Here is a 275,451-nt window from a genome sequence, read left to right on the forward strand (position 1 = left end):
AATATTATACAACCTCTCTACACAGGAGGCTCCAGCTTCATTGATCTTGAGGCACTACTACTAAGTACACTTGATAGAATAATCTAGCATTTGCACATCTCTAATTCACTTTGCAACATGCTGACAACCAGGAGATCCCAACGAAAACTGTAGGAACATGAGATGTGGGGGCCACCCCAGCCTTCAACATTGTGGGAACAATTTCCTGTTAGAGGTGAAATTTTCAAAACCATGCAAGCAACTTAGTGCCACTTTGTGCATGCATCTCTATGCGCCATTTCCAGAAGAAACTGATGAGGCTCAGATTCTCAAGGGTATTTAGGCTCCTGAGTCCTCTGGACTTCAGGCATCTAAGTTTCACTGAAATTCAGTGGGATGTAGGCTAGTACATGTCAAAAATGGTGCCTACACTCCTTAATCACTTCAGCACTTTTGTAAAGTTTACCCCATGCCAAGAAAGAATTAGGGACTCAGCAATGCCAATTTAGCAGCAATTCAAATAGAAAATGAAATGCTGCCACCCAAAATTGCAATATTGATACCAAGATACTGGAGACTGCAATATTGATACCAAGGCTACACCATATAAGTAATTAATAATGCCAAAGTTGATTAATACCAATAAAGTAATTTATGTACAAATAATGAACAATAAGAACAACCAAACATTGCCACAAGTCAAATCAGCAGTTTAGGCTCTGATCCTACAAATACTTGCATGCAAGGTTTAACTTCACTTCTACCAGCAGCTTCACTGAGTTCAACAGGGCCACTCATCCTGTGCTGTCATCGTGCACCTGTTGGCTTGGCACGCCATAACCCTGGCACTTCACTTGCTGCATCAGTTATGAATGAAAAAAACAAAAACAAATGCTTGAGTCCTGGCACTGCTTTCATTACAAATTAAGCACTGTACTCATCAGAGTTAAGCAAAGCAGCAGAAATGTAGCACTTTAAAACAAAATTATTTATTCAGTGATGAGCTTTCACTGAATAAATCATTTTGTTAGTCTTTAAATTGCTACATTTCTGCTGCTTTGTTGGAGTGTAGACTAACGCAGCTACCTCTCTGTTACTCATCAAAATTAAGTACTCATGTATTTATCAGACCTGGGCTCTTAGGTGCTTAACTTTAAACACAGCCCACTGACTATAACAGCTCCAGGCTGTGGGGTCTATGCTAGGATTGGGACATTTAGATTTTGTTCTGATGAGGTCTGTCAGGTGGCCTTGTTTGCCTTATTTCCCCACTCTAAAGTGGGGGCAAGGATGTAGCCCTCCTTCGTCAAACACCTTTGCTTGATTGACAAGTAGGGCTGGATAACAGCTACAATCGTTATTGTTCCTTCCCATATGCCTATTGCTAAGCACTGTGCAAATCTGTGTATCATTAACAACAAGAAGTCCTGTGGCACCTTATAAACTAACAGACCCACTTTGTCAGAGGCGTGCAGTGGGTCTTTGCCCCCCCACGAAAGCTTGTGCTCCAAAATATTTATTAGCCTATGAGGTGCCACAGGACTTGCTGTTTTTGGAGACACGGACTAACACAGTTACCCCATCAAAACAAAAAGCAGTCAAGTAGCACTTTAAAGACTAGCAAAATAGTTTATTAGGTGAGCTTTCGTGGGACAGACCCACTTCTTCAGACCATAGCCAGACCAGAACAGGCTCAATACTTAAGGCACAGAGAACCAAAAACAGTAAGCAAGAAGGACAAATCAGAAAAAGATAATCAACGTGAGCAAATCAGAGAGTGGAGGGGTGGGGGGGGAAGGTCAAGAATTAGATTGAGGGGCTCGTCTGCATACTTGGCTCAATCTAATTCTTGACCTTCCCCCTCACCCCTCCACTCTCTGATTTGCTCACCTTGATTATCTTTTTCTGATTTGTCCTCCTTGCTTAGTGTTTTTGGTTCTCTGTGCCTTAAATATTGAGCCTGCTATGGTCTGAAGAAGTGGGTCTGTCCCACGAAAGCTCACCTAATAAACTATTTTGCTAGTCTTTAAAGTGCTACTTGACTGCTTTTTGTTTTGATAGTGGATAGACTAGCACGGCTTCCTCTCTGTTACAGTTACCCCTCTGATACTTTGCAGCTGTTAGTCTGTTATCTCCAAAAACAACAAGAAGTCCTGTGGCACCTTACAGACTAACATTTTGGAACATAAACCTTCCTGGCCAAAGACCTGCTTTATCAGATGCATCTAACGAAGTGGGGTTTTGCCCATGAAAGCTTGTGCTCCAAAATGTGTTAGTCTATAAGGTGCCACGGGACTTTTTGTTGTTGCAGTATTAGGCATTAGCTCCTGAAAATGCTGCCACCGAAAACAAAGTGCGTGGTTAACGAAAAGCAAACCCCAGCGTTGCCCCGGTCAACAAGGGAACCCTGTTCCACGTCCCAGTGACTAAGTCCCTCTAAAAAACTGCGGGGAGCCCCACAGTGAACATTGCAAAGTGTGCGGTAGGCAAAGAAATACAATATTTTTTAAAAAGTGCAATGTTGAAATTAGCCCCAAGTCGCCCAGTTTTTTTTTTTCCCCCTTCGGCTACAACTCCACGGAGCTCCCGCAAAGCCCAGGGAAGAGGGGACGCATCTAGGCTGCTTTCATGTCACATGCAGTTTGTCTCCCTGGTGCACCGAAACGCCTCCAGCCTCCCCGCCTGCGCCACTTTCTGATCAGGCAATGAAGTAGCCAACCCTAGCAAGACCATAGGTTTCTGTGAGTGTCTGGGGTCCTACTACACCCCAGGCAAATCCCTCATGTGGGTGGAAGGTATCCTCGTCAGCGTGCGGGAAGGAGACCCTGGGCTTGGGGGCGTGGTTAATTTTTGGGGCGGCTACCCGATCTCTGTGGTGCAGGTGTGTGGAGGCCCCTCAGGCGGCGCGGCGGGCAGCTCCGGAGCTGGGGCCTGCTGCTGTGTGGAGGCTGCGGCGGCGGGTCCCGGCTGGGGTAGGAGCCGCGTCCCTTGCCGGCAGGTGAGTGACAGGCCTGGCTCCGCGGCGAGGGCAGGGGCGTCTCGGCTCTTCCCGCTCGGGACCCCCTCCCCGCTCTTCCCGCACCCGAGCCCCCCCCCCCCGCGCGGTCCCCCCTGAGGGGTCTTCTCCGCCCTTTCCCCTCTTCCCCGCCGGGGACTGCTCACACCCAGCCCTCCCTGGTTCCCCCTAACAGCCAGGCCCCCACGGGGTCCCCTCCTCACAGCCAGCTCCCCCGCCCCCTTCCCCTCATCCCTCTACGGGGCCTCTCCCCACCCCCGTTACCCCAGCCCGTTCTGCGGGGCCTCTGCTGCCCTACCTTTTCCAGCCCCCCCCCCCATTTCTTGGTTCCTTCCCCCAACGCCCCCTGCTACAGGCTCCTTTCGCCGCTTCTCGCCAAAGTCACCCCCACTTTTGCGGGTCTCCTTCTCCCAAGGCCTGTTTGGGTTCCCTTCCCCCCCCTTTGCCCAACTCCCCCCCCCCCCCCACATGCATCCCTTTCCCTTTGGCCTTCTAGTTTCCCCATGTCCCCTTTCCAGACTCTTCTCACCTTCTGCCCACACCCCCTGGCGTTCTCCTGTTCTTCAGCAGCCTGCTGTGCCCCGCACTGTGTCCCCCGCATCCCCCTTTCCAGCCCGCACCAGCTGTCCTCACTGGGGTCCCTTAGAGCCCCTCCCTATGCTCCTCTGGGGTTTCCCAAGGAACCTCATCATCATCCCCCAGCTGCCAGTCCTTCTAGGTCCTCCATCTTCCCCATGCCAGTGGGGTCACTCCAGTGCCCTCTTTACTCTCTCCCCCTTTGCATCCCTGTCTCTCAAGGACTTCTTATGTGCTCTTCCCCACCCAGGGTGACTGCTGCCTTTGAGGTCCCCATGTCCAACCTCTGTTGTCCTTTCCCCAGCCAGGACATCTTGGGCTTTTCCCCCAGTTTGCTCCTAACAGTCTCCTCCTCCTGCCTTCTCCCATAGGCAAAACTGCTGTTTGCCCCATTGCCAGTGCTGCCAGCCAGGCCCTAATGATTAGCTTCTCCTTGTTTGGATTTCCCCATACGTAGCCTTACCTTGTCCTGTTCCCTGCATTTACTCCCCTTCTTGGGATCTTTGGTTCCTGCCCTGTTCCTTATGGAGTTATGTTTTCCTTCCTCTGTCTAGGTACTCTGTGTGGCATTCAGCTTGTAGTGATTGAATTTCTCTGCCCTGGTGTAATCGCTTCAGTCTTCCAGGGATCTTTATGGTCCTGCTTCATGTGGTTTTATCCCCTCACCACTACTACTTCCCATTCAGTGAATTGGCTTTATGGTGGCCTGGCTGGTATTAAGGCTTTTCTGTCACTTCCTCAGAAAATGCCACTGACAGGAACAGCCCAGGGAAAAAAGAATTCCCTCAACCCAAGGAGTGGTGACAGGAATTGTTCTGGTTTGTCTGTAATTGCCTTCCAGTTGCTTGGAAGGGGAGGCTGTTGTGATTCTCCTGTTGGCATTTCTGCCATTGCTTTGAATAAATTGGTCCATCCTGCAGGCCAAAGAACTAAAAATGAATTAAGAGCTTGTTCTCTGTGTTGTGATATGGTTAGCACTACCTTTTTCTGACGTGATGTGTAGATAGTCTCTTGTTGCAGTAGCCAAATTTCACCTTCTTTTGAAAAGAGAAAACTTAAAGGGTTGGATTGACCCTTCATTATTTCTTACAAAGCTAGGTAGGATGGACTAGGTGTACTGTGAGATGGAAAAAAGAGGTTTTCCAGGGGTCATGGTATTTATTATTCAGACAGCTCTGGATTATTATTGAATGAAGCCAAGCAGCACCCAGTGCTTGTTTGGTCTATTTCAAGTTACAAAGGGAATCTCTCTGTGCTAGAATAGCATTTTTTTTTCCCCTCTCCTCCTTCAAACAGCTGATTTAGGATCATATCTGGGAATCCACTTGAGTCTGCATTGCCGAAGATGAACAGCTCAATCATATTTGTGTGCATGCATTCGACGTGGGAGAAGCTGCCGTGTTGGATACAATTGCATCAGGTATGAAACAGACTGATGTTTCGTAACTCATTGTACTCAAGCAATCATAAGTTCTGTTTTCAGCACTTCATGATTGCCCAGAAATCAATTTATTTGTGTGTGTGTGTGTGTGTGTTTGAGTGAGTGAGCGTGAGAGAGAGAGAGAGAGAGATGGTGATGCTGGTGAAAGATACTGGATTGATTTGATATACAGGAACCAAAGTCCTGAATTTCTGTTTAACAACTACAGTGTGGATAATGGCAATACAAGCATCTCCTATGCTTTGCTTCAGTCCTGATTTCAACATTAACCATTATATAGACTTTTCAGGCCTGACAGTCCTGAATTCCAATCTGTAGGTTTTGCTGCAGTCCTGCATTCCTGACAGTCCTGTATTCCAGTTTGCAGACTTTGCTGCAAATCCATTTGGTGCTGGGTCTTCTGATATGATTATTGTTTTGTAGGAACTGGCTTGAGAACCCCCAACTCATTCTACAGGCCCTCAGATATTAATGTTACAGGCTGAATTTGAATAGCGTAAAGATGTGGAGGGCTGAGTCCCCTGAGCTATCTTGTCTTTCCTGTGATCTGTAAATGCCTGAAAGAACTAGTTAAGGCTTATTAAAATTAGGTGTTCTGCTGGGCAGGTGGTGTTTGAGAGACAGTTTTTAGATTTGCACAGTAGACAAAATGTCAGCAGACCTAACATCACCTGAATGTTACCTTTTCTGTTCATTCCCTCTGCTGTACTGGCATTGGTCACTGTCAGAGGATAGGATTCTAAACTATATGGCCCTTTGGTCTAACCCAGTATGACTGTTTTTATGACCTGTGCCTACAGAATATGCTCTGTAAACTTTATACTCCCATAGGAAATATATAGTGCCCTATCCATTCATTCACCTTCTGATATCTAGACACAAGTAATACTTTGCACTCTCAGAACATCTTCTGTCTGAAGATCTTGAAGTGTTCTATGCATGGTAAAACTTGAAGAAGGTCTAGGTGAAATAATTTGCCTGAAATCGGAGTTAGTCAGTTGCTGATTCGGTTCCCAGGTCCGTGAGTTCTTTCTTCCAGTTCCCCTCAGGTCACTCTGCCCTCCTAAGGATTTTGTTAATGTCCAGGAAAGTGGAGAGGTTTCACTTACTCTGTCAAGCTCGTAAAGCTAACATGATTGTTATTTTGCTCTCTGTGCCAACTGTGGTCCACATTGATGATGATTGACATCAGTGGTTCACATGGGTGCGAGGGATCTACCTGTGTGGATCCAACTGCAGATTAAGGGCCTCAGAGGGCTGCTTCCATTTGGTGGACGTAGAAGACTCCAGCAGTAAGACTGACTTCCCTTCTGGAAATCTGAGTGCGACTTCAGTAGAAACTACAGTCCTGTAATTCTTACATTGCTGCTGAATTTGGCTCTCCATGTTTGGAACAGCTAAAGATGAGCCGCTTGTATAAGAGGCATTATAACAGGGCAGGGGACTGAGAGCTTGTCTGCTGGGTTCTCTTCCCAGTCCTTGCGTTAACTTTCGGCGCGTCACTTCACCTCTGAGTACAAATGTGGATAATTAAGGATATTCTTGTTAAAAAGTAAATGTACATAGGAGCAAGGGCTCTCTTTGTAAGTGACATGACCCAGCTCCAGGGCGTAAACAATCTTCTAACAGTTAGAGGGCTAGGAGGAAACACCCTTGGGGCGAGCTGCCCAATAACTGTCTATTTCAAGGTTTCTTCCTCTAAAACCTGTGGCACTGGTCATTGTTAGAGATATGCTTCTGCTGTAGATAAGGACTGCCAGACCAGTTTATACCACTGTACCTTATGATTTGTCTATATTTAGAAAGCTACAGCAGCATTGCTACAGTGTGAATGCTATCTCTGCTGGTGGGAGAGGTTGAGGTTGGCGTAGGTAATCCGCCTCCCCAAGAGGTGGTATTCTACCCCTGACATTGCACAGTGTCTGCTAGAGTTAGTAGTGACGTTGCTCAGGGCTGTGGATTTTTCTCACACCTGAGCAATTTAGCTGGGTTGACCTAACTTTTACTGTAGTCCACACTTTGATTTATTTCAGTTAAAAAGAGGTTGTGATTAATGTTTGTAAAGCACTTGGAGATGAAAGAGAACTGGAGAAGGGTAAATTATTGTAAGTGCCTTTGAGAGTTGTACACTGAGTTGCTGCTGTAGTTAAATGTGTTTGTGGTGGCTCTCAAACTCTGCCTACTGAGATGATCTGTCAGGTTTATAATTTTGCTTAGTCTGGACTTTTAAGGTCCCATTTCCAAAGCTGCTGATCCCCTGCAGCATTCGGTGATTGCTGTGAGAACAGGAGTAGTGCAGGACCTCTGAAAATCAGAGCATAACACTTCTTAATACGGAAGAAATAATTTAAAAATATATCCTTGGATTATTTTACATTGAGGGGAACAAGGAAAGGATGGTTTTGTGGTACAGACCTGCAGGTCAGAGATGTGGATTCCTTTATAATTTTGGCAAGGTTGCCTTTGTTTCCCCACTCACACATGGGGGTCCTTGCTTGATTATGATGTAGGGAAGCTAGCCAGTCCTCTGAAAAGTGCTACAGAAAGACAAAATGTTGGTAGTTTGCTATTGACAGATTTTTTGGGTGCAGTGTTCTTTGTAAGGAGCTGCTAGTTTTTATCCCTACAGTGATTGAGGAGCCATGGTTTATTAGAAATCATTTTAATGTCTTTGATACCATTTGTCATTGTTCCTTGCTGTATATCCTGAAGAGTAACACCTTGTCCTGGTTGCAAGAGACTCAGAGATTTGTTACTATTTAAGAAAATGCAAAGTGGTCTGAATTAAATACAGCAGAAAATGAAGCCTTGCAACACCGTGAAGAGAACTATGAATTGTGTATAACCTGAACATTTTTATGAGGTCAGGCTGTAGCAGAAACTTCAGCCCCCTTGTCAAACTATTTGAAGCTCTGTCCGGATTGGAGGTCCACATAGTGCATTATTACTGCACACTTGCAAAATCAACCACTGTGCTTGTGCTGAAATGGATTTTTATGAAGTACTTGGTGCTGAGTCTGTAAGTGAGACTGGGCCACAGGTGAATAGTCTCTTCAGCTGATACTATGCCTGGTTCCTACAATAGCACATAAATCCCCCACACAATTATTGATTGAGAAAAGCAGCTATTGAGCGGGTACGCTAGTTTCCCCATTCTAAATCCCTGAGCAGGTATGGTAGAGTTTTGGTGTGTTGCTTTGATGTATGCATGTGGTAACCCTATTGATTTATTGAGAAGAGCTGGGTTAATTTTACATGGTGTCCACAAAGCTATTGTTTCCTTTGACCTTGATGTGGCGTACCACAAAGGCTCAGGAGGACACATGGACTGAGATTCCTGTACTGAGGAATCCCTGACTACCCACTGGCCATCCACCTGGTATTCTTCCTGTTCTGTGGGTTTTTTAATTTTTACATCATATTCCTTGGAGTGCAGGCTAGTGGTTAGAGCAGGAGATTTGGATTTTGAGTTTTGAGTGCCATCATTGGCTCTATCACTGTCTCTCAAGGGCATATGGATCTTGGCACCACTGCAAACTCAGCTGCATGGTGAATGTTTTTATTGGGTACTTTGAGAAAATCTGCCCCTTTTTTCTGGGGATTTATAGAGGAAGGGTATAAATTTGGGAACTGATACAATGTAGCTAGTTCATAGCCATTATCTTCATTTCAGCTTTTAACCTGTACCTTACAATTGCCTTAGTGTGGGTCACATCCAGGATGGTACCGTGTATTTGTAACACCAGTTGGGATGCAGGTCAGATACAGGCATGGAGAAATGGCTGCCTGGAACCTAGTGTCCAAAGAGCTTTATAAATTAAGCCTATACTTAAGTGCATTGTTGGATCAAGGCCAGAAGCAAGGTCAAGACTCTAATAGCAGCCTCCTCTGCCCAGTCACATTACCGCTGTCTGTATGAAGGCCTTTCCTCTGCATCTTGTTGCCCCCAGAATAGGTTCTGTTCATCTCTCTGCCCCACTGACTTCCCATTTCATAAAAAATCTCAACTGAAAAACCTCTCCTCTTTCTTGTGCCTCTTAAATTTGCTCTCTGTCAGCTATTCATTATTTAAATTTATTCTTAGGCTTGGAAGAGTTAGACTTTTATCAGTAAATGTTGATTGCATCCTACGCACCCAAATGGATGGAAAAATTTATTTCCATTGATTATGACAGAGATTGACAGCTAGGTAAAGCAGGTAAAAATGCTACTTGAGTTTGATATAAAGCTATTTACTTCATATATTTTGATGTATGATATTGTCATTTTGTGTGTTTAACAGTTATTTAACTGACTTTTTGAATCTCAGCATCTACTGTTTGTGAGTAGTTGTCTGACCAACTGTAATTTCCCACAAATGTGAACATCTAAATAAATGAAAGTTGGGGGAAAATGCTTAAAGCCCATTGTTTTATGCCATTTTGAAAGTTTAAATGTATAAAAGTTGAAAAAAAATGCTTAAAAGCACACTGATATTGCTGTTTTGAAATTATGATTAGCTATACACTGAATTCTGCCAAGTGTACATATTTGGAAGAGTGTTTTTGAGTGGACAGGTTGTGTGAAAAAGACATTACAAAAAATCTTTTGTAGAACAGGGGTGCAGTCTTAAGGGCAGAGTCTCTCTTGAGCACGTGTGGCCTTTGAATGGATGAGACACTTATATGTTGTTCAGGTTTAATCCAGTTCAGCCAGGCAATCCATGTGTGTTGATGCTGAGCGAATAAAAGGTTCTCCTATTAAAGGAATTTCATACTAAAAAGAGAGCTGTTCTCAGAGGGGAATAATTTTTTCTGGTCCTCTTTAAAATGCTTATAGTATTCTGCTGCAGCCTCTCTGTGATCCTGAACTAGTCGCTTGCCTTTTGTGCTACAGTTTCCCACTTCTTAAAGGTAAGAATAACATCTTCAGGTGGATTTTCATGGATTAGTATTTTTACAACACTTTGTGGTCCACTGAAGAGTTCAGTGGCAATGCAGAGTTAAAAATGAGGTCTTGATTCAATGTGTATTGAAATTGCTTTATTCCTCACGTCCTGATTAGTGTATTCTGAAAAATATCTGGCATTGGAATGAGATGCAGTAGATCACAAGTGCTGAGCAAAACAAAAAGCAACACTGTGTAATAGAGACCAGATGTCTTATTGACTCTCCATTCAGTATTCCTGTTTGCTTGCCAGCCCTAATGCTACAGCGTTAATAGTCTTTATGTAAGTCAGGCAGGAGTGGGACACTCATTTAAAATGTCACTAGTCTGTTCCTCTGCTCTTAAGAGGCATCATAAAAGACTGCATTTCAGTGGCTTTAATCACGGTATGAAATTCTTTATTAAAGAGGGTGTCTTTTTGTTTCTGTGTTGAATCTCTGACTTCTGTGGAGTTCCACTGGGTTGAAATTGTGAGGTAGGTACCACATGAATTAAGTTCAGACTATATTCTAGATTATATTTCTTCATTGTGTTAGCTAATGGATTTATCCTAATGAACACAGGGATTTAGAATGGGGAAACTCCGATGAGGTCTCAAAGCAGGAAGAAGGTAAAATAGCACCTTGTAATATGTGTAACCAACTGATGTGAACAAAAGAAAAATACAGAGAGGAGGGGGAAGAAGGTAGATAGTGCCTCTAGGTGGAATGTTATAGAGCATTTAGTGAGGGAGATGTTTCTTTGGCTTTCTCTAAGCTCCCCCATTACAGACAAATTGCTGAATAAACCAGCTGGAAAGTGGATGATCTAGGTTGCATAGAGATACAGAAAGAAGTTAGACAAGCTGGCTTTAAACCACAGTTCAAGAATTTATATAAATGCCTCACACTGGTTCCTGTGCTAGCCTCTGTGTTGTATTTGGCACTCTCAGTTCTCTCCTCCACGGAGGGGTTGCAAGTCTCTTGCCATCTTTGTCTCTCTCTACTGATTTATCACCACTATAAGCAGCACCTATGCTCCACGTGGAGTACAAGGGTTCAGTAGTAGTAGTAGACAGGCACTCTTGCTGCATTTTTTTTCTACTTCCCAAGCAGAAATCTTTTGGAGGGATGTGGTGGTGGATAAAGGATTTGGGGAATTCTCTTGGGCTTTGTAGCTGCTGCATCTCAAGATTTTCACTCTGTGGAAGCCCCCATTTGCCTTGATTGGAATCTGGACTGCATGCACGTAACTGTTCTAGAGATGACATGTGGTGCAGTCAGGACCACTGACTGGCAGGGGTGGGAGACGTGGCGGGCAGAGGAGCAGTTGCCCCTAGGTGCAGTGTTTCAAAAGGGCCTGGAACCCTGTGTCTCTTTAAAGTGCCACAGCAGTGCTGCTCCGGCTGTGCGTGACTGGGTGGGGGGCAGTGCTGTGGACCAAGCGGCACCGAGAGTGATTGCCCTTGTCCCAGCCCCTTCTGGGGCACAGAGCCAGGCCTCCCCTCCCACCTTGCCCTTGGGCCCTCAGCAATTCTCAGTGCTGCTGGGTGCAGAGCCCAAGTCATGGAAGCTTTGAAGGGGTTTTACAGCTCAGAATTTCAGTGTGATTGTTTTCTTGTGCCTAATGGTTCTGGAACATGCCAAAGTGTTCTGGGCAGTTTTTTAATAAATTAAAGGCAAAATCTTAAAAATTTATAGTAGGGTCCAGTAAGCATGGATCTTCCTTCTCTCCCCCATTCTTTAAGATCCTTTAACATGGACTGGTTTGGGGAAGGAGGTCCTGCTGATGAGGTGTAGAAATCAGACCATGGAGTTACTACTTTTTCTGCACTGTTGCTCGATGCTGTATTTTACTCCCTTTCAGTTCTTCTGTTGGGTAATGTGTTGTGCAGGTGGTATGGAATAATACCTCTTAATCTGCTGTAGCTAATACTTGCCCTTTGTTTTATTCGAAGTACAGTGCTTCTCCTGTGTGATAAAAGGGCTTCACCTGTTCTGGAGTGCAGAATGCACAAGGCAGCTTTTTGGACATTAGGTGAAATGAGATAAAGTGATTTGCTTATAGTCACACAGAGTTAGGAACTGAGCTCAGATCTCCTGAGTCTCAGTCCAGTGTCCTAACCCCATGCTAGGCTTTCTTCTTTGCTTTCATTATTATGCTTAAGTTTAAAATAAGTATATAGGAAAATAGATTTAGTTTTATTGGCTCCCTGCAGTATTTTTCCTCTGCAACCTAAAAAGAAACCTGTCAAAACCATTTCTCTGCATCGAACAAAGCAGAATCTGGGACTACAAAAGCCCTGTGATTGTATGTTTGTTATATTAGTCAGGGGTGACTGCTTAGCATGGTATAAAAGGCACTTTTGCACTCAGCATGTGCCTTATGATGGAAGGCTGGGCTTTAACAACTGCCACAGCTGACATTTTTACTAGTTCGTGTTTGTCATCCCAGTTGGCTTGATAACATTGTAAGGATTCTCTTTCTCAGATACGTGGTGGAATTGCTTCTCCCAGTTGTAGGCAAACGGCAAAACATACTTGCTTCTGAACCACAGTCATGTAGTACTTCAAAATACAGAGAGAGAGTTTTCCCTTGTCCCTGTATTAATAGTATTGTGTTTTCATTGGGCAAAGCAGAGCTAATTAATTTTCTAGGGTTTTCTGGATGATTAGTATCTAATTACTGCAAACATTTAAAGCATGTGGAGTAAGTACCATAGGAAATGGCACCCATATAAGGGAAAAGTGACTTACAAATACTGTGCCCTTCCTTTCAGAAGGAGTGAAAGATGCAGTTACATCACTTCAAATGGCTAGAAGTTTGATAGGTCCTTGCTAGGTTTAGGTAAAAAATTATTTACCCAGAAGTTAGAACTAAACAGTTCTTCGGGTAGAAGAAGAGAGAACCTTCATTTTACAGAAACAGAGTATAATGAGACTAAGCATCTCTCTGTTGTATTCAGTTCCACTATTTGAAAAGAAACTCCTTGAAATATTTGTGCTTATAAATTCATTTATCCCATCTCATCAGGGCAAGCTGAGGACAATAAGATAGGAATGTAATTAGAAATGTGTTTACTTAAGTGAGAGAGAAGGCGCAGAATGAGGCAGTCCTGGAACAGTACGGGGTCTTCCTTTCACCTGCTTGGTGATTTGCCTTTTTCCTATATGGGTTTATGAGAATCAGTCCCATTCTGGGCACATCCAAATTTTCTTTAACAATCAAATCTTGACCTTGTTCTAAGTTGTAATAGGAAGCTCAATACCAAATTTGGTGGTCCTAGTTCTTACCATTTAGATCTTCTTGAACAAACAGACTCACACTCTCTCAAGTATATAGTAGATTATAATTATTGTTCAGGTTTGTTATTTTTTTCTGGAGTCTGTGCCTTGACTATATCTATACCAAGCAACTGGGCCTTGACAAAACCCTATTCCTTAGAAGTTCAGCTTTGTTTGGAGAGTTACAGTAAAGAATATGCCTTACAAAAACTAATTTACAAGGCTTTATAGTTAATTTTGTTTAAGGATTATCTTCCGAATCTACAAATACCCATTAGCTTTTTTCCTTAAATGTGGGTGGGGGAAAGGAGGAAGAAATCTTTAGGCAGCATGTGGAAGCAAGCATGTGATTGCTTGCGCTCAAGTGATTTATATCATGGGTTAGCAGATAAATGTTGTGTTCACTCTTAGAAATAAATAAACCAAGTAATTAAATTAGCAAGGAAGTCTATTGTCCCAGGCCCTGTGTCCTGCAGTAAAGATTTTGTAGGCTATAAATGCTAAGTTGGGGTCAGATTTGGAATGGATATGCTGAAAATTTGTCAGTGAACTGTTTCCACAGCAAATAATTCTGTTGGGTTTGGGTGTGACTGTGAGAAGGAAGGAAATAGGAGTCCTACTGAAATACTTAGATATTTGAAAAAATTTTGCTCTTGCATGGTGAGGGTGAGCTATCTTCTTGTATGGTGTATGAAAGAAAGTGGTCAGAATTACCATAACAAACTTGTCAGGAATATCAGTTTAACTATGACATTTCCACTGGGTTTCCTTATTTTGGTTGACCCTAGTGTAACACGGATGAACCTGGGCTGTCAGCAGAAGGGATTGAACCTGTAACTATAGGGGCTGAAGCCCTGTGATCTACCACATGAACTAAAGGCCAGTTGGCTCTCATCCAAGGCTGTAGAGCAGAGCCTTCACTCTTCCTAGTATGTGGTCTCAGTGTCTTTGGGGTTAAACTAGGATACACTGTTGCAGGATGGTTGAGAGGATAAAAGTGGGATGTGCTTCCAGCCTTTGGTTTAAATTTTTTTTTAAACATAGTATTAAAAATGAGTGCGAATTGTAGGAGGTGAGATGTAATCCTGACATCTGAATGGGGGGCTTCTAGTTCTGACAAGGTTTGCCCTCTGCAAGTTATGCAGTTTCAATTTCTAAGTGTAATACAAAGATAACACTTTTGTACCTCCCAAGAGTTTCAGACAACTTAATGTTCAAAGTGCTAGGTAAGCTCTAAGTATTAATATCTGTCACAAGGGGAAATTAACATGATAAAAGCTGAGCAGGGAGGGATTTATTACATTCTAGTTAAGAACAAGCACAATGGATACACCCAGTTGGGCCTATAAAGCCATAATCCCATTAATGGGTACATAACCTTGCAAAATTCCTTTAGAGTGAGGTATAAAGAGTTTCCTGGTTATTTTCTTTCACTTTTGCAAATCAAGGCTAGGTAGAAAGGCCAAATTTGATCTTCAAAGATAAGCTACATTGCTTTAAATTGTAGGTGTATTGGATGTTTGCCTGACTGCTGCTGTATTAATGTGTGCAATTCCTATGCAGACAAACTATAGTAAAAAAAAAAACAAGTTCAACTCTAAGTATCTTCTCAGGTACATCCCAGAAAAGGTGTACCATGTGCACCTAGCAAGCTGTGCAGCAAGTTAATAGGCAAATGCTCTCATCCCTTCCCAGAATGATGCCATTGACTTACTGTTCATGTTGCTTTCATTTCAGCTTTGAAGTGTGCAGACGTGCCACTGCTATGGGTGACGCTATTGTAGACACAGCTTTGGATCCATTGTCCAGCCCAGTGCTGCAGGGAAATGGAGGAACTCCTCTCAGTGTCATCAGAGAAGGGGTTGGGGAGTTGATGGTTATCGACCCAGAGGTGGCGAAGAAAGCCTGTGAAGAGGTTCTGGAGAAGGTCAAGCTGATGCATGGGGTCTCCTCTGACGGTCTGGCTAAACCTCATGGTGACAATGAAGTGGAGAGTGCTCCACGGACCAATCCGGAACTAGCCAATGGAGACATTGGAGATGGCTGTGAAATCAAATGTTTGGATGAGCCATCTGGCACACCTTCCAGGATCCAGGAGGAGGACGAGACTGTAGCCAACACAGTGAAAAGTGCCCGAAGGCGGCAGAAGAATAACTCAGCGAAGCAATCCTGGCTGCTCCGGCTCTTTGAATCCAAACTCTTTGATATTTCCATGGCCATTTCATACTTGTATAATTCAAAAGAGCCAGGGGTGCAAGCTTACATTGGAAATAGGTTGTTTTGCTTTAGGAATGAGGATGTGGACTTCTACCTGCCGCAGCTGCTAAACATGTACATCCATATGGATGAAGATGTTGGCGATGCTATCAAACCCTACATTGTGCACCGCTGTCGGCAAAGCATCAACTTTTCCCTCCAGTGTGCCCTGCTACTGGGTGCTTATTCCTCTGACATGCACATTTCCACTCAGCGACACTCCCGTGGGACCAAGCTGCGGAAGCTCATTCTCTCTGATGAGTTGAAGCCAGTTCACAAAAAGAGGGAGCTGCCCTCTTTGACCCCAGCACCTGACATGGGGCTGTCACCTTCCAAAAGGACTCACCAGAGGTCGAAGTCAGATGCCACAGTTAGCATCAGCCTGAGCAGCAATTTGAAACGAACTGCCAGCAATCCCAAAGTCGAGAGTGAGGATGAGGTAATGTTGGAGACTCTTTAAAATGCGACGTCTCTGTGAAAGGTGTATTCACAACAGTGTGTGTGCATTTGGGCCTCATCTCATAACGCTTCCTTTGTCAGAGATTTTTATGTTAACAGGTGCAAATGGTGTATGTGTCATTTATCTCTTTTCACAAGCAAAGTGGGAATATGTGCTGTAGCCATGGCTGGAAAATGCAGAGCCCCTTTGTGCCGGAAATCTACTGTACTAAAAGAAAATACTTTGCCCTTCTCTAGTGCCTCTTATCTGAAAGTCCTAGTGGTACCTTTGCAAAATAGGTAAGCATCATTCCCCTATTTTGTTGATGAAGAAGGTAGGAACGAAAGACTGACTGTATAGTTAAGGTAGCGTGCCGGAATTCAGGGGCCTCTGGGCTTGATTTCCATCGTCTGCATTTCCGGTATAGCCTGCAGCCGGTCATGTAATCATCTTGGTTTTGCTGTCTGTACAAATGGAGACAGCTGTTTTCCTACTCATAGAGTTCTTGGAAAGATAAACTTATTATTTATAAGGTGTTCCATATCAATGCAAATGGGCTCATAAGTAGGCAGGCAGTTAAGTTACATATTGATTTAGTGCAAGAGTTAAGAATAGAAACCATGCCCCTATTTCTCAGCTCTGAGCCCAAGCTGGACTTGGGCCTGTTAAAGGGAAGTCCTCTGTAAACTTTACAGATACATACAGGAATGCTTTATTCCTATCACTTACATCTTCTGTAGATGGTCTCATGACTGTTCATATGAATATGTCTCTGTGATCAGTCTTTTCTCTGATAAATTGGTTAATGTGGTCAGTGCATCTTTAAAATACTCCTGGAGGCTCATCTTTGGTTGCTCTTTCTCTTAAGCCAGGGGTGAGGATCTGGCCCCTGAGGATCGGGGCTCGACACTCCACTGTCTGCCACATCAGGCAAGCTGGGTCTGGATCTGGCCCATAGGCTCTGCCTGGCAGGGGTGGGAAGCTACAGCGCTGCTGCTGCTCCTACTCCCCCTCCCCTGTTTGCGGGGGGACGGCTACTCATGGCTCCCTGGAGAGGCTTTTCTTGTTGCCTCTCCCACACGTTGCACCTGGGAGAGGCAAGAAGAAAAGCCTCTTCAAGGAGCCACGAGCTCCCAGTCCCCAGCCAGGGAAGTGGGCGACGGTGGTGACACATGGAGGTAAGTGCCCCTACCCATCGCCCAGACTCTCCCACCTCCAGCCTGCTCCTGCTCCATCAAGACCCTCAACCTATTCCTGCAGCCTTCTTCCCACCACCAGTCTGCACTTGACCTTCCCTGCTGCTGCCCAAGCCCACTTACACACGTTGCCTCCTTCCCAGACCACCACCCTCAGCCTGTTCCTGCCTTCTCCCTCACATGCATACCCCACCCCTGTTCCTTGGCAGCCCCCTCCCACACACTGAATCCTAAAATCCTCCATTTTTTTTATCTTTCTCTGGGTCCCTAGAAGAGTTAATCCAACCTGGGGGGAAGCCCAGAATCTCAGTCCCTGCTTTTCCATCCCTTTGTGTGTGGTGCCGGAGCCTGAGGGGAGTGAGATGTCTCAGTCAGGGACCACATCAATGAGGGTTTTGTGGGAGGCTTTTTTCGTTCTCACTTTTGTATGTCCCTGATGGATTTTTCTGTGGGTCAATGGCCCCCATTCCAGAAAAGGTTCCCTACCCCCCCACCTTAAGCTTTTGTTTTGAATTGGTGCATTAGTGGCAGGCATGCTGTCAGGTACTCTGGAAGCTCATCCTGGGGGGAGCATTGGTGTGAAATTGCAGCGTTGAGGCAAAGCGCAGAATGGATATTTCAAGCATCTGCTGAACTTTCATTTCCTGTCTCGGTCATCAAGGAAAGAGTTGCAGAGAGACTCAGATCAGAGGGTTGTTAATATCCAGAATTGGTGGAAGTGCATGTGTAGCTGAATGCATCAGTCAAGGGAAGGGAAGGCACCCAATTTCAGCACAGAGTGATTGCCCTTCATAGTCTGAGGGGGATTCTAGTAGGGTATTCAAAAATAACCCTGTGCAAAATAAAACGGCTGTGTGCCAATTAGCATGGACAACTCCACCAGTTCTAGTTCCCGTTCATTGTCAAAAAGGAATATCTGATGCAAATGCCCTTCTTGCTTTTGAGAAGAGACCCCTGGCATTTTTGTTTTACAAACTGCCTTTGTAGCGAGACCTCCTTTTAATTGGTCCTCCATTTCCTCCCAGCCATAAAGCAAAGAGAACCCAAACTGTTAAGCTGGAAGGGTTAGGCTGCGTGTGAAGCAATACCACTTGGCAGTGTCTGGTGTTAATGGAATTTAATGTTGAACAATATTAAACAAGGATTAAATTGAATTGTCCTGGACACATGTATTTCCACGTCCTATTTTTTCAGATCTGAACGATTCTCACAAGCTGGGTGGCTGGCTTTGTAGCACTGGTTATTTTTAAGTGTAGAGAAGTTACGCCTGTTGTTCTGGATTTCATGTAGCCATTGCTACCATATTTGTCTCTCCAGAGTGCTTTGTGTGTGCTAGGTACTGTGTTTATTTCTGATGCTTTCACTTGGGCTGTGTTTCTTACAAAAGGAATCGACCCTCCTTCTGGCAGGCTTTCAGGACAAAAGCATAACGCTGTATTTTTGGTTTTTGAGGGGTTGCAGGGGTGGAAAGGAGAGGGGAAAAAAAGCTGGTATTGTGAGCTTTATTACATTGCTTTCAAATTACCAGGATGTTTTCTCCACATGTCCTTTTGGAAACCAAGATTATGAGGGCAAGTTTTGCTTCCAGTGCTACAGTGTTAGTAGGAGTGAGGGTGGGGAGACACTGTGTTAAAGGGCAGGTCTGTAAGCTGTGCTCAACAAAATGGAGAGAAGCAATGCATAACTTTCTCTGTCTTCACTCAAGCAGTTGAAATACTTGCTTGGGGTAGTGAGTCATCTAACTACAAGGGATGGTTCGGCTGGCAGAGAATTAGCCTTGTTACACCTATCCATTACTCCATAGGTTTAAATCACAACAGGGCTGACTCAACCCTTCACTTTTCCAAGACAGATAAATTTAATTCCATGTAGCTTACTTTGTATGTATGTTTGTCTGTTACTCAGAGGAGACTATGAAAACCAATTTCTTCTTTGCTCTGTCTAGACATTAAAAATATTGTGGTTTCTGTAACAGCAGGGGGTTTAGCTGACATCCTAGGATAATGAGCCCCATCCCTCCTGCTATGTATTCTGTTTTATGAATGCCAGGGGGCTGTGTGATTCTTGTACATATAGAAGTTGTGAAAGCATTTTTGTGAGCCTTCAAGAAAGAGATTCTACAGAACCATGAAGTGTTAATTATGTCAGCTGAACACAGCCTGGGTGCTTAGAGGTGTCTAATTAGAGATTAAAAGTGTCCTGTTTCTCCTAACCCTATAAATTTGCATGTCAAGAGCCAAGGTAAAAGCATCATGTGGGTAGGGTAAGTGAATGTTTCATCGTGTCCTTCACCGTTCACTGTTTTGTAGAAAACAGCTGGCTGGCAGAAAACAGGACACGTGGAGGTGTCCTTAGCTCATACTGGCTGCAGCCACTTGCAAAATGGAAACTGAAGCTTTCATCTATAATTTATGTAAAGCTGCATGGAGAAGAGTTTCTCTTGGGAGTGTTTAAAACACATTTCAGTCCAGAGGCCATGCACACTTTTTAAATTGTGTATGGCTGTGGAGGAGGCCTGAGCTATCCAGACACTTTAAAAACTTTTCCAACTTCAAAATGTTTGAGGTTAAGATCCTCTGTGTGCCGTTTTAAATTCTTAGAAATGATGTCTTGTGTTTTAAAACGGCTAAATTCCCATGAAAACAAACTCTCCTTCAGACTGTTGGATGGTCTTAAGAGGCAGCTTTTGAATGCTGAGTAATTCTCAGTTAATCTGTCTCTGTGCTTGGGACAGGGTCAGTGTGTGGGGGCTCAGGTGTTTCTAAGCTACCCCTTCCACTTCCCCTCCCACATTCTGGGGCCACGCAGAGCCCTGCTATGTTGGGCACAAGTATGTGCTAATTTACAGTGCTTTCTGTGGGTCCTGGGAAGCTGAGAATAGCGATGGCGTAGTGTACTCCAGTTAGAACCTCCTCATGCTAGGTGCGAGATCCCTCTGGAGCCCTTGCAAGGGCTCTCTAGAGATGGTTTCCAACTATTGTACCACTAGATCAGCATAGGATATTAGCATAAATAATTGAGTCCAGAGGCTCTAACTGCCCAAATGAATTGCTGCTGTTCTTAAGGTTCTGTTAAGAGAATTTGACTAGTACTGAGTGCCTCCAAGTGCTGATCCTATGGATGAGCGCTGGAGGCAGCAAAGTCTCCACCAATAGTATGTCACTCTAATTCAGCTCTTGCTGACATCATTTAACTTGGTCATGAACCATAAGAGAAATTGCTTCTGTAGTGTTACAAACTGACCCTGGCTTTGGCTTTACAATCATATCGGACATGTTTGCAATTTGTCAGACAAATGCAGAACAGCAGTGCAGGTGGGGAAGGGTGTGGCATACTAGGTGTTTGGAGAAAAGTTAAATCATTCCATTAACTCTGATCTGAGCTAGGAGAATATTTAAACTGAAAACAATGGTAACTGACTTCAGCTCCACAGAAAAGCTTGTCAGAAGAACAGGTCCTGTGGCTCAAATATTAAAGTTTGAGTCTATAATTATTATTGTCACAGCATCCTTATTTGTGGACTTGAAAATGAGAGAGACGTTCATACTGCTTGTTCACTCAGGTCTCCGTCCATATTGGATTCAGCTAGTCCAGTTGAAAGCAGGTGTTACTGCTTTTTTATTTATGTGGGTTGGATTTTAGTACAATCCAGTCAGTTGCCAAGCAATCTGGTGCTAGCATGTTTCACAAATCTGGCTAGTGTGGGTTACGAATGAGGGCCTGGGGTAAAGAGAGCACTTCCAAAGCTCTGAGGCATAGTTCTACAGCCCAGATGGTAAACAAGTATGTAGGAGTTAGCACTGTAATACTAGAGATAAGAGTTACCTTGATTTTTATGGTGAGTCAATCAGGTGTCTTTACGCCACTGTAATAAATCACCATTTCTGTCTGTCTTGGGATACGACACCTATTCCCATTCCTCCTCTTAAGTGCTTGTTGCCGTTTGCTAATGGCTTCCTTACAGATGAATGCCGTGGCATCTTGTGAGCGTGTCCAGTGGGATAGGGGACCATGAGGGAAAGCAGATGGGTCCTTTTGCTCGTGTGTGTGTACATGTACCCACCACATATCCTGTTAATCAATTGTTAGTCATCAAGAAATTTTGTAACGATTTTTATCCCCTCTGCCTTCATTTTCCCCTCCCTCCCCAAAGATTTTAGAAGATTTGGTTCTTGAAAATATTTGCTTTTATTAAAGTAATCTTTCCACTAACATTGAACAAACATGCAATTAGCTTTGAGGTGCATTCTGAGCTACAAGGTTGGGAATTTTTCTGCACTGACATCACCTCATACATCTTAGGTGTTTTACCAGAGCTGTATCTTCCTTGTGGAAAAGACTTGCTTTCATGTGTTCATTTAAATATACACCCTTGTTTTGCTGTGGGCCAGATTGAGCTCTGGTGTAACAGGTGCAGTGCCTTTTGAAGGCTGTGGCATTATACCAGGGATGAATTTGGCCTTTCATGTGTTGCTACCTGAGACTGCAGCATTTTATTACTACATATAACTCTACCATTAAGATCATCTCATTCCAGTTGTCCTGTCAGGCTGTATAACCTCAGGAGTAATGATGTGCGAGGGGCACTATTTCAAGTACTTGTTTCTTTTAAAATTTTGCCAGGTGGTGTAGATATAACTGAACCTCGTGAAAGATTTTAATGGTATGTTTTATTTTGAGTTTGTTCCTGTTAACCTAGTGCCTGGGCTTTTGTAGCAAAAAGCTGGAAGTTTGAAATGGGTTTCATTTGAAAAGCATTGTCACTTTGAATCTTTCTGCTCAGGGAACAGAGAATTGTTTTTGTCTTCTCTGTTCTTGAAATGTTTTCTTAGTTCTCCCTATCAAGGTATTTCTGAAAATTTCATTACCATGGGGCCTGTAGGTATGCCTGTTCAAATGAGCATGCAATTGTGTCTGTCTGTCTGCGGACACTTGTTACAGTTACTTAACAAACTTAATTTTCCACCTGAAAAACTTGAAACCCGAACACCCAATAACTTACCATAACCTGATTTTTAGAAGCAGCAGACAGTGGACTACTGTCCAGTGCCTGCTCCTTTTCTAGAAATTGGTCTGAAATACCATTGTTGGGAACATTCAATATATGAAATCTGAGAACATCCTGTAACATATCCAGATTCCTACCATCTTCCCAGCAAAGAACCCATATGATACAGTTGCCCTACAGTTTGAGATGGTTCTATTATCTACGTCTTCACAATATGTCTCTCCATTGGAGTTTCCCATTGTGTACTGTACAACAAATTCTGGTTGGCATTCAGTGCACCAGAGATGGATTCTTTACTCCTTTTGCACGAGAGGACTCTTTAGTCCTTTCCCCACACCTTTCCTTTGTCAGGTCATCACCACTGTCCTTCCTGTCACTTGAGTTTGCAACCACAAAGTTACTTTTTTTCTTCTTTTACATCATATCCTGTGTTCATCCCTTTCCCTTTGTCCCCAGTGGATTGGAGTAGTCACAGTCGTAGGACCAGGAAGCAATGTGGTGCACCCTCCACAAACTGCAAACTTACTAACCAGTTCTCGCTGAAAAATGATGATATATTGATGAGCAAATTGTCAGGGTTCTGCAGCATCTATAAATCACCCTTGTAAAATTCTACGTGTTGAGGATAAGTGAGGGAAAAATATCTTGTCATAAAGACTTGGCAAGTAAATTTGTTCCTGGACTGGAAAATGGTCCTGGCAGTTTTGTTAACACCAGAATGCACAGTTGATAGTGGAAAGAAATCTGTTTTCTTTTGCATTTTCAGTTTAACTCGAACACCATTTGGAAACTATCCTTGCTTATTCAGCTGTAGCAATAGTTCTTAGAAATTCCAAGTCACGATTTAATGTTTTTAAGGACATGCCTCCTCTCTCCCCTCTTTCTTAGTGGAAACATCAGGGATAAATGTCTTGCAGAGTTTTGTTTTGTTTTTTTTTTTCTCTCTCTCTCTGTAACCTTTATACAGGGAGAACTGCTTGCTCCATTTCTGGGAGAAGAGCTGATGTGGTGGCAGCTATTGAAGTGAGGTCACCATGCTGGCAGGGTAAAGAGAGCCTGCTGCTTGCTGACTCAGTGAATGTGTTAACTGGGGAGTAAAATTACTTCCCAGGAGAAACTCTGCTTGATCTCAAATAGGGTGGATTTGGGCAATTCTGTTGGTATAACTGATCTGCATAGAATGGCATGGGTAGAGCTGACTCTGGGGGGTGAAAGTTATGACTCTGTCTCTTAGGGGTTGCTCCCTTTTTGTTGCAAACAAAGTATTGTTTGGAAGCAGAAACCAGCATGACTCGCATCAGCTGATTTAATTTCAATGAAATTGTCTTGCAGCTTATTTGGGACTTGCCTATTTTTTGACCCCAGTTAAGGCTTTTTATTTTCCTGGAAGGTTTGAGTTTAAAGCCTGAAATTTCCTCATCAGCTGCTGTCATTCCTGGCATTGTTTTAAATAAAGAAAAGTTTTGTTTTGTTTTTTCTCAGATCCCTACCATAAGCCTAATAGGATTTGCCGTAAAGATGCAGAACATTCTCCTGAGTGCCTTTTAGAATGGGGTTTGTTGCAAAACTAAAAAAAAAACTTCCCTTACAATATGCAGAAGGTGTCAAACTCAATTTCCTCCTTTTCTTCCTTGGAGCTAAAGTGGGCAAATACTTTGTGAAACATTCATCAGCTTCTTAGCTGATGTTCTGCAGATCCAGCCTGCTGGTCTACAGTATTTTGGTATTGAAGACTTGTACAGCTCTTATTGGTTTGGGAGGGCTCATCTTTTGGTGACCTGAACTCGTGCTCAGTGAGAGGGGCTGACAGTGGTGTGCTGCCAAACCTCATCTTCAGCATCTTCTGATATTTCTACTTATCATTTATGTATCACCTTTGTACTTTGCAAACACTGTTTACATGAATCCATACAGCTCCCTCTGAGATAGGTAAGTAAATGGACTCTGTCTTTCAACAACTCTGCCCGTTCTCTTGATTTTGCCAGTTCAGGGTCCCAGCACAGCTCAGCGAATGCTGTCCAGTCTTACGCTTGCAGCATCCAGAGGGATTATAGTTTTGATTTTGCACGTTCTCTTCTCATGTCCCATAATCCTACCCTCTGTAGCCCTCTCCCATTTAAGTCTTCTCTCTAAACTCCTAGTCCTTCCAGTGCACCTCACTTCTAATAAGCTCTGAGAGAAGGACATTTTTTTTTTCCTGTATTTATCTAGTGACAAATATGAAGTGATCCTGGTCCATTTACCCAATGCAATAAACAATCCATATATTATCAGATCACTGAATTGTGATCCTTCAAACTGAGAAGTGTGTGTCGCCCTCCCCTCCCCCTCAAGGGGAGAGTTGTGGATGTAAATCACTAAGAACATATTTACTTCTTCCAGAAATGAGTTCATAGAAGGTCTTTCTGAAACTACAATGCACTGTTTTAAAAAAAAAAAAAAAAAAAAAAAAAAAAAAAAAAAAAGCTTGGATCTTGTCTAGTTACTAAGCAGTATTTTGTCTTCAGTGTCTTGTGACAAAATGAGAGCGCTCTTGTGATGAAGGACAGTGCTTCACTTTGCTAGGCTATACAAAGAAGAGATCTAACTTAAATTCCTATTAGAATCTTTGTCACAGAGAAAACAGCAAAGTAACGTTTTTGTATGGCTCACTCACTTTAATGCCTCTGTCCCTCCTTCTCCCACCCACAAGAATGTAAAGCCAGAGAGCAAAAGCATTCTGATTTTTGATTCTAATTCAGTGAATTAAAATCATCTACTCTTTGTAGAATTCTTTTGACATTAACTAGAGACCTACCCAAGCTCTTTTTATGAACTGGATGGTTCATGGGTCCTCACAGAATCTGCTCATAGTTTACTGTGATGCACATAAGCAGAATCATTATTGGAGCTGGCTCATCTAGTATGATAAATTAATTTTCTAATTAAAATTTTTTAACAATAGGTAAGAATTTAAGTACACTGCCAAGAGGCAGCGTTGAAAACCACAGCTTTTAAATGCCAGCTTCTCTGCAGCTGGTTAGAAGCATTTTTTTCTTGGTATGGCAAATAGCTCAGAGCTTTCAAACTGGTACCACTCCAAACAAAGTGTACAGCAGTGATATTGGTGTCTTAAACAGCATTGGCAATGTTTTAAGTAGTGGTCCTAGAGGGTTGTGTAATTACAGATCTCTCTGCACTTTATATAAAAACTAATCCCCTAGAAGTACTCTAAATCAAAAAACCTGCTTTTTATCTTCCCCACATTACCATCCTAGCATCCATCATCTGGTTACCCTTCCCATTTTGAAACAAAAGCATGTTAGTTTTGCAATGTACCATGAAACGTGGAGCTAGTACAACAGTAATTTATATGAACAGTACAGAAGGGGAGGAAATGGACTTTGATGTTATGATCTAGAAGACAGGCATGGACAGGATAGCTCGGTTCTGTTCTGTTAGTGTCCATGTGACCCTGGGAAGATCACTCAGCTGCTCTGTGCCTCAGTTCCTGATCTGTAAATTGAGGTGCACCTGCAGCGGCTGTATACTTGGTTAGAGCCTCTAGGCACTACCCTCATGCAAATAATAATGATCACATGGATACTTTCTTGAAGAGCATGACCTAATGAGGGAGAAAGTGATGGAAGTACCTGTATGGGTATCGAGATGATTTGGGTTTCTCCCACTAGGTAGTGCACAGTTATAAATCTTGTGGGATCCTTGTGTGAAGGAGTCCATAGAAGAAAAAGTGTCTTTTAAATGCAACCAGGCCAATCTAGCTTTGTATTTTTTATAAAGATCACTTGTTGTTTTTCCACTTTCATGATCAGCTGTGTTCTTTGGTTAGAAAGCTTGCACTGACCATTATTCTTAAATTTTGTGAAGCTCTGTGTGAGCCTCATTCTATAAAGTTATAAGCAGTTCATTAAAAGTAAACCTAGAGTTTGACTTCTGAGTCTATCCTTGCTTCTGAGAAAAATACACGTTCAACACAAACAGGCAAGAAGCATTTGTAATGAATGATCAAAGGCCGCAAGTGTCTATGAATGTTCTGTGGTTTTTATGAGAGAGTCCAGAGAATTTAATGGTCAAGGCTGCTGCGTGTGCTGGTGACAAATGTGAAAAATTTATGAACGTTTCACTGGTGTCACATATCTACCACTGAGTTGCTAGGGAGAGGAGTTGGCTTTTGGCCTGCTTCGCACCATTTTCCCTCTTGTTTTCTAAAGCAATTTTTTGGCAGGCTGACACAGGGCTACCTGAAATTAGGTGGGCAGCATATTAGTGCAAACAAATGGAAACTGACTGATATTGACCTGAAGCACTGAGTAATAATTCCTTAACTGGTCACTGAACCTGGTGATTCATGAAAAGCAGAGAATTCCCCCTACCCCAAATATGCCTGCACTGCTAGAACCAACCTTCCAGGCATGAACAAACAGCTAGGACATCAGATAATGCTATCAGTTCTAGTGTGGGTGCTTATCATCTTGGTCCCCCTTTGTGTCTGGAGGATGCAACCAGGTAGAGATGAGGATGGGATAACTTTTCTGCTAAAGAAGCTGATGAGGTGTAGATGCCTTTTGTGAGCTCGTTTCATCTGCGTGATAAACTAAAGAGTTGAGAGTGAAATCACAGACACACACAATTGCTCCTGGATTACTCCTCTCCATCTCCCAAGGACCCAAGTGACTGGTAGAGGAAGTGCTGCTGGTTATCCTCCAGACATGTTGATTTGGTTTATGTATGTTCAGGCATTTGTTGGGTTTGGGTTACAAAGAGTGCTTAGTCCAGTACCCCATTTTTATTTCCTTCCATCTCCTGTGCAGCAGCCTTCCAGAACTGAAGAAGCAAATTCTGTTTCTTGTTACATGCTGCTGAGAAGGTTAAACTTGAAGGAGGATAGGGAAGGGTGTGGTGCTAAGACATTCTGAGCTTCTCATGGATCGTCTAAAGTTTGTAAGGTCAGCAAAAGCCATATAATGCATTCCTCAGCAGTTTTAATTTTCTGCCCTTCCCTTCCAAATGGGCTAGATGAATTGTATCTGAGCTGCACTGACTAAAGTCTCAGGTTTTTCTCTCATTTCTAATGACACAAGCTGACCTTTCTGTGATCTTTAGCCAGCCAAATGCCCCCAACAGCCTTACTCTGCTATGCCCTTGGTTCATCAGTCTAATCACTTCCTCCTTAACTTTCCATTTGCTTGTTAGACATTAACACAACATCCTGATCAATCTTTGCCATGTGTGATACCATCAAGTGGTTATCTGTCTGGCTCCTAGATAATTAGCACTACAGGAATCCTGTACTGCTGTCATTTCTGTAATTATCATTCTGTCCTGTCTTAGGGTTTTCAGCTTTCATGCTTGTTTGGAGAGCAGAACCAGATCTTACTGGTGGCCTTGTATACCTGTTTGCTAACCTTCTCCCCCTCCATCTGGAGGGGATGATAAATCTGTTAGTTGGGCATTTGCTGGCAGTCCTGTGGTTTATGTAGTCTGCTTGTCAAGCCTGCAACTCATGGTCATATGTTCAGTGAAGGACAATAGCTTAATTAATAAAATGGAAACTGAGACTTTGAGGAACTTGACTGTCACTGTGCAGTAGCTGTTCTTTCCTGAATTAGCATTGACGCATGTTTCTGTAAGATGTTGCAAACGCCTCTTGCATCAGTAGATAAGTCAAATGAGAATACAGTCCAGGCGTCCTCTGACTTTGCTCTGTTCTGTACCGGGCTCAGGATTCCTCATTTCAGGGTTCTGCATCATGGCATGGCTTGTAAGAGCAGTGATTGAAGTCAGTGAATGGTATGACCTTTTGTAATCCTGATTTCTGGCCAAGAAATAAGGTTCATTTGTGGATTACCATCACTCCCTTTTTATTACCCCACCTTTGTTGGCTCTTACTAACTTCCTGCTCATGAAGTATACTGTGCCTTACCAAACCAGTCGTATAACACTAGTGACTCCATGCCTTCTTTTTTTCTAGTTGCTCCCCTGTTTGGAAGAAAGCCCATTCTATTATGTCAAGCAAACCTGTTCTTCTCATTCAAGCCCTTCCTTTGTCTCTCTTTGGCAACTTTTCTATATTTAACTCAGGTGTTGAACCTCTTTTGGATTGAGGACCACTGACCCACAGAAAAATCAGTTGGGGGCCACACAAAAATCAGAAGGAAAAAAAACCCTAACCCCCCAAACCCTCACTAATGTGGCCCCTGACTGAGGCACCTCTTCCCTCATGCTCTAGCACCACAGGCAGAAGGGTGGAGAAGGGGGTACTGATATTCAAGGCTTCCCTCAGGCCAGATTAACTCTTCGGGGGCCTGGGGTGGGACCAAAAATGGTGAGGGAGGGTTCGGAGCTCAGTGTGTGGGAGGTGGCTTTTGGGGAGTAGGTGGGGGGGGTCTGTGTGGGAGAGAGGGTGCAAGAGCAGGCTGGGGGTGGGTATTTGGCATCAGGATGGAAGAGAGGGTGCTGGAACAGGCTGAGGGTGGGGGTCTGGAAGGGAAGGGGATGCAGGACCAGGGACAGTCAGGGTTGTGGGGGAGTGGGCTGTGTCAGCGTCCCTTACCTCTACACAGCAGCAGGGGGCAGAAAAACATCTTCATGGAGCTTTTTCTCCCCCAGTTGCCAAGTGAAGCTGCCCCCCACCCAGCTGCTCTGATTGGCTGGCTAGACCCACTTCAGATCTGGAAAGCCTTGCTGTTCAATGAGTTAGATCAGAATCTGCAGGAATGTAGCTGTTAGAATCAATGTGCTTAGTTTAGTCTGAGCTGGAAGAAGGATTTTCTGGGTTTCTATCCCTAACAACCAAGACAATTGATTTCCCTTTCTTCGTACGCAATCTTAGCCATCCCTTGTTTCAGTCTTACTGGTTGTGTTTCCCTTCTGAGTTAGGAGGTGTTTACATGGGAAAGTTATACTTGTATAGGAAATTCAGGTGTCAGTTTAAACAGATACTGCTATAACTTAATCCAGAATGAGTGGCTTTTTTTAGGAGTCATTACACCTAAAAAACAAGATTAACAGGTTTATTAGGGCATATGCTTTTGTGGCTGCAGCTCATTTTGTCAGGTGCATGAAATGAAAGTGTCATTTGGCAGGGATTTATACATACATACAGAGATGAGTGTTACATCAGTGCTAACGGGGCTATGTATGTATGTCGATGTATGTATAAATCCCAGCAAATGACAGTTTCACTTCATGCATCTGCCAAAGTGAGGGGGAGACCACAAAAACTTATGCCCTAATAACCTTGTAAAGTGCCTCAGGACTCTTCCTTGTTTTTGCTGAAACAGACTAACATGGCTGCCTCTCTGAACCTTTGTTTTGTCTTCCTCAGATTTTAGTTTGTGCCTTACCATAAACCAAAAGCAAGCCACTCTCATTCTGGAATAAGAGCTATAGCATTTTAAATATACCAGTATAATGAAGTTGAGTGGTAAAACTTGCCTGTGTAGATGAGCAGGAAGTTATCTCTGTCCACCAAAAGGAAGCTACTGGGATTTGTTAGACTAGCTCTGAATGCTAGATAATGACTGTGTGTGAGAGAGAGAGAGAGATTGCCCAGAGTGTCAGTATGTTTCTTTACCCTGCTGAAATGGGAGTAGACACAGAAGAGAGCTGGGCTTGGAACTGAGAAAATTCACATGCTGTTTGCAATTGCCCAATTAACAGATTTTTTTTCAAATTGATTGAAGGTAAACTTTTAATGTAACAGCTTGCATAAATATACTGCTTAAGTTATGTTAACGTGTTTTTGGGCTTTAAAAAGCCAGCTGTGGGATATACCCAAGCAACACCAATTTGACATCAGTGGGAGTTGTGTGGTTAAATCCTACTTAAAGGTTGAGCTTTCCAAAGCTGTCTTTAAAACAGCTTTGAAACATGCTCATTTTAAAGGGTTTTCAATGAGATCTAAATGTCTAGTCCTAGAATGCAGTGTGAGACTGTCAAAAGGAGGATTTCTTTTATTTTTTTATCATATTTCAGTGCACCTCAAAAACAGTGGGCCTGGTGCTTATTTACTCTAAAGCTCCTTTGCAGTGCCATAGTAGTGTTAAAGTGGCTTTAGGGTGGAAGGGCATCAGGCTCATTGTTTTTAATAATGTAACATTTTTCAAAAGTTACTTAGGCCAGGTCTACACTAGGAGGTAAAATTGATTTTAGATATGCAAATCCAGCCATGAGAATTGTGTAGCTGGAGTTGGCTTATCTGCAATAGATTTTTTGCTGCCGTCCATGCTGTGGGAGGTCGATGGGAGAAGCTCTTCCGTGAACTTCCTTACTCCTCACGGCTTCCATGAGTACTGGGGCTGACAGTGGCTCCATGACAGTTCAATTTAGCACGTCCCTAGTAGGCGTGGTAAATCAAACCCTGGAAGATAGACTGTCATCACATGGGTCTTCTCATGAGTGTAGACATACCCTTTGGCACTCTGAAAGTCAGTGGGACTTATTCATAGAGAACTATAGTTACTAAAAACTTGTAGATTGCACTGTAACTTTCATTCATCAAGCCAGCAAATGGTTTGGCTTCTAACCCATGTTATGCAGTCCCAGCTGCTGTTGGCATGAGACAGGAGAGGCTGGATGGGAATTGAATTTGGGTCTCTGGAATCCTGGCCTGCTTTTTCTTTCTTCTGTGAAACTCCGCTATTCACCCTTTGAGCTGATCTATAGTTAGTATGTGCGCTCAGTTTGTTTGATGTAAAACTGTGCCTTTGATTTTAATTTTAGCACATTTTTACCTTTAAGAAGAAAAATTCCAAGCATCTCATCCACTGACTCAACCAGATTATAATTTTCATCTTCTTGTTGACTCATCGAGAATCTGTCTCAACCTGGGTCATGGTTGCTGGAGCTGGCCCATTGTATGACTAGAAGGAGTCCACTGTTAAACTCGTTAACAAAGGTTATCACTGTAATGTGGAAGAAACACACTGTATGGCTATAGCCAGTGAACAGTCAGCTATTCATACACCAGCCTGCTTAATGCAGCAGAAGTATCTCATTATACAGAAGAAGTCATTGTGCAGTTCACTCACTACTGGCTTTCAAATTGGTAATTTATTTAAGTTGTGGGTAACAAATGTTAGGTCTGCCTTACTGCAAAGGAAATATGGATCTAATCCCATGAGGCATGGGGCATGTCAGTTCCCTCCACAGCCTTGCTTTAAAGGTGGAGATCCCATTTTTCTGCTCCAAAGAAGGAACATGATAGAATGGCATTCCTGAAAGTGAAGTATTTTGTCCTCCCCCCCCCCCCTTTTTTTTTTTTTTTTTTTTTGAATTCACAGTCTAACAGTTCCTGGTTTTCTGATTATAAATGGTTAATTGGAGAGATTTTTCAGGAGCAGGCAAGATATCTTGCTTTGCATTGCTGGATGCTGGGCAGTCTAAAGCACTTTTGTTTTCACATGAAACACTGTTTAAACTCTTGTTTGCAGTGGGATTTTCTTTAATGTGAGAACCTATTAATTTGTGTACTGGCAATTCCAGTCTGATTTTTCTAATGTAAGTTTTAATTGCATTATTTTTGAAATTGCCCTTTTTAAAAGAGACACAACATTGTTTCAGTGAAATTCCTCAGTCCTGCATTCCAGATCTCGAAAGGTGAAATATACCCTTCTGCAGAGAGCCAGTGCAAGCCTAAAAGCACCACTCTTGTCCTATTCAGGACCTATATACTGGAGAGATTTCATCCCAAATATACTGGGTATTTGTGAGAGGGTAAATTCTTGTTGGATGAATGTGTTAGTGATGCTAAAAAATCAGAAATGATTTGGCTCTGTGCAGCACAGTTGCTAGTTTGCAGTAGTTTGGTATTATTTTACGCAAAGAGCAGATTTAAATAAGTCACCAACAGCTAGTTCTTCTGTTGAACACTTAGCAAAGCAAATAACACAGAGGCAGGCCCGCTGATAGGGTGCAACAAGCAGGGCAGTTCCACCAGAGCCTGGAGTTCCTCTGCATGTTTCTGAGGGCGTGGAGTGGACAGCACTGCAGTCCAGGCTGTCATAAGAACAGTCATACTGGATCAGACCAAAGGTCCATCTAGCCCAGTATCCTATCTTGTGACAGCAGCCAATATCAGATGCCCTGATGGGGTGAGCAGCTATTCCTATATCCCCTTTCCCTAGGGGTCTATGGTGACTGTCAGCCCTGCTGTACAGAGGCATATCCTCCTGTGCTTATGTTAATTTCAGACACCATGGACAGTCAGGCTAGCAGCAGGCTGTGGTGTCAGGCATTAGGATGGCTTTTATAAAAGTAGTAATGTGTGATACAAAGAAGGATCTACTATTACACTATTTGGCTGGTGAGGTAAAAGGGATGGTGGCATTTCTGACATCAGATTTCTGAAATGATGAATGTTTTCTGTACTGGTATCTGAATTGGTATGGGGAAAAAAGCCCTACTCTACTTTATGAGACGGACTGCAGCTTTTGGACATCATTGCACAACAGTGCAAGATGAGAACCTTTTCTTTAACCTCTCTCAGCTGTGATAATCCCCACTGCCCACAAAGCCTAGCTGCACTGTGTTGGTACTGTTGCCATCTTTCTAATCACTGAAAACTAGATCCCCTCCCACTCACTTCTCCCTGCCTCATGCCTGGCCCCTAGATTCCCCCCCTCAACTTCTCTGCTCTGGGGCTGGGAGGGGAGCTGCTTCCTGCTGCAGTGGCTGCTCACTGAGATGCAGGCAAGAAGTGGCTCCAGTTCAGTAGGGGCTGATGTGGCTTGATGAGCTGGCACGACCCCTCCCTGTGCGCCCTTACCCTCAGTAACTAGACTTTTTATTGTCTAGCACTTGGCAACCCCATGAAATGGGTAACAGTCCGTTTGAGAGATCAGGCTTCTTGCTTGTTAATCTGAAAAGACAGCAAACAAATGCCATGTTAGGGTTGAGGAACAAGGACAGATTCTAGCTAAAGGCCTTATGGTGCAGAAATTAGCTGTGTAAGAAGCTAGTGAAACTGTGTGCGTACAAGTAGAATGTGTAATACAGCCTCTCTAGTATGTTTTGAAAGTCTCCAGTGATGCACAGCAGGGATTAGCCCAGCGCAGTGTTTCAAGGCAGGTTGACACATACTGTTGCAGTGGTTGATTAGGTCTGACTTTATGCTCATTTTAGATAGATTGGAGCAATTTTGTGTAATCCTTTTAAATTTGATTTAAACTTGACTTATGTAACTTGTAGCTTGTAAGTAAATTTACTAGTGCATGCTAAATAGAGATAAAGGCTTTTCCCAGATGCAAGCGTGTCCATTCTGTTTCAACAACATAAGATTTTTGAGCTGCTTTGTTTAGACCAGAGCAGTTTTTGGTATGCAGTCTCAAACCTTACTTGTTAATTATCGTGAGTTCTGCATTGAGAAACGGAATGGTACCTCGCTTTTATTTTTTTCTCTACTTTAGGTGGTCAGGAAACTGGCGGTAGAAGTACTGAGCCAAAAATAATTGTTGGGAGATACAAAACTGTTGTAAAACCTGCCTGGAATTGCCAAAAAAAAAAGGGGGGTGGGGGGCAAGAAAAGAGGAAATGTATAGAGGGATTTTCTGTGCAGAGTTTTCCTACATTGGTGTTGAGGGATTCTGTAGCAAATGTAGTTCACCTGGTTTAATAGTTTCTTGACAACTTTTAAAATTTGCATTTGAGAGTTCAGGGCTGGTGTAATGTCTCACATTGACAGCACTGGAGACTGAAGTCTAATTACAGAGCAGGCACAGCATTGATAGCAGTGTCAGGCTCTCTTCTAGGAACAGGAGGGCCGATTCTGAGAAGGGGAAGAGTTCATTATGCACATTCTGTTTCATTCTTGATCTCACTAGGTGTGTCATGCCTGCGAATTGAACCAGGGCCAAAGCCCAGGTGTTATCCCTAACTCCCTTCCACCTGCACGGAAACACCCTTATGTGGGTTTCAAGATACTTTTTGGGTGCTAGTAGACACAGGTGAGGGGAGAGGCTTGAGCTCAGGTTTCCTGGCAGCCTGGACAGGTAATCTATCTGCTTTGCAGTGAGAACACCCAGGTACTGTTAGTCCTCTAATCTACACAGTTCCACCTTAGTTATGCTTTTTTGTCTGTCTTCTCCTTTCCTATGCACTTCATTTTTACCCCCACATTTGTCTGCTTAATTTCTGCTGCATTTGAACAGAGATGCTACCCAAGAAATCTATGCTGCCAGTTTGCCAGGAATTGGCCCCAGCATTCTGGTAAGCTGTGGTGAGGTGTTGCCGAAAGTGGCTAATTTAATGTATGTCTGAAGCTGGGTCTACACTTGCCCCCAACTTTGAAGGGGCATGTTATTCAAGACAATGGGAGATTACTAATGCTGCATATTCACTGCAGTACTTCATTAGGCTAATTCTTCCCCGTGGCCGCTTTCAAGTGTCAGACTTCGAAGTGCCGGCATGCATGTAGCCTGGCCACTTCAAAGTGCCTGTGCTACTTCGAAGTGCCTTTACTCTCCAAAATTTTGGGGAGTAAAGGCACTTCTGTGTCTGTGGCTACACGCATGCCGGCAGTTTGAAGTTTGACACTTCAGAGTTGCTGTGGGGGAGAATTAGCATATTCATCGCAGCACTTCATTAGTAATCTTCCGTCACCTTGATTAACATGCCCCCTTCGAAGTTGGGAGCAAGTGTAGACAAGCCCTAAGAATCATGAAATATCCTGCTAGAAATCTGTCCTAGCCCATGGGCTACTACCATACCATTGTGGATGCAGCCCCACAGCTCTGGCATGGTAGGGATGTTCCCATCTTGCAGATCAGAAGAAGTGGGTCTGTCCCACGAAAGCTCATCACCTAATAAATCATTTTGTTAGTCTTTAAAGTGCTCCATGACTGCTCTTTTGTTTTGATAGAATACAGACTAATGTGACTATCTCTCTGTCACTGATACTTACCCAGTTCTCCTTGCACGTTTTGCTACAAAACAATGATCTGTTTAAATGATTTCTGCCTCCCAATAGATTTGTTCATTTAACTTCATCCTGCAGCAAAGTTGTTGGGCTGAATGTGGATGTCAAAATTAATTTATAATCCACAAACACGGTTCCAACTCCTCTGTGGCAGTGATGAGCAAACTTTTTATGTTGGGCCCTGCTTTCTGTCCCTGCAATTAGCAGTGCCTTCCCCCCAGTCTGTCTAATGTAATCCAAACTGACCGGAAATATCAGTTATGTTCATCTGGGGGCGGGGGGGGAAAGCTCTTTGTCAAACCTTTATTAATTGGTGGATATAAATGTGACTATACATGCCTAAAAACAGTATCGTATTTCAGCATTTTTAATGATGGATGAACCTGAGAACCAGCAGCTGATGGTGCTGCATCCCCCTTAGAAAATGTCATGCTCCTCCCCACCCCCAACTTTGCTTGCCCCTGCTCTGTGCAATCTAAGACACAGGAAACTGACCACTGAAAGGAAAGTCTTACTCAGATAGAGATCTTCAATAGTTTGCACTAGGAAAACACAGCCTTGTGAAGTTAAGTTCTGCCCATGATTGTGCACAAGTTTGTGTGAAAATCCCTTGTTAATAGTGTAGCCCTTGACCATTCCCCAAACACACCATGGGGAGGAGAATTGTTTACCTATTTTGCACTTTGTTTTCCGAATTTGAAAAAAATAGTTGTTTCCTGATGAGTCTTCCAAGACTGTTTCTTGAAATACCTGCACCTTGCCCCTCCTTCTCCCCCCTCCCCATCAGTAGGGTGTTTCGTTTAATGTGCTCATGAGGAAGTTATTAATTTAAATATGATTATTTCTCACAGTCAGATTAAGCCTTGTGGAATTAGCATATCCCTGTAATTAACATGCTAAAACCAGGGCTGTTTGATTTCATAATTCATTTCCCAAAGAGAAACAGTTACATACCAGTCCAAGGATATGAGGCTCCATTATTATCTTTTTTTATGAAAATTGCAGATTGAAGGATTTTAAATGAGGCACTACAGAAATACTTGTTTTGTTTTGAACTGTATTTTATTCAAGAAATGAGAATATTGCTGCTTTTGAGTCAGATAAAAAAAAGGGAGAGTTTTGCTGACACAACCATTTATTATTTACTTGGATTTATACTCTCAGAGGGGTCTTAAACAAAACTTCAGGCACCTCTGCCACAAATTACAAACTTAAAATGGGTTGAACTCCACTAACAAACAGAACTTCCCTTCTCTGTACAAATGTACACCCCTGCTCTGCAACAGTCCATGCAAATGACTACTTGCAGTGTATGCACTGAAGCCTAACAGACCTAGGTTTGTTTCAAACTGGGGACTGTGGAGCTCAGCCCTAAGCTGTGGGGCCTTCATGGAATGTGCTCTTCCACCATGCCCCTGCTTTTTTAAATCAAGGGGGTGTCAGCTATATTCATGGCAACTTTCGCAGGCTGGCATGAGGAATGAGCTTGTCTCTCAATGAGAAAGATCTCAGGCCATTTGTGTATTTGTAAGCCAAAGCAGACACCTTAAACTCACCTGGGAAACCATGAGGCAGACAGTGTAGCTCATGAAGTGGTGGTGTCATGCAAACTTGCTGAGATGCTTGCTTATAAACTTTCTGCGCTGTCTTTTAAGTTTCTTGATTGAGTTTTGGTGTCACTTCATTACAGCATATGTAAATCACTTTTACTGAAATTGAAGTAGAGGAGATGTTGTCTGGGTTTTGGCCTTACGAGGGCCCATTCCAGGAGAACAAGAGCTGCACTGTGTGTGTATGAAATGGAGCCAGTTGCAGCTGCTTCCATCTCAAGTTCAGAGACATGGTTTTGATGCGCTGCGTATCTTAGCTAGCTTTTTAATGAGCTGCTATTGCCTCCGTCTGAGACGGATGGCAAGTGTCTGGATTTTGGTCAAGTCTAGGGCAGTCTTTCCAGTGAATTGGGTAAGCTCTCGAGTGCCATGATGTTTTACCTAGTTGGATTCCAAGAATGAAATTGCGTTGGGATAAAAATTACTAGAAGTTCTGTTCAGCTACCAGAATGGCATGGTGATCGGTCACAGTCACCTTTTGAACACCTTTACTCTACAAGAATTTGTAATCTAGGCTGTATTTCAGAGGCAGGCAAAAAACAGCCTGTGGGCTGGATACGGCCCCTTCAAACCTTTGCATCCACCCAACCATGATACTCTGGCTGCTGGTCTCAACCCAGTGGGACACTTGGGCAGGCCCCTTTCCTGCTGCAGCCCCACACACCTCTCAAAGCAGCCAGCTGCTGCGGCCAAGTGTCTCTTTACCATGCACCCCATGGGAAGGAGGACTTTGTGCACTGCCCCCACCCTCAGTACAATCCTCATAGCTCCCATTGGCGTGAAACTGAACAATGGTAGCTGCCTGAGCTGTGCTTGCAGCACAGGCAGCATGTGAAGGGCCCCTTACCACAGTGACACATTGCACAGAGATGCACAGGGCCCCTGCCGCCAGACACTTTGAGTGGCATGTGACAGTATAGCAGGCTGGGATCCTGCCTGAGAATCTTGGCCAGATACGTCTATAATGGTAAGCACTTCCTGGTCAGATCTCGTACTGGGCACTCCATCGCTGCCTCCTCCCTGATTCCCTGCCCCAGGCCACAACCCAAACCCTCTAGACACCCTCCTGCATGCCTGCACTTGGTCACAACTTCTTCCCAGACTCTGCATCCCCTTCTGTGGCCTTCCACAGGTCAGAATCCTCTCTTGTACCCATACCCCTTCCTGGACCCCAACCCAGGTCACACAGCCCGTCCTTCACCCAAACTTCCTCGCAGACCCCACACCCTGTCTTGCATCACAGTCCCCTATTGTGAGCTCCCTTCTGCACTCAACTTCCATCCCAGACCCTGCTCCTCCATTAGAGTATAGCCCTTTACCACTTACCAAAGTCTTGGAGTGGCTCCTGCTGTATTTGGATTGAACTCTGGGTTGGAATATTTGCTGTTCATTTACATAGAATCTTTCTGAGGTGGAGTGCCAAAATTTGACCTTTTGACCTCTTTCTAAGGTCTGAGTGCCGGTGATACCTTTTAGTCGCTAATAGTCCTACTTACAACAGCTCCATTAATAATAAATAAAGATGCAGAGCTTTACAGTTGATGGGGTGGTTAAAAGGAAGTGGTCTTTTGTTAATCCTCAGGCAGCATGGCTTCGAGCAAACTCCCAGCTGCATGGAAGAGGAGGGGCGGGGCTCAGCTCGTGCCAATGAAAATCAGCTTGTGTGCCACTCTTAGCACCCATACTGGGGGTTGCTGACCCCTGGTTTATATTAACACTTCTTTTCTGTACTCTGGCTTGTGCCTCCTGTTTTTCACTTTATCCCAAAGTTGTGGGGACCATAAAACCAGTAGAGACACTGGAAATGTAAACTACAAGGTTATGTACAAATTGTGTTATGAATATAAGGAATCAAACGAAACATGTTAAATTCAGGTCTTTCAGCTACTGAGGAATGATGTACAATGTAAACTAAAATAACCATTACAGCGGCTGCACAAAATTCGGCTTTGTCTGCTCCAGAGAAATCTGATTACTAGTTTGTGGCCCTGCTTGTATATCTACAAGGAAGGTTTCCTGATAGTCTAATAAACTTCCTTTGTCAGTATAGTTGTCTTCTAATTATAATTCTGCCTCACCAACTTGATTGAGCAAATGAGTTAATTGTTGGGGTTTTTTTAGCCTTGTTCTAGATAAAATTACCATGAGGATAATTTTCTAGTGAAAAGGCTGTCCAAATTAAAGTACTCAATGGAAAACTATAGATGGCTGCAGCAGAGGAGGAAAGGTTTTGTAGATTCAGTTGTGAATGGTTTTGAGCAGGGACAATCTTTGTTTTGCATGTAACCCCTAGCATGGTAGGACTAAAATATTTGGTTTGAGTATTTCTAGGCACTACTGTGTTTTGAAATTATGCCAATTGATTTGGACTCTGTAGCAGATCATCTGACAGCACTAATATGTTTTGATGAATCTGAGCTGCATTTTTGTCTGATGAGGAAGACTTTTGAAAGATTTTGTCCAGTGAAAATCGTCATCTGATGCTATTTACAAGATTTCAACAGTAACAAACGTAATCTAATCAGATCAAATTTAGACTGTAAGTTCTGTGGTGCTGGGGAACCCTGTCTGTGTAAAAAGCTTCATGGACATATATGGCATTATATTAGTAATAAATTTAGACTGAAAGGCATTGCTGGATCACTTAACCTCAATCACTCTGCCATTATCCAATGACCATAGTAAAATAAGACTCTCCATCAGATTTTAAAATTTCTTATTAAAGATTTTTATAAATAAGTGAAGAATAGTCGTATAAAATTGAAGCTAAACTATTGCCTTTTCTCCCCCTTCTTTCTTCTTCTTCTTCTTCTTCTTTTAAAAAAAAAAAAAAAAAAAACTTTCATCCATTTCCCAGGAATTCTCCTCGAGTACGGAAAGTCTTGATAAATCATTCTGTTCCGTAAGTTTGGCCAGTTTTCTTCTAGTGGCTGGGCTGCCTGGCTTCCTTATTTTATAGCAGCATTTCCTCTGAGTCCTGAAATACTAATCTCTGGTCACCTGGCAATGGACCTTTAAACAGCTCTGATATGAAGACACTATGTAGAACACTGCACTGCCTGAGCCTTATTTGAGAAGAGCAAGCCTCTTTCTATGCCAGCATTTTATGCCCAGTGCATGCATTTTATTGGCTGACTCCTCTTGAGCTGGAGCACAGTTCTGCTATCCTGTCTTATGCAGAGGCAAAATAGAGAAATGGATAATATTTTGAACTGAATACTAGGATAACAGGCATCTGGTTTATGCTTTTCCATAGCCTGCAGTGAAATACAAGTTACAGAGCTTTGGGCCGTTTTGCTTGTAAGATTTTTGACTAAAGTAAACAAGCCATGAGAGGTCCTGTGAGTTAAATGCTGTAATTCATCAACACATACCTACCTATGGAGTTATAAACAAGTACATTTTAAAATAAATTAAAATCTTCAATGCAGGTAAATAACCTGGCTGATGCTACTGAATTTTGAATACTCATTCATACCCTTCTGTGTATGCTGTCCCCTCTAGCTGGAGGAAATGCTGTTTTCCCTAATTTTTTTTTACAAGTTGTTTGACATATAGAATTTAATCTGCTTTGTTCACAAAAATCAGTTTTCTGTCTGAAATTACTTTAGATCTAAGCTGGTGGTTTTCCTAGTAAATCTTTTTTTATTATGAAACATTTTTCATTTTTAATCAAGGGCATCTCTCTCTCTCTAATTTGTACTATTTTCATTAATGGTGCACATTCTTTCTTTGGGATTCCTAATTGGCTTCCCATGTGCTGAACATGTAGTCCATGATCAAAAATCACTTATCAAGAGCTGTGGAGTTTCTTTTATGTATAATTATGTGCGGTGTCTTGCATCCTATTTTGTTAGTCAAATAATTTGACTAATGTTGAATTCTTGGTGTGTTAAGAGGTTTTGAAGACATACCTGACTCTGTCTTGCTCCTCTGAGTAGACTTGCAGTCTAGTTTTCTAGGATTGTTTCCAAAGTTGCTGTGTGAGAAATGGCAAAAGGAAGAGGTAAATGAAACCTTACAGTGGGCTCATAGGGTGACTCAATGCTGTTGTCTCACAACCAGATAAAAGCAACACTGAACTGGGTTGACGTTTGATTCACTCAACCAAGCTTAATATATATGCCAAGGATGATAGGGTGCTGCTGTTAAGAGGCAGAGCAATCTAGTGGTTAGAGCCATGGAAACTGGGCGCTACAGGACTCTTAGGTTTTCTTCCTAGTTCTGCCCCTCAGTTGGTGCAGTGTCCTTAGGTCACTACATTTATCTGTTTCTTGCTTTTTTCTGAAAAAGAGGATAATGTCTGCAGAGGATTGTTTGAAGGCTTAATGTTTGCAAAATGCCTTCTCTCTCTCCTTTTTTTAAATATTGCATCCTTATAGTTAGGTTACATTCCTATCACTGATTTCAGTTTTCTAGTTCTCACATCACTGTTTGGAGCTAGTGAGATCCACTTAAGAGTTTAAATGCGTGTTCTGTAATCTGAAAGTCTCAAGATGGTATTGCCTTTCTCCCTCTAGGAGTGAAATCTGTTCTTCAGCCTTCACTAACTGTGGTTATTTGTGTCATGCATGTGTCTGAAAAACCTAGCCAGTCAAACTCTGCAAACATTTGTTGTATTTATAAACCAGGTGCAGTCACCTGTGCCACACTGACTTGCCTAGGTTTTTAGATACATGCACATGCATATGAGGTATGCGGTATTCCCCATAATTTAACATTGCTAACCTTCGAATGTAGTGGTAGTAGCTGCAAGAGTCCAGATGCCCTATATAATATCAGTTCAAGTCTTTGCACCATTTCTCTGTTCCTGTCAAGACCTATGGCCTGCTGCTTATCCTATGCCCGATCTGTAACTACTGTCTAGGGCCAGGTTTCAGTGCATCAGGAGAGATTCTTGAGCAATTTAGTAGTGCAAGTGAAAGAACATAGAAGCTATGATGAGAAACCAGCTATAACCGAGATTCTTCCACGTATAGCTCTGAGACCGCACTTGTGGAGTTGCTCATTTCTGAGCACCAGACAGATGTAAACTGGAGGGAGCTCAGAAAAAAGCCAAAAAATGTGGTGAGGGAGACAGAGGGATTGAACTGAGGAAAGACTTGAGTGTGTTAAATCTGCATAGCCTGGCTAAGTGGCACCATGGCACTCTACAAATATTGAAGGATGCACAAGCCAAAGAGAGAGAGAGGAGGGAAGGGCTTAAAGTGGACCAAATGAGATATGGGTATGATATTGGCAATAATGAAAATGCTTTTCTGATAAGATCTGTTAGACTGCAGAACAGTTCCTCAAGGAAAGTGGGGAGATCCCCAACATTTGGGACACATTAAAACTAAACTGGGCAAAAGCCCCAAGGAAGGGCCAATGTCTGTGCAGGCTGAGAGGCTGGAGTAAATGGTACTTGTGTGAAATTACAGATGAAAATGACATACCACCATCGGGAAGGAGGAACATGCTTAGGAGGGTAGAGTTGTTAGAGGAGGCAGCCCAAGCATTGGTCCCTAAACCACTCATCCTAACTCTTGAGCAGTCCACAGGGCTTGCTCCAGATCAAATCAAAATCCTCTTCCCCATCACTTAGTCTGAGCAAAGCAAATGCCTAGTTCTGACCCCTGCTAGCTAGTGTACTGTGCATCCTTAAGTTTCAGAGAACTGTGTTAGTCTGCAACAACAACGAGGAGTCCTGTGGCATCTTACAGATTAGCAGATTTGTTAGTGCATAAACTGTCGTGGGTTGCAACTTAGTTTGTGAGATGCATGAAGTGTAAGTTTCGGTTGGGCAGGGGTTTATACATGCATGCAAAGATGGGAGTGTTACATCAGTGCTAAAGAGGCTGAATCAATCAGGATGGATATGAACCACTTCCAAGAGTTAATAAGAAGGTGAGAATACCTGAAGGGGAGATTTTTTTTTTTGTGAGTTAGCCATTCCCAGTCTCTATTCAGATCCATTCTGATGGTGTCAGGTAGGGATGTTAACAATTAACTGGTAAGCCTGACCCTAATACAAGAGCTTACTGGTTATGGTTAACTGGGGGTAGGGGCCCCTTGTTAAATGCAGGGGGTTGTTCTAGCCTGTGGGGCCCAGCACAGATGGGAGGGAACTCCAGCCTGGCTGGAGCAGCCCCCATCCACAGTGGTAGTGCTGCAGGCAGAGGTGCTCTAGTTGACTGGAGCAGCTTCCACCCATCCCCCTGTCCATGGTGGACAGGAGGGCCACTTCAGCTCAGCTGTTGCAGGCTCCCCCCTCCATTTAATTATTTAACTGGGATTTTACTTCTCTACAATCGGTTTGCATGTGAATTCCAGCTCAGCAGTTTCTTGCTGAAGTCTGATTTTGAAGGGTTTGGTTTTTGTGCTTTTAGGACATGTCAGTTTATCTGGGCTGTGTTCATAACTGGAGTAAGGCCCACTGTGGTTTATTCAGCACCCTGATTTAAATGTCATGGTTTAACTTGTGTTTTTATAAGGGAGCAGAGGAGTTTGAAAACTCCACTGCTTAACTGTTGTGCAGCAGTAGCAAGTAAGGGCAAATCTACACTAGGGAAGAAAGTTGATTTCAGACATGCAATTCTAACTAATGCAATTAACCATGGCTCAGAAGGCACACAATCCAGACAGGCTTCCAGGAAATATCTATACAGTGTTGTCTGTAGCTGTGTTGAACACAGGCTAGTAGACAAAGTTGGAGAGGTAATACCTTTTATTGGACCAACTTTTTTTTTTGGGGGGTGGGGCTTTCAGGATCACGTGGCGCTCTTTTATTGAGAGCTTAGAACTCCTGAGTTCTTCCTGTTTCTGCCAGTATGTTTGTGCAAGTGAATTACCTTGTCTCACTCTGTATCCCTCTTTCTAAAATAGAGATATCTATAACTTTGTAAAATGCTTTGAGCAGTAGATAAATTTAAGTGCCAAGAGTAGCTCACATGAGGGGCTCTGAAGCTTAATTGGTTAATATCTGGGAAGCACTTTGCCAAGGAGAAACACTGTATGAAAGCTAAGTATTAAACTGCAAATCTGTTTAAAAGCCAGGAGAGCACAAAATGTTCAAGTGATGAGCTGAACTGAGCATTTCAATAAATGTACCATTGCTCTTTTCCTAGTAAATCAAAACTTGGACAGTCCCTTCAAGGGAAGCAGGAAGCACTCTTAACGTGCTGCTATGTTTATGCACCTCATTTCCATTCACTAACGATCCTGTTGGACACTTGTTAATCACTAATGCAGTAACTACGTTTTATTGAATATAGAATCACAGAATCATAGAACACTAGAAGTGGAAGGAACTTCGAGGTCATCAAGTCCGTTCTCCTGCACTCATGGCAAGACCAAGCATCATCTTTTAGATCATCCCTGGCAGATGTTTAACTAACCTGCTCTTAAATATCTCCAATGATGGGGCTTCCACAACCTCCCTAGGCAATTCGTGAAAGTTTCAACATGCATAAATTATGCTTTTTGACCTTCGCATGTTTGCATACTCATCACAGATGAATGATGATTTGGGCCATGTGGCACAACAAACTTTAAAATAGTAGTGATGATAATAGTGAGCAATTACAGCATTTTAGGATTTTGGTTGAACCAGCCCAAAAGATTCTATGGAAAAAGTGGATGTCATGGATGCTGCTGGATCACTAGAATATTTGTTTTGACCAGTTTGCACCTAGCTCTGCAGTGAGCATGTTGTCAGATTGGTGGTCAGGGACAAGAAGAGACTGAGTCACTAGAAGCACAAAGAGTTTTTTGTATAGTGGGCAGTGGAGTCAGGATGCCAGTCGGAAAGGTAGCATACAGACTGTGGATGGGGTTTGTCAAAATAGAGGACTGGATCTTACATGATATGGTTGTGCTGTGTATGCTAAATGGCCTAACATCAGATTGCACAGGGTTTTTAAATATTTATGCTGTGCCTGGTGGTTGGATGCTACGCAAACATTTCCTCCTTTGCCAGGGGCATCCTATGCTTTCCTATGCAGCAGAACATAGTGATGGAAAGCTGCTGTCTTCAGCAGGGTGACTATTGGCTGTTTTATAGTGAGGTGGTACACTTTGAAGCATGAAAACTTTTTGATGTGGACTACGGACAAAAACTAAACTCGTCTGCTCTTACAGAGAATGGAAAAGGACCTTAACGTTAACTAGATGGCGACTTGTCTTTTGTTTATGAACTTCACTTGGTCTTTCATGGTCTAAAAGACGCTCTGTTATTTTTTTCCTTTGCTTTCTCTTCCCATGCTTACATAGCTTTTGCATGTGCATTTCTAGCATGATTGGTGATGGGGGCACTTTACAGCTTTTTATTCTGTGTCTTTAATGGCAAAATTCAACCATAAACTTCTACCATTTCATGTTACAGCTCTGCTGCTCACAATGGGTAGAACCCTTTTTAATCAGCAAAACACATCAGCTGCATCCACAAACGTATTAATGGTTAAAAGCTTTAATCTGCACTTTGAGCTTGAAGTTTAACTGCCTCCCCCTTATAAATTGGTCAGAATTCTGAGAAATATTTCCCAGTTTGACGTAAAAAATACAAAACAAAACCCTGACAAAATAACTGTGTGAGGCTGGTAGAATTAGAGAAGAAGATCTGGGCTCCCTCTAATGGCTTTCTAGAAGTAGAAACTTAACACTGTTGCCAGATCTGAGCTATTGCAAAGATAGATGAAAAAGTGAACAAAAATGTCCATGTTAAGTTAGCACCACTAGGAGGTTGTGAAGCACAGATTTTTATCCCAGTGGAAATGGCCAGTTTCAAGGTGAGTGAAATGTTCTTGAACTCCAGTGAGGCTTTGAGGTTCAATATACAGAAAGTAGAAAATGTTTTTTTCAGTGTCTTGTTTTACACTTGCCCTGTATTTTCACAAGAGTATCACAGAGGCTAGAAGCATCTCTTCTGTGTGAAGTTTATCCCAACGGTTTCAGACTGGTTCCTAATTTTAGACTGTGGATATCTTACATATACAATTGGTGCCTTTATAACTCTCTTCTCCTGCTTCATTAAAACCTTGTAGCCTGTCAGACTTGCCCCAGAGAGAGAATTCATCAAATCCCTGATGGCCATCGGGAAGAGACTGGCCACTTTGCCCACCAAAGAGCAGAAGACTCAGCGTCTTATCTCAGAGCTGTCGTTACTTAACCATAAGCTTCCGGCACGTATCTGGCTTCCCACAGCTGGCTTTGACCATCACGTGGTACGGGTGCCCCACACCCAGGCAGTGGTGCTCAACTCCAAGGACAAGGTAAGAAGCGCTCAGCAAGGAAGGTTAATTGTTTTGAACATTATATGAGCATCACTTCCCCTAAAAGCTGACTTCAGAAGATCCTGTGTTACAAACAAGGATCTGAACAGTTCACCAGTTAACTGGCAAGCCTCACCCTAAATGGATGAGGCCCACTGGTTACAGTTAACCAGTGGGAGGTTGGAGCAGCTACCCTCTCACTGCAGTCAGGGAGTTGGCTTGACCTTGGCTGCCCTGGGAGCACTGTAGGCAGGGCGTGCTCCAGCCCAGGCAGGCTTAAACGTAACATTTAACCAGTTAACTAAATAAAGAGGATTATACATCCTTAGTTGTGAATGTAGTTCACTGCATCTTCTGGATATCAAGCTAAATAAATAATATGAAAACAAAAAGCAGTCAAGTAGCACTTTAAAGACTAGCAAAATAATTTTAGGTGAGCTTTCGTGGGACAGACCCACTTCTTCAGACCATAGCCAGACCAGAACAGACTCGATATTTAAGGCACAGAGAATCAAACACAGTCATCAAGGAGGACAAATCAGAAAAAGATGATCAAGGTGAGCAAATCAGAGAGTGAGGGGGGGGGAGGTCAAGAATTAGATTAAACCAAGTATGCAGATGAGCCCCTATAATGACGCAGAAAATTCCCATCCCGGTTGAAACCACGTGTTAATGTGCCGAATTTGAATATAAAAGACAGCTCGACTGCTTCTCTTTGAAGAACGGTGCGAATTTTTTTTTCAGTAACACGCATACTTTTAAGTCATTAACGGAATGCCCCATTCCATTAAAATGTTGACTAACTGGTTTGTGGATCTGGAGTGTGTTGATGTCTGTTTTGAGCCCATTAACCCTTTGTCTAAGGGAGTGAGAAGTCTGTCCAATAAACAAAGCGTCTGGGCATTGTTGGCACATGGTGGCATATATGATGTTAGTAGAGGAGCATGAGAAAGTGCCCGTGATTCTGTGAGTAACCTGGTTAGGTCCAGTGATGGTATTTCCACAGAAGATACGTGAACAAAGCTGGCAGTGGGCTTTGTTGCAAGGAAAGGTTCCAGGACTGGTATTCCTGGGGTATAGACTGTGGCTGTTTTGTGAGGATCCTCATAAGGTTGGGAGGTTGTCTGTAGGAGAGAACAGGCCTGTCACTTATGGCCTTCTGGAGTGTGGCATCCTGATTAAGGGTAGGTTGTAGATCTTTAATAATTCATTGCAGTGGTCTGAGTTGGGGGCTGTAGGTAATGACCAGTGGTGTTCTGTTCTTGGAGGAGCTGGTCTCTGGGTATTCATCTGGCCCTGTCTTTTTTTTTTTTTTACTTCTCCTGGTGGGTAATTCAGGTTTATGAATATTTGGTAAAGATCTTGTAGTTTTTGGTCTCTGTCAGTTGGATCAAAGCAAATGCGATTGTATCTAAGAGCTTGACTGTAAACAATGAATCTAGTTATTTGTGCAGGATGGAAGCTAGAAGGGTGTTAAGTATAGTGATCAGTAGGTTTTCGGTACAGTGTAGTACTGATCAGGCCGTCCTTGATTAGTACTGTAGTATCCAGGAAATGTATCTCTTGCATGGAGTAATCGAGGCATAAGTTGATGGTGGGATGTGGATGGTTAAAGTCTCTGTGGAATTCTTGTAGAGTCTCTGTACCATGGGTCCAAATCATAGAGATGTCATCAATGTATCTTAAGTAGAGGAGGAGTAATAGGGAACGAGAGCTGGAGTCATTGCTCCAGGTCAGCCATAAATATATTAGCATATTGTGGGGCCATGCGGGTGCCCGAGCTGTCTTCTATATTCAAATTTGGCACATTAACACGTGGTTTGAACCGGGATGGGAATTTTCTGAGTCATTATAGGGGCTCGTCTGCATATTTGGCTTAATCTAATTCTTGACCTTCCTCCCCACACCCCTCCACTCTCTGATTTGCTCATCTTGATCATTTTTTTTCTGATTTGTCCTCCTTGATTACTGTTTTTGGTTCTGTGCGCCTTAAATATTGAGTCTGTTCTGGTCTGGCTACGGTCTGAAGAAGTGGGTCTGTCCCACGAAAGCTCACCTAATAAATTATTTTGCTAGTCTTTAAAGTGCTACTTGACTGCTTTTTTTTTGATTGTATATAGACTATCACGGCTCCCTCTCTGATACTAAATAAATACTTCATCTTCTCTCAACCAAGCATAAATAGGATTCACATAGATGGGTCTGTCGTCCCCATAAAATAGCAGGTAAAGCAGCACATAGGCCTGTTGATTTCCTGCTGTTGTCTGGCCTGCATCATGTAAGAAGGTCAAGGATTTAAGAATGGTAGGTCCATGCAAGGATAGAATCCAGTGTAGGCCTGGGCAAGAGGAAGTTTCCCTAAAGCTTCCTACTGTTTTTATTTGAAAGGTTGCTGGGTTCAAGCCCATCTTAGCAACCTTGAAACCATAGCAAGAGCTCTTCAGAAAAATGGCGAAGTTTAATGTGGGTGGTGGTTCTGTGCTCTCTGATAAGGCCCGGATTTGGGTGATGCTGAGCAGCATAACTCCCTGAGAAATGCAGAGACTCAATATCTGAGAATCCAGCCCAATAATGTTGGAAAACTTGACCAAAGATATTAGGGTAACATTCTTAGCTGGGGTTTATCTGAGCTACTGGCATTGGGGGTGAATAGAGAGTTGCTTTTTTATAGAGCTGGTTCTGCAAGATTTTGTACCAGCTGGCCCCCATCTAGCAAAAGCTCCTCAGCATTTGAGTGTGCCCATTCACTTCAGTGACATTACTCGTGCTGCAAGTTAGGCATGTACAGATGTGCCTTGCTAGGTTGGTGCCAGAATGCTTAGCACCTTGCAGGATTGAGCCCTCCATACAATGCAAAAGGAACTGAGCAGTTTTGGGGTTTTTTTTCTGGTGGCTGTAAGGTAGTTTGGCATTGATGTGAATGCTACTGATGTCTCTTAACATCAGCGCAAAATATGCTCTTTCATATCTACTCAAGGTAATTAGCATCTGACACGAAGTAGTTTTTGTTCTATTTACCTTATTCTCTGCATGTGTTCTTGTGCACAAATTGAAACACTTCTGGCTTCAAGATCCTGTAATATATTATTTTATTAGATCCTCTGATTTTCACACTGAGTACATGTGACTCTAATCTCCTTCCTACCTTAATCTGGAAGGTACCTTTTAAAGATGTGTGTATTGGTTACATGCCTTAGTCACCTACCAGTCATGAAACCACTGAACACTGTAGCAAGAGCAGCAGGATCTAGGACTCAGCCTCAGGAACTCTCAAATGTGGCACTTAGCCTGTGACATACAAATCTTTGTTTTCCTCTGTGTAAAAAGATTTAGATGAACTCCAGGGTATTTGGAAGACAATTATTATTATTAGTCACAGTATAATGGTAGCAAGTAAGAGTCGTAGTCCTTTGCCAGGACCTTACTATGCTTGTCACTGTACAAACACACACACAAATTCAGTAGAGAAGGGACCTGCTAAGGGTCAGATGAGACAGCAGGGCGAGTAAGTTTCGGGGTGCTTTGACTGAAAATCTAGATACCGTCCAGTGTTAAAGGTGAGCTGCAAAGCAAGAGGAAATGAAGGACTCGGGCCCTGGCCAGCATAAGTTATGTCACCTGGTGTCAGTGACGTTTGTTTTTTCCTTCCCTCAGGCTCCCTATTTAATCTATGTTGAAGTACTTGAATGTGAAAATTTTGACACCACTAACGTGCCGGCCCGGATCCCAGAGAACCGCATCCGGAGCACGAGGTCTGTGGAGAACCTGCCAGAATGTGGGATCACCCACGAGCAGAGGGCCAGCAGCTTCACCACTGTTCCTAACTATGACAACGATGATGAAGCCTGGTCTGTGGATGATATTGGGGAACTGCAAGTGGAGGTGAGGCATCCAGTGGGGCTGGAGTCAAACTCCCCGGTCACTAGAAACCCAGTGCAGACAGTGAGTCCCAGCCATAGAACCATGTCCCTGTTGTAAGAGAGGGGGGACACACAGTGCAGTCCTTTTCTCAGAGGGCCTCATTTGGCTCCCATATGGTGACTCCTTGCAGCCAAGGACATCTATATGTGGCTCTTTGTGGGATAGGCTGCCATCACTGAGTGGAACGTACAAGGTTTTACCTCTTTGCTGTGCTCAGTGTGATGCCCCTACAACCTTTGTCTGTAATCTCTTGCTCCCTCCTGTCCTTTACGTCCCACAGAGGGTAGGAGCACCACAACAGCATTCTAGAATTACTTTAGGAACAAGGTGCTTCCCAGCGACAATTGTAGTAGGGACAGAACTGACGTGTGCAAGAAATATTCTCTTGTGAGCAGCCTTTGGTACAACTCAGCACGTCTCGGGCAATGAGTGTAAACAGCAACCTGAAATCTTCATCCGAACATGTTAATGTACTGCGGCTCAGAGACTAACACAGGAAGCCTGCCTGCAGTCATGGATTCACGTCTTGGCAGGAGAGACTCAGTCCTCCTGCCAAGGTAGATAATTAAGTGCTTTACGGTTCGCTCTGTGCCTGGTCTTCTCTTTTGGATGAGACCTTAAAAATTGGGCCTCTCTGCTCTGGACACTTAGTGATCCCATGAGACACTGCTCGTCTAGGCCTTCGATGGAGGGATGCGTGGAAAAGGGAGCAGCTGCCCTTGGGCTTGGTAATTTAAAGGGCCTGGGTCTCCTGGCCAATGCCACAGTGGCAATGACAGCATCCAGAGCCCTGGGCCCTTTAAATTGCTGCCAGAGCCCCACACAGCACTAACCAGGCAGCACTAAGGGACTGGCTGGGGGAGGCCGCCCCTCCACTTCCACCTGCGGCCCTGTTCCTTCTGGGTCCACAGAAGCCTTCCCTTCTGTAGCCTCTTCTGTCCCCGGGGCCCAGTGAAGTCTGTTAGCTGCCCCATCACTTGTGGCCAGGATTTCCTTGTTGGACAGTATGTTAACTGACCACCCTCACCTTAGAAGTGGCCACCTTTCCATGGCTCTGAACTTGGTTAACGAATCTTATGGATTGGCGAGCTTATAAATGTAGCATTTTATCATTTTGCAGAGGAGAATGCTGACTTTCTGGTTTGTAACTTATTTTTGTGTGTCTGTTTCCAGCTTCCAGAAATGCACACCAACAGCTGTGATAATATTTCCCAGTTCTCTGTGGACAGCATCACCAGTCAAGAGAGTAAAGAGCCTGTGTTCATAGCTGCTGGTGATATTAGGTAACAGTGAGCTTGTGAGGTGGGTGGGAGAGCCCCTTGCTGTATCAGGGATTCTTCAGCTCTGCAGAGCTGGAGATGGGCTTCACTGTCTTTACTAAAACCAGTCTTTGTATCAGATGAGGAGTAACAGCACAGGGTATCTCTATTAAATCTCTGGAGAAAAATCCGGTTTGTCAGTATTCATCTTTCCCACTAAACCTGAGCATTCTGTGCCCTGTGTATTGAGGCATGAGAGGGCTGAATACTGGTTAGGTCTAAAGAGATGTTCAGGATGAATTAATTTGAAAACCTTTTCTAAAGAGATGCACACAAGACTTTGATAGTGGGTTCTCTTTTACCAAAGCAAGGGTTAGGCCATGTCTACATTACCCATGAGATCGACCCACTCAGGGTCAAGCTTCCAAGGTTTGATTTCACATGCCTGGTAGGGACATGCAAAATTGATCTATCAGGGTCTCCAGTCAACCCCTGTACTCCTTGCTATTGTGAGGAGTAAGGGAGGTTGGTGGGAGAAACCCTCCTGTCAGCTTTCCTCAGTGAGCACAGCCAGGTAAGTAGATTTCAGATAAGTCGATTCTAGCTATGCAGTTGCCTTAGCTAAAAATGCATACCTGAAATTGACTTTCCTAATGTAGACCAAGCCTCAGTACCAGGGTTGAGTATCTTTGGAAACTAGGGGCAAGACCAAAGTTAAAAGGTAGATTCTTCATCTTGGAGTCAGCTGGCCAATTAGTAGTCATTTGCTGATGTGAGCATCCATTGTTACAGCCAATTTGAGCTCTCAGAAGCTAAAGTGGGTTTAGCCCAGGTCAGTACGTGAATACATGATCTCAGAGGGAACTAACTACAAGAGCTGGAGGTGATGGTTCAGTTGGTGGAGTTCTTCTTTTGAGGCTGTATTGATGCAACTTTGTAGCTCAGTTTAGGAAGATTGAGTGTTGCTGAAAATGGACACACTTGAATGAGACTGAAGACTCTGGTTCTGCTCAGGTGGTCCCACAGACAGAGTGGTGAAAGACCCATTTTCCTAATTTGGAGGCATACATTCATCCCATGGAAAATCACCCTCCACTGTTTCTGTTGGATGCAGTGTTCTTCTTTGTCCCATCTTGTCCTATAGTTTAGGATTGCTTCACTGTTAAACACTTAAGTTCCGCTCCAAAGCAGCAGCTGCATTTTGGTGAGGGGTGAGTGATTCCCTGACTATTCAGGCTCTGTAAGATGCTGTGGGCTGGCGTGTCTATGATGGTATCGAATTGTCACTGAAGCCTCTTCCTTGGGGAAAGCAGACTTACATTTTTAATGACTTTCCTTTATAGACGGCGCCTCTCAGAGCAGCTAGCACACACCCCGACAGCATTCAGGAGAGACCCTGAGGATCCTTCTGCGGTTGCCTTGAAGGAACCATGGCAGGAGAAAGTCAGGTATGAGCAAAGGCAGGCAGGTACATGCAAAAGCTGAATCACCCCCATTCAGGTAACAGGTCCATGCTGAAATCCCAGTTCTCTCTCTGCAGAATAGCTTCCCTTGTGGCTGGCTGCTGGTGCTCACGTGTGCTCTATAAGTAAATGCAAGGCCTCAGCTTTGGACCCTGGCTGCCTTTAGGGAGCAAATACCGTATCAGGTTCAGTTTTCTGAAACAAAAAGTCCTCCATACACAGCATGGTTTAATTTGGGCTCTGTGTTCCAGGGTGCTCTGAGTCCTTGGTGTTAGGCTGATTGTTTTGGAGGGGGTGTGAATGTGGTTGGGAGGGAAAGTGAGTAGATAAAAACCTAATTTCCTTCCAGTGCTGCTTAATTCCTGCTGCTGTACAACGGGCATCTTCTCTGCTTGGTTAAAACTGATCTGTGGCGCTTGGTTAGGGGCCCATTATGACAGTCCTGTACAAATGTAATAAATGACGGTCCCTGTTCCAGGAACTGACAGTCCTGAGGTCCTAAGTCAGCAAAGTACTCGACTATCCCTCTTCAGCACACACTGAAGTGCTTTGCTGAATCGGGGCTTAAAAGGTTGTGCCAAAAGTGATCTAGTCTCTAGCAGTGAAAGAGAAACCTCCCTAGCCTAGAAATCCACCTCTTGGTACTGACTTAGAGCTGTGGTTGTGTTAGCTCCATGGTATCTCTGGAAAGGGCCTGGCAGAAGCTTTCTTTCTGTAACCCTTTGTGATTTTCCCACAGGCGGATCAGGGAGGGCTCCCCTTATGGCCATCTTCCGAACTGGCGCCTCCTCTCTGTGATTGTGAAATGTGGTGATGACCTCAGGCAAGAGTTACTTGCATTCCAGGTCCTTAAACAACTGCAGGTAGGAAAGAGCCAGACACCACTTGCTTGTGCTGGAGGTCTGTAAACACAGCCCATTGATGCGTTTGACACATCTTTCTCTCTCAGTCTATTTGGGAGCAGGAGCGTGTGCCCTTGTGGATCAAGCCATACAAAATCCTCGTCATCTCTGCAGACAGTGGCATGATTGAGCCAGTTGTTAACGCAGTGTCCATCCACCAAGTCAAGAAACAATCCCAGCTCCCGCTGCTGGACTACTTCCTCCAGGAGCATGGCAACTACACTACTGAAGCATTCCTGACCGCCCAGAGGAATTTTGTGCAGAGCTGTGCTGGCTACTGCCTGGTGTGCTACCTGCTACAAGTCAAAGACAGGTGTGCCCCTTGTGGTGGAGTGAAGAGGCCTCAGTCTGAACATGCGCACGCGCGTGCACCATCGTTGTCCACTGGGCCTTGGACCAGCCACTGGGGGGCAGCAGTCATGGAATTGGTGTCTTGAGTGTCTACACTTGCATTCCTCTATTGAAAGAGGCATGCAAATGAAGGAAATTAAAATGCAAATGAGGCATTGGTTTACATATCCGGGGCCTCATTTGCATACTCTTGAAAGTGCTTGTTTTGAAAGAAAAAAGTGTAGATGCAGCCCTTTCGAAAGTAAACCCCCATCTTTGAAAGAACCCTTCTTCCCTTATTTAATGGGAAGAAGGGGTCTTTCGAAGATGGGGTTTACTTTCCAAAGAACCCTGTCTACGCTGCTTTTCTTCTTTTGAAAGAATACACAAATGAGGTGCCAGATATGTAAATCTGTACCTCATTGCATTTTCAGTTTCCCTCATTTGAAAGAGGAATGCAAGCATAGACACAGCCCCTACATATTAAACCCCCCAGAGGGCAGTAAGGCATGAAGAACTTTCCGAAATTGCATCTGTTTTCTCATTCCTTGTCTTCTCCCGATCCCTGTCATATGGAGCTGGGAAGCCAAAGTAGTAGTGACATGGTTCTCACTTGGGGAATCCAAGCAGAAGGGGAAGTGGGTGGCATGTGATCATATGGGAACCTGACATTTGAGTAATGGGAGTTGTTAGTCATGCTGCTCAGAGCGTTTGTTGTTTAATTACAGGTTGTTTTGTAAGCAGTGAACCCCCATGAGTATACCTGTTTAATACATTATTTTTGGTAGTGTTGCACAAGAGGCAGAGAAAATGTACAGCTTTGTGTGTACTTGGTATTAACAGGTGAATGCTGCTGGTTTAAACTAAAGCAAGTGCCTGTTTGCTTTGTTAGTCTGCAAGTAGTTTCTCCCCTTCACTGGGTGAAACCTTTACAGCTCTCCACTGAGTGGGTGTGTGGCTCTTGGGCTTCCAGTGACAGGCACAGCGATGGTGTCTGAAATGCAGGCGCGTTGATAGTTATCTCTCTTGCTCTGTTTTCTCTTCAAGGCACAATGGCAATATATTGCTGGATGCAGATGGACACATCATCCATATAGATTTTGGGTTCATTCTGTCCAGCTCTCCCAGGAATCTTGGCTTCGAGACATCTGCCTTCAAGCTCACCACAGAGTTTGTTGACGTAAGTGAGCAATAGCTAAATTCTGCTGGGGAGGAAGAGAGTCTTGTGGTTTGAGGAATTGGATTGGAGTCGGGGAAACCCACGTTCTGCTCCCAGATTTGGGAGGATGTGCAGTATAGTGGTCAGAGCCAGGGGACTAGGACCCCAGGCTTGTGTTCTCTTCCATGCATGCTTCCTCTGTGATACTGGGCAAATTTCTTTCTCTCTATGCATCAGCTTCTCCAGCTGTAGAAGAGGAATGATCTCTACTTCTTGTGGAGAAACAGAAGAATTGTAATTGATTTCTACCAACTATTCAAATAAATGGCACTATAGCAGAGTCCATTCTTATTCCTTAAAGCAGGGGTGTGCAACACTTTGTAAGGGGGGTGCAGCACGACTGGCCACCCCTGCACCCTCCGCAGCTTCTGCTGCATCACAAGCCCTTTGCCACTGCGTCAGAGGGCTGGTGATGCAGCAGAAGCTGAGTGGGGAAGCTGATCACGCTGAGCCAATCAGAGAGAGGGGACAAGCGTACCTGTGTTGCCTGCCCCATTGCTGAGCTGAGGTGGCTGGTTCCTGGCAACAGGGGCAGGTCTGCGTAGGGGTGTCTTGGTACAGTGCTTTGGCACTGCAGCTGGCCTGGCACCATAGCGCTCCCCCCCGCCCCAGGAGGAGCCATCACTTGCACAGCGCCTGAGCTCCTGGTCAGTGCATGCTCTGACCCACATCCCTTCCTCTGGTCCTCCCACAGGTGGGGGGAGAGACATGGGGCGCCTGCCAAATTGCATGGCTGAAAAGTGAGGCACAGCATAAATACTTTGCTCACCGCTGCCTTAAAGAATTCTGACCCCAAAAAGAGAGCTGATCTAGAAGTGCTAAAACTTACCGTAGAGTTAGAGCCTTCAAATGAAAGTGCTTTTTAAGTAATTCCTGATGTACTTTCCCAGCTGTCTTTCCTGGCAGGGCTGATGTTGAAATTTCCTCTTTAAGAAGGGCTTTTGGCATGTCATTAGCGCCTGTGCTCACTGGCTGATCTGCTCTTCAGGTCATGGGCGGTCTGGATGGGGACATGTTTAACTACTACAAGATGCTGATGCTGCAAGGCCTCATTGCTGCCCGAAAGCACATGGATAAAGTCGTGCAGATTGTGGAGATCATGCAGCAAGGTACAGCCCTGCTTGCCAGCCTGATGGCTTCAAGCCTGCTCTTACGCACAGGAATTTTGTATTTCAGTGCTGTGGAAAGGGAGACAGCTGTGACTAGATGCAGAGTTCACAGAAAGAAAAAAGGTCACTTTGACACCCATGGCCAGAATGTTGCTGCCGGTCTCTGCCCTCCAAATGCTCTTCCTTTTCACTGTGCAGCATTGGGCAAGCAGAAGTGACTGGTGAGGGGGACCCGGGAGCCACCAGTCATGTGATGCCCTTACCCTGGGGGAGGGTAGGGGGCCAGATAGCCCTCAAGGCCATGCCCCTCCATGCCTTTGCTTTGCCCCCACCTCAACTCTCTTCCTACGACTGAGCCAGCCTGCTGGGGGACTAGCAAGGCTTGGGGTCTGGCACCCCGTAGTACTCGCCAGCAGTGGCAGGAGAAGCGAAGCAATATGGCCTCAGCTCACTTAGCTCCTCTGGCTGTGTCACATCCTGTCAGTGAGCGTGGGGACAGTCCCTCTCATCTCTCAAGGAACATGACCAGAGGAGCAGAACAGGCTGCAGCAGGGGGAGGGGGAGATGATGCTTTCTCTGCTGCTGGTGAGTGCGGGAGGGGAGTGGGGCAGGCAACAGACCCCCCACCCACCCACACAGCTCCTGCTGCCCTCTCTGGCTGCTGGTCCTTCTCACTCCTGGCTTTTGGGTGCACATGATCCCTCCCTTATTATGCATCCCCTGTGTGAGCAAGCGTTCTCACCTGGAAAGCAGATGTTAAACATCACATGAAAATCCAGAAGCTCAGAGATTGTCTCTGAAGTCTTCATGCAAGACTGATGTCAGCTGTGGGATGTGTTTGGATTGTAGCGAGCCGAATACAAAAGGTGTCATGGAGAAAGTTCTGAATAATAGTGAGAGCAGGGGATTAGGATTCACATTACCTGGATTCTGTTCTTGGCTGTACCACTCAGGGCTTGTCTATACTTACTGGGAGATCAACCCATTTACGGCCAATCTTCCAGATTTCAAGTTCGTGCATCTGGTAAAGATGCTCGAAATTGATCTCTGGGATCAGCACATGACCCCTGTACTTTTCCTATTGTAGTGAGTAAGGGAGGTCCATGGCAGAAACGCTCCCATCGACCTCCCTCAGTGAGAACGGACCTTACGGTCGACTGCAGATATGTCAATTCTAGCTACGCAATTGCCATTCCTAGAACTGCATATCTGCACTTGACTGTGAGGCCTAGTATAGACTAAGCCTCACTCAGTGTGACTTGGGAAGTCATTCAGGGCTTGATTTTTCAAAAGTGCTGAGCAACACCCAGGAGGCCCACTGACTTCAAGGGGGAGCAACAAACGCTCTGACTTGAATTTCCCAGAAAGTGGAGACCCCTGGTTATCTGAAGGCATTGTGAGGATTAGTGTATAGAGTGTTCTGTAAGCTCCTGGGAGGAAGATAACTAGAAGAGAGTTGTCCTTAGGCTCCTGTGAAAGCATTGCATAGACGTAAGCATTCAGTCAGATGGCTAATGCTGGGAAGCTGTAGCACGATTAATCCTACCTTCTTCTATGTATTTTGTCTAACCTGCTCTTTATCTGGTGTGTGCGAGGTGGGGCTATTGAAGGTTTGGCAGGACTGAGGTTCTCAAGAACAGGCTCCCAGCTTGCTGATTGTGATTTCTTTATTTAAAATATATTTTGCAACGTCACCTGCCATGGGGCCGGGGGGGGGACGACATTGTTTCAGTCATTATGCACCTGAAGCGTGGAGAGAAGCAAGCCAGTAACTGAGTCTGTGTCAGTTTGTCCTCTAGATTGCCAGAGATGTTACGGAGAAAGTCAGCAGAGCCAAGTCCGTACAGTAGCGCAGGTCATCTGTGAGTGTCAGGAATCAGAATAGAATATTCACAGATAAGTTTTCGGTTGTATGAGATCTTAAAGGGCTGGCAGCCCAGTGCTCCCCAGCCAATAGTGTTTGGACTGGGATTCTGAGCTTCCCCCACCCAGTCTTCAAAAGAGCAGTCTGTGCTGGGACCAGGGTGCCGCTGCTGCCTGCCCTCCATCCAGCAGTGCATGTTCAAACCTGCCATGGAGCTTTGCTTTCCCTTGTGGTCTCCAGGCAATGTCCAAGCAAAAGGGTAGGTTAGAGCAATGGGAGGGGGTAAGCGGTGGCTGGGATGGCTGAGTTCTTCGCCTCATAAATGTTCACCTCACTGCAGCAGAATAAAATTTTCTCTGCTTTGTTCTTTTCATTCCCTTCCCCTTACAGGGCCAGGGAAACTATACCCAGCACATGGGACATTGCAAAGTTTCAGCTTTGCAGCTGGGATCCTAGGGCCGGGTCTTCTAATGGTTAGAGCAAAGAGTTCTGGGAATTTGGATTCTGGGTTCTCTTGCCAGCCTGGTCCTGGAAGCAGGGAGAAGGAAATCAGGAATGTTGTAGATACTGTAATTTTATTTCCTTGCTATACCACTGTTAAGGCAGGTTTACGCTTAGGGAGCAAGTTGAGTTAAGATAAGCAATTCTAAATACATGAATTGTGTAGCTGAAGTCGATGTACCTTAAGCTGAATTTCTGCAGCATCCCCACAGCAAGAAGTTGGTGGGAGAAACTGTCCCATCAACTTCCCTTATCCCTGGCAACCCTGCGGATTACCAGGGCTGGTGGGAGAGTGACAAGCAGTCAATTTCTTGCGTCCCTACTAGTCTTGCTGAATCAACCCCTGGAAGATCAACTTCTGGAGCATCAGTGTAGATGAGCCCCATCTACGTAGATTAGAGGAGTGGAAATAACTATCCAATTTTATACCACTCCACAGTGTAAAGGTCCCACCTAGCTATAAGTGAATTGCATCTGTTCCCCTATAAAATACATAGTGGGCAATAACCAGTCTGAATCAATTTAATTCTTCTGCTGGATATTAACATCAGTTGTTTAGTGATCTCCACACAGCCAGTTTTCAGCTCTCCCTGTGACATGTCAACAGGCTTGAAACACGTCACGGATTTAGTGGTTAAGACCAGAAGGGACCAGTGGTTACGTCCGTTTGACCATGCAGTCTGACTGCCTGCAGTCCTCAAACATAATTACCACTGCAGTACATTTAAAAACACCATTTACCTCCATGCACACCCAGTTACTAAGTTACCAAGGCAGTTAGCACCCCTTTCATCAGCTCCAGTTGCACACTGGCCTTCTGTGTGCCTGTCAGGCCACTCAGGCTAGAAGTTGAACCCAGCAGTTTTGTTGGACTATTTCCAAATGACTTATTGTTGGGAATAGAGAAAGGGGAGTAGTTGCCCTGGGATCTGGCCATATAAAAGGGCCCAGGGCTCCAGTCCAGAGTTCTGCATGGCACAGTCTGTACAAAACCCAGGGCTGGCTGGGGGAGGCATGGCATGGTCTGGGCAGTGTAGATGGATGATTGCCTCTTGCCCTGCCCCTTCTGAACAAGGCCCTACCCCTTTTAGGGGTACAGAGGTGACTCCTCTCTTCCCCCCACCCATACCCCTCCCCACACATTGCCCAGGGTCCTGTGAAGTCTGTCACCAGCCCTGGATTCAGCATTTCCTTTGCAGTCCAGGAGTTCTGACTGTCAGATCCTCCAGCACCAAACAAGGGTGCTTACAAGGATTTCAGCAGCTCTTCCTCCCTCCCTTCCACTGCGTTGGGTTCAGGTTTGATGGGGTGAGCTGGGGAGAGCCGTGTTAGGGTCTCACAGTTCAAAGTCTGTGTTCTGCAGTGGGGGAAGGAAATTGGGAATCAGTCATGTTCCTTCACTGGTTGCCTGTTTCAAGCATCCACCTGGGAGGGACTGGCTTTCAACTAAAGGTCAGAGTGAATAGCTACAGCTCTATTGGAACTAGTGGGGCCAGATCCTTAGCAGGTGCATGTCTGCAATTCCATTGGAGTTGATGGAACTACTCTGTTTTACACCAGCTAACCACACAGCCCAATGCTGTGGTTGTGAACACATGTTCTTGTAGCTTCCTAGTGCAGAGAAGACCTCAGAGCTGTGGAGACCAACCAGTTCTGAAGCAGTAGACACTATGGTGGATACTGCTGTAGCAAACTTGCCACGTTATTCTGAACATGTTTATTGTTCAAGCCCACCAGCCGTACTCGAGTGGCCAAATAGCCATATGTGGCTAGTGTCTAGCATGTTGGACACCACAGCCTCAGAGGGATGCTCTGGGCAGGTTTCAGGGTCATTACCAGATGACAGTTGCACAACCAGCCTCCCAAATCAGGCTCCTCCCACTGTGTCAAGTATTCTGTGTAAGATCTTCCTGCAGCTTTGGAATTCGTTGTTAACTCTGTTCCTTACCCCCATTCCTCCACCCCGATGTGCTAGGTTCTCAACTGCCCTGTTTCCATGGCTCCAGTACCATCCGCAACCTGAAGGAGCGTTTCCACATGAACATGACGGAGGAGCAGCTGCAGATGCTCATTGAACAGATGGTGGATGGCAGCATGCGGTCAATCACCACCAAGCTCTATGATGGCTTCCAGTACCTCACCAATGGCATCATGTGATGGCTGCGCCCCTCCCACTGATTTGAGGTTGGCTTTTGCCACAGCCACGGTGCCCAGCTGGAGAACTACCACCTGGGCAAGGGAAAAGGTCTAGCCCCCCTGTGGCGAAGGGAATCAAGCAGTAGCACTTTCCAGATGCCGGGTTTACCAGACTCTCAGACAATAACAAAAACCAGTGTTCAGAGAAGCAAAATCTACATGTAAAATTGACTAAAACAAAAAGGATCATGTGGCAACCGTTGTGATCACGTTTAATGTGACCTCAGGGTTCAGGGGTTGGCAAGACAAAGCCATCAGTGCTCTGTGGACAATAGAGCATCTGCTAGACACCAGAACCATGTGTACATCAGTTCCTCCCATTATTATTTCAGTATTATGCCTGTTGATGTCCTGTGAACTCTTCCATGATCTCATAAACCTGTAGGACCTGGAGTGGAGAGGGCCCAACAGTCTTCTCCCTGGGTCTGATGATAGCCAATATTTTGAGCCTTCTGCTAGCACCACCTGAATGCAGTTGAGGTGAATCCCCATCAGCCCCCCACCCTGCATGTTTCTGTACAGCATTCTCAGCATTAATTGACTCTCCTAATGTTGGTTTGGCTTTTTTCACCCTTTGCACATTTTATTGTAAGTTTAAGTTGCAAGTCAGACAACAAACCTGTCCTTGAGAGCATAGTTCACTAGTCACCACCCATGTAGCATAATCTTCACTTTCTGGAATGTAAGGTTACTACTCCTTCGGTATTTTTGTTTCCTTTTGTCCACATCTGTCATAGGCTGGCCCATTTGTCTGTCTTTGAGCATCTTTCTGATTTAGTTCCTCAAATCTGGGGCTGTTAAACTCCCCCTTTCCCCTCCCCCCCCCAGTAATATCTGCTTCATGGGTTTGTGCCACACTGAATGTCTTCTCCTTGGCTGACGATCCTGATGATGCAATAGTCTGGCCCTGAACTCAACAGAGGGGTTGAACTTTGCTTTGTTTGTAGTCTCTGCACTGGGGTTCAATTTCCGTGGATGGTGAGTTATTACATCTGCCTGTATTGTACCTCTACATGCAACATGTTCCCCTGTCTCCTACCTGCTCAATGTCGTACCTTGCCCTGAGCCAAATTTCTTGGGCCCCCGGGAGTGAGGCAAAGCATGGACTGATGTTGCTAGTTTTCTCCCTAGGGTACCTGAAGGCTGGTCTAGGCGAATCCATCTTACCTTGTTAGCAGGCCTAGCTAGAGTTAGGAAGTGGTGTTTGATTTTAGCTTTTCAGTGAGCAGGACATAGCTAGTGCCTTTTCCACTTTTAAGTAAAAAAGTGATCAAGTTAATTTTTCTTCCCCAGAAACAGGTCAAAAGCAGATGCTAACAAGCACAAAGTTATTGCAAAGAACCAGTAGAATGCAACCATGAAGGCATAAGTCCAGGCTGTTTGGCATATAGATCCAGGCCACAGAAACAGCTCTCTGCTGGCCTGATTTCATTTTTAAAACTTACTTTCCACTACCGTCCAGCGGAGAAGCTCTGTACTTTATAAAGAACAGCGAGGTTTGATTTGTTGAAGCTTCTCTGTTTCTTTGTATTACTGTAACTCTATTTAGACACAAGTCCCCTCTTGTCCTCTTCTGTAAGTGTATCCAGACGTCCGCAGCTGCGGATCAGATGGTTGAATCCCTTGATCCCCGAGTGTGTGTGTCTTGTTACCCCAGTCGTTTTTCTCCTCCATACTTACTTACTCCTGTATGTGGACTCATGTTAATAAGTCTGTTTGAGTGCTACTTTGCCATATTGGTTATTTAGCATTTTTGAACTGTGTCTTAAAATTATGGGATAGAGGTTTCTGGCAGGGCAGGGCAATACTTTGAAGTGTTGCACCTAATTCTGCACAGAAGTTCAAACCACTGTGTACCTTCCAGCAGCCCAATGGATGAGTCACATGCAAGGCCTAATCGTCTCCCACTTGCAAGTAAAACATACAGGTGTAGGCGGATCATGAACGCCTGTCACTCTGTGTGTTCCAAACTGGTTATTCTTCTTACCAGTTTGGGAATGGTTTGGCAAAACTTCAGGTGGGGCTTTTTGCTGTCCAGTGAAGGAATTACAAGAGGTCCAAAACTTCTCCCCCTGCATGCTTCAACTTCCACAGTTCCCTTGAGCCTTTGAAACTGATCCCGTTGTTTGTGTTACAGGGTCTGTTTCATTTCCTGAAACACTGAAACATTGACTTTGTTGATAACAGGGAAGGCTTGGGTAGCAGTGTTCAGATCCTTGCAGGTGGGGACAAAAAAGGACTTAGCACTAGTTTCATTATGGTTTAAAAAAAAAAAAAAAGTTGCTTTTGTCTGTTCAGTTTTTAATTTTTTCACTTTAAGTTCCTGCTAACTGCTGCTGTTGCCCAGCTGTTCCCAGAGCAGCCAGAAATGGCTCTTAGAAGGAGCCATAGATTTTTATGGAACAATCTGAATTTCTGTGGGAAATTACAGCACCAGAGGGGTGGAGCTAGACATCATGATCACTTGGGGGGGGGAGTGGCTTTCTCTAAAATACAGACAAAAAGCAACTATGAATGTTGGAAAAATTAGTAGTACTTGCCACACTTTGTAGCTTACAAGCACATTTGCAGGCTGCAATGTTGAATGGGGTTACACTTCTGCAATCAACCTTCAGTGGCAGTTCTGAGGGTAACAATTGTTTGTAGGCGCAGCCCATGATGTTTGGTCATTTTGGATACTGTTAACTCTAAGCAGAGAAAGGATCATTATAAAACTTTGCAAGTGGCTTGTTTTTTTGTGCGGATCACTGAGATTTAACTGTTGGATCAAATTTAGGCTTCATTTACTCATTTGTATGTAACTTTGCAGCCTGATGAATCATCAAGAAATTGCTTTACTTGCTAACTTGTTTCACCTCCTGCTGTGACTCCGGTTTGGCTGTAAAAAGCCCCAAGAAGACACTTTGAATGACTCCATCTTGCTATTTAGCTTCCCCTTCTGTATTTATACTGACCTGGAAATAAACTGCAAGCAGGTTCCCCTTTAAGTGTAGCAAATGACAGACGAATGCCCAGGGATTTGATGTGCTGAGCCCACAGCAGCAACACTGCTGCAAGTAGCAAATGAGCAGGTTAAATGGTGTACCTGCTACAAGTTACCCAGCCAGTTGTGTGACTCCTTCAGACTCTTGCTACACAATTTTGGATGGGATCGTTTGGAATGTAGTTTTCATTTATCATCATCATCATGGAGAGTACATTTGACAAGGTAAAAGGGGATCGGCTGCGTGATGGCAAGAGAAAAGGGACAAAATTGTGGTACTAATTGGCCAGACTTGTGGCCTCTCCTCTAGCATAAGTGAACACCTTTTCTGAGAGCTGCTGTTGGCTACACAGGCTATGTGAGAACCTTTCAGTGTGTGTGGGGATTTTTTATTTTCCTATTCAGTAAGGATGGGCCAAACTCAGAAATAAAATATACAACCAGAACTTGATTTCTAATAAAATGTCCTCTTTAAAAAAAAAAAAATTTCTGGTACAGAAATTCTCCATTGCATCTCATTAATTGCTGATGCTTTAGTAAAAGCTTCCAGGGGGAAGCTGTCGGGGGGCAATTGTTCTACAACCCTAGGCATGTAGGTAGAGCTTGACTCTAAAAGAGCAGTGAGGGGCAGATCTTGGCTTTCAGGTTAGAGCTAGTTGCTTTACCCTCTTAAATACTAATCATCAGAGGATTGCCAAGTACTGCAGACAGGTAAGTGAGCATTAGCCTCATCTTACAGATTGGGCAACGGAGGCACTCTTTGACTTGATCAAGGTCATATAGTGAGTCAGTAGCAGAGCAGAAAGGATGGGCTTCTGCTTAAGGTGCTTGAGTGAGACTTAGGGAATTGGAAATGTCTAAATAGGGCCCAGTTTACCTGGTAGATCTTCTCCCAGTGGTTACTGGAATCAGACCAGCTAGTGATGGGAATGTGAATTTATTCAAGTTAACAGTCTGCCAGAGCCAGCTTATCCATAGCAGAGTTGGGAGGTGGGCTCTGATCCCCCTTGTGTATTATTAACAGACTGGTTGACTGGGGTCTATCATTAATACCTGTGCCCACCATTGGCAATCATAGGATGAGCCTAGTCCCATTGAGGGAGCTTCTAACAGACATGAGAATGCGCATGTGCCCCTTGAGCTCAGCCATCCTGGGTGGTGATGGAGGAGAAGGAAAGAGCCCTGCTTCCTTTTTGGCTTTCAGGGTGGATTACTGAGCTGTAGATGAGGGTGCAGAATGCTCTTCGGGGTGGGTTCTCCTGAAAGTTCTCCCAGGGTTCCCAGTTCAATGCCTCTGACTCCACCAACCACGTCAGTTGCAGCGTGGCCATTCCAGGGATTGCGTAGGAAGACTGATTTGTTGTGTCACCATGGGTCAGCGGAGAACTGGACAGGAGCCCCCAAATACCTCTCAAGGGACTACCTCAGCCTTTGCTTTCCACAAGAGCATCCCTCCCCCTTGCCTCCTAGAGGAAGAGATTGATTCCAGGGGATGTGACTTCCCTAAGGCTGCTGGGAATTCTGACTCCTATCCTGGGGCTCCCCCTGCTGCTCTGCATTTGACCCAGTGCCTTGGAGAGGATGGGCTCTATTTCCATGTGCCTTGGCAGGCTGGCCCCTAGGCAGAGTGCTGTGAAATGGGATGCAGGGTTTGATTAGACGTGTGAGGCTGCAGCCCTGTTTTTCTTCTGAGATTGGGGTCTCTGGCAGGGGCGCACACAATGATTCATAACTGGCACAAAGTGAAGCTCTCCAGGGAAGGGTGTACGTGGCTTCTGCCTGCTATGTGGAAACCTCATAAGAAAGGGGGAGTATTCTAGAATGCAAGGCAGGGCACTTACCCGTGTCCCAGTTCAGGGCCAGAAGAGATCTGGGGTAGTATGGATGTGCTTCCAGTTGTTGCCGCGGGAGGTGAGGGGTACTGCAGTTCCATTTCTGCCTCAGTTTCCCCAGTGGAGTTTGTGACATTTTTGAAGCACCTTCAAGGGGTCTGGTTTATTTAAGCAAATGACAATCAGCTGTGCTGCAAGTCCTCACCCCCAGCTTCTTGGCAGAGGGGGGAGATCAGGACACTAATCTAAGTTCTCCCTGCTTAAGTCCCTTGGTCCCAGCTCATCCCTAGGAAGGCCCCTAAAGCTGGGATTCTCTGCCGTCAGGCCTCCTGCCCTCACCTGGGGAAGGGGTCCTTCTCTGGACTCAGGCCTGTCCAGAGAGGTCAGATAACTGTAGCTCTTCTCTGGGACCAGGTCTCCCTAGGGCTGTGCTGCTCATAGTCTGCTCAGAAGCTGCTCCTTCCAGCAGTGCTTTTCCTAGGTCCCCTTTTCTGGTGAGCTTGAGAAACTCCACTGCTCAGAGCAACTCTGTGTCCTGGGGCTCCCTGAGGAAATCATAAGGCCAGATGGGCCTTCCTTAACTCATTAACTGCTGCTCAGCCCCTTAGGCATTGGCTACCCCCAAGTGAAGCTAGGTTGGGTCTTTCTCTTAGCAGAACCTGACGTAGGTTGGCTGGTGCTTGACAGTGTCCCCTCTAACTTTTTCCATCCATGGGCAGAATGGATTTTATGTCTACCATTGCATATGGGGATGTGCACCATCAATAGAAAACGTGGCTGACTGGGCGATTGTGGGTCCTCTGCTAATCAGTTGGATGGCAGCTGAGCTGCTCAACAGGGAACACTGGTTGACCCCATAAAAGGTCAGTAGGATATTTTAATCCATAAACTGCATCATTATGGAGACATTTAAGGATTGGGAATAAGACACCTTCTTTCCCCTAATGAAATCAGCATTTCCTGCTCTTGCTAGCTACAGCGTTATTCACCCAGCAGCTGGTACCAGTCAAAAACCCTGAGCTGTCCAAGCTGTTTGCCCTGTTTGGGAGTAAAGTTAGCCCTTCACGTGTGCCACCATTTCTTGCAGTGTTTGGAGCTGCTCCCCTGCTGGATTAGTGTAGATGGGACCGTATCCCAGTTGAGGATCAGTGTCAAATGCCTCTGGTCAGAGCTGGCTTCTGGGAGCTGCTGGAAGCCCCAGCTTGCAGGGGAATTCCAGGCCACAGGAGAGTGGCTTGCATGTGTAATTTCTCTGGCATTGGTGGAAGCTTCTGCTGTTTTGAATGTAGATACTGTGAGAGCTGAGTAGTGACCCCTTCCAAGGGGGGCCTAAATACCCCAAATCAGATGAAGTCCATCTTTTTTTTTTCCTGTTTGCTCTTCTCTTAAACTCTGTATGGTCCTGCACCTTCCTTCTGCTCTGCTTGGCCTCATTCCTTGCATGAAAAGTAGCAAGGCCTCAGTTAGGCATGTGTATGGGCTCTACCTAACTCCCAGGGATTTCAGGGGATTTTAAAGTGAATGTTGATAATCCCTAGCTCTTACCTAGCCCGTCTCATCAGAAGACCTCACAGCACTTTACTAAAGGTCAATAAGAGCATTCCTAGTTTACAGAGAGGGGAAACTGAGGCACAAAGTGATGCAGTGCCTTGCCCAAGGCCACCTAGCAGAGCCAGGGATAGGACCCAGGTCTCTTGAGGCCGCTAGCCATGTACTTGGCTGAATTAGGTTGTCAGGGTCATACCAACAATGTCCACATCACAGCTTCTCCTCTACTGCCAGTAACAATTCTGTAACCTGTGAACAAACGGGCATCTCTCTCCAAGCCTGTTGTTCTCCACTGAGTGCTCAAGTTCTGGCTTCCCTGTCCCGTTTGTGCTCTGGACTGTGGTAGGAATGACTGTGGTTGGTATACCTCGGCCTGGCTCTTCAGGGACAAGGGAATGTGCTACTTGCAGCTGCTACAATGGCATGATCAGGTGCCACTGCCGTGCCGACGGTAGTTAATCCATCTCTTTGGAAGGCATAGGCTAAGGCTGTCTACACTAGGAAAGTAAGTCAACTACAGATATGCATTTCTAGCTATGGCAATTGCGTAGCTAAAATGGACGTACAGTCACACCGCGAGATACGCCCATTTGGGTTACGAGGATTCGACTTTACAAGGAGCTTCATTTAATACCCCGCTTTGGCTTAGGAGGCATTTCTTCGCATTTACGAGGACTGATTTGGATTTCGCATGCCTCAGTGGGATGTGGACACCCTGCAGTGGGAGAGAGGCCGCAGCTCCAGGCAATGGCTGCCTGCAGGTGCTTCTCTCCGCAGCAACCGGCGGCAGTTTCCTGGAGCCCCTCTCCCAGGCACTCTTCAATTTCCATTCCCCTCGCAGCCCTGTCTGCCTCTGGGACAACTCCCCCCACCCCCCACAAGCAGGTAAACAGCCATATTATAGAGTAATTAATGAAGGGAAAATGCCGGGTTAGGTTGTGTTATGATAACTAATGCTAACTATTGAAGTAATTGTGTTCATTTTAATGGGATTTGGTGTTGCTTTAAGCATAAATGGGTGTAAATTTTGGGGTTCAGGAACACAAAATTTTTTCACATTGGAAATTAATGGTAATTATGTTTTCGACTTATGAGAAGTCGCCCTAAGAGGGGTTTTTCAGGAATGAATTACCCTCGTAAAGCAGGGGAAGACTGAATCTGCACTCGGCTAAGTTGGCTGTTCATGCTGGAGAAGGTTGATGAGAGAAACTTCCCCTTGACCTCCCTTATTCCTTGTGTCTCCCAAGGAGTACAGGGTCAAATGGGACCCCTGAGAGATCGGTTTGGTGCGTCTGTACTAGAGGTGTGAAATTGAACCCCGGGTGAGTGACCCTGAGCCAGTCGATCTTCCGGGGTCGTGTAGATCTGCCCTTAGTTTCTGAGGTGCTGCAGGCTGGCTTGTGGTTTTTCTAGCTGTAGTAATGAAAAGGCATTTTACTGAGTGAGACCTAGGGGGAGAGGGGAGTGCCAGGCTCCTGGGGAGGGCACTGAGCTGTCTATTATATATTTATTTGTATATACGTAACATGCTTTAATTAGCTATGTAGTTGGGTGTCTATTATAAAATATAACTAAAAGCTATAAACTATATTTTATAATATCAAAACAAAAGCAGTCCAGTAGCACTTTAAAGACTAGCAAAATAGTTTATTAGGTGATGAGCTTTCGTGGGACGGACCCACTTCTTCAGACCGTAGCCAGACCAGAACAGACTCAATATTTAAGGCACAGAGAACCAAAAACAGTCAGCAAGGAGGACAAATCAAAGTTACACCTTGATTATCTTTCCCTGATTTGTTTTGATAGTGTACAGACCAGCACAGCTTCCCTTCTGTCAATAGTTTGTAATCGATGGGTCTCTGTAGATGGATAAATACCTGGCTCTTTGTACTCTAGCCACAGCTATTTTGACACTCGGGCTGCAAGTGGTTGGCCACCCCTGCCCTGTTGCAGAATGGAGCTGGGTCCCCCGGGACCCTCTCCCGCCTCAGGAGCTCTGGGGCGGCGTGGGTTGCGTGTAGACAGACAGCAGGGGGCGGACGTGGCTCCCTGGTCTCGGCTCTCGTGCCCCCAGCCCGTCCAGGGCTTCCGAGCCCTGCAGCGCTCCGTTCTCCCCGCAGGGGGCAGGAGAGACTCGGGCGGAGCCGCCACCCGCGCGCAGCAGCCGTTCCACGCCACCAGGCGCCGCCTGTGCGCGCTCCTCCTGTCCTGGCCCGTCGCGTCCCCTCCCCCGCGCCGCGCCGCTCACTGCCCGGGAGCGCTGCGTGCAGCCAGCCCGACTGCAGGCGGTCACCTGCCTGCCTGTACCTGCCTCCGCTGCGCGGAGCCGGGCCCTGCCTTCCATCTTTGCCCGGCCCCACCCTGCTGCCTCCCCCCGCAGCTGCTCCCAAGCGCCCGCCGAGCCGCCTGGACCCGGCGCCAGCCATGGGTCCCCGCTGAGCTACCCTGGGCGCAGGAGAGCGGGGAGAGCCGCCGCGATCCAGCCATGGTGAGTTCGCTGCTCCTGGGGACGCTTCAGTCCCTTTACGATTTCCCCCTCCCCGCGGAGCAAATCTTCTAAAAGTTCCTCCCCCCAGTTTACAAGTGAATGGGAAGTTTGAAGGGGGTGTGTGTGTGTTGCATTTTAAATCTCTTGCCCCCCTCCCCCCCCGGCCGGGGCTGGGGAGCAGCAGCTGCCCTGAACCACCTTGCCAAGGGGACAGAAAGCAGCTGGACCCCAAAGAGCCTCTGGGGCTGCAAACGACCTGCCTTTGGCCTGATTGTGGTCCCCAAGGAACCCTCCTGCTCCATCCCCCTGGGCTGGGGCGCTGGCCGCTCTTCTCTGCGGGCTCAGCTGGCTCCGACTTTCTGGGGGGGTCGGTTTCACTTTTCCCAGCTTGGCTTCTTACAAGGTCCAAATCCTGGTTGCATGACTCAAGGCACTAGGCCTGGACCAGCCACCTGCCTGCATGGTCCCCACAGGTTCTCTGCCTGACCCAGGGGCTCACAGTGTACCACAGGTGGCCCTTTGCTGCCCTGTTTGAGTCCATGATTCAGTTTGCTCCCCTCTCCTTATGAAGCTGTAAGCCCTTGATCTGGCCCTTGGCTCTCCTCACAGGGGTGCCCCCAACAGCCTGTGGTGATCCGTTTGCAGGATCGGGGCCTTACAGTGTCTTTTTGGCTGATGCTGGGTGCCCTAGAGGGGTCCAGAGAGAAGACGGGGACATTTTGAAGACGTGTGTGGCTAGTGAAAGGGCTTAGAATGCCGGGTGTTATTCCTGGCCTGATCGCCCCAAAGCCCTTGAAACACGCCTCTTCCCCTGCTTTCAGGTGGTGGGTCTAGAATTTCTGCCAGGGTGCAGACTGGAAGGAGGGGAGCGGAGTTGGGTTTGAATGGAGCTTAGAAAAGTTTGTAAGCACCCTGGCTCTGACTCATCTCTGGGGTGGAGCATGGTGCTCTATGTGCTGCAGCCCTTTGGGAAGAGTAATTTTGGCCAGAGGCATCTGGAGCAAACTGCTGCTATTCTGGAACGTGCGGTGGGAGAGGCCGCTCCTTGCCCAGAGCTCCTGGAAAAGGAGGAGTTCAGATCCCTGCTCAGGTTCTCTTTACAAGGCTGGGCTCTCGGGAAACTGGTTGTTTCAAACCTGAGGCAGCCACCCCCTCTCCATGGGCTGGGCTTTGTGTTAAGGGCTGCTTTGGTTTCTGAGAGCCATGGCTGGAGAGTCTGAGTTAGACGGGTAAGCGAAGGGATTTTGAGGAGCTCTTTGTGTCAAACACAGCCAGGGTTTCCCGTGGGACGAATTGCAGCCTGGTGTCAGGGTTGTTAAATACTGGAATAAACTACTTAGGGAAGTTGTGGAATTTGCATCACTGGAGATATTTAAGAGCAGGTTAGATAGTCTAGAAGAGGGTGCTTGGTCCTGCGGTGGGGGGTAGGGACTGGACTCTGACCTCTTGAGATCCCTTCCAGTTCTATGATTCCGTGGGCAAAAGGACCGTTTTGATCATCTGGTCTGGCCTCCTGTGCAAGGCAGGTCAAAGATTCACCATCAGCCCTTGTCTCTGTGAGGAAATTTATCCATGTAGCAATTTCAGAACTTCTTTGTGGCTGCTCTATTGTAGAGTAATTACTCTACAGGTAAAGTAATTTGGGAGGGGTAGCTCAGTAGCTTGAGCCCTTGGCCTGCTAAACTCAGGGTTGTAAGTTTGATCCTTGGGGAGGAGGCCATTTAGGGGTCCAGGGCAAATAGCTTTTAAAAAAAAAAACAAAAAACCTCAGGTGTGGTGCTTTTTCCTGCCAAGAAGGCAGGGGACTGGACTCAATGACCTCATGAGGTTCCTTCCAGTTCTCCGAGATGTGTCTCCACACAGGTTTACAGTGGAGTCATTATTCCTAAATACATTTACTTTTATTCTGGGACTGTCTCTCCATGTGGGGGAGTTACTCTGGAATAACTGCACCATCAGTTTCTCTAGTGTAGGCAGAAAGCCCAGCGATCCCTGAATTTCAGCCCATATCTGTTGGTTGAGTGACAGTCAATCTTTTGAAAAGAAATGTTCAGTCTAGATATCCATGACTGAGTACTGGTGAATCCTCCCTGTCCCGGGGGAATCTGTTTGATGGGTTAATTACCCTCTGTAATAAATTAAATTTTAGTGAGTTCTCAGCTGGGTTATTTTGTAGCAAACGGATTTAAAACAGAGGAGCTAATTCTGCCCCTCATCAGCCCCAAACGTGTGGAAAATCTGGAGGAAAGCAAACCAACTAACCAACTTGTGGGGGTGATAAAGTTTTTGAGGGTTCAGGTTTAGACTCCTGCTGGGTTTTTAAGCTTTTCCCAACACCGCGGTGGTGAGAAATGGGTTCTTTCCATTTCATTATGAGCAGAGAGTCTGACGCCAGCAGCTGGGGCTTGGGTAAGAGTACTGGTATGGATCCAGGTGTGCCCTGTTCCTGCAGTTCACTCGCACAACAGGCCCTGCCTGCCTGCACTCCTGAGTAGTGAAGCTTTGGTCGAACACTTCCCTGGCCAGGAGCCAGACCTCTGGGAGCTGTGTAGTTTCCAAACCTTCCCCTAACGTATCTGGACTTAGTGGGATTTGGGTGCGTGGAGGGTTTCAGAGCTGCTCATAGTCCCATTCACAATTCTGCAAAATTTGAGGGTGGGGGGGGGTGTCTGAGCTCAGGTTTCCCCCCTTTGAATTTTTGGGGAGGTTTAAAACAGTCTGCAGAGCACCCCTGCTGCCCGGGTGGGTGTGGCCATTCAGCACCCTTCCCCCCATGTCCTAATCAGGGGCGTAGCTATCCAGCAGGGGTGGGGCACGGCCTCCCCCGACTCCTGTGGCATGGGGCTCAGCCAGACCAGCCTCCTATGTGATGGGTCTTGGGGTTCTGGCAGCTCCCCTATGCTGCCCCCACTTCCCACCCCCCAAATGCTGATGCGCCTGCAGTCTCTGTACCCAAAACTCTCCTCCCTGCCCCGCTCACTCCACCTACATGGACTCCCCCTTGGCAAGGGGGAGGCTGTGGGTTTAGGGTGCTCTGGGTGGAGCATTGTCAGGGAACGCCTGGTGCTGGTTCCAGTCAGCAGCCTGAAATTGGGGCAGCCCTACCCCACCTGGCAGAGCCAGCAAGTGCTGATTGGGTGCTGGGGTCGCTATCTGGGCTTGGCAGCAGATTCAGATGCCCCAGCTGGTTAGCAGAGTGCCTAGAATCAGCAGGATGTGGGTCTATTGGTGGTGCACGTCCCACAGGCCTCGGTGCACATAACAAAAATTATTCCACATATGGGTGAAAAAAAAGTTAGCGGGAGCCCTGGCTGGCTGGTGATCTCTCACTGTAGGCTGTAACCGGGGGGTGCACCACTCCTCTGCCCTTTCCAGCTGGGGGGATCCCGCTTGGATCCTAGTTACCAGGGCTAATGATTACAGCGGGGACCTACTGGGCTGGACGCCGTGCATGAACCCTGCTGGCATCAGTCCTGTGCGTGGGTCTCTCTTCCTCTCTGACCCCTCTGTGGAGCAGCTCTGCTCTGGGAGGCGGCTGTGCCTGGTGGTTTCTTGGGAATCTATTAATAGAATGTGATTAAGGCATGTGCGACAGTCATCTCTGCTGATCAGAGCCCTGGACTGGGCTGGAAACCAGCTGGGGGAGGGTAGTGGGGGCTAGTGGCTGGAGCAGGGGGCTGGGAGTCAGGACTCCTGGGTTCTAGCCCCAAATCTGTCACTGGGTGACTTGGGGGGCAGGCAGGCCCTGTGCCTCAGTTTCTTCACCCAAAAGCTGGGGCGGGTGGGTGCAGTTGGAGATCCACAGACCCAGCCCTGCCTGTCAGGGATGCTGCCAGGACCTAACTCCCCTCCAGAAGATCCCGTCTCCCCAGAGTGGCAGGCGGACAGGGCGGTGGGACAGCATCTCTGGGACGAGCTGGGAGGGGCGTGTTTCACTGCAAGACAGAATCCGGCTTCCCCTCTGCTCCAGCCTGACCTGCGCTGCCTTCCCTGGAGTTTGGACCACTGGAGCAGCCAGGACCTGGCCTGGTCTGTAAGCTGGGGGGCCCGGGTCAGGGTCAGACCCACAGAGCCTTGTGCCAGCCACCTCCCATGCCGGACTGCCTGGCCTGGGCTGTGATTCAGCTCAGTTCCTCTATCTGGGGCTATTCTTAACACTGGCCTCATGGGCTCCCTTCCTCCTAGCTGGGGGGAGCAGGCACTGCAGGCTGAGCTGGGGCTGGAGAAGCCAAGGCAGTGTGTGGGGCAAGCCGGTGCATAGGGAGGGACCTGCTCACGTGGGTGCTGGGGGAGCTGTGAGGGGCGGATACTTAGCAGGGACATAGGGAGCCCCAATCTCCTCCAGCCCAGTGAGCTGATGGGCCTGGGGCCGTTATTACATGTGCTGGCTGGGGCGAACCCTGGCCTGGTAGCAGAGCCTGGCGTTCACCCCATGCCCCCAAGCCAGGCCCCGGGCTCGGGCAGTGCCCAGCTGGGCGGGGATAATGCCATTGGGGACGCAGGGCCTCCGACAATGGAAGTGTTTGTCCCGCCCCCGGTCCTGGGCTGCCCTGTCTGGCTAAGGGGTCAGCGCTGTCTTGGGGGCTGGGCGTGAATTGCCATTGCTAGGCCTGTGCCAGTGCAGTCTCCCAAACCTGCTGGCTTCCCCTCCGACAGCCTCACCACCGTGGTGCCTGCCCCCCTCTCTCCCGGTGAGGCCCACAGCCTGCTCCGGGGTGAGCCCAGCCCGGGGCGTCGGAGTGTGTCAGCCCGAGAAGGCAGCAGGGTGAGACTGTCACAGCCATGGGACCTCTTGGGTGCTTGTAATAGTACTGGGATGCCCCTACTGAGATCGGGTCCCCCTTGCGGGCTGAGCCCTGCGCAGACCCTGACTGAGACCAGGGGACCCCTGTTGCGGTGAGCCCTGCAGACATGGGCGCTGCTCCCAATGAAGATCAGGCCCCACTTGTGCTGGGTGTGACACAGAGAATGCTGCCCAACACTGGGGGCCCTGGCATGCTGGGTGCTGCTCACTACCCCAACCAACCAAAGTCCAGTCCCCCAGTCCCTGCACAGCACCTGCCACTGAGGTCAGGGCACCGCCCCGGTGTGTATTTGGAGTCTAAACTCTTTAGGACAGGGGCGGCCTTTCTGCCCCAAATCTGTTCCGCTCCTGGCACCACAGCGACACGAGAACAAACGGCTCCAGACGGACCCAGAGTGCGAGGGGAAACTGAGGTGCAGAGCACAACTGGGACTTGCCCCAGGTCATGCAGCAGGCCAGCGAGAGCGCCAGGGACAGAATCCCGGTGTCCTGAGGCTTGGCCCTGCTCTCTACCCCCTGGGAAATGCTGCCTTTCGTTAGCCCTTGGCCGTGCCGCAGCAGCTCTCCCCTCCCTGCACGTGCGGTTTGGTTGGGGTCAGGATGCCGTGGAGGCAGAAGCGAGGCCCAGGTTTGGCTCGGCCCTGCTGGGCGTTGCTTCCTGGAGGTGGGTTTGCTCAGGCGGCTGCGTGGACGTGAGCTTTGGAGTGGCTCTGGATTTCAGGCACGTGGTGCGATGCTTGGGGTGGCGTGTGGGAGCCGGGCGGGGAGCTCGGGCCCGCGTCCAGCTGCGGTTAATGAATAACGCTGCCGAAGGGTGGAGTTTCACAACCACAGCGGCTGGTCCGGCCCTGGGCTGGGAGAGCAGATGTCCCGTGGGTGGGGCTGTGGGAAAGCAGCATTGTTTAGTGGTTAGAGTGGGGTGCTTGTCCCTGCTATGTGGGGGGGTTGTCTAGCAGTGGAGGCCAAGGGGCTGGAAATCAGGCTGGTTTCCTGCCTGTGGGGAGGAAGTGTGGTTGAGCGGTTAGAACGCAGACCTGGCAGACGCCCTGTCGTTCTGTTCCTGGCTCTGCTGTTGACTCAGTAGAACCTTGGCCACGGGAGTCGCCCTGCTTATGTGCCTCAGTTTCCCCCTCCACAGCCTGGCAAAAGCTTTTCCCTTTCCACAGGCCCTGCTGAGCCTTAAGGTGGCCAGAGCTCCAGGCCCTCTCAGGGAGAAGCTGCTTTCCTCACTGGGGGAGGCTGGTAAACTCTCACCTGGGTGTCTTACCTACCAGCGGCCAGGCTGTGGGCTCGTTATGTGGCAAAGGCCTGGCAGGGCTGATGGTGCCAGCTGCAGTCCCTGGCCGTGGGGTCCCACCAGCTTCCTGCTCCTCTGTGGTGGCACAAAGGCCCTTCTACCAGCCCTGCCCATGTGCCAGGCCTGTGCTGCTGCTCGGGGAAGCTCTGGGGTGTGCCAGATGCTCCAGGAAGGGAGATCCCCCATTTCTCATGTGTTTGATCTGCAGTGATGCTGAGAATGTTACGGCAGGGCTGGTGGTTTTGCTCTGTCTGATGCTTGGTGCCACAGGGCCCTACCATGATCCAAACACCCGGTGCGGTTTTATAGTATTGCCTCTGCATGCGCCTGAGCTGGGGCAGCCCCCAGGGGAGCTCAGCACCAGTCTTGGATTCTCAGCTCCTTGGTTCTATTGCCTGCTCTGCCACTGACTCCCCCCTCTCGGGAGCCTTGGGCCAGTCACTTTGCCCGTGCCTCAGTTCCCCCTCTATACAATGGGGATAATCATGCTGTGGGCTGGGAGGGCAGATTTGCTGAAGTTGGCGTAGTATTTAGATACTGTGGAGATGGGGAAGGCAGATGAGTGTCAGAAAAAGACAAAGGTTAGCAACTTGGGTTTTCTTAAAGGAAACAGACCCTCACCTGACTCCAGGAGCTGGGGATTGACTGAAAGAGCTGGACTGTGATAATCAGGGTAGCAGGCAGCATTCAGGCCTGGATGTCAGGCCCTGCTCCACACAGAGCAGGGTGACATGGCCTCTGTGCGAGTGCTTGCGAGGAGAATAGCCTTTGAGCTCCAGTTTGGCCTCTGCAGGGGTCTCCCTGCAGTGCCCCTCCTCCCGCTGCCAGGCTTTCCCTCAGCGAGTGCCACCCGTGTCGCGTAGCAACCGACTGCTCGCATTGTCTGTGCGGCTGGAGGAAGGAGCGCTTGGCAACAGCCAGGAGCTGGGCTGAAGTTTCTTTGCTGGATCGGGGCGGGGATGGGCACTTTGTCCCCCGGGCTGGCGAGGGGGCAGGGCAGGGGCCTCTCTCTTCTAGGCGGACGCAGCAGGGGGAGCACACAGGAACGGGGGGTGGGGGGCGTTGTCTGGTTTTGCAGTGAGGCCGGTGGGATTCAAGCCCATGCATGATGTACGGGACCCAAACACACACACACACACACACACACACACACACATGTACGTGCTCTCCTCTTTGTCCTGCCTGCCTCCCTCTCCTCCCTGGGTTGCTTCAAACCCTGCCCTCTGTATCCCAAAGGTCAGGCATGTTGCTTCCCTTTGCAGTAGCATACACCACAGCCCAGGCTTCCTGTAAGCTGAATGCTGGGGCGGCCACCCAGGAGGGATTCAGATACCGCCCAGCTGAAGAGCCGAGCGTCCCCAGTGGGTAGCCTCGGTGTGCATAAAATTTAATCCACAAGTGGATGGAAAACAATTAGAGGGCTCACTGATCACAGCCTCCCTGCCCACTATGCAAGGTGACCCAACAGGGAGCAGCTCATGAAATCTGCCTGGGAGGGTTTTATTTCCATCCATCTGGGTCAGTTTCTCTTCCAGTTTCAATCAAGAGCAGAGCATCTCTGTCAATTAATAATGGAGATCGGCCGAGAGGGGAAAGCTGAACCCTCATGGTGTGTTCCGGGTGACAATGGCACTTGGCAGGGTGGCAGCAGCTTCTGTAAAGGAGGGGCTGTAGCACCACTGATGTTGTATAAGTGGGGAAACTGAGGCACATGCCTGGGGAGAGAGGGGTGTGACTTGGCCCAGGGCCATATGTCGAGTTCAGCTTACAGTGCAGGCTTGTGCCGCAGTGCAGCCAATTTATGCCGTTTTACCCTAACATTTTGTTGAGCCCCAGTTCTCAGAGGTTTATGATCACATGGGAATTGGAGTGGCCATTTTCTTTTTCAAGGGGGGCTCCTGGCCTCAGTGCTTATGCAGAGAAGCTTGAAAGCACAAACTTCTAAAGCCTCACAAAGCAGATGGCAAATAGGCTCCCGGCATTTCTTTCTCCTCTAAACATCATGATTTTTAAGCCAGTGTCGAGGTTCTAGTCAGCTCGACTGTGGGTGTCGGAACTGGTGAGAGGGTGCGAATTTCTGTCCAGATGAAGAAGAGGTGAGCAGGTCGTTCTTTCTTGGGGCTGATGGAGAGCAGGATGCCAAAGTCACTGCACAGCTCTGCACTCGAGGGAAATAAATGGATCCAAAACCTGGTGTCTGCGAGAGGGACTGATGTTCCCTTGGCGTTGGGACAGAGGCCGATTGTTGCTCTTAGTCTTGGTAACATCATCAGCCTCAGGTTCTCGTTGTAAGCTACCCCCACCCAGGACTCATGCAGCTTCTTCTGGCATGGAGCAGGGCAGGTAGTCACTCAGGACAACCCTGGGTAGGCAGAGGAGCTTAGCCTAAGGGGGCAAAGGGCCAGGGGCTCTCAAGTACTCATGCAGACCAGATGAGGTTTTGCTTTCATGGTTGCATCTGTGCTGTATGCCCCTTGTGGCAGGGACAGTCTGTGTTTGCACAATGCTGAGCTCCAGGGGGGTCTGATCTGTGTTTGTACAGGGCCAAGCACTGTAGGGCCTGGTCCATGACAAAGGCTGCTAAGCACGACTGTAATACAACTCAATAGCTAATGTACCTGCTTAGTGCTGTGGAGTCCTCCTGGTACAGGATGGAGGCTTGTAAGTGTTACCATAATATACTGAATGGATAATATACAGCACCTAGCACCATGCCATTGTGTTCCATGGGCCTAGGGTAATGGGGTTCTGATCCACGGCTGGTATCCTAGGTTCTACCATAATATGACTAATAAATAACGCACTGTACCTAGCACCATTGGGTCCTGCAGGGTCAGTGTTCTCAGTAAGCCGAGCACTTGGGCGGCTGCCCAGGAGAGAGTCAGGTACTGCCCAGCTGATTAGCAGAGCGCCCCCAGCCAGCAGTGTGACTTCTTACTGGTGGTGCACATTCTCACGTGCCTTGGTGCATGTAACAAAATTCATTCTGCCCATGGATGCTAAACATTAGAGAGAAGCCTGGTCCTGGTCTGTGACTGGGCTGCGAGGTGTTACTGTATTATATTGAATAAATAACATACAGCATCGAGCACCATGGAATCTAGGTCCATGCCCGTGCACTAGGCATTACCATGATGATAATCGTGGGATCCTGGCCCATGATCGTGTGCCTGGGTGTTACCATAATACACCTAATAGAATAGTATACAGCACCTAGCCCCATGCGATCCTGGTCAAGACCATGCACCTAGTTGTTACTGTAATACACATAATGAATAATGTACAATACCTAGCACCATGAGAGCCTGGTCCATGACCATGTGCCTAGGTGTTACCATAATACACCTAATAATGTGCAGTACCTAGCATTATGGGATCCTGGCCATGATCGTGTACCTAGATGTTACCATAATACATCTAATAAATAATGTACAGCACCTAGCACCATGGGATCCCAGTCCATGATTGGACTCCTAGGTACTACCATAATACACCTAATAAGTAACGTGTGATGCCTACCGCCATGGGCTCCTAGTCCATGACCGAACTCCTAGGTGCTATCATAATACATGTAGTAGGAGCCGCTGCTGTGGGTGGGGCTTCACTGGGCCAAATGCTACACAGACATAGAGACTGACCCTGTCCTGCAGAGCCCATGACTGAGGCATGTACAGGGTGGGGAGAGGAAAGTGAATCATGGCTTTGCTGCTGGGAAACTAAGACCCAGTGAGAGCCTGTGACTCCCCCAGGGTCACATGGGGTGGTGGTGGCAGGGGATTGAACCTAGTCCTCCTATGGCTAGCCAGGGGCCAGGCTCTGATGGCCCTAAGCTATCCCTGCCTGGTTGGAGAGGAGCCTGACGGAGGCAGCCGCATTGGCTGAGCACTGGCATCCCCTGCATGCAGCTCTGCCCGAGCCATGACCTGTCCCTCTGCATCCCCTACCTGCACAGGGCAGCAAGGAGCGCTACCACTGGCAGGCACAGAATGTCAAGCACAGCGGGGTGGATGACATGGTGCTGCTGGCCAAGATCAGCGAGGACGCCATCGTGGAGAACCTCAAGAAGCGCTTCCTGGATGACTACATCTTCGTATCCTTCCTGGCCGGGCGGGAGGCAGGGAGGGCGACGTTGGGAACTCCAGGGGTTGGGGAGGACATGACTCCAACAGCTCCCTGGACCCAAAAGACAGCAGTTTGCAAAACCCAATGGGGTTAATTGGAAAAGGCGGGGGGGGGGGGGGATCCCAGCTTCTCCAGGGTCCCGGATTGGCTGGTTCTGGGTTGGCCTGTTGCCAGAATAACCCCGTGAGAAGCTTTTAACGATCACATCAACTCTGTGATGGACTCTTAGTATAATCTGTCTCTTGGTAGCCACCCCACTGAAATCTGAGCCCTGATGTGCCAGGCACAGGCAGAGACAGAGCGAGAGACAGACCCTGCCCCAGCGAGCTCATAATCTGAGTGGGCAAGACAGGCACAAGGGAAAGTATGCGCCTCAGTTTCCCCTGGGGAGGGGGACCACGACTTACCTGTCATCTAGCAGGATAGTGGGGCTTTGAAGCCAGGAGCAGGTCCTCGGTGCCAGCTTAGTGCCAGATCCTGCAGCCCATACTGGCTCTCTGGTGGGAGGGAACCAGATTCAATGTGTTACTCAGAGAATCCCTGAATTAGAACTGGCTGGAAAAGCCAGATGTTCTGTTTGGGGACAAATTTGTCACGAAAAGCCAAAATTTTAAAAACAAAAATTGCAAAATGAAATTCTGAAGGAAAAAAAAAATCCCGTGGGATCAATGGAAAGGTTTCATTTTGACCCTTTTACTTTTTAGTTTTTTAGAGTAAAATGGACTAACTTTCAAAGGCAGCCATCATTCTGAAATGAGAAGCTGGAGCTTTTCCAAAGACCTCCAAACAGGGAAATTTGAGGTTTTTGAAATATTATCCATTTTTTTGCATTACATTTTATCAAAATTGAGATGATTGTGCCAAAAAACCCTTCAGTTTTGACTAAATGGTATTTTCTGATGAAAACGAGCTTAAAAAAAAAGCTAAAAACTTTCCATCCAGCTCTGTGCCTAATCTCTGCCTGGATCCAGGTCTCCGTGTAGCTCCTTTCCTGCTGGATACCTGGAGAACAGTGTTCCCTGTGAGATGAGTGCTTGGGTGGTCACCCAGGAGAGAGTCAGCTGCAGTCCAGCTAATTAGCAAAGCGCTCACAGGGGACAGCCTGTGTTTCTATGGTGGTGCACATTTGCACATGTCTCGGTGCATATAACAAAATTTATTCCAGCCTTGGGTGTCAAAAATTAAAGGGAAAATTGCCAGAGAGCCCATTATTTTCCACTATGCCACAAACACACAACACAGTCTTGAGTCTGGGGACTGGATCATGAAACTGAGTAGGAGCAAAAGCAAATTCGGAGCTGAGCGTACTGCTCCAAAGGAGCATAGGGGAGCCAAGGCTGGATAGGGGTGTAGAGTGGGAATGTGATGGACTTCATGAATGGGGGTAAGTAAGAGAATTGCTGCAAGTTTCTTCCATATGTTGACTGACTGGCTAGATAAATTGGAGGATTGGGCCAAAAGAAATCTGACGAGGTTCAACCAGTGCAGAGTCCTGCACTTGGGACGGAAGAATCCCAAGCACTGCTATAGGCTGGGGACTGGCTGGCTAAGCAGCAGTTCTGCAGAAGAGGACCTGGGGTTTACAGGGTCAGAAGCTAGATATGAGTCAACAGTGTGCCCTTGTAGCCAAGAAGGCTAACGGCATATTGGGGTGCATTAGGAGGAGCATTTCCAGCAGATCTAGAGATGTTATTATTCCCCTTTACTTGGCACTTGTGAGGCCACATCTGGAGAATTGCGTCCAATTCTGGGCCCCAAAATGAAGAAAGAATGTGGACGCATTGGAGTAGATTCAGCGGAGGGCAACGAAAATGATTAGGGGGCTGGAGCCGGTGACTTATGAGAAAAGGTTGAGGGATATAGTCTGCAGAAGAGAAGAGTGAGGGGGGATTTGATGATAGCCTTCAACTCCCTGAAGAGGGGCTCTCAAGGGGATGGAGAGAGACTGTTCTCAGTGGTGACAGGTGGCAGAATGGTTTGAGTTGCTGAAGGGGAGGCCTTGGTTGGATATTAGGAAACACTCTTTTACCAGGAGGGTGGTGAAGCACTGGAATGGGTTACCTGGGGAGGTGGTGGAATCTCCATCCCTGGAGGTTTTTAAGTCCCAGCTTGACAAAGCCCTGGCTGGGCTGATTTAGTTGGGGTTGCTCCTGCAGGGCCTTGGACTTGACCTCCTGAGGTCTCTTCCAACTCTGTGAGTCTGATCCTTGGTGTTTCTATTCATTCCCCAGGGTAGGGCATTTACTTGTAAATGCAGGGGCCCTTTCTCGTCAGGTACATCAGCCTGACGGGCATTTATAATGTATGGGTGGTGATGATAAAATGGCCCCTTGCATGGGAAAGAACTCCCCTCTGTGTTCCCCGCTACTGCTTGTGGAAAAGGGGTGCTCTGTTAGCCGGAAAGAGGTCGTCGGTTATTGCCCTAGAAGGGAACATGGCGCACGTTTTACCAGTGGGTAGCTGCATCCGTGCGTGTGCTGCTATGCAGCTGTGGGGTGTGTTGGAGGGTGACACATGTTCACCCAGGTCTGTGGTTGCGTGTGGTGACTGTGGTTGGCCCTTTTCATACAGGGTGGGCTGTCCGGCTCTGGGTAAGGCTCTCAGGAGCCTCCATGTCCTCCTGGGTTCTTTTCTGTTGCTTTTTCCCCTTCCTGTTGTCTCTGGTTGGTCCTTAGCCCAGAACCCCCAGACGTACATCGGGCCGGTCCTCATCTCCGTCAACCCCTTCAAGCAGCTGCCCTACTTCACCGATCGCGAGATTGACATGTACCAGGGAGCCGTGAGTAATGGCGCATGGAGGGAGGGGGCAGGAACGCTGGGGAACCAGCCCTCTGAACACCCCTGCCACACTGGGTGGGGGTCCAATTTTGCTGTGCCCCTACCCTGCATCAGGGGCAGTTGAGTGGGAGCCAGGGCACCTCTCTGCAGGGTAGTTATACAGCAGGATTCGGGGGGAACACAGATTTGATTCAGATCATAGTGAGGGCAGGGCCCATTCAGCAGCGAGCTGTCGTGGCTCGTCCACCTTGCAGCGCCGGCCAGGGCTCTCTGTCTTTTTATCCAAACTTTTGCCATGGCACTTTGGCTAATAGGCTTTCAGAGAAACAGGTGTAAATCAGTGTTCCCTGTAAGCTGTGTGCTTGGGCGGCCAGCCAGGAGTCAGGTGCCGCTCAGCTGATTAGCAGAGTCCTCACAGCCAGCAGCGTGTGTTTCTGTTGGTGGTGCACTTCTGCACATGCTTCAGTGCACAGAACAAAATTTATTCTGCACGGGAGGGAAAAAAAACAAGAGTGAACACTGGCAGAGAGAGATTCAAATGCCACCTGGCAGATGAGCAGAGCATCCACAGCCACCCGCGCACCGATGGAAACAGTGGCGACAGTGGTGTATTGTGGACGTGGCTGTTGGGAGACCGCTACAGGGTCCACATCTCCATTTCTGGTGTCCACACTTCCACCAGAGTGTTGGCGAATAGAGAAAGCTGACGTAAGAGCCAGAAGAATGATTTGGGGTCTAGAAAACCTGCCCTCTGGGGGCGGGGGATTTAATCTGTTTAGTTTACGAAGAAGAGGGCTGAGGGGACATGATGATCATCCCTAAGTACGTACAAGATTTCTCCTGCTAGGGGACAGCTCTCCAGCAGACAAAGGCAGAATGAGAGCCAGGAGCTGGAAGCTGCTGAAGACAAATTCTGATAAGGCAAAAGGGTTTTTGCCCTGCAGGGCCATTACCCCTTGGAACAATTTCCTAAGGGGGATTTTCCATGAGTCACAGGCTTGGAATCAAGGCAGGATGTTTTTTTCTAAATGCTCTTCTCTAGCTCAGCCACCAGATATGGGAACCTCTGGGTGAGGTTCTCTGGCCTGGGCTATAGAAGAGGTTGGACCAGAGGATCATAATGGTCCCTTCTGGCTGTTGCCTGCACCTCTCCTCTGATCCAGTTATAGTACCCAGAGGTGCTGAGACCTCATATTAGGGTGAGTGAAGTCTCTGGTCTACAGCTTTGGCTGAGAGCCAGGGGGCCTTTAGCTCATGTGGTGGAGCACAGGGCTTCAGCCCCTCCGATCCTAGGTTCAGTTCCTGGTGCTGGCAACCCAGGTCTGTCAGTGTTACACAGTAAAGGGAATTTGTCACTTAGTTGGCCTGGATGGTTCACTGGCTAACAGCTGAGCTGTGGGCTGGTTACAGTAACAGACAGTGGCTGTAATTCCTTAACCTCTCTGTGCTTTGCAGAGGTGGGTTGGCATCACTATAATATGTGGAGATACCATCACATCTCATAGAGCTGGAAGGAACCTCAGGAAGTCATTGAGTCCAGTCCCCTGCCCTCTTGGCAGGACCAAGCTCCCTCCCCCTTTTTGAGCTCTTTGCCCCAGATCTCTAAATGGCCTCTCAAGGACAGAGCTCACAACCCTGGGTTTAGCAGGCTAATGCTCTAACCACTGAGCCATCCCGCCCCCTTGTTAGCCTGTGTTCCCTCCAGCTGGTTGGGAGCCACGGGGATCCACTGGTACATGGCAGGAGAGGGCTGTGGAGGGCAGGTCAGTTCCCCCTTTTTCCAAAGCCTCCTGCCAGGGCCGTCCCAGCCATCAGACAAAGTGGGGCAGCCACTCCAGGCTGTGTGCTCTTGGGGGCCCTGTGGCAGCCGCTTTGGCCGTTCTAGGGACGGGAGTGGGGAGGGTTGCCTGGGGCAGGGCACAGCCCCAGGGGTGGGAGACAGCAGCGGGGGTCACCTCCCCTTGGACACCCCCACACTCACCATGGGGGGGGCTAACAGGAAGTGACCCCTGTGGTTGCCATGGCGCCCTGCCCCAGGTGATCCCCAGCCAGGTTGGTCCGGACGCAGGTGAGGGTGGGGTCAGAGCAGGAGGGGGGGCCTTGGGTGCGAGGGGCTTGTCCCAGGCCCTATTTCTGGGGTGCTGGGGAGGGGCTGCCCCAGCCCCCCTCCCCGCTCAGGACGGCTCTGCCTCCACTTCTGGACTGGCTGGGTCTTGAATTAGACGCTCCACTCGGTTGCTGCTGTCTGGCTCTGTAGCAGAGAGGGGCCGGCCCCCCGCATGGGGGGATCCCAGGGTCCCCGCTCTGGTGTCCCCAGGAGCAGGCTACAGGCAGATCTGCAGGCGTCAGCAGATCAAGAGCATTGGTTAAGCCAGGCCAGGCTGGAGTTTGAAGATGGCTTTCCCTGCTCTATGCCCTGCACAGGGCGGGGGAGCCCTGGGTGTGAATCCAGCAGGGAAAGTGTCCCTCTGCCCCTGGGAGAGGCAGAGAATTTGCCCGGCGGGTGAGTCAGCCCGGCAGGAATTCTCTCCTCCAATGTCAGCCAGGAGCCCCGCCCGGCTGCCGGGCGCTGAGGGGGTGTGCGCAATCCGCCCCCGTGCCAGCCAGGTGAGATCAGCAACAGGATACACCTCATCCCCTGCCCCGTGGGAGCTGCCTTGCACCCGGCCTGCCCCCTAGCGGCAGGTGCAGGCACCTTCCTGGCTTGGTGTCGTTCCTGCAGGCTAAAGTGGCCTCCAGGCGCTCTGCTTGCTTTGCTGTCTCAGCGTCATTTCACTGTTCTGTGCCTCAGTTACCCCGCCTGTGAAATGGGGAAGGGCGGCACTGATCTGCCATCCCTGGGAGGGCTCACTCCTGTCTGTTCCTGGGGGGCGGGGCAAAGGGATGACGTGCGGGGGGAGACCTCATCCTCTGCCTCCCCGTGCCCTGTGTTGTTTGGAGGTCACTGTCCCCAGAACACTTAGCAAGACTCTAGCACAGGGGTCAGCAGCCTTTCCGGGGCAGAGTGCCAAAACTGGACTTTTGGCCTGTCTCTGTGGTCTGAGTGTCATGAAATCTGGCTGAGGCCCGGTGCTCCTGGGAGTAGAGCCCCGTGCTCTGGCGGGGCTGCTGTGTCGGGGCACGAATTCCACAGAGGGGACCCCGCATCCTGGCAGGGACCTTGCACCCCCGACCCTGGCAGGGGCCCTGTGCTCCAGTGTGGGCCACGCGATCTGGGCCTGGCCCGGCGCTCCAGTGGGGGCCCCGGCTCACGGTGAGACATGCACACTCCAGGCCTGGCCCTGCACCTGGTGAGGACCCTGGCCCCATAAGATCCAGCCCCAGTGGTGGCCCCGGCCTTATGCCCGGTGTGGGCCTGCACTCCAGGCCTGACCCTGCATCCACTCGGGGGCTCTGACTCCACGTTCTGTGGGGGCCCAGCACTCCACACCACAACCCTGGCCCAGTGCTGCAGCAGGGGCCCTGGCCTCGGCCGTGTTCTGACCCCTTCCCATGCTGCATGAGGGAGGAGGAGGGGCAGGGCCAGAGCTCCCCGTGCGCCACTCAGAATCGTCTCTGCAGAGTGGCCCGCAGCTGGCAGCCTATGTTTCTGTGGGTGGTGCACATCCATAGATGCCTACGTGCACAGAACAAAATTTATGCCACTCACGGATGGGAAAAAAAATAGAGGGAACCCTCCTGGCTTGGGTCACCAGCATGAGGAGTGGAAGGGGGCCTCAGCGTAAGCCCCTCTCTTCCCCTGCCACCTCCCTGCCTGCAAATGGCCCACGCCGTGGGATAACCAAGTCTCTGGCCTTGCGTTGGTTGCAGGCTCAGTACGAGAACCCGCCCCACATCTATGCCCTGGCCGATAACATGTACCGCAACATGCTGATTGACGGGGAGAACCAGTGCGTCATCATCAGGTAGGGCGGGGCCGAGAATGGGGGCTGGAGCCACTGGGGGGCAGGATGGAGCATCCACACCTGGGCATGTGCCAGGTTTGAGCTTGGAGACCTGTGTGGGGCCTACTCACACACTGGGGGTGCTGGGGCAGCATGACTCTGTATCTGGCCAGCCATAACCCTCCAGCACAGAGGTAGCGACTGCTGAGAGAGCCTCCCCCCCGACCCCCCATGGCAGTTTTGCGTTGTCCTGTACGGTCTACTGCTAGGGAAACCGAGGCACAGGCCTGCAGGCAGCCCCAGTAGGGCGGGTGTAGCTGCTGTGCTGGGGCAGGTCCTGGCCCTCACCTTCCTTTCTGCATACGAACTGAGGCACCCAAAGGCTAAGGGGTTGGCGGAGCAGAGAGCTGAATTTTGGCTCATGCCCTTGTCACTGGGCCATCCTGCCTGCCTTAAAGCGGAGTTGCTGCCTGGCTACCAGCAGGATAGGGAAATGTAGCTGCAACCAGCCAGCCTGTCCCCTCCTGCTATCCCCCAGCTGCTGGGAGGGGCCGGGTTTCGGTGGGGTGTCCTCCGTGGCAGGCGGAAACGGCAGCGTTCCCCCTTCTCTCTTGCAGCGGTGAGAGCGGCGCAGGAAAGACTGTGGCAGCCAAGTACATCATGAGCTACATCTCCAAGGTGTCTGGTGGAGGCCCCAAAGTGCAGGTACCACAGGGCGTGGCTGGGAGACGGGGCTGGAGCCAGTGGCCTCGTCTCACGGGCCCCCTTCTCCCCCCCAGCACGTCAAGGACATCATCCTGAAATCCAACCCGCTCCTGGAGGCCTTTGGAAACGCCAAGACCGTGCGCAACAACAACTCCAGCCGCTTTGTGAGTGCCCCGGGCTCCTGGCCCGCCCCCCCGGCCCCACATCGGCGGCACCCAGCAGACAGGCAGCCCTGCTGCATGCCTCGCAGCCACTAACCAATGCAGCCCCATCCCAGCAGCTTGTACCCATTCGCTGCACTTTACGGATGGGGAAACTGAGGCACCGAGCAGGGCCAGGACCTGTTGTAATGCGTCAGTGGCAGAGCTGGGAATAGAGCCCAGATGTCCAGGTTCCCCGTCTCCTCCTGCGACGGTCACTAGACCTGCTCCGCCACCAAAGCTGGGGAATTGAACTCGGGAGTCCTGGCTCAGAAATCCTGCCTGCTGTAACTACTAGCCCCTATTCCCTTCCCGCAGGTGGGAACAGAACTCAGGAGTCCTGACTCCCAGCCCCTCCCCATTCTAGCCTGTTAGAGCCAGATCCCACTCCTCCCGCAGAGCCAGGAACAGAACCCAGCAGTCCTGACTCCAAGTCCTGCCTGCTCTAACCACTGGCCCTCACTCCCCTCCTGGAGCTGGGGACAGAGCCTAGGCATTCAGGCTCCCAGGAGATGGTTGCTGCGAGGGAGGAGCTCAGGCAGGGCCTTGGCCTCAAGGGGTGTTGCTGTCATGATGCTCCGGGGCTGACGTCTCTGTTGCGAGGACCTGGCTGGGCGGCCTGGCTCACCCAGCCTCCCCTCCCGCCCCAGGGCAAGTACTTTGAGATCCAGTTCAGCCGGGGCGGGGAGCCCGACGGGGGCAAGATCTCCAACTTCCTGCTGGAGAAGTCGCGGGTGGTGAGCCAGAACCCCGGCGAGAGGAACTTCCACATCTACTACCAGGTGCGAGGGGCAGGGCTGGGATGTGGGGGAGGGGTCTGTGCTGCCCCCTCCGCCAGTGTTTGACGCCCCCGCCCCCATCTCGGTCCTCTCTCCCGGCCAGCTGCTGGAGGGGGCCTCCCCGGAGCAGCGCGAGAACCTGGGCATCACCAGCCCGGACTATTACTACTACCTCAACCAGTCGGCGTCCTACAAGGTGGACGACATGAACGACCGGCAGGAGTTCCAGGAGACGCTGGTGCGTGTGCGTGTGCGACACAACCGGGTCGGTGCAAGGAGCTCACTTCTTCCCACAGTGTCCCTGGGCCCCTCATCCTCCTGCCACCACCCGAATTCCCCTGCCCCCACTCCCCTCATGATGCCCCAACCCTCCCCCGGTGCCCCCCGACTCCGCATCCTCCTGAGCTCCCAGCCTGACGCTTGCTCCCTGCCTCTCCCCAGGCGGCCATGGCCGTGGTGGGCCTCTTCGAGGAGGAGCAGGAGCTGGTGCTGCAGATTGTGGCTGGGATCCTTCACCTGGGCAACATCAGCTTCCGGGAGGTGGCCAACTACGCCGCAGTGGAGAGCGAGGATTGTGAGTGGGGGGGCAGGGCACATGGGGGGGGGGGCTGTCTCGGGTGGGGGGGGCTCACAGTGGCTGTGGAGTGGGGGGTCAGTCCTGCCTGGGGATGGGTGAAGGGGTCCCTCCTGGCGCTGGCATTGGGGTGTGGTCCGGGGGTATCGCAGCAGGGCCTGGCTTGGGGTGCAGGGGTACAGGGAGGCCCTCTCGGGCTGGTGCAGAATCTGGCTCGTGGTGGGTGGGGAGTCGGGGGGTCCGTCAAGCATGGCCGGGGGGGTGCATGCAGGGGAGGCCCCATTGGAGTCTGGGGTTGTCGAAGCCTCGCTTGGCACCTGGAGAAACTCCCTTTGGGGTCTGGCTTTGGATGGGGACCTCGGGCCCTGACGAGATGTATCCGCCTCCATCCTTTGGGGGGCCTGTTCCCTGCCCCCTTCCAGCCTCTTCCTCCGGACACGTGGGGTCCGAAGACACCCTGAGGGGAGGCAAATACAGCTGCCTGTGTAGGGGTGAAGGGGGGAGCCGTGCCCCTAATGCCCTCCCCTTTTCCTTCCCCTCCCCCAGTCCTGGCTTTCCCCGCCTACCTGCTGGGCATCGACCAGGGCCAGCTGAAGGAGAAGCTGACCAGCCGCAAGATGGACAGCCGGTGGGGCGGCAGGTCGGAGGTGATCGACGTGATGCTGAACGCCGAGCAGGCCAGCTTCTCCCGTGACGCCCTCGCCAAGGCGCTGTACGCCCGGCTCTTCGACTACCTGGTGGACGTGAGTGTCTCGCCTCCAAGGCCTGGCCCTGGCGCTCCAGCCGGGAGCAGGGGGCACCACGAACTCTCTCGTGTGGAGCAGCTCAGCTGAGCCACCCGACCCACTTGCTCTCTTTGGGGCCTGGCGTCCAATCCCCCTTATCCCACATCTCGGCTGCTCCCCACATCGGAGACCCTCCCAGGCCTCTGTCACACCCCACCCCAGCGCACACGCTGAAAGTGAGCGTCCAGCCTGCCCTTTCCCAGGCAAAACCCTGAAGCTTGGCTCCCTCCGCGCTACCCCACAGGCCGTCAACCGAGCGATGCAGAAGGACCACGAGGAGTATAACATCGGGGTGCTGGACATCTACGGCTTCGAGATTTTCCAGGTACCGGGGGGCAGGGGCCGAGAGACCCATCCCAGCTCTGCAGGCCTCGGCCCCCACCACCTCCCCAGTGGCCGAGGCTCGGGACCGTGCAAGAGTTGAGGTGGCGTTGGGGAGATCCGGGGTCCCTGCTCCGCTGAGCCTTTGCCGCTCCCTCCCCTCCGGGGTGTGCAGCGTGGGGGACGCACGGGGGGGAGGCGGTGTGTGTGTGGGGGGGGTGACATGCCGATTGGGAGATGGGTGCCTTGGCCCATCTCAGTGCCCCGTGGCTGCTGCTGGGGGACAGCCTGAGCCCTCTTTGGTCGCGCTGTGCCTCCCGTTGGGGTGGGGGGGGGTCTTAGCGCCAGCCCGGCCTGGCCCGGTGGGGCCCCCGGATACCTGACGAGTCTGGTTTTGGCCCCTCCCCCAGAAAAACGGCTTTGAGCAATTCTGCATCAACTTTGTGAATGAGAAGCTGCAGCAGATCTTCATCGAGCTCACGCTGAAGGCGGAACAGGTGAGGGCCGGGTGGGGGGGCGGGGGGGAAGAGGGGGCAGGGGAGGGGCAGAGGTTGGGGTGGGGGAGGGGCTGTTCCGGGGGCTCAGCCAATGGGGTCGTGAGGCAGCGTGGCGGGTGGATGAAGTGCTGAGCTGGAGCCCAGGACCCCTGGGTGCTGATCCCAGCTCTGTTGTTGACCCTGAGCAAGACGCTGCCCCTCTTTGTGCCTCAGTTTCCTATCCCAGCCGTTGCCTCCGGGGTCCCTCAGTATTTGTACAGTGCCTGGCGCAGTGCAGGCCCCAACCAAGTTGGAGTGCCTGTGGGCAGCGCAATCTAAGCGCCCACGTGTGCCTCTGGCGGCTGGCACCTGCAACTACAGCCTCCTGCCACTGACTTGCAGCTGGGGTGCCCCCCTCCGACACTGGGTGAGGTGGATCGCGTGCCACTCCTGATCACTGAGATGGAGATCTGGTGGGCTCGCCCATTTTATAGGTGGGGAAACTGAGGCCCAGAATGGGAGAAGTGACTTTCTCAGCGTCCCCAGCAGGGTTCCATCTAATTTTTCCCAACCTTGGGTGGAATAAATTTTGCTAGGTGCACCAAGACACAGGTGGCAGTGCACCACCAGTAGAAACACACGCTGCCGGCTCTCTGCTAGGCAGCAGGGCAGCACCTGACTCTCTCCTGGGCAGCCACCCAACTGCTCAACCTACAGGGAATCCTGGTCCCCAGCAGGGCAGTCAGGGGACTCAAAGCCTGGTCTACCAAGTCACAGCCCAGTGCTCTGCCCACTAGACTACGCTGCCATTAGAGCATGGCTCTCTCAGCCCCTCCAGGAGTCGGGTCACCTAGGAGAGGGTTCAAAACCTCTGCCTTGGTGCTGCCAGAGTTGGGCCTGTGGACTCCAGCTTGTGGTCCCAGAGGCTGTGAGGTCAGAGCCCCCAGCAGAATGGCAGGGAGGGTTGGTTACATCCTGTGCTCGGGGTGCCAGAGCTCCTGGGTCTGATCTCATGGCCACTGGGGCATGGGTGACTGGCAACCCCATGGCCTGAGCTCCCCAACCCATTACCATCCCACATCAGCTCCTCCCTCTGCCTTGCATCTGCCTCCTCCCCCGCACCTACTACACCCCTGTTCCATCGCCCTCCCACTCAGCAGGGCTGGGTGCTTGGGTTGGGGAGGGCCAGGCTGGCAGGCCAGGGAAGGGATTGTCTGGGTCACTGGGACTAGCCCCAGCTTTGCTACTTGGCATCTGAGCAGCTGTTGGTCTGCCCGCAACATCCCCTGGAGGGACCCTGCTGGCGTTTGATGGGGAGCTTGAGAACTGACCTACCACCCATTCCCAAGCTGGATCAGCTCAGCCTGAGGCAATCTGAGCCCACCCTGAAGAAAGGGGGCCTGGGTGAGATCCCTGCCCTGTCTGGCCAGATGCAGAATTCGCCCCCTGCTCTACTGATGGCGCCTGGGGTTGCACCCTCCCCAGAGGTAGCTGCAGTTCAGCCATGCTGGGCAGGCTGGGGATGTGCTAGGGAAGTGCAAGGGATTATGTGGTTGACTCCTTCCCTGCCTGCCTGCCCACCCCCCACCCCAGGCCTCTAGACTCAGGGGCTGGCAGAGGCGACCCCCTGCTCCTCCCCCCACCACCCCCCGAGATCTGGGGCTGCCCTAATCCCAACCCCCACATCACCCCCCCGGCAGGAGGAGTACATCCAGGAAGGGATTCGCTGGAGCCCCATTGATTATTTCAACAACAAAATCGTCTGTGACCTGATCGAGAGCAAAGTGGTGAGCCAGCAGTTGTCCCCGCCCCACAGGCCCCATGGGCGGGGGATGGACGGACAGAGGACAGCCTGTGGGCCCCCCCCCGCCCCAACTGATCCCTGGGGAGCCTGGATCCTTAATTACTGGCCCTCCCTGAAGCCAGTTCAGCTTGAAGTGGGGGGGGGGCTCGACCCCTCCTCCCCCGGCCCACCTGTAATCAGGATCTCCTTTGTCACCTGGGAACCTGGGATGCACCCCCCCTCCCCCCCGCCATTGTGTGTGTGTGTGTGTGTGTGTCCCCTGACGATCTCAGTCCTGTTCTTAACAAGGGTCAGCCAGCAATGGTAGGGCCCCTCCAGCCGTGCCTTCAGTGGGATCGTGTGAAGTATTTGGGGGGCGGGGGGGGGGGGTTGCTGCTCCTTTAAGGCCAGAGTGTACGGGGGCGGGGCGCATGTGTGTGCGCATGCGCGCACACACACACACACACTGGTCTGGTCCCTCTCACTTCATCAGGGGCTGTGGGGGGACCCCAAACCTACCTCATTGCAGCACCACAGCTGCCCAGCAGGGGGTGGCCCCCCCCCCCGGCTGACTGGAGCGCTGATTTCTCCCCACCCCCGCCAGAACCCGCCGGGGCTCATGAGCATCCTGGACGACGTGTGTGCGACCATGCACGCCAAGGGTGAGGGTGCCGACCAGACCCTGCTGCAGAAGCTGCAGATGGCCGTGGGCACCCACCAGCATTTCAACAGCTGGAACAAGGGCTTCATCATCCATCATTATGCTGGCAAGGTCGGTGCGGGGTGCTGGGGCGGGGGGATTGGGGAGAATGGGGAGGGGGAACAGGGGTCCTGTGGGTTGGGGTGTGTAGATTGGGCTGGAGGGTGAGGGGCTCAGGCTGGGAGGGGCAGCTCACACTTGGGAATGGGACTGGGTTGGGGGCCTTGGCACGTTGCCTCTTCTCAGGCCTTTTGGCAGGGACTGGGGCATGACTTGTACCCAGGCAACACCCCCCCCCCCCCCTCCAAAACGCTCCCTGGCCATGGTGGGCCTGGCTGTGGGCAGCCACCACCCCGCCCCCCCCCCCCCCCCCCGGGGGAATGTTGGCCACATGCCGGGGATGGCTCGGTCCCCTTGGGCAGGGCTCTGCCCCCGCCACCCCCAGCTCCAGGTGACCATAGGCAGGGTGTTCCCTGGCCTGTTGCTGAGATCCCAGCTCTCTGGCCCTCAGGTCTCCTACGATGTAGATGGATTCTGCGAGCGCAACCGGGACGTGCTCTTCACCGACCTCATCGCGCTGATGCAGAGCAGTGAGCAGTGAGTGCAGCTTCCCTGGGCAGTGCATGCTCATGGTTAGAGCTGGGCCCCGGCATGGCTGGGTTCTCTCCTGGCTCTGGGTGGGATGGCTGGGAACCAGCACTCCTGGGGTCTAAGCCCAGTGCTGCTGCTTTAGGACACGGAGCTGGTAAGTGCTAAATACTCCCCGGGTATTGGGTTACGTGTCTGTGCCCATAACCCTGTCCTGGAGGATGCCCTTGGGTGGTTGAGAGGAGGGGAGGGGAAGGGGGTAGTGGGATGTCAGCCCAGTCCCTGGCCCCTCTGGCAAGGGAGATGGCCCAACACCATGGTGGAGTTTGTGCTCTTGACATGCATCCATGGGAGCTGAGGCCCAACAAACTCGTCCCATCCTGGGTTGCTCCTGAGCTGGCAAGGGCTTCTCGCAGTCTGTCCCTCCCCAAACCTCCCCCCACAAGGCATGGGCTTAATTCCCTCCTCTCCCCTCCCAACCACAGCCCCTTCATCCGGGACCTTTTTCCTGAGAACATCAATGCAGAGAAGAAGGGACGCCCCACCACAGCTGGGAGTAAGATCAAGGTACCCGTGGGGAACTGGGGGTCTGGCCCTTCCCCTCCCAGTGTGGGACCCTCATCTGTGGGCCTCCCCCCAGCTGTTTGGAGTCACTGGGGGATTATTCTGGCTCATGGGCTGGGACAGGCAATGGGGGAGCCCATCCAGTCCAGCTCCTGGAGCTCTGCTTGGCCCATCCCTCCCTGCACGGCTCAGCTGCTTTTCAGCTAGTGATGCTCAGCGGGTTTATCCCCCACTGGTGTGTGCCCTCCGAGTCCCCCTGCAGGTCCCATTGGGCACAGCACCCCGAGAGCTACCCAGCAGCAGCCACGCTCCACCCCAGAGCCAGCAGCAGCTCAGCAATCCCTGGCTGCGCCATTGAGTGCGGGGATGCGGGGGGGATTGGGGAGCTTGGCCGGGAGGGTGGGGCTAGAGACGCATAGGACAGGAACGCTGAGCTTTATTACCGTAGGGCGCAGATATTGCTGCTGTCCTGGGGTATTGCCCAGCACCCTGGTATGGGAGCGCCAAGCAGTGCCCTGTTTAAAGGGGCAAAGGAAGATGGGGGTGGCTGGAGGCTGGGGGCGGGGGTGTGTGGTCCATAGAGAGAGACGCATCTTTTGGGACTGCGGTTTCGTTGCTCCATTGCAGAAACAAGCCAACGACCTGGTGAGCGCGCTGACCAAGTGCACCCCCCACTACATCCGCTGCATCAAACCCAGCGAGACCAAGCGCCCCCGCGACTGGGAGGAGAGCAGGTGGGGGCAGGGGCCAGCTGCTTGTCCCTCCCCTTTGCACCCCCGACACCCCCACTCCCAGCCTGTGCCTATGTTCATTCCTCTGCCCTCTCCAGCCCGTCCCCAGCGCTTGGGCTGGGGCGGGGGCTGGTTGGCCTCGCCAAGAATTGCCTGTGACTGGACCCCTCTCCCTGGGGGGGCCAGGGGGGGCTGCCCAGCTGGCAGGGGAGCAGGGCTGCTGGTTACCCCTCCCCATCCTCATCCCGCTGTCGCTCCCACCAGGGTGAAGCACCAGGTGGAATATTTGGGCCTGCGGGAGAACATCCGGGTGCGCCGGGCTGGCTACGCCTACAGGCGAGTCTTCCGCAAGTTTCTGCAAAGGTAGGAGCCCCCCCTGCCCCCGGGCGCTGGGCGCAGGACCCAGGTTTGTCCCCAAGCAGGGGCGGTGGGAGGGGCATATGAGCACATGGAGGTAGGTGTGTTTCCTGCCCCACCCCCAGCTCCTTTAACAGCCCTGGGGCCTCTCTGTCCTGTTTCCCGCCCGCCCCCTCCCCCGGCCCAGGTACGCCATCCTCACCCCCGAGACGTGGCCGGCCTGGCAGGGGGACGAAAAGGGGGGTGTGGTGCACCTGCTGCGGTCGGTCAACATGGACCCAGACCAGTACCAGCTGGGCCAGAGCAAGGTCTTCATCAAGGCCCCCGAGTCGGTGAGCAAGAAGGGCACAGGCTGTGGGGGCAGGGGAAGGGGTGGAGGGGGGGTCTGCCTGCTGAGGGGAGCAGGGAGGGAAGAGGCCTTGGAATGTATGTTTGGGGGAATGACCCCCCCCCCGAGGGGCAAACTGGGGGGGGGGGTCCCTGAAGTGGGGTCCCTGTGGCAAGGGGGACTGACCCCCTGAGGGTGGGGTGGGGATGTTCTCTGGGGTGGGTGACTGGAGGGGGAGGGGGCCCCTGGACTGGAGGGTGAGGGGGTAGGTCTGTGGAGGAGGGGGCGTCCCTGGAGGCAGGAGAGGGCAGGTCTCTGGAGTGGTTGAAGGGGCAGTGGGGTCCATGGAGGTAGGAGGGGAACTGATCACCTGCAGTGGGGGCGGGGGGCAGGTCTCTGGAGTGGTTGAAGGGGCAGTGGGGTCCCTGGAGGTAGGAGGGGAACTGATCACCTGCAGTGGGGGGGGGCAGGTCTCTGGAGTGGGTGACTGGAGGGGGGAGGGCTCCCTGGACTTGGGGGGGCCCATCTATGGAGGGGGCAGGTCTCTAGAGTGGTTGAGTGGGGCAGAGGGGTCCCTGGAGGTAGGAGGGGAACTGATCCCCTGCGGGGGGAGGGGGGGGGGAAGCAGGTCTCTGACGTGGGTGAGTGGGGGGGGGGCCCCAATGGGGGTGCCCAGGCACTGAAGTTACCGAGTCCGGGTGGAGATGGTCACATGGGGGGGGGGGGGGGGGCGCAGCTGCTCCCAGCTGGGGTTAGGGAGTTAGGACCCGCCCCCCCCCACCCCCCCAGGGAAGTGGTGCTGGGAGCAGGGCCCAGCTAGGCCTGGTGTGCGGGGGCGGGGGGGAGGACACCTCCTGGGGAGACCTCAGCCCACCCCTCTCCCCTGCCCCCACAGCTGTTCCTGCTGGAGGAGATGCGGGAGCGGCGCTACGACGGCTACGCCCGCGTCATCCAGAAGGCCTGGCGCAAGCACGTGGCCGTGCGCAAGTACATCCGCATGCGGGAGGAAGGTACGTCCCTTCCCCTCGCCGAACCAGGCCCAGCCCCGCCAGCAGCTGCGTGAGGGGCGTGTCACCGAGCAGGGCCCAGCTGTGCCAGGCGCTTCCCCACCCCACCCCGGAGCTGCCCCCGCTGTGCAGGGCTGCAGCAGTCCCAGAGGGCTGGGGCTTCAGGATCAGGGCTTTTCACTCCAGCTGGGCACTGCCGGGGGTGGGGGGGGTCCCTGGGGCAGGGTCCGGCCTGTGGTGCCTGGAGTGGGAGGTCGGCCTGGCTGGTCACATCGCTCCCAGCCAGCCCTGGGGCGGACTCCAGCTCGCGGGATGCCTCCCCCCCGGGGCTGCGGCGCACTGGAGCCCAGGGGCCGACTCCGTGTCCCCTGCCAGCCTCCAACATCCTGCTGAACAAGAAGGAGCGACGGCGCAACAGCATCAACCGCAACTTCATGGGCGACTACATCGGGCTGGAGAGCCGCCCCGAGCTGCGGCGCTTCGTGGGGCGTCGCGACCGCGTGGACTTCGCCGACACCGTCACCAAGTATGACCGGCGCTTCAAGGTGAGGCCAGGGCTGCTGCCCCCGCTGCGGCCCCCCCCACCCCCCCCCCGCCAGGGCCCGGCCAAGCTCCCCCCTCGCCTCCCTCCCGCACCAGGGCCGGGCCAAGCTCCCCCCTCGCCTCCCTCCCGCGCCCGGGCCGGGCTCCCCCCTCGCCTCCCTCCCGCACCAGGGCTGGGCTGGGCTCCCTGCTCACCTCCCTCCCGTGCCCAGGCCGGGCCGGGCCAGGCCAGTTTCCCCCCTCACCTCCGTCCTGGGCCGGGCCGGGCTCCCCACTCCTCTTCTTCCCCTGTCCGGGCCGGGCTCGTCTCCCTGCCCAGCCTCCCCCTATGGCTCCTCTCCTCCTGCCCCAACTCCCCGTTTCCCCCCTGGCCCGACTCTGTTCCTCCAGCTCCTACCCCAGGGCTGGATTCTACTCTCGTCCTCCCAGCCCCCCCCGGGCTGCTTCTCCCACGCCAGGGCCGGGCTCTGCCTCCCGCCTCCCACTTGCCCCCCACGCCAGGGCTGGGCTCTCCTCCTGCCCCTCCTCCTGCCTGGGGTCTGGGCTCTGCTCTCTTATTTGTTAGCCCCCACTCGTTCCTAGCTCACCGCCAAGGGGTGCTGCGTCTCCCACCTCCCCCACTCCTGGTCCCCCCTTGGCTCCCCCTCTCACACCCCTGCATCAGGCTCCCCTCAGTCCCTCTCTCGCCCCCCCCCCAGACTGTGAAGCGGGACCTGATCCTGACACCCCGGTTCCTGTACCTCATCGGGAGGGAGAAGGTGAAGCAGGGCCCGGAGAAGGGGGTGATCAAGGAGGTGCTGAAGCGGCAGGTGGAGCTGGAGAGGGTTGAGTCGGTGTCCCTGAGGTAGGAGCCCATCGGCGGCCCTGGGGGCTGGTTCAGCCCCACCCTCTGCTGGCTGCTGTGTGGACCAGACCCAGCTCTGGGGCTGCTGCTTCCTTGGCTGGAGTCAGCTCTGCTCTGCCCTGAGTTGCCCTCACGCCCCCACCTGACACGGCCTCTGCTTCCCTCACCCCCGCCAGCACCCTGCAGGACGACTTCCTCATCGTGCACGCGCCGCAGTACGACAGCGTCCTGGAGTCCGTCTTCAAGACGGAGCTGCTGAGCCTGCTGTGCAAGCGCTACCAGGAGAGGACGCGCCAGCCGCTGCCCGTGAAATTCAGCAACCAGTGAGTCCGGGCTGCCGCCAGCGGGGACTGTGCTGGGTTGGGAGGGGCTGGGAGAGCCCGGACTCCTGGGTTCTCCCCTCTGTGCTGGGATGAGGTGTGCTGACAGCTGGGGGTGGGGTTCCCTGCCCAGCCCTTGCAGGGGAACTGGTCCTGGGTACGATCTAATCATGGACGCGGGGTGCTGGGCAGGCACTGGCCAGACAGAGCAGCTACAGAGAGGGAGTCGTGTTAGTATCTTCCTAGGACACATTAACAAACGAACGTATTAGGTGAGGAGCTGCTGTGGGGGCAGCCCCACTGCCTCAGCGCTGGGCAGCTGGAAGTCTGGGCCATGAAAGCTCATCACCTAATCCATTACTTTGTTAAACACAGAGCGAAGAACCAGCCCCAAGGCGCTTACAGTCACGGTTCAAGGCAGGTGCCCCGTTAAGAGCTGGGACTGACGTTACTTCCAGCCGCCGCAGCTGGTTGCGGAGTACCAAAGCCACACGAGCTGCTCCAGGCAGTGGCTAGTCCCCTGTGTTCCCTCCCCCGGCATACTGGGACCTCTGAGGGGGTCCTGCTGAGCCAGGTGCTTTTCTGCCGCCTGCTGTTGGGCTTGGATGTCTCAGCTGCTGAGCTCCTGCTGGGTTCATGCTCCTGCCCTGTTCTCTCCTCTCCCTCCCCAGGCTGGAGTTCAAAGTCAAGAAGGACGGCTGGGGCCCCTGGGGGGCAGCAGGCTCCCGCCAGATCCAGTTCCAGATCTGCCAGGGCGATGTGGCGCTGCTGCGGAACAACGGGAAGGTGCTGATCGTCAGCGTCGGGCCCGGGCTGCCCAGGAACGCCCGTGAGTGTCCAAGCCCTGCGGGCGGCCGCCTAGAGCCCAGGCCATCCCACTGCCGCAGGACCTGGGCTGAGCCCTGGCCCCGAAGCTGCAGTTGGGGGCGGTGGGGGGGGGAGCAGGAGCACAGCGGGAGGGCTCATCGCTGTCATCCCACGGCAGGGCCCACGCGGAAGGACACCCGGAAGAGCAGATGTGTCAACAGCAGCCGCCCCAGCGGCTGGAACAACGCCCCTGCGGCAGGTAGGAGGCTCCTCTTCCAGAAGGGGGGCTGGAAGGGCTGGGGGGAGGATTGCTGGGGCAGATGACTGCAGAGCCAGCAATCACTCCCGGGGTGGGGGGGGGGCAGGAAAGATGGCTACCAGGTGCCCTCCTTACCTTGCCCACCAAGCCAGCACCTGCTTTCCACGCTCCAGTCCCCAGGAGCTGGACTCCAGCCAGGGCCAAGGCCACGTCAGCCTGTGTGTATGGCCCAGGAATGAGAGCAGCCCTTGTTGGAGGCCGCCTGGGGGCCACCCAGAGCTCAAAGTGACCCTTCCTCCCCCACTTCCAGGCAGCAAGAGGGGCAACACCAGCCGGGGCGGTGGTCCTGGGCCCCGGGCCCCCTACCAGAACCGCCTCTCCCTAGCCCGGCAGAGCAGCATGGAGCAGCCCACCCTGCCCAGGCATGGAGCCAGCCCCCGGGCCAAGGCATTCCCGGCCCAGCTCAACCTGGACTTCATGAACGTGCCAGACCAAGGCGTGGCTGGGTAAGTGCCCTGGGCTGCTGGATCAGCGTGCGGCCCCCCTGGCCAGGGGGCTGACCAGCCCTGGCCGCACCAGAGAAGCACGAGCCTCCCGCCACTGGGGACCCAGGTGTGCCTGCCAGCAGCACAGAAAGCCTCCCACACCCCTTCCTCAGGCCAAGCCCCCTGCCTGAGAGCAGGACTGGGGGTAGGGAACCCAACAGCTCCTAGCCTGAATCACCACCCTGCCCTGCCCTGCCCAGCTGTCTCCCCTTCCCACGGATCTGGCCTGGCTCCCTTCACTGCCTTCTGCTGAGGTGCCATTTGGCTTCCCCCAGTGTCCGCTAGATGGCAGCCTCACAAGGGCAGGATGGGAGAGGTGCTGCCTTGCCCCCTTTGCTAGTGCCCTGGCTGGGGCTGCCCCCTGGAGGCCCTTGTCCAGCCCCAGGGGCAAGCCCTGGTTCTAAAGGCACTGCTGCAGGAAGGCCCTGGCAGCGCCCAGCAGGGGTTAAAGCCCCTGCCCTGCAGGCTGAGTGCCCTGGCTGAGCTCTGCTCTCTTTAGCTTACAGCGGAGGCTCTCCAAAGAGGCCAAACCCATCCCTGGTGGCGGCCGAGCCAAACCCAAGCCCAAACCCAAGCCCCAGCCGCGCCTGCCCCAGTGCCGCGCCCTCTACGCCTATGACGCCCAGGACACGGACGAGCTCAGCTTCAATGCCACTGACGTCATTGAAATCATTAGAGAAGGTGAGCGAGCTGGGTGGGTCTGCCCCCCCCAGCAACAGGAAGGGGTCCCACTAGGCTGTACCCAGGGGAGGGCGTGCAGGTGAGTGACAAGGAGACCGGACGCCTGGGTTCCATTCCCAGCTGTGCTCCAGGTTCACTGGGGCTTGGTCTGAGTCCTCCAATGCCCAGAGACGAGGATGACTCACTGCATTAGGATGGGGCACTAGGTCCCCATACCAGCTGGGCGCAGGTGTTCTGCTGGGAGGTGTGCTCGGATTCTGGCTTGAGTGCTCATATTACACTCTGCCCAGCACTGGGACTACACCAGCATTGAGCATACAGCAGGACTGTCAGTGCTCCTGGCTGGTGCCCTGCCTTTGGGCGCTCAGCTGGCCTGGACCATTATGTGGTCATCTGGTCTGTGCTCCCTAGCCAGCAGCTTGATCACGAGTGAGCTCTCTGAAGCTGACTCTGTAGCACTTTATCCATCCTTTGCATTGCACTGAGCCCTGGGGAAGCACCAGCTCTTGGTAGGACATGGCTGTGGCTCGGTCAAGTTTCCAGACCAGCTGGTGTGCGGGTTGATCCAGCTCTCTGTACTGCTGACCAACCTCTTTCCTTTTCAGAGCCCTCCGGCTGGTGGCAGGGCAGGCTGCGGGGGAAAGAAGGGCTATTTCCAGGGAACTATGTGGAAAAACTCTGATGGACGGGCCAGCTGCTCCGATTCAGACCCCTTCTTTGCTGGGAATCTAGGAGGGAAGACAGCTGCAGGATCCAAAGAGGAACAGAGTCCATCAGCCTTGCTCCTGGATTCTCTGTTGCTGCAGGGCTTGACTGAGGCTTCTCCTTTACAAGCAACTGAGTGGATCACATTGAGCACCCTCTTCCTCTGCTGTGTTAGCCCACTAAGGTGTTGCCTTGGGGTGCGTGGGAAGAGGTGCAGGTTAACTTGTCCTCCAGCAATTCGCTGACATTGAGAAAGCCCCTCAGGAACCAGCACCTACTGCTTGGATTCATCGGGACAAGACCAGCTGCTTAGAGACCCCCTAAATACAGCAGCTGGGGTTTGTTACACAGGGTAGAAAACTCCTTATGCTGCAGTTGTACATAAAGAATAAATTGATGGTTTATTTTCTACACTAATCTCTGCTGAGCTTTTGAAAACAGCTGTAGGGTTTGAACTCAAATCTGTACCAATCCAGCGAGCAAGCCTTCGGCCTGGGGGATGTTGACTTGAGGTTTTCATTTTACACTGGAACAGAGGAATCAAACTGGCTCACCTGTGATTAGAGGAGGCCAACGGGCAGTAGAATACAGCCTGGCTCCCTTAAAGGTTTCCTTGACAGCCTCCAGTTCCTCTTTGTTAATAGCAATGACTAAAGGAAAACTGCCTTGTCAGCACACATGCCCTGTAATCAAATCTGCCAGGTGATCGAACAGGCCATTTCAGCAGGCAGAGCAGGACCCAGGAATATTATCAGTGGAATGACCAGCAAGTTTCTGAGGTTAAGTTCAGCTGTTTAAATGGGCCTGTCTTCCATAGCCCAAAGGGAAGCTGATGTGTTCTGCTTTTTACATTACACAGCAGAGATGTGGCTTCCCTACCATTTGCAGGTATCTAAATAATGTCTGGAAGATTCAGATATGGCTCAAACCCCAGGAAAACAGTGCAATGAGTTTTCCCTTCAAACAAAGGCAACAGACACACAAAATGCCCGGGGAGAAGTCTGCTGGGGGGACTGGACTTTTCTGGTTTTTGAAAAGCAGCACTGTTCTTATCGCACTGTTTCTCCTTGGTGGCGCCGGCAGGGGGCTTTCAGTGTGTTTGCCTGGACATGTCCAGCCACTGGTCTGCAATGCGGATTGAAACACCCTCTTCTTCCAAGAGGAGCTGACGTTTCCCACCCTGGTACTGGTCTGAGACACTTTACAGCTGCTTGGCAGCTCAGACCCAGCTAGCATAAGTCCTCATTTTGTAAAAAGCTGAGGACAGCAGCTCGGATAGTCTTGACCTTCCTCCTGGTAATAAACTGCTGTGTTTAAACGACCCTGCGCCACCTTTTATCCAGATTACCTCAGCTTCAGACACAACCTGTCCATTCCTCCAGCACCATATCCACTTACTACCTTCTTACACTACCCAGCAGCCATACCCACAAAACTGACATGTAGACAAATACCACATAACAGGGCAAATTCCTTCCTTTGGCAGCTCAGTCAGTGTAACTGCTCCATAGCTGGCGATACACCAATATTTCAAACCATGTTACTAGACCAGCATTAACATGGCGGGAAAGCCAGCCTTCGCAGCAAGCTGCTGTCTCTTTAAAAAAAAAACCAAACACCTCACATGCTTTCTTACAGAGGTGGTAAAAGGACACCCAAAAGCTACTTGAATAAAAGTACAGCTACTTTGGGGCGGGGGGTGTGTGTAAGTAAAATAAAAGTCAGAGTGTAGTGGAAAACCACTTGAGTAAAAGTACAAATGTGTCACGGCTTGATTTACTTAGTATCTAGAAGTGAGAAGCGACCAATCCATGGAACATCCCTTGGATACTCAAGTACAATCAATGTGTAGAAACCCTCCTGCTACATGTTTACTCAAGTCATTTTCCAGAGGGTTACTTTCGCTTCTACTTAATTACATTTGTTCCCAATGTAGGTGTACTTTTACTCAAGTAACTTTTGGGGGCTACCCTTTCCCACCTCTGCTTTCTTGCATTCAAAGTTTGTCCCTCCCCTTATTCTACTGCTGCCCAAGTGAAGATCCTAGATAAAGAGATGCAATTTTAAAATATTTATTACCAGGTTGATATGATCTTTGCAGGGTTCCCATTAGGTAACATGCTGCCAGGTTCTTGCCAGATGTGGCAAAAGGCATCCAAAAGTTATGAGTAAAAGTGCCAGTGTTTTCACTGCTGAATACCAAGTACAATAAAGATGTGACGTGTGCGTCTGTGTGCATATAGCTTTGTAGTTTTCTGGGGGCTGAAGGGGGCCCCCCCACCAGTGACTTGTACTTACGTACATTCCCTCCCACCCCAGCTGCACTTTTACTCAAATAACTTTTGGGTTACTTTTCCCACTTCTGGTTCTTGCATAGTGAGATAAAACTCTCTCCCACTTTTTACCTTAAGACAACACAAACTGTTGTATTTCAGACCCAGGCCATGCAACACACTCTAAACACCAGAAGGACAGGGGTGTAACCAGATTTGGACCTGTCCTTGAACCAACTTCAGAGCCAGGCTGCAGAACCACCTCCACTGAACTGTCTCTATAGAAAACCATAAAAACCACGTAATTAACACAATTTACAGCCAAAGTTAAACCACTAAAAGTTTTAATTGCATTATTACTACAAGAATAAGGAATACCTGAGAGCCTTCTGCAGTGCCCATATTTTAAATGTAGCATAATCAATTCACAACCCCCCTCTAAAAACAAAATGCAGAAACTCGCTGTATTTTTTTTTTCCTTTTTCTTTTTCAACACAGAAGTCAATCTAAAGGCACTGAAGTGCTTGGGAAATAAAATCACCAAAGATTACAAAGCAATTTGTTTTTTTCCCCTCTCTAAAACGGTAGAAATTTTAGGGTTGTCTATATTATTGAATAGCATTTACATTTTCACAGCCCCAAGCTAACACATTTTTTTTTAAAGTGTGGGGTTTTGTGGGGGAGGGGAGACCATTAGGATAAGCGAAAAACTGGGAGGAAATTTTAAAAAACATAGTTACCTTCATTTCAGCTTGGTTACTCACGCAAGGTGGCTTAGAAAAAGTTACCACGCCAATGCAGCTGCTGAGCATGTGGGAAGGCAAGTGGTAACAATAAGCACTGGGAATACTTGATTGCAGTTTTATACATACAGTAAAAGGTGCAGGTTTATTAAAACCTCATATGCTGCTGCATGACATTCAAAACAATGGATCAAAACAATGGTTTACTATGAATTTAAAACAAAAGAACTGCATGTGTTCCTTTCAACTGAACCATCTGCAGGACGGGGGGAAGCGGGGGATTATCCCAGTGAAACTTAAAAACAGCACATTTTTCTAAACAAAAACAAAAAAAAAAATCACAACAGTAGCTTTTTTTAGTGTATGTTACAGAACTTTTTACACACAGGTATTCACCATTAAAAAAATAACCCAAAGTTAAGTTACTGAAATAAGAATTACTCACACAAAACACCCTAACTGAAGCCAAAGCAACAAGAAGTTGTTTTTTCCCCCAAACATGATTGAGGGATGCAGCCATCTTCACACGTTGGACAGTCCCAAACTGCTACGAAAATGCTTCCGAGCCCTTGACTTGGCTGTGGCATTGGTCAGGTGGCCTAGGAATGCGTTATTGGTGGAGTGGACAGTGCGGCACTGATGGTAAGAGATGGAGAACCGGAGCGGAAGAGGAGATGAAAGCTGAACACAAAGGGCGAATTTCAGGGCAGTGCTTGCTCTCACATCAAGGGACATCACCTGCAGGGAGGTTTTCCTGCCATTCCTCTTGGCCCGAGGCCCTTCAGAGTTTGCGCTGCCGGCTGCTGTGCTGTCAGTATGTGGGCTGGCACCACGCACGGACCCACCACTGCAGCCAAGAGGAATTTGGGCGTGGATAGGTGAGGAATGGAAGCATTTGGGACAGTCCAAGAACTCTATTCTGCATAATTTTTTTTTTTTTTTTTGTAAAAAGATTGATGTTTCCCGCTCTGCTGCTAATGAAGCAGGCTTGCTTACCCTCTGCGTTATTTACAACCAGCTGGGAGAGGCTGGAAACCCCTGGCACAAATTTTTAAACCAGATACTCTGAACAAACTGTTCACGACTCCTTTGGAATCATAGCAGCTCCAAACCAGGACATGGGGTGGTTGCTACCCTCTTCTGTTACCAAAACTCCTGTCTTTTCAGCTCAGCCTGGGCAAACACCACAAAGCAGCAGCAGGACCTAGGGAGTTCCACCTCTCCCTGCACCTAAGATTAAAGCCCAGCCCTCAACCAGTAAGACCTGGGGAAAAGCACAGGGTCAGGCACATCCTTTATTCCCTCTCTCCCCCACCCCAAAAGAGCCCATCTGCAACAAAATCTGGTTTTGTTCAACTGTTCTCTGACCCTTGTGGCTGTGAAGAGACTGAGTATTTGCAGGTAACGTGGACCAGTTTTCTTTTTTGGTGCAGACAGAAAAGCTCACAAGGAGAGACTGTTACAAACACAAGTAAGAGGGTGGAAGGGATCAGGACTAACCACTCATCTGTGCTTTCGAAGGATTGCCTTAGGACGCAGGCAAAGATCAGATTGAGCTGTTTCTAGCTTCTCAGCCACGCAAGGTTAACTGCACTGCCGTGACTCTCAGTCCATTCCCCTGCCAGCCCTCACTTCCTGAGGCTCCTGCTTTCATTTTCAAGACACACGCTCCGAGCTGTGCGGCTCTGCTCATCACCTGCAGCTGAACAGCCCCTTCTTTGAAATGCCAGCCCCCTGCAGCCACCCACCCAGCCCATGGATTTCTGTCGGGAAAGAGCACAAAATCCAGAATGGGTTGCCATTAGTGCAAGTGAATCTATGAAGAGGATTCATAACAAGGGTCCCCCCGTGCACATGCAATTGGTGGGTGAACAGTTAGTGATGTGCTGATCAGTGCTGTCAGTTTAGATACCAGGTGACTAACTGAGAGCCAGGTCAAGATTTCTTCCCCGAACTCCAGATGAAAATATAAAATAAGCAACGCTAAAAAAAAAAAAGTTGGATCCTGATGCAATCATCTTAGCAACAGAGTAACCAATTCCCACCCATCCTGGGAGGTGGCTGAGGGCTTCCTCACATCAGTATTCATGGAGAGAAACTCCCTTTAGACAAGTGGGAAGATGGCAGAGGCAAACGCCCAGTAAGTGGAAGAAGCTCCCGTCAGAAAGGGCAGACACCCGGCTCGGGAAAGGTGCCAGTTAAGCAGCTGAGCCGGCAAGCAACATCTGCCTTCTGAGCTAGGGAGAGTGTTCCCCGGGCTACAGGCAATGCCCATGCTGGGTCAGGACGACCAACTGCCTTGTTCCAATGGTGGGAAGCCACCGCCCGAGGCAATCCAAGCACGCAGTCACGTACAGAGCCGGCTGGGTCCCCTCGCCGTCATTCAGAGCAGCGCATGAACCGTTCGCTTGCCCACGTAGTCTCAGAGCTACACTAGACCTCTGATTCCTGCCCCCGTGAAGCTGTTGCTTCCCTGCACTGTATACCAGGTAATTCCAGCCTCCCCATCCCCAGCCTGCCAGCCACGCTGGGCTCAGCCAGGCCACCGATCTGTCCAACGTTCCTCTGGGTTTATAAGGAAATCTCATTTCTCTTCACAGCTTACGTATCCCACCTACTCATACGAAAAGGGAGCGGGGAGGGATGGGGGCTGCCAGCTGGGAGCCGGCCAGGTGCTGCTAAAAGCGCTGCGCAGAGATTATATACACGTGCCGCCCTCTCCCTCACCCTAGTTCTCGGGGCTCACGTTCTGCCTGGCTCGGATGAAGGCCATGCCGTGGGTGCGGAAGTGCGTCTTCAGGTTGAGCTGGGTGTCGAAGCCCTTCCCGCACACCTGGCAGACGAGCTTCCCGTCAGCCGAGCGCTGGGCCCCTCCCTCGTGGCCGCTGCGGGCGCTGGGCTCCTCTGCCTCCCCCGCCCCCCTCTTTTTCTTGTGGGTGATGAAGCGGTGGCGGTTGAGGGAGACCTGGGAGGTGAAGCACAGGCCGCACTCCCGGCACTGGTGGGAGCTTTCGTCTGTCCTGTGCTGGGGGATGTGCTCCTGGAAGTCGGCCGCGCTGCAGGCGATGTAGCCGCATTTGCGGCAGCGGTAGGGGGCTTTCCGGTCGGCCTTGGGGTTCTTGGCGGGCGGCGTGGTGCTGTCGGGCTCCTCGCTGCACGAATCGCCGTCGTCCGACGAGAGCTTCCGCTTTCTGCTGGGCACCTGCAAGGAGGAGTTCGGAGAGCTTGACCCCAGCGCAGTTACCTGCCGGGGCCGGGCTCCCGGGGCCTGGTGTGTTTGTGCCAGACAATGGCATGTGCCACACAACCAACACAGCCCTCCCTCGCCGTGCCGCGGGGCCGGGAGCAGCTCCACAGCGCTCAGACAAGATGATCCCTTGGGTCCTTCCTAGCTGCGAGAGCTCTGGCTGGATGAAAATCCCAACACAGCCAGCCAGCCCTGGCAGCCACCTCAACTCCCCATCCGCTCCTGGGCCTAAATCCATTCACTGCATGGCCTCCACGCCAGAAGGGCTGCTGAACACTCCTCTATGGTCCTGGCTGCAGCTGGCCTCCCAGGCCAGCTAGTCCAGGGGTGGCAAACCTGCGGCTCTTTGATCAGCAAGACACGTCTCGGCACCGCGTGCCCAGACTGCTCACCGCATGCCCCAGCACCCAGAGAAGCGCGTGGCAGCAGCAGTGGTGCCGGTCTGGTGAATGCCAGGCATAACGGGCCCTGGGTTAGAGCAGAGAGGGGAGCGGGAGGTCTGGGGCACTGGGGGAGGGCACTGAGCTGCTACTTCTTATATATTTATGTTTTCCTATCTAGACAGATGTAATGTTTATCAATAGATGATCGACAGATAAACAACAACTCTAACACGTGGCTTCTTTACACTCAATCCACGGCTATTCTGGCTCTTACTCTCCAGCTGGTTGGCCACCGCTGAGCTAGTCAGAGAGGAGAGCACCAGTCAAAAGCCAGGGAGACACGCAAAGCGATGCCGGTGGTCCACATGGGGCCAAGCCTTGCAGGGAGAAGCTCTGCAGCTCTCAAACTTGTGCTCACTGGAGTGCCCAGCTCTGGGGTGAATGAGCCTACCTCCAGAAACCCACCCTGCTGCAGATGAGATTCCAGGCTTTCTGCTCTGACCTTTTGCACTTTGTTGCTGCGGGTTGTTTTAATGCAGCCAGGCTCCTCTCAAGAGGTGGCTGCACTGTTATTTTAATCCCTCCAAGCCCCCGCCACTCATAGCCACGTGCATATCTCTTCACAGCCCTCGGCCCCATACCTGCAAGCTTCCGGGCCCGACGCGGGCAATGACGACCTCTTGGCTCTTGGGCTGGTCGGTCACCTTTATCCCGTGCCGCACCTGAATGTGCTTCTCCAGGATCAGCCGGCTGCTGAAGGTGCGCTTGCCTTCAGTGCAGTACCTGGGAGGGACCAGAGTCAGGGAGGGAACAAGGCTCCCCGGGGGCACCTCGCCCACTGCCGTATCGCATCCATCTCAAAGCGCTCTGTGGCCATCAAGCCCCTCTCCTGGGAAAACCAGGTCACAGAGGGTGTGACCGACACAGCACTCACACAGTAAGTCAGGACAGAACGAGGACTAGGACCCAGGAGTTCTGACTCCTGACCGCCCCCCCACTGCAGTGCACTCACTACCCAATAGCGGGGCAGGCAAGAAACCCCCAATCTGAGCACTCCAGAGCGAAGAATAAAGCTCAGGAAGTCAAGCTCCCAGCATTTCTTTTCCCACACCGACCCTGATCTGCGGATAGGAGAGAGGGGGGAGCCGAGTTCTTTTTGCCCCTGAAACTGGAAGGCTCTGTACCGGCAGGGATAGACTCGCTTGATTCCCTCGTGGTTCACTCGCACGTGTCTCCGGAGGCTGGGGGCAGAGCAAAACGATCGCTCACACAGACGGCACGGGAACTTTTTCACCGACTGCAAGAAGCAAGAAATGGGGAAACTGAGACACTGGGGGTGGGACTTACGTATCTTGGCTGCAGGTCTGGGAAAAAAAGCACATGCCCAGCTAGGCCAGGGAACTCCCTGCAGCAGCCAGCCCATGAACGGGCCCCAGGGTACCCAATTCTCCTGCTGTAACCATTAGACCTCAGCACCCTCCCCTGCCAGAAATGGACCCCAGAAATCCCAATGCCCAGCCATGGCTCTTTTCCATGTACAAAACGTGCCTCCCCCATCCCCTTGGTGTGTCCACAGGGCCAGGTTCCCAGTAGATAAAGCCCAGGAGCTCTGGGATTCCCCCTCACCTTCCCATGATCCTTCTTCATGTGGGACACGTACTCGTCCCTCTCCGGGAACCAGGAGTGACACATCCCGCACGTCCAGCCGCTGCTTTTCGACTTGTTGGCGTCTGCCTTGCGCTGGAAGCGGCTCCGCTTGGCCTTGCGCAGCTCCGGGGAGCTGGGCGGCTCGTCTTCCTCTGAGGACGACGAGGAGGAGGAGGAGATCTTGGTGACGGGGGCTTCAACGGGCTCCTCCTTAGGGGTGAGCAGCGTGGCCGGCTTCTTCACAAGGTCCTCCTTGGGCTTCTGTGGCTGGTGAGTGTTCTGTAAAGCACAGACCAGAGCGTCAGCCGAGCCAGGCTCAGATCCGGGCTCAGGCAGCTGCCCATGCCATGCAGGGATAGAATCATAGACTCAGAGGGCTGGAAGGGACCTCAGGAGGTCATCAAGCCCAGCCCCCTGCTCAAAGCAGGATCAACCCCAACTGAATCATCCCAGACAGGGCTTTGTCAAACTGGGCCTTAAAAACCTCCAGCAATGGAGATTCCGCCACCTCTCTAGGTACCCCATGCCAGTGCGTCACCACCCTCCTAGGGAAATAGTTTTTCCTCATATCCAACCTGGATCTCTCCCACGGCAACTTGAGACCACTGCTCCATGTTCTGCCATCCATCGCTACTGAGAGCCCCCTCTCTGCATTCTCACTTGAGCCCCACTTCTGCTATCAAAATCACTTCAACTCGTCTCTTCTGCAAACTAAAGCAGCCCAAATCCCTCAGCCTTTCCTCGCAGGTCATGTGCTCCAGCCCCCTAATCATTTTGGTTGCCCTCTTCTGGACCCTCTCCAACACACCCACACCCTTTCTATACTGGGGAGCCCAGAACTGGACACAATCCTCCAGATGGGGCCTCACCAGTGCTGAATAGAGGGAAATAATAACTTCTGTAGATCTGCTGGAAATGCTCCTCCTAATGCACCCCAATATGCTATTAGCCTTCTTGGCTCCAAGGGCACACTACTGACTCATGTCCAGCCTCTCACCCACCGTAATCCCCAGGTCCTTTCTTGCTGCACTGCTGCTTAGCCAGTTGGTCCCCAGCCTTCTTCCGTCCCAAGTCCAGGATGGGGAAAGGCAAGAGGTGGACAAGTCAGTGAGTTCTCAGTAGAGTTTCTAGCGCTGCAGTCAACTGCAGCAGCACTCAGGGCACTCCTGGGGTAGGTGCTGCACAAACAATTAATAGGCCACCTTTGTCCCAATGAACTAACAACCCGGAACTAAAACAGTCTCTAGGGCCCAACACACAGACACAGGACTGACTGCTTCACAAGCCAATCACAGGTCACACTAGAGAGAGCTGACCACCTCTGGGCATTGATGAACTGCCCTGCCAGACCGTTGCCAGGCAGGGACCGGCCAGGCTTGGCCTCTGGGAAGCTGGGGCTCTAGTGAACAAAAGCTTCATGGCAGCTCTGCAACATGGTTAGGCTCACCCCCACTTTACAGGAGAGGAAACTGAGGCACAGAGAGGGTGTGGCTTGCACGAGTCACTGGGAGTCGACGTCAGCATCAGGAACAGAGTTGGGGGATTCTTGCTCAGACCTCACCTACCTCTCGAGTAAACGGGGGCCCAATTTACCTTCAGATGTTCCAGCATGGTGCGTTTCTGAGCAAAGAGCAGCGGGCAGTCGGGACACTTGAAAACACTGACCCTCTGGTTGAGCAGGTGTTGGTCGAAGTGAGAGGAGAGCAGGGGCTTGTGGGTAAAGACTGTGTCACACATTGCACATTTGTAAATCATCCTGAAAAGCAGGAGGGGGAGGGCGGGTTGGAAATGCACTAACCACACTTCCCCGAGTTTGGCTCAAACACTCACCAGGAAAAAGTCCACCAGGGTTATTATTTACATATGAGGGGCCAGCTGAGGTCAGGGCCCCATAACGCAAGGTGCTGTACAATCTGTGTCCCAAAGAGCGGGCAGTCAAAGACAGTCAGAGAGAAAGCAAAGGGGAAGTAATTTACCAGCAATCACTCAGGGGCACAAGTGCGACTAGAATTCAGGGCTCCAACTCTTGGGCCAACACCCTGCCTACTAGGCAATGCTGCTGATTACACCTAATTCGATCTCTTGAGTTTCTTCCCTAATCTCAGCAGTGCACTGGAGGATGGAAAGCCCTGTGCGCTTCCATAGGCCTTCAGTCAAAGAGAAGCAGACCCACCCGGCAAAGTGACTGATAGTTTTCAGCTGCTCACAGGAGGGCAGCAGGGTATTCAGTAGCAGGAGAGTCTCTAGTCTACCAAACAGTGCTTTCATCCAAGGATCTCCAAGCACTTTCCTCCCACTACCACTCCAACCCCAGCCCCAGCCCCTGGCGTATTTAGACCAGGGTTAGAGGAAGGCACAGAAAAGGAAGCAGGTGGCCCAGCCAGTCTCCTTGTAAGCGGAGTGCTTGGGCAGCCGCCCAGGAGAGTCAAATGCCACCCATCTGATCAGCACAGCGCTGACAAGGGGTGCGCATCCGCACGTGTCTCAGTGTGCACAAAATTTATTCTGCACACAGATGAGAAAAATTGGAGGAAACACTGGGGCCAAGGTAGACTTGGAACTTGAAGCAGTACAGCACCGCCGCAGCGCTGGGGCATAGATCTCTCCTTGCTGCAGTTAATCTGCCTCCTGGGGAGGGGGTAGCTAGGTGGGCATGCTCTTCCTGGGAGTCAGGCCAGGTTAGCTGGAGTAGGTAGCTCAGTCATGTGGCTCTTCCATACCCCCGAGCACTGCAGCTACATTGACCTAACTTTCGAGTGCAGCCCTGGTCTCGGGGTAGGGCCAGAACCCAGGAGTCCTGTGCTGTAAACGGAGGGCTGCTGCCGCTCCCCAGCAGACTGGGGGCTCTTTCATGCCAAGCTGCCTCTTCTGGCACACTGATGTCCACATGCAGTGGTGTCGACAGTGTGTCCAGGAGGCCCAGCTCCCTGCCCCTAAGGGCGGAATGGGTGGGGCTTAGGGGAGTCAGCCCTAGGGCTGCCCCCCGCTGCATGAGGTGTGACCACTCCCCAGCCACATGGCAGATGCCGTACATATCGGGGCAGCTCTTTCCTCCATTAGCTTCCCTCGAACGTCTCCCCTTCCACCTGCCCCCCAGCAGCGCCCTGCCGAGGTTACTCACTTGGACTGCTGATTGCTGAAGCCCGGGTGCTGCGTGTAGATGTGAGCGTGGGCGCTGGGGGCCGACTTGAAAGCCATTGGGCAGATGGGGCACTTGTGGAAAACCTCACAGTGCGAGGTCTGGATGTGGGACTTGATGGAATTCACCCCTCCGAACACCACAGCGCAGCTGGGGCACCTGGAAGCAAGAACGCAGGGTAAGCGAGGGGAAGGTTCCAGAGGAGCAGGGTTACTTGGGTGCCTCTCCCCTCACTGGTAACCCCCGCCCCCGGCAAAGACAGCCCCAGTGGGATGTGCACCAGCACCTTAGCAGCACAGCAGAGGTCAAAGCCGGCTGCTTGGAAGGTGCATGGCTGGAATCCCTCTGCTGCTCTTTGGTCTACCTCTCCTGCCCTGGATTTAGCCCTTGGGTGAGGGTCAGTCTAATGGTTAACAGAGTCAGATCAACTGCTGAGTGCCAGGGACAGCCACTTTAGCACAGTAAGCTAATGCATCCCTTGCTGATCTCCCTGCTTCCAGCGGTACCCAAAGAGACCCCTCCAAATCAGCCCCCACGGGAATGAGAAATGTGGCCTGACGGGGCTAGGGAGACGAACAGACAAGCAGATGTCTTCTTAGAAATGATCGAGGAGTCAGGGGCATTCCCAGAGCTCACTCCTCCACCTGCGTTGTTCCCCGCCAACAGGCCAACTCGCTAGAGTCATTTGGATCGTTATAGCGGCAGGAGGAAGCTGTTCACAGAGGGAGAGAGCAGGACAGCAGCAGCTCTGAGCTCTGGGAAAGAATCAACGCTCACGGAACAGTGACAGTACTTATTTCTTAGCCAGTGCTTATCTCCAAGCTCTTTGCAATCGATAAAGAACGTCTCATGGCACAAGAACAGTCACTTGTGGGTCAGACCTATGGTCCATCCAGCCCAGTGTCCTGTCTTCTGGTGCCCCATGCTCCCAAGCAAACAAACAGAGCAGGGCAATTATTCAGTGATCCTTCCCATGACCCAGGCTCCTGACAGCTGTAGGTTTATGGACATCCAGTGCATAGGGTCAGAGGTCCCTGACTCTCTTGGCTAACAGCCATTGATGGACCCATCCTCCCTGAACTTCATTCTTTTTGGAACCCAGTTATAGTTTTGGTCTTCACAACACCCTCCCTTCAACAAGCCCCACAGTAACAAGGCGTGGAGTGAAGTACTTCCTTATGTTTACTGAAACCTGCTCAAAACTCCCCTGTGAGCCATGGTGGGGATATTAGTAGATTGTACGGAGGGGGTGCAGAGGCTACGTGACTTGGCCAAGGTCACACAAGTGTTGTGGTAGAAAACAGAGAAACCTAACAGCTGGAGCACCTCTCTCTCCTAGCTGCTGGCAGCAGAGTCCGGCTGGCAATGCTGGAGCCAGAAGGACTCATTATTAACAGGCCAGATGCTCCATGGGACAGGTCAGAAGCCTGCAAACAGTCATCCTGCGACTGTAGCTCTGCTACCGTTCACGGCTTGGCTTCTGCTGAGACTGCCCACCGGTGCCAGCTGTGATGGGGAAGAGGTGTGCCGTGGACATCTGACCAGAAAGGCCTGGAATGAGTCTTGCCCCGTACCCCAAAACTCCTCGTTTCCATATCGCCCCAGCTATCGTGCAGCTCAGTTGCGGCTACCCACCAGTGCTATACTTGAACAGCTGACCTAGGGACTCCTGCCCCTTTTCACACTGTCGGTGGAACCAATGATAGCCACATGATGGGAATGTGAGCCTAGCAGAAGGAACCTGCATGGAACTTTCCATGCAACGTCTGCAACTCAGAGGTGTGCCATCAGCGAGTGTCTCAGCTTAGAATCCTAGGGCTGGAAGGGACCTCAGGAGGTCCTTGAGTCCAGCCCTCTGCCCCAGACAGGATCAACCCCATCCCACCCAGGGCTTTGTCAAGCCGGGACTTAAAAACCTCCAGGGATGGAGATTCCACCACCTCTAGGTAACATGAGTGGGTCCCTCCCGCTCCCATCCAGCTGGGACTGAGTTAGGACCCGCCCCCAGCAGTGCGAGGATGGCAGGGTGGTCACAACACCCCCCCCCCCCCAATGCCACCAAAGCTGAGACCTGTGACACAGTTGGTGTCCTGCCGCGAGAAGCTGAACGCGCCCACCTACCTGTACCCCACCCTCCTGGAGAAGTGCAGGCAGGCCTCCTTCAGGTGGGCCTCGAAGTTCGCCAAGAGGAAGTTCCCACCGCACTCAGGGCACACGTGAGGGGGCCGGTTCTTGTGCATCCGCTGATGTGCATTAAAGCTGCAGGGATTGGGCATCATCATGGGACACGCCGTGCACACCTGAGGGGGAGCAAGCACAGGTCACACAAGCATCCATTGTGCGGCACCTCCTGCTGCCACCAGCGGAGCCGATAGCCTCCACGGGGCCCTGGGCAGCGAGGGGGAGGGCCCAGCTCCATGCCCACGCCAGGAGCAAGGCCGAAGGCAGCTGGCCGTTGGTTCTGCCAGAACCGTGATGCCCTCCTCCCCACCCAGCCCTCAGCACTGCTCGGCGCACGTGACTTAGCACACTGGCGGTGATCTGCAAGGCCCAGGGCACCAGCCACCACTGCCGCAACTGTGGTAGGAGCTGGAGCCCTGGGTCCCTTAAATTCACTGAACCCCAGGGACAATTGCCACCCTGTCTGCAAGCCTGGCCGCCCCTTTGTTCAACAGCCATGAGAGCAACACACTGGCCCTGCATCCCCCTTCCCTCCCAGCCCTGTTCATAGCCCCAGGAAAGGCCGTGTACATTTAACCAAGCCCAATACCTGTCATAAAGAAATGGTGGGTGAGGGGTTAAATTGGGCCTTGGACAAGCTTTTGTTTTCCAAAGTCAGGGGCTATTTTTATGCTGTTTTTCCAACCCGGCACAGGCAAGTGGTCAGTATCATGGCAGAGTCTAGACACCAGCTGAGACTGAGGCCCTGCGGCATGAGACTCTGTATAAACGCATACAGTCAGCTTGAGAACAGGCTCTGTCTGATAAGGCTGCTAGATGCCTGAGTAGCTCTGCAGCCAGTCAAGGTAACAGAATCCCAGCCCCTAAGAGCATATAAAATAAAGGAAATACATATGGCAGATAGGGAAACTGAGGAACAGAGGTTTGCCCAGTCATAGAGGCAGGAAAAGATCCTTAGGACAGGTCTACAGTAGATCTGAAAGTTGAGCCTAGATGCATCAATTCCAGCTACACAATCACCGTAGCTGGAACTGCACAGCTGGAATTGACGTGTCAATGATTGACTTAGCTGGCTGGTGGCCACCCTTACTCCTCGCAATAATGAAGCGTACAGGGGTCGACTGTCAAGCCCTGCTTGTTTGCTTTGCGTGTCCCCACTAGGTGCGTGAAACTGAACCCCAGAAGATCGACTGTAATCAGGTCGATCTCCAGATAAGCGGAGATGTACCCCTAGTCCGCAATGTATTTTAATATGCCACATTCAGCGTGAAGCAAAACAGCCCAAATCCAGCTGGGTAGAGCTCGAGGGCAGGGCTCCCTGAGGGCAAGGTAGGTTGATTTCATCTGTGCTGCAGCTCTGGTTCAGTTATTTATGTGCAGTGGGCGACAGCTGCTTGTACCAGCTTGCTTTTCGATGGCCACTGGGAGAACACAGCGTGTGGAATAAAAACATCCTTTGCTGCTTTGCAAATACCCAAATAAACCCCACAGATGGAAGACGCTCCTTCGATGTAGGGCGCTCTGGTTTGTGAATTCCATCCTGCGGTGCATCTTCGATGCAAACGGGGTCCAGAAACCTGCTATCTTCTGCCGTTCTACTGAACTGGGTGAGAAGGGGCGAGAGGAATTAAGAAGCATTTGAACCAGGGAGGGGAAGTTGATGTTTGCAGCTGAGATTAAAAGAGAGCGACTCAAGGAAGCAGAGAGATATAGAAAACTGTCCCAAATGGCAGTTGAGAAGGAGCAGGCTCATACTGTCATTGCAGAAGGACAGACAGACAAGGCAGCAAGACTCAAGAGCAGGACACATCCCCACACTAGGTCTGACGAGAACCCATAAAACTAGATGGCAGTTTTAGGTCCTCAAGCGAAGCAGCACCTCAGCTGTAGAGCTGCCTGAGTTTGTACATACAAGAGCCGGGGTCTGCACAGGCTGGGACTCAGGAGGCCAGGGTTGGGAGCTGGGGAGTGGTAAAGAGGGGAGAAGCATGGATGAGCATGAGACAGAAATGCCCGAATTAACCCTTTGAATGCTGACAGCTCCCCTGTGATTCTGTAAAGCGCTTTGGAGACTTCTGGAAATGAGAGAGCACTACCGAATCCAGTCCAGCTGCCATGTTCCTTGTCCCCTCTGAGCCCCTGACTATGTGCCTGACAGGTACCTTGCCCTGCAATACTCAGGCTGGGGTCCGAAGAGCTAGGAGGAGCCATTGCAGGATAATTTAGCAGAGGGGAAATACCCATCAACGATGGGCAGCACAAGAGAGAACAGCCAAGACTAGATCAGTGTTATGGGCTTGGAGAAGTTTGCTGTACGCTGGCAAATTCTCTCTCAACAGTGGAGAAAAGTCTTCTGCGACCTGCTGTAACTAGGGCAGACGATCAGAACTCTAGAGGGCCTGAATTGTCATTCCAGCAACAAGCTGCGGCTTGCATGCTTGGGAGACCATTTTGCCAGACACACCAATCCTGGCTCTTCCTAAAAGCAATGGGGAAAAGGCACATGAGTCTGACTGAAGTGTCCCCTTATTTAGGCTTGACAGCCAAGGCTGCAATTAGCTCAAGCCTCCAGAAAAATGAGCATGTTCACTCCAGCTCAGTCCGGTCCTAGGAGTCACCGAAGCAGAGAGAACTCTGCTGACAAATTCAGACAGCACAAGAGATGTAAACACAAAGGGAAGCAGGCAGGAGGGGGCAGGCAAGTCATAACCAGATCTGGGCATTTTACATCAGACATCAAGGACATAACACGGTAAAAGGAGGACTATATACTGTAGCCTTGAAACTCTAATGGCTCTGTTAATTCACACCAGCTTTGTTAAAGCAGAATTACGACTGTCCGACGGCATCTTTTGCGCTTCCAGAACGTTTTGATTTAGGAAAGCCAGGAAACAGAGCTAAGGTACATCACCTTAACTCTGCCCCGGCACTGGCACTGCCCCCTGGAAATCCTTTTGTAAGGGTGATGCAATACTAATAGGGCAGGAGGGAGCTGTGTAGCCATGTTTGTAGCAGTAGACAGGAGCTTTGCTGCCACGGTGACTGGCAGACACACACTGTGGGACTGTAGGGTAAGGGTAAGTAAGGTGCTAACCAGGATCTAGCAGTAAAGAGGAAGCAAAAGGGCATAGAGGGGCGATGGCCTTGTACTGTGCAGCCAGTGGGGCCTGGCACTCCTGGAGCAGACCCAGGTGAGCGCTGGGTCGGCAGAGGTTGCTCCTGCTGATCACAATGGACCTAAATGCAAGTTTTGCCTTAAGCCGGGTCTACCTGGAAGTGTCCTATAAGCAAAGCTGTGCCAGTCAGGTGAGAAAGCCACTCTCCAGCCCAGCGTCGCTACGCTGGCACACAACCACCACAGAGGCACAGCTAGAGGCAGCGAGGCGGGGGGGCTCCTGTGCTGATGGAAAACCCCTTGTATCGGTGAAGGCTGAGGGGGCAATGCCAACAGTGCCCACAGCCCCGTGTATGTTAGTGCCACTCCCATACTCGAAGTACAAAACGCTCAGGATGTATCTGCTAGGCGGCGTGTGGGGACATCACGCCAAGAGGACAGAGTGAAGGCTGCCTTGTGCAGCTGGCAGCTCCCTTAACTCTAGCTCCTGCTTTTCAGAAGTTCGAGTTGAACTCACCTCAATGTCCTGGAACATCACAAAGCGCCAATGGGGACCCTTAACGTGATGTGAGAGAGGACTATAAAATCATGACTAGCGTGGGAAAAGTGAATAATGAAAGGTTATTTATTTGGCTCCATAATATAAGAACCAGGGGCCACCAAATGCAATTAATGGGCAGCAGGTTTAAAACTAACCAAAGGAAGCTCGTCTTCATGCAGTGCACGGTGGGCCTGTGAGACTCCTCGCCAGAGGATGTTGAGAAGACCAGGACCTTAACAGGGTTCAAAAAAAGAACTAGATAAATTCATGACGGTTCAGTCCACCGATGGCTATTAGCCAAAACGGGTAGGAATGGTGCCCCGAGCCCGTCAGAGGTGGAACGGGATGGATCACTTGGGCTATGTCTACACTAGCCCAAAACTTCGAAATGGCCATGCAAATGGCCATTCTGCAGTTTACTAATGAAGCCCTGAAATACATATTCAGCGCCTCATTAGCATGCTGGCAGCCGCGGCACTTCGAAATTGCCAAGGCTCGCCGCCACGCAACTCGTCCAGACGGGTCCTTTTTGAAAGGACCCCACCAACTTCGAAATCCCCTTATTCCTAACAGCAGATAGGAATAAGGGGATTTTGAAGTTGGTGGAGTCCTTTCAAAAAGGACCCGTCTGGATGAGCCGCGCGGCGGCGAGCCTCAGCAATTTCCAAGTGCCACAGCTGCCAGCATGCTAATGAGGCGCTGAATATGTATTTCAGGGCTTCATTAGTAAACTTCGGAATGGCCATTTGCATGGCCATTTCGAAGTTTTGGGCTAGTGTAGACATGGGCTTGATGGTTACCTGTTCTGTTCACTCGCTCTGGGGTGCCTGGCATTGGCCAACGTTAGAAGACAGGACACTGGGCTAGAAGGACCTTTGGTCTGACCCAGTCTGGCCGTTCTGATGTTCTTATTAACTCTACGGACGCTTCTCGGTGAATGTCTGAGGTCTTTTTTGGACCCAGAAAGCGCTGTTCTTTGCGGTTAGTGGAGGGATGACCCTTCAGGAATTTATAACCCTGACACACAATCTTTGTCACACAGTGATGCCCCGCAAGGTGCATCTTAACTATGGTCCACACGCCATCCCTAACTCCACCCGTGAGAGAGCATGCAATCTGCCGTTCAGGGCAGAGCCTGGTCTCCAGGGATGTGGCCACTTCCTGGCAGGGCACTTTGCACAACTCACAGGAAGACACCGCGTTGGAAATGGGATCGGCTGAGAAATCGGCACCACCCAGCCCAGACCTAGCACCCCAGCGCTCAGCATTCGTTGTAAAGTGCCTGCTGTGGGCAGGACTCCACCGCACCGTCTAGGGCTACAACTGACCTCCAATTGCCAGACCACATCATCCTGTGCTACAGACTCACATCAGCTACACTTCCACAAGCGCGTCCCCATTGCAACACCTGGCCAGGTCTCTCCAGAGGGGAGCCAGTGGTAGGTGACCCTGGTTTGCTTTGGAAAGTTTAGTTTACGGAACTCCTTGTGCTCACTTTGCATGAACCCAGCGGTGCTTCAGCAGTGAGCTCCACTCCCCTTAGGCCTGTCTGGGGCCATAGCGAGGGGTGTCTATGGAGCTCCAGGGCTGGCAGTCAGGACCCCAGCACAGGGCCAGAAGTGGAGATGCCAGGCACGAAAGTCCTGGGGGTGCAGCAGAAACTCACGCACAAGTGTTCTCTGTAAGCTGAGTGCTTGGACAGCCAGCCAGCCGAGAGTCTGTGCCACCCAGCTGATTAGCACAGCCCCCACAGCTGGCACCATGTTTTTCTACTGGTGGTGCACATCAGCACATAACTCAGAGCACAGGAAATTTATTTCGCACAGGGACTTTTGCCCCACACCCCTACTTCCTGCACGTCATGCTCAGGCACCATACACAGCTTTGCAAGACACAGAGCAGCCCGACCTTCTAGCCTTCTAACCTAACTGGAACACTAGAGACTGAGGTGGTATAAAAAACCCCTTTCTCACAGGCAGGAACAGCCAATCGCAGGGCTTGCACCTGTTGACGACGACGGCTCTGGTTCACCAACTACAGCGTATCCCCCGAGTTGCTCTATGATGCTCTCATCAGCTGGGCTTGTCTGCACACCTGCCTTCTCTGCAATATGCGCACACAGCATCTTCGGTGCATCAGTTTGGCACGATCCGCTCTCCAGCTCCTAATTCCCAGGTTCACGGACCTCACTGTTCCATCCCCAGCAGGGCGATGGGTGAAGAAAATGCTGAGTGACTGCGACCAGTTAGATGATCAGTCATAGGAGAAGCCCTGGATGTGTTACAAGAATTTGCAACGAGCCGCTTTTAAGTAGGCTGTATCTCAGGAACCTCTAACTCAAACAGCCCCAAACTCGGGTCTCTACCTCCACCCTGCATCCCCAAGAGGCACAGCAAGTTCCAAGCAGACTTCAGTGAGCGTGAGGAGTTAGGAGCAAATGGCCAACTTTTAAACCGAGAGCCAATGCGCAGCCTGAACTACTGCACTGTAATACCTGAACTGAAACAATGACCTGGCTGTACACGTGCTCCACAGTAAACAGAGTGGGTGGAACAGCAAATTCCTTTCACAGGAAGGAAGCCAAGGAGCCTAATAACTGAAAAGGATAAAGGTGAGGTGGAGAGAATTTGTTATCTTGAGTCCCCTGGAGACCTACAAAGTAGGAGTAAACCGTGTATTCAAGCGCATCACCCCTTTGAACAGAGCCATCCCCACTACACTTCCGCAGAGACTGTTGCGCGCAGGGTGTGTTCGCAGCAAATAGGAAATGGACGGGATCCCAGGCCTAGCTCTGAAGGAGGCAGCAAACGCAGCCAACGTTTCTCCACTGACTTAACTCGTGACTAGAGCCAGCAAACCAGGAAGCAGCACGCGGATCAAGACTAGCAGGAGCCCGGTTCTTTAATTAGCTCCTTCATTCAACTCTGCCCGCCCCCCAGATTTAAACAAAATCTAGAGGCCTCCAGAGCAGTCCCGTACATAGGATGAGGTGGGGCAGCCACCCTAGACCCCATGCTTTTGGGGGCCCCGAGATGGCTGCCCCAGCTGTCCTATGGAGGAGAGGGGGAAGGATTATCTGGGGCCGGGGGTTGCACGCAGCAGGAGCAGGGGGCTACCTCCCCTCCTCCTGCACTCACCATGCGGGTAGCAGGAGCGGCAGCCTGCTCCACCATCCTCCCAGCCCCTGTGGGGAAGCTAGGCTCAGGGGGTAGCAGGGCGGTGGAGCAGAGCAGGCTATTGCTCCTGCCGCCCAGCACTGAGTGCAGGAGGATGGGAGGCAACGCCCCTCTGCCACCGCTGCACACAGGCTCCTGGCCCCAGTGCTGGGGTTGGGGCCTGGCACACGGGGGAGGGAAGTTGCCCCAGGCTCCGCCCCTACCTCGGGATGGCCTCAGATGCCTATTACAAGGCTCTAGGTGCCTTAGTACATAAGGATCCAATGGATTATCACAGAGCCAGTGACAGGTCTAAGGCCGGGGGGAGCTATGACCCACAGCATGGATCTGGTCCACAGCTTCCCCTGAGGCTCAGGTCTTCCCCCCACCCCACCACATGGGGAGTCAGGGCTGATGCACTGAGGTTTGGTGCCCCTCCGGCAGCCTGTGTGGCTCCAGCGCCACTTCCATTTCCCCACTGCTGCAGGGGAGAAGCCCCGCGCCTCAGGCCAGATCAAGGCCAGCTGCGGTCAGCATCTCGGTCGCAGGCTCTGCGCACTGGGAACGGCAGCACAGGGCAATTCTAGCTTGCAGGCTCCATCCCCATTGCTCCCACAGGTGGGAAGCCCCATCAATGGGAGTGGGGGTGCCGGCTAGCGCCACCTGTGTCCCCCCCCCTGCAGCCCACTCCCAGTCTCCGCTCCTTTATGCTCCCTCCTGCCCAGACCCCCATTCCACTCCTGGTCCCCCCCAGACCCCATTCCCACCCCACTCTTACTTCCTCCCTCGCCCCACCCCCCTTCCCGCACCCTCCCACCCCCGACCCCACTTCTGCCCAAACCTTGCGCCCTCTCTCCTCTGCCGAACACCACCCCCCACACACACACCTTACTTCCTGCAGACTGCACCCCCAGCAGCTCCCTCCCACACAGTGAAGCCCCCACTTTTTGGCTCCCATCCCAGAACCTAAGAAGGACCCCCACAAAACCTGCTAGCCCCAAGCCTCCCGAAAAGTAAATGCAGAGCTGAGGGGAATCCTTGAGCCTTGGTGCCCCCCACCCCACCCACAAGGCTGGAGTGTTAGGGGACCCTGGCACCCCGAGCTGCATGAGTGTCTTTTTCCTGCTTATCAGTAGGACTCCACATGCCTCTGACTGGCACTTGGCCACACACAGATTTTCTGTGGGCCAGTGACCCCCACCCTGGCGTAAGACCAGAGGGGATCCCCATCCCCTTGTAATGAGCCTTCCTTTAGAACACAGGGTCTGAATTAATTCCTGTTTGAACCAGAACAGATCTTTTCGATCAACCATCCGACCTTGATTTTAAAATGGCCAGAGACAGCAAATCTACCTCCCTTTGAACACCCCAGAATTAACCTCTAGATTGGATGCTTGTACAAGAATCGCCACTTTCCACGTGAGAATACAAAGCAATAAAAAGTGCCCCAGAAGGATTAATTATTTGGCAATGGTTAATGTTCCATGAAAGTGACAGAGAGAAGGAAATTGCCTAGCGTCTCTGAAGCATACGCAGGAGCGGAAAGGGACCAGAGCTGAGAGGGTTACGTCGAACTGAACGTGCAGTTTGATGCTCACCTCTCACAAGACGGACATTGGGAGCATGGAGGACACTAACTCAACTGCACTGGGAAGTGTGTATTGAGGCAGAACATCAGCGGAGACAGAACGGTAGCGACAGAGCAGAGATCATTCCCTTGCATGGTGCTGTCATGTTGCTACAGTTCAGGCTTTCACTTTCCTGGGGGACCACACAGGAGACATTCGGGGATGCCACACCATGAGCTCTGTGCCGCTTCCGATGAGCGTGGGGGCGGTTCCACCCCTTCTCCGGATTGGCACGGCACGAAAGCAATACGAGCTTCTTCCTTCGCACTGCTCCTGGGTCAGGCCCATTGGGGGTGGGGGGAAGTGTCTGCCCTGCACACACTGGAAGCAGCAGCTCTGCAGGCAGAGCAGGAGCAGGGTCAGGGAGAGGGAGGGGGATGGTCAGAGCAGGGACGGGAGTGGGAGGGACATCCGTAGAGAATGTGTGGGAAAGGGGGCGGAGCAAGGGAAAGAGGGGGCGGAGCAAAGATATGAAGCCAGTGCCCCACCTAGAATCCCAGCCACCTGTGCTGGGGACTGCTCCCGAGGTTAACCGATCCCATGGCCAGAGAGTCTCTTTTCTGCACCACACACGGCAATCTTCTTCGCCCTCTGCTCTTTCCAGAGCACAAGCTCTGCGCCGGCTCCATCCCACATTGCACCAAGCGCGGCATGTCTCCCCTCCCGTGACAATTCCTCCTCCTTTACACCAGGACTTCCCAGCCCATGGGTTGCAACCCAAAATCCAGCTGCCAGGATGTATCAGTCCCATGGGAGTCAAGCCCCTCTGCTCCAATCCTACAGAGCTGGCCTGGTTCAGCTCCATGACAACGGAGGACATGCTGGACCGAACTGGAGAGGCACTGGCACCACACGGCGCTCTCGCACATTTGGGGCGGCCGTCCCGCCAGGGGAGCTAGGCCAAGCCAGAGTGGTGCTGTGACCTCAGAGGTCATGGGAAGCCCAGGCCAGCCCAGCCACACAGGACTGCAGCTGCAGGAGCTGCTGCCACAGCATGCACACTAGGTTTACTACATTCTCGTGTCTACTATACATCGTGGGGAAGACATTTTGTAAGCCAGATATTTGTTGCACTGAAGAGATTTACGAGGTCACAATAAGCCATCAGCGCTGACAAACAGATCCCGAAAAGATCAACAGCTGCTTTGCAATGGACTGGCTTCCTGCAACGGCAGCTGCCTCTGCGAATGGAAATGTTGCAAACAGCGGCCACGCGGTACAGGAAGCAATCAGGTAAGAAGCAGTAGAACGAACTGCTCAGTAACATAGGGACTTTCACCTCAGGGGCTCCAACCGCTGTGAGCAAAGGGCCTGATCTTGGAAAGGGAGACAGAAGGGAAGAGACTGGGCTGAGGTCACAGGGTGAATCCATAGCAGAGCCTGGAGTAGAAGCCAGTTGTCTTGCTGGCTTCACTCCCCACTCTCACCGGCAGGTCAATAGCCAGTAGCTCTGCAATAGGCAGGATGGCCCTGGCAGGAGGCCGGGGCAGTTCTACCTACCGTGCTGGTGGTCGTTCCCGTGGTCCCAGCCTGCTGGAAGTGCGCCGCAAGCCCAGCTTTGTCCTTGCATTGCTCCTTGCACTCCAGGCACCGGAAGCAGTTGTAGCTGGTTTGCTCCGAGCCGCCGCCGCTCAGGGGCAGGATGGGCAGATCCTGCGCCCCGTTCACCGCTGCCACGGCCTCCTGGGCCACCCCAGCCACTTTGCTGGCAGAGAGGGAGGTCACTGACACGATGGGGGTGATGTCCGGCTGGCCGATCATTTGATCCAGAGCTACAGGTCTCATGACCAGGTGGGAGCACTGCATCACCAGACCTTTGTCCTTGTGCTCCCGGGCGTGCAGGAGCAAGCTGCACTTGTTGAAGAAGACCAGGCGCTTGGTGCAGTGGTTGCAGGTCACTTCGATGCGCATGCTGCGCCGGTCATAGTGCCGAGCCAGGCTCTTCTCCAGGGCAAAGGAGTCCCCGCACTCCAAGCACCGGTACCCGAAGGGTGGAAGGGTCAGGCTGGAGTCCGCCGGAGGATTCAGGTTGGGTTTGTAGGTCGGCAAGAGGTTTTTACTATTCAGGATCTTGTTGAAAGCCTCCACCAGGCTGGACTGGCTCCTGGAGATGACCGTGCCGGCGAGAGTGGGCGAGGGCTTCTGTGGCTGCACCATCACCACTGTGGTGCCGTTGACCTTCTGGTTGGCTGTGGTGGTGATGGTGGTGGTCGGCGTCACTGTGCTGACGTTGGTCCTGGTGTCAGCTTTGGGCAGGGTCTGTGGCACCAGGTTGATGATGTTCTTGGTCACGGCCTTGGCTGGCAGCACCACGGATTTCTGCTGGGCCACGCTGGCAGCGATCAACATGGCACTGCTGGCGTTCTGGATGGTGGTGACCGGCAGGACGGTCCCTTTGATTTTGGTGCCGTTGCCCAGCTGGACGCTGACTATTTTGGGCCCTTCTATGACTTTCAGGGGGCTGGAGAGCTCCACCTTCTCTTTGGGCACCTCCAGCGTGTTCTCCTCTTTCACCACAGCAGCTGGGAGCACAGCGGCCTCACTGGTGACCTCCTGAGAACCTGGCTCCAACGGTAGCTTCGCGGCTCCCAGCTCTGAATCAGAGGAGACTCTGGTTACTGTCCGGGTGATGCTGCCAGAAGACGTCTTGATGGTTTTAATCCGCACCTTGAGGGGCCGCGAGGAACTGGAAGAGGGGGAATCATTGCTGCCATCTTCATCCTCCTCCTCTTCGCCGCTGGACATGCTCTGCAGGGGCTTCTCTAGAGCCTCCTTCTCTTCCTTGAGGGGGCTGCTCCCCAGTGGCTTGGGAGAGCTTAGGGGGCCAGGACTATCCTCAGCCAGTGGGGAAGGTTTGAAGTACGGCTCTGGGGGGCTGGGGGGTGAGTCTTTCACTTTGGAGAGGCTGCCAGCACTGCTGTCGAGGTTTTGATCGGAGCTGGGCCAGGACACGACGGGGGAGTCATCAGCAGAGTAGCGGACAGTGACTGATTTCAGGTGTCCCAAGGGGCTGTCACTCAGGGCTGCGGCCAAACCCTTGGGGCTGGACCCATGGTCCAGCTCCTCCGAGTCGGACTCCTCTTTCTTGATGAGGGGAATGGTGGATGGGGAGCCGTTCAGGCCCCCAGCCTGGCTGTGCTCAAAGGGCTGCAGGAAAGCCGGAGGGAGGCTATCGGTGCTCTCTCCAGCTGGGTCTTTGCAGTCTGGTGACTGGGAGGGAGACGGGGTGGGGGATGGGGAGAGAGAGGGCACGGAGAGGGCCTTCTCCTTCGGTTTGCCCTCCCGGGGCCTGTCTATCAGATCTGCAGAGTTCTCCTCATTGGGATCGGAGCTAAAGTGGGAAAAGATGTCCAGGGGCTTTCCCTTCTCCTTCGCCACCCAGCACTCGCCATTGGAGGAGGCCACCACGTCCCCTGGCCTGGAAGTGGGGGACCTGGGAATCTCAGGGGCACCAAAGCCGTTCTGCAGCAGACGGGGCCCGAGCACATGCCCATCTTTGGCACGGCCATCCAAGGGGTCAAGCTGTTCGGGGTTCTTCACGATCACGCTCACGGCAGTGATGTCCGCGTGGGGGAGGACGTGGTCGGGGGCCACAGGCTCCCCAGGGACCTGCTTGATATGAGCCTCAGCCTCCTCGTGGCCTGAGTGGATGGCCTCATTGGTGTCGATGTCGGGAATATCAAAAGCTGCCAGGAGGTCATCGAAATCTGGAGTCTTCATGTCGCCCATGGTGAAGAATCCAGCAGAGTCTAAGAAAAGGAAGACAGAGGATTTAATACTCTGGCACAGGAACCAACACAGACCATGCTGGCGTGTCAGAGCAGCCAGCCATGCACAGGACCAGAAGCTGGAACACCTAACTCTGTGTCTGTGGTTCTGGCTTGCTGCATGTACTGATGTCCACAACCCGTGTGTGGCAGGGCAGGGATGTCACCAGGGTACCAGGCAACACCTGAATCTCTCCTGGGTGGCCAACCAAGCACTTGGCTTACAGGGAAACTGGCTGTTACTCTGTTGCACAGAAGGGGAACTGAGGCACAGAAACACCATGTCTCACTGCAGTCCTGGGGAGTGACTGCAACTCACAGACATACACACGCTGCCCTTAACCTGGCTAGCTTGAGTCATGCAGTAGGGAAGCCACGCTCCATAGGCAGACTAACCTGTAGCCAGCCAGGGTTCCAGGTGCATTTACACAGCCTTCCCCAGAACCATTTCACCAGGGCTTCGCTATTCTGGGACCCAAGCTAGCTTCAACCCAACCTGCTTGGGTACATCTCAACCTAGAACTGCAACAGAGACATAATCGTTTCAAGTTGTGCATCTTCACACAGGAGGCCCATGGCAGAGGAGTGAGGAAGGAATCGAGCCTGGTTCTGCCAAGTCTCAGGCCAGCCTCTGCTCTCTAAGCCCTTCGCTTCACCCCCTCTGCTGCTGTTTATTGAGTCTTTTTCTGTGAAATGGGGATAAGCACTACCACCCTCACGTGGGAGTCAGGACAGTTTGTTAACCCTCAGCTCGCCGCGGGAACTTGGTTTTTAGATCTCAAAAAGCACATCCAGGCCCCAGTGGCTAAAGCACTGTAAGTACCAAGTACAGGACTGCTCCAAAAGCCCCATTAAAACCTCAAAATCCCACTACAGATTGAAACTTTCTAATCCGGAATACTCTTGTCTGGCAACATCCATAGTTCGGCATGATTTTAGTTAGCCAGATAACCTCTTATGGTGGGTGTGGCCAAGTTGCCCATGGTCCCATGAAGTGTGTTCACCGCCAGTCCTGGCTCTCAGGGGTCTGTGCTGTTATTTAGCTGTAATTTACCCCTAAATGTCTTAAGAGCCCTCTATGCAGTGGAAGTGTTGGTAATGCTGCTAGACATTACTGACCTCCCATGGTTTGGCAAATTCTCTCATTCGGCACTGGTCAGGTCCCGAATGTGCAGGACTAGAGAGGTTCAATTTGTATTCAAAAATCTAGTGTCATGTCTGGCGCTTGGCTCCTATAGAGATGTGCTTGTCACAATACAAGACAGCTAAAAAAATTATTTGCTACATCTTGGAATAGCGCCAAAGTTCTCTGTGGACAACAGACACTTGTCAGGGGAAACTTTGTTCAGCCAAAAAACCCTGCTTTTCTATTGAAAACACAGTTTTGACGTAAAATTTCAACCAGCTCAAGAGATGATAAACCAAATCAGCCTCTCTCTTCATAAAGGATCCATACAGCCCGTGTGTGATGTGAATAGCACTGCAGTGCTCACACCAGATCTGAAAGTGACTTAAGATTCTGAAATCTGCAGAAGCCTTGACAATAGAGAAGGATCCAATTTATGCCCCAAGAGTGGATAAGCTGAATCATACACTGCCAAATAGCAGTAACCACCAAATGGCTAATAGGAATATTGTGCTATAAACCAGCTCTAGTCCTTTCACTCCACAAGGCAAAACAGAAATCCACATGATGAAGTTCATTACAGGTTGAACCTCTCCTACCCAGAACTCTCTCAGATGGCAAACTCTATGATCCAGCACGATTTTAGTTAGCCGACAACTACTTGTGGGCATGGCCAAGTCTCCCACGGTCCCATAAAATCTGTTTACAGACACCAGTCCTGGCTCTCAGTGTTCTGCGCTGTTATATAGCTGTAATTTACCCCTAAATGTCTTCCAAGAGCCCAGCAAGCAGTGGAAGGGTTGGTAATGCTGCTAGAAAATACTGACCTCCCAGTGTCCAGCAAATTCTCTTGTCCTGCACCAGTCAGGTCCAGAAGGTGCTGGATGAGAGAGGTTGAACCTGTATAAGAATTACCCCTTTGACGGCATAGATGTGTATGAATAATTGGCAAAAAAATCTGGCTAACATGAAACCTTTTAAAAAGCCTAACTCTAACATGATGTATGAAAGACCTTCCTTCATTTGGCCAATATTTCAGACCAAGTGCTCAGCAGCTGTGTGTCTCTGCCTCCTTAATGCCTGTTCTAAACCTTGTAAGAGTTTTATGGGTTGCTGGGTTCTTCGTCCCCCATCTTAAATGCGACACTCACCAGCAGTCGGTACTTTAACAGCTTCTCCAGCTCCCATGGAAGAGTCAGAGTATGAACTCATCTATCCTAAAAAGTCACAGCGACCCAGCCACATAGCTCAAGGGGTGTGAAAAATCCACACCCCTGGACAACACAGTTATGCCAGCCTACGAAGACAGTACTTGGTCACTGGAAGAATTCACCCTGTCAGCAGAGATAATGCCTCCATTGTGTCATGCAGCGTTTCAAATGTGGATAAGGCCCAGGACTATCAGTAAAGCAGCATGGTGTTCTGGGTCCCAACACACACACACTTCTGTCTCCCTTGGTTTAGCAGCAGGAGGACAGAACAGGTTTCTCAGAAGAGCCCTGGTTGGTCTGAATACTGATGTTCTGTTTTAAAATTGGTGCACAGATGCAGGGAGTCTACAAGACTGGCAGGAAGCAACAGCTACTGTGTAGCAGAGAGAATCAACCAGGGAGTGGGCTCTCAAAGCACGCCACAGGAAAGCTTCCGAAGTAAGAAATTACGGCATGTTTTGACAGGGCAAAGTTGCATCATGCACTGAACGCATGCAACTCAACACACGCACAGCAGCACCTGACCTGGCTTCATTAGTGCCACGCAACACAAAGCAGATTGTGGAACAATACTAACCTAAACTTAGGCTGTGTTCCTTCCAAACTTTCAGAAATCTCAACCATGAGAACAGTGGTTTGCAACCTGGAGTATATCATCTCCTCTAGATATTTGCCAAGTTTTCCAACAGGCTACCTAAAAAACACTAGCAAAGTGAATACCTACTACAATTTCATATTATTTGTTTGTACTACTCTATACACTGAACATCAGTCTGGTATTTATACCCCAAATGATTTGGAACTATAGAATCCTAGAAGCATAGACCACTAGAACTGGAATGGACTTCGAGAGGCCATAGAGTTCAGTCCCCTGCTCTCATGGCAGGGCCAAACACCGTCCAGACGAGTGTTTCCCAAAGTGTGGTCCATGGTCCACTACTGGTCCTTGGAAAAAAAAAAATTCCAGTCCTTAGAAAATATATAAATTACTGCGCACAATCCTATTAATCTGTAATCAAGGTAATAAGTAAGGCACTTCAGTATTTTATATCAAGATTTATATGATGTACTATTATTATTGTGAATAAATAATAAACCATGAAAATGTATTCATTTTTCTTTTTTTTTTTTTTTATATGCACTTACTTTTGGTTGGCAAAAAAAAGGGTTGATAAAAAACAGGTTCCGACTATATAAAATTTGGGAAACCCTGGTCTAGACCATCCCTGATAGATGCCTATTTAACCTGCTCAAATATTGAGTCTGTTCTGGTCTGGCTATGGTCTGAAGAAGTGGGTCTGTCCCACGAAAGCTCACCTAATAAACCATTTTGCTAGTCTTTAAAGTGCTACTTGACTGCTTTTTGTTTTGATAAATATCTCCAGTGATAGAGATTCCACACCTCCCTAGGCAATTTATTTCCATGTTTAACCACCCTGACAGGAAGTTTTTCCTAATGTCCAATCAGAATCTCCCTTGATGCAGTTTAAGCCCACTGCTCCTTCTCCTATTCTCAGAGGCCCAGGAGAACAATTTTTTTCTCCCTCCTTCTTGTAACCCTCTTAGGTACTTGAAAACGGCTATCTTGTCCCCTCTCAGTCTTGGCTTTTCCAAACTAAACAAGCCCAGCTTTGAGTCCCCTCTAATAGCTCATGTTTACCTTTTGTGTTAAATTATGTGGCAAAACAAGTGAGAGATTTTTCAGTAACAGTGTGCTGTGACACTTGGATTTTTAGGTTTGATTTTACAAGCAAACAGTTTAAGTGAGGTGCATCGTGGGTGTACACAAGACAAATCAGGCTCTTGAAAGGAGTACAGGAGACTGATGAGCCACCGATGAAGAAAGCCATCACAAACACTCCTGTGTGATGATAGCAAGCCAAAGCATGGTCTTTACAGAGAAGGCAGTGACTAACTACAGCAAGTCACCACATAAGGTACTTTCCATTATATGAACATAGACAATTATGGACCCAGCTACGCTGACCAGCAGTGTTCTAAGAGTATGAATATGGAGGATGTAGACATGGTGGAAGCTAATGTTTTACATGGTTCAGGCAGCCAATACATGTAGGGCTCAAATCAGGCTAAGAAACCTAGCTCTGAGTCTCAGCTAGACCTGTTTGATACATGGTTTGGTCTCAGCCAGACCTTGTTAGAAACTGTTCCGTAATGACTGAGCTTAAGCAAATTTTAAAGACCACTAGAAAAGCCACTGTAGACAGCTTAGGGCATTCCAAGGGGTTCTCTGTTTAGTCCCCTAACCACCACCACAGACATCAACACACTGCACCAATAATATCAGTCCACACTGATGAGCTTCTCTTCAGTGGCTCTCTTCCAGTGCCCAGCCAAATAGCTCTGGCCTGAGAAACAGACATTGGGATGCGATAACATTGCAGTTAGACAATGTCCCCTGTGCTAGTCGATGTGGGCTCACAAGGCTGAAGCCACAATAGACAGTCTTGACCTGACCCCTACAGTGGATGAGGTCAAAAAGGCAATCAGCCAGATGAGCTCTGGCAAAGCCCCTGGGATGGACGGTATTCCTGCTGAAATTTTCAAGCCAGTAGCACCAGCGTCACTTGAAGCTTTGCACAGCATTTTGACCAGCATCTGGGAAGAAGACGACATGCTCAAAGACTTTAGAGATGCCACAAACATCTTGCTCTTCAAGAACAAGGGCAACAAAGCTGACTGGAAATTACTGGGGAAATTATTCCCTTCTCTCTACTGCTGGGAAGATCTTGGCTTGAGTCATCCTCAACTGTCTGATCACCAGCATCTCAGAGGAGAACCTACCAGAGGCACAATGTGGTTTCTGCCCAGGCTGCAGCACCATTGACACGATCTTTGCTGTTCGACAGGTCCAGAAAAAGTGCACAGAACAGAACTTGGATCTATGCGCTGTCTTTATAGACCTGACCAAGGTGGTTGACACCATCAACAGAGAAGCCCTCTGGATTATCCTGTCAAAATTTGGCTGCCCGAGAAGATTGGTTAACCTCATATGCCTGTTCCACGATGACATGACTGGCTTTGTTCTTTTGAATGGCAAGTCCTCAGATCCATTTGAGATACCCAATGGCGTAAAGCAAGGGTGCGTGCTGGCCCCAGTGTTATTCAACCTCTTTTTCGCGTGCATCCTCAGCCACGTAAGTCAGGGACCTGGACCATGGAGTCTGCATAAAGTACAGGCTCGATGGATCACTTTTTGACCTTCGTCATTTCAATGCTAGAACTAAGATGCTTGAGAGGCTCATCCTTGAAGCCCTGTTTGCTGATGACTGTGCACTTATGGCACACAAGGAATCTGATCTCCAGCTTATCGTCAACAACTTTGATGAAGCCACTCACCTCTTTGGTTTGGCCATCAGCCTAGGAAAGACAAAGGCGCTGTTTCAGCCTGCTCCAGGATCTGCTGCCCTCCCTGCTTCAACCTCTATTGAAGGAACAGAGTTAAAAGCAGTAGACCAGTTCAAGTACCTCAGCAGCGTGACAGGCAATGATGGCTCCCTTCACAACAAAATCAATGTCAGGATCTGCCCGGCCAACCAGGCACTAGGGCGTCTGGGAGCACGAGTGTTCTATCAGCACAATACCGGACAGTCCCCTAAGCTGAAAGTGTACACGGCTGTAGTCCTGACCAGCCTCCTGCATGGATGTGAAACCTGGACCTTGTATAAAAAAAAAATGTGAAACTGCTGGACCACTTCCACACACGCAACCTGAGGTCAACACTGCACATTGGATGGCAGGACAGAGTCACGAACCTGGAAGTCCTTCACAGAGCAGGAACCACAAGCATTGAAGCCATGATTCTGAGAGCCCAGCTTTGCTGGACAGGGCATGTCATACGAATGGAGGAGTCAAGAATCCCTAAGCAACTCCTCTATAGTGAACTCTCCCAGGGCAAAAGGAATCAAGGTAGGCCTGGCAAGAGGTATAAAGACTGCGTGAAGGCCAACATTGCTCCTGCTGGATTAAAGCCAAAGCAGCTAGAGCAGCATGCAGAAGACCGAAGAGGCTGCCGTGCTCTTGTATGACATGTGTATGACAACTTCGAAGAGCAGCGACGCACACGCCTGATTGCTGCTTGTGAGAGGAGGAAAGCGACAGCAGCAGCCTCACTGACAGAGCCAGTCAATTCCCTTGCCCCTACTGTGAATGCCCATGACGTTCAATGCTTGGACTCCTCCACATGCAAGTCCACAACCGATGACCCTTGCAAGCTCAAGATGTCTTCATCAGACACGACGGACTACCAAGAAGAAAGAGCCCTCCTCTATAATTATACCCTGTCCTATGGAAACAAGTTCCAAGAGACCAAACTATGTTCCTCCAGCCATGACTGGTGGCAATGCAAAGCCGTCATAAGTGATATGGGAGGAGAGATGCCATTAGACCTCTCAGCAGAAAGGATTTCAGAGTCGGCAAAGAGGACTTCAGTATGTTATGCACAAGCAGCAGAATCTGCCATATGTTTTCCCGGCACAGGGACCCTCTTACCCACACATGATTCTGTGTGGAAGTTTGCTCCTCAAATAATAATTTCTCACCTCTGGTTTGGCAGGATGTGACTATTTAGATTCAAGAGAAGGGACAAGGAGGTGGCTGCATAGAAAGATGCCCTGGAAAAACACAGTTTGCCTATGCCAACAAAGCAAGGATTTGTTTAGGGAAATTCTCACACCAGAACAGATTCCACATGCTCCCTGGACTTGCCGTTTGCCTGCAAATGCTCATTCAAATACTAACACAGAAGTTACAGAAAGTGCAAAGGATTCTCCCTGCTTGCCTCTTACTAGGAACAGGCTCATGCACACATGCGCATACAGACAACCAGAAGAGATTTTCCGAATGCCAACTTTGACACTGGGGAAGGCGAGAGATGTTCCCCTTTGCCATCCCCACCAATGTGCAAAGCTGCATTGGATGCCGCTTGTTAGAAGGGAAACTTGCCTTTGTCCAGGTCTTCAATGGGCTCAATGGCCCAATCCAAGCAAATGTCAGAAGACGTCAACACTGCTGCTGGCAGCATGGTTCCCAGCATAGGTGGAGACGCACAGGGTAGCTTGGCTTGAACCAGTGTAGCTGGGAGAGCACAGGTGGCAAACCCACCCAGACACATAGGATGCGTGCTCAGACAGCTAACCTGAGCCGCCCCCTGTTCTACTTACCAACGCTACTCTGCTATTGTCAAGCAAAGCCAGCGTGTCTCTATCCATGCTGCGAAGCACATTCCCAGCACCGCAGCCTAAGAGAGCCTGAATCCAGGATGGGGACTCCAGTTGGCAGCTCTGCTCCTCACACCCAAAAGGAGCTTTCTATAGCTCGGTGGGAGTCAGAGCTTCTCTGGGGAATAGAACAAGTTCCCTGTCCCAGGCCACCCCACCTCCTGCTACAAGTGCCCAGTGCACTTCAAGCCACCTTCCCTGACAAGCACAAATCAGACGGTGACATTTAAAAACAAAACCCCACCAAAAATAAAACACTCCACTGCACACAAAAGTTGCCCTTGGAAGGGAGAGAGAACTCACCACCCATGACAGGTGGTCACATCAGAATCCCCAACGGGAAGGCACACCAAAGCAACCGTGAAGAAGGCGGGAAAAGAGTCCCCGCAGAACAGGACCTTTCAGTGGCAGCCTGTGCACAGCTCCCTGAGACCAGAAGAAACCAGAGATTGAAACTTGTTGATACTCCACAGGGAGGCTCTGTCACTGCACCAGGGTTGATTACTAGCACTGCCCAAGAGACTCCAGTCTGATATATATATCGGACACACCAGTCTGCTGGGCTATCACTTCTCACCTGCAGTGAATTCTCAGTCATATTTCAAAGAACGCTTATGAAACACCCCACACAGGCTTTTATGCCGCTGAGACAAGCTCTGCCAGTCTGCGCCCTGGCGTCACACACAACCGGCATACTACTTTAATTGACGCATCAGACAAATTATTCAACGTCTGCCCTGACATCCGACTTTGCAGTCTACTCTCACTTGGACTCCTATAAACAACTTGCATTTTGTCTTTATACAAGCATGGACATGTGATCTCCGCTGGGGGAGGGGGGAGAACCAGTCATTTCATTTCTCTACGCTCAGATACAGGGGTAAGTAAAACTCTGCCCCTTGCTGTCCTGGTGTTTCCAGAGATTTGTTATTTTCTCCTGTGCCCCTTCTAATCAAATTTCTTTCCTATTTTTTTTAAAAGGCACCCTGCCCATCACTGTAGGAGACCATGTCCCACTTTAACCTCCTTCCGTTGCCTTTGAAACCCTCACCATTTTCAAACAGAAAGTAAGAAGCATTTACGAACCGTTCATAGCTTCCATGCTCCCAGATCACTCTGAAGACACTGCTCATTAGGGAGGATCTTTGACTCTGCACAGAGCTGATTACAAGCCCAGTTCCTCATGGTCTGATGTCAATGGGAAATTCTCCTCCACCCTCACAGAAGGTTGTGGGAATTCTTAGAAGTCACTACCCCACAGCGATTCCATTTGCACTGCAGCAAATGTGCCTGTGTCTTCACTAGGAAAACAGAGCATGTCCTTAACTCAAGTTAACACCCACATAGTAAAATCCCAGTAAAGACAAGGCAGTTTGTCATTTTCACAAGTTAGCAGGTCACAGTAAATTAGAGGCGCTCCTTGTCTTTATCTCACACTGCCACGGGAGACCCTAATGTTTGCCATAACCTGCCAACTCACGGGGAAATAAACTGCCTTGTCTTCACTAGGACAGTAACACGGCTGCCGACCATAAATATACATCTCCCTCTCCTTCCCCAACCCCAGAAAACACAAGTCCAATCATTTGGGGGGGTGGACCCCACTGCAATGCAGTTTGGGTCTTGCAAGACTGATGGTGCAGAAAGGCATTTTACTCACACTACACCATGAATGGAGAACCAGCTCCCACACTACTGAATCTGTAGCTCTCCAAGCAAGACACAGTGTTAGTCTCATCTGACAAACTGGAAATCAGACAGAGTGGGGAAGTTACAGAGTGGCCCAGGTGCAGAACCAGGATTAGAACCCAGACCGAGGCCGCCCTCAAAGCATTACAATCCCTGTTTTAAAATGAACTGGAGATCAAGGTAATGTTTCAAATCTAACCGCAAGAGAGCACAGCTGGTGTGGCCAACTGTTGTCAGGACAGGAGAAACAGAGGAACTGGTGCGGGTGAGCCATGCTGATGTCCTAAGACAGCGGTGTCCACTATGCTGTCTGTTCGCCTCATGCGGCAAATTGGACCTGCGGTGTGGCAAAGCAGCTTGTTAGAGCTGCACGTGTGGCGTGCCCTCCGCCCCGCTGCGCATATGCCCCACCACGTGGCAGGACAGGCACGTGGCAGCAGAGGAGGGGCAGGCTCCTCCTGTGGCTCGTGTGGGGTGGCAGGGCTCAGCACGGCTTGTGGTGCTTGGGGTGGCTCACAGCGCTTGGGGTAGGGGCAGCGGCTCTGGTGAGTCACCAGCAGTTTGCACAGGGGTGCGTTTGTGTGGCTGCGTGTATGGCTGACTGGCTGGAGCTGCAGCAATTGCTAAATTTTGTTTTGGCCACCCTGGTCTAAGGGAAGATTTGTGCTTTCACTTTCAAGCCAAAGGATTTGGTTTCTGGTTCGTCCACATGCACATTAACCATGAGCTCTTCACATCCATTTCTGGCTAGACAGGCAGCACGCACAGTATGGCTGTTCCAGGGGTATTTTCACTGCAACTCAGCCATGTAACTACTGTTCAGTCCTACGGGGGGCAATAAACTGGGCACTGGATTATTTACCAACTGCAGTAATCAACCTAATATACTTATTAAAGGAAGAGCAGACTGGCAGAGGGGCAGAAGTGGCTGAAATGCAGCTGGCCACGTGGCAAGTGGCCTCCCCGCAAAAGGAGGAAGTAGTTTCTGTAAATTGTTCTGTGAGGTGACTCAAGTTTTATCCTCTCCCTCCAAACACCCTTCCCTCCTCCTGCCCCCACAGGCGCCGGTTAGCAGAAATGACTGACATACCTAAGGATGTCCCGCCTCCCCAGATACTGGTAGCAGAAATACCCAAGTGCAAAGCGCACAGTGCAACAGGGAGACAAACCAGATCACAGGCTGCTGATCTCTGCGATGCAGAGCTGGGGAAAGTTGCCACATTAGGGGACAACCACATGGCAGAGGTGTGGGGCAAAAACATCTAATAACTACAACCAGCCCTATACAGTAGGATCTCCAGATTCATTAACAATGTTCGCAAATTCAATTATTTGCTAGTGGTCACTTCCCCCACGGCTCTGGGGCCGGGATTGCCAGCAACCGCCACTTCCCCTGGGGCCATGGGGCAGGCTGCCACATCCACAACATGGAAGCCTTGCAAATGTTGAGACCCTACTGTACTAAAGTGTTAGGTGGACCCAGCCATGTCACTCAGGGATGATGTGAAAAAAACCCACACTGCTGAGCAATGTGATTAAGATGACCTACTCCTGGTTAGACAATGGAAGAATTCTTCCCTCGACCGAGGCGCTGCCTCCTGGGAAGGTGGTGTAACTACAGCAATGGGAGTGCTTCTCCCATTATGGTAGTGAGCATCTACACCAGGGCCATGCAAAATACGGCCTGCAAACCATACCCAGTCCGCAGCACAGCAGGAGCCTCGGACAAGCTCCACCCCCACACACTGCTCAGTGTCCAGCTGCAGGGGCCTGTACACCTGAGCACCCCCACAAGCCGGGGGGAAGTGGACAATGGGAGGTGCCTGTTTGCAGAGTAGGCAGCATGCGAATTCCTCTCCCCGCCCTCCACCCCCACATACACATCTCCCTGGGCTCACAGCAACACATGGCCTTGCAATGACTGCTCTGAGCAGCATGCCGGGAGGGGAGCAGGGCAGCCAGGGTGCCTACCTCTGGCACCCCAGCCCCCTGCAATCCTTTGCCCCCGTCCGTACTAGTCTGCCTCATGTAACCCAAACCCTCTGTGCCCTCCTCCTGCACTCATACCCCCTCCCAGACCGTGCACCCCAAACCAATGACCCAGGTCACAGCCCCCTCCTTTCCCCAAATTCCCTGCCAGACCCCACAGACCTTCCTGCACCCAAACCTCCTACCCCAAGCTCCCCTCTGCACCCAAACTCCATCCCAGACCCCACACCTCCTCCATTAATACAGAACCCTTGACCGCTTACCAAATTCTTGGAGTGGCCCCCATCAAAAAACATTGCCCGTCCCTGGTCTACACCAATGTGCTGCAGTGTTTCTAGGGAAGACAAAGTTCTCAAACCCAGACCACAGAGAGGCCTTCTCTCCCCTCCCCACCTTACACCCGCCAAGACTTAACCTATAGACATGTCCCTTCAGACACAGGAGGGATGTAACCACCACAGCCCCAAAGGGGTGAGGACTGAGGTGGCTGGGGATGTGCAAGTTGCGCCAAGGGATATCCTGGCATCCTGAGTCTTCTACACTGTTAGGCAGTAACATCCCTGCCTTTCCGCAGAATGGCACAAACCCCACTTCCCCACAGGCTAAAACTGCAGGGGGCTGGATCCAGCCTGCCACGCTGATGAGCAGAGCGTGAGTACTTACAGCCAGCAGCATGTGTTCAGCTGCCCCTCCCCGCACCTCGTTCCATCTGCAGCTGAGCTGTGCCTAGGATTCTCCGGCTAGCCGTGCAGGGGAGTGGGGAGAGGACAGTGCTGAAGTCAGGGCCTTCCCCGGTTCCTGTGTCCCATCTCTGCAGCGCAGGGATCAGGGAGAGGGAGACACACAATGGAGCTGCTCTAGTCTGAAGCATGGACAGTAAGTAACTCACACAAAAGTGCAGAGCAGGGGAGACAAGAGAGCAGGGCAGATTTCCCTTAAAGAGACAGAGGGCGGCTTTTCTAAGAAACTTACCCAGAAGTTGCCAGCACACACGCTGTGTCACTGTCACACATACCCAGTCCGTGCCACACATGCATAGCCACTGTCACATATACACTGCAGCACACAATCTGTCAAAGTCTCTCTCTCACACAGATTGCTTCTCTCTCTCATGCACACGGTCTCTTTCTGTAGCTCACCCCCACCCCCGCACTTCTGCCCAAGGCCCTGTCCCTTCTGGGCGAGGGGGGTGGGGGTGGGACCAGAGGCAGCCCACGACCAGGACCAAAATTCACGGAGTGGACCCTCTGCAAAAATCGTAACTCACCTCTGGGCTAAAGCAAAGGGAGACAGACTTTCAAAGCGCTCACCTCCCATTTACACTTGGAACAAGGGCCAGACGACTCTGAAGCCCCAGTGCCTTTCACTCAAGGCCTTTCTCACAAAGCTTCAATGATCTGAAGGCCTGAACAGATCATTGTGGTCCCACCTCATCTCCTGCAGAACAGGTGCCAGAGACTCTCACTAACTTTTGGTACAGCTATAGCAGATCTTTGAGCAAGAGCCCTGAGATTCCCAAAGCAGCGAAAACTCCACCACTTCCCTAAATTAATTCACCTCCCTGTTGAAGCTACTGATTTTGCCTGGCTGCAGTTTCTAGCCACTGGATCTTCCTTACCGTTTGCTAGATTGAAGAGCTCTCAAACGTTCTCCTGTAGTACTTGTGAACTGAACAAGTCACCCCGAAACCTTCTTGGATTTACAGCAGTCCCTCGAGTTACGCGAGGGTTGCGTTCCCACGCACCCTCGTGTAATGCCAATCTCACTAAGTTGGAGGGCAGCTTTTTCCCCTGGTGGAATGCACGTTCTGCAGCCGGGAAAGCAGCAGGAGCACCTGGAGCTCTTTTGGAAAAGTAAGTCCTGGATGGGGGTCAGTGGGGGCAGTTGGGGAGGGTTAAGCCTGGTGGTGGGTTGGGGCCATGGGAGGGAGGCAGGGGGGGTTAAGCCTGGGGTGGGTTAGGGCTGCGGCAGGTGGAGTTGAGTTGGGGCTGTGCAGCCCTGTGGGTGGGGATGAGAGCCGGAGCCACTTACAGGGTATTGCTGAACCAGGGCCGCACACGGGGGGGCGGGGTGTGCTGAACCAGGGCCATGCAAAGCCAGGGGGTGGGAGAGGGGGTTGAGCCGGAAGGGGGAGTGTGATTTTGAGTTGCACTTAACTTGCGTTAATGTGAGTTCAGCGCAACTCGAAATCAGGCATTTTGAGGGATTGCTGTATTAAAAAACGGTGGCCAGGGTGGACAAACATTGATTATTTCAAAAAAAAAAAAAAAAAAAAAATTGGATAAAAAAAAAAAAAAAAATCAGTAAAATCCTCCATTTCTTATTTAAGAAAAATTTACAATGAAATATCATCACGAACATTCCACATGTACATTTACAGTCTCAAAAAATGAATTAATGGCCCTAGTCTGCCCAGCCTAACTACTTGTTCTTGCTTCTTGAAAGTTCTGGGCTTTCAATTTCTATTTCTCTGCAAGACTAAAAAGTACCATGTGCAAAGACACCAGCTGGACAGGACTGGTTATGTTCTGTGCTTATGTGGTGGGGGACCTTGGCCAAGCGTGGCAGAGGAGTTAGTTAAGACATTGTTTTAAAGACAGTGACAATACATAGGAAAGGCTGGAAAAGCAGCATAAAAATTAATAGCAGAGTGGACTAGAAAGAGAAAGGGAAGACATTACCCAGCACACATGCAGCTTCCTATATTTCCCCACACTTTTGCCACAGAGAAACTGTTACGGCACCTGGGCACCAGAGAGACCCTATCTGGGAATATTTTGAAGAAACTCATTCCCAGGGCTAAAAACAAAAACATGTCAAGTGTGCGCAGAGCACAAACGAGATGCAAGGCCTACCTGCAAGAATGAAATATCAGAAGGAAAACAGCTTGTGGGGGAGAAAACGATGTGGATGAAGATGAGGATATGGCTAAGTAGATCAAATGGTTAGTGACTTAAATAATTCACTCTGCGATGCATCATTTTCCAAGGTGCTCTCTATGCCTTTTAGTGTAAATGTGACTCGACAAGTAAATTCCCAAGCTGTCTGCAGTGTTGGATGTTCCTAGAAAAAATGTTTCTTAGCTAATGCCTATGGCTTGTTTCATTAGTTACCCTGCACTCTCCCTCTTGGCCAGATATCCCACCCTTAGCTTACTCGCACACCCTACCTCCTACCCAGACCCTCACCCTCATCCCTATCCCACTCCCTGGCAGCCCCCTCCCATACACTAAATCTCTCATTTTAACCTCACCCCAAAGCCTGGGGGGAGCTCACAAAATCTACTAACCACAGGACCCCAGAAGAGTTAATCCAGCCTGTGGGAAGCTCTGAAGCTTGGTCCTCCCCACCTCCGGGCCTGGAGCGCCAGGAGAGTGAAGTACCTCAGTTGGGGGTGGCATCAGCGAGGGTTGGGCGGATTGCCTCACACTTGCATGGCCTACAACTGATTTTTCTGTACATCAGTGGCCCGTGACCCAAAAAAGGTTCCGCGCCCCGATATAAAAAGCAACACTGAAACCTTTGTTTTTGGACATCAAATTGATTTTATTTTATTTAAAATAAAATTTGGTAAACTCACAAGTTTAAGCACTTAATCTGTTTATTTGATTTTGATTATTAATATTTCCTTTCTTACCAGTTGTACATGTCCCCTTCTGTTGCAGCTCCAGTAGCCTAATACGAATAATTTAGTATTTAAGGTATTTTGGTTATCTCAAAGGCATTGTGTCATCATGGGTGGTTGGCTGGAGGCCCAGGGAAAGGTTTGCGTTGAGCAGAAGTTTGAGAATCACTGCACTAGGCCTGTCCAGAGTCTCACTAGCGTGAGATACGAAGTGACTATCACTTCCTTGCTTCGACTTGACATTCTGCAGTCTATACAGCAAAGAATCAGATTTGCCCTCATCACTACGGAGTTCAAGTTCACCCTCCAAGTCCTTTAGAGTCGCCACATGCCAGGATAAATGTTCTGTCTAAATTTTCTAGACGTGCACAGAATAAATTTTGCAATGTGCACCACCCCTAGAAACATGGGCTGCCCGCTGTGCGTGCTCTGCTAATCAGCTGGGCAGCATCTGAATCTCTTCTGGGAACGCTGTCCAGGACACAGTCCCCCATCTTCTCCAGCTTCTAAGTCTGTTACTGGATTAAGGACCTGGCCTTTGGTCACAAGTTCAAATGAGCCCCCACCCATGTGATGCATATCTTTCTGCAGAGGTGACCTGTCCCTGTGACTTATTTACCACCTTCCCCATTTTTGGGCCGTCCGCAAATTTTACCAAGAGGAGATTGTCTCATTATCATGCAGAGGAACTGAGCCACAAGAAAGGAAGGAAATTGCCCAAAGTCACATATCAAGTCAATGGCAAGGCTAGGATTGGAGCTCATCCTGTCTGCTCTCAGCCCTCCACCAGACCACCTCCCAAAGCAAGGGACAGGAAGTCCTTAGAGTCCCAGCCTTGGATCTAACACCTAATCCCGGGGTGGCCAACCAGTTAGGGACTAAGCCATGGACAGAGTGCAAAGAGCCACGTATTGTACATTTATTTTTTAATCTATTGATAGATATATATTACCTATAGGGGTAGGGTTGGGTTTACGATTTGGGCTGTATAATCTATAAACAGATTAAAAATATATAATATGTACTCAACGCCCTCCCCTTCCCCCAGAGTCAGGAACCCTGAGCCCCACCCTGCTATAACCCAATCTCCCACCCCTTCCCCAGAGTCAGGCATCCCCTGCTCTACCTCCAATGCCCTCCTCCGCCAGAGCCAGGCACCTGCCCAGCCCCGTGCTCAAACTCTATGTCGGCAACTCATTGGAGCCACCCCCGTCACTGCCGCCGTGCACTTCTCCCACCAAATGCTGGGACGCGTGTGCAGAGCGGTGGATGGCATGCAGCTCCGAGCATTTAACTGCTCAACAAGCCACATGCTGGCCACCTCTGCCCCGAATCACTCCCACTAATATTGGCCAGCTTTCTGCGCAGATGCACCGTAAAGCCTCCAACGCCCCTTCAGCTGCTCAGCCACCGGGTTTAGTGCAGGAGCATGTGACTTTCTGTTTAGCCAGGACTGCTGGTTCCCGCTACTCTCCTTTCCTTAAAAATACCAGTAGATTCGTCATCCTCGGGCCTAGCAACAGAAGCCATCTTTGTGCACCGATGCTCTGGAATTGCAGAGAGAATTAAGTCCCCAGTCAGCACACAGAGAACACAGGCAGTGCCAGACAGTCAGTGCCAGGGACAGCCCAAAAGAGAGACAAAGCTCAGACCAAAAAAAGAGCGACTGAACGGTGGAGCTATTTAAAGGACTCGCTATTTCTAAAAGCTGCTTTTCCTGTTCCTCTTCCTGACCAGAGCAGCATCCTGCCTTCCAGGAGCATTTCAAAAACCCTCGAAAAACACTAGTTCTTAATGAAGTTGCTACACGCCATCTGGAAGGCTTCCCTCCCGCCCCCCAGGCCTTCAGCCCGGCCTGTCGCAGTGTCCGAGGCCAACTGGAATGGCTGAGCTCCGGAAGATCACATGACAAACGGATTAGCTTCCGAGGCACAGAAGAGACCTTTTAGAACCGCTCTCCCTGGCCCACTGCTCCCAGGCCTCAGGAGCACGTGGCTGAGGGGGGAGAGAGGCAGGAGGTAGCCCCAAAGCTGATTTATCTGGCAGAGACCCCCAAATTAAGCACTGGGAAAACCATTCCCCTTCAATCATTCTTAGTACTGTCTGAGCTATTTTAAATCTCCCCCTCCCATTCCTCTGCTTAAAAACTCCAGCCTTTATGGGACCTTAAAAAGCAACTGTTTTAATGAGCAAAACTAGTGTCAGGTGTTCTGCCCCTGCCCCCCAGCCTCCCCCCAGCTGAGATTTCAGAAAGTTGCTTTAGCAGACAGCACACAGCAGGCCTTGAACCAGGAGGGAGGGGAAGAGAGAAATCTCCCAGCAGTAAAGCACCTGGCCTTCCTGTTCTGCATTTCACTCCTCACACCCACCTCCCCCCCAGCAGACACACGCAAACAAAATCCTGCACTGTTGGCAACTGGTAAAGGGGGGGAAAAAAAAAAGCAATAGCCCTGAGGTTTGTGTGTGTTATTTATGCAACAGCTCGTGCTCATCTGTTCTAATTCCCCTCTCGGGGGGGGGGGGGGGGAGATTGCCCCCTGAAGCTGTGCTCACATGGAAGATCAATGCTAACTGTTGACATGTTTCCCAGCTGGTGCTGACAAGGGGGTGGGGGTGGGGATGCAACCCTAGGGTCTGGCATATGCAACAGGATCTGCAAGAAACGAGCAGTTTTGTTGCACCTTAAAGGCTAAGAAAAATTCTTTATGTGGTAATGAGGTTTCTTGGGTACGACCCACTAATAAAAAAAATTTGTTAGCCTTTAAGGTGCTACCGGACTGCTTGCTTTTTGTCATGCTACAGATTATTACAGCTACTCCTCTGAGGAGCTACAAGCTTAGCCTTGTTGTGGGGGGCTCCATTGTTTGGGGGAACATCTGCCATTGCCCCTCATTTTGCCCAGCATGTTACTGTAAATGCTTGGAAACACTGCAGTGCTGAATGCTGCACAGAGCAGGTACCTGGCTATTATGGTTAAGACAGAGCTTCTCTTTGATCTGTGTGATCTATGTTTATTTTAAGACCTATGAAGTTTAAACAAGTTTACATAAAAGCTGGCATGAAAAGTGGCCGCTTTGGATTTAAACCTTCCCTCGCAGTGTTTGAGAGAGTCAGGAGTCTCTCCTGCTTGAATCAGTTAACCTCTCTGCAAAAGGCCGTTTTAGTGGTTTTTCTCCCACAGAGAGGGAATCTATAGCCATGGTGTCCAACACACTAGCCATATGCGGCTATTTGGCTTGAGCAATAAAAACTGTTGTATCTTTTTTTTTTTTTTTTTTAAAATCTAAAACCAAATATTTTCAGAAATCAAAAACAGCTCAGAAGATCTTGCTGAATTCTAAAGCCACTCATTTCCATTAATGTGACCTGTCTACTGGGTGGAGACCTCCACCAGTTTGCAGAGTGGCTTAAACATGCCACTTGCACAATGATTTGCAGTCTAACATTGAAAGCCACGGCATGCAGTTTGCATCTTATTTCTGTTTTTGAAAATTTACATTTTATTTACATTTTCAGAATAACGAGATTAGTTTGCTATAGTGGCTACAGCTTCAGAACTGGTTGGAAACCACAGATCTATAGCCTGTCGTAAAATAGGTATTTTGAACACTGCCGCCTTGATTTAGCAGGAGACCATTTTACAGATAGGAGAATTGAGGCAAGAGGGGGGAAGTGAACAGTGAAGTCAATGGCTTTGTATAGAGTGGGATTTAAAGGCACAGTGTTAGGTAACGGCATCTTCACTTTCTTACAATAAGGCAACGCACAATTTAAACAGCTCAAGTCCAAAACCTCCATTAATTTGATTAGTTCAGTATATGTTTAAGTGCTCATAGTCTTGGCCACACTGGACATTTACAACATCATATCTAGCACATGGTACTACCACACCACTTAAGTCTAATGTAGAAAGAGCTGGGAGCAAACCACAGGTGACCTGACACCTAGACTTGCAATAGTTTCAAAAGCCCTAGCATAGACAACGTTACAGCACTCCATACATGTTTTTATCAATACAGCTTATGCTAACATGAGCACATTTATCCCATCAAGCCTGTGTCCACCATAGAGGCTTTCACCAGTACAGCTGGTGCCCTTTTTTAAAGCCCTTGTTTCCAGCTCTGACCACTAGACCACACTGCCTCTATTTCATTATGGAATGACTATTGCTTCCTTGGCAGGCACTGCAAATCTCATACCTGTTCTGGAGCCACACTTTTTCCCCCTCTGCGCCAAGTAAAGCATTCCAAGCTGTCTGCTTTACACCACACCTAGGGTGACTTCTCTGGGAACATGCTTTACAGCATTGACCTAGTCATCCTGCCAGACAACTCTGAAACATATTCAAATTCAAAGCTCTTCCCTCCCCACTCTGCTCCTTTTGGGAGCTATAATTATTGTTGCTAGGAAAGAAAGCAAAAAGGGATTCAGGCAGGCTTTGGAGGAGAGGCACAGCATACAACCTCCTGCATCTGGAGTAGCTTTAATTTGTAGATTTGCAAACCTTAAATCTCACAGACAACGTGGGCGCAGGGGCATATTACACCCCACTTAAGGATGGGGAAACTGGGGCACAAAGTGGGAACTAACTCGCTGAAGATCACAGCAAGCCTAGGAGAGAGCTAAGTATTGGATTCCAGCTCCCCTGCTCTGACCCACAGAGAAAACAGTCTTCATGAAACTTACCAGGGCATGTTCAGCGCTATGCATGGAGCGCTCCCCCCCCTTCACCATTTTCACATGCTGTTCGGCTAGGGAAAGAAGCCACGTCTCTGTTCTGCAGAGTACTGCACACACTTTAGGTGGCATCTAAACGATGCCACATCAACACAACAGCCCAAATTCATTCACACGGCTTTCCCCAGCGACGATTCCAAAACCCCAGCGCCCAGTTCAAACAGCAGCACCCCAGAGGGTTCCAATATACCGCATTTCTCCCGTGCATCCTTCCTAAGCTCATCAGAATTCGCTTAGCTAGCAAATCTTCAGGGGTGTGATTTGCCAACTCGGTCGCCCTTCGGTTTTGGGAGCCCGGCACCCGGTGTGGTACTAACCTGCTAGAAGGGAGGTCTGGCCAGCGGAGGAGCCTGGCAGGGCCGGAGAGCGAGCTCAGGTTTCACATGGAGGAAAGGGGAGGGGGACAAGAGAAAGCCACACTGGTTAAACAAGCGGCAGTAACACGTTCTGCGCCCGGCGTGACATCATGAGGTCAGGACTCAGCAGGGACAGCTGCAGTGGGAGGGGAGGTTCAGCAAAAACAAGCCCAGAACTCCTCCTGGCTCTCTGGGAGGGTGGCCCTGGCGAGCAGGCCCCACGGCAGCAGCTACCCATCGGATGCTCAGCACAGAGGCACAAATCCTAGGGACCTCTGCTGTCCCCCTCTCTGCCTGGCCCCCAGCAACATCGACTAATCGCCATTGGAGCTCCACCTCCCTTGCCATCTGCCAGGGCTGGGATCCGGAGCTCACCGTGTCCATCCCGGCTCAGGCTGGCGGGTTCAACCTCACACTGGGTGTATGCGGGGGAGGGGAGAGAAACACAGGTATGCCAGGTCTCTTGGCTGCAGGTACCTGCAGGCAGTGCTCACTGAAGGGGGCACGGGGAGGAAACGGGAGCCAAGCAGCGACTACAGCAGAACACAGAAGGACTCCAGGGCTCCACTCCCAGCTAGCTAGGATTTTACTCTGCCCCCCTTCACCAGAACAGCTGGGCACCTCCTGCATCAAACTGACAGGCGTAGTCAAGTCCCTAGTGGGTTTCACTGAACATTCCCAGCTCTTCTCCTTTTTCCGGGCGCCTGAAACCCCAACTGGATTAGGGACAGGCCTGGGGGCGATGGCTGATTTGTCTGTGCCAGGTTCACTGGAGGGGGGGAGGGTGCGTAAAGAGAGGTGCCCGTGTGTATTATTCTCGCCATGGGGAAAGGCCTCACCAGAGAGGAGGGTCAGGCAGATTTTTCTCAAGATGGTCAAAACCCTGGATTCCCTGTGGTAGGTTAGATTAAACAGAACACCAGGGTTTTGCTCCCCACTCTGTCCCACTTCTCAGGGCAACTCTGTGCACCCCAAATTCCCCACCTTTAAAATTTAAGTCTCATAGGGAAGTCGTGGGCTTTGAAATCCCTGGAGTAAAAAAAGACACTAGAGAAGGGCAGTAACAGAGAGGGAGCTGTGCTAGTCTATACACTATCAAAACAAAAAGCAGTCAAGTAGCACTTTAAAGACTAGCAAAATAGTTTATTAGGTGAGCTTTCGTGGGACAGACCCACTTCTTCAGGCCATAGCCAGAAGTGGGCCTGTCCCACGAAAGCTCACCTAATAAACTATTTTGCTAGTCTCTAAAGTGCTACTTGACTGCTTTTTGTTTTGATAGAGAAGGGCAAAGCAGCTGGTAACCCGGCAAAAAGAAACAGCTGGCAAACAGGACTAGCACGGGTACAAATACAAGCGTGAATATTCAGCGTTAAAGCCACAAACCCAGCGCAATGTCTCCAAGCTGAGAGGATGGAAGGGCAGAAGTGCTGCTAGACAGATACCCTGCTAAAGATTCCTAGATGTCTTGCAGGAAAAACAAACATTAGCAGCAACCCCAAAGGTGTAAGCCAACCCCTCCCCTGCCTATTCACCTTGATGGGCAGCATTATGCCTCAAGAGGCCAGTTAAAAAGAATAACAAAGAGGTGGCCCTGTTAGTCTGTACTTCAACAAAACAAAGCAGCAGAAATGTAGCACTTTAAAGACTAACAAAATAAGTCATTTTGTTAGTCTGTAAAGTGCTACATTTCTGCTGCTTTGTTCAGTTGAAAACAGGGCATTGTTAACGGAAATCTACAGCAAGGCAACTCAGCAAGCAGCCAGGTGGCTGTGATGAGCCATGAGCTTTAGGCTCTTCCTGGGCTGATGGAAAACACAACGGCATAAAAGATGTGGAGTTCCCCTAATCTCAGAGTTAACCTGCAATTTCCTTTTTTTAAATTCAAAGGCTGAAGCTACAGGGAAGCTGAGCTCAGTCAGCTCAAAACCTGGTCGGAGATTACTTCCCCCATCTTGTCTCTCCAATGTTCTGGCACCAAAACTGTCTACCAGAAGAGAAGCATTAGCAGAGATATTTCGCTGTCCTCTAGCACTTCCAGCTACGGAGCTCAAACCCCCTATGGGCACTAAGGGATAGAAACCTCTAGAGGTACTGAAGAAACTGAGGCATGGTGACATGACTAATGAGACACAAGTAAGTAGCAACAATCAGAATAGAACCCAGGAGTCATGACACTTTGGTCTTTGCTCCAGTCAGGTTCTTGCACTCTCCTGGCCCAACCAAGCCCAAAAGATATCGGGAGACCCTGCCTCTGACCAGAGTAAAGCAGATGGATAGAGCTCTTCCTGTTAATTCAATATGAAATTCATAAATTGTCACCATAAAACACACTGGGCACCTGCTCTGGAAGGTGTTGCCTCCACACGTCCAGTATGACACTCTTCAGCTGTTTCATTGGCTACTGCTCTTCTACGTTGTCACTGCTGGTGGGGATGCAGAGAGATCCCCCCCATCACCAACCCCAGCAACCAAAGCAGAGCTCAAGAGACCCTGAGCTTTCTCCAAAAAGCTCACCCCAGGGGTTGACACCAAACGAAGAAAGGATCAATGCCACAGGGGAAGATTTAAGACCAGCAGGAAGGGGGAGAACACAGGCAGGGTGGTTCTTTCTGTATGCCCAGGAGGCCTGTCCGCGGCAGGGCAAGAAGTCAGGTGTCTTGCAAAGTAGTAAGGCCAAGCATTTGCCACTCCACTGATGTGCTAAGCATATCCCTCTGAAAGCCTAGTCCTAGCTAACAAATGGACAAAACATGGCCAACGTAGAGCAAAACTAAGCTGTGAGCAAAAGGCAGACCCCTGCCAGCAGAACTTGGCACAAACAGGGATGAGATCACAAAACACTAATTGGTAATCAGCCCAGGTGCAGAACGATAACTGGTACTGCTCATAAGTTGAAATCTTTAAAAAAAGAGAGACCTTGGTACCAAAGCGTCAGAGAAACAGACCCAGGTTCAGGAAAGGGTCTAAAGTAACAGCATGTTGGACAAGAGATCTGATCAAACTGAGGGACAGGGTGATGGGTGGTATCTAAGTAGCGTCAGAGGGTGGTAACCTGACATCATCATAGAGGTGTGATTTGTTTGTACCTGTACATAAAGTGGTGTTTTGGGGGAGGGCTGTCTTGGTATGACCTCAGGGCAGTGAAAATTTCCCACTGATTGAGTCATTCCATTGTAGCAGGTACCTATGCACAGTGGTTCAGTAGAGCCTACTGACGACTGTTAATATACACTGCTTTACAATAAACCTGGCCCGGCTCCTTCGATCCTTATTTGGACTGAGGTCTTTGGGGCCCTCGTGGGGTCTGCTGCGATCATTGGCCCCACACCACTGAACTCACACGCTAGCAGCCTTCCGGTTATCATCATCGATGGAGCCAAAGACCCACGAGGACACCACAGAAGTAAATCCGTCAAACTAGACTTGATGCCCAACAAAGTCTGGTGTTGTTGAACCTGTTCCCTGACATGATGATGCTCAGACAAGTGAGCGTCTCACCAGGGACTGTTTCTACGAAATGCCCCAGTGCTGCATCTAACGGGCTGGTGGTATCTCCCAGAGGATGAGATGAGATAAGTGACTCAGCGCTCCCCACAGTCCCAGCTCTGCAAACTCCTGGTATGTGCTGCTGACCTCCTCACACAGACTTGGCAGCAAGGCACATTCACCTGCTTCCTCTGGTATCCCCACAATACCCAGAGTCATTTCAGGTGCCCATTGCTCCTCAGTTTTAAATCCCTTTGTGGATTATCACCAGCCTACCCCTCTCCCCCCATATAATCTATGATCCTCCCAGCTCACATAGTGATAAAAATCTACCCTCTGCTGGTGCCAGAGCCTTCTGTGTACCTCCTACCACCTAAGACAGGCCCCTCCAACTGTTTTCTTTGAGCTTCTGGCTTCTAACTTCTCCCCTATGCTGTGTAACTAACTAGCCAAGGTTAGCTGCTTCGTCCTTTTTAATGTCCAGCCTACCACCATACTGCGCTCAGATGATTTTGGTTTCCTCATCGTCCACTGCACACACTCGCTCTCACGTCACCAACTGAATCCTCCCCAGGACAGGTAACTGTGCCCTCCCCTCCCCGCCAAGACCAGCCTGGTTAGATTTCCAAGATCCCATTCTACTAACCCCACCTCATTCGTTCCAGATTAAGGTTATTTTACAGCACAGTGGACATGAAATAAACAAAGTTGGGTTGTAGGTGTCAGGTGCCAGGCAAAGGAAGCTTGGCAGCTCCATAACGAGGTACTGAAGAGGAAAGAAATGTTACTGTAAGGCTCTCCTAGAGCTTAACTGTTAATTTACCCTGGTGGAACCCACGGTGGGCCACACCCTATAGCACAACATTTTTACTTCTGCCAGCAAGGAATGTGTCCGTTCACCTTGGGAGGGGGAGCTCTGTCTAGTCGCTGCCCTTATGCCTTCCTGTCTCCGGACTAGAGCACTCAAGGACGGCTCTTTCCCCTCATCAGTGGGCCAGGTAGGAAACACCACACCTATTAATTGGGCATTTGACGCCATTTAGGGTTGTCTTCCTTTTCTGCCCAAGGCAAGAATGCAGGATTCGAAGTTGTTGCTTTGTGAAGCCCCACCAGCGTTAACACCTAACTTGGTGGCCCCTGCCTGGGACAGCTTTTCCTCCCCAGCCTAAGGAGGGAAGAGTCAGACATGCAGCTGACGAAGCGGGTCTTTGCCCACGAAAGCTCACGCGCCAAAAATCTGTTAGTGTATAAGGTGCCACAGGACTTCTCGTCGTTTGAGAGTTCTAACCAGAATTCAACACACACAAGGATGGCCAGTCTACACACGGGACACTGTGCCAGCAAAGCAAGAGTGCCATAGTTACGTTAGCAGAACCCCCCAGCACTGATGCTCCTGACAGCAATGGAAGCTTACAGCCTGCACCACCTGCCCTGAGCGGCAATAGTTAGGGCGAGAGAAGCATTTTCTGTTGACCTACGCCCAGGTTAGGTTGGCACAGCTCTGGCGCACGGTGGTGTAGCATCTTATTATTCCTGATCGCTGTAGCTATGGTGACCTCAGAGCAGACCAGGACTAAAACTCATCAAATGCTACTCCCCCAGGAGGCAAAAGCTGAACACAGTTGGCTGACCTGCCCAGAGACCAGGCAAAGGGCATGGCTAGATGGGGAAGTTATTCTGGAATAGGTTGGGGTTCCCATTTAAAGCACCAGAGCCGTTCTGGAATTAAAATGGCCACATGTAGAGATACTCTGGTCAATTTCCAGCATAGTTTCCACCCACCACAAGGAAAACAAGCCACAGCCCTAATTGCCTAGCTTAGTCAGCATAGCTGCGTACACTAGGCCCTAGGGTTCCTGCTGGCATATCTCAGCACTTCACAGCCCACAGAGCCATGCAAGCAGAAGTTTGTAGTACAGATGCAGTGTAAGGCAGTGACGCTCCAACCTCAATTGCTCTGCAGCCCATCAGCAAACAACATTACCCTTATAGAAATAATTTTCTGCTACTACAGCAGCATACACAAGTGCTAACATCAGTTCTAAAAGCAGCAGCATTGTCTGGAACCCATTCCTGGCTTTGTTTCCCAAGAGGGACACAGCCTTCGGAAGCTAGTTGCTACCACATGCACTGTGCACATGCAGCTGTCCCATCAACAATACCAGAAGAAAACAAAACAGCAGTCATATGTAGCACTTTAAAGACAAACAGCATAATTTATTAGGTGATGAGCTTCCATGGGGCAGACCCACTTCTTCAGAGCTGGAGATAGTGAACTGGCACGATTTCCAGCCAATTCACTTTCAGCACTATTTCTAGTACAGCACTATCTCCAGCTCTGAAGAAGTGGGTCTGCCCCACGGAAGCTCATCACCTAATGAATTATGTTGCTTGTCTTTAACGTGCTCCATGACTGCTGGTTTGTTAAAATACAAACTAATATGGCTACCTCTTGGTTATTATATACCAGAGGAGTTAAAACAGCCCAACCCCAGGAGTGTGGATGGACACAGTCATATAGGGGGTAAAGAGACTTTTCACTCAAGTGTAGATACCCCCTCCTAGAATTGGATGGGATCTCGAGAGGTCATTGAGTGCAGTCGCCTGCCCTCACAGCAGAACTATCACCAACTCTGACAGATTTTTTTTTAAAATCTATCCCACCCTAGAACCTTGAAAGGTCCCCTCAAGGATTGAACTCACAACCCTGGGTTTCAAATATCAGAGGGGCAGCCATGCTAGTCCATACCTTCCTAAACAATGAGAAGTCCTGGGGCATCTTACAGACTATCAGATTTTTTTGGAGCATGAGCTTTTGTGGGCAAAGACCCTCTTCATCAGACGCATGACATGCAACTGATGAAGGGGGTCTTTGCCCACGAAAGCTCATGCTCCAAAAAAATCTGATAGTCTGTAAGATACCACAGGACTTCTCATTGTTTTAACCCTGAGTTTACAAGTCTCGTCCTCTAAAAACTGAGCTACACCCACGAAGTGAAATAAGGTGTGAAGATATCAGCATCTTTATACCTGCATCCACCCTAGGGGACAGACCAACACAGCTTTCAGCAAAGAGAAGTCACACCCTTTAAGAGTTTGACCAATGCAAAAACTAGGCTGGGCCTGTGGATAGGCCTATGAACTGTTCCTGTCTATCACCCAGTACAGTGAGGCCTCGATCCAGGGACTCTGGGTGCAACACAAACACTATATGTAATAAAAGGGCTATGCAAAGCATCAATTTTTTATTTTCATCCCTTTACCAGTGGTTTGGCCCCTCACAGCAAACCCTGGGGGTTTTAAATGGTCTACCATTTCTGCATCATTCCACCAACGCAGGTCCAGGCACTGGGGAAGCCAGACTCACTCTACAGTTGAATGTGACCAGCTGTCGTAGGTGCTATCATTATTTAGAACGCAGCGATTACTCCCCAGCAACGTATTAAAACAATCGGTTGGCAGCTGAGTTAGGGCAGGTCTGTGCTAGAGAGTTTTACCGGCACAGCTGTGTCAGTTGGGAGGTGACACAGCTGTCCTGTAGAGCCACTCACAAAGGGGTAACAGTGCTTATCAACATAGCCTAGGCTTGTCCAACATTAGCATGCACACTCTTGTTCTGCTCTTGGAGGGGTTTGTGCCACATGGCCATAATTAAACCAGAAAAAGCCCTTCAAGCCTGGTCTAGGATTCATATTTTGCAGGCACTGTTATGTCAGTTAGGGGAGGGGAAAACCCCCTCCCCCCATCCTCTGGCATTTATACAGTAAACTCTTTCATATCTGGCATTCCATTATCCAGAGCTCTCAGATAACCAGCATTTTAACCATAAGTAAATTTTAGTTATGTTTTCCATAGGTACAGTATAATGAAAGTAAATACAAACACAGCACGGCTACGTCTTCACTACAGTGATCTTTCAAAAGAAGCTCTTCCAGCAGATCTCTTCCGAAGGAGCTTCTTCCGAAAGAGCGTGTCCACACACGCAGACGTGGATCAAAAGATTTTGGAAAGAGAGCATCAACACAGCCCCCGCTCTTTTGAAAGAACGGGCCAGGCACAGAAAATGAAGACTCTTCTTTCAAAAGAGGGGCCCTGCTGAGCATCTAGGCACATTTTCTTTCGAAAGGGAGCGCTCTTCCTGAAATGGGAAAGGAAGAGTGATTTCCAAAGGAGCACCACGGTCTTTCAATTTACTTTCAAAAGAACGCTTTGTGTGTACAAGAACAACAAGCCCTGTGGCACCTGACAGACTAACAGATATTTTGGAGCATAAGCTTTCATGGGCATAGACCCGCTTCATCAGATGCGGGAGTCTTGCATCTGATGAGGTGGGTCTTTGCCCACGAACACTTATGCTCCAAAATATCTTAGTCTATAAGGTGCCACAGGACTTGTTGTTGTTTTTGAAAATGCAGACTAACTCAGCTACCTCTCTGATTTGTGTGCGCAGACGCTCTACGGGCTCTTTCCAAAGAGCCTCCTTCTTTAGAAAAATCTTTCAAAAGAGCTTGCTAGTGTAGATGCAGCCCATAAGTTTACAGACTACAATACACTCATCTCTCGCTATATGAGCGCAATTGGTTCCCAACTTTCTGCTCATAGGCGAACACTCATAAGGAGGACACTAAATTCTATTAAAATACATGTAAAAATCTCTAATTCATTCCAAGTGCTCGTAATTTGGTGAAGGAGTGGCAGCATGTGGCTCTGCTTTTGAAAGGTAAGTAAACTTTGGGTTTGTGGGGGGAGAGGGTGTTGGAGAGGGTTAAAGGCTGGGGGCGGTTTGGGGCCATGAGCAGGAGGAAGGGTTAAAACCTGGTGGCAGGTTGGGTCTGTGGGGCAGGCGGCAGGGTTAAGGCTGCGGCAGGTTGGGTCCACGGGGAGGGCGGGATGATAAGGCTACCGCGGGTTGGGTCCATGGGGCGGGGTGTTCAGGCTGCGGGGGGTTGGGTCTGTGGGGTGGGGGTAAGGCTTGTACTAGCCAGGGGGGAGGGGGAGTTCACTCATCTTGTGTCCCTTGTTTTAGCATGTACTCATCAGTATAAGTACTCATTTAACGAGGGATGAGTGTACTACTCTTGTTGGTAAATAATCTATTCTGTATACATTTTTGTTTGTTTCTTATGCGTTGCTACTGTACAGGAGGTCCTCATAAGTCCAGGTTATGTTCCTAAATAATGCAACTTATAGTGAAACGACTTATAAAGGGGAATTAATCTCCATAAGGAATAATGTAATTACCTTGAGATACATTCCCAAAACATGCAGTTCACACACATGCAGTACACATAACGTACTTATAACCCACAAAAAACAATAAATAAAAATGGAATAGAAATAAATATAATAAATAAATAAATAGCAATAATAAATAAACCGAATATAAATAAATAAATAGGAAAAGATAAGCCAGCTCACCACCAGTCCCCACAGTTCTCAGCTCCCTGCCTGTCCCAGCCAGCTCCCCCAGGTACCTACCAGCTCCCTCATACTCCTCCTGGCTCCCCCCAGCTCCCCATCTGTCCCCCATGACATCACAGCTCACTTTCAGGGCCCCTGCACTACAGTGCCTGCTGCCTGGCCACCACAAAGCTCCACTACGTTCCTGGCTTTTGGTCCCTTGGCCCCTAAACGACGTTAAGTGCAGATCAGTGCGACTCATCTGCGTTCCTGAATTAATTACTGACATATATACAAAGCAACTTATAACAAAGACACCCCCCCCCATGCCTCTCTAGCATCCAGAATATTTGAATATCCGTCTACCTCCTGGTCTTGGGGCTGCCAGATAGGAAAGGAGAGTCACATAGAGGTCACCGTGTTAGTGTGTATCTTCATAAAAAAAACAGCAGTTCTGGAGCACTTTAAAGACTAACAAAATGATTAAGCAGGTGATGAGCTTTAAGTAGGTGATGACAGACCCACTTCTTAGAATTTCCAGATCTGCCCCACAAAAGCTCATCAGCTAATAAATCATTTTGTTAGTCTTTAAGGTGCTACAAGATATGAGCCTTCTGTATCAGTAAAAGTCCTACAGCTCTTTTGCCAGCTAAAGCTGTCCTGACATTAGGTGGGCGGGCTAGCACACCACGCTGACGTAGACAAGGCCCCAATATCAGCTAGGCTCGTTCAAATGGCTTTGAGACTGGGAATGGGATACAGAGCTTTTCCCTGCTGATTTGGTTTGTATCTCTTTCTAGACCTATGTCTGCAGAGCCCAGAAGCCATTATCTTATGGCTGTTCAGTAGCTGCCTGGAATGAATACAGCCAAATCTCAGTCCCTCTCTGAACAAGGATCCACATCACAAGCCCTTCAGGTGCTAACTGGCCCCCTGGTCGGCAGAAACGTCCAAGAGGAATTAAACTCCTCCTCGCATGGGGTGCCCCTCCAGCTCAGGCATAGGTAGGCTGGCAGAGGATAAACAGAGGCTCTCCATCTGCAAAGCTGGCAATGATGCAACACCTCTGGCCATAAACTCTCATCCACACTCAGGATTTCAAGGCAGAGCTAATGGCCAAGGCTAAATTACCAAACCTTCCAGAGCCACGAGTGTGTTTTTGGAAGAGGGAGCCATGGGGTTCCTTCATTTCTACAATGGTGCTGCTGTCCTTCCAGGTACTTTCATTTAATTTCTGTATACACACTGTTCTCTGCAGCTTATCAGCCTCTCTGGCCAGGAAATGGAGAGCTGTAGCATTTAGCTTTGCACCTCATCCAAGGAGCCCAGGAATTCTTTACCCACATGGAAACAGATGCAGTGAGAGGAAGGAGTGACTTTCATAAGGTCACACAGAGTCAGTGCAAAGGCTAGGAACAGAACCCAGGAGTCCATGTATCACAGGTCCCTTCACTTACAGCTTTTAACACTGCTCAGGGCCAAACAGGGAGATTCCATCCTATTCCATTAACTGACAATACAAGTGCCTCAACACAGGCCTTTCCTAACAGCCTCACCCATCAGAAAGAGCCAGTGAAACCCACTTATGATGAGCTCAGATAAAGCAGAACCTCAGTATTGTCGCTAAAGCCTGGCCACTTCCCCCTCTATGCTTCGTTATTCCCATTGCACAGATGGGAAAACAAACACTTGAATCTCAGCAACCTTAGGAAACAGGGTATGCCGGGTTAAAGAATTTTCCAGGCCAGGGTAGGTGCTGTGGGGTCTGGCCATGAGAGGGATGGGGGTGGGGCACATATCTGGCACCCTGCTTCTGGGGACACACTCAGCTCCCCTCCCCTCCTCCCGCCACTGCTCCCAGGCATCTCTCCCTGACACGAGGGGAACGGCAGGGAAAAGCTTCCTGATAGGCTTACTGCCAATCCCGAGCTGGGAGGGGTGGGGCAGCAACAGCGTGCAGAACCGCTTTCTCTTCCCCCTGCCAGGGTCCATGCTATGGGTGTTCCTGGATCAGGCACACCAGGAGTTTGGAGGTTCAAGTGCACCCCTGAGCTTCCTGGAGGAAAAGCAACTTCCACAAAGTGACCCAAAAGACTCCTCTGCAGTGAGCACAGCAAGAAGGTACTGTCAAGGTAAACCCCACACTTCAATGGTGGGCTGGTGATTAGGGCATGAGGTTAGCACAAGGCAGACCCGGACTCAAGTTCCTGCTCTGGCACTGACTCCCCTGGGATAGAACACCACCCCTCCCAGGGTTTTAGCCTTCTTCCCGCTGGCTACTGTCCATACACAAATATCTGTTGGCCTGGGTTTGAGAAGCTCTAAGACCAGGCTAACTGACACAGTGAGGGTGAATTAGGGCCTGGCCTTTCCTAATTCAGACCCACTCACTTTGCAACAAAGATGCAAGCCAAGAAGTGACAATCCTCCAACCTCCTTTCCACCCCCACCTGCTGGACTGACAGGTTCTTCTATGCTTGGCCCAGCTGGCCAGGAGGAACCCTGAGCAGCTGAGCGCAGAAACTCATGGGCCATGTCCCCAACAAAACAAAGCAGCAGGAATGCAGCACTTTAAAGACTAACAATGATTTATTTGGTGATGAGCTTTCATGGGACAGACCCACTGTCCCCAGACACGTATGGGCAAGTGCTGACACAGTAACGTGGGTGGAGCTGTGCACTGAAGACATTCCCACCCAGGTCTGATTACCTGGGTTAACTGTGCAGTGGGAATAACAGTGCTGCCTCACCTTACAGGCACTTGCATGGATATATACATTAAACAGCAATCCCCGAGCTGCGGGGCACAGCCCCTAACACTGGGGAACACTGGGAGCACGCACAGTGGGGCCCAAGCCAGCCTCCACAGGGGCTAGGTGAGGAACTTCCCGCTTCCAGCCACACTCTGCCACCAACGCTGTTCACCTGCCAGGCCTGCTCCCCCACCATGCATTGTCCAAGCTCTGCTGCTGAGGAAGATTTGGCTGTCCAGTAATGGAGGGGCTGCGTGTGGACAATCTGTTAATGGTAAGGGCCGGGAGGAGTGACTGAGTAAGTCTGTGCTCCACTTTAACAAAGATTATGCGACCCTCGAATGCCACTGTGATAGGGACCAGAAAAGGCCCTAAATTAAACACGCATCTGCCTGAAGATTTTGTACCTACTATTTTCTTTTTTTCAAAGAAGCCAGACTTAAGATCCCAGTGGTTTCCTTTTGGTCATTCAACAGCACTTGCTTGTGCCTTCTCCCCATGTGTTCATAAGCATTTTGATCACACAGGGTTAACAGAAAAACTGGGCACAGTTTCCCCTTTTGCTCATGGAGGTGCTGCTGTGTGAGAAGGGGGAGAGAGCAGTATTTAAAAACAAATAAATAGGGAAGTGTATTGTAACAGTGCTAACTGACAGCCGGACAGAGAGGCAGATAGCTCACCAGAAGCTATTTTAGTTTATTTTTATTTGATTTCACAACAGGCACAACACTTAAAAAAAAATCACTCCCCAACTTCTGAAACCAAAGCTAGGAGTAAAACAAGGAGTCTAGTGGCACCTTAAAAAACTGACAATTTTATTATGGGCATAAGCTTTTGTGAGCTGTAAATCATTCTCTCCATGCGTCTGATGAAGTGAGTTGCAACTCACAAAAGCTCCTCTACTACATATTTGAGTTTCTGTCTGTGCATCTGTGCCTGTTCAGGAACTCTTCCTAAAGGGTAAGAGCTAGAGCCACCAAATTCAGTATGCTGCTTCCTCTTATCCTAACTTAAAACAAGGTTGGGGTTTGGTTGTGCCAGGAAAATGGGATGTGCCTGGAATGGGACTGCATCTCATAAAACCATAAAGGAGAAACAACCAAGAAGTGAAAGGGACTGGCTGTAGCCCAGCACCAAACATCCCACTCCCATACACCCATTAGGGAGCTTGTTGGCGGGGGGTGGGGTGGTGAAGCTGCCCCTCCCGAATTCACACAGGAACATTGTTGGCTGGTCCCCCAGGGGCAAGTGCACAGTTTGCTGCACTCACTGTGACTGGGGAGCTCAGGGGACAGACAAACAGACCTGCCCCAGCAGAGGGTCATGCACCCCTTCCCAGGCTATGCCCACTGGCCCTGCAGCAGCCATGGAAAAGTGCTTCTCACTTGCTCTCAAGCCATTGTGGAGAGAGAGGGTTGGGGTAGTCCTCTTTCCCCATCACAGCCATATACTGAAACCCTGATCTCCATCCTCACCATTAATTTTCCCCAAACCAAGCTACCATAATAAAATTCTAAGTCATTGGGGTGCCAGCAGACTCCTTGCTGTTTTTGCTGAAATAGGCTCACACAGCTACCTCTAAAACCTGTCAAAGCTATGAGTAGAACCTAGAGGTCTTGACACGTCGTCCCATTAACAGTCAATACTTTTTTTATGTATCCACTCCCACCCCAAGAAACTACTACTGATGTAGGGATACTGAGAATTCCAGAATGAAAAACTTCATTATAGTAGAAAATGCTTAGAAGTGTTATACAAAGCTTGGGTAAGTTCCATTCTCCCCTTGGAGCAAGCAGGGTATCCCAGGAACAAAGCAAGAAGCAATAAATTGAAAGGAGAACCTCATTTACAGTCCCACACTCCATCTACTAGCAGATCACAGCTGCGCTTGCATGGGAGAAGATGTAAAACCCGAGTGGAGCTTGTTAGTGATTAAATTCCCATAGGTTTAACAGAATTAAGTCTCTACCATCTGTTAATTTCTGGAGATAAACAAACAAACAAGCGGTGGCTCAGATCCAGGGCTGCTTAGAATTTGGCCAGCCTGGCAAATGAAGTTTTTAAACATTGGCAGGCTTTTGCTGAAGTTCTTCTTAACACAAACTAGTCTCAACATCAACAGGGGGGAGAAAAACGATTCGCTTAAAACCCGAAACTCTGAGTAATGGCCATAATTTGCAGCCTATAGCTTGTGCTTGGGGCTGTCTATACATACAGGCTTCCACCAGCATAGCTCTGTCAGTCAGGAGCATGAAGAGTGAGATCCCTGACTGACAAAACTAGGCTGGAAGCCCTGCGTTAGTGGAGGCACAGGGTATGTTTATACTCATTGGGCGTTCACCATGCCATGATCGATCTTCCGGAGATCGATTTTACTGCATGTGAAGACGTGGCAAAATTGATCTCTCTGGGCTTGGCCATCTACCATGGTACTCCACACTACTGCGTCGAGTAAGGGATGTCAGCGCAAGCCTGAATAGCCCTGATCTATACGACGGCAGAAAGTCAGTTCTGGTACGTCGGGTCTAGCAATGCTAATGGCGTAGCTAGAACTGCATATCTGGGATCGAATTTGTTCCCTCGTGTACATCTAGCCATAGCTAGAGCAGAGACCCTGCAGTTTTGCCAGGGTAGCACATTTCACTCTGGGAGCTGGAATAAACATTATAAGGGCTGTTTTGCTGGCAAAAACTTCAAACAAAGTATCATTCTGCTGGCTTACTACACTGTACCTACCTTAGCAAAGTACACCTGGCATAGTGCTCTTAGCTGTCGGAGTGGTTAATTACCGGACTAAATTGCCTAAGGTGGTTGTAGAATCTTCTTCATTGGAGATATTTAAGAACAGGTTGGATATCTATCTAACAGGGATGATACAGGTGGTGCTTGGTCTTGGACTGGACTTGATAACCTCTTGAAGTCCCTTCCAGTTCTAGTGTTCTATAATTCTACAAAAGAGGCCTACACAGTGTCTTACTTTGAGCTACAAAGCCACACACACAGAGACACGGGCAAAAAGGCCTGGAATCTAGAACCGACTTACCCCGCTGTCACAATGCCAGGACTTGTCTACACTAGGAAGGTGCCCTGATTTCACACTCCTGTACAGTCACATCAGTGCTAACCCCTGGTGTAGAGAGAAGAGCAGCTACAAGCTACAATTTGCATTTGTGTCCTTTCGGCCAGCTGTCAAGTTGTACAGATGCAGGTCACAGTTCAGTTTCATGTTGCTACACACGAAGCAGGCACAGAGGCAATTCTGCAATACAGCTAGGGCCTGATTTTCCTGGCACAAAAAGGAGGCAGTGTTAACAACTGAACCTCTGTGTACTTCCTTAGTCCCAGTCCAATGCTTGAGCCACAGGGCAACAGACACTTCCTAGATCTTGACCTCTGCAAACCTCCAGTGTATTTATAACATATCCTCACCAAGTCACCTTGGTGCCCAATAAAAACGCAGATTGATGTTCTGAGATACCAAGAAAACATCACTGTTTTCTTTATGCCAACGGAGTTCCATGCTATTTCCATCACACTATGTTTTACAGTGTAAGTCTCAAACTCGGCCAGGATCTCTCTTTTTGTTCCATCTCTGGAAAGAGAAGATTTCACACATCTACTGTAATCTCCAAGGGGAAAAGGAAGGAGAGACAGTAAATTCTTTCATATCTGGCAGCCCTGGGACTGGGAGGTTACCAGATATTTAAATATTCTGGATAACAGAGAGCTATACCTAGCATTAAAGAAAAACAAGATTAGATATTAAGAAACAAAATACTCTGCTTACATTTTTGTTTATTTACCAACAGTAGTACTGTACACTGCAATTTATACTATATTCACTTTATTTGTATTTACTTCCACTATACTGTACATATGGAAAATGTAAGTAAAAGTTACTTACAGTTAAAATGCCGGATATTTGAGAGTTCCAGATAAAAGAACGTCAGCTATGAAAGAGTTTACTGTATGTAGTCTAGACAGAGAGACACAGGGAATAATTGAACACAGCTTCTATTGCAGATTGAACCTCTCTAATCTGGCACCCTCCGGCAAATCTTCCTGTCAGGGTCCCACAGGGGAGGTCAATATCGTCTAGCACATTACAAATGCTTTTGCGGCTTACTAGGCTGTTAGAAGACATTGGGGTAAATTATGACTAAATAAGAGCACACATTTTTGAGAGCCAGGATTGGTAGCTGTAAACAAACTTTATGAGACTGTGGGAAACTTGGCCACAACTACAATAAATGATAGTACAGCTAACTAAAATTAGGTCAGATTATGGCTGTTTCTGGGCGAGAGAGTTCCAGATTACAGAGATTCAACCTGTAGTACATTAATTAATACATTACAGTAGTCAGAAGCATATCTAGGTGCTTTCTGGTAAAAATACAATCCTGCAAAATGTATTGCAGGAACGAACTCATATTAGCAAAAGCATGGATTAAAATAGATGATCTAGAACAACTTTAGAAATCAGAGATGGAAGAGATGAAAGAAACTGTATAAGGCCCCCAGTCCTTGCAAAATGCTGAGCAAACGAAGGAAGAGGTGCACCACACATGATTAAGTCCCTAAAAGGAACAAAAATATCACATCAATGTCAGAAAAACCTGCTGTTTGGGTGATTTTCTGAAATGCTTTCACCATTGCTAACAAAGGGCCTGATGCTACACCCGGCTGCAGGCAGACACCTGCATCTTTGCAGAGCCTTTAGGTTTTGCTTGGACTCCATGAAAAAGTAAGGGCCCTCCTACACAGCTGAGACAGCAGAATTAAGGCCAAAGCCTAGGTATAGCTCACTGTCCTCTACACCAGAATTAGAAGACAGTGGTAAAAACCATCGCACATCCAATCTCTGCTAGCAACGGTGGGAGAGTTAGCTTTGAAGGAACCACACTGTGTTACAGCATAGATAGGCTATTTTCACATACAAAGAGAATATACAGGGCCAGCAATTTCCAACAAAACACGCCAAATCCTCAGACGTTGATTAGATCGTATACAAGCTCAACATGAGCAGAAAGCAAATCTTACTTCCACCCCATAGCTCGCTACAGAGAGAATTAACCCTGTTTAAAAACCTGATCTCCTTCCCAGAAGCAATTTTATTTTACAGAGCCACAATATTGCCCTGCAGAATGATTCCCACACAGTAGCGGAGAGCAAGGAAGAAGCTTTATGGGGGAGATGCCCTGGAGTTCTTAACCAGAGCTGAAGCAAAACACCAAACACCCATGGCCTATAACAATCCTTCCTACACACAAACTAAAGCCAAGAGGCCTCAAAAGGAAGTGACCAAAGCCCAGGATAGACTGTAACAGTTACATTTTAATACATTACTTCCTTGCAAAATCCAGCCTCTCCCCACAAGGCTCCTCCAAGCCATGCATTACACACAGTTTAGGGAACCAAAGGGGATCGGAGCAGGACCACCCAACCCCACCTCTTATTTCTACTTCAGAAGTTTGAGGGTTTGCGAAGTGAGACACCCACCAGAACTCTGGGGGTGGCTTTAGGGAGCAGGGGACAGCCCCCGAATGCCTGAACACTCCTCTTTACCAACACTGAGCTTGTGGCGAGAGAACATCCCCAATCCAGACTCCTGTCCCCATTAATTGGGAGCTCACGCAGGCATCATCCATTTAACATCAAATACCCCCTTACTCAAGTAATACTCACCAGGCCCTGGAGAGCTGAGGGAGACCCCAGGAACTGGGGAGCTCCACAAAATCCCCATTAGTCATTTCCCCATTGAGGGGTGCAGAGACCCACCTTATTCACATCCCACTCCCCAGGAATTGGGAGAAGCCCATACAACCCTCTTCTTCTTCTCCTCCATGCTTGAGAGGTACTACACACCCCACCTTATTTTCATCCTCCTCCTCGGGAAACCAGGGGGAACCAGACCCTCCAATTCACACACTACATCTGGGGTCCCTAGCGAGACCCCCTTGTATTTTCCCCCATTACGAGGGCTCCCTTATTCACACCTGATCTCTGGGAATTAGGAAAGTCCCAGTGAGATTCTTTAACTTCCCTTCCCCATTGGAGGAGGGATGCTGACACCCCTCCCCACACACTGCAGGGAGTCAGGGAGCCTCCCCAGGATCTAGGGACCCTGTAAGATTCCCCCTTATTCAGCACTTGTATTCTGCGGGGTCCCCTGGAATTGCAGCAAGTGGCGCCTGCGCGGGGAGAGAGGAGGACAGGGCAGGGGGGCAGGTTCCTGCTCCGGGGAGGGGTCCCCGGGGCGAGGGGCAGGTACCTGCTCCGATGGGTCTCCCTAGGGTGGGGTCGGTGGTCAAGTACCTGCTGTGGGGGGGGGGCAGGGTTGGGGGCAAATACCTGCTGGGGGTGTCCCTAGGGCGGGGGGCACGTACCTGCTGGGCGGGTCGCCAGGGTGGGGGGCGGGGGACCGTGCAGGGGGGAGGTACCTGCTGGGCGGGTCTCCCCAGGGTGGGGGCGGGAGGCAGCGCAGGGGGCTGGTACCTGCTGGCCGCTGGCCTGAGGCTGAGGCTCCTCCCGGCCGGGCGAGCGCTGTGCGGGGAGGGTCCCGGCCCCAGCTCTAGTGGAAGGGGACCGCTCCGATACCAGCCCCAAGGCCCCTCTTCGGCCACAGCTGCTCCTGAGCCACTTCCTGCTTCACCCTCCTCCTCCCCCGCCCCCTACCGCTGGGGCGCGCCCCCCCCCTCACATAGACTTCATTGGCTGGCGGGGGTGGCACTCAGAGAAGAAGCCCGCCCTCCTCTCTCTTCATCGGCTGCTTTGGGTGTCACTCAGGAACTTTCCCGTCTTGCCTCATATCCCATTGGGTGGAGAACAAGCAACTACAGGGACGAACCCTCCTACCCTCCTCTGTTATCATTAGTGGCTGCTTGTGCCAGTCAAAGGATTACTCGCCTACAGCATTCCCCATTGGTCTGCGGTTCACAGGCAACTTGCCACGGTCTCGTTCTCCATTAACCGTGAAACCTGTCAGTTAGCGGTGCTCCCCTTGCGCTCATGTTCATTGGCTAATTGGTTGTCATTCAAGTTGGATCCTCGCAACTATTGGCCAAACAACCTGACAATCAAGAGGACCCTCCACCTGCCATCCAATTAAAGAGGGAGCCTCATAGTCTATGGAATCACCCGCCTACTCCCTATGCGGATTGGTCAACGACAATGCCCGAGGGCGTCCCCGTTACCTGGGGCGGGTATCATGCCTCCCACCTCACGTAGCTCTGGAACGCCCTTCTTCCACGTCCAAGCCCACTGGCTGCAGCTTAGTACGCGCTCTCTCTCTCTGACCTTCCAATTGGTTTGGGAGCCTGTCACTCAAAATTTTCTATCCTTCAATTGGTCAAAAAGTCTGTCACTCAGGCTCCTTTTTCCCTTTTGGATGGGTAAGCATGCCCCTGGAGAATAATCCCTCACATTTGATTGGCTGTCCTGGCCATAGCCCGCCTTAGCTCATGCCCTCTTCCTCATTGGCTACATTGGCCCAATCAAATTCTTTTGTAGCCCGCCACTGCTTGTTTATAAGGCTCTAGGGGCGGCTGGTTGGTTCCTCTGTTCATCACATAGAATCATAGACTCCTGGGGCTGGAAGGGACCTTTGGAAGTCATTGGGCCGTGGGCGGGTCCTAGAGCAAACGCCCGTTGCACGTGTGCACAGGCTGTGCACGCTTATTAAGTTGCACACAGGCCCGTGATCATGGGCCCAGCCACACTCACACGTGTGCGTTGGCCGGCTATTGTTTGGGCCTCCCCCTACTCAACACCGCCGGTGCATGTGCCGGACTCCGCCATGCCCTGTGCCACGCTCCTCCCTTTCTGAGTTCCGCTCATCGTGGATTGCTGTGCCACGAAACGCCCTCTGCCACGTCCCTCTCAAAATCGGCCCAGTGTAAATCTCTGAAAAGGAAGACTGAAGATGAGCACCATGTTTTCCAGGAGAAATGGGAGCTGTGTTAGTTTTGCTGCCAACTGATACATATATATATATATATATATATATATATATATATATATATATATATATATATATATATATATATATATATATATATATATATATATATATATATAGGTAGTCCGTCATGTCTAGGTAGTCCGTCATGTCCGACGATGACGTCTTGAGCTTGCACGGGCTTATTGGCTGTGGACTTGCATGTGGCTGAGGAGTTCAAGCTTTGAACGGTGTGGGCGTTCACAGTGGGGGCAAGGGAGGTGTCCTGTCTCTGTTCATGTAGCTGCTGCTGTTGCTTTCTTCCTGTCACGAGCATCAATGAGGCGTACGTGTTGCTGCTCTTCAAAGTTGTCTTAGATGTGTCGTACAAGCGCACGGCAGCCTGTTCGGTTTTTTGCATGCTGCCCTAGCTGAGCTGCTTTTAAAGCAGCATGAGCAACGTTGGCCTTCACACAGTCTTTATACCTCTTGTGAGGCCTACCTTGATTCCTTTTGCCCTGGGAGAGTTCACTGTAGAGGAGTTGCTTAGGGATTCTTGACTCCCCCATTCGTATGACGTGCCCTGTCCAGCGAAGCTGGGCTCTCAGAATCATGGCTTCAGTGCTTGTGGTTCCTGTTCTGTCCAGGACTTCCAGGTTCATAACTCTGTCCTGCCATCAAACGTGCAGTGTTGATCTCAGGCTACGTGTGTGGAAGTGCTCCAGCAGTTTTATATGTTTTCTGTACAAGGTCCAGGTTTCACAGCCATACAGGAGACTGGTCAGGACTACAGCCTTGTACACTTTCAGTTTAGTGGACTGTCGGATATTGTGTGTTGTTGAATTAGCTGCCAACTGAAAGGCAAGATTATCTGCTTAATATGCAGCCAAATGATCAATGTTCCAAAGAAGTACAACATCAAGCGGCATTATGAAACCCACCAAGAAAAGTACGATGAATTAGAAGGGCACTTACGGCAAGGGAAGCTACTAGAATTAAAGACCATGGGAAATAGACGGCCCAGTCTGGTTGCAAAAAATAACAAAGACAGTACAGCTGCAGTGAAAGCTAGTTATTTTTTGTCAGAATTAATAGCATGGATGTCAAAACCATTCACGGAAGGTGAATTTATAAAAGAGTGCATGGTGAAAATGGCTGAAGTTGTATGTCCTGGAAACGTGGAAGTATTCAAAGATATATCTTTGTCACCAAACACAGTTGCAAAGAGGGTAAATGACATAGCAAGCGATTTAAGTGAGCAATTAAAAGAGAAATCATCAACTTTTGAAGCGTTTTCAGTTGCTCTCGCCGAAAGTACAGATTTGGCGGTGTTGCGCACCTGCCTGTCTTCTTGTGTGCTTGTGACAATGATTTCAATTTAACTGAAGAGCTTCTTGAACTCGTACCTATGCATGACACTATAGCTAGCAAAGACATTTTCAATTGTATGATTGTACTTTTGGAGAAATATAATTTAAGTCTGTCAAATTTGGTTTCCATAATGCCCATTGGCACTCCTTTGATGACCGACCAGGAAAAGAAGCAGGTTTGTGGCTAGATTACAAGAACAGCTAGCACCAAGTAACCTAAAATTTAACCATGTCCACTGCATAATTAATCAGGAAGCGCTGTGCTTAAAGATTATAAACATGAAGCATGTGCTCAAAGTTGTGAAAAAAATTAAAAACTTTATCCATTCATGTGGATGGAACCAATGTCCGTTTTCATCATTAAGTGAGTTTGGCATTGAGTATGAAGTTTTGCCATACTATAGTGAGGTCCGCTGGCTTTCTTGTAGAGTTTTGGAAACTACGAGAGGAAATCATTATTTTACTTGAAAGGATGGGACACAATCCATAGCGGTAAGTGGGTACAAGATTTATCATTTTTAGTTGACATTACCAAACATCTGAGTGACCTGAATTTAAAACTTCAAGGGAAGTGCCAGATAGTGACTACTATGGCTGACAGTATTAAAGCTTTTATCACCAAACTTTGTCTTTGGGAAATACAGTTAAAAAAAGAAGATTTAACTCATTTTATTATGTGCTGAGACCATAAAAGCAAACACCCTAATTCGCATGTTGCAAATTATGCATCAAATATTGTACTGCTGCGGCGTGAATTCGAGGAGAGATTCCAGGATTTCAAATTATGCAAAGATAAATTCTTCTAGTTTACAGCACCATTTTCTCATGATTTTCAAAAGGCTGGAGGAAATATGCAACTAGAACTTAATGAAATTCCGTGTGACTCTTTCTTAAACAAATATAATGAAGTTGGCATTCTTGATTTTTACAGATATGTGCCCACGAAGTATGTTGAAGTTCGTAAATTTGCATCAAAAATATTGTCAATGTTTGGTAGCACATATCTATGCAAACAGCTGTTTTCACACGTAAAAGCCAACAAAATACCCAAAAGGTCAAGGTTAAGTGACAAACATTTATCAGCGGTAATTAGAGTGTTATCAGCTCAGAACAGCAAACCAAATATTGAAAAACTGGTATCACAAAAGCAGTGTCAGCTTTTTAGAAAGAATACTGGGCCTGAAATGGTGCAGGCTGAACTTTTAACACTATTATATTTTATTCTTATGCTACTGTTGTATTGTTTCTCAATGCTGAGTAATAAAAAAGTGATTTAATATTTTGTTTTTATTAATTTATTCCCAAATTAAATCACAATGTATTATACTAATTTTATATCAATAAATGTGTCAGTTTTTTGCAATTGCACAAATAAGGATGTTTATGCAAAATCTCAACCTTAAGAAGCATCTCAAATTTTCACAGAAGCCTGTTCTATTTGATTAATGACTGTCTATACTTGTTTTTATTTTGACAAAACAAGTCATATCATATAAAAGTAATTTAAAAATACCTTAAATTTATATTCCAATTAAAAATTATTATATATGAGCAAATAACAATTTGACACATCAAATTTTATGCACTAATAAATAAAATTATAAATTGATAAAATTAATATTTAATATTGAATGCTCAATTAGAATAATTGTATTGTATTCAAACAAGACCTGAACATATAAAATATACCTAAAACATAATCTATAATAATAAATAATTACAACTATCCGAAAGACATATTTTGTTTGGTGACCCTGGAAGCCATCAGTTCTCATTTGTGCAGCCTTCAGCAGGCTTTCAGCTTGACATGTCTGGGTTACAGCCTCTACCATATGCATTTTGCACCTTTTGGCATTGCTGATTGGCTGTGTCGTACGTCTCTTAGCATAATGCTCCCGCACCATCCTTTTGAACTACATCCGCTTTGATTGTAAACAGTTCTCCAGTGATGCAATTGGCTACTGTGCTCCAAGGGTGGGCCAGGGAGTGTGTGAGCCAGGAATCCTGGGAGCTGGGGTGCAAATGATTCTGGGAACAGGAGAGCAGAGGCTGCTGGGAGCTTTGTAGTTATAAAGGGCTGTGGTGCCAAACCCCCTTCCAGTGGCCACTTCCTGTCTTAAACTTGCCCGGCCCTGCAGACAGGAAGTGATCACAGCAGAGGCACCAATGGAGCACTCAGCCGGCTGGGGGGTGATCACATCAGTGCTATGTTGACCTCAGATGTTGCTCTTTGCTCCCCACCAGGGTTCTGTCTACTGTTTTCCATCCATGTGCAGAGTGAATTTTGAAAAAAACACCCAGGGCAGCAAACGACAGCACTGTAAAGCAACAGAGGTGGCCGTGTTAGTCTGTATGCCACCAAAACAAAACAGCAGAAATGTAGCACTTCAAAGGCTAACAGAATTGTTTATTTGGTGATGAGCTTTCATGGGACAGACCCAGTTCACCAGACGAAGTGGGTCTGGCCCATGAAAGCTTATCACCAAATGACTCATTCTGTTAGTCTTTAAAATGCTACCTTTCTGCAGCACTGTAAAGCGTTCGTGTGAACCAGGCTACACCAGAGGGAGCTGCACGCCCAGCACCGATGGCTAAACCCCTCATGGAGGTGGTTTCACCAGGCTGGGCTTTAACTCCTTGGCTACGTCTACATGTGAAGCCTACATCGAAATAGCTTATTTCGATGTAGCAACATCGAAATAGGCTATTTCAATGAATAACGTCTACACGTCCTCCAGGGTTGGCAATGTCGATGTTCAACTTCGACGTTGCGCGGCACCACATCGAAATAGGCGCTGCGAGGGAATGTCTACACGCCAAAGTAGCACACATCAAAATAAGGGTGCCAGGCACAGCTGCAGACAGGGTCACAGGGCGGACTCAACAGCAAGCCGCTCCCTTAAAGGGCCCCTCCCAGACACAGTTGCACTATACAACACAAGATCCACAGAGCCTACAACTGGTTGCAGACCCTGTGCCTGCAGCATGGATCCCCAGCTGCCGCAGCAGCAGCCAGAAGCCCTGGGCTAAGGGCTGCTGCCCACGGTGACCATAGAGCCCCGCAGGGGCTGGAGAGAGAGCATCTCTCAACCCCCCAGCTGATGGCCGCCATGGAGGACCCGGCAATTTCGACGTTGCGGGACGCGGATCGTCTACACGGTCCCTACTTCGACGTTGAACGTCGAAGTAGGGCGCTATTCCGATCCCCTCATGAGGTTAGCGACTTCGACGTCTCGCCGCCTAACGTCGAAGTTAACTTCGAAATAGCGCCCGACGCGTGTAGCCGCGATGGGCGCTATTTCGAAGTTAGTGCTGCTACTTCGAAGTAGCGTGCACGTGTAGACACAGCTCTTAAGTGTAGACAAGGCCCCAGTGGCAGCTGGCTGTTACAACACAAGCTCTATTATCCAGGACCCCTAGGGAACTGGCCCCGCTGCACCAGCTCTGCTGCTACTGTCGCCCACCGGACAGCTGGCACTGCAGCCATCGGCCTGGATCTGGCCAGGGAGCTGGTCCTAGCCCTGCCAGCAGCCAGCCAGTCCCAGCCAGGCAGTTGGCCTTCCGGCCCCAGCTGGGCAGCTAGCTCCACTGGTGCTGGCTGCAGAGCCAACCCCACGGCCCCAACCCCGACCCTGCTGTTGCTGGCACTGGCTGCCTAGCTGGCCCCAAGGCCAAAGGCAACTGGCAGCCACCTGCTACCCTCCTCCAGAGCAGAGGCCAGTTAATTGAACTTGCTGGTTATCCAAGTTCCGGGTAAACCAGCTTATTGCGTACATGGCTGTTTACAGATGAGTCTGTACTGGAAATGAAATTGACCTGAAGAAGTGGGTCTGTCCCACAAAAGCTCTTCACAGAATAAATCATTTTGTTAGTGTTTAAAGTGCTCCATTTCTGCTGCTTTGGTTTGTTAGAGTACAGACTCACACGGGGACCTCTCTGTTACTATGGCTGTCTATAGCAACGAAGGGTCCTGTGGCACCTTATAGACTAACAGAAAAGTTTAGAGCATGAGCTTTCGTGAGCTCATGCTCTAAACTTTTCTGTTAGTCTATAAGGTGCCACAGGACCCTTCGTTGCTACTACAGATCCAGACTAACACGGCTACCCCTCTGATATATGGCTGTCTATGTAACCAAGCCTTCAGAGTGTAGCAGCGAAATTCAAGGTGGAATATCTTGTTTAGCACAAGTAGTTAAAACATTTCAAGGGCCCATTCAAGGTGAAGTGGGCCATTAAAACCCTTCCATTCATAGGTAGGATGGGTGCAGGGAGCGGCTGTGGGCTAGAAAGGGGCTATAATGCTTGTCTAATTAACCCCCTGCCAAGATGTGGGATTTGTTGTGGCTAAAATGGTGCAATCTTTTGCAAATCACTTCATCTTTGTGCCTCTACTTCTGGGTCAGCCTTGGCTTTGGGGGTCTGGATTGTCTGTATGATGTGTCTGTACTATGCCCAGCAGTATGGGGCCCTAACCTCATTTGGGGCATCTACACAGTGTCACCCGCAAACAGGAATATCAGCTATAGATGAACAACAAGAAGTCCTGTGGCACCTTATACGCTAAACAGATCTTTTGGAGCATAAGCTTTCGTGGGAAAAGACCCGCTTCATCTTTGCCCCCAAAAGCTTATGCTCCAAAATAGCTGTAAGTCTAAAAGGTGCCACAGGACTTCTTATTGTTTGTGAAGATACAGAATAACACGGCGACCTTTCTGATAGGTAGAGAAAAATAACAGAGAGGTCCCCGTGTGAGTCTGTACTCCAAAAACAAAGCAGCAGAACGGTAGCACTTTAAAGACTCACAAAATGATTTATCTGGTGATGAGCTGCCGTGGGGCAGACCCACTGCATCAGAAGAATTGGGCCTGTCCCAGGAAAGCTCATCACTGAATAAATCACTTTGTTAGTCTTTGAAGTGCTCCATTTCTGCTGCTTTAGCTATAGAAAAAGCCATTCAGGGGAACACAAGGGACAACAGCAAAACGGTGCAGTGCCTTGTTCTGGCCAGTGGCTGGGGCTGAAGGGCCACGCTAGATCCTGCAGTTTGGAAGGAGGAAGAGCATTTTAGCAAATCAGTAGCCGAATGTGAGGGGTGTATGGGGTGTCCAGGGAGGGGCAGCACCTCTGGTGTGGGGACTTGTCGGGTCTCTTCAGGGGCAGTTTGTGCACCTTTGGTCCCCACCTGGCACCCAGCTCTCACCTGTGGCTCCAAGCATCCCAGCTTGCAAAATCAGCCGCAGCAGATTGGACAGATGAGATCAACAGCAAGAGCCAACGACCAGGAAGGAGGTTCTGCAACGCTCTGTGGAGAGCGAAGGGCACGACAAGGCACCAAAGACGGCCTGGCCATCCACTGCAGCCTAGGCAGTCCCAGCCGTGACGACGTTTCGTACCACTGGAACCAGGCTTCTGAGGTCGAGAGTGTGGAACTGCCCCTGTGCAACAGCTTTTCCGCTTTAAACATTCTCCCGCACAGGTTCTTGGCAGACGTCATCGTCAGACATGACGGACCACCTACGAGCCTAATGTGTGGCGGTCAGTGGAAAATTCCCAGCACTTGTAATGGCCTTTGATCTGCATCCCTGGAAAAGCAGGGATTGCTGCCAGCAGTCCTCAAAATTGGGGGACAAAATTCAGTGCAGGGAAAAAAAACCCGAAACTTTGACAGTTGTTGATGGGAAAGATTTGAGAACAGAGCTCCATGCCCTGTTTCCCATGGACGGTCGGTTCTCTAGGGAAGGAGCTATGCAGGTGAAGACAAATAAAGGAAATTGTCACAGACTGGACATTTAAAAGTAATTCTTATGAATTTGGATTAGGAAGAGACTTTGGGCACATTTAGACTGCAGAAGATTGACCTGGTTGGGGCCAATCTTCTGGAGTTCGATTTGTGCGCGTGGTACAGACATGCAAAATCAAACTAGCTGAGGTCAGCAGTTGACCCCTGTACTCCCCGATATCATGGAGAGTAAGGGAGGTCGACGGGAGAGTTTCTCCCATCAACCTCTGTGAAGACAGCCAGGTAAGTCGATTCCAGCTACAACTGCTGTATCTACAGTTGATTTACTTGCCTAGTGCAGACGGGCCCTTCCTGCTTAAAGAATGACCTTGACCTTCCAATATGGCCAGGCCAGCTGGCAGCGATGCAAATTAAAACCCTCAGCCAGGCATTGGCCAATGGCAGGAAGGGCTCCCCCGCCCCAGTGTAGTGCAGGGGGAGGGCCTTTTTGCAATGACCTTTCTCTGAAACCTCTGACAACGGGACATTGTATGGGGGGAGCCCGGGCTTGGCAGCAGCACTAAAGGGTTTCCCCTGAAGTCAGATTGGCTGTGTCTGGGGTTTGCCTTCTACCGCAGTGTGGTGGGTGCAGGTCACTTGCCGGGATTACCTGGCTTTGGCTCCCATCGTCATTTCCCTGCCATTGTTGAGGTATCAGGCACTGGTGCCCCTCGGTCCCTCCTGTGCTCCCTGCCCCAGAGCTGGAGCAACCGCAGAAAGCTCGGCATCCACCAGCAGCAGATCCCCTGTATTGCTCAGCACTCAACTCCACACCCTCCCTCCCAGCACCTCCACCTGCTGCAAGCAGCTGATGCACAGTAGGGCAGCTCTGGCAGAGAGGGGGAGGTTCAGGGACAGGGTGTGCTCAGAGAAGGGGGCAGGAAGAGGTGGGGCAAGGGCGGGGGGGGGCTTGAAGGGGCAGGGCCTGGGGCAGAGCGGGGTGTTGAGTGGCCCCCAGACCCAGAGGGAGCCTGGACCTTGTTTTGCTGGTGCCGGCTCCTTCCTCCACTCCCCGGCTTTGAGCCTTGGTAGAAGATTCCAATCTCAGCTCATTTCCACTTCCTCGGCCCACCCCACTCCTGACTTCAGAGCCGGTCGCTGCTTACCAGTTGGCTTGTGTTCAGCGGCCTATTCCGTGTTAGAAGTGTTCAAAAAGCGGAGCCCCACGCCCTGTGGGGAATGAAAGCCCCTGCCCCCCCACTGAACGTTCCCACGCATCTTTTTTCTGGGGTGCAGATTTTTTCCATCCACGGGCAGAATACATTTTGCTGGGCAATGAGGCAGGTACGCAAACGTGCACCAGCCACAGAAATCCAAAACCTTGGCTGCAGGCGCTCTGCTAACCAGCTGGGCTGCATCTGCGCACTGGCTACGTCTACACTTGCAGTCCTCGTTCGAAAGAGGAATGCAAATTAGGGAAATGGGAAATGCAAACAGAGGGCTGATTTGCATCTCTCACGCTTCATTTGCATAATCTCTTTCCGGCAGAGAGGCTTTTGAAAGGGAAAAAAACCCCCGTCTTTGAAAGAATCCTTCGTCCTGTTTTCTTTTCAAGCCCCTCATTCTGCAAATGGCTGCTTTGCCTCAGGCAAGGCTATGACTATTGCACACACAGCCAGGAGCGGCCTGGGCTGGAGGCTGCCATCGCCCAGGCCAGCTCAGTTGCTCATTCCATTGCGCCCCAGTTACGAAATTTCAGGCTCCCCATAAAGGGACCTGCCCTCCACTTTGCAAAGCCCTGATTTAGATCTCTCGAGTCGGGGCGACCAGCCGTGCCCCAGGATTCCAGGCAGGGGCGTTCCGTGGCTTCATTCGGTGCCATTGGCACAGCACAACCCCACCTGCTCTCTAAGCTGGGGAGACGGAGTCGTTCCTGCCTCGGTGTTGACCAGAGGGACGCGAGGCTGGTGGGATGTAGGAACTAAACCGAGGCTCCCCAGGCTGCTCGCAAGCGTCTCTTTTCCAACCAGCCCTGCCAGGGGCTCCAGTTACCCCCTCCCTGGCTTTGTTTTCTACCCAGCGGGCTGGGGCCAAGTTTCTCTCCCAGGCCCTGAGCTGTTCAGTGCCCGGCCTTTCATTGTCTCTCACCCTCACCTTGACAGCACCGAACAATCTTCCCTTTGTGCTGCCTTGAAACCGGCTGAGTGCGCAGCCGGCCCCTTTCCCAAAGCCCAGCGGGCTCTCGCGGGAGCCTAGCGTGACACAGCACATCCGAGCACACAGGGCTCGTTTGTGTCCCGGCCCTGCCTTTCGCCAGCGGGGGCTGAGCCAGCTTATCAGCGCTCTGGTTTCCTTTGAGAGGCCCTTTTCCCAGGAGCTTGGAAGGTGGAACCTGAGCAGGTTGGCTGAAAGCAGAGCTGGGCTGTGCTTGGGCTACACTGCAGGGAGAGAGGCTGGTACCAGCCTGCTGTGGTAAGGAGCCTGCCCTCCCTCCATCCCTAACTGCCCTAGCGCAGAATGCCTACTTAGCATAGGGAAGGAAGGGAATTCTGCTCCTCTTACGTCAGGTGAACCCCCCACTATCCTACAGAGTAACAAGGCATATTCTCCTCGAATTCCAACTCCTTCCAGGACCCAGTGAGCCACCCCCCATAGGGAAAGAACTCCAGCAAGAGCACAGCAGTCACTCCAGCTCCCTCCCACCAGAGATCCCTTCAGCCAGAGCCAACTGCTGCACCGCCAACCTCACAAGGTCAAACAGCCCGAGTCAGGCTCACCACAGGATGACGTACAAATAGAAAACCCTCCTTTCACCCCGACCTGAAAGCAGGGAGGAAAAGGTGGCAACTAGATAAAACTGCCTCAATGACTGGACTGAGCTCCAACAAGGGAAAGACCAAGGCAATGAGGATCAACCAGTCGTACAACACCACCATCGCACTGGGCAGGGATGACCTGGAAGATGTGGAGCAGGTCACTTAGTTGGAGAGTGTTATGAGCAGAGACAGAGGACCAGACAAGCATATCAATGCCAGGAGAGGGAAAACAACAGCTGCATCCAAGACTCTTCCTCCCATATGGAGTTCACAAATAACAGCTGTGAAGATGAAACTGAGGATCTTCAACACAGAGGTGACGAGTGAGCTCTTGTATGGACACGAGACCTGGCGTGCTGAAAAGTCCTCAAATCACAACCTACAGACATGCCGGAGCTACACCCTCCACATCCAATGGCAGGACTTGGTCACAAACGAGGAGCGTTGGAACAGAGCAGGACACGAACCTCTCGAGAGAAGAGTGGGGGGTGGCTGGTCCACAGTCTCAGAAAACCGTCATCCAGGACAGTCCACCAGGCTCTGCAGAGAAACCCTTATGGAAAGAAGAAAACCTCCGACAACGTGGAGAAGATCGACTGAGATTGGAGGGCAACAACTGGGGTCTTCCTGGGGTCAGCTACAAGTTTTGGCCTGAGACAGACTGAAGCGGAGGAGATTGTAGATGACCTATGTGCCACCCAGAGTACAAGGGTTTAAGTCAAGTAAGTCAATAGATGTGGGATTCTTTCTACTGGGCTTGCGCTTTTTGAGCCTTTCAGGAACACTGTGGTCACCTCTGGACATTCTTCTCCACAGCCCAAAGGGCCAGAGACTTACTTTTTCTTGAAGAATGAAGGTGGACGTCATCACATCGCCACTTGACTCCCGGGCCTGGGGCTTTAGGAGAAACAACTTTATTATGAGATTTAGGAGACGTGCGACAAAAGCAGGAGAGTTGGCAACACTGCTTAACACAACAGCAGCACTAGAGGGCAGGGTTGGGGACACACACACACACACACAGAGGCATTTCCTGCCAGCAATTCTGCAACACTCCCTAGGCCAGGGTTGTGCAAAGTGCGGGGGGCGGGGGGTGCAGCGCAATCGGCTGCTAGGTCTCAGGCTCATCCACCTCATTAAAAACATTGAAATCTGTTCCGTCTGTGTGTTCCCGCTTCTGTTACGATTCACTATGTTTTTACGTTCTACAGGCTTATTTTCTCACACGTGCAGACAGTGTTTATTTTTTTCATATGAACCTAACCAAAATTTCCATCGGTTTGGATTACACTAGCCAGGTTGGGGGGGTCAGAGACGAAAAGTGGGGCCCAATGTAAACAGTTTGCTCACCCCAGCTCCAAGCAGCCTGCGATCCTCCGACCCTAGCAAGGCCTTACTCACGCCATCAGAGCGCCTCAGGTCTGGGGCGAGGCAGGGCTGGCCCATCAGCTTTGAACCCAGCTACCATGGAGAAGAGGGAGTTATTTTGCCCCAATTTAGAAGCCAGCTGTAGGAGTCCAGATTTTGACCCAGGTGCAAAAGCTTGCAAGCTGCACTGGGCCATTGCAAGCCACCAGTTCTGGGCTGCTCCCAGGCTGAACTCCATGGGAAAGTTGCCCTGAGAGAACAAAAGATGGAAATTTCACCCCATACCAAAGGTTTGGAGGGTGTTATTCCCCTATAAAAGGGGCTTGGTGTGGCTTAGCAAAATTCAGCAACAAACAGGATTAGCTAAACTGATCTCATATCAAAAATCATGTCTACACAGCCCCTAGCACCAGGGGCCAGACTGGTTTGCAAACACATACAAGTTTATGCCTATGCAGCTGCCTCTGCCAGTCACACCTTCAGTCCTGCTTGGCTGGGACATGCAGGTTTGGGGTCAGGCAGATAAACCAGTTATTGATTTAGTTTAAACCCACAGATGCTGATTTTGGTCACAGGGTGGGGTTGGGACAGTAGCACAAGACATGGGCCACCTGGGCTCAGGTCCCTGCTTCAAGCCAGTGTCATCTAAATACCAGCTTTGGGCACTCCGAGAGCCACAAATCCCCACTTGGTCTAACCCTGTCAGCACCTGGGCACTTACAGTTTTACTGTACGCATTTCCTGGGTGCTTCTGTTTCTGTCCCTGGGCCTGCACAGCCGTCTCCCACCTCTGTCCCGGCGTGATCCAGGATCCACAGGCAAAGCGGGGTTCAGCTGGCTATCTCGCCTGCAGGGCCTGATCCAGCTGGGGTGCTTAGAAGCTAACACCACATCGAAAGAGAGAAACCCTTGTTCAAAGCCCATCTGCTCTCCAGGGCAGAGGGAGAACAGAACTGGGTTCTGGCCTCGTCTCCGGGTGTAGCCCCGTTCCTGGGCTAGAGCTGGTCAGGGCGGTGCGCCCCTTGCTTCATGCTGGCTCTGGCATGGGGGTAAGCAGGAGCCTCTCATGCTCGCAAGCACCGGCCTGCAAACCATTCTAGAATCGGCGCTCTCTAGAGCCACGTCAAGACAGGTGGTTCTAGAGCTTTAGCCAAACCCCTCAGGCGCCGGCAGAGCCTTCTGGGCACAGGGCCCAGCCCAGCACAGGGCTTGTTTGACACACGAGCTGGGCTAGTTTTTGCCACGGTACAACACGCTCCAGAAGTGGCACATGATCTAAGGGGGTGGGGGGATCCCTGCAGCCACCCCTGCCCTGTCCTGCCCTGTCCAATCGCGGCTGCAGACGGACACCGCTCGGGGCTGCCGTGGGGGACGCAGGCAGGCAAGGACAAAGAGGTAACTCAGGCTGCAGGAAGAGGGGGTGGGGGACAGGTGCGGGGCCGGGCGGCTCCGCTCTTAGTCTCAAGCCCATTGGACAGGCACTGCCCGAGCAAAGCCGCCCCCAGCTCCGCAGCCCCTATAAGATGCCTGGCGCTCCGGTGCCGCTGAGCCAGGACGCGAGGGGGTTGTGATCAGCTGGGTCCTGGCACTTGTGGGGAATGTCTGCTGAAGAGAAGAGCCCTGATTCCTGGCCAGCCGGGCTGCAGCTGAAGAGCCCCCCGTATGTAAGTGATGGAGCTGGGGGCTGGGCAGGGGACAAACTATTCCTTGAGGAGTTGGTGGGGAGGCGCGATCCAGCCCGTGGGGTGTAGCTCACTGATGCACCCCCATGCCGGGGGCTGCAGCTGGAAGGGACCAAGTCCATGGAGCATGAAGACGCAGCGATGGTCCCTCTAGGGCAGAATCCAGCAATGGGGGCAAGGAAACCCCCCTCTTCCTCCTTCTCCTCCCCCTGTTGCCAAGCAGAGCCAGGCTGGAAACCCCCGAGGCCTGCTTGGGCCCAGGCTGGGCTACCAGTGCAGCGGCATTTCATCTGGGGACGCCTGGACTCTCCCAGGGCCCAGCACCAACCTCCCTCAGCTGGGCAGGGGGGTGCAGAGAGGGCCAAGCACTGCTGGGGAGAAGCAGCAGGTCGGGGAGGGGGAGGAAGGGGAATCGGGTCAGGACCAGGCAGGTAAAAGGTTAAAGCCACTGAAGGCGCAGGAGAGGTCGGAGAAGGGATCTGGCCCAGTGCAGGGGGCAACCTCTGAACCTCCCTCCGGGCCCTAGAGCTGAGCAAGAGACAGCCCTGCCCTGCGCAGAGGGGCCAAGGCAGAGTCCCTAGCTCCAGCCCCCGCAGACCAAGGCAGCTCCTTCGCCCCATGGCCAGTGCTGAGAGTTAAGGAAACCCAGAGACATGCCAATCTCAGCCCTGCCCTGGGCAGACCCCATCAGCCAAGCCCGCCCAGCCTCTCTCCCCTTCCTGTGCCACTGCTTAGAGTAGCGCCCCATGGCCGGCGGGTCAAGGATGAGCTGAGCACCCCCACCCCAAACATCAGACTGCTGTGGTGTGCCTCAGTTTCTCCACATCTCAGCAGCTAGTAGCCCAGCCAGCCCCCTCCAGCACCCAAGGAAAGGAGACGTGTCCAGCACAACACTGAGGTTCCTGTAAGACCTCCTACGGCGCTCGGCCGCCGGACGGAGCTGCCAGGGAAACGTGTCAGGGTGGTGTCAGGAGCCCAGACAGACCCGGTGTGGCCTGGCGCAAGAGAGAACTGTTGGGAAACAAAGGGACCGCAACTTGCATCCGGGCTGCTCCTGGCCACCCCTTCCCTTAGCGTCAGGCCCTTGGGCAGGCAGGACCATCAGCCCCCCATCTCACAGGGCCACTGCTTTGTACAGCACCTAGCGCAACGGGGGCCTGATCCGTGGCTCTTGGCCCGTGGTGTCCAGCCTGCTAGTCACTAGCCACGTGTAGCTATTGGGCCCGTTGAGTGGGGCTAGTGGGCTTGAATAATAAATACATTTGCAGCCTAATGTGGCTAGTTTGCTACAGAATTGGGTAGACCCCAGGGCTCTAGGCTGTACCATAATACCAGGGGTGATGTTTGAGGGGGTGCCCAATGGATCATATGCACCCCCCAGCTTCCCCCACTGCCGCTCTCACTGTTCAGCACTGCGCCAGTTCCTGAGGAAGAGGCAGAGAGGGAGGGGCAAGGGTGGGGGCAGGGCTTGAGCAGAGGGGGGCTGAGGCAGGGGCATGTGGCCAGTGGGCCTCCCCCGGAGCTCCCTCTCCCCTTGGCACTGCGCAATGCACCTCACACTGGGCAGAAGCAGGGCTGAGTTCGACCCCTGCCCAGCAGCCAGCTGGGAAGGGAGCTGTCCTGGCCCTGCCCGCTCCTCAGCTCCCCTGCTAGGAAGGGGCCATTGCCAAGTGTAGTTCTGTGCTGGGCTGAAATGTGCGACAGTCACTTGGCCCTGGGGCAGCAGCTTCCTGGCGCTGCCCTCTCCAGCCCAGGAAAGAGCCAAGTCCAGCCCCTGTGCAGCAGCAGGGAACCCAGCCTGCAGCCCAACGAGCCTCTGGGATCAGACAGCTCTGGTCCCTGCACTGCAGCCCGCTCCCTTCCTGGTCTGACGCTCGCCCTCTTCCTCAGACCTTCCACTCCAGCCTGGAGATGCAGGAGCCTCCTCCCTCCAGCCGCAAGCTGGTGATCCTGACGGCGGGGGCAGTCGTGGTCCTCACCGTTAGCATCGTAGGGGTCCTCGTGGCAACATACCTGGGCCGAGCGACCTGCATCCAGGTACAGCACAGGGACTGGGGTGGGGCCTGGCTCCCTCTGCAGGGGGGAAGGGAAATCCTGGAAGGAGACGGGCAGAGGGGTCGTAGCTGAGCACAGCTGCTTGCTCCAGACAAGCAGGGACAGAACCAGGTGGGTAGGCAACTGGGGAGAATGGTAGGCAATGGGGATTTCTCATGGGGACCAGAGTCAGGGTGGGGGCTGGGGCATCCTTGAGTTCCCTCTAACTGTCTCCTCCTCTTTCCCTGCCCTGCTCAAGCGAGACGTCTACGGCTACCTGCCTCCCCAGGTGAACGTCCAGAACGAAGCCTCACTGCTCCTGGCTCTCAGTGAGCTGGGAGAACAGGGAGTTGCTCCGGGGATCACTTGTGACCTGAGAAACGTGAGTACAGCGGGATGAGGGTGCTGAGGAAGATGCGGGGGGCATCATGCATTGCCAGGGCTCCTTCCCCGCAGAGGCCCCTGGTGGGGTGGGATGCAGTGGCAGGCAACAGCCCCCCAACAACGCAGCCTGAGAGGGGGGAACCAGGTGTCAGAGGTCAGGCTGCAGAACAGAACGAGTCCAGCTAGGACCTGCAGGCGCGCTGCTGCCGCGGGGGTCTAAGGACCTTGCTCGGCCAGAAGCCTCCACAGCAGCCAGGGGCAGTTAAACACTTCCTGTGCCCCCCAGCCCGGCCCCTTGCAGGGCCCTGCCCAGCGGCGCCTCGACAGGCTTTCAGGGTGAGATCTCTTGCTTTCCCCCCTCCCAGCACCTGATGGTTTATCACGGGCAGCCGGAAGGGTGCGTGGCCCGGAAGATGGAACCCTCCGACCAGCTGCCGTCCTGCCAGGAGCTGGAAAGCTACTTCCAGGCTGTGTTGGTAAACAACTCCCAAGGGCTGCTGCAGCTGCAGCTGCGCCTGCGACGCCCTCCTGCCCCCCTCAGACAGGCCCCCCAAATCCACTCTCAGAGGAGTCCCAGCTTCCCCCACTGAAGGGGGCTGTTTCCAGGGCCCCCTACAGCAGCCGCTCTCCATGGCACAGCCAATCAGACACAGCTGAGGCTCAGGAGGGCCGCTGGGATGCCAATCCTGGGGTGGGGAGGGGTAACCAGAAGTCTAGAACTGCCCCCCCCCCGGGTTCTCCCAGGGCTGTAACTGGACATCCCCAGGGAAGAGCAGCTGCCCTTAGCTCCGCACTCGAGCACCCGTTGGCCACCTACCTCCAACCACCTGACCTACCCTGACCAGCTCTCAGCCCAGGACTGGCTGGGGGGACTGCTGCTTAGCAGGGCTCTGAGAAGAGCAGAGGCCAAAGGTAGCCAGCCTGCAAGGGGCCCCCTCGCCACTAACGGAGGCTGCAGAAAGACTGGCTTGTACATCAGAGCCCTACAAAGGCGCCCTGGCTGCAGCTGTGACGCCCCACCACACCCCAGCTCTCCCGCGACAAACCCGGCCAAGGTCCATCTGGCACGGCCTCCCCAAGGGGCAAGACCCTTCCTCCCTCCTCTGGAGCCCTAACAGAGCCAGACCTCAGTCCTGGAGCTTCAGGTTTCATCTCCCCCTGCCCCCACCCAGCACCACTTCAATGGGTCTCATGCTGAGTCTCACCCCAGCGAGAGCTGCAAGACAGGGCTGAAGTCCTGGACCTGAAGCCTCCCTGCCGGTAGGAAGAGGAGCACATAGGCCCGGGCCCACCTGCAGCAGAGAAAGGAGCCCAGTGGCTAGAACAGGGGTGACCAACCAGCTAGAGACTAAGAGCCAAAATAGCTGTGGAGAGAATGCAAAAAGCCACCTATTAGATACAAAATAACTATCTACTGTATAAATCTAAATAGGTACATAAAAATAATTATGCAATACATGACACAGGGCCCTCCACCTCCCCCAGAGCCAGCCCCCCGCCCCCCGCTCTAACCCAATCCCCCTCCCCTCCCCCCCAGCCAGGCCCTCCGCCCTAACCCAATGCACCCACCTCCCCCAGAGCCAGCCCCCCGCCCCCAGCTCTAACCCAATCCCCCTCCCCTCCCCCCCAGCCAGGCCCCCCCGCCGTAACCCAATGCACCCACCTCCCCCAGAGCCAGCCCCCTGCCCCCCGGCTCTAACACAATCCCTCTCCAGCCAGGCCCTCCGCCCTAACCCAATGTACCCACCTCCCCCAGAGCCAGCCCCCCGCCCCCTGCTCTAATCCAATCCCCTCCCCCAGCCAGGCCCCCCGCCCCCCATTCCCCGCTCTAACCCAATCCCCCTCCCCTCCCGCCCCAGCCAGGCCTCCCGCCCTAACCTAATGCACCCACCTCCCCCAGAGCCACCCCTCCACCCTAACCCAATCCCCCTCCCTTCCCCCCCCGTCGCCGGCTCTAACTCAGTGCCCATCGTGCCAGGAACTCACTGGCACCCCGGCTGCCACACACTTCTCCCTGCAGGTGGGGGGTCGTGTGCGCAGCGTGGCAGTGAGCAGCCCAGGCACGCAGCTCTGAGAAGGAGCCACAATTCATTGAGCAAAGAGCTGCGTGCGGCTCGAGAGCTCCAGGTTCGCCACCCGGGGGCTAGAGTGACAGAGCCGGGGCTTGGCTGGAGAGAGGCCTGGGAGGAAGCGGAGCTACAAGCTGCCCCACCAGCTGAGCGCCAGAGCGGGGGTGAGGCCAGAGCAGTGCAGGCATTGCTCCCCGGATTGGCCGCACGGCAGTAAGAACTGCTGTGCCCGAGCAGCCAGACTAGCCCCAGGCAGGGCTGGAAGGAGCTAACCTGGGGTAATGCTAGCACAGGTGGCTCCTCCCCTTCCTTCAGGCTGGCTGAGCACGCTCTGGCCAGGGGTAGGGGAGCTCAGACGCAAAGTGAGGGTGGGAGGGACGCGGGCTGCAGGAAACGTGGACCCTTGTCTGGGCAGCCAGGCAGCAGGCCCAGGCCGAGCCCGAGAAAGACCCACAGTGTGGATAAGGGCCCGGGAAGGGGTCTCCGCAACCTTCCATCCCAACCCTGTCCCTCTTCCAACTCACCAAGACCAAGGGGGTGTTGGACTAGGGGGAGGGGTAGCTCAGTGGTTTGTGCACTAGCCTGCTAAACCCAGGGTTGTGAGCTCAATCCTTGAGGGGCCATTTAGGGACCTGGGGCAAATAGATAAAAGGGAGTGGGGATGATGCTTGGCCCTGCCAGGAGAGCGGGTGACTGGACTGGATGACCTCCAGAGGTCCCTCCAGCTCTATGAGCTGTGTATCTCCATGTATCATATCAGACTGAAGGGACCTTGAGGTAGGAAGGAGCCTAGGGCATTCTGCTGCAGAGGGAGGAACCTGCTGGTGTTGCCTCCCAGAGGGTGCTGGGCTAGGACTTGATGGAGAGAGAGACCCTGGTCCCCCCCCCAGGGGTGGGCTGTCACACAAATGCATGTGGAAGCCAGACAATTCAATTCCCAACTGAGAGTGAGGAGCCAGATACCTCCACTGCCCTCACAGGAAAAGGGCAAGTCAGGTGCATTAATCACTAGGCAGCCCATCCCTCCATGACCATCAAGCTGAAATTCTTTGATGAGGGTGGGGCAAAAGCCCAGGTAATTCTCCCCCCTCACTTTTGTATCAAAGCATCCTGTGCAACCGCCTAAACAAGTCCTGTGGCACCTTAGAGACTAACCGGTACTTTGGAGCACGAGCACGCATCTGATGGGGCCAGGCCTTCGGCCAGGAAAGCTCCGAAGTACCGGTTAGTCTCTAAGGTGCCCCAGGACTTCTTGTTTTTGAAGATACAGACTAACGTGGCGACCTCTCTGATACTTACGCAACTGCCTGTGATCCCCCTGCAGAGAAACGCAACGCTGGGGCTTACCTCAGATGTCCAGAGCATGGGGACCGGTGCCCTGGGCAGCCTGACCACCCTGCTGTGCAGCAACAAACCCACCTATCTGATCACGGCCTTTGCACGTAAGTGGCACCATCACAGGCACCAGGGGCATCGCTGGAAAAGTGAACCAGCATGGGGTGGGTGGCAGAGCCACATCTCCAGCCAGGGCACAGACCCCGCAGTGCCAGGCAGGGTACACAGATGCCTCAGTAGTCAGGCCCATCAAGGGGATGGGGGCAGTTGCCCTGGGTCCCAGACCTTCAAAGGGGCTCTGGATGCTACCAGGGTGCACTCTAGGCTGACTCTCCTCAGCCCCACCTTCTGGCAGCACAGAGCTGCCCCTTCCCTGCCCATGGGGGTCATGGAGGCTGTCGGCTCCCCTGCTGCTAGTCGCAGGCTCTGTCCTCCCTGAGGGGGGAGCTGCCAGTGCTGTTGGGTCAGCTGGCTGGCACACACGAGTCAGATCACAGGGAGCCTAGTTCTGCTGAACTATCCTGGGATCCTAGAGAGAGGCGCAAAGTTGGTTGTGGGGGAGCGGGGAGAACGAAGTCGAGGCCTTGCAAGAACTCGTAACTGTCTTGCGCACACACTCTCTTCGGCAAGAGCTGATCTGGCAGCGGCAGAAGAATAGCAGCCAATGGCTGTCGCTTCTTGTTCAGGCGGAGAGCTGCCCCTTTACTGGAGCGGTCTGTATCTCTGGCCAGTCCGGGCCGCAGCTCCGGGTTAAGAGACGACTTGCAGCTCAGTCACACGAATGAACGAGGCAGTGGAATGCCACCAGGCCCTCAGGGGACTAGAACTGGCCTGGTCGGGGTGAGGGGTGGGGACTGCGCACCAGCCACACAGGAGAGAGATCCTGTCTCCTTTCTTCACTCGTCTCTATCGAACACCGAAGCCCTTGTGGCAAAAACTGGCTTCCTGGGTGTTATTTTGTGTGGTGTAATCCACACCTGCTGGGTGGTTCACTAGACACTAGACACTAGACACAGGGTCTCCTCTGCAGCCTTAGCTGAGAGACAGCTGGCTGTTGGCTCAAAGTGCAGAGGCTCCTGTACTGAGGTCCCAGGTTCGAGTCTGCCTGTGGGCAGTTACAAGGACACATTTCTTTAGGGGCAGAATCATGTGGAACCTGCTCACTGGCTATTTGGGGGTATGTAAAGCTGGGGGGGGCCTGGACTGCCCCCCAGGATCCTCAAGCACAGAGCAGCACCACAGCTGCTGTAAGTGGCTGCTGCTCTATGTGACTCCAGTGCCAGCAGGGAACGTGTGAATGTGGCCATGTCCCCTACCGAAATGTCTACACTCCCATTGGCCAATTGCTGGCCACTAGGAAAGGAGAGATTTTGTGGGGCAAATGGGGGGAAGCATGTGAAGCCTCCTCCAGGTCCCCACAGCATGGGGACCAGAGAGCCACATGGAACACGCAGCAGGTTTGAGCTGTCTGGGGCTGACAACAGGCAGGGAGCCTGCCTCAGGGTGTTGCAGGGCTGCTGGCCAGGAGCTGTGTAGGTAAGCACCTCCCAGCCGCAGCCTGTCTCTGGCACCCCAGGTCACCACCCAAACCCTCAACACCCCCCTCAGGTCACAGCTCCTCTCAGACCCTGCACCCTCTGCAATACCCCTCCCCCAAATCCTCATCTGCACCAGGCCCCCCTCCCAGACCCTCCACTCCAATAACCTGCCCCAGATCACAACCCAAACTCCCTCTCAGACCCCACACCCTCTCCTGTGTCTGTCTCTTACCCCAAGCTTCTGCACCCTACCTCTCTCCCAGACCCCATGCCTACTCTATAGAATATTGCAGACCTTGACCAATTACAAAATCTTGGAGCACCTCCCACCCCATCTAAAGCTTGGTGTTGCAACTGATAGACAAATATTTCGTCGTTCACGGGTGCTTAAACCCACTCTCCTCCGCCTACCACAAGAGTTTTGTTACAGCAAGTACAAGCGCGGGCAGGCTCCTGCGGACAAAGAGAAAGCCACTGAGGGGGGGGGGGGGGCAGCAGTATTTGCTTACAAACAGCATTGACACACAGTTTCAGCAACAGGGCTGTGTCCGCACAGCCTTATCTTTAGCCCAAGAGCAGAGGCAGCCAGAGCTGATCAGCTGTATATGGCCCATCAGGTCAGGAGAGGGCTGTTGCTTACTAAATCTTTTGATTTTGTGTCCCCCTAGCTTCCCCCAGGCATCACATAAGCATGGTTGCTTAGCAAGCCCAGAGCTCGACAGGGAATACCAACTTGCAAATCCAGCTGTCCAGCATTAAGTGCAACTGCATCCACTGGGGATGGCCATGCACACATCTAAGAGTTCCTAGCCTTTGGGTCTGTACTATGGGGGAGAACCAACAACTAATATGTATGGGATTTTGTGTCACTGCTTTGCACAATAATCAGTAGCAATAAAACACAGAGGAGTGACAAGTTACCGGGTTACCTGTAGCATCGACATGTATCTAACTAATCAACTCAGAAGCAAAAGCCATTCTGCAGAGATTCCTCACTATGCTGTAAGTCACGTGGGTTCGGTGCCGCCTTCGCACCTTCTGTACTAGTGAGCCCACAGTGGGGATATGAGGAAATACTAATGATTGACCCAGTGATAAATAAAGAGCACCACAATACGGCTTTCATCTCAGTGTGGATAATTTCTGGTGCTGATAACCTCCTAGCAAGCCTGCAGCTGCATGGGAGAAAGCCTGACCAGCCTTTGGCTTGCAGAGCTTTGGCGTGGAGAGTCCCCACCACGTGTACTCACCGCTCTGCAGGTGCAGCGAGGGAGACCCCATGTGTTCCTCGCTGCTTCCCAGCGGCTGAAAGCAAAGCTCAGATAAGGCCATAGAAACAAGACAGTGGCAGGCTCTGTCTCAGAACAGCAAAGAACTAGAAAGTGCTGCCATCCCCCTCTGCACTCCAGGGACAGCAGGATGGGTTTACAGCCCTGGTCTGTAAGTAACAATGAGCACCTACCTGGTAGAGGTGGGAAAAATACCCCCAAAAGTTACTTGAGTAAAAATACAGCTACTTTGGGGTGGGGGATGTAATTGACTTTCACTTAATTACACCTCCAACGCACAAACTAGCTGTACTTTTAACCAAGTGACTTTTTGGGCACCTTTTCCACCTTTGCTACCTGGTACAGCTAAACATAAGACATTTTTGGCAGGCAAGTTCCTGTAACTGAATAACGTCCAAACGGGAATTCCCAAAGCAGCTCTCCTCCTGGCGCGTGGGGCCACCTGCTGGTCCTGCTGTAGAACTCATTCCCACCCTGCAGGATCCTTGCTCCTCTACAAAGGACACGGGAGATTCACGAGAAGGCCTGTAGTGATCATAGCAAACAGGATATGCCAAGGTACTTCCAGGCCTTTACCAAATGGCTTAGGAGCTGAAAGCCAAGGAACTGCCTCCTGCTAGAAGAGCGATGGCTTTTACTGACGTTCAAATAAACCTCTCCAGAGGAGAGCAACTCCTGGAGAAGCACAGTAACGCCACTCCTCCGAGGGAGGGGAATTCACTCCACGCTGGGGATTCCGTTCTGCTGGGCAGTCTCCACCAGCAATAACAATCTGGACCCTCTCTCGTCGGAGAGTTACCAACTCCCCCCCACCCCCGACTCTTGTTAAGTCTTTGCCCACTTGATTCAAGGGCACCAAAGAATAAGCTCCATCCCTAATTTTTCCACAGACAAGTAGTCCTGTTTGTTCCGACGGGTCACTCCTGTAAGTAAAGTTACACAACTGCAGGATCTGGGAAGGCTGCCAGGGGGTTAGTTCCTTTACCACAAGGGTGCCTACATACCACAAAGGGAAGACATTTAAGAAAAGCGAGTCAAGGATGTGAGAGGTAAATTCCGTTCAGGTTAAGGCCGTTCAGGATACTGTGGTCTGCTGCGCGCTTGAAGGCTACAGACCACACACTGCAGCTTTCCGCGGCAGATGCCCCACTGCCACACACATCGTACTGGTGGAGTTAAGGCAGCACAAGACCCTCCACCACAATGCTGAAGACAGTTACTGCTCTGTTCAAACACACTTCATACAAACACAGCTGCTCCCACACAGGAAGGGGACGCCCTACCCCAGGAAAAGCGTCTTCTACTTCTCCCATATTATCAAGTCCAGACGAGGGGCCGTTTGGGTACCTTAGTAAAAGGAGAAGCACTCCCCAAACCAACAGCTACTCCAGTGCAGACGAGTCTCTAGACCAAGCCAAAGAGAAGCAAGGAATTCCCTTGCACCCAGCTCATCTAGTTTCATAGAATCACAGAATCACAGAGCTGGAAGGGACCTCAAGAGGTCATTGAGCCCAGCCCCAAGCAGGATCAACCCCAATTAAGTCATCCCAGCCATGATTATGTCAAGCCAGGACTTAAAAGCCTCTAGGGATGGAGATTCCACCACCTCACTAGGCAACGCATTCCAGTGCTGCACCTCCCTCCTGGTGAAGTAGTCCTTCCTAATATCCAACCTGCTCCTCTCCTTCTGTATCTTCAGACCATTACCCCTCGTTCTGCCACGTGTCACCACTGAGAACAGCTTCTCTCCATCCTTTTTAGAGCTCCCCTTCAGGAAGTTGAAGGCTGCTATTAAATCTCCCCTCACTCTTCTCTTCTGCAAACTAAATAAGCCCAAATCCCTCAGCCTCTCCTCATAGGTCATGTGCTCCAGCCCCTTAATCATTTTTGTTGCCCTCTGTTGAACCTGCTCCAGCACATCCACATCCTTTCTATACTGGGGGGCCCAAAACTGGATGCAATATTCCAGATGTGGTCTCACCAGTGCCAAATAGAGGGGAACAACAACCTTGCTAGATCTGCTTGCAATACTCCTCCTAATGCACCCCGATATGCCATTGGCCTTCTTGGCTACAAGGACGTACTGTTGACTCGCATCCAGCCTTTCATCCACTATAATCCCTAGGTCTCTTTCCTCTGTACTGCTGGTTAGCCAGTGAGTCCCCAGCCTGTAATAATGCTTGGGATTCTTCCGTCCCAGGTGCAGGACTCTACCCTTCTCCTTGTTGAACTGCATCAGATTTCTTTTGCCCCAACCCAAAAGTGAAACCTTTCCCCCTCTGTAACCTCAATGGGCCTAAGGAGCAGCTTCCCCTCAAGACAAGTCACCACATCACTGCAGGTCACCCCATCACACCCTGCTCTGAACAGCTGGTCCTACCCTGCAGTCAGGAGACTAGGAAAGATGCAGCTGGCCTGGGCCACCCTGCCAATTCCTATGTGCCTCTAGGAAAATCCAGTGGCGTTTTGATACTTCCTTTGGAAGGGAGATGGAAAAAAATTTAACACTTTTATTAATTGTTACATCAAGAAAAAAACATCCTACCCTCCCGTGACGGCGCCGCAGCTACCCGGATGTACAGTGATTAAGTAAATCGAAGTTAATAGGCTATATGGACCAGAACATGCAGGGCTTCAGATTATCCCAATAGCTGGCCTGTGGCCGAGCGCCCGATACCCGACAGCCCTCATTTCTTCTCCTCTTCCTTTTTGTCCTTGCTCTCCTTGGAGGCCTGCGAGGCCAAGGAGCCCATGGCATTGCGGATAGCCTCGTTGTTGGGGTCGACGCCAGGCAGGTTTTCAAGCACGCTCTGTAGGAACTCTGGATCCTGCATCACATCATAATCATCTTCCTCCTGTGCATCCAGATAGAGAGAGTCACTCCCCGCTCCCTACTGAGGGAGACGTGCTGGGATCTAACAGGCTGCCACTGCTTGCTTGAAACACTCCACTCTTAACAGGGGCTGAGCATGCTAGGGGAAGGCTTAAGTGGATTCCAGGAACCCAATGAGCTGGCAGCTCCTCATAGGGAAGGTGGAGTGGCTGTGTGAGGAAAGGAGGACCCAGGGCGTGAGCTGAGCGACCCTGAGGAAGGAGCCCTGGCAGCAGCCAAGCCTACTAACAAGGCTTTAACTGAACTGGCATTAACCACAGCTAAAAGAGGGCAAGTTTGGACTCAACCACAGAGCGGTTAGGAAAGGAGACCACGAGGAGAAGCGGGTCTTTGCCCACAAAAGCTTACACTCCAAAATATCTGTTGGTCTATAAGGTGCCACAGGACTTCTTGTTGTTTATGAGGAGACTGTTACCTTGGTTGGTTCTGATGTGTCCATGGCTGTACTGCTATCAACCTCTGCAGAGTCAGCTTGGGCGAACTCTGAAGAGAGGTAAGAAACATCTTGGCTACTGAGTATTCACCACTGCTCTAACTGCCATCGTATTTATGCTGGATTGGCAGCGGGACGCGTATGTAAAGGTAGCGAAGGCAACTCATCACAAAGCACGTAGTGGCTCAAAAGTTTCACAAATCACATATCCACAGTTACAGGCCTTTCGGGCAGGAGTGTGTCAGCGCGTGATGTCTTACGCAGCTGTACCCACCCATAGCAGCACATGGCAAATCATTCCCCCCATCCCACTGAGCTGCTGCCCCCTGCTACTGGTGCTGCATCCATCAACATTGACCACAAGAGGTCAGAGGAGGAGAGAGAGAGTTGAGAAAGGAGGTTCAGGCCTGACATGAAGGTGCAGACTCCCACTCTCCCCCCGATAGGCAGGACATTGATGGGATTCAGGCCCACTCAGATAAACACTCACTAATTCCATGAATCTCCATTTTTGGGGGCAGGCGTTCATAGGTATTGAGAACCTGCTGCTGTCTCTGAAATCACTGGTTTGCCTTTGGGGATTAGCTCATTTGCTAAACTCTAGCCACTCACCTGGTCCTTGCAGAGACATCTGCATGGCATAAGCAATCTGCTCCTCTTCTGTCATGCTGCTCAGGTCGGGCAGGCCAGGTCTCCCAAATTCCTGCTGGGTGATCGTCATCTTCAATAAGGCATCATCTGAATCTAGCCCAGGGATAAACACAGGACATGTTCCTAGAGCAATTCTCTCACGAATTTCTCTAGCACCTTTCATCACTGTACCTCCCACTGTTCAGCTTCAAAGACAACCCCCTCCTTACCCCGAGGGGCGACCGCTTCTGGGGTGGTTTGAGACAGCTGTACTGAGTCCAGCCATGATGTGCAGCAGTTCAGGACAGCAGACAGTACGGGGGGCAGTTTCAGGGAAGGCCCAATGTAGTTGCTCAAGTAGGGGTTGGGCTGCAATTCTGGGGCTAACAGTATTCCCGTGGAAAGAGCAAGGGCATCTCTAGCCAGTCTGAGTGATCAGGGCCTCCTTTTCCACCCCAGCTGAAGGGGAGCACTACGCTGCAGGGCTCTAAACCAGTGATTTTCAACCAGTGTAGCACGGCTGTGAGAACTGTCCAAGCGTGCGATGAAATTGTCAATTTCCCCTCACTGTGGCTCTCTGCAGAGCCACTGTAGAGGGAAAACTGATGACCCCCTTCACCCTGCGAGGCTGCTGAAATGTTGCTTCCCAGCCTGAACAAGCTGGCGAGGAGCCCACCCCCATTCACTGCTGGGGGCAAGTGGGAGGGCAGGCGCCGGCTTTCAGTGGTTACTCCTTTACTCAACATCCCGAGCACAGCACTGAGCAGATTTTGAAAATGCATCTGTGCTCACCATCTGAGATGATGTTTTCTCCGGCGGATTTGAAACCTCAATGCACTTGATCCTGGTTTAGCTTGTTGTATGCACTGCTATGTTGCAAACCTCTCCAGTAAGACCATAACTATAGCGAATGTGATGTTTACGAGCAATCGATTCGGCGGAAAAAAGTGGCTGTACCACGGAATGCTTGTCTCAGTGAAGCATGCCGTGTTACTCACAAGGTTGGAAACCGCTGCTCTGAACCATCCCATTGGAAGGAAGCTGAGCCCTTCCCTCATGCATCCCTGCAGTGCCGAGGCGTCGGTCCCATCTAAATGCAAGCCAATCCCTATTTGGCACTGGAGGCTGGACAGGATCTCAGCACACTGTGACCTGGCTGCAGCAGCAGATCCTCTCTCCACTGAGCTCACTGCTCACCTCCCAAACAAACAGGGATTGGATCCACCACCAGATTTCTTACCATCCCCACCAGTGGCTGTAATTCCTGCCTCAGCCGCGGAAGCGGCTGCAGCTCTCCTGGCCTCTTCCTCCTGCCGCTGCCTCTGCTCCTCCATGGACACACGCAGAGCCTGCGGAGCAGACAGCGGGGTGAGCTCAACAATGTGCTCACAAACCGCTCAGCTCCTCCAAAGCCATTTGTGGTTCCATCGTCTCTTACCAGAGCCAGTTCCGGGTCCGCGCTGGGATCTACTCCAAACTCAAAGTCGCTGGCGCCCAGGCCAAGCATGGCACCGCCCTCCCCTGCTAAAATGGGGGAGCTGATGAGGGCATCGGCAAGGCTTGGCCCAGGAGGCACAGTCACCAGGTGAGAACCTGTCCCATCCTTGCCATTTAAGGTGTTAATAAAGGCAGTCAGCTTATCTGTGTTGGCTTCCTAGGGGAATAGGAGAGAGACGGGGGGTAGGTTAGAAACTAGGGCAGCTTCCTCCTATTGGCTTGGCTCAAAGGAGATGCTGCTGCACTATGAGCTGTAATAACCCTGCAGTCCTCCTATAGCTGGTGCTCAGGAAGGGAACACACCTATAAGTACGGAAGTTTGGAGACCAGTGATCAGTGTACACCGGGGTGCAGGGACACGTCATGTTTCAGAGCCATCTGTACAATGGGGGAGCCCCTCAACAAGCAACTAATTGCAATTCCTTCCATGAGGTCCTTGTGCACAGTGAGAGACCCGCTGGCTCGGAACATCACTTTACTCAGTTCATCCTGAGTTTGTGCATGGCCAGAGCCTTGCTCAGAGGAAGTGCCAGCGGTTCTCCTTCTGCAGAGCCTCACTGGAGGATCAGGACCTTATGGGCTGGGTGTTACCTGGCAGTTAGGCCGGAGGTGTTTATCTGATATAACCAAACCACCAGAACAAACAATCCAATTGGTCTCCAGCAGGGTCAATGTTACAGCAAAACCTCAGCGGGTCTCTCCAGACAGCGCAGATCAATGTGGTAGGGCATCAGCCCACTTTGCTTCGCATCCTGACCATCAGCTAACTGGGGAATGGCTGTGGTGAGTTTCCAGGACTTTGCTGTCTTGGCTTAGGGAATAAGCCGTCATGCTCTGCTGAGTGCAGGCTGGCCTGCGGGGAAGCAGGTCAGTTGGGGTATGCTCCTGCGATCACTAATGCCAAACACACACAAACGATAAGGAGAGAACAGCATCAGAACTTAAAACAGGCCCAGCGAGGGTGGCTCCCTCCAAGCAAGTATGTCCTCCAGGGAGCTGGAAGTGGAATAGGAACAGAAGGAAAAACCATGAAACATATGAAAGGACTGCCTAGGAATGAGTACAGCAGAAAGGGATCTAGGGGTTATAGTGGACCACAAGCTAAATATGAGTCAACAGTGTGATGCTGTTGCAAAAAAAGCAAACATGATTCTAGGATGCATTAACAGGTGTGTTGTGAACAAGACACGAGAAGTCATTCTCCCGCTCTACTCTGCGCTGGTTAGGCCTCAGCTGGAGTATTGTGTCCAGTTCTGGGCACCGCAGTTCAGGAAGGATGTGGAGAAATTGGAGAGGGTCCAGAGGAGAGCAACGAGAATGATCAAAGGTCTAGAGAACATGACCTATGAAGAAAGGCTGAAAGAACTGGGCTTGTTTAGTTTGGAAAAGGGAAGATTGAGGGGGGACATGATAGCAGTTTTCAGGTACCTAAAAGGGTGTCATAAGGCAGAGGGAGGGAACTTGTTCTTCCTTGCCTCTGAGGATAGAACAAGAGGCAATGGACTTAAATTGCAGCAGGGGAGGTTCAGGTTGGACATTAGGAAAAAGTTCCTAACTGTCAGGGTGATCAAACACTGGAATGAATTGCCAAGGGAGGTGGTAGAATCTCCATCACTGGAGATATTTAAGAAGAGGTTAGATAGATGGCTTTCAGGGATGGTCTAGAAAGTGCTTGGTCTTGCCATGAGGGCAGGGGGCTGGACTCGATGGCCTCTCGAGGTCCCTTCCAGTCCTACTCTTCTATGATTCTATATCTTCAAAAACAACAAGAAGTCCTGTGGCACCTTATGGACTAACAGATACCTTGGAGCATAACCTTTCATGGGCAAAGACAGATACAGATTGTGGTTTTTGGCGACGAAAGCTTATGCTCCAAAATATCTGTTAGTCTATAAGGTGCCACAGGACTTCTTGTTGTTCTCGAAGATACAGACTAACATGGCTACCTCTCTGATACTTGTCACCATGAAACATGTCATTGCTCCTACTCACTTGGAATGTCATTACCAGCTTGGATCTGAAAACCAATCAGCGAAGTGTTTTAAAGTGATTATAAGATTCTTGCAGAGCCGCAGTGTTGCTGGTCAGAAACATCATTTGGAGGCAAAAGGAGTGAGAGAGCACATGGTGTATTTCCAGCAAGGATGAGGTAATCGAGAAATTCATGTATGTTGATGGAGACGGGTAACTTCACAGACCAAATTCAACCTCGCTTTTATTCCCAACACCCCGCACTGTTCCTTAGCTTTATGCCACAATGCAGACCTCTGCCCAAAAAAGACTGAAGCCAGCATCAACTAATGTACCCACTGACTCACAGAGGTGTGCTTCCGAGCATTAACAGCACATTTTGTGAACAGCATTTGAAGTCTGATGTATGGCTGCAAGGGAATACAGGAACGTCACACTTCCTTAGAGGTTTCATCGTACATGGAGTTGGTGTTTTAGATACCACAGTAAAGTAGCAAAACAAAAAAGCAGTCAAGTAGCACCTTAAAGACTAACAAAGACTTTTTTGTTTTGATAGTATATAGACTAGCACAGCTTTCTCTCTGTTACTATACAGTAAAGTAGGTTTCACAAAGATTTATAAAGATGGAGGAAACCCAAAATTAGAGCTAATGTTCTGTTTTCAACCAGAACACTGTGAAAAGGCAACTGACCACCCTTTGCAGAAGCAAAGTTAGAAACAAATATTAAAAGAAAAGATGTCTTTCAACGCCTTCAATTATGAAAACAAATGGTTTTAAGAATACAATTTGTCATCTTTTTGTCCTTCATTGATGGCATGTCCAAACCAGTCTGTCCCTGACTAGCACTAGCAGAAGCATGAAATGTTTGGGGTGCAAACCAAGCAGTGGAGTATCTGAGAAAACAATCTTATTGGAATCTGTAAAATATTAATGGAAGGATTTCTACTACCTGGCTAGATCAACTTTAACATTGCTGCTGAAGAAATTAAGACATGAGAATCTGTGTTAGTTTGCTCACTCCTGTTCCCAGTGAGATAGGAGCCGTCTGTTTGAAAGTGAGCTGTAAACCCCAGGTGTCTGTTCACTATTTCAAAGACTCTTGGGAGATCAGTTTAAAAGTCTTACCTCTTCTCCAAAGTTGATAATGTCAACATTTACTTTCTCCTTTTTAAGGCGCTTTGCCAATTTCACCAGCTGCAATAAAGAGAGAGTTAATCATTCACTACTCCTCTCCATATAACAAAGGACACAGAAGGACGTGAGATTCCGTTCATTGGGACACAAAACCAGAAATCAAAGCATCTCATTTACAGGTGCCACACTGTATACAAGCTTCTGAGTAAGAGAGTATTTCTGCACATAAAACATTTGATAGGAAAGGTTGCATCTCATTATAGTCGGATGAAAAGCCAAATAGGCCAGAACTTAAAATCAACCCTTTCAGCCAGCAAGCTTCTGACAGTCTTTTACAGAGACACACTGACAATCTGACTTACCCTACGTCATCTTTTCAATGGTATATACTATGATTTAACTCAAAGGGGCCTATCTAAAATTCAGGATGATTTTTATAAAAAGGCACAACCTGACAAGTACAATTAGAGTTTAGATTTCTGACTGGTTGATGCTTGAAGACTTTTTTTTAAAACTACAACCAGAAATTTAAGCATGACTCAATGCAGGAATTGATTTACATTCTCTAAAGTACTTCAAATACTTCACAACTCCACATTAAATGCCGACGATGGGCCATTTCCACCCTGACTGAATAGACTTTGTCAGCTCTGGCCCTATCTTTGACTGAGACCCACTTCTTTAAATCCTCCTCTGAAACCTCTCCCTCCCACTCATGCATCTGGCGAAGTGGGTCTTTGCTCACCAAAGCTTACGCTCCAATATATCTGTTACTCCATAAGGTGCTACAGGACTTCTTGTTTTTGAAGATACAGACTAACAGGGCTACCTCTCTGATATTTTTAAAAGGAATTCCAGTGCTAATGGCTGTCAAGCACCTTGCGAGCATTCCCCCTCTCCCCACCAAGTTATTCTGTACACTTAAAGGAATCAGGTACCTAGCTTGTATGGCCCTAGCTTTCATTGACAAGTGGTTGAGAACAGATCTGTCTTTGATGCTTCCATCACTGGACAAAATTCTCTTTCCCCAGTTGTGTTCTTCCACACCTATGAACTGTGATATCCTGTGACCACAAGGCTAGGACAAAGAGATAGAATCTCCTGCCCAGACCTGTGGTTCTTTACTGTTCCACATGAGGGCCCGCCACTCTGACAAGGAATGGACAAATAGTGCTATTGTTAGGGGCAGCAGCAGCTTTCATTAAGGTGAACCTGCTGCACTGGGAGGGCGGGGTCCAATTCTTCCGCATGTGTGTTCTGGGAACTGGGATATTATCCTAGGAGACAGCGTTGCCTGTCCAAAAAGCGACAAGCAGAGCAATGCCAACACCACAACAGGAGGCCGCCACCTCCGCAGGGAGTGGAGCATGCGTTCTCGCACCATTACTACTGAGTCCAGGCTGTTGAGCCCCAAGCAGTACATCAAGGTAAGCCACACTTGCAGGGGTCTGAGCCTCAGTCTGCCACAATGGACTACATAAGTACAGGCTGCCACAAGGCCCAAGAGACTCAGGCACCCCCAGCAGTAGTGATCAGGTGTTGCCTGACACTGATATTCATGACGGCTTGGAATCTGGGCTCTGTCAAGAACGTCACTGCCTGCACCGAGTTCACTACTGCCCCAATGAATTCCATTCTCTGGGCTGTCAGGAAGGTGGACTTGTTCATGTTGAAGAGAAGGCCAGTCTCTCAAAAATGGATCTGCTGAACGAGATCTGTAGTTGCACCTGCTCCCTGGTACACCCCATGAGCAGCTAGTCACAGAAGCAGGGGCATACCTGCATCTGACCCCTGATGGACACTTGGTGAATATTCTTGGGGTCAGCCGACAGTTTGAGACCCATTCTAGACTTGCAAGGACTCAACAAGCTCATGGTCAACCACAACTTGGCTCTGGGGATTAGGAAATAAGAGGAACAGACTCCCCTCCCCTTGGCTCCTGAGGAACCTACTTTGCTGGCCCTATGGCAAGATAAAGACAAGGAGTTCCTTGAGAGAAGGGCCGCTGAAGGTGGGAGGAAGGAGAGGAGCAGAACTAGGAGGAGTGTCCCACTTTCACTGTATGCAGCACCTATTGGTCCAATATTACTTGGATATGCACGATGGAAGCCAGATAAAATCCCAGAAACAGGGTTGAGGCTCCCGTATAAAGGCTGGTGCATCATCCCCGGGTGCACGTCCATAAGGACTGCTTGGAGGTCAAAGATGTGTGTGCCTGGCCCTGTGAGGACAAGGGCTTATGACTGCTGTTTCTACCTCACCGCCTGGAAAGGTCTTGTCTGGGGGAGGTTGGTGAGAACACAGAGGGCTGAAGTTTCAAATGGTTCCTCTAAGTAGCTGGGGTATGCAGGGTTGTATTTTGAGCACCATGAAGGCACCACACTGGGGGCTCTATGCCCAACCCAACAGGAGCTCCTAGGTTTAAACTTTCCAACAACTGTGCGTGCGGTGCACACCCCTGAATGGAATCGAGGTGAACAAGCACTTGAAGAACCAACATTCACCAACAGAAATCTAATCCTCCCAAGCCTGCCTACAAACCAGGATAAATGAGGCTCTGTTTTGACAGAAACTTGCACTGCCCAGGACGAGGATCTGTTACACTAAGGCACTATGTGTTCTCTGAGAGAGCCCAGTTAGTTTAATTGTATCATTCCTCCGTTTCCATTTTCACCCCCACCCACCCCCTTTCAATAGCTCACATACCAGCCGTAGGGTTTGTCAGCTACACAATTGTCCCACGGGGACCTTAGCTTTGAGCCTTACAGTTCTTCATACGGATTCCGTGATGCTACTGTAATCAATGCTCAGTTAGAGTCCTTAGAACCAGGTTTTCTCCATATAAAGCTTGACCACCATGCTCAGTTCAGAATTCCACAGAACAGTTCCAGTTTCAAGAAAGCAGCAATTATTAGGGGAATGATCCCCTGGTGGCGAGAGCAGTAGAAGCACCTAGATAAAGCCACTGGTTTGAAGACTGAGGATGTGTCTGCATCAGCTTTCCCACAGCTGATCCACCTCTCTGAGAGGCAACAACTGTGCCAGCAGAAGATGCTCTCTCACCAACACAGCACAGTCTACACAGGGGCCTAGGTTGGTACAACTACCTCACTCAGGGATGTGGATTTTTCACGCCCCAAGTGACATAGTTACACCGACACAGGTCTGTACAGGTTGAACCTCTCTAATCCAGCACTCTCAGGACCCAACCGGTGCCATGTGAGAGAAGTTGCTGGCCCATGGGAGATCATATTTTCTAGCAGCATTACCAACACTTCCACTGCTCACTGGGCTCTTAGAAGACAGTTAGAGGTAAATTACAGCTCAGTAACAGCACAGGACACTGAGAGCCAGGACTGGGGTCTGGAAACAAACTTTATGGGACCACGGGAAACTTGGCCACACCTATGATAGGTGGTCACCCAGCTAACTAAAATCACGCCAGATTATGGATGTTGCCAGCCAAGAAAGTTCCAGATTAGAGAGGTTCAACCTGCAGAGTAGCTCACGCCTGAGAGTTCACCATCATAGATTAAACACACAGGGGATATTTCATCTCACTTCTCACACTTTACTCACATCTTTCTCATTATCTTCCACAGGGCTCCCAACAAAGGCGATGATGCGCATCTTGTGATTCTTGCCTTGACGATGTTTCAAAGCCAACTGGAAAATGAGAGGTTATCAAGGTGAACATAAGAACAGCCATACTGCTTCAGACCAATTCATTTTCTCGACATGTGCATGATCTTACAGACCTCTCTCGCATCTCCTCATAGTCACCTCTTTTGCAGGCTCAAGCCTCTCAGTCTTTTTAATCCTTATACGGAAGCTGATGTCTCAAGGAAGTATAAATGCCCAAGATGGAGAGAATGTGAACAGGCTGAAAAAATGGGATAATACGCACACATACCTCAGAATAATGGGCTGATTCTGAGCTAAACACCAGGAGGCACTTTTAGGAATCAAGATTCATTAGACTGAGGGGTCATGTCAAGGTGGTACAAGCCGTACAGGTTGAGATTTAAACCCACACGGAGCCAAGCACTAGAGAACACACTGGAATTTGATTTTTACTGCTCTAGAGAAAGGGCTAGAAGTAAGAACAGGTCTCCTCCACCTGCAACCCTCCTAAGGACTTTGAGCATTCTGTCTGGCTAGTGATTCAGGACAGAGCAATAAGCTGCTTTTAGGTGTTGTGGTTTCTACAACAAGCTTTAGAAGGAACTGGCACTAATAATGCACTTCTCTGTCAAAGAATCCCAGCACCACAAACATTAGATTAGTTGTATCTATGAGGCAGGTATTATGATCCCTATACTATACCCAAGGAAACTGAGGCAAAAGAGCCACAAAGTGACTTATGTGAGGTCTACACAACAACTACGAGCCTGTGGCGAGCCAATGCCGGGTGACTCAGGCTGCGGGAGTGTTTCACACTCAGCTGGAGTGCTGGCTCTAGGTCACTGTGATGTGGGAGAGGCCCAGAGCTGGCCCTGAGAGCAGAAGTCTACGCAGCAGTGAAACAGACCTGCAGCGTTGGCCTCAGGAGATAGCTGGCATAGGCCAACCATGGATTTTACTTTGCTGCATAGACACATATCCTAAGTACATCTGTGGCACAGCCAGCAACAGAAGAGGTCGGTCTGACTCCATGTCCTGTGCTTTAACTACAAGGCCATCATTCCCCCTTTAAATATATACGAGTAGTAGCTTTCCAGATGTACATGGCAGAGAACGAAATGAGACATACGTCAATCAGGACAAAGTGAAAGAACAGGACAGAAGGGAGTGATTAAACCTTGACACCTATTTTAGATATTTAAGGGTAACAAGGGCACTTCTCCTTTGTCAGTGTGAAGTGCTGCAGTTTGGGCCCCCCGTAAGCCGGCTGCACATATGAGATGTATTGCAACTGTATCCCAACAATCTGGTAGCAGATCAAAAGCCATCTCCCCAGATTTGGAGATTCTCTCTAAGTTTATATTTCTCTTTCTTCCCCTTCACCAAATGGCCTCATTCATTGTTCCACATTCAGGTTCTCAATAGTTTTATTCACCATGGTAGCAGACAGGAGTTCTAGCAGGATTACGTTAAATCTGGTAACCTGGCTCAATTTCAACTTGGGTACTTACAGGCTACAAGCACTTTCAAATGAATAAATGTAGCTCCCTAAAGGGCTGTGCAGCACAGCTATACCTTGTTTAACAGCTGGGGTTTAAACGAACACTATGATGACACTTTATGATAACACGAACAAGCTCTTATCTAGGACTTTTCATCCATACACCTCAAAACAATTTACAAAAGAGGCCAATATTACAACCTGTATTTTATGAGGGAGAAACTGAGGCACAGAGATGACCTGACTCACTCCAGATCACCCAGCAGGCCAATGGCAGAAACAGAAGCTAGATCCCCTGAGAATCAGTCCAGTGCTCTATCTACTAGGCCCAGAGGAGCTGACAGCCTGTGTGAGACCCTGGGGAAGGTGTGTGGGGAGAAAGGGACAAAGGGTCAGGAGATGGGGAGAGCTCTGCACTCCCAGTGGCAGGGCGTCAGGCAGAAGGGGCAATGCTGGGAGCAGCCAGCCCTTCACACTGCCCAGAGCACAGCGCCCCCTTCCCCACTAAACTCTGGAGCCACTAGGAGTGCCTAGCGTGCCAGCTGCCATTGAGAGAGCCCAGGGCTCTAACCATTGCTGCTGCTGCAATAGTACTAGGAGCAGCTGGGACTCCAGCGCCCTTTGAATTGCCAGACCCCAAAGCAACTGCCCCCCACCCCACCCCACCCCCCTACACAGTAGAACTAAGCAGAGTGCTTTAGGACAAGCGTGGTTACAGCAATACACGAGGACGACACTAGGACAACTTAGCTAAGAAAAGTAATGAACAAAGTCACTTACGTGAGCCACTCGGATTCCCGTACAAAAGGTAATTTTCCCTTTGGGTTGCACCGTGTGTAATTTGGAAAGGATCCGGCCCGTGTCTGGGGTAAGTGTAGTCAGCACTTCACAGTTACTAGAACAATAAAAATGGGCACCTTGTTGCACGGCAGTCGTTTCACCCCATTAATCCATCGTACTACCTTTACAGGTGGGGAAACTGAGGCACGCGATCCTCACAGCCACATGTGGAAAACAGCTGAAGCCAGATTTGTGCTCAATACGCTAGCACAGTGTGCTTAGCCTTTTCAGGTTGGCGACCCCCTCATGGGAGATCAAAAACGTTTGACCTTTACTGCAAAGGTAAGCATTGCATGAATACGCCTACGCACTCTGCACTTGAGCGGCTGACAAAATACTTAACCTTGCAAAATGAAGGTGTGCGGGCACAGTGCCTGTTGTAGACAGTATTACAACCCCGTCCTTATTTCCCCCACTACCTTTCTTTGCCCTCTTGCCCCCATGGGGGTTGCAAGCCACTGGCTGGGAAACACTACACTAGACGGTGGTTCTCCACCGGGGGTCTGCGAGCTCGTTCAGGGGGATTGCGAGGCCCCGCAGATGAAACCCTGTGCCCTGAACCCCAGTGGGCTGAAGCTGGAACCCCCTGCACCCCTAAAGTGATGTGGAACTGAAGTTGGCATTTCCCTCTCCCAGCCAGGATCAAAACCCACACACCTCAGCAAGCTGCCCTCCCACTCCAAAGCCGAGAGCAGCATACAGCTGAAGCCACCTCCCCACCCTCGAAAGCCAGGAGCAGCACTTACCTGATGCCAGCATCTCCCTGAAAAAGGGAGCAGTGAGGCCAGGCTGAAGCTGGCAGGGGCCCCTCAAAGAGCCCCATCCTCTCCCCTTTTCCCCCACACCTCCCTCAGCTGAAGCTGGGAGCTGCACTGGGAGACACTCCCTGCATCCTGAGCAGTTTTCAAATTTTTTCCAAGTCTCCAGTTTGAGTCATATTTTTTCAGTTCCGTCCCCTCATGGCACAGACAGGCTGGGTGGCCTGCTGGGGTGGAGGTGGCGCTCCTTCCCTGGACCCTGCTGTGGAGAGCTGGCCCAAGGCACATCACCTCTTCCCTCTCACCCGGACTAGAAGTTAAACTATGCCTACGCACCAGGGTCCTCCATCCCAGGACGCTGATTTTCTCCCCTCCCTCTGCCAGGCTCTGCAGTTAGCGTGTTGAGGGGCCTCCGCAAGACAAAGCTTGAGAGCTCCTGCCCTGAAGCACATCCGTCTTCTGGGTGGGAGGGCAGGACTCACTCTGATGTCTAGGAGGGGGGACTCTACAGACGTACTTAGCTAAGGTAATGAGCCCCACGTTGTTCTCTGGATTGCTACGGGTTTTCGAGTGGCACACGATGTTGACGGCATCTTGCTGGGCTTGCAGACGGGTAGGTAAAAAGTCCCCATTTCTCATGTACTCGCTGTTGTCCACACTGAAAGAGAATCAGATACAGTCAGAACTAAAAGAACAGGCTGGTCTGGTTTTTACCCGGAGCTGGGTTGTGAAAACGAAGCCTCAGGACCCTAGATCTGAGCTCAGACCGCTAGCATATCCCCTCGTCCTTGTCAGTTCTTAAGGCAATGAGAGAGAGAGAAGAGGAAGCCTACGAGCAGCCCAAAAAAAGTCAAAGGCTCTTCAGCCAAGGACCTACAGAAGTCCCATATTTAACACACTCATAAGCCTTAAAATCCAGCTGCAAGCCCCAAACCCATTTTAAAGTCCTGGTAATCGCTGGACAAAGCAGAGGCCTGCCCTTTGGGCATATAGGACAGACCCTGAGAGCCCACAGTCTAGTCCACGAGTCTTTCAACTGCACCTGCAGTTCTCCCTCTCTAACTGCAAGCTGAAGAGCACTCAACCTCAGTGGCATGTTCTGAGATTTGCAGGAGAACAGAAAGAACAGGCAATTTCTCTTCAGCCATCAGCAGTGTTAACCATTGCTGGAGGCTGGATAAAGAACAGCAGAGCCAATCTGATGGTGCAATACCCATGTTCCCATCAGTACGGATACACAAGCATCTCTTAGGCTGTGTCTACACTAGCCAAAAACTTCGAAATGGCCACGCAAATGACCATTTCGAAGTTTACTAATGAAGCGCTGAAATACATATTCAGCACCTCATTAGCACGCGGATGGCCGCAACACTTCGAAATTGACATGGCTCGCCGCTGCATGGCTCGTCCAGATGGGGCTCCCTTTCGAAACAACCCTGCCTACTTCAAAGTCCCCTTGTTCCTATGAGCAGATGGGAATACGGGGACTTCGAAGTCGCCAGGGTCCTTTCAAAAAGGAGCCCCATCTGGACGAGCCGCGCGGCAGCGAGCCGTGTCAATTTCGAAGTGCTGCGGCCGCCCACATGCTAATGAGGCCCTGAATATGTATTTCAGCACTTCATCAGTAAACTTCGAAAAGGCCATTTGCATGGCCATTTCGAAGTTTTTGGCTAGTGCAGATGTAGCCTTAGTGTTCAGAGCTTTTATTTGGCATTTTAAAGAGTCCAGAGTTGTTGATATTATAGCAACTTAGCACCACGATAGACTTTTCATCTGTAGCTTCCAAAGCACTTTGGCAAAAGTTGCCAAATATCCATGCACCCGTTTTACAGACGGGGTACTGAGGCACAGACTGGGGCGAACTCCCCAAAGTGGCACAGAATCAGTGAGAGCCGGTACTAGCACTGCTGTATGGTGTCTCTCTGACCCAGGTGCTAATGAAACATTCAGTGCAGGTCACGCTCCTGGCAAGATGTTAACATATCTGTGCTCCAGAGTTCAGGCACCTCCTGTTACACAGACTGGACTGTTTGGAAGGTAGTGATATCTAGTGGTTAAAAGAGGAGCTGGGCTTCTATTCCAGGCTCTGCCACTAACTCACCAGGTGAGCTCTGGGTGCTTTGATTCCCCCTCCTTGTATAAAATGGGCTAATTCCATCTTGTTTTTTTGTAAAGTCCTTTGAGCTCCTGGGGTGAGAAGTGCCCACACAGTGAATTACCAGCTTTGTGGTCTCACTTGTGTTCCCAACCGAGATTCTACAGATTCACGTCCCGGCTCCCCCTCAGTTAACAGAAGGGGTTGTTACACTACAGTTGCAACCAACTGTTAGCTACACTGGCTCTGTAAGTCTGATTAACTCTCCACCCACTAGCCAGATAACCAATTCCAAGCAAGCGAGCACAGCCGGGCTTGCTACAATGGACCTTCATTAATATTAGTACTGGCTGAACAAAAAGGAACCCCACACTCAACTTGATGGCCTGGCTGCTGAAAGGGGAGTAACTCTGGAATGCCAGACAGAGCCATTCTACACACTTCAGCGGATGATCAGTCTGGGGCGAGTGGGTGAAAAACAAAAGCGGGAAGGGGGAGACACAGGGAGCTCCAGGTATCTCGTGGGCAGAATTACCAGACAATGTTTCGAATGGTGAGCCCCGGCCTGACACCTCTCCCAGACAGAAGAAATAGTGGTGGAGCACGGGAGGGCACAGAGTCCCAGTGATGGGGAAGTGAGGGGTTGGAGAGAGCCCCTGACATAAAGCACACAAACAGCTTGTGGGGCAAACGGAGGGCGGCACGGAGCTCAGCAGACAGAAGCAACTACGCTGCTGTGAGATTAAAACCTTTCACATGCAGAACGTCACTGCACAGGATCCAGTTTTGATCCTTGGTCTCTTGACTGTACCACACTAACCTTCTTTCTCATGTCAGTAATGTAATGCCCAACCCTGTCATGTTCCTAAAGAGCCCTGCAAAGGGATTCCTGGGGCTCAGGGGAGGCAGCTGCACACGCTGCAGTTCTTCCCCAGCTGCAGCAGCATCACAAGCACAGGGAAGCTCTATCCCCACAGCTCCCAGTGGCTGGGAATTGTGGCCAATGGGAGCTGCAGGAGGTGGTGTTTGCAGGTGAGCTCAGAGCAGCATGGAACCATCTGTTCCCCCACTCTCACAAAGAGACCTACCCCAGGTAAGTGCCCCGCACCCTAATCCCCTGTCCCGAGTCCATTCCACCACTCAAGCGCTCTCCTACACCCCTCACCGCAACCCTGAGCTTCCGGGCAGCCCACACACCTGCACCCAATCTCCTGCCCTAAGATGACCCCCAACCCATTGACCAAACCCAGCCAGCAGCCCCCTCCTGCACCCCAAACACCTCATCCCCAGCCCCACCCCAGGCCCACACCCCTAGTCAGGGCCCTCATCCCCTCAAGCCCTGACCTCCTCCCACACTCTCAACCCCTCAGACTCACCTCCATAACAGACAGTCCACGTACAGAATGAATTGTTGTGTGTACCAATATGGTGGTGATGTGTTGCACATAACCAAACTCACTCTGCTTACGCACATTAGAAATCAAAGGGAACACTGCACTGTGTCCTGCTGAACATAAATATTCTTTACTACCAAAAGCAACTATCCACTGACACCTAATGAATGGCAGAGGACATGCGCAGTCAGACGTAGCACATGCTGATACACATCTCATACAACTGGAAGGGACCTCAGGAGGTCATGGGGTCCAGTCCCCCACCCTCTTGCCAGGACCAAGCACCATCTTTTTTTTTTGTTTGTTTTAAATTTATTTGCCCCAGATTTCCTAAACAGCCCCCTCACAGATTGAACTCACAACCCTGGGTTTAGCAGGCCAATGCTCAAACCACTGAGCTACCCCTCCACAACATGGAGTTTGAAGTGCTTCAGTAACATTAATTCTCACAACAACTCTGAGAAGCAAGTTCACATTCTTATTTTACCAAACACAGATGTCATGACACTCCCCAGGTGATGGAGGCAGCAGCAGCAGCATGACATGGGCCAGAAACCAGGACTCCCAATGCCTGGTCCAACCCACTGCACACACCCGTGGCCCGGCTCTTCTTGCCCTGCACCTTGTGTAGTATCATCACCATGAGAACCTAATGTAAGAACGAGGACAAACACACTTCCAGATGAGATTGATGCCTGCTGCTTGCAATCTGCCCCAGTGTCAGTGAGTTTACACTGTACAGTGCAAAACAAACTGGACTCATTAGACCTTGGATTTTATATTCCAATTTCAAAACTCACTCCCCACAAGTCGCAGAGTCAACAGCTGCAACAGAACAATTAACTGACACAGACACTTAATCGGGTCTGATACAGTTAGCAAATCAAGCGACAGTGATGCCTCTATCCAACTTAGTGTAGGACTATTTAGTTAACAGATACAACCCACAAAGGAACTTTTGCGCATCTGAGTCTCTTCTATTGTTACATTTGGTAATTAAATTGCAGCAACTAATGGGCCTGAGGTATTGTAGTAGCCATGCACTCTATTATGCACTGAACAATAGTACAGTAAACTCATCCATATCCAGCAGCCCTAAAGAAAAACAAGACTACATATTAAGAAACAAAAATGTACGCAGAGTACTTTATTTACCAACAACAGCAGTACTGTACACTGTAAACTTATACTGTATTTGCTGTATTTATTTGTATTTACTTTCACTATACTGTACTAATGGAAAACATAAATAAAATTTTCATCTGGTTAAAATGCCGGTTCTTTGAGAGTTCCAGATGATAGAATGCTAGATATGAAAGTTTATTGAATGTTTAATAGTAAGCTTAGTGATCTCTTATGTTACTCTGAACTATAAACCTGCTTTCTGTGTCTGATTTTAGCTCTGTTTAGCAGCTTGGTAATGTAGAAGGCAAAATAGACACCACCATTTTGCTTCACATCTGATATTAAGCAACAGCATAACACCAATATAGTCTGATTACAGCTGCCCAGGATTTCATGCCAGCCCTGCATTAACTCATGTATACACACCAGTTGTTGAAAGTACAGGGAGAGAGGAAGGGTGTGTGAGCTGTGGGTGTAAAGGGTTATTTATACTTTCCAGTTCTTGGGAAGGAGGTTTGGGGGAGAGTCAGACAACTGCAGCTTGTGACTGGTTTCCACTGCCTGCTTCTGTAACAAGTTACATTGGCCATAAACCCTGACCAGCCTTGCTTGGGCTATAACGTGTGGGTGAGCAGGGGAACAGGGAGGGAGGTTGGGGGCTGTATCCAACCCAGGCTAGAGATGAGTTAACAGAGAGGCGACCTTGGCTATTTTTGTAGATCCACTGTGGATTCTAGCCCAGCTACGTCAAATGCTCCCACTTCTCAGCCCCAACCCATCCTTCCAAAGCCTGCCCACCCCACACAGCCCCTCTGCCCTGCAGCGTCTCCTCAGCATCAAGCCCTCCCCACACCAGCATCACATATTTGCCCTGTGCCACCTGATGCTAATGTCACCATATCTCAGCACTGCCCCCTCTGAATTGCCTTTCCCAAACTCCCTGGATAAAAGACTTCCATAGCCAAGAAGAAACTTCCCCACCCAAACAAGGGCCATCTTCGCAGCTCTCCTAGCCCAGCTAACAACTCCTCCTCTCCTTACTTCAGCCCATGCCCCTTCGCCAAACCATCTTCCAGTCTGGATGGACAGCCAGCCTCGTCCGGCCACCAGCCTTGCACTGACCCCCACCTGCACCAGCAGCAATTCTCACCACCTTGGGGCTGCCCCCATCCCTCATTCCATCACTGTGCCCTTCCACAGGAGGCAACTGTGCCCCCCAGTCCAACCTAAAACTCAATTACCTAACAGATCCCACACAGCCCCCTCCAAACCTGCATGGAGACTTGCCACTCCTCCCCCACGGCTAACCTGCTCCTGTGCCAGCCCCAGCCCCAGCCCCAGCCCCAGCCCACAACTGGGATGGCCTCAGCCTCTTGCACGTCCCCTTTCCCAGCATACTGCTCAGCCCCCACTCCCAGAACGCCACCCAGCTGCGTCCTGCCCCACTCTGCCCCTGCATGACTTTAACTCCACCCCCCATAAACCAGGGGCTCCCCCGACCTCCCCCAGCAGCGACAGCACTCAGGGGACGGTCGGCTCCCCTGTGACGCGGGGATCCCCTCCCCGCCCGCCTGTGCGGCAGCGGCTGCCTCTGGCACCAAGGACCCCCCAGCTCCCCCTCCCCTGCAGTCAGCCCCGTTCCACCAGCCCCAGGCCAAAGCCCCGCTCGGCCTCACCCCCGCAGCTTCACCTGCACCCCGGGCCCCGCTCCCCCCACAGCCCGGAGCCCCTCCCCGCAGCCTAGCGCAGCCCAGCCCCCTCCCGGCCCCGATCCGCTCCCCTCCCCCCAGCCTCACCTGTACCACCACCCTGCCCCCCGGCCCGGCCCGGCGCCCCTCCCCCCAGCCTGGCCCAGACCGGACCAGCTCCTCCCCGGCCCCGATCCCCTCCCCCCGGCCCGGCCCGGCCCAGGGCAGGCGCCGCGATGACTCAGGAAAACCCCGCGGGGACAGGTGCGCGCTCCCCGGTCCCTGGCCGCCCCGGCCCGATCCTCGGCTCCTCCCCGGCCCGGCCCGGATCCCTCACAGCCCCGCGCCCCGGCCCGGCTCACCAGACCATAGTGCTCTCCAGCACCATCTTGCCACCCTCCGACTCACCGGCCGGGCTAGGCCCAGCCTACAAGCCGTCCTCTCAGTGGCCCAGCCGCCACCCAATCACCAGCGCCCATCTTGGAAGGTCGGCCGCCAGGGCCGCTGGGAGTTGTAGTTTTCTGAGCCAGGGGCGGAGCGCCCTAGCTTGGCAAGGGGAAAGGCGTGGGCGCATCCTCTACGCCAGGGAGATGAGTTGCATTTGGTTCCTCCAGCGGGAAACGTGACTTGGCCCCGATCAACGGAGATTTGAAAACCCGGGAGGAATTGCCAGAGTTTGCAAATAAAATGGGCTGGGGAACGTACCAGCCCTGCAGCAGACTTCGCTGTTCAGCCCTTTGCTGGGATCCGAGCAGGGGGCATGAAATGCCAGTAGTGGGGCTCAGGGCTCCGGGAAGGGGGCAGATGGCAGGTTGGAGCCCCACCTCTGCTGAGCTTTCCCGGCCTGTGCTGCACAGGAGGTCAGACAGAGGTGACAGGCAGTGAGGGGCAGGCACAGGGGGAGGCACATCACCCCAGAGGTCAGACTGGCTGCTCTCTCCTGGCCGCTTAAAAGTGGCCTTGCGGGTATGGACAAGGCCTTTCTTGCTGGGTAAAGCTTTGCAGAGGCACCGTCACTACAACAGTTCCCAGTGGGGCTGCCCCATGGGTGAGCGAGCCCAGTGAGTGCCCATAACTCACAGCGGTGGAGGAGTGCAGCATGTGCTGATTGTTTGGGAGAAGAACTTGGGTGGGTTAGGACCATCAGAACGGCCACTCTGGGTCAGACCAGTGGTGCATCTAGCCGTGTATCTTGTCTTCAGACAGCAGCCAATGGCAGGTGCTTCAGAGGGAAGGAGCAGAACTGGCAATCATTACGTGATCCATCCCCAGTCCCACAGCTGTCCCTAGTGGGGCACAGAGGGTGGGGCACCCTCCCCACCCAGTGCCTCAGGCCTAGGGCCCAGGTCAATTCCCCCTTCTCATCCCCAACCTGCCCCTGCGCTGCAGCCTTTCCTGAAGTCCCCTCTCCCAAGCAACATGAGGTGGGGGATTACCTGGCGGCCTGGTGTGTGGCCCAGCTCCCCCTCCAGAGCTGCTCTCTTTCCCTCCTCTCTCCGCTTCACGAACTGGAGCACCCTGGGGCCACAGCGCTCTGTTTCCTGCTGCCGCGGTGAAACAGGGTGCAGTGTGCTGGGAGAGGGCAGCAGGGTGGAACAGAACAAGCTACTGGGCCACTCTGGCTCCTGCTGTCACGGTGACTGAGGGAGAGGGGGCCGACCCCTGGTCTGCCCCATGCCAGGCCCCCAGGTGGCCCCCAGGTCATCCTAGACCCCTTCAGTGATGCAGTAAATGGTGACCTACGTGCCCGTGCAGGCAGTGCTGTTTTGATGGGAGATATTCTCCTGTCGACAGAGCTGCGTCCTCTGGTGGAGGTGGATTAAACATGCCAATGGGAGAGCTCTCTTCCACTTGTAAAGCACATTTTCTCTGATGCGCTGCACTGGTGCAGCTACTTTGGTGCAGCATTTTAACTGTAGACCTGCTCTTTGTGGCTGTACAGCGCCTAGCACAATGGAGGGTCCTGTTTTCTACTTAGGGCCTCTGGCTGCTGTTGTAATAGTAAAATAATAGCTAGTGCTTTCCCACAGATCTCAAAATGCCCTTCACGGAGGTCCATACCCTTCCTCCTGTTTTATGTGCAGAAGGGCGGCCATCCATAGGATGGTTGAGGCAGCTGCCCTGGAGCCCCTCAAAGCATGGGGCCCAGAGTGGGCACCCCAAACCATCCTATGGATGGGACACTCTGCCCAGTCCCCTGTTCCCAGCTTCAGGCAAAAAGAAGCTAAGGACACCAATCCTGCTCTTTCTGACTAATGGCCATTGATGGAGTTCCCCTCTGTGAACTTACCGCGTTCTTGTTTGAACCCCGGTATAGCCTTGACCTTCACAACATCCCCTGGCAAGGGTCTGTGTGCACATTTCCTTGATCACCAAGAAGTCCTGTGGCACCTTAGAGACTAACAGATATTTTGGAGCAGGAGCATTCATAGGCAAAGACCCGCTTCACCAGATGCATCAAAATATCCTAGTTTAGAAGGTGCCACAGAACTTCTGGTTGTTTTTGAAGGTACAGACTAACTTGGCTCCCTCTCTGATACTCATTTCCTCAATTAGTAGCACGCTGAGCTCCAGGCCATACCTGCCAGTTATGCTTACCCAGAGGATGATAGTTTGGATTACTAGGCTGAAAACTCACCCATAAACAAAGATACCAGATGCTTGCTAATTTTTAAAACAGCTGGCGCATGAGAGACGTCCTGACTGTATCTGGCCAGTGGAGGTCACTGCGCTACCAGCACTGGAGGACAGAGCAGGTACTTGTGTTTCTCCGGCAGAAACATGAGTCACTTTTTTAAGGTGGCCTTGAAGTTTAGGTGGTGCCAGTCAGGACTGGGCCCTTTGCGCGGTTGGCTTAGGGACTCCTTCTGCGTGAGTGGCTTGTGATGATCTCTCTAGCCCATATTTAAAGGCCTCCCCAGGACTAAAGCAATGAGCTTTGTTAGTTGAATAGATTTCATCTATTTGTAATAAGGGAGACAATGTTACCTGGTGGGGTTGTGCCCCAGGCTGGGAGTCAGGAGATCTGGGTTCCTGTGTCCCTGGCTGACCTGCTGTGACGACAGGTGAGTCATTTCCGCTCTGTTTCCTCTCCCACCCAGGATTGCCTGGCACTTCATCTGCCTAGCCTTACACAAGAGAATCACTTGGACATAACTGCATCACTCAAGGATGTGAAACACCCCCACCCCAATGCAGTTATACTGACCTGCGCCCCTGTGCAGACAGCGCTGTTCTGCTGGGAGATATTCCTCCTGCCAACAGAGCTGCAGCCTCTGGTGGCAGTGTATTAACATGCCGACAGTAGGGTGATCACACTGTCCTACGGTAAATACAGGACACTGGCCTCAGGGCACAGGGTGGGGGGGGGCTGCTGTCCCATGTCAGGGCTCCTCAGCGATGGGGGCAGCTGCCCCTCAGTGAGGCACCTGGGATGGGGGCTCCACAGCCTCCTGATGAGGGGGAAGGGGGGATGGGGGCTCCACAACCTCCCAGCAGGGGGCACCAGGTAATGAGAATTCACTGGCAGTGGGGGCTGCTCCCGGGGGGTGCCAGGGAATGGGGCAGCTGCCCAGCGGAGGAGCTCCCTAGCAGCAGGAGCTGCCGCCTTGGGACACTGGGTGCCAGGGAACAGGATCCCCACAAAATATGGGACAATTTGCCCATTTTCTTAAAAAAGTCGGGATGCCTGTGAGACGGCTTAACTAAGGGGCTGTCCTGGGAAAAACGAGACAGATGGCCTCCCTAGCCAACGGGAGAGCTCTCCTCTGTCTGTGCCTTCGCTTAGGCACTACACTAGTGTAGCTACATTGGTGCAGCATTTTAACTGTCAACTTGCTCTTCATGGGCGTACAGCGCCTGGCACAATGGGGGGGTGGTCCCTGTTTTCCATTTAGGGCCCCTAGCTGCTGTTGTAATATTGAGTAAAATAACAGCTAGAGCTTTCCCGCAGATCTCTAAATGCTCCCACAGAGGTCTGTACCCTTTTTGCTGTCGCACCTTTGGAAACTGAGGCCCAGAGAGGGGAAGCACCTTGCCAAGCTCATTCAGTGGGCTAACAGCAGAGCTGGGACCAGAATCTCGGTCTCCCCAGCCCCCAGTCTCATGCTCTAGCCTTTCAGAGGCAAGTGCAGGCATCGCTAGGAAACTGTTGCTGTTCTCCCAGCACCACCACCTGCCTCAGGCCCTGAGCCTGTAGCAAGGACCCTGCACAGACCTTGGCCAATCAAGGCCTCAGTGAGCTGGTCAGTGCAGGGACCTTGCATCTGTACAGCATGCAGCAGAGGGGTCCTTCTGCCTCTGACCAAGGCCTCTGCATATTACAGCGATATAAGTAATGACCCTTTCTGACCCCGCTGGGTCACTCACACGGGAGACTTGTCGCGCCATTAAAAAGGGGTCCCAGCTGGACAGTTGTCGGCACATTCTGCAGTCACCGTCACTTCGTGGGGAAGCACAGAAGCACTTCGATTTCATCAGGCACCCCCTTCCAGCAGGGGCGATGCACAAGGGCTCACGCGCACCCCCCAGCCCTGCGCTCACCATTCGCGCTGTGCCATTTTCAGAGGAAGAGGCAGGGGCGGAACAGGGTGGAGCAAGCAGGGAGGGGCTTTGTGTAGAAGGCGGCTGCGGGAAGTGCAGGTAGCTGGCGCCTCCCCCTGGAGTCCCGGTCATCAGGCCAGCCGATGGGGTGGTGGGGGCAAAGGGGACAGCTGCTTTAGTTCCCAGTGTTTCAGCCACCACTGCTGCTACTTTGCTTGCAGCAGTGGCTGGAGCGCCAGGCCCCTCTGAAGTGCCACGGCAATGCTGCTTCGCATGGGCTGGGGAGGGAGGGTGACAGCACCCCAGCCCAGGCAGCAGTGCAGCCTGACTGCCTTAGGCCCCACCCCTGCCCTTAGCCCCGCCCCTTCCAGGGCACAAAGCCAGGCCTAGCTCCTGCCGCACCCCAGAGCTCACACCGCCAGTTAGCGCTGCTGCTAGCCACCTCTGCTTCCCATCACCCGCTCTCTAACTCACAGCAGAAGCTGCTCAGCTCGAGGCCGTTACAGACAAAGCCGTCGCACCCACAAGGAGTGCGCATGAAGAAGGCAAAAACTCTTCGGAAAATGGGGTTTTCCACCACATGTGGTGCTGTCACTCAAACAGCCCACGTCTCTCGCCAGCTGCATGCCCTGCTGAAAACAAGAGAGCTGGACGAATCAGGCCCCTCTCCCCCCCAACCCCGGTTCTCTTCGGCTAGTAAGCTACCCAGGGCTTCCCCTCTTGGCGCTGTGCATAGCATGAAGGCAGCGTTTCCCGTAAGCTGAACGTTTGGACAGCCACCCGGGAGAGATTCAGGGGCTGCCCAGCTGATGAGCAGGGCGCCCACTACTGGCAGCGTATGCTTCTATGGGTGGTGCACGTCTGCATGTGCCTCAGTGCACATAACATTTATTCTACCCCAGATGGAAAAAAATTAGAGGGAAACCTGCCTGGGGGCCCAGGAGCTTGATACTCCATTGACGTCACGGACTATTTTTAAGAGGGCGGTATGTGACCGAAGGAAGGCTGGGAGCCACTGCGCTAGACCAATAAAAAATAATAGCTGGAGAGGAAATGTGAGCCAAAGAGCCTGCATTCTGCTGTGCTCAGCAGGCGGCATAGCAAAGCAGGCAGCTAGCACATAACATGTAGCATGTTCCAGCTTGGCCAGTTTGATGTCTGGCAGGGGTCAGCTGCAGTTGACTTCTCTCTCTCTCTCCACCTCAGGCTGGCTCTCTTTCATGGAAGGTTTGCAGCGTGCTGGTTGTACAAGGTGTGGTGATGTGCAAAGGCGGCCTGGCTGGCTGTCTAGTTCTCAGCAGAGCCCTGGAACTGCAGGGCATCCCCAGTTTGGCAGCTGATTTTTGCATTGTGACCAAGAGCAGGTAGCTTCAGTTCCCTGGGCAGGGATTCCTCCATCTGGTACATACACGTATGCTCAAGACCCAGTCTGGTAGGCACTGTACTGTTGTCCAGCCTGCAGCACCTGTCACCTCTGAGAAGGGCCATAAAGGGCAGAATGCTTGGTGTAGATAGTCTGTTTTCCAAGGCAGCCCCTGTTGTCCAGCCCTATCTTCTGGGGCTTGGAGGTACCCACAGTATGGGGCTGTGTCCTTGACCATCGTGGCTGATGGCCATTCATGGACTGATCCCCCAGGAACTTGGCTAACTTTTTTTGTGTGTACCAGAGTGGCTAGTTAGTCTGTATCTTTTATTTATAATGAAGATACACATCTCCTGGAGCTGGAAGGGACCTTGGGAAGTCATCTAGTCCAGCCCCCTGCCCTCTTGGCAGGACCAAGCACACCATCCCTGACATCTATTTGCCCCAGTCCCTAAATAGCCTCCTCAAGGATTGAACTCACAACCCTGGGTTTGAGCAAGCCAATGCTCAAACCACTGAGCTATCCCTCCCCAGAAACAAAACACCAGAAAAACAAAAACAAAAACAAAAACAAAAACAGCCAGGAGTCCTGTGGCACCTTAAAGACCAACAAATTTACTTGGACATGAGCTTTTATAGGCAAGAACCCACTTCATCAGATACATGGAGGGGAAGTCACAGAGGCTGCCACATGTGCACCAGCACATGAAAACAAGGGAGCGACCTTACCAAGTGGAGGACCAATGCTAACAAAGCCAGGTCAGTCAGGGTGGTTGTGGCCCACTCCCAACAGTTGATGAGAAGCGAATACTCAGAGAGGGAAAGTTGCTTTTTATTCGGCTTTGAGGACTCTCTCCTCAGACCTCACCCTACCAGCACTCCTAGCTGTCCTCAAGATACCACTGCCTTCCAGAGGAAATGACAGTGCATTGCTGATCTTCCTGAAAACACCATCCAGCCTGCCTGTACCAGGGCAAACACACCATTCACAATCAGACAACTCTAAAAATACACAGAAGGCAAATCAGTAAGGCTTTAACATCCCACTCTCCCTCTCTCCCCCTGAAGAGAGCTCTTAAAAAAAAAAAGTCCCCCTCCCCATCCCAGCTGAGTCTTTTAGATGGTATTAAAGATGGTCAGCAATATCTTTTGGGGGAAAAGAGAAGCTGGTTGAGATAGGCTGGGGCTAGCACTGTGTTCCTGTTATTCACATCCAATCGTGGTCAGTCATCCATCCATCCCCCCCTTCACTCACTCACTCATACACACACTGCAACTATGAGCCACTCTGAGACCTGGCAAACTTGTACCAGCTTTCAGAGCATTGCATTTAGCTGCCCTTACAGGCTAATAGCACTGGTGCAAAATATGTCGTCTTGGCCAAGTAAGCCAACCTCTTCGTAGAAGGAAAAAGGGGAGAGATAAGGGCCACGTCTACACTAGCCCAAAACTTCGAAAGGGCCATGCAAACAGCCATTTTGAAGTTTACTAATGAAGCGCTGAAATACATATTCAGCACCGCATTAGAATGGCAGCAGCTGCAGCACTTCAAAATTGTCTAAGATTTTGAAGTTGGTGGGGTCCTTTCGAAAAGGACCCGTCTGGACGAGCTGCACGGTGGTGAACCTCAGCAATTTTGAAGTGGCGCGGCTGCCGGCATTGTAATGAGGTGCTGAATATGTATTTCAGAGCTTCATTAGTACACTTCAAAATGGCCATTTGCACGGCCATTTCAAAGTTTTGGGCTAGTGTAGACATGGCCAAGGAAAGGAAACAAAGATGCATATTGCAGGTAGTGTTTGGGATTTAATGGAAACTGGTGTCACCTAGGTCCCTTCTTGGCCTGGTCTGCACATCTTTCAGGATGAACGTAAAGGTACAGGGCCTGGGAAATAATCAGGTGACAGCTGCGATGGCGAAACTCATTCCTTTCCATCAGTGTTCACATCTCCTGCCATAGAAAAACTTTCCATAGCCACCCCCCAACCCAGGTCTTTTGAGAAACGACTGACGGATGGACTGGCTCATCACGTTACTTTCTTCACCCATTGCACTTCATTTCTGCCCTAATTTGGTTGATTGATTTCCAATCCCACACTGCTCACATTTACCAGAGGCCTGACCTTAACACACCCCTCCAATTGCATCAGGACTTGGAATTTCAATTAATTCGGTCCATCTCCATTTCTATCTTTTCCCATCAACACTTGCTACAGGACACTGCAACACTTGTATGACCTCTCACTCACTCTAATTCAGCCAACAATTAAGGTAGATTTGTAGGCCCCATTATCACAACACATTCACTGAAGATAGAACAAGATGTAATGAGCTTAATCTGCAGCAAAGGAGATTTAGGTTGGAGATTAGGAAACAGTTCAGGTAGTTAAGCTCTAAAACAGGATTTAAAGGGAGATTATGGAATTCCCACACTGGAGGTTAAGAGCAGCGAGACGAGGTTGGACAAACCTTTCAGGAATGACCTAGGTGTACCTGCTCTTGCTGCAGTGCAGGGGAGAGGATTTGACTTCTTGAGGTCCAGTGGTAACTCTGCAGAGGGGTAGAAGCAGCAGCATCCTTAGGATTTCTAGGCCCTATGCAGTATTATTAAATTGGTACCCCATGGCCTGATGGCAGCTGGACCAGAGACGATTTTTCAGAGATGTGATTTTCTAGCCTTTGGCAATGTACTAATGTAATATTTTTAAAGCAAATTGTAAACTAAGGTCAATTGTAAAACTACCACAGTCAATTCAGAACCTGACAGTGTATACCTGAGGTTGGTAAATGCGTGTTATATGGCTTCATTACCCCTTGCATGGCTCCTTCACAACTTGTGTTCTGCAAACACCTCTTTCGGGCTGTTTCACTTTTAACTAGCTCCTCTCTGGGGGAAGTGAAGCCCCAGAACAGGGGTAGGAAGAGGCATGGAGCAGACATTAAGTCTCAGTGGTGCCCCAGATTTTCAGGTGCCCTATGCAACCGCATAGTCTGCATATGGGTAAGGATGGCCCTGGGTAGAAGATAAAGAGGGACAGGAAAGAGCCCAGGGCCAGAACCCAAGAATACTGTGGTAGTTCGGAATAAAGTCTCTGGGCTGGAACCTGGAGCAACGCCAGCCCCAAGGAAAGTGGACTAGACTTGGAGGTGGAGAAGACTGCCCAAGACTGCAGCTAGTCAATTTGTGTAGTGGGTGACTGATATGCTGGAAGGGGAGGACTACAGACCTGGGTGGGGCACTTTCATGACAAGGAAGCACTCAGTCTGGAGAGCGTCTACAGAGTGAGCAACAGGAGGCACAACCAGATGGGTAGAGAGCAGATCCCCGAACCCAAATGCACCAAGGAGCCCACCTGGTGAGAACCTCATCCCAAGGACAGTGTTAAGCACTCTGTGGGACACCTCTAAGGTCAGGCCTATGCCACAAGCACTACAGTAGCACAGCTGCAGCGCAGTCTCTGGAGACACTACACTGCTGGAAGAAGTTGTGCTGTCATTATTGCATCTCTCCTAGACTGTGTGGCTCGGTCAGCAGAAGAATTCTCCTAGCTGCATCAAGACTGAGGTTAGGCCACCTTAACCAGGGCGTGAAATTCTTCACTGCCCAGCGAAACACTTCAGGTTTCTCTCACTTTTCAACCATAGACCAGACCTAAAGAGCAGCAGCAAAGGGAAAGTTAGCTAGAGCCATGGCAGACAGCTCGCTCCAAGACAGCACACCTCAACAATTCCCCTTTTAATAAAGCACAGCTCAGAACTCAACACTTCTACAGCACTTCCCTGAACTTGGTATGTATCACTGCTGATGTCCCCAGCTGTGTGTATCTGCAATCACAGAATCCTAGGGCGGGAAGGGACCTCAGGAGGTTATCACGTCCAGCCCCCAGCCCAAAGCAGGGCCAGACCCAACTAAATCATCCCAGCCAGGACTTTTATCAAGCTGGGACAAACTCTAGGGATGGAGATTCTACCACCTGTATAGGTAACCCACTCCAGTGCTTCATCTCCCTCCTAGGCTGTTTCTACACAGGCCACTACCTTCGGTCTTCCAGACTCCAAATCATGTGACGTTATGCTAATGAGGCATGGGGAATTTGTATCCGCTCCTCCTCAGCATCTCCCCCCATGTATTAGCATGTCACTTCCAAAGGAAGTGGCCTGTGTAGAAATGGCCCTAGGGAAATAGTTTTTCCTAATATCCACCCCAGACCTCCCCTGCTGCAACTTGAGACCCATTGCTCCTTTTTCTGACTTCCCTCATGACTGTAAACAACCTCTCTCCATCCTCTTTAGAACCCCACTTGAGAAGTTGAAGGCTGCTATCAAATCATCTCTCAACTCTTTTCTTCTGCAAACCTCAGCCTTTCCTCATAAGTCACATGCTCCAGCCCCCTAATCTTTTTGGTTGTCCTCCACTGAACCCTCTCCAATGCATCCAAATCCCTTCTGCACTGGGGGGGAGGGGCCAGCCAGAACTGGACGCAATACTCCAGATGTGGCCTCACCTCACCAGTGCCGAACATCTACCCTGTCGACTGCTGCATGCAGGAGACAGTGGTGTGAATGTTATGAACGATGCAAAGTTCAAAATCTCTCCAAGCCACCCTTCAGCAAGAATGAAAAACCCACATCCTTCTAAGTTTCGTAGCACATGGTGTATTGTAACGTCCCATCACAGCAATATCATCTCGCGTAGGACAGGCTGTTAAGAGACGGATTTTGTTCGTCATAGTCGATTTGACAGCCAACGATGGCAAAAGTATTACAAGGTTAAAATGACAATATTCACAACACGGCACACGCGGTTTCATGTGGCTGTTTGCTTTTGAGGTCAGATCCTCCCTGCTGGATCGACGAAGCAGCAATGGATCCCGCCGTGTAGCATCTAAGCTGTTAGCGCAGAGACTGAGCAGGAAAGAGGTCCAGCCATCAGCAGCTCTTGGTCCCTTTGCCCTGCACATCAGTCCAATGGTGGAGGGGTCAGCATAGGGCAAGAGACCCACACAAGGAGCCAGAATCAAGGCTGCTGACCCCCACTCCCACCGCAGACCCCTCTCAGAGCCTTTAGCAAGGTAACCAAATCCCTCGCGATGGAAACTGATCCAATTTTAATATCTTAAGCCAGTTACCTTCCGCTTTCTGAATACAAGAAGCCTTTATGGTTAAACCATTACAAAGCAGAGGTTGATAATTATAATATATAAATGTCATCACGCTCCCTCCCTCCCTCCCCCACCCCAAGCCCCCACCCTCTGAGCTTCTGGCACACTGAGTAACTACTCCCAGAATAAAACATTTAAATACAACTTCATAAATATTAAATCTTGAAAAAAGCTGAACTGGCTCCTTTCCGCCTGGTAAAAACAAAAGAATTTGAGTCAGGAGGGAAGAGAAGAAAGTGTCTAATATAGACATCGCCATCAGGACACCTGCTGAGTGGGAAAAGGGAGAAATTTTACTACAGCCATTTCCAGTTGTCATTACACTGATCCACCCAGTGCAGGTCTCATTGCTGTTTGATTTAGATGAAGTGGTTCCAGAGCCCTTAGGAACTGGACATTACTGAACAGACACCTCCACTTCCTGGAGGACTAAGCTCCTTTGCGTTTGGACGCCAGCTGACTCCCTGTGAGTAAAGCTGTTCTACGTTTCAGAGGTCTGGCTTTTTTCTCTCTCTTTTTTTAAAACTACGAGCTTGAACTATATCCACTTGAAGTGAGATTGGACCACCCCAACGATGACATCCCTAATGCATCAACTAAAAAACCTCCCCCAAGCCACTACATTCTTCAGTTTCATTAGCAACTGCTAATAGGTACAAAGTCCTTGCGTGTGAGAGAGCAATTTTTATTTCTCTATTGTTTCTCTATTTAAAAAAAAAGAGGTGGAGGGGCAGGGGCCCTGTCTGCAGGGAAAAAAGACTAAGATTCATTTAATTAAAAAAACAAAAACAAAAAAAAAACAAACTTTAGTGAAAATAAAAATCCAAACATAAGCTCAGGTTTCTAGCTGCATATATGCAGCTGATAACTTGGTAAGGACTGCCACACTCTTACGTACAGCAAATGGCAAAGATAATACAGCAATGCATCTTTTCAGCTGGTTCTAAAAAACTGCAGCCTTGGAATCAGAACGAAACACACCACTTATTTTGAGGCAGCCCCCTGCAATCAGTTGTTCTGCACAGAGACCTGGCAGTCATTTATAGGGACTGGCACTGTGGGAATTGCTATTTGGATACAATCAGAGTGCAAAGGGAACCCTGATGCCAAGTGGCAAGACACAAGCATAGCTATCCAAAGGGAATTTAGCTATAAAAATACAGTTTTTACAAATGGTGTCCCCAGGAGGACACAATACTGGGGGGGTAGTTTAAAAAAAAAAAAAAAAAGCAGGATCGGTTTGGTCCATTTGTTTAAGAAACACTGAAGGCTTAAGAATGTCCCAGGCACAAAGATCTCCCCAAATCTCTGTTTTTTCTCATTCTGTGTGAGGATAAGAGAATAAAGGGGTATTTTAAAACAAGACTAGGCAATGTAAAAACCTCCCTGACATCTTAAAAGCATCAGACATTCAAGATCCTCCAAGTACCAAACTGCGAGAAAGCACCAAGTCTTGCGGCAGCTCTGTTCCGTGTCACCGTCTCAGGATGATGATGCACCATCAAAGGCATTAGAGACCGCTGCACACACAATTCACTTACAGAAAAAAACATTCATGATCAATAACCTTTCATGTGAAACCAAAACACATTCCTCTCCCCACTTCTGCTTCTCTCTGACGTGGGACAATTTTGGTAGAACAATGATAAAACTGTTTTTAAAAAGAATAGCTATAACTGTCACAGCCTCAAAGAAACGATATGACTCAACTCAAGAAACTTAAATTAATATAAAAACCAAACACTGCGTTGATCTGTTGCAAACTGTTCCAACAAGGCTTCCAACGTCCACATCCTCTGGTCTTCTCCAGAGCTGACCGTTGTTCTTGCAAGGTTTGTGGTGTCCTCAATCAAAGGTAACCAACTCCCCTTGCAAATCCAGCCCCTCTTCTCCAGAGGACTCTGGCCTGCATGGAGCAGCTCCTGCTCCTCCATGGAGATGAGCAGCCGTGCTCCTGCCTGTCTTCAAAGAGAGGACAGCAGCAGAAAACAAACTGGATGCAACCAGCCACAGTTGAGGGCTGTGTTTTAGAAGAGGAGGTTGCTCTGGGGTCAGCCATTGTTAATACTACGACACTGTGTCCCGCAGCCTTCCAGCTTCTATGGATTCTGTCCGGATAAGATTTCTAAGATGAGCCACAGGGGCTGAATGGTTGTCAAACTCTACGGCTGATGCAGAGTACAGAGAAATCTTCTGCTCCCATCACAATCGTCCCTGTGTTATTTCACTGTAAAGAGGGAAAAAAACCAAAACAGTAGTTAGAATATTCAGGGAGGCTTGCAAAGCAGGGTGAGCAAATCTCTTCCGTGGTGAAAGGGGCTGGGTTGCTAAGCGGTGGTGAAAAATAAGAGACTCAAGCCCACTAGCAAAGCGAAGCCTCACTGTCATTTCACAAGCTCGTCTCTGAACAGGCACTAGCATTTCTCAATGCCCAGTGGCCCTGGCTCTGGCCCGAGGTCCACGAGCACTGGTTCTATTCCCTGCTTTTCCATAGACCTGCTTTGGGCAGGTTCTCTCTGGGCCTGAATGTCCCCTCCCATCTCAAGTGCTCTCCAGCACAGAGACTGTCGTTCATTAGTGGTCTATGTAACATGCAGCGCAACCAGGCTCCAGGCCTTAACAAAGGAACAAAGTAATTAATTGAGTTAGTCTGTTACATTTAACAATTCTCATAACCTAAGCACAAAAATTCTGCATTTTCAACACTCTAGGTGAACACTTCAATTAAAAACCAAATTAAACCCTTTTTAAAACAGCCTGACAGAGCCCTCCTTGCACCTAAGGAAATGCAGGCACTTACAAAGCTTATTTCCGTCTCTGGCACTTCTTCAAAATGTTCTGTCAGTTTTGAGGAGCGTTCTGTTACAGAAGGCCCTGCAGAGCCACTGGGAAAACAGAAAAGGGATATCTAGAAAGCTATTTCTTCTAAAGAATCCTTCAAAATATTTAGTGCTTCCTTGGGTTCCCGACCATGCCCGCAGTCATATCCAAGTGATAAAGCATCTCTTAGCCTCAGGTGAGATGTCCCTGACTCTATCCCAGGGAACGTGTACTTGAAAAGACTGCACCGGCTGTTAGGAAAAACACAAAAACCCTCCACTCCAAAGTGACTATGCCAGTCTGGAATCCTGCTTTCCCTCCCTCCCTCCCCCACAAGAGCGCCATGATGTGTTACTGTCCCTCCAGAGCAGACTGCTCCTGGCACACATTCTACATGAGTCCTGCAGGAATTCTTATTCAAACAAGAACCGTCCCGCATCACAGACTCAACTGAGCAGAGTTTCAGGCAAGCAGGTGGGGCCCTCCACTGGGTGTTGACTCAGAGAAATGCGGAGTCTGGGCCAACTTACATCACATGTTTCTGTTCCACAAACATTCCATCCCTGGTGTTTACTCAGTTGGAGCAGTCACCTCCCCTCCCCTGGTTTTAATTGCTCTGTTTATTCGGTAAGTGTGTACCTGACGCACTAGATGAAGGTGCTTATGTTCAGATAAACCAATGGCTCCTCTTTACAAGGCTCCTTAGCACAGTGGCTTTCAACCTTCTTTCACCTGTGAACGCCTAAAAAAATTTCAAAGGAAGGTCCAGGCCCCTTTGCAAGTCTTAGTCTGCGGATCATGGACTGCAAACCACTGCCCTTGTACACTGCTGGCATGGAAATACATACTCCTATATGGAACAGATTCCTAGAGTCAATGGAGTGATCTAATGGGCTAGAACAGGGCACCAATGGTAAGTCTCTAATCCGTGTGTGCACATGTGCAAAGCAGCTGACAAGCACTGACCCCGAAAAAGGTCCGAGTGCATGGGGAGTGAGAGCTTCTTTGCTTTGACTGTAATTTTTTCACTCACTTCAACCCCAACTCTTGCCTTCGATGACAACCCCCTTCCCTGCCACCCTTGAAGGCTTCCAAACTGGGCCAGGCCTTCCCTCCCTTCAAGCAATACAGGAAAGGCAACGTGAGCATGACCTCCTGACATGGCTTCACGACATAAGCGTGGAGAACCCACACAGCAGATAGGCGAAGTTCATCCTGGTGAACAAGGATTTCACACAGTACTATGTGTAACACAGACCAGGCCATACTAATCACAATCATTCTAAAGGAAACAGCTGTGATTGCATAAGGAAAGCCACATGCTTCTGAAGTTGAAGGTGCTTTAGCTTGTGCAACTAATGCACCCAGGGCTTAGAATCATAGAACACTAGGACTGGAAGGGACCTCGAGAGGCCATCGAGTCCAGCCCCCTGCACCAATGGCAGGACCAAGTACTATCTAAACCATCCCTGACAGACATCTAACCAACCTGTTCTTAAATATCTCCAGCGATGGAGATTCCACAAACTCCCTAGGCAATTTATTCCACTGTTCGACCGCCCTGACAGTTAGGAACTTTTTCGTAATATCCAACCTAGACCTCCCTTGTTGCAGTTTAAGTCCATTGCCTCTTGTTCTACCCTCAGAGGCCAAGAAGAACAAGTTTTCTCCTTCCTCCTTATGACTCCCTTTTAAATACCTGAAAACCGCTATCATGTCTCCCCTCAATCTTCTCTTTTCCAAACTAAACAAGCCCAGTTCTTTCAACCTTTTTTCATAGGTCACATTCTCTAGACCTTTAATCATTCTCGTCACTCTTCTCTGGACCCTCTCTAGTTTCTCCACATCTTTTTGAACTACGGTGCCCAGAACTGGACACAATACTCCAGCTGAGGCCTAACCAGTGCAGAGTAGAGCGGAAGAGTGACTTCTCATGTCTTGTTCACAACACACCTGTTAATGCATCCCAGAATCATGTTTGCTTTTTTTTGCAACAGCATCACACTGTTGACTCATATTTAACTTGTGGTCCACTATAAGCCCTAGATCCCTTTCTTGTTTATTTCCAGCAGGCTACGCCTTGTCACCTGCTGCTGTGTGCATCAACTGCAGGGTATGCCCAACAGAGCTGCGAAATTGCAAGATGGAGAATGCTTGATGGATGTAAAGTGGTCACGAAAAACTAAGACCTCAGCCAACAATCTGCTCATACACATTCGGCAGACTTGAGACACTGGAAACCTTGTCTCTGGACACAGAGGGCACCGTGCATCTCTCCTGCCTAGACGAAGACTAACTTAGTTGAGTGATTACTCAAGGTTGAACTAGCTACCTCCTCTCCTGAGCTTTTTGAGTTGTGAACTTCCAACACCACTGACCTATAGTTGCATGACTGCGGTGTCTCCTTTTTTACCCTCATTTATCAGTTTGGGGGGCATCCATGCCCATGAGGGGTTTTTATTGCTTCTCACTTCCATGTGGGCCCCAAATGATTCTTCTGAGGGGCAGTGACCCCCAGCCCATAAGAGGTCCCCCCACTCTGCTTTATATGTTAAGTACAAAGCAAAGGAGTGCCTTCTGCTCTAGGTCTTCACCCTCACCTATTGGAGAGAAAGCTGAGAATTGTTCTAACTGTACAGCTTTCAGACACGTGAACGTGAACTCCCACTGACCTACACAGAGATCACAAAAGTGAAACTCTGCATTGAGTGGTAAATACAAAGCCACAGGCTTGCTGAATCTACACAGAAGGAAAAAATTCTGCTTTACATCCATGTAAACAACAGTTATGAAACTACCTCAGTTCCAGTCTCTTAATACAGTGCCCTGGGATTTGAACACAAGACCAACAACCCTTGCTCTAGCAATCTGTCCTAACTTGCATCTGTGGGAGGTTAGAGAAAGGTAACTGCATCCCATGATTGCTTGACAGGGTCAGGAACGAATCCATGGGTAGTGTTACACCTTTGGCCAAACATATTAATGGGTAGGTGAAGGATGGCAGCAGAATAAATGTTCATGGAAATCCAGATTTGGTGGCCCAGTGGAGGCTGGGAACACTGTCATGCAAGGAGGACACCACCATGATTTTCTAAGGGATCCAGGGAATATCACGCCTTGAATATACTAATCATCCACCTTCTGGCTTACAACAACCTGGGTTCACTTCTGTTTAGGTGCAAGCACCCACCATGTAACATGGTATGTTGTCACATATGACGAATTACCTATATGCCAACCACTTAGAACCCTTTGAACAATAAAAGGGCATATAACAGGTGGATAAGAGGGCCTATTAAAACAGGCTACTAAGCATTGCATCTACAGAGAGTAGAAATCAGAATTCTGTTTAGAACTGAACAGGTTTCAGGCAAAGCATGATCCTCACCCTCACCTATTTGAGCAGATGGCAGGAGCTGTTCTAGCCAAATCCTTTGGTGAGGTTTCAGATTTGTGAACTTGCACTCCCACTGACCTAAGCAGAAATTAAAGGAAAGAGACCCTCAGTGGTGAGTCAAGAAAAAAAAGCCTGAGATATGCTGCCTTCACTGAAAAGGAGATCTATTTTAGCATTCCTACAAAGAAGTGAGGGGAGAGGGGCAAATTATAAATTTATAATCCAATTCTGGTTCAGGACAGAAGAAAAGCCAGATGGTGAGTTGGGTTTGTGACATTCTGCAGTCAATGCTATCCTCATGAGTCAAAGTTTCTGGATCATTTGTGTAAAGAAATCACCATCAGAGCAGTTGTGTGCTTCCATGACCAAGACTGCCTCTGCCCTTACAGCCCTTCCTGATGTCTACAATTTTACCCCCTTTGAAATAACCAAAAGATTCAAGGGAGCCTTTTTGTTGCTTCCTTAAAACAGGCTATGCACATTCAGCAAGCAGCAGATGCATTTTTAAAACTCATTTTCTTTTGGCCTCACTTTCAGAGATGTTAAGCACCTATAATTCCCATGGCCAAAGCTCAATACCTCTGGCAAAAAACAAATTCTCACCAAAACATCTACTGTAAATGACTTCAAATGAGCAGGCAAAAAACCAAAGCTGTTACATATGCAGTTCCAGCAAGCAGCTGGAAGGCCAATATGACTCACAACTTTACAAAGCAGGGGATGCAACACGGTCTCACCTTCAAACACAACATTGCATGTTAATGGTGTTATGATGGTCCTTTGAATATGTTCGCTGCTGATTGCACTAAATCTGTCCGGCACGTGACAACTACTCAAAGATCTGGTTAGTTTGGCAAACATGCCGAAACCACAAACCTCCCATGAAAGCATCAGGGATTTGCCCCGTGATGGAGGCACACAGCCTGCAGTGTTCTCCCACGCAATGTTGTGTTTCATGGAGTTACCTGTTTGCTGGAGAGTTAAGGCCTCCACTGCCCAATGAGGAAGTGGACAAAGTTGTTGCTATGGAATCACTGTTAGCTTCATCTACTGGAGGAGTTCTGGGAAGGAGATCAGGGCGACCAAGGTGGGACCCTAAAGAGAAGAGCAAAGTAGATACACTGATCATTAGTACAATGAATAGCATCCCCAGCATGAGCACCATGTACTAAGATCTTCTGTAGGCAATGTGGCCTCATGGTACAGAAAGTCATCCTGCAAGAAACTACCCAACAGAAAGGTCCAGTTTAGCACATCGCGTACCTATTCTCAGTGAATCTATCTCTTTGTGGTACAGCTTCACCAACACACTGGTAGGGCATGATCCACAGGGAAGCCCAGGATACCACTTAATCCGACCACACAGGAATTACCCCACCGGACTGAACCATAGATCCAATCTGTCCAGTATCCTGTCTTATAAAGACCAGTACCACATACTTCAGAGGCTGGCACAGAGCCACTGCTGACATGGGATAATACACCCCTGACCACATTATTTCTCCTTCTGTCCACTAAGAGTTAAAGATAATCTTAACCCTTGAAGCCTGAGATTTAAAATCTCTTTGAGAATTTATAACAAGAATATCCAGTTGTAACTCAGAGATGTCCAGTCCCTTTTTGTTCCCTGCTAAAACAGTTCTTGTTTTCAATCACCTCCTGTAGCAGTGACTGCCATGAGCTAAGTATAAATTCTCTGGAAAAAGCCTCTTTAGTGTCCCATCACTAATGTAAATTCTATGCTGGCAGTTCCCCAATGGGCTGAGACACATTGTAGGAAAGCCTGATGTCTTCAGCTGGTCTAGATAAGTTATCTCAGAACGCCACATCTCTTGAGCTACACAATATACTAATGGCTCCATCGGAGCCCTGGTAACAGCAATTAGATCCGAGATTCCAGAACAATGGTATCTAGCAAGCTTGCAGACTCAGGCAGCATGTACTGAATGCCCTCAACAGACTAACCAGTGGAGATCTTTGATCAGAAAAATCTGGGCTGAACAAAGCTTCTTTCACAGTTCTTTTTCACAAGGAGAGCCATTCCTGCCATGTGGCTTTTCTAGCATAGGCACCAACCTTGCTCCACATCAGCTTCGGTCGTTACTTGCACTTTTGTCTCACATGATGCATGTGACTGGGAAGGGGCTCCACCCTGGCCTGCCCTCCGAGGAATGGTGGTGCCAGACCGGCTCTTTTTAGAAGGGGAAAGTTTTACTGAAAGACAAAAGCATAGAAATATCTTACGTGTTATCATCTTTTCCCAGAAACAAAACAGGTATACGAAATCATGAACGGTGCAGAGAGGGCGGATAAAGAAAAGTTATTTACTTGTTCCCATAATACAAGAACTAGAGGACACCAAATGAAATTAATGGGTAGCAGGTTTAAAACTAATAAAAGAAAGTTCTTTTTCACACAGTGCACAGTCAATCCGTGGAACTCCTTGCCACAGGAGGCTATGAAGGCTAGGACTATAAGAGAGTTCAAAGAAGAGCTAGATAAATTAATGGAGATTAGGTCCATAAAAGACTATTAGCCAGGGGGTACAAATGATGTCCCTAGCCTCTGTCTGTCAGAGGATGGAGATGGATGGCAGGAGACAAGTTGCTTGATCACTGTCTTTGGTCTGCCACCTGGCACTGGCCACTGTCAGCAGATGGGATGCTGAGCTAGATAGACCTTTGGTCTGACCCAATAATGGCCATTCTTATGCAACATCACACATAGCAACATCCATGTCCTTCCTCCATCATTAAATGATAAAGCATAGGTCTGACAAAAGCCCATGGATGAAGGAAACTCTCTTAGGAGTTGCCAGTCACAGTCAGTGGGGCAGGAACACCCTGACAGAGCACAAGTTTCCTACTGATGAGGCACACTTCCAGTTGTACCCTCTTCTGGCTACTGCAGCCTCCTGAGAACCCACCTGTGAAGAGATACTCACATGGTATTTTCTTGAAGGCAGTGTTGCACATGAAGCGTTGGAACCTTTCTGCATAGAAGCTGGGCCTATGCACAGATACAGTATCCTAAAAACACCCAAAGGAGAAGAGTTACACATGTAACTAGGGCTAAGCAGCGTTCCAAGACAGAATGAGTTCATTTTAGAGCAGGTTAACATTTGGAACAAGCATGATCACACGATATTAAAGGCACCTTTATAAATGATGTATGAAGACTTCATAAGTGACTAATAGCTCCTGAAAGCAGAGCGAGTACGTGTTACAAACAGAGAAATAGACGGTTATAAGCAAATGACTGACATGGACGAGCAACTGATTTTATGCATTTATTAACATGTATCATGTTGATCTAAATTTGTTAATTTGTTAACTGTCTGTTTGATGGGACACATGGTTTGAAAATACTGCTGTTAAGAGATTTAAAACTCCAAGAGTAATCGGGTGACTGTATCTCCCTATCCCAAATATGGGACAGGGAGATTCCGGGGGCGAAAGATATGAGAGAGAGAGAGGAGGAACAGCTCCTCCTGGTTCCACCAAGGCCTGGGAAGCCAGGAACTGAGTGGCACTTGCACGGGTGGGCTCCTGGCTCCCCAAGGTGGGATCCTGCTGCCTGGTTCCCAGATCCCTATGCCTCATGGGGCTGGGAAGGAGGTGGCAGCCACTGGTGCTCCTCCTAGCTCTCTCTAGGTATGGGGCTCTGGGAACCAGGTGTCAGCTGCGCGGGTGGGCTCCTGGCTCACAATGCTTTGGGCAGCTAGGAGCCAGGAGGCAGCCATACTGGTCCAGCTCCTCCTGGGGCAACCAGGCACAGCTGCGCAGGTCTAGCTCCCGGCCCCTGAGAACGGCAGGAAGCCAGGAGCCAGGCACAGCTGCATGGGTCTGGCTCCCTCGAGTCACTGGGAGCCAGGTGCAGCCCTGCAGGTTTGGGTCTAGCTCCCAGCTCTCTCGCACCCTAGGGAGCCAGGAACTGGGCAGCAGCTGTGCCCATGTGTGGCAGGAACTAGGAGGCATCTACTCCCCCTGCAAATACAGGTCAATTAGCCCCATTTTGAAACTAAATCAGGACGCCTTCTTGGTGCCCACAATATGAAACAGGACAGATGGCTATCCTAAAAAGTAACTTTCTCGTTACATACCCCATCGTGTACTAATGCTTTCCATGAGTGCTCCAACTTCTTAACAAATCTGAAATGAGATTTGAAAGCAGTTACCAGACAATAGTAGTCATCACTTAGTCTTTGCAATCACCATTAGTAAGTTACAGTCATTGCTAAAGTTTGGCTGCTTAACATTGACAAATATAACACAAATATACCTTTTTGCAAAGCCTACTTTCCAGAGCTAGCTAAAAGACTCCTTAAACATTCGGTAGCAGTTTTATTCTTTTGGGAAGAGATCTGAAGTGGTACAGGTGGCAATGAGATAATGGCCACTGACTATTAAGGGAAGCTTTCTTCATTTATCCTTAGACTTTTTTTTTTTTTTTTTTTTTTTTTTTTTTTTAAAGTTAGCTAGAATTCCCAGCTACATGCATATGTGCTGGAATGAAGGGTAGCGATGGTACCACAGCACCTCCAGCCTGGAAGTGGTTTCCATCATATACGCAACACACAACCTCCACTGCACAAACTGTTCCACTACCCTCGCCTATGTACCATACTGACACTAATGTTACAATCATGTGAGCAAAGTCACACAGCTACTTTTCATTCCAAAGGGAAGGGGAAATTTTAAGCTACCACTTATTTTTCTCTGCCACTTCCTGTACACTCCCTTCAGCATAATCACCACGTCCAAGAAAAACCTGCCCTGTAAGAGCAGGCCTGTACTCTGACACTGAATAAAGGAGGTAACAAAAGGTCCAGAGTAGCATGTGAGGATTTCAGCTTAGGAAAAATGTCAAAGAAATGGGGCAACAAAATTAAACTCTGTTTGTAATATTCAGCAAACAAGCCATAGAGTCTCAGACACAGACGACCAAAGCAGGGTCAATTTTATTACTGGAGGTTTAAATCATCCATCGTTGACAACAGATCGATGTCATTTAAAGACTCTTACCTGTAGGACTGTAGCACATCAATGATGCCGATATATAAAAGCAGTCTCTCCCCCTTTGAATTCCGGGCTGGAATGCCTCCCATTCTAGAAAACAAAACGGAAAACATGAGGTTTGCTTACCCTGACCAAAATATTTCCACAAGACCCAACTCAGCCTTGTATGTGTTAAAATGGATTAACAAGTGGCAACATGCAGAGAACAACTGCTGAGCTAACAAACATTAGTGAAGACAAAGCAGAGCTAAAAGCTATGTCAGTAAATTACCAAACATACCGAGAGTTTATCCCTGTTTTCTATACATTTGTCTGTTTACCTAAATATTGTTTATTTTCTTTACTGTGGGCTGGTTAATTGATAAAGGTCTACTTTAGAGAAGAACCCAAGAAAACCTGGAGTATCTTGTACTGGTCACCCTTGGAGACAGGCATTCAGGTCTGAGTCACTACAGCAATTCCTATAATATGTGGAGGAGATACTTAATCTTTAGCTGTTCTGAGCGTTTTACTGTTCTGAGTGCTTTACAGCTTGTAGGTCTTGTATGGACACGTTAATCCTCACAAATCCCTGTAAGGCTGGTAAGCATCCTGCTTTCACAGGTCAAGGAAGCAGAGGCACAGAGGACTTAAATGACTTGCTCAAGATAAGGAACTGAAACCTGAACTCAGGAGTCCTGAATTCCTAGCCTCAGGCTCAACTCCCTACTGCATATTCCCATCACAATGCTTTGACTCTGCCATCCATGCTTGGGACCTAAAACACACTTCAGTTGAATTTTACCCCATCTGCTCTAACTACCAATTGGCCAATATCATTTGAATAATCAATACAGGCATACTGGTCATCAGTTTCTATGGTGCCACCTCGCCGGGCCTCTCCTTGGATTGACTCCATAGCCGTGGAGTAAAGAGCTTTTTGGGCAGCCGGCCTCCGCGTGTCCGACTGAGACGTCCCATCCATTATTGCACGCTCTCGCTGCGCCTGATCGATGTTATGCACTGCCACAAGCAAACTATAATCCATGATTTTAAAACTCTGCAGAACCTGAAGAGAAACAAATTCAACACAGCACCATTTATGTTTTGCAAGCTACATGAATTGTTAAACTATTCCCGTTTTATGCATGGTACTATTTTTGTTTATTGTTTCAAAAACACCAAGGGGATGGTCTCTACATAAACCGTCATGATTTTCACCCATAGTTCTCAATAAGTAACTTTACAAACGACAGTAAACCTCTGCATCTTTCTTTCACAGACTGGGAAACCGAGAAAATGGATTTGTACAGGGCTGGAAACCAGATCAGTTGCAGGTACAGATCTCAGGCCCTCTGACTCACAGTCTAGTGTCTTATTCACAGAGCTGCCCTAAAATTAGAGCTCCTGCTACTATAAAAATAGTAAGACATTACTAGTTGGGAGCAGGTAAGCCAAAAGACTCACTGGACCCCTGAGGAAGGGAGCTGGGGCCCAGGTCCACGCTGCTGGAAGGGGCAGGGCCTCAGACAGCAGGGGCAAGGCCAGGGAAACCAGCCCTCAGTGCCAGCAGGAGTGCACTCCGATTCCTCACTGCCATCTGTAGCGTGCCACACAGAGACACAGAACTCAATTCTAGCACCTTTCACTTTAAAACGTCACCATGGAACTATGTGGACTACAGACACACAAGGGGAAAAAACAAGCTAAATGGCAGGCCCAAGAAGCTGTATAGTGACTCTGGGTATGCACATTTCAAGGGGTGAAACTAACCTAACCCCACAGCGAAGGCAGGGAATCAGTCTCAATTCAGCCTGCCTCACCCTTCACTTACCAAACAATCTCTCTGTAGTGTTTTGCACAAGGCATTGTACATGTCAGAGTCTAAGAACAGGCCATCAGGGATATCCTGCATAAAATCCAAGTCTTTGTATGTCGGGAAGACCTTCTCCCGCTCCTTCTGGGAGGCTCGCCGCTTATAGGTAGAGCCTTTCAAGTCATACTTCAGGTGCATTTTCACAGAGCGGGGCAGCAGGTTGTTCATCACGACGATGCGGATGTTCTTCCCTCCAGCCTGCACACAGTACAGGCCATAGAACTTCGGCAGCAGTGTCCGAGGATTCTGATTCAAGTTCTAAATGCCCAAAGACAGAGGACATAACGTCAGAGTCCGCTCAACTCCCTGAAGTCTGAGCAGCTAGCTAGCTGTTCTTTATCAGTCAACCTGAACCACAAACCTCTATCTGGGGTCCACAGACATTATGAAGAAAGAAACAAATCAGGGGTGAGTGAAACTGGGGCACAGATGGAAAATTCTAGGATGTGTTTTCTTTGTAAAACTGAATGTGTCAGATGCAGTGCACAGGAAGGAATTTGCACTTTCATCACAAAATTATCTGCCAGGCTCATCTGTAGCTGCCTACAGGGCAAAGGAGGATTTTTTGTGCTTAGCTCTCTAAGCTTGCCACTCCCTCTCCAAGCTGAGCTCTCATCAGATCTCATGCTAAGCAGGACAGAGGTGGGTGCATATTGGAATGAGAGACCCCTAAAATCCTGGTGATTACAGATATGAGCATTGGTCCAGTATCTCAGCCCACGATTACAAGCAAAGTGGTGGTAGTGCCAGGGGCTGGTAGGAAGAGGTCTTAACCATTGCACCTGAGGAGGGCTTTAAACTAAGTTCATTGGGGGAAGGTGACACAAGCCCTGAGGTAAGTGAGGAAGGATGAGGGAACAATCAAGTGGGTTTGCTGGGTGAAGAGGAGAAAGTGAGCCAATCGGCCACTTCTCTAAGATGCCTGTACACTAATGCCAGAAGCCTAGGGAACAAACAGGAAGAATTAGAGACCCTGGCACAGTCAAAGAAGTATGAGGTGGTTGGAATAACGGAAACTTGGTGGGACGATTCGTATAACTAGAGCACGGTCATGGAAGGTTATAAACTGTTTAGGAAGGACAGACGGGGAGAAAAGGAGGAGGAGTTGCGCTCTATGTGAGGGAGCAGCATACTTGCTCAGAGCTCCAGTATGAAGAAGGAGAAAATCCAGTGGAGTGTCTTTGGGTTAAACTTAGAGGCAGAAGTAACAGAGATGATGTTGCAGTTCATGTCTGCTATAGACAGCCAGGTCAGGGAGATGAGACAGATGAGCCTTTCTTCAGGCAGCTAAGTGAAGCTTCCAAATCACAGTCCCTGGTTCTCATGGGAGACTTTAATCATCCAGACATTTGTTGGGAGACCAATACAGCAGCACACAGACAATCCAGGAAGTTTTAGGAGAATGTTGGGGATAACTTCTTGGTACAAGTGCTGAAGGAACTGACCAGGGGCCACGCGCAACTTCACCTGCTGCTCACAAACAGGGAAGAACTAGTAAAAGAAAGAGAAGTGGGAGGAAACCTGGGCTGCAGCGACCATAAGATTGTAGATTTCAGGATCCGGAGAAAACGAAGAAAGGTGAGCAGTAACATACAGACCCTTGATTTCAGAAGAGCAGACTGACTCCCTGAGAGAACGGATGAGCAGGATCTCTTGGGAAACGAAGATGAAGGGGAAAAGAGTTCAAGAGAACTGGCAGTATTTTAAAGAAGTCTTACTGAAGGCACAGGAACAAACTATCCCGCTGCATAGTAAGAAGTGCAAACATGGCAGGCAACCAGCTTGGCTTCATGGGGAAATCCTTAGTCAGCTTAAACTCAAAAAGGATGCATACAAGAAATGGAAACGTGGACAGTTGACTAAGGAGAAGTATAAACATATGGCTGGAGAATGCTGGGCAGTAATCAGGAAAGCAAAAGCACAATTGGAACTGCAGCTGGCAAGGGGTGTGAAGAGTAACAAGAAGGGTTTCTACAGGCATGTTAACAATAAACAGGTTATCAGAGAGGTGTGGGGCCATTACTGGATGAGGGAGGTAACCTGGTGACAGATGATGTAGGAAAAGCTGAAGCAGTCAATGCTTTTTTTGCTTCAGTCTTTACGGACAAAGTCAACTTCCACGTGACAGTCCTAGACAATGCAGTATGGGAAGATGGAGAGCAGCCACCTGTGGGGAAGGAACAAGTTCTAAGCTATCTAGAAAAACTAGATGCACACAAGTTCATGGGTCTGGATCTAATGCACCCTAGGGTACTGAGGGAATTGGCAGAGGTCATTGCTGAAACTTTGGTCATTATCCTTGAAGATTCTTGGAGATCGTGGGGAGATACCGGATGACTGGAAGAAGGCAAACGTAGTGCCCATCTTTAAAAAAGGAAAGAAGGACAATCCACGGAACTATAGACTGGTCAGCCTTACCTCAATCCCTGGGAAAATAATGGAGGGAATCCTCAAGTAATCCATTTTGGAGCACTTAGAAGAGGGGAAAATGATCAAAAGTAGCCAACATGGATTCACCAAGGGAAAGTCCTGCCTGACCAATCTGATTAGCTTCTATGATGAGGTAACAAGCTCTGTGGACATGGGGAATTCAGTGGATGTGATATACCTTGATTTCAGCAAAGCTTTTGATATGGTCTCCCACAACATGCTTGTCCATAAGTTAAGGAAATATGGATTGGATCCTTGGACTATAAGATGGATAGAAAGCTGGCTTGATGGTTGGGCCCAACGCATAGTGGTCAATGGCTCAATATCTGGATGGCAGTCCATTTCAAGCGGAGTGCCACAAGTCTCGGTTCTGGGGCTGGTGTTATTCAACATCTTTATTAATGACCTGGATGAGGGACTGGGTTGCACCCTCAGCAAGTTTGCGCATGACACAAAACTAGGGGGAGAGGTAGATATGTTGGAGGGTAGAGAGAGAATCCAGAGTGACCTGGATAAATTGGAGGACCAGGCCAAAAGAAATATGAGGCGGTTCAACAAGGGGAAGTTGTAGAGTCCTGGACCTGGGGCAGAAGAATCCCAAGCATTGTTACAGGCTGGGGACCGACTGGCTCAGCAGCAGTACGATGGAAAGGGACCTAGGGGTTATGACGGATGAAAGGCTGGATATGAGTAAACAGCGTGCCCTTGTAGCCAAGAAGGCTAATGGCATACTAGGGTGCATTAGGAGGAGCATTTCGAGCAGATCTAGAGAAGTAGTTATTCCCCTCTATCGGCACTGGTGAGGTCACGTCTTGAATATGGTGTCCAGTTTTGGGCCTCCCAGTATAAAAACATGTGGATTTGCTGGAGCAGGTTCAGTGGAGGGCAACAAAAATGATAAGGGGCTGGAGCACAAGACCTATGAGGAGAGACTGAGGGATTTGGGCTTGTTTAGTTTACAGAAGAGAAGACTAAGGGGTGATTTAATAGGAGCCTTCAACTTACTGAAGGGGAGTTCTAAAGAGGAGGGTGAGAAACTGTTCTCAGTGGTGTCAGATGGCAGAACAAGGAGTAATGGTCTGAAGTTGAAGAGTGAGAGGTGTAGATTAGATATTAGGAAAAACTACTTCGCCAGGAGGGTGGTGAAGCACTGGAATGTGTTGCCTAGAGAGGTGGTGGATTCTCCATCCCTCGAGGTTTTTAAGTCCCGGCTGGACAAGGTCCTGACTGGGATGACTTAGTGGGGGTTGATCCTGCTTGAAGCAGGGGGCTGGGATAGATGACCTCCCGGGGTCCCTTCCAGCCCTGTGATTCTGTGATGTATTAAAAATATCATGTTTTTTTCCCCCTAAGGCAGGGACATTTATCCTGGCCAAAGTCCCACTCAGAGATGCAGCTAGTAAAGTAGTCTGGCCCGATTTGCCATCTCTAGTGGAATTCTGTACCTAGACAGACACTCAGGAGATCATGGAACACACAGAATCATAGAATCCTAGGGCTGGAAGGGACCTAAGGAGGTCATCTAGTCCAGCCCCCTGCCTGAAACAGGTATGTTACATTTAAACAACAAGTAAGTGTTTGTTGGGCAGTACTGATAGATTCTGTACTGAATGATTCAGAAGGGGTGAAAGGAGGAAATAAGGAGCTTTACGAGTCTTCGCATATCTTGGGTGTGAGCTTCTCCCACACTGACAGAGCGTGCATGCAAAGAGCCATTCAGCCATAAAGAATCTAGCAGGGCAAGCCTGAATGCTGGGCGGGTCCCTTTCAGAGATGCTGGCACTCTTCAAAACAATTCCTATGAGGATGTCTGGTGCAAACTTCCACGTGCCGGTCCAGAGGAACTCCAGCAGTATTAGTCACACACAGGAAGGTGCATCAGAATTAGCCAGCAGAGGCAAAATGGAATGGACCAACCCAAAAAGGCTCTGATCCAGATTTTCAGAGGTGCTGAGCGTTTACCAGTGCAGCAAATGGGAGCTGAGTGTGCTGAGCACCTCTGAAAACATGGCCTTGAGATCAGATGTTAAGCTGCTGGACAGAATGTGACCTGCCAGTTAATACTGACACTTTCAAGTTTATGCTGGCAGAGAAACATCATTATAACCCACACAGAGTGATCACCCACCCCACTTACCATATAGTAACCTGGCAGCAGCTTTTGCAAGAACTCTGCTTCTTTATGTTGAACTGTTTTAATGATGAATTCATCATCACTGGATACATAGAAGAGGGAACCACTGGCCCCAGAGTTTGAGAGCTCAATGAGTGGCTCACTGCAGAGTGAGTACTGAGTGGGGTAAATTAAAAAACAAAAACGTAAGACAAACTAGTGACATAAAACACAGGCAGCACCTTTACCAAAGCTTTAGTTAAAGGGTCAACTTGAGTGTCTGAGTACGGAGAACTGAAACTATTGCAAAGCACTTTGAGCTGCTCCAGTAAATGGCAGCATCATGTACTGCCCACAGATAAATATGCAATTCAGTACATAGACTGGTTACTAGTTCTTTAAGTTAGATAACCCTTGGGTACATTTTAGGAAAAGGGTGCAGAGCTCTAGCACAGCAAGTTGTAGCACAGCATTTTGAGTTCGGGAAGCACCCAATATGACTGTCTCTGGAATCCGGGGCGCTCAGGTTGGTGCTTTCTCTCATCCATAACTTTGTGCTAGAACATATTTCATTTGGCAAGATTACATGAAAGCATGGAGATACCCTGATAAGCCTGTGAGGTGTCAGAAGCTTCCCTCCCCCAGGTGTCTGTCTATTACTATTTGTATTACCATAGCACCTTGGAGCTCTAGTCATAGACCAGGATTTCACTGGGTTAGTGGAACTGCTTGCTATATTAAAGGTATTGGTCCTTCCTTTGAAACTGTTGGCCCATCAAACTGCCAAAGGGCAACATCTTCCAGCCACCAAATGGTCCCTATAAGCAAAGCCCACACCTCACAGGAGGCTGCTGCTCTTACTTCTAACACAGTGGCACAGTGCAAAGATTACCTGGCCCTGTGTGCATAACTCCATTTTGATTCTAGCAGCCTGAAATCCACATCACAGATGGGAGCTGCTCAATAGAATTAAGTGGGCTTCATTTGGCCCTGTGAGGTCCGTGGGCTGCAGGCACTGCTTTGGCTACCCTGGGATTAGGCAGCGCTTGCAAGGGAGCCTTCAGTGGGTCCAGGCTAGGAAAATCTCAAGGGAAGATGTTTAAGAAGCATGATCAAAATGGAATTGTTACAGAACTCTACATGGCAGTTTAGAAAACGCTGTTAAGAATCTGACAGACCAGACAGGTCTCATTTACTACACTCCAGAACAAGGCAGTAGTCATCAAAAGGGGCAAGTAATCTCAACAGGGATAAATATTAAACTGCCTGCTTGAGGAAACTGGCTGTAAGTGCAGTCCCAGCCAAAGACTTTATGTTCAAGGCAAACTCAAAGGAGAGAATGAAGCTGGGACAATATCCGTTGGTGGGGACAGGACAGTGTCCACGTCTACTGGGAAATAAAGGAAAAATATCAGTTACTGGGTATGAGACAAATAAAACTGACTTCCCCAGTGACTTACGAGATAGTCATCTGGCCGTATTCCAAACAGTTCGCGGAAGTAGCGAAATGCTACAGGAGCATAGGTTTTAAACCGGAAGTCATTGTAGTGATGAGCTGGAGTCAGGTTACTTCCTTCACTGTGGAGGGGGGGGAGGGGGGCAGGAAAGAGACATTTAGAAATATACACTGTACTTTAAAGGCCTCTATTAAAAATAAAGAAGGGCCACACCAGATGACATTTTGCAAACCGAAAACACAGATCACCAGGCAAGATTAACACCTTAAAATTGCAACGAAGGCTCCTGTGGCACCTTATAGACTAACAGAAAAGTTCTGAGCATGAGCTTTCGTGAGCACAGACTCACTTCATCACATGCTGGTTAAATCACCTTAAAATTGGTGATTCTCAGCTTGTTTACCATTGTGGGCTGCATCCAGTACTGCGTGAGAATATGGAGCCCCACCCCTCTCAAGCCATGGGCCTCAGGCTGAGAACCACTGTCATAAATTCTCTTTCATTAACCCCTGCATGCCCTCAGCTCTCCAGCAGGTGTTCTTTTGCTATATATAATGTTAGAACAATCTTTGTGAATGCTTCTCTAATGGAAAGCCTGAGTAATACTGAAAATTAGGGCCTCAGTACATTCTGTTCTGTGGTTGCTGCATCACTAAGTGCAGAGCCAGCCACAACAACAGTCGTGGGCAGCCTGTAGCCCATCAAGGTTCTGTGTGTGGCCCCCAAGACATTTTGCTTACCATTGCCCATGGGCAGGGACGCTAGATTCTGCTGGTTTCTGTCCATGCAGTTTTTTTTCCTACCAATGTTGCAAAAGTGACACATGCGTAAAGTAAAGGCACATGAAGTAAGGTGCATACTGATTACATACGCCACTGACTGAGAGCCACGTGGTCCCTTTGCATCCAAAGGGCTGCTAAAATTCAATCACCATACCCTACAAATTCTAGGTACGCAGGCACAATTAGAAAAACTACCCTACCCAGGGAGACTTTCTTGGTTAGGACAATCTTGCAGCCCACTGCAATGAAGGAGGGCCACTCATGCAGCCCACTCACTAGCTTAGGTTGCCCATCACTGCACCATACTATTGTGTGCTTCAGAGTTGTTTTAGGGAATCACTGTTGCTTTCTTAACTTTACCTATAGGTTAGACAGGTTAAGAGAACAGTACCACCTCATAACCCACAGGAAGACTCATCTTACAGTGGATCAGCCTGAGTAAAAGCATTTTACAGAACAGCGCATGAGCACTCACCTGGGGAAGAAAATGCTTTCTACTACGTAGAAGTCTTGCATGAGAACATCTCGCTCTGGTTTGGTGCTCAAGCTTCCCACCGTGTGGGTGATGCCCAGCTGAATAGCACCTTTCAAGGCAGATGACGTTGTCTGCAAGGGAGAAGAAAACAGGAAGTCAACCATCTGTCATGGAGCAGCAAGTTACAAATTGGAACGAAAGGGGTGAAATGGATGACCAACTTCAGGCAAAAATAAGCTCCAATTAAAAAGAGCAGCCTTCCGGGAGATCGGATGGTACTTTGCAGCTCTCAGTCCCTGCATCCTTTCTTTGCTTCCCTATAGCTGGCTAACCAAGTCTTTGGCTGCTTCCTTTCATGTCAATCTGCTCCATGGGAAACGTAACTATCACAGTGCAGCAAGATCATCACATAAAAGGGAACGTCTCAAGACTAGTTAAGCTGCTGCCAAATTAAGGCAATGAGGGCTCCATATTCCATTCATGTGAAGAGCAACTGATCAACTAGTTTTTACCATATATTAGTAGTGGGGTTTCCTTTACTTTCCTGACAAAACCATAATCCTTTCCTCTCATTTTATCTCCATTCTGCCGCACTGATTCCCAACGCAGCCACCATTCACCTGGCCTTATGAAGACTGGATTTTACTTCCTTCCAAGGTGTTCATTTCATATGCTCTATGGGCAGGAGCAGAACACCTTGGAAGGAGGTAAAATCATTTGTTGTAAAATAACTACTCTCTTTCCTCTAGGAAGAAGATGAGTATGGCGTCGGTGCATTGTACATAGTGTATGTACATTGGCAGAATTTTTTTTTTTTTTTTTTTTTTATAAACACAATGGTCATGGTAATAATGTTTATTTTTAGAATTTTTTTTCCTTACTTTTAGCGATCTACATTTTTGCAGTTTCAAGAAATTACTGGGGGAGTCAGACAATTTAATTATGCAGATATTGAGATTCAAAGAGTTTAATATTTGCAACAGTCAAAACATAGACTGTCAATATATAAAAAGCAAATATCGTTAAAATCAAACTAAGTTCTCAAGCAGCATTTCTGTTTACCTATTTCAAACTAGGAAACATCTGTCAGTTAGCATGCGTGTGGTAAAACTCATATTTACCAATAAAAATCTGATCCTTCTAAGCCAAACTGACAGCTGGTCATTATAGCTTTAAAAACAAACCGTAGTGAGGGCGCAAACTTTGCTCTGCATAAATTGTCCAAGAACAATGCACTATTATATTCCTGTAGCTCCTGCCTATAGAGCACGTGATTTTGTCTTAGGCCTTGAATACATGTAGCTCTAGCTGGATCTAAACATGGTCATGAATCTTCCAGTATGATGCAGATAAGACTGGTTTGATAACTACTGAAGTTACATGGTCCATATCAATTCCCTGCCTATAAGGCATAAGCCTGCTGTACAGGCTGTTAAAACTACAGAGGAACAGATGCAAGCTGTATTTGTGTAACGTGAAGTTAACGGACATTTTATTCTGCTTATATACAAGTCAACTGAATCTGAAACAAAATCCTGAGCAGGTGACTCCATGGATAGTGTTCTTCTGACAGACAATACAGGAAACCCTTGATTTTACAGACACCAATGTAGAGGACTTTGGGAACAATGGACATCCACCAGTACCTCCATTGTTCCTGAGGTCAGCTTAATCGGTGCCCATAAAATCCTAAAATCTCCCCTCTGCCAAAGAAAGGAGAGTTACTGGAGCAGCCACTTCCAGCTGCTGAACCCTCCACCACAGCCTGGAATGCTGCCAGAGCTGCCACGCAGGTATGGGGCAGATCACTCGCACACACACCCTAGCCCTGGTGGGAGAAGTGTGTGGCAGCTCCAGCAGCTCTAAACCAGGCAGCTTTGGCCACCTGGTGGGTCCAGCAGCTCCAGCCCCGGCAGTAGAGGCTCCTCCAGCAGCAGCAGCAGCTGCTCCAGTGAGTCAGCGGCTTTATTTTTTTTCCAGGGGGGTGGGGTGGGTGGGTGTGTGTGTGTGTGTGTGTGTGTGTGTGTAAATCCTTGTATTTAACAGACTTCTGGGTTTAATGAACACCCATTCTCACCATTCCTCCATTAAATTGAGGGTTTACTATACTGTACCAATACCCAGACAGGTGCCAAGGGACACTGTGCAACTAATAAGATGTCCTGAAACACAGCAATTTTTAAGATCAAGGCACTCTGTGAAAGTTTAATTTGGATTGACTAGGACACACTCCATTTTGAGCAAGTACAGTTTGGTTTACCCAGATTTCCCCTCCCTTGCTTCTTAAATGACTGCTCTGGCTTTCATTTGAGTACCTACAAAATCTTTCAAAAATGAATAAATGCACTTCCCATTGTATTTATTACAGTAGCGCCTAAGGAGAGAGTGAGACCCCATAGTGTTAGACACTCACAAATAAAGAGCCTGCCATCTAAAAAGGCAGACAGTGGGGAAAGAAGTAGAACACAAAGCAGCATGGACAGTGTGATGGCAGCAAACAGGTACCATTATTATTACTATTATTTTGGGCAGTGGACATAGTTGGGAAAGGGTCCACTTATGGGAAGGAAGGGAGAGGGACAGAGCGGAAGGTAAACAGGGATGGAGTAAGAGACCTATCCAATGTCATGCAGTAAGTTACAGAATAAAATTCACATTTTTCGTGAGTCCATCAGATTCTAATCTAAACCATTTCATAGCATCTCTATTTTCTTTACTATCCAGGTCCTGGAATGTGTTGGATTTCTCACATTCTCGTAAATACCTTTCCTTTTTGCCTTTTAAGATTAATATTGCTTAAAAATCCATGCAAACTCAGCATCCACACTACTGCTCATACCTAAAAGGTAGTTTTCACTTTAAAGATAAGAAACTACCATCTTGACATTGCTGCTTTATCCTGGGGGCAAAGAGGTTGCCACTAAGCTGTGGGCATTTTTCCTTTCATCATAAACTGTGTAGTCACCTGCCTGTTTACAACTGTTTTAACAAGGGCAGAAAGAATTAATCAACATATTGCTTCAGGGAAAGGAGGGAGAGGCATAGCCACAACAACCACCAACTTAAGCCAGGAGAGCCTGCTAGTCATTTCTAGGTAACTCCAGTAGGAATCCCCTTGTTATAAGTTTCTGGGGTCCCTACAATTTGTGTTGTCTATTCCAATTTGCTTGTTGCCCTCTCCCAACCAGTACTTCTAACTCATCCTCATCAGCCATTCAGGATTCTGTGGATCTGAGCTGAAAACCCCAAGCTTAAAACACAGTCATCTTTATTAGAAGACACTAGATTCAACAGAAGTGCTGTTCTCTCTTACACACTCAGTTCTCTTATACTCCAAGCACCCTCTAGAAGAGCAAACCCCATCACCAAATAATATCTGGCTACTAAAACATGGCCAGATTAACGATCTCAAACGAGAAATTTCCACTTACATGAAACGAGAGCTGCTGAAATGCCTGGATCATGCCATTATCCATTTAATCCACACACAGAAAACCACTCGTTTCAAAGCAAGTTGGCACATACTGACAAAGTCCAACGTAAGTTAGTAGCAGTGTCCAAAAATCCCTACCTTCATAGGCTTGTTTACGAAACAGACATACAATCTGCCTGTTGTAAAGCAAAATCCAGCAAAATCACAATCTGTGGTTGCTATTATGTCCAGATAGCAGAGTGCGCACCCAGTAAATGAGAGGCTCAGAAGCAAATGGGGTGAGGTTTAAAAAAAAAAGTTCTGTCTTTAGAAGGCCAAAGCTGAGAAACTACTCCAGAAGCACATATTCAACCCTTCAGTATTTGCAGCCCGCCAGTCTTTGCTCCTACTGAGATCTTCTTGAATGTTTGTCACGCAAATTACCCAACCTTTTATGTTCAATAGAATGAGTCACAAACCCTGGTGCTCTGGGCAGCAGTAATTTAGTGAATAGGAGAATGAAAATAATCAGATTAATTAGGTGAGAGGCACCTACCTTTTTATATGTAGTCTCACCCGTGGAATCTACTCCTCTATGACCTTTTCTTATAGTCTGTGAGCCAGGCTGCCCAGAAGAACCAGACATCTAGAAGTCAGGGTGAAGACAAAAAGAAATTTTAAAACCAATATCCCCAGATGTATATTCCTTCCTAGAATCAAGAGGCATAGCTACAGAGGGTTACATTGTATCTCTCAGAGCAAGACCATGGAATCCTATAATATATTTCTTTTTGACTTCCACTTTAACACGGAAAACTATGAGTCCTAGCATGCTGTTTGGGTCAAGATGGAGCACCACATGCTGTGACCACTAACCTTCACATGCTGCTTCTGATGATTAATGTGGAGGGGGATATTATATGGCTTAGATTCAGAACAGCTGGCTGACATTAAAGAACTTCAGAGAGATACTAGTGTCTCAGGAGCTCTCTGTGTGATGCAGATCTGAAATCTGAATAAAGGGATGGAGGGGAAGAACTTTGGTTCCCAAACAAGGAGAGAATTTCCAAGTTGCTCTCTGGAGCTTTAATTTTTAGCAGACTGGTCCTAAATGACCTCAGGTTGCAATTACTTTTTGCCTTTTTTTCTGGTACAACTAGTCTCTATCAAGGGTACGGATATACTGCAATTACACAGCATGACTGTAGCTTCAGCAAACAAACTCAAGCTAGCTTTATTCCAGTGAGCACGGATATTAAGCTGCACATCTCATGTTCAAGCGCACACAGCCACAGCTTTACTGTTCCAGTATCTGAGCTAGCTAGACCAAACTAGCTTGTGTGCTCAAACTGCTATTACACCCTGTGACTGCAGTACAGGCATGCACTTAGAAGACCTCAGGCCTTTGAGAAAGTGAGCTAGGTTGGCAGTATACACTGATCTAGTTTGTCAGGCAGAGGTGGAAATTTTAGCTGCATCTTGTCTGCACTACTCTATGACTCCTTGGAAACTTGTCAGAGTCAGTGTCTTCTGTGTAAAGAGCCATTCTGCTGCTCTATAAACTATGTTTCTTGGTCAAAATTAGTTGACCTCGGAGTCTGCGGCATGACATTTATGTAGCATTTTGGTGGCATGGAATCATTTGAAATTGTAGGGATGTTAGGCTATGAAATGGATCCAATTCTCTTCATAAAGAACAAAGGCCTATTGATTTCACAAGCGAATAAGGCTGCAAAGAGCTGGCTTATAATTGCTTGTTCATCTTTGCTCCCTGCTTTTTCTTTCAGATTCAAGCCATATACAGAGCTCAAAGTGCCTAAGTTCATTGAAAGTATCTATTTATGTCCATGCCCAGGGAACTAAGCACACCAATTTCTGGAGCAGTGTCTTACCTCTGAAGTGAATGATTTTTTGAAGGTCGCTGACCCTGTCAAGATAGAAATTTAAGAGAAATTTAGCAAAAAAACAGAATATTATGTGTTTCAGAAAAAAAATGACATTCTGCCACAGTTTGGATGTTTTAATGAACCTCAGAAAGCACTGACTCATGTTTGATTTCTTCTCAACTTCTCTTCTTGCTCACAGCACAGGGAATTTTTTTTCAGGCCACAAGGAAATGTCATTCTGCTTACCACACAGCCATCCCAACTTAACTTTGTTTATCTCTTACAGTGTAACTATTTGCTACTCTGATCTTCCCTGCTCAGCTAGATTCCAAGAATGTTTTGGCTGGGTATAAACACTCAGGGCCAAATTCAGACAGGGTGTAAACTGATATAACTTTAAATTCAGCTGAGTTACAAAGATTTAATATTGCTCTAACTAACCATTAATTAAAATTATAACGTCAAAGACACAATTTTCATAGTTTAAACTTTGTGATGCTGCAGTGTCAGCACTTCCCATACAAACTTATTGCCAGGGGTTTTTAAAAATCACAACATAAATCCTTCAAGTAGAAGGTCAAGATTTAGACAAATACTAGGGCTAAATGTCTGTGAGTTGATTTACTACCTTTTCCATCTTTTGAGGCTGGGATTCCAGTCCTGTTTCTTGGCTACAGGAACAGAAACTGACAATGATCCTCTTTTGTGGTTGTTTGTCTAAGCCACAAAACCACCACACAGATAGTCAACAAGGCTCAGAAAAAAGCCGTGAACTGCAAAAGCAGAGATGCTGCTCTCACATAAAATGAAGTCATGGGGAAACCTGCATTTCTTCCTCTTCCTGGGACAAAAAAAACTTCCAGCTTTACGGTAGCACGTGCTCCAGGGGTGAGAGCCACAGTCTTACACATCCCTGGCAATCCGAGTCATTCAAAAACAGGAGCGAAGAAAAACTAAGTGTTTTCTGGTAGTGAGAAAACAGAATCTTAGCAAAGCATACAAAACACACAACAGTGAAATGTAGCCATCCCTCCAATCCATTCATCAAAGATCAAACAATGAGCAACAAAATTCCATGCCCAAAACTTTTCACTAACCCAAGCGAGAATATAGTGACTGGCTACACAGAGATTTTCCACCTCTATTTTCTCCTGAAGGCAAGAAAGATGTCATGACAAGTTCTAATTTTTGTTTGAAGTTCCACACACTGAGGACTTATTCCCTCCCTCTCCCAGTACATTCCGTGCTCTTCATAAAAAATGAGTAATGCACACTTGTATTTATATGCACTGACTTGCAACTGGCTGTGCTACACAAGGCCATAGACCAGTGGCTTTCAACCTCTGATCTGCTGATCCTTGATGGTCCACAGACTGTATCTAAGATTTCCAAGAGGACTCTGTATCCCTTTCAAAACTTTTTAGTGCTTAGCAAATGAAATAAAAGGTTGAAAACCACTGGCAAAGACTAAAGGCAGTTGAGCTAGCAGGGCAGCCATTACTGCACATCAAATGGAGCCATTTGTCCTAGGACACAGGTCCCAAGCAAAGGATGTTTTCAAGCTTCTGCTGCCACTGTTCAATCCCTGACAGTTCAAGTAAATAGCTTTTGTTCATGGATCCCCCTCCTGCTGGCCTGCTCCAAACAGAAAGTTCTGTCATTACAGAACAAAATGGGTCTGAAGGCAAACATTGCCAGATGGAACCTAATGTCTACACCAGAGGTCAGCAACCCCTGGCACGGGTACCAAGAGTGGCACACAAGCTGATTTTCATTGGCACATGTGGCAGGAGCTCAGCCCCACCCCTGGTCCCTGATGCAGCTTGGAGCTTGCTTGCTTGTGGATTAACAAAGGACCAGCTAACGATACCAACCACCATCTAAGAGGTAAAGTTCTGCATCTTTATTTAAGTATAAAATGAAGCTTTTGTAAGTAGGACTATTAGTGACTTTAAAAAGTATCACCGACACTCAGATTGTAGAAGTAAAAAGGTCAAATCTCAGCACTCCATCCTGGAAAGGTTGCTGACCCCAGTTTATACTCTTCAGTCCTGTTAACAGAAGGCATACAGCCATAACCCAGTGTTTCAGTATGCTGCATTCACAAGACTGACAATGCTTCACTGTCACCTTGCAGTCTAGGTGTCCGCTTTGAACAAGGCTTTCCAAACTGTCAATGTCTAGGATGCAGTGGTGGAGGAAGTAACTCACTCATCATGATGCAACACCTGTTCAGCAGCAACTAAGTCCTATTTCCTTTAAACTATTCTATAAGTATGCAAATAAAACATTCTTTAGTCGTCACACTGAAAGAGTAGCAAAGCTAGTCCCATCATGTTGGACATTAGCTATGTTATTAATCATCCCTTTTAAACCTTAAATTCTATGAGGATTCACCTAAAGCTATTTATTCAAATGAGACAAATGGACCTTTCTAATTACAGCCAAGAGACATTATGCACCCCCCAACCAAAAATACAAATATAAAAAACACTTTATCACTCTAACTTTTCATTTCTGTAGCACTTCAGTCTCAACTGAGTATTCCAAACTACATCATATTCATTTGGCCTCTATACCCTGTGAGACAGGCACTTGTTTCACAGGGGTTTAGAGTAACATACAATTATTTGCCTGAAGACACACAGCAGTTATCAGGACTAGGCCTGAGAAGAGAAGTGTAGAAACTGTCTCTGCATTTCACTGAGGAGGTCTTAACTGGATCCTGTAGCCAGTTCTGGGAGCCACACTTTAGGAAGATGTGGATAAATGGGAGAGAGTCCAGAAGAGAACAATAAAAACGATAAAATGTTTAGAAGGTTAAAAAGTGGGAATCAAGGTGAAGAGCTGATGAAAGTAGTTCAGTACCATAAGCCCTCAATTTTATGGACCCCAATTTAGTGAACATTGGGAACAACTGATGTCCGCCAGACCTCCCCTCTCTTGCTGTTGTTCCTGAAGTCTGCTAAATCGGCTCCTGTAAAATCCTAAATCCCGCTTCTCACCCCTCTCAAAAAGTAAGACACCTTACTAAAGCCGCTGCTGCTGTGGCTGTCACTTCCAAGCGCCATGGCTAAACCCTCCACTGCTGCCTCGACCACCGCGGCTGGAGCAATCACGTGCTCCTCCCACCAGAGGTGGGATGTGTATGTGGGCAGATGGCACTCACATAAGCACTGCACCCCTGGTGGGAGGACTATGTGGTGACTCCTCCAGGCTACAGCAGGGCAGTTCTAGCTGCATGGCAGGGTCCTGCCAGCCACATGGTGGGACAGCTCTAGCTGTGCGGCAGGGGCCTCACCTGTGGGTCTGGCAGCTCCAGTGGTGGTGGCTCTGGTGAGCTGTGGGCATTTTTAGGGGGTGAGGGAGAAGAGTAGGAGGTACTGGGGTGAGTGGGCAGTAAACGCTTATATTTAACAGACTCTCAGGTTTAAAAGACACCCCTCCCTTACATCAGTCCATTACATTGAGGGTTTACTGTATGTTAAGGGCTATTATAAAAGGGACAGTGATCAAATATCCCCCATGTACACTGAAGGCAGGATAGGCAGTAATTGGCTTAATCTGAAGCAAGAGAGATTTAGATTAGATATTAGAAATGTAAAGAAATTTAAGCACTGAACAGACTTCCAGGAGAGGTGGCAGAATCCTCATCACTGGAACTTAAAGATCCGTTAGACAAACATCTGTCAATGATGGTCTAGGCTCGGTTTACTTGGTGTTGCCAAGTATAGGAGGCTGGCGTAAGATGACCTCTCAAGGTCCCTTTCATGCCTACGTTTCTAGGATTCTATGAATCCCCATTCCTACTTCCTGGGTCTAACTGCTAGAAAGACCAGACTCCCATCACATAATCCCAGTGAACGCTATAACTTCTCCCACAGCTATTTGGAAATAAGATGCACATTATGTCCCAATCAAGTTTTATTGTTTACAGGAAAAGATCAGTAGTCAAAACAGAAAAGTTACTGTATGCCATAACAGGGACCGGTAACCAGCACACACCCATCATGTGCAAGACAGGAAGCACTCCCTCCTTTTTCTCTAGTTCATTTATTTCTAAACAAATGTGCAATATCCGTCCTTGCAATATCCAACTGCCCTACAGTGTTTTTATCATAAGGAGACTCTTTTTCAGGTGTCTGGCTGAACAGTCTTGCTCTAACACTCAGAGTCTGACTGAGCACCCTATCCGAAGTGGAAAAGGCGTTTTCCCTAGATCAGATTGGCAGAAACCCTGTGATTTTTTGCTACTCCGCAACGTGCCATTGGTCACTTGCTGGTTTGAACTAGAGTAAATGGTGGATTGTCTGTAACTTGAAGTTTTGAAATCAAGATTTGAGGACGTCAGTAATTCGGCTAGAGGTTACAACCTATTGCAGGCATGGGTGGTACTGTGATGTACAGGTGGTCAGACCAGATGATCATGATGGTCCCTTTTGGCCTTAAAGTCTACAAGACTAGGAAACAGGTTATTTCTGTTTGTTCACAATAAAGATACTTAATGCTTTGCAGCAGGAGTCTCTTCTAGCAGAATGGGAGACAAATGTAAACAGGAGTGTTCAACTCCTGTAAAACATTGGGAGTTTCCTGAAAACTCACAAGCTTGCTCAGTTAAAGCATTACTAGTTTTGGCCAGAGGGAAGCATCATACAGAGCAGAGCAGGCTTTAGAGAAAAATGTCACTGTAGTCAAATTTGCATTTAGGTGCCCCTCATTGCTTCTGGTTCACCATGGGCTCCCCATGCTCCCCGCCCTCCTTACCCAGAATCCCACAGTGGCCTCTTTGCCCCTAATGTCTGAACCTCCCTCCTTTACCCCGTCTCCTACACTGTAGCCTCTTTACTCCTACTCCCTGTCCCTAGACCCTGAAATCTCCCTACACTCCTACTCCTTCACCTCCCTCCTGTAACTCTAACCCCTGCACTGTGCCCCCTTCCATCCTACCACACTGTATCTTGCTGTTCAGGGATCCGGAGAGAAGAGATGCAGAAGTCAGTGTTGGGAGGTGTGAGAAGGGGCTCAGGGCAGAAAGCTGGAGTGTGGGGGTGCAGGCATCAGGGCAGAGGGTTGGGGCTGTGAGGGGCTCAGGGCAGGTGGGTGGTGTGTAATGGGGTGCAGCAGTCAGGGTGTGGGACAGTGAGCAGGAATCTGGTGTATGTGGAGAGGGCAGAGGGGCTGAACCCACTCACCCTGCCCAAAGACTCATACCAGGGTTATTGGCTGTTCTCTTCCTGTCGCCGTCAGGGAGTGAGGGGAAAGTGCACATCTTGTCTGCCCCCTGCCCTGCCCAGCCCAGCCAGAGGAAGAAATGCAGCCACCTGGACGCTTTCCCTTTCCTTCCCGATGTGAAGGGGAAGACAGCAAAGCAGAGCTCCCACACAAATTGGGAGGGGAGTGGGGAAGCTTCAGTCTTCCCTCTGCCATGCCCTCCCTAAAGGGCTCCAGGGGCTGACGCAATCCCAGATTGGGGTGGGGTGGGGAGCCATGCCCCAGCCAGCCTCTTTCATTGGCCTGTTGCCTAACATGGCAGCCTGCAGGAAGTCCTGGGACGCCTGGCTGAGAGTGTGCTGTGCCTCCTCCTGAAACCAAATGCTTTGGCTAACTTTCACCTGCGCTCTAACACCTTCTTTGATGGGAAGCCGTGCTAGTCTGTACACTATCAAAACAAAAAGCAGTCAAGTAGCACTTTAAAGACTAGCAAACTATTTTGCTAGTCTTTAAAGTGCTACTTGACTGCTTCTTCTTTGATGTTCAGCCTTGGGTAGTAGCCCCCACCCTTCCACAGGCCAGTCCTGCATGGAGACAGAAAATAGTGAAAAACTACGGTAGTGGAAACTACACTACCACTTTTTTCCGCCATAAACTGCCTTTCGGAAACAGAACAGTGCGACTTTTATCAGGGGAAAAATGCTCAGTTTTGATGATAAAAATTTCATCCCTGTTTGTTTTGTCCACAGAACTGGCTTCTTCCAGTATCCTGCAGTGCCTGCCCTGATCTCTGCTGCCCTGCAGGCAACCCCCTCCCCCGCTTTTCAAAGCTCAGGGAAGTATCTGACAGCTGAGTGTGTTTGGAGAACAAAGGGTATTGTAATATATTCCTGTTCTGCCCTGCACTAAGAACACAGCCACAGGCAGACTGCTGCTGCAGGGGGAAGGGAACAAATTGCTATGCTGCTCTGATGTGCTCAGCACAGAGAGCTCACAGGGCTACTCATGACGCTGCTCCTAGCAGCTGAAGAAACTGTGGGAGAACTCGGAGGGAATCCCAAGATGTGCTAGGATCAGTGCTCACACTGTTGATGATGGTGCCTTCTAGGTGGGTATGATCTGCTGACACAGGGAGAAAGTGTGACTGGCCTCTGATAATTTTTGTTGCGTCAACTTTTGGGGGTCAAGGTAAGTTTTGTGGACAAAACTCGTTAGTGTATATGTAGCCTAAAGACTTTCCATGCAAGGAAGCTAGCGATCCTCTTTCTTAAAATGACCACTTCTGCAATATGTGGAGAAATGAAGGGCAACCACATCAGCAAACTCAGTCGGCACATTTACTGTCTTTAGAAAAGCTTAGCTTGTGGCTGAGTGCTTCTGAAAATGCGTTCAATCACCTTAAATTCATGAGTGTTTTTCAAAAAAAAAAAGTCCCCAGGGCTGGAGCTGGGGAACCAGGGAAGCTGGGAGGGGTGCAGAGCTCTGTCAGCAGCTCCAGCCCCGGGGAACTAAGGGAACCCTGGCAGCTCCTGCCCCTGGGACTGGGGGTGGGGAAGCCTGGCAGCTTCATCCTTGGGGATCCCACCAGGGCTGGGGGAACTCCGGCAGTTGGCCAGGGCACCAAGCTCCACCAGCAAGTCCAGCCCAGGGGACCTGGCTGGGGCTGGAGGAACCCCAGCAGACATGGGGCTGGGAGTCAGCCAGGGTATGGAGCTTCATTGGCAGCTCCAGCCTTGGGGACCCAGCAGGAGTGGGACAGATGTCTCTCCTTTTACAACAGTATAGATTATCTTTGTGGTTTAATGTTGTGCCTGGTCTTTTTGAGATTACAGAGGCACCGACTAAGTGGCAGACATTATCTACATCTTCACCCCCACCAGAATTCAGGCTCCATAGAGAGTTACTTACTGGAGGATGTAGCAGGCAAGGCAAACAGAAGCTGTCTGAAAACAGCACAAGATCACCACAAGGAGTATACTACTTACAGAACATCACAGAAATATCAGGCTAAAAGCCATGCCAAAGGTATTGTGATGCTTTTTTGGTTAAACAGTCTGCAAACTGCTCTGAAAAGGCCTGTGTGCCACAAATTCAGGTCAAATTCTCACATCACTCATTTGTCTAGTGCATGGGTATGCTAATTTGGATGATTCACAGCCACCTGTTCTTATTTTTATATAGCTGGTCAGACAAATTTCAGTAGCATCTCATGCTTTAAAGTGGAAATGTTGCCAAACCCAAACTCATCAATAGCTACACTCTTCAGCGTTTGAAGCATCTTAAAAGCTAAGCATCAGGGCCAAATCAAACAAACATGCACTAAAGCAGCTAGAAGCTCTTATGAGGAATGAGTCCGTATCTCCATTTCCTCTCCCAATTTCAGGTTTCACCTCAACCCTTCCAGCATGCAACTGGAGAGGAACATTTAAAAAAAAAAATCTTCCAACTATGATGGCTTTAAATACTTCTGTAGATGAAAGACAATTTCGGAAACACGTGTCAAAGAGGTATGATAGCATAAATTGACCCTAACTAGAATAATCCTGGCACGCACACAGAGCTGTTTAGATGCTAGGAATTTGCTCCTACTTTCACATAACATGCACATATTTAAAAAAGCCATTTAATTAAAATAGCAGCTTTCACTGAGCAAAGTTATAGAACCATCTACTAAGCACAGGAAACGCTTGATTCTGTCTCTTCTTAAAAGCCAAGACAGTTATATGAAGTGGATAGTTTGCTATTGGTTATTGAACAGGAAGAAAACCCATGCGCCTGAGGCATATATATGGAATTTGTCTACCTCTTTGAGATGATACTGAGCAGCACAAAAAGCTGAAATCTACAAGGAAAAACAAAGTAAAAAGAAAAAACATTAATTGAAACCTCAACCCTTAAAAAAAAGAACACTTTTGTGGCTAAAGTTACAGGACCAAATTTTATCGAGATGAAATATGATTTTTGCAAGGGAAGAAAGAGAACACTGTGCAAAAATAAAAGTACATGTTGAGTTATTTATAAGATGCTCTTGCCTTCTTGAGTTCATTCACAACAAAAACTCTTTTACAGCTCTAGAAGATAGTGTCTAAATACTTCTTTTGCTTTTGGTAAAAGGTTCTTTTGGACACTCCAGAATCCAGGCCTGAATGAAAAATATGAACAACATTCTTGATGCTAATAGCTGGAAATGGAAGAAATCTGTTATATTGCTCAGTCCACCTCCCAGGTCAGAATACAGTCCTCTAAAAAAGGATATACATATATTTTAAATACTTGATCTTGGCTGGAAGGCCAAGCAGTGAATGCCACTTTGAATTTCTCTAAACCAATAGATTTAGCAACTTATTAAGAATGTTTCTAAGTGTTTTTGATTTAAATTTGCTATTGAAGAACCTCTGGATTAAGACTTGCTAAATTTTGTAGCAAACTTCTTATTCTTGTTACCACAGTTTGCTACCAGTCTGCAAAATTAACACAGGCATAAATGCAGTCTCCTGTTCTGATACTTCACTTGTATTATGAATTAATGGATCAGAGAATTAGATGAGATATTTCTCAAGTTACTGGGATGCAGCTGACAATGATTAGGCTCACACTGAGACCATTACAGTTTACTGGAGATTAGTCCACAGGAAAACTCTAAACCTTTTGCACCACACTATCATAGCAAGCTCTTCTTGTTGCTATACAGGACAGGAATAAACCATATGTCAGAGATTAGAAGCTACAGTGACTGGCACTTTATAAATACCTAATACAGATAGCTGAGCTCAGACATCAAAAAATCCAGAAATAGAAAAACACAGGAAGCTCTGTGGACTTTATTCCATTATTGCACAAAGAGCTTTGGCAAGGAACAAAAGTTGGGAAGGAACAAAACAATTTTTCAAACTTCTCTCCTCAACTCCTTAAACTTTGTAAGTAAAGTTCTGCACTCACATTAGGAAGTGAGCACTGTAAACTTATAGAAACATGGGATTTATAAACTTGCTGTTGGAGATAACTACCATAACAAATGCAATAGCAGATGTCCTTAAGAGCAACTATTTTCAGACCTGAGGTCATTAGGAGGCTTTCCACTGATTTTACTGGGTTTAGAATCAGGCCTAGACCCTTAACTAGGCCTTCGTGCACATAGATGCCTCCGGAAAGGCAACGCAGGGGGAGGGGGGCCATGCAGAATCACAAACCTTCCACTTCACAGATTTCTACCTTTAGTCCAAGCATGAAGGTTTTCAAATGGCACACTCCACAGTTTGGAAGAAGTCACCTGCTAGCAAATCAGACACTGATGGGTGCTGTGCAACTCACTCAGTCCCCTGGATCTCTGCACTGTAACAGCTGGGGTGCTGGCTGCCCAACAGCCCTCTGTCCATACTGCCTCTGCATGGCCAGGCACACCGCACAGCTCTGAGCTGCACCCTAATGTGCTCTTGCCTCTCCCACAAAGACTTCAGTGCTGGCCAGAGATGCCACTTGGAGCTGACTGAGGATCCCCAGGCCTGCTGAGCCTGCCCTGCCTGGGGAAAACCTGGCCATGCAGAGATAGCCTGGCTCAGGGAGGGGAGGGTAGCCTTGCAGTCAGCCAGTGCCCTAGGGTCTGAGCAGCTCCCAACAGCTTCCCTGGCAGGAGGCAACAGTTTTCAAACCGCATGGCAAGCCGCCCCAGAGGTGCGCCCCAAAGTCTGAAAACCACTGTGCTAAAGGGAAGATAGAAATCTGGTGGCGGAGGGAGCATGTGACCCCACATAATTCCACACCGTCATTTTTCCACACCTCTGACTTTATGCCCTTGGTGCCTGCCCCTCCTTGTTTATGGGCATAGGTCAGGTCTCTGGTGAGTGTTCTGTAAAAAGCTGGTAGACCTTTCTTTTTTCCTGTGTTCTGATCACCGGTCCAGAAGCAATGCTTGGAAAAGATCATCGTTCTCAAGTGCATTTGTAGTTGCAAATAAAACTGTTCCGTGAGACCACACATTAAATGGACTTTCTGACAGACATCTTGCTATTTCTCTCTACATCGTAAGTCCTTACCCTATTGCTGATTTAACAACCCAGGTTTCATGAACAGCGAGAGTTGATTATTTGTGGTATAAGACAGTAATAAACTGGCACCACCAACTTTGGATCATAAAGTACATTTGTTGGTGGCTTCAGCTGTGCTCAAGATAGCAGTTAATATCATTTTGCAGAAAAGTGGGAAAATGAGATGGTAATCAGATTTATGCAACTCCAAGGACTCATATCAAGATTTGCCAAACAAATGCAAGATTTATGCATATTGCATTGTGGAGAGCAAATGTAGGACAGACAAGAGACCTCAATGAATGGCTCACAGATGTGGAGCAAGCAGCTTTTGCGACTGAAGAAAACCATGGAAATTCTAGACTAAAAATGAGAAAATTGTGCCAAAGGACTTCTCATCCGGGCTCTGATACACATTCCCCTGTAGCTAAGTGATTTGCCAATACTACTTCTGCCTCAATTTCCTCATCTGTAAAGAAGGAATAGCACCAAACAGACAGGAAGCTGAGGATGTGGACTGTTTGGTAACAAGGATTAAAATGTTTAGAAGAGGCAGACCATTATAGAAAGATGAAACAATACAATTAAATCTTAGTAAGAAACAACAAGCAAGTGCAGCAACACAAACCTATGGAATTAGAAAGGCTAGATGTGAACGTGTGAGTGTTGTTTCTACAAGGAGAAAACATTTCCATGGCAAATGTATGTATGTTAAGCTTATTGGCTTCTTGAGACATGGTAGCAGGCTTCAATATGTGTAGAAGACAGTTCAGCATTTCTGAAAGCAAGAGCACGGTGACAAGAATGCTTTGTAGAGTATTTGATACAACCCTTTCAACACCTCTGTGATGTGTAAGTGCTAGCTCCATTCCCCAGAAAAGAAATTTATGCTAAGTGACTCACCCAAGGCCACAAAGGGAGTTGGGATTAGAAAATAGAGGTTACTCACGGTAGAGCCCTACAAATCTGTGGATATCTGTTTTATATCCACAGCTTATTTTTGTGGATATAGATGAGGAAGTATTTTCTATCTAGAACCCAGCAAATTTGCAGATATCTATTGGTGTCCACATGCACAGATGTCCATGAGGATATCTGTGGCTCATTTCTACAGATACAAATTGGCTGTGGCCACATTTGGCCAAACCATCAAAACAGCCCTGCTAATGGCCAAACTGAAGAATACTAATGAGGTGCTGAACTGAATATTCAGCGCCTCGTTAGCATTCAAAAGCGCCACTTTCGCAAGCTCGTGGCTTGGCACAGCTACAGGGATCCTTTTCAAAAGGACCATAGCTGAGAGGAGTAAGGGGATTTCGAAATGTGCAGGATCCTTTCAAAAAGGACCCTCGTTTAGTTGCGCCAAGCCATGTGCATGCAAAAGCAGTGGTTTCAAAGCGCTGCGGCCGGCAGCATGTGAATGCTAATGAGGTGCTGAATATTCAATTCAGCGCCTCATAAATATTCTTCGATTTGACCATTAGCATGGCCATTTCTAAGTTTTGGCCAAGTGTGGCCACACCCAGTGAGTTAGAGGCCTGTGTGGGACATAATGGGTGTGGCCACGCTTGGCCAAAACTTTGCAATGGGACCATGTTTGGGAAGGCTAATTGTTGTTTTCCAGCAGAATAGAATTCAGACTACCTCTAGAATGCCATTCTGTTGCCTAAAAGCTATAGCTCTCAGAACAAGGGAGAGAACAGGGATTAAAAGACATTTTAAATAGCATTTATAATCATAACTGCGATGTCACAAAGTAATCAAAGACCAAGAGCTACATACAATATCTGTACCACATTTTCTAGTTTGCCTTGAATCTAGTCTGTCAGCTGTGAAACGGACAACTCTAGAGTTAAGCTCTGTATTACCAAAGAGATATTGCACAAGCAGCAGCGTCAAGGTACTTTGGTCCTGAGCTGGAGGACTGTTCTAAGAGTTTGCCTATCCAGTGAGCAACTCCTGATTAACTCTATTTAGGCTCAGCTACCCTATGAAATTAGGTTAGTATAACTGTCACTCTGGGGCATGAGTGGGGAACCCCCTGCCCATGGTCTGGATCTGCCCTCCTTACTATCCAGCATACCATGGAGTAGAGGATTTGAAACACCAAGGCTCATGAGTCTGATCAGGCAAGCCATACTCTTGATCCAGACAACAGGCTTGGTTAGAGGCTTGGGGGCAGGAAACTGCTCCAGGCTTCACGGCTGCTCTCTACTGTTCCCTCAGCCCAGGAAAGGGAGGAGGAGCAGCAGCTGACTCCAGCACTGTGCCCAGAGGCATGTCACTGCTGAGACTGGACGAAATTCTAGCCAATGAGAGCAGTGGAGGGTGGTGCCTGGGAGCAGAGGGGATGGGGCACAGAGCCATGTGCGTCTGGGGATACTGCAAAGGTAAACTGCACCAATCACCCAGACCGCTCCTGTGCCCCCTCCCATTCAGACCCCATCTCACACCTTTCCTGCACCCACCCTCCCAATCCACTTCCCTACCCTGCTTCTGCCCCCTTCCTCCCAAACCCCTCACTCCTGATCCCTCCCCCTCACACCTTCCCTCCCCACTTAGATCCACACCCTCAGCTTACTCCTGCACACTCTATCCTGCCCAGGCCCCCATCCCTTTCCTGCACCCCACTCCTGGCCAGATACCAAACACACAGCCCACTCCTGTACTTGCTTCTGTCCAGACCCCTCCATCCTCTGCACCCCACTCTGGCCCAGATCACCAAACCACTGTTGTATCCTTCCACCTACTCAGACCTCCCGCTCCAATTCCCAGCCTGCTCCTGTACGCTCCCTCCCTCCCCAACCCCACAGCCCATAGTTGGGGACATCATCAATGAGGTGTGGATTTTGGTTTTTTTGGCTCCTCACTTGTATGTTCCCCGACTGATTTTTCAGTAGCCCCACAACCTGCTCTGGGGTGTGAAAAGTCCACAGCCTTGAGCGATGCAGTTAATTTGACCTAATCCATAGTGCAGACAGCACAAAGTGGATGCGAGAATTGTTTCATCAACCTACCTACAGCATCTCAGGTAGGTGGATTACCTACACCAACAGGAGAATCCTTCTTGTTGGCATAGGTAGAGTCTTCACCAAAGCACTGCAGCAGGACAGCTGTGTCACTGTAGCTGTTTATGTGCAGACAGGCCTCTATTCCAAAACACGTGTGCCCTTATTCTGAATTAGCATAAACCATATGCTTATATTAACTCAGAATAAGCAGTCATTCTGGAGTTAGTGTTCATATACAGAGAATCAGAAAAAGTTAATCCACTTTAAAATCCTACCCTCCCTTATTCCAGATTCTTGTGTAGAGAGAAACATTAAGGAATAAGCTCAGTCCCTGGCCTCTATTCCTGCACTGTCAACGGTAGTGGCCAGATGCCACTGTAGTGTAATTTGGACAAAGACCACCAGACAAAGTAGTAACAATTTTCATTCCCTACTAATCTGGTTTGTAACTGAACCAGCCACCTAAAAATAAAACGCTTCACACACCATTTTTTCCACAAGGGTGTATACAAGCAAAGAACTAGCTGGAGTGGCATGAAGAGGATTAAGGTAAGGTGGGTACCCCTTTAACAATGCATGGCAGCGTTAAAGGGGGTTGGGATTGGTTGCATTTTCCAGAAGTGGTCTCAATTTTAAGACACTCAGGAAATGTTGCTGCAGTTTTATCATCAACTATCACAAAATGAATAGTAACAGAGAGGTAGCCACTTAGTCTGTATTCTAACAGAACAAACTAGCAGTCATGTGGCACTGGTTTGTTTTAGCACAAAACGAAGTAGTTTCAAGCTCCTCTTTCTAAACTATCTTGACAGACAGGTTTGTATTTTGATTAGAAAAGCAAATACACTATGTTCTTTCAAATCACCAGTTTCCACCTCTCCTCTCTGTCTTAAAGGACAGGGCAATTTGGCAGATGTCAGCAGGTGTATTGCAAACATAAGCAGATGAAGTTTTTCTGCAATGTTTTTTTTCTTTTGTAACTCCATTAACTGTAGCAATAGTGAAAGTGCTAGTTTAGAACGGGGAAAACAACAATGCATAGTTTACAAGAGCAATCATGTTGTTGACTACCCATTACAGATCATTTGAAGTTTGACAGGGTGGGTAAAAATAGCTGATAGGGGAGGGGAAAAAAATCAGATTTTATAAAGTAGTTAACCTTTTTAAAAATTAATCTGATTAAAACAAAATCTGAATTTAATACTATACAAGGCCAAAACTTATATGTTGAATGTTTAGCTAAAAATAAATCTGCTGAATCCATGAGCTTCTATCAAAAAATTCTGAATTAAAGGCTGCTTTTTACATAGAGAAGAAAATCAGGGCAAAAACACACCAAGCTCTACATGGCACAATTCATGTACTGAAATAAAGGCTGGTTTTAATAAAAAGAATTTTGATATCCTGTTTTGTGTATTTAAATTCCAGTTACCAACCTAATGATGCTTGACATCAATTATGAGCAAAAAAGTTATTTAGTAAATAATCAATGTCATTCACCTTGTTAGAAAAAATACAAAATTCTAAATGTCAAACTATATTTGTACGACTACATAAATAAATGTATAGCATCATAGATTACATTAGATTTGGAAAATCTTTTTGCTAAGACTCTACTTAGTTGTACATCAGCACGTTAATTATTTTAATTTGGATATAAAATGAGTCATTTGATGTCATTAAGATATTACTTATTAGGTATTTAAAAATCTTTATTTTGAGTTTATTCGAATGGTATTTCGCTCTGTGTATTAGATTTTGACTAGATGAGATCAAATAATTATCTTTCTTTATGCTTTTTTGTGCAGGGGTGGGGAGGGCTACCAATAGGGTAACCTTAAAATACTTGAATTGTTGTCGATATCTATTTATGTACCATAATTCCAAACCCTGTTGTGTGATTCACTTCAAATTTGTCAGAAAGTTTCTCTCTGCTGTAAAAATTAGATTGAGTCTCAGGCTTTGTTTGGAAATTTAAATGTGAGGGGGCCCAAAACTAAGGTTACAATGCAAACTCAGTTGCAAATACATCTATGGATTGGTTAAAGCACTAACCGCACAAAGAACCAAGCATCCAAAAATCTCACAATGGTACTTTTGGCACATGTCATCCTACTTCAAAGTGAAAGCAATAAGACCTGATCCTCTTGGGTGGTTCCATATATAGTTTAAAAAAAACAAATAAGGAGGCACATCTCCATGTCATGCAGAGAGGGTGGAGGAAACTCTGCATGAGCGAACTTTAAGGAAGAAAGGGGGGAAGTTTCAGAAATGTTCATCCCCTTTATGCATGCTGAAAGAAGCAAGTAAATGAGTAACACACCAGAGGGTAAAAAGTAACACGTGTGACTGGAGTGTGGACAGAGCCCTAACAAATCATAGCATGTCTTTAAGAGGTTTTAGTTGTATTGTGGGGTGGGAGGGAGCATTCTCTACATCGAAGACAACAAAGCATTTTTAATATCCAACAACTATGTTCCTTCTGCCTAAGGAACTGTACTCTGCTTCCTTGGAAGCCTCACAAACCTGCAAATATGCCAGGAGCAGCAATGTTGAAGAGAGAACCAAGCTATCCTTAAATCCTCAAAAAGATGGTTGCTGAACTCAGGACCAGAGTTTGCATTCTCCAGGGGCACAGCAGTAAGATCACAAGATAAGACAATTATCATTTGAAACAGAGGGATCTAAACCAGCATTTGCTAATGAGTCAAAGAATAGAAGATCTAAAAACCCATAAGACAGTCAAAGGCTTAATGGCCATCACTTGTCCCAAAGGACTCTCTGTACTTATTTTTGAGTAAAGTGGCAACAACAATGGTAGCATTAAAGTAGACAACACTTTTACTGTTTTACTAATAACAGAGAGGAAGCCGTGCTAGTTTATAATGTTATATTCTATGTTTTACTAATGTTTCTTAGAACAGCTCTAGATGACACCCTGCCCTGTCTATACCAGAGCTTCTCCCATTGCTACCACTCTGGGCTATTTCCAAGAGTAGTAGTACAGACAAATCCCTAAGTGATGGGCAAGAGGAAACAGAGAAGGTGAAAAGATTTTAAAGCCTGTGCAATAAATGATAAACTTGGGATACATATATAAACAAATCACAAAGAGTGGACTGACTGGAATATAAACAAAAACCCTTTTTAAAAAGTTTACTTGCATTGCAGCCAGAGGCTAGAGTTTGGCCTCTTATTATAGACCCAACCCCATTCTTGTAAAAACAGAATGGTTTCAGTAACTCCCCAAAGATACTGAAAGAATTAATATCCATGAACCACTCTAAAGAGAGCAAAAAACCAGTAAAGTAGCACTTCAAAGACCAACAAAATAATTTATTAGGTGAGGTTTTGTGGGACAGACCCACTTCTTCAGACCATAGCCATACCAGAACAGACTCAATATTTAAGGCACAGAGAACCAAAAATAGCAATCAAGGTTGATAAATCAGTAAAAAAAAAAAAAAAAGAAAATTATTAAGGTGAGCAAATCAGAGAGTAGAGGGGCGGGGGGGGAGAGGTCAAGAATTAGATTAAGCCAAATATGCAAAAGAGCCCCTATAGTGACCCATAAAATTTGCATCCCAGTTCAAACCAAATGTTAATGTGTCAAATTTGAATATAAAAGAGAGTTCAGCCTCTCTTTCCAAAGTAGTGTGAAAATTCCTCTTCAGTAAGACTGCAGACTCTTAAGTCATTAACAGAATGGCCCACTCCTTTAAAATGTAGGCTGACCGGTTTGTGGATCAGGAGTGTTTGTGTGTCTGTGTTGTGCCTACTTGCATACTTGGCTTAATCTAATTCTTGACTCCCCCATGCCCCCTTCTGCCCCTCTACTCTCTGATTTGCTCACCTTGATAATTTTTTTCTGATTTGTCAACCTTGATTACTATTTTTGGTTCTCTGTGCCTTAAATATAGTCTGTTCTGGTCTGGCTATGGTCTGAAGAAGTGGGTCTGTCCCACGAAAGCTCACCTAATAAATTATTTTGTTAGTCTTTAAAGTGCTACTTTATTGCTTTTTTGTTTTGATAGCATATAGACTAGCATAGCTTTCTTTCCCTTTCTAAAGAGAGCAGTGTAAGTACTAAGTATTTCCCTTTCTCTCCTAGGAGTGACTAGCTAACATAACCCCATTTTTATTATTATTGGCCTCCAATGGCAGTCAGAGCTCCTTCCAGCTCCTGTCAACACCATCTCTGATCCTGCTTTGAATTAATAAAGAGAAAAAACTGGGACTTCAGAGGCGATACAACAGCAGCGACAAAACCTTTCACTCCTCCGTCAACAGAAAGGACCAGCAAGTCCTGCTTGGGCTTCTGAGACATGGATCCACTTCCTCAAATAGCCCTAGTAACACCTCCCACTCCCCCAGTAGCTGGGGCATGCACAAGCCAGGGCATCCCCTCAGACAAAGGCTTCAGCCCCAAGTGGAAAATACAGGGGCAAGGTGCATCCCACCTAACATACTCCCCTCACCTACACCCAGCCTTGAGGGCCCTCTGCCTAGCATCCCCCCTCATTTTCCCTCAGCACCCTGGCCCTACCCCGCACAGCAACCCCCCCGCCACTTGCCCTCAGTGCCCTGGTCCTGAGCATCCCCCCCAGCACCTCCCCCCACCTGCCCTCAGCACCCTGGCCCTAGCCCTACCCCGCACAGCAACCCCCCCGCCACTTGCACTCAGCGCCCTGGTCCTGAGCATCCCTCCGCACCCCGGCCCCAGCCCCTCGCAACTAACACCCCCACCCGTTCCAGGGGAGCCCCCCGGCTCTTGCACCCGCTTGCTAAGAAAGGGAATCGCCCCTTGGCTCGGAGCCGGAGAGCAGGGGAGGGGCAGAGCCACGCGGCGGCGGGAAGTGGGACAGCTCCCGCCCGGCTCCGGCTCCGGCTCCGGCTCCCCCACACCTCACAGGGGCCTGGGCCCCCAGCTCGCCCCGCTCCCTACAGGAGGTCCCACCGCTTTGAGGGAGGTCACAGCCAACCGCCGCCCCTCAGTGACGCGCCCCCTTACCCGCGATGCCGGCGCTGCTACTGCTGCTGCCCCCGGACTCGGGGCCGGCCGACGCCATTTTGGAGCTTCTCCCTGCTCCTCTGGCCGCCGGCAGCAACTCCACCCCCGGGGCCCCTCACTTGGTGCCGCCCGCCCCGTGTCGCCGGCAGCTCAGGACAGCACCATTCGAGTTTAGACAGGGTGGGTCGTTCCCGACGCCTTGGACTCGCGCGGCCAGCTCCGGACCGAACCACTCAGCCCGGATGGGAGGGGGCAAAGATGAGGTTCCCAGGTGCGGGCACCGCCTGTTATTGCTAAGCCCAGCGGGGAGCTGCAGGGCGCTTGGACTGACTGCAGCGCATGCGCAACGCAGCGGGGGGGGGACGGACTGACGCCATCGTTGAGGCGTCCATGGGTCACATGACAGCGGAGGAGTCCACAAAAACAAGGATTCCGTTAAGCTGGATGTCAAAGGGTGGGCCTGGCACATGGTAGTAACAGGAGGATGTTGCCATGGTAACATAACATGACTTCTCATAACTTCATTCCTGTTGCCATGGCGCCTTATGTCACGACCTCATCATTGCATCAGGTCACTCTGGCGCTGCTGGTCCTGACCTCAGGTTCTGGTTGGCAGGACATGGCCTGACTTCACTGGGCCTCCGCAGCATCTTGCAGCCTGACCACACTGTGTTGCCATGGGAACTCATGTTCTAACCTTACCACCTCCTCATTCACTGCAGCACCTCATGTCCTGGCCTTATGTCCCATCACGACGTGACTTGACCTCGCTGTGCCACTGTGGCGTACCAGAGCCTGACCTCACCATGTCATCGTAGGGGCGCATGTCTGTATTGTATTATAGCATGATGAGCCCTAACCTCACTGCATTGCTGTTGTGCCCCACGTCCTGACTTCACTGGGGTGCCACAGCTTGTTGTATACTGTGTTCACTGTATCACCCCAAGGCCTCACCTCCTGACCTCATCCCACTATCAGTGAGTGAAATGCTGACCTCACCATATCATGCCAGGACTTCCCCAGAGTGCCATGATATCACATTGCTTTTGCATGCTACATCCTGGCCTTGCTGCATTCCTAGCTGAGTTGAGAAATCTGATATTTGCAGTTTATAAGAATTTATTTTCTACTTGGTAAAGGTCTAATCCTTATTTCATAATGGGACGTACCAAATTCCCACAGCGGGTGAATAATTTTTGATCAAAGTGTATGTTAAGGCAAGTTAAATGACAGTTTAATTGTGTATTGCTGTAGCCCGCTATTTGCCTCCAAGTACAGCAAGTCAAAAGCAGATATTTTCACATTCATGTTCTTGACAAGGGGCAGCAAACTTTCTGAGGCAGAATACTGGAATTTGACTTTTTGATCTCTACAATATGAGCGCTGGAGAAACTTTTTAAAGTCACTAATATTCCTACTCACAACAGCTTCATTACTAAATAAATTAAGATGCAGAATTTTTTACCAAGTAGTTGGTGGTTGGTAGCATTAGTTAGTCTTTTGTTAATCCAAATTCCCGGCTACATGGGGAAGGAGGGGTGGGACTGAGCTCCTGCCTCATGTGCCGATGAAAATGAGCTTGCACGCCGTTGTGGGCACCCATACCTGGGGTTGCTGACCCCTGCTCTGGACACAGAGTTCTCCAAAAGCAATCAGTGACTCAGTAACCCCAACCATATGAAAACAAGGGGATTAAATACCATTTCACCTTAAACATTTCCTGTATTACACTTTCACCTACCACATTGCTACGGTGGGTGAAATCACCATATTGCAGCTAAACCTTTCCATGGTGCTGCACCATGTCGTGTCCTGGCCCTTTGCTCTTTGCAATGTGCTAGCAAGAAACTACCATGTGATGTATAGCTAGACAATAGCCATTTGTCACATTAGGATACCCTGATACCTAACTGGTCTTTGGCCATGTGGCAAGAAGTAATGACATCATATTGCATCACAGGCCAATCTGACGTGTCATCATGCCAAGACTGTTTATGCAGAGTAACAACATGGCACCTGCATGTCCATACCAGCTTATCACAATATGGCTACGTCTACACGTGAAGCCAACATCGAAATAAGCTATTTCGATGTAGCAACTAACGTCTACATGTCCTCCAAGGCTGGCAACGTCGATGTTCAACTTCGACGTTGCGCGGCACCACATCGAAATAGGCGCTGCGAGGGTACGTCTACACGCCAAAGTAGCACACATCGAAATAAGGGTGCCAGGCACAGCTGCAGACAGGGTCACAGGGCGGACTCAACAGCCAGCCGCTCCCTTAAAGGGCCCCTCCCAGACACAGTTGCACTAAACAACACAAGATACACAGAGCTGACAACTGGTTGCAGACCCTGTGCATGCAGCATAGATCCCCAGCTGCTGCAGAAGCAGCCAGAAGCCCTGGGCTAAGGGCTGCTGCCCACGGTGACCATAGAGCCCCGCAGGGGCTGGAGAGAGAGCATCTCTCAACCCCCCAGCTGATGGCCGCCATGGAGGACCCAGCAATTTCGACGTTGCGGGACGCGGATCGTCTACACGGTCCCTACTTCGACGTTGAACGTCGAAGTAGGGCGCTATTCCGATCCCCTCATGAGGTTAGCGACTTTGACATCTCGCCGCCTAACGTCGAAGTTAACTTAGAAATAGCGCCCGACGCGTGTAGCCGCGACGGGCGCTATTTTGAAGTTAGTGCCGCTACTTCGAAGTAGCGTGCACGTGTAGACACAGCTTATGACACGACAGCTTCTGTGGGTCAACACAGGAAGACATTTTAATGGTTGCAATACCAACTGCTCATGTTTTAACACAAAGCTGTCATGTCATGTTATGGCAGGTCATTACGTCGCAGTGCCCTGATAGTGTATTTTGGCCCAGCTTCACCATGGCCCCCAGCCAAGGGTTGGCCTTTATGCTCTCAGTGCTGTTAAGTTGCACAGTGGCCTATCACCTCTTGGTGCAATGTCCTTCTTGGTGCATCATCCTGTTCCAGTGACTTGATGGTGTTTTAGTGCAGCAGCATCTCTCAGAGCCAAGTGAAAGCACTCATGCAATGTTCCTACTCGGACAGCATTAAAGATCATGATTTAAAACCGTGGGGGCCTGAGTGATTATATTCCACCTGTCTAAATCCTCGCTGCACTTGCACTTGGTTGTGGGATTCTTTTTCATGTCCAGTAATGTAGCACTGCTGTGAGTTGTTAAACAGCTGCTGCATTCCACCCCAGAGCTGGTTACATTTCCATAGCAAGGAGAGTAATTCCAGATTGCAGAGAATTTGGGGATGAAAGACGCCCAGGGCAATAGATTATATAACACTAACTTGACAGTGAGGCATGCCTTAGTTGTCTGAGCACAGAACCAATCTCTCTGCCTTGCTCTCTCTTCTTGTAAAGTGTGAATAATAACACATCCCCAACCCCTAGGCAGCTCAGGCAGGTGGGAATTGTTAGTTAGTGAATATTCATGAAGTACTATGGAGGTCAGCAGTGCCTTGCATTATTTGTAACTGAGCTAGTGTGATGCGGGAAACCCATGTTCATGTGGGTTAGACCCTTTGCGGTGAAAACAGAATGGGACTTTTGCAGCTCCCAGGAGAGGCCTTGTATTCAAAGCTCCCACCCTGTCAAATTAAGTGTCACATTATTAAGCGTCGCTTTATTTTAACTAGTGACTCAGACAGGCTACTGGATTTTAAACAAAGCCACTCCTGTCCTTTCCAATCTGTCAGCTCAGTTAACCCATCCTATCATTTCCCACATGGCAGTAATAATAGGTCTGTTTGGGATGACTCCATAGGCAGGCATTAGAAAGCTCCTGCCACCTACAGGCAACATATGAGAGCCTGCTCTCCGGGCTCCACATCACAGAAGGCATGACAGCTACTGAGGGGATTTCAAACAAACCCAATCTTCTTGTCTTTAGCAACATTCATGAAAGAAAGGTATCAGAGAGGGAGCCGTGTTAGTCTGTAGCTTAGAGAACAACAAGAAGTCCTGGGGCACCTTATAGACTAACAGATATTTTGGAGCATAAGCTTTTGTGGGCAAAGACCTGCTTTATCAGATGCATAAGTGGGGAGGGGTGGTTTCAGAGGGGTATTTAAAGAGTGGGGTCCCAGTAAGAGGGAGGGCCAGAGTGGACAAGATCTATTCAGCAAGGTGGAAATGGCCCAGTATCAACAGTACTTATCAAAAGCGGAAAAAGCAAGTCAGATCAGCCAGGGGGATGTGAGCCTTTGTCAGAGTCTAATGTGGAGCTATTAGCACCCAGAGCAGAGAAACTGCCTTTGTAAAGTAACAGAGAGGGAGCCATGCTAGTCTATATACTACCAAAACAAAAAGCAGTCAAGTAGCACTTTAAAGACTAGCAAAATAATTTATTAGGTGAGCTTTCGTGGGACAGACCCACAAGTGTCTGGGTCTGTCCCATGAAAGCTCACCGAATAAATTATTTTGCTAGTCTTTAAAGTGCTACTTGACTGCTTTTTGTTTTCGCCTTTGTAAACTGTGAGCCACTCCCAGTCTCTGTTTAATCCATGGTTAATGGATTAAAGAAAAGATAACTTGGACCAGTGAATTAAGGAGCATTTCTACTCCTCTTGATTCCATAAGACACTTAAATGTGACATAACAATATAATCGACAAAACAAAGCAGCATAAATGTAGCACTTTACATGCTGACAAAATGATTTATTTGGTGATGAGCTTTCATGGGACAGACCCACTTAAGAAGCTCATCACCGAATAAATCATTTTGTTAGTCTTTAAAGTGCTACATTTCTGCTGCTTTTTTTGTTGGAGTACAGACTAACACAACTACCTCTCTGTTACTATTCAAGAATATAACCAGACTGTCAAAGGGCCGGTCCTTTAACAGGTGATAATAAATATTGGAGCAATTGTGGTTATTTTGCATGTAAAGAGATAGCTCCATATTTCAAAATCCAGACTCTGGTGATGTTTTTCTGGTTGTTCCTTTCCACCTCGTCAAAGTCAACACTTATTTAAATCTGGTTAATTCTCAGCTCATCACAATTATGAGAAAATCAAATTCCATCTGCTGTTCTCAAGCAAATCAGAAGAAAATCCTCACTTGGGCCACCATCTGCATCCTGCATTCAGCTCTGTGATGAGGGGCTTGTGCACCCTCAGGGGGCCCTTTGTCTTCCAGAGGCCCAGGGCAGGGGGAGTCCAAACAAAGGAGCTGGCAGGCCCCACACTGTTATGATTGAGGGCTGTTATGTTTAAGGCATTAATTTGCTTTTGTTAGTCGGTCATTTTCAGTTGCTCTGTACGCAGGGGGTGAAGCCAGCCTCCCATTGTTGCTTTGCCAGTGAAATCAGGTCTGTCTTGGAGGAGACACTTCTTGAAGAGTAATAAACGTATTCAATGTTACATGGGCCAAGGATTGTCTGTGCACACTTTACTTAATTCAGCTCATCCCCCTGTGAAGTGGTTCCTTACCATTATCCCCACGTCACCCTCATGAATTCTAGTCCAATCTTTGCCAGACTTCCTGTGTAACTTTAAGCAAGTCAGGCATCCACTCTGTGCCTCAGTTTCCTTTTCCATAAAATTGGGGCAATGAGACCTATCCCACAGGAGAAATTTCAGGGTTAATTTGAGGTAATAAAGTAATAGGAATTGAGGGCTGTACAGGCCCTTAAATGGTCAGCTAGTGCATCCCTCCTCTGCCCTTGCCTCCACATAATTAAATATACCTAGAGCATCCTGAGAGGTGTTTGTCTCATTTGTTCTTAAAAACCTCCAATGACAGGGACACAACAACCTCCCTTGAAAGCTCATTCCATTGCTTAACTATATTTACAGTTCAAAAGTTTCCGTGATATCTAACCTGAACCTCGCTTGTGCAAAGTATAAGAAGACTATTTCTTGTCCTACCCTTGAGGGAACATAAAGAAGGGTCCTGGGGTGGAAGGTGCTATAGATATGCTAATAGATCCTGTTCATAAGGTTCCAAATTAGCTTCTACCTCCAGGTCTCCTGATTATCAAACTCAACAAAGTGTGCTCCTGCTGAGGCAAATTCTCATAACTACATCGCACAGGGAACCACTCAGTTTCTCATTTTGGCCAGAGCATGTTTCATCGAGAACTCTTGCTCTGAGTCATGATGGTATTAAAAGTACCATAAAATTCTTTCCTGGTTTTTACTGTGTTCTTTAGATCGCCAAATATTGACTTGTGAAATTCAAGTGGGGCCGGGATTTCACTGTTTCCAGAAACTGACTCATTCCCTTGGTGCGTGTCAAGCCCAGCCTCCCTCAGAAAATTACACTTTGCACCAGTTATGGGCCCACAAAAACTCCCCTGATAAGTCTAGAACCTGGTCCCTGAGGTAGCTGGTGTGCTTCTGCCCTTTCTTGAAAGGCACTTCTCTCCAGACATGAGAGCTGGCAAGGGAAGAGGCCAGGAGCCATTGTTCCATGCTTTTACAACGCTGCTGCGTTTAAAATGCTGCTCACTTTTGAGAATATGAACTTCGCAGGGGTACATTGAAGGGGGTGAGCAGGAGGGCCACATGCTGCTCCCAGCCGTCCCCACCCCCTGACCAGAGCTGGGTGGCAGAACCCCTTCCCTTAGCCCAGCCATCCTGTCAGCATGACAGAACAGGGGCCAACCTAGAAACCAGATCTGAAAGTTGATCTTAGATACACAATTCCAGTTACGACAACTGCGTAGCTGGAATATCGTATCTGAGATTGATTTATCAGGCTGTCCACACAGAGGGAGGTTGAACGTTTCCATCAACCTCCCTTACTGCTTGCGAGAATGACGAGTACCAGGGTTGACTGTCAGCTCCACTAGGTGCCCTAAATTGAACCCTGGAACCCCTTCAACTCCTTCTGGTAAGTATAGCCATATCCTTCAGCCAGATGTGAGTGGCACTGAGATTCTGTGCTCCAGGCCACAGCACCACTTATTTATTTGTATTTGGCTGTCCCTCCCTTCAACTCCTGCTGTCCTTCTGGTGCCACTGCAAAGTTTCAATCACTGAATCCATTAGTGCATATGTGCAAGAGAGACTTGAAGGAGTCAGCCGGGACTCCCAACAGACCTCTATCTTCTGCATCCCCTGCAGATATTCACTAATGGATTCAGTGACTGAAGCTACAGCTACAGACAATACAGATTAACAAATCCAGGCAGAAACTGTGCAACCAACATGAGTGGTGCTGAAAGTTTCCATTCCATCCGAACAAAGGGATCACTCTGACTGGATCAGACTTGAAAGTCCAGTAAAGCCCAGTGCTAACTACTTCAGAAGAAGGTGTCTGAACCCCAGAGCATCAGATGTGGGATAATCTGCCCCTCACCCTTGTCTCTGTGGGTATGTCCACACTGAAGAGAAAAAGAAACACAAATAAAAAGCCCAGCCCCCCAGAGCCTGGGTTTCAAATGCTGAATGGGAACATCCACGCAGCTGTCTTCAGCCCTATAGGCCAGGGAACTGGGACTTGCTGCTGTGGGAGATTTTTTTTCCCTTCTGTGTATAAATACACTGTTAGTCAGATATCAGCTCATACACTGAAGCATGAGCTATACTGTCCCTTCCAGCACTGTTGTTAGCTGCCTATGTAACTCTAGAAATTCGGTGGTCCATCGAAAGATCCAGTCTCTCTTTGAATCTTGCTACCTTCTTGGCCTTAATGCCTCTGTGTAGCTGTGGGTTCCACACTTTGAAGGGGTGTCTCCAATCAGTTTTTGACTTGCCACCTTTCCATTTCATTGACAGGTTGTCCTGGATCGCACTGTTTTTTGTGTGTTGTTTCTTCTGTGCTCCATTTGCACATGGTGTATTTAGATAGCAAGGGTTTCAGGCAGGGGTGGTATGGGAGGGAAGGGCACAGAGAGTCATGTGCCGTCTTAGACACCATGGAGGGAGAGGCAAGGGCCTTTGGGGGGTCCCCGTGGAGCCCAGAGTGGCCCCGAGACCAATAGGGGGCCTGGTGCTGACATGAGGGGTTGGGCCCACCCCAGCACTCATTTGTGGCAGTCTGAAAAGGAGCAACCCAGCCCCAACCCCACTTGGCTCTGCCAGTTCCCAGCCCTGTCACTAGGTGAGGCAGGGAGCTTGGAGAAGGGATGGAATGAGGGTGAGAAGAGGGAGAGGGCAAAGCAGGGCTGGGGGCTGGGGGAAGGGGCGGGAGCAGGGGCAGGAAAAGGCAAGGTCTGGGGTGGGGTGGGGAGTTGTCCCAGCCCCCACATCCTCCTAGGGACAGCCCTCTCCAGGTCTAGGGCTAGCACAGAGAGGAGTCCCATGGGGGTGGTGACATGGCTGGTGCCTCCCTTATGTGCCTCCCTGGGTCCACAGCAGCCACCACTGTCTTCAGGGCAAGGACTGAGTCGTCTTACATGTTTGAATGACTAGCTCACTGACAGCTTTCAAGCAAATGCTAAAAAAATGTACGTAATATACGAGCTGTGAAAAAGAGTTTTTGTCCATCCGAGTGTTATGCTTCGGTTACCTACACATTAAAGGTTTGCTTCAGAGTCCTATGATACATTACAGTGTATAATCAACAATAACTAAGATTTAAGTATGTGAGTTTAATGATACTGTATGGACATTAGCAATCAAACATACAGTGAAAACCAAGCAGTCCTGTAGCACCTTAAAGACTAACAATTTTATTTATTAGGTGTTGAGCTTTTGTGAGTAAGAAGTGGGTCTTACCCAGGAACCCTCATCGCCTAATAATACAATCGTTAGTCTTTAAGGTGCTACAGGACTGCTTGTTTTTTGTGAAGCTTTGAAAAACATCATCCAGCATAGTCCATCAAGCTCTCCACTGGAACTTGCAAGGAAAATGCAAAAGAGGAAGGTCTCGGACAACGTGGAGACGGTCTTCTGAGATTGGAGGACAACAACTGGGGTGCTCCTGGGGCCAGCTAGAAGCTATGTCCTGAGACAGAGTGAAATGGAGGAGAGTTGTAGAGGACCTGTGCTCCACCTGCAGTACAAGGGTTTAAGTCACAGACTAACACGGCTACCCCTCTGAAGCATACAGTGACGGGTGTTCTACAATATGGGCAACAATCCCAACTCCAATTCTCTGAATTTTGGATTATTTGAAATGGCTTCCAAATCAGAATTTATTTGTTGAGGAGTAGGATTAAAAGTGATTTGCTGAAATTACACTTCCCATTGGATAGTTCAAAATTCCCTGTAAATGATCAATAGTGATCTCAGATTTCTATATTGTTCTTCATTCAGCAAAGTCCCAAAGCGCTGTACAAACTACAGCAAGACTGGGCATGCTGCAGTCCCACCTTCCACCAGACCCATGCAACAAACTGCGGGGTGGAACACAGCAGCTGTTTAACTGTCCACAGCAACCCTGCACAACAATGTAGGACAGAAAGTGAAGATGGTACGGCTGAAATTGGAATTTGGCCAGGACACATGCATTATGACTCCCTGCTATTGTAGTGGAAACATAAATGATCCTGAGGTATTCTGGGAACAGTTTACAAACATTAACAGCATCAATATTTTCTTTAATTGCATGGGGGGGACCGCTAAAACTGGGCAAGACAAAGCAGCAGAAGATGTACCACAGAGAACAAACCTTCCCTGTCCTCAGGGAGACGAATGGGATAATCTAATAGATCTATTCCACTTTGATGATTCAGGCTCCCACGGACTTCAGTGGGTTTTGGATTACACAAAGGAGAAGAGACAGTTCCGAGAGGACTTTATTTTTTTTACAAACCTCATTGTGTTCAACCCTCATCTGGTAACAATCTACAGTTATGGCTAAGCCATTGCCAAGCCCCCAGCGCATAGTAGGAAGATTATTGCTTAAGTCTTTAATGTGTTAGGAGACTTTGTAATCGTGGTTACTGGGCATAATTTGGACCATATTATCATCTGCTGTAGATCAGCAGAGCTCCATCGTCTTGTTTTGTAAAAATAGGGCAAAACGAGATGTCCTGGTGGGGGCAAGCTGGTGACTTGAACAATTTAAGAACAGTCATTCTCCTGCTCAAACTGTCTTGCTTAGTTCAACAAGCGGGATCCTGAGAAGTGCTGCACCTCACGTGAAACTAACATGAATTGTAGGGGCATGACAGGATGTGGCCGGTTCCTGAGCGACCCAGATGCATTGTTAATGGGCACCAACATAATGTCCTCCATGGACGGGTGTGTATATAAGGTGTTAACTAGATTATTGTTGTGATTTATTTACTTTACATTCATTGTCATCATCGGAAATCCCTCGAAGCTGGGGCTGATTGGCTTTCATGGACTGTCCATTTCAAATTATCGGTGAGTCTACTGATGGCTCTTAAGGTATTGGTTTGGGCCATAGCACACTCATCCTGTCGCTTCCATTTTCCCATTACATGTAGTCACATCTATTTCTCAAAGAACTGAATTCCCTGCCTCGAGCAGTTCCTCTGGGAGAGTCGACCTGAGTTATACATCCCTGTAAATGGTGCTCAATGTTTCATTTCCTCATATTAGCCTTGAGAAGGTCCCTGTAGCATTTTCCCTGCCCTCCTCTGATGTCTGCACCTGGGTTGAGGTGAGACTAGAAGACTTATTTTGGCAGGCTGGAATCAGACATCTGGACAATGTACAATGCCAAGAGAAGTTGAAAATAAATAATCATCCCGTTGATGCACTTTATAGTGCCTTGAGAGAGAATGCCGATATGGTACATTTATTATGTACTCAGTCCTGCCATGAGGGCAAGGGGCTGGACTCGGTGACCTCTCAAGGTCTCTTCCAGTCTTAGCATCCTATGATTATCCATTTGATTTGGAATTTAAAAGAATCCATGCACAGGTGTTTATGTTCATAACAAGGATTCAAATCTACTTAAAAATATATATATAACCAAAGTATACTGGTTTCTACCCTGCTGCAATAAACCAGTTAACAACCTGTCTGGTCAGTAGAAGGGGCCATAATAAAGAGAA

General features: G+C 49.4%; 4 protein-coding genes and 1 long non-coding RNA gene across 11 annotated transcripts; 3 read left to right on the forward strand and 2 right to left on the reverse strand.

The window, feature by feature from the left end:
* Window positions 1-2,849: 2,849 nt before the first annotated feature.
* PI4KB (phosphatidylinositol 4-kinase beta) lies at window positions 2,850-62,303 on the forward strand. 3 transcript variants are annotated; one of them, XM_074981010.1, is made up of 12 exons: window positions 4,868-4,991; window positions 14,939-15,896; window positions 39,484-39,528; window positions 45,647-45,874; window positions 49,529-49,756; window positions 50,969-51,078; window positions 52,398-52,502; window positions 53,257-53,380; window positions 53,467-53,732; window positions 54,797-54,929; window positions 55,957-56,077; window positions 60,418-62,303. In XM_074981010.1, the coding sequence occupies exons 2-12, from the start codon at window positions 14,967-14,969 to the stop codon at window positions 60,597-60,599; spliced, it is 2,472 nt and encodes an 823-aa protein (XP_074837111.1). In that variant the 5' UTR covers window positions 4,868-4,991; window positions 14,939-14,966; the 3' UTR covers window positions 60,600-62,303. The 3 variants fall into 3 exon arrangements, with proteins under 3 accessions (XP_074837113.1, XP_074837111.1, XP_074837112.1); XM_074981012.1 differs by lacking the exons at window positions 14,939-15,896; window positions 39,484-39,528 and adding an exon at window positions 2,850-2,977; XM_074981011.1 differs by lacking the exon at window positions 39,484-39,528.
* A 6,980-nt stretch (window positions 62,304-69,283) lies between these two features.
* Window positions 69,284-102,297, forward strand: LOC142003518 (unconventional myosin-Ie-like). Of its 2 annotated transcripts, XM_074980533.1 has the most exons (28): window positions 69,284-69,489; window positions 79,543-79,680; window positions 82,402-82,491; window positions 86,301-86,395; window positions 86,992-87,079; window positions 87,154-87,243; window positions 87,930-88,061; window positions 88,162-88,296; window positions 88,500-88,632; window positions 89,179-89,375; window positions 89,662-89,742; window positions 90,149-90,235; window positions 91,915-92,001; window positions 92,602-92,769; window positions 93,209-93,294; window positions 93,771-93,852; window positions 94,477-94,583; window positions 94,845-94,943; window positions 95,125-95,269; window positions 96,161-96,275; window positions 96,648-96,817; window positions 97,514-97,659; window positions 97,836-97,982; window positions 98,651-98,808; window positions 98,965-99,045; window positions 99,356-99,551; window positions 100,090-100,271; window positions 100,877-102,297. In XM_074980533.1, exons 1-28 carry the CDS (start codon window positions 69,487-69,489, stop codon window positions 100,951-100,953), a joined length of 3,315 nt encoding a protein of 1,104 aa, XP_074836634.1. In that variant the 5' UTR covers window positions 69,284-69,486; the 3' UTR covers window positions 100,954-102,297. The 2 variants fall into 2 exon arrangements, with proteins under 2 accessions (XP_074836634.1, XP_074836635.1); XM_074980534.1 differs by lacking the exon at window positions 100,090-100,271.
* Window positions 102,298-102,685: 388 nt separating this feature from the next.
* Window positions 102,686-165,044, reverse strand: ZNF687 (zinc finger protein 687). 4 transcript variants are annotated; one of them, XM_074980976.1, is made up of 10 exons: window positions 164,900-165,044; window positions 127,192-127,317; window positions 124,529-126,777; window positions 114,530-114,708; window positions 112,391-112,567; window positions 110,863-111,025; window positions 109,249-109,548; window positions 108,807-108,919; window positions 108,264-108,405; window positions 102,686-107,194 (listed from the first exon to the last, which is right to left on the reverse strand). In XM_074980976.1, the coding sequence occupies exons 2-10, from the start codon at window positions 127,217-127,219 to the stop codon at window positions 106,721-106,723; spliced, it is 3,825 nt and encodes a 1,274-aa protein (XP_074837077.1). In that variant the 5' UTR covers window positions 127,220-127,317; window positions 164,900-165,044; the 3' UTR covers window positions 102,686-106,720. The 4 variants fall into 4 exon arrangements, with proteins under 4 accessions (XP_074837077.1, XP_074837078.1, XP_074837079.1 ...); XM_074980977.1 differs by lacking the exon at window positions 127,192-127,317; XM_074980978.1 differs by lacking the exon at window positions 127,192-127,317 and having other exon boundaries at window positions 164,845-165,044.
* Window positions 165,045-182,137: 17,093 nt separating this feature from the next.
* Window positions 182,138-187,758, forward strand: LOC142003585 (uncharacterized). Its single transcript, XR_012642854.1, has 3 exons — window positions 182,138-182,189; window positions 185,107-185,224; window positions 187,324-187,758. It is a non-coding gene; the product is annotated as an uncharacterized LOC142003585 (long non-coding RNA).
* A 2,675-nt stretch (window positions 187,759-190,433) lies between these two features.
* Window positions 190,434-264,793, reverse strand: LOC142004015 (putative PIP5K1A and PSMD4-like protein). Its single transcript, XM_074981435.1, has 27 exons — window positions 264,499-264,793; window positions 254,256-254,294; window positions 246,248-246,282; window positions 244,912-245,001; window positions 240,944-241,074; window positions 239,690-239,807; window positions 238,254-238,406; window positions 233,645-233,944; window positions 232,674-232,879; window positions 231,838-231,921; window positions 230,916-230,964; window positions 229,758-229,842; window positions 228,890-229,027; window positions 227,779-227,908; window positions 226,811-226,891; window positions 223,397-223,481; window positions 210,966-211,073; window positions 209,892-209,956; window positions 203,745-203,885; window positions 202,410-202,524; window positions 200,084-200,170; window positions 196,496-196,564; window positions 193,339-193,554; window positions 193,141-193,249; window positions 191,883-192,014; window positions 191,253-191,320; window positions 190,434-190,799 (listed from the first exon to the last, which is right to left on the reverse strand). The coding sequence occupies exons 1-27, from the start codon at window positions 264,554-264,556 to the stop codon at window positions 190,632-190,634; spliced, it is 3,060 nt and encodes a 1,019-aa protein (XP_074837536.1). The 5' UTR covers window positions 264,557-264,793; the 3' UTR covers window positions 190,434-190,631.
* Window positions 264,794-275,451: the final 10,658 nt, after the last annotated feature.

This window comes from Carettochelys insculpta, chromosome 30 (assembly GCF_033958435.1).
Source record: "Carettochelys insculpta isolate YL-2023 chromosome 30, ASM3395843v1, whole genome shotgun sequence".
NCBI classification, from domain to species: Eukaryota; Metazoa; Chordata; order Testudines; family Carettochelyidae; genus Carettochelys; species Carettochelys insculpta.

Bases quoted from the DNA above. Each gene is read 5' to 3' on its own strand.
- PI4KB (XM_074981010.1), top strand. From the start codon at position 14,967: ATGGGTGACGCTATTGTAGACACAGCTTTGGATCCATTGTCCAGCCCA. The intron at 15,897-39,483 runs GTAATGTTGGAG...TCCATTTCCCAG, and splicing joins AAGTCGAGAGTGAGGATGAG to GAATTCTCCTCGAGTACGGA. The intron at 54,930-55,956 runs GTAAGTGAGCAA...TCTGCTCTTCAG, and splicing joins TCACCACAGAGTTTGTTGAC to GTCATGGGCGGTCTGGATGG.
- LOC142003518 (XM_074980533.1), top strand. The intron at 97,660-97,835 runs GTAGGAGCCCAT...CACCCCCGCCAG, and splicing joins GTTGAGTCGGTGTCCCTGAG to CACCCTGCAGGACGACTTCC. The intron at 99,046-99,355 runs GTAGGAGGCTCC...CCCCACTTCCAG, and splicing joins GAACAACGCCCCTGCGGCAG to GCAGCAAGAGGGGCAACACC.
- ZNF687 (XM_074980976.1), bottom strand. From the start codon at position 127,219: ATGCACCTGGAACCCTGGCTGGCTACAG. The intron at 126,778-127,191 runs GTTAGTCTGCCT...TCCTTTTCTTAG, and splicing joins GGAACCCTGGCTGGCTACAG to ACTCTGCTGGATTCTTCACC. The intron at 108,920-109,248 runs GTGAGGGGGAAT...TGCTTCTTGCAG, and splicing joins TGAAGAAGGATCATGGGAAG to TCGGTGAAAAAGTTCCCGTG.
- LOC142004015 (XM_074981435.1), bottom strand. From the start codon at position 264,556: ATGGCGTCGGCCGGCCCCGAGTCCGGGGGCAGCAGCAGTAGCAGCGCC. The intron at 229,843-230,915 runs GTATGTAACGAG...GGGTGTTTTTAG, and splicing joins AAGCATTAGTACACGATGGG to GATACTGTATCTGTGCATAG. The intron at 192,015-193,140 runs GTAAGAAATCTG...TCCCTGGGCTAG, and splicing joins TACAGCCACTGGTGGGGATG to ATTCAGATGATGCCTTATTG.